We start from the raw sequence: 275,132 nt of genomic DNA, 5'->3' as shown, positions 1-275,132 counted from the left end.
TCCCACTCCAGAGGCTCAGTGAGGTAGGAGATGTTGCCCCAAGAGGCCTTTTCCCTGCAAGTGAGAAGCAGAGAAAATCTAGGGCCCAGACATGCTAATAAATAAGCCCCCCTCAAACCCAGGAGCCCATCTGGGAGAGAAAAGCTGCCCCATACAATTGCCGGGCATGAGCCTTCTCTCTCTGACAAGGGCTGCAGTGGGAGCACCCAGGGCACTTTTTCCGGAGGATCGGGGCCAGTCTAGACGCTCTTTTCCGGGTTTTTAAAGGCCGGAAAAAAGCGGCGGGCATTTTTATTTAAATTCCGCGGGGGATATTTAAATCCCCCGCGGATTTCCCTACGACGACTGCTGAAATTTACATGCCCCTTCCCGGAAAAGGGGCCAGTGTAGACGTAGCCCCAAGTTACAGACCATTTTAACATAGCTGAATCCCCATCTCTGCACTCAGAGGCTATGTCTACACTGCACCTCTTTTGCGGTAAAACATGTAAATGAAGCTAAGCGTGGAATATCACTGTGCTTAATTTGCATCATTAATTAGGCTTTGTTTTTGCATAAGAAGCTTTTGCACAAAAAGGAGCCATCTAACCGGCTCCTTTTTGCACAAAACCTCCTCTTGTGCAAGAGCCGTTCTTCCTGGAAAAAATGCTGGGGTAGCTCCTTAGTTTTCCTCAGCCAAGACCCCAAGTTGAGGGCCCTGCCCTGCCCCCCTCTGAGCAGCAGTCAGATACTAAACTCTTCAGGTCCAAGGAGAGTGCAGGGCTCAGCTTCCTGGGACACCTCTCCCCAAGTGGGGTAAGTCCCATTTAGCAATGAAATTTATGACCATCAGTCCATTTCATAAAGCATGGGCAGGGGTGCTCCATCCCAATGTCTATACTGAGACGATAGCCCTGGGGCCAGGCTACAGCTCGCCTAGCGTAGCTGTACCCTGCCTGCAGGGCTTGGGTTGGAAGATTAGAAACCTGCAGTCAAGGCCATTCTGGGGAGGGAGGCCCAGTGTCAGGGAATCCCCCATGTCCCACATCTTCCTCTGCTGTGCCCCCTCCCATTCCACTGCTGAGAGAGACTGACCATTGTCATCACTCAAACCACACACAGAGCTTGTGGCAAAAGCTAGAACACAGTTAAAATACAATGAAAATTCTGGCAAATGATCATTTGTGTTGTGCTGGCTGCACATCTAACTGGAGATCAAAGTGTGTGACCCAATGGCCTTTACTCAAAGAGAAAACCCACCATGCAGGGTGGGCTGTTAAACACCTTCATGTTCCTAGAGTGAAACATCAGGGACCCTTTTCAGGCTCGAAAGCAGAAAATAAATACATTTATCCCTTTTCTCCTGAAGTGACTAAACCTTCTTTACTGGTCGCCTCATTCCTTGGCTGCGTTCATTACAAAAGTTCTCTGTGTTATCTCACTAAAACAAAAACAGAAAAAAAACCAAGCTCCCATGAACAAACGATCTGGAGTAGCACAGCCTAGCCCAGCAGCAATTGCACCCAGAGATGGAACCAGGGCTGTGAGATAGGACTGGTCACACTGTATCCCAAATTCATTGGGATTTCCCTGCTCACGCTCAGGCCTGTGACACTTTCTCCTGCAGCCCTCAGGAGCCTGACTTAGGGCCACAGAAATCACACTGGGATCCCTGTGCACAGAGAGCCCAGGCCGCTGTGGGCAGTGACCCTTGGGGAGGTGCAGTGGTACAATGGGAGAAGATAAAACTCTCCATGGCAGGGACAGAGATTCCTGTGTCTAGGGTGGAGGGTGATGGGGGAAAGAGAGAATCCTCAGACTCACCCATCCCTCTCCAGTGGCAATGGAGGGAAAACATGTTTCGCTGTCCCACTGTTTGAGCATCTAGTGAGCTCTGGCCCATTAGATGGAAAATGGATGAACAATAAAGGCTTTTTAGTATGGCCAGGAGTCAGGTGAGTGTCTAGGAAGCAGCCAATCCAGCCCCACAGGGCACTCGGAGACGAGCAATCACTCTTTAATGAGGGGAGCAGGACACTCCAGCTGCTCAGGGGCAGGTTACACTAGGCCTGGAAATCTGGTGGAGGATTCCCAGGGACGCGCTGGCCAATTCCCACCAGATTTCCTGCCATGGAGAGACCCTATGAGGAAGAGGCTGCAGAAGCAGAGGTGGGGGTCTCTGGGCCTCCCACAAAAGGCCCTGTGGGAATCACCCCCTCTTTGGGGCTGTCAGACAGCACAGTAGTGTTTTCCGCAAAAAAGCCCCCATCGCAAAAATGACGATTGGGGCTTTTTTGCGGAAAAGCGCGTCTACATTGGCACGGACGCTTTTCCGGAAAAGCATCCTGCCAATATAGACGCCCTTTTTCCGAAAATACCTATAACGGAAAACTGTTCCATTTTAAGCATTTCCGGAAAATCATGCCAGTGTAGACGTAGCCTCAGTGTTTGGTGTCTCAGATTCCAGCATCCCTGTGGGACGTGAGGGGGGCTTAGCAATCTTTCTGCACGCACCCCTTCCAGGGAACAGGTCTAGGGCAGTGGAGGAGCCCTATGGAAGATGAGGGGTGGGGATGGGTGTCCAGAGGGAAAGTCGGGCATGGCCCAAGTGTTCTTCTCATAATGCCCATGGCAGGGGGATCCCACCTGGAACGAGAAGGGAGGGGGGGAAATTGAGGCAGGCACAGGGAGCATCTGGAGGAGTTTATGTCTCTTCTTCCCCTTGTGGCCGGGCTGCAGCCAACAATAGGGGTGATTGGGGGTCCCCCTCTGCCTGGGGTTTGCTCAGACCAGGCAGAGCCAGAGGGTCACTGACCAGTTGATGGCTGTGTGCTGCTGTCTCCTCCCCCTGGACCTGGCCAGCTGGGCTAAGTCTACATTGCGGAGTTACTTTGGGATATCCAAAGTATCCCGAAATAACTATTGTGTATGTGTAAAGCGGCCCATTATTTTGAAATAGATTTCAAAATAATGGGCGTGCTATTCTGGCAGCACTGTAACCCGCATTCCACCAGGGTTATGGGACATTTCAGACTAGCACTTTATTTCAAAATGATCTCAAAATAAGCTATGCAATTTGTGTAGTGCGAATTGCATAGCTTATTCTCAGGTAAGGGTGCACCTCTGGATTCCTGGGAGCCAAATGCCACTCATCTGTTTGTAGGAATTAGGCAGGGCACAAAGAGAATTTCCCTTGTGTTTGGAGTAGTCTCTGTGCCCAAGCTAAGATGCCACAGGATTTCTCTTTATTACTCATTGAAAAAAAATCCTGGGTTTTGGCAACACAGAAGAGTAGCATTGTCAGAAAGAAGAGCACCAGTGAAATGTATCATGTATGTAGCCTCTATACAAATCTATGACATTAACATGTACAAGTAGAAGTATAAACAAGTGAGTAGAAAACTCCACATTTATCTCTGCAATACATAAAATAATAGAGTAAAATGTGTCATTTAGTATTGGCGGGATGGGGAATTACTGACAGAAAGAAGGATTTAATACAGTTTCAATTACAAAAGGATTTTCCAGCGTATCTTGGTGTTTTCAGATTTACAAATCTGGCCCATAGTATTTGGGATCCAAGAACTACCCAGGTGGTAATTTGTGACAAAGCGCTAAAGCATTGGGTAGAGAAGAAAAATGCCCTATATACAGAGGGTTCCAGCCTGGGGAGAGACGGGGCAGGACTTGAACCCACCACAGCTGGCAAGGCCCCCCCCCCCCCCCCCCCCCCCATGGGAGGACAAAAAGAAGCTGAAGACGTTTTGACACCGGCCCAGGGAAGCTGTCAGCCTGGACATCGCAGGGGACTACAGAACAAAGCTCTGAAGCTGCAGCACAGACAGGCGGGGCTGGATGGGGGACACGGGCCCGCTGGAACCGCCGCTACAGAGTGTCTGGAATGATTCCTTGCGATTCAAATCACACACACCCCACCTGCCTGATTTTGCCCTTTGGCCCCGCCACTCACTGTGTGACAAACCCTCTGCCCATGAGGCCGGCTTGGCTCCTCCACAGACTCTTCCACCCCCCCCCCCCCCTCCGCCCAGAGATTTGCCCTGGGCCCTGAGCGGGCTGCGGGTGTGTGTGGGGGGGGGCAGGGGCTCGCAGGGGGCTGCTCTGGCCCCGCCCCATAGCAGCTGGCGCCGCCCCGCCCCCCCGCAGGCTGCTCGTTTTGTGACGTCCCACGGGGGTGGGGCCGGCGGAGACAGGCCCCTGGAAAAGCCTCATCCGGGCCTCGCCCCTGCTCTACCCTCATTAGTGATGTAACTTGCTCCGCCCCTTGCTCTCACGCGGGGACTGACGGAGGGATTCCCCTGGCCCGTCACGCCGAGAGTGCCGGGGCTGCCCCAGGGACTCTAAGGGCGCGGGGAGGAGGGGACCACAAACCAATCAGGGCGCCGGGGGCGGAGCAGGTTGGTTCCCTCGGAGCCCAGTGACGCGCCTGTGCGCTGCTGTGTGATGCCGTTGCAAAAAAAGCAAATATGATTCTAGGTTGTATCAACAGGTGTGTTGTAAGCAAAACTCGTGAAGTCATTCTGCCGCTCTACTCTGCACTAGTTAGGCCTCAGCTGGAGTACTGTGTCCAGTTCTGGGCGCCACATTTCAAGAAAGATGTGGAGAAATAGGAAAGGGTACAGAGAAGAGCGACAAGAATGATTAAAGGTTTAGAGAACATGACCTATGAAGCCAGGCTTCATGAACTGGGCTTGTTTAGTTTGGAAAAAAGAAGATTAAGGGGGGACATGATAGCGGTTTTCAAATATCTAAAAGGGTGTCACAAGGAGGAAGGAGAAAATTTGTTCCTCTTGGTTTCTGAGGACAGGACAAGGAGTAATGGGCTTAAAGTGCAGCAGGGGAGGTTTAGGTTGGACATTAGGAAAAAATTCCTAACTGTCAGGGTGGTCAAATATTGGAATAAATTGCCAAGGGAGGTGGTGGAATCTCCCTCTCTGGAGATATTTAAGAACAGGTTAGATAGACATCTGTCAGGGATGGTGTAGACGGAGCTTGGTCCTGCCTTGAGGGCGGGGGGCTGGACTCGATGACCTCTTGAGGTCCCTTCCAGTCCTATTATTCTATGATTCTATGCTCCCTGCCCGTCAGGTTCCGGCTGCGGACCGTGGCTGCCCGGGGCTCGCGCGCGGCTCCCACGGCGACGTCACCGGGTCCCGCCCCTGCGGCCGTTAGTCCGGCTGCGGGTGGGGGGGCGGGGCCCGGTACGCTACGGGGCCTTTCCTCCCTGAGCTCCCCCCCCCCCCTCTAGCTGCCGCCCAGCCCCGCGGCGCCATTGAGGGAGGTTTCGGGGGGGGGGGGGGATGCGAGCGCTGGGGCCAGGCCCCGCCCCCCCGGGAGCCACTGCCCTTGGTCTGACGTGGGGGGGCCAAAGCGGGGTCACAGCCCGTGTCAGATGGAGGCAGCGGGGGGAGGCACATCCCCTAGTCGGACAGACAAAGGCAAACTCGGGGGGGGGGGGTCGGATCAAAACTGAGTGAATCCCTGGGAAGTGCTGTCCCCCCCGCCTCTGACGTGGGCAGCAGGGAGCCCCGGGGGGCCCGCGTCACAATGGGGGGTGGAGCTAGAAGGTCCCGTGGCAGTTGGGGGAACAGCAGCAGAGAATTCCTGCTGGCTCCATGTGTCCTGCTGAAGAAGCCCCTAGAGGGGCAGGAGAAGCAGCACAGAGGCTTGCTGTGGGGTAAATGAAAGCAGAGGACGATGGCTCCTCTCAGGGGGTTGTTTGGGTTGGTCTTGTGACCCTGGTGGATGAATCTGGAGGGTTAATTGGAGTTTGTGTCAGTAGGTTTGGTTGGGCTCAGGCCCTTCCACTGGTCACCTCTTTGACCCAGACCTCTCTGAGCAGACCCTGAGCAGAGGGGGGATCCCTCACTCCCTGTTCTGACCCCTGTGCCAGTGGAGAATGGACCCAGCTTCATCAGGTGCTCCTGAGCTTCTAGTGAAGGGTAAAAGCCGGGATGGTCCCAGGAGTTTCCAGAAACATGGGCCAGACTTTTCAAAACCCTCCCTCCACCACGAGAGCCAGATTTTGTCCTTGCCTGGCAATGACAATGTTCCCCTTGAGCCCAGGGACAGGTCACAACCTCAGTTCCCTCCGCAGGGGGCACAAAGAATTTGAATCCCGCCCCCTCCTCAGCAGAACTGCAGCACCCCCTCTCTTGGAAAGTAAGTTGGTGGTGGTGGGCTGGGTGGGAGAGTGGGGGCCAGGCCCATGCGGCAGCTGCTCCTGGGGCTGGGGCTGAGTCTGTGGTGCATGGAAGCACCTTATTGTGCCTAACACACTTTCAAGTGATGGCTGGACGAGGGCTCTCGTCTGTGTGTGTTTTACTGGCTTGGTGGGTTTTTTTCCAAAGTACACGTTATCGGTTTGGTTTTGCTGCTTAACGTCATTGCTTATTATAGATCTTCTCACACAACCGTAGCCACTGGAGTGTTCTCGTGAGAGACGTGGGAGGAAAAGGGGCGGCCCACACCCAGGGCCCATTGACTGTGTATTCACCGTTCAGTCTGGGCTCAGTACGAGACGTGTTCGAGCCGAGGGGAGTAAAAACCCCTCGTGGACAGAGGACATGGCGCAGCTGATTCTCAGGCATCTAGGAACAGGCTGTTTTTCTAATTCGGCATTTTTCGACTGTGTTGAAACAAACAAAAAACAGGTTCCCTCCAGCTCTACTGCAAAGAGCATTCTGAAGAGGTGACCTCGGGCCCTGTAAATACTTTGCAAAACAAGCCAAGCTCCAGCAAGACGACCAGACTACACCAGGTAACCAGCACAGTGGGCCAGTCAGAATTTCCCTGCGGTGGAGTGTGGCCGTGCCCTGCTGCTACAGAAATCCAGTGGCGACGTGATTTGTTTTGTTTTGGAACATGCCACAATATAGGATCTCTAATAGCAGAATTCTTCAAAGAAATGAAAATGCCCATATTAAGGGAAATACCCAGATGGACTCAGGCAGACAGGCTGAAAGTCATTTTTCATATTCAATAGAATCAAATAACATTTATTCAAAAGTTATCTGTACAGAAGTAAGAAGTCTCATGTTTAAGTATGAATTTTCTTGGCACACGCCCAACAAGCGCACATGACCTCAGTATTAATGCACGAGATCAAACTCACTCTGCTCAGGGAGGGAAAATCTTAGGGGGACAGAGGATACAATTGTTGACGGCTGCCCCATGGTCACAGAGGAAGGCGACTTTGGCTCCTGTGGCTGGAGCTCTGCCTGCAGACCCCAGTGAGATCTCAGGACACAGACTGGTACAAATCGCTCCCTGCTGCTGCGCAGCTTCCAGCTTCCCCCATCCCCCAAACTCTGATTGGTTACTTCTGTGTCCTGCCACCCCCACCTCCGCCTGTCCCCAGCCCGGCTGTTAGTTCTACCCGTTCCCAGCCGCAGCCTCTTCCCATTTGCTCCTCCAACAGCACCAGGGGTTATTCCCCCTCCCATCCCTGGGGCTGCAAGGAGGGAGGGGGAGGAGCTTTCAGGCATCAGAGATGAGGGGCCAGGGGCTGGGCGAGGGGAGTCCTGTGAGGTCACAGAGACTGGGCTGTGTGAGGCCAGAGAGGCTGATTTCAGGGGCACAGGCTGAGCCGGGATCCTGGCCACACCCGGAGCCAGGGTCGGATTCTCTCCCCAGAGAGGGAGCCCAGCGGAAAAGTGAAGATCGGGGCCTCAGTTCTAGCATCGATAAATGTCACCTGCCCCCGGCCACAGTCCAGACAAACACGGATCCTGTGGGGTGGGCTCAGAGGCAGGAGGGTCACAGGGGAGGTGAGAGCCTGGAACTGATCCCACAATCTCTCCACAGCCCAGATCCCCCCCTCAGGGCTATGTCTGATCCCTCCCTTCCTGCTCACAGACTCTCTGGCCACCCCCACAGCCCAGTGTCGCCCATCCCCCATCTCCACCTCCCAGCAATGTCTCCCTGAGGTGAATCCCTCACGGCCCAGCACACAGGGCCAAGGGTCAAATCTCTCCGGGTTGTCAGGCAGTGGCTTCCGTGTTTGTTCCCATTTCACACATTTCCCATCCGCAGACAGACCGAGGTCGGGATTTGCCGTGTCTGGATCCAGAGTCACAGTCGCTGGGGAGAGAGAATCAGGGCGTGAGGGGCAGAGCTCAGCCCTGGGGGCAGCTGGGGCCATTTCTCACTCTCCCCAGCAGCCCTGTTGTGGCTGGGACAGGCCTGGGCACCAGGGAGCTGCCTCTGCCCTGGGCCCTGAGACTGAGCTGAGCTGTCACTGCAGCACCTGAGCTTGGGCAATGGGACCCGCTTCATCAGCTTCTCATTTGTGTGCAGAGGCTGCAGCCTCCTGCCCCCCAGCTCGGGCTGCTCCATCCCCAGGGCCAGGCCCAGAGCAGGAGGGTTTGGGAGAAGTGGGGGCAGAGGAGGCAGGTTCCAGCTTTAATCCCCAGAGGGAAACTCCCTCCCCTGCTGCAGCCTCCACCCCCCGCCCAGGGCACAGAGGGGAGGGGGCAGCGCGGGGGAAGAGCCGCCTCACCCCAGAGAGCAGGGCCTGGGCATTAGTCACCCCCAGGGCAGTGGAGGGTCCAGGGCTCCTCAGGGCAGCTGGGCTCAATGGGGGGAGCCCAGCTCTGGCTTCTGGCCTGGCCGGGGGCAGGGCTCTGGGGAAGGGGATCTGGGGTGGGGTCACTGGGAGGGGCCAGCACAGGGCAGAGGCTGGTGCCCAAGGAGGGGCTGCACTGATCAGCTGCCCCGACACAAAGCGCAGCCCCTGCCTGCAAAGCCCCCTGCCCGCAAACTGTGCCCTTAGTGAGAAGGGGGGGGGGGTCCGACCATCCCATTGCTTAAAGAAGCAGGACATGGCCCCTCGTCCTTCTGATCTAGTGCCCCTGAGGCTCCTCACCGCTCAGTGGGCAGGTTTGGGGCTCTGCCTGTCGTGGTCGCTGGGGGTTTGGTTGGTGACTTGAGCTACAAGCTCAGGAAAATATTTTCAGTCTCCATTTGAAACCTCACCCTGTCTGAAAGCTTCCAGGGACTTTCCTCCTGCTCCTTCCAGGACAGAGGGCAACGTGTCTGGTGGGGGAAGGGAGAAGACAGGTGAGATTTCAGGAGTCCATATTGCCCACAACATCCCCAATCCTAACACACAGACCTGGGTTTTCATTACAGCAGAGACACACTTGGGGCCATCTACACTGCAGAGAAGATCGAGGCTGCTGCTGTCGATCTCCCAGGGTTCGAATTAGCGGTCGAGTTAAAACAGCTAATCAAACAGAGGGACGTTTCTGTAGATGCTGGTAGACCTGCTTGCAGAAGGAGTAAGGGAAGGGGAGGGAGCGTGCTCTTCTCTCCACTGCCTGCAGTGTGGACAGCTCCAAAAGGACGTGGGGATGACAGTGGATGAGAAGCTGGATATGAGTCAACAGGGTGGCCTTGTAGCCAAGAAGAGAAATGGCTTATTAGGATGCATTAGGAGGAGCATTGCCAGCAGATCTAGAGATCTGATTATTCCCCTCTATTTGGCACTAGTGAGGCCACATCTGGAGTATTGTGTCCAGTTCTGGGGCCCCCACTAGAGAAAGGATGTGGATGCATTGGAGAGGTTCCAGCAGCGGGCAACCAGAATAATGAGGGGGTTGGAGCACTTGGCCTACGAGGAGAGGCTGACGGATTTGGGCTTATTCAGTCTGCTCACAATGGTGTCTTAACAGAATCCTTCAGCGTACTCTGAGGAGTGCGACAAGGGAGCCTGTTGTCACCTTTCCTGTTCTGGATCACAATGGACTGGATTATGAGCAGGGCAACAGATGGCCATCAGCAGGGCATTCAGTGGACACCTTTCATACATCTAGAGGACATTGATTTTGCTAATAATGTCGCCCTCCTTTCACACCAACATGAAAACATGGAGGAAAAGGTCGCAACACTAAACAAAACTGCCTTAATGATTGGACTGAGCATTAACAAGGGAAAGACCAAGACAATGAGGATGAACCAATCCAGCAACAACATCATCACACTGGGAGGGGATAACTTGGAAGATGTGGAACAGTTCACCTACTTGGGGAGTATTATGGGCAGAGATGGAGGCACAAACAAGGATATCATTGCTAGGATAAGGAAAACAGCAGCTGCATTTAAAACTCTTTGTCCCATAAGGAGCTCACAAATAATATCTGCGAAGACTAAACTGCAGGTCCTCAAAACAAATGTGAAGAGTGTGCTCTTGTATGGACGCGAGGCCGGGCGTACTAACAAGTCTTCAAATCACAAGCTACAGACATTCCTACACAGGTGCCTGAGGTACACCCTTTGCATCAAATGGCAAGACTTTGTCCCAAATGAGGAGCTCAGGAACAGAGCAGGACAAGAAACACTTGGGCTGTGTCCACACTGGCATGAATTTCCGGAAATGCTTAAAACAGAATAGTTTTCGTTATAAGTATTTCCGGAAAAAGAGCGTCTACATTGGCAGGCTGCTTTTCCGGAAAAGCCCTTTTTCTGGAACAGCATCTGTGGCCAATGTAGACGTGCTTTTCCGGAAAAGAGCCCCGATCGTCATTTTCGCGATCGGGGCTTTTTTCTGGAAAAGACTACTGGGCTGTCTACACTGGCCCTTTTCTGGAACAGTGTTCCGGAATGAGGACTTATGCCCGAGCAGGAGCAGCGTAGCTTTTCCGGAATAGCAGCTGATTTTGTACAGTAGAGCATTGTTGCTTTTCCGGAAGTTCAAGAGCCAGTGTAGACAGCTCACAGCTTATTCTGGAAAAGCGGCTGATTTTCCGGAATAAGTGGCCCAGGGTAGACACAGCCTTGACATTTAAATCAAGAGAAGAAAGTGGGGATGGGTAGGCCACACACTGGCTACGTCTACACTGGCCCCTTTTCCGGAAGGGGCATGTAAATTTCATGAGTCGTCGTAGGGAAATCCGCGGGGGATTTAAATATCCCCCGCGGCATTTAAATAAAAATGTCCGCCGCTTTTTTCCGGCTTTTAAAAAAGCCGGAAAAGAGCGTCTAGACTGGCCCCGATCCTCCGGAAAAAGCGCCCTTTTCCGGAGGCTCTTATTCCTACTTCAAAGGAATAAGAGCCTCCGGAAAAGGGCGCTTTTTCCGGAGGATCGGGGCCAGTCTAGACGCTCTTTTCCGGCTTTTTTAAAAGCCGGAAAAAAGCGGCGGACATTTTTATTTAAATGCCGCGGGGGATATTTAAACCCCCGCGGATTTCCCTACGACGACTCATGAAATTTACATGCCCCTTCCGGAAAAGGGGCCAGTGTAGACGTAGCCACTCAGTAAACCACCATCCAGCATAGCCCGTCAAACTCTCACATGGAACCCGCAAGGAAAATGCAAAAGAGAAGACCTCAGATAACATGGACAAGATCTACTGAGACTGAAGGATGACAACTGGGGTACTCCTGGAGTCACCTAGAAGTTTTGTCTCAAGACACAGTGAGGTGGAGACTTGTAGATGACCTATGCTCCACTTGGAGTACAAACGTTTAAAAAGAAGTAGTCTGCAGAAGAGAATAGTGAGGGGGAATTCGATAGCAGCCTTCAACTTCCTGAAGGGAAGATCCAAAGAGGTTGGAGAGAGGCTGTTCTCAGTAGTGACAGATGGCAGAACAAGGAGCAATGGTCTCAAGTTGTAGTGGGGGAGGTCTAGGATGGATATTAGGAAAAACTATTACCTTAGGAGGGAGGTAAAGCACTGGGATGGGTTCCCTAGGGAGATGGTGGAATCTCCATCCCTAGAGATTTTTAAGTCTTGGCTTGACACAACCCTGGCTAGGAAGATTTAACTGGGATTGGTCCTGCTTTTGGCAGGTAGCTGGACTCAATGATCTCCTGAGGTCACTTCCGGTCCTATGATTCTATGGTTCTAAAAGCTGAATTAAGTTACTTCGACTTCAGCTAGGCAATTAATGCAATTAAAAAGTCCTGAAGCCTCCTACTTTCTGTCTCACTCAGGCCTCTCCCAGCAAAAGAACCTATCTCTCTGCAGCTTCACAGCCAGCCCAGGGCAAGCTGTGAAGAGATTCGCTTTCTCCTCAACATCCCCTCCCCGACTGCAGACTCCACTGGGTTTGGCTCATTCACTTCCTGACATTTGTCACAGCCTAGGCCCAGATCCTGCCAAGACTTTGGCGTCAAAGTAACTTCACCCGCTTGGGTCCCTTTGACAGGAGTGGGAGGTTCGGAGTTTGCGAACTCCTGGCTCTACCTGTGAGCCGTGGGGTCTGTGTACTCAGCGTCTCTGCAGAGAGCAACACGGAGCTGGGTGCCTTTCTGTCTGTGTGTTGGCCATTTAGTGCACTGTCAGTGCAATTACAAAGTGGCTTTTGGGACAAATAAGGTTCAAATAAAGTGACGAGGAGTCCTGTGGCACCTTATAGACTAACTGAAGTGTAGGAGCATAAGCTTTCGTGGGCAAAGACCCACTTCGTCAGATGCATGTAGTGGAAATTTCCAGAGGCAGGAATAAATATGCAGGCCAGGATCAGGCTGGAGATGACGAGGTGGATCCAATCAAGGAGGATGAGGCCCACTTCTAGCAGCTGATCCGGAGGTGTGAATTCCAAGAGAGCAGAAGCTGCTTTTGTAGTTAGCAAGCCATTCACAGTCTTTGTTTAATCCAGAGTTGATTGTGTCAAACTTAAAGATGAACTGTAGCTCAGCAGTTTCTCTTTGAAGTCTGGTCCTGAAGTTTTTTTGCTGCAGGATGGCTACTTTTAGATCTGCAATTGTGTGTCCAGGAAGATTGAAGTGTTCCCCTACAGGTTTTTGTATGTTGCCATTCCTAATATCAGATTTGTGTCCATTGATTCTTTTACGTAGGGACTGTCCTGTTTGGCCGATGTATATAGCAGTGGGGCATTGTTGGCACATGATGGCATATATTACGTTGGTGGATGTGCAGGAGAATGTACCAGTGACAGTATGGCTGATCTGGTTCAAATAATCCACCTGAGTTTCTGGGACAGGAAGTGGGCACCATTCTGACCCCATAATTCAACAGAAACTTCATCAAATTAGGAACCAAATGACCATCAACGGTCTCTTTCTATGGCCTCAGATGCTTCGCTCACTCTCCCCTCCCCAATCCCTTCTAGGTACCTGTGAACTGCCTCAGAGTCTCTGACAGCGCAGTGGTTTTCTGGGAGAAACCCCTGACTTGTTCTTCCATTTCAGTGTCAGTCTGGAGCCTCCCAGTCTCCTCGTCCAGCTTCTCCAGCTGGGCCAGCAGGAGTCGCTCTTGTTCCTCCAGGAACTGCCGCAGCTGCTGAAACTCGGCCACAATCTTCTGCCTCTCGGCTTGAGTCTGTTTCTGTGTGAAAACAGGGAAAGGGCTGGTCAGGGACATGGATGGAGCCCGGGGCCCTTTCATGGGGAGCTGAGTGCGCAGCAGGGAGAACTTGGCAAACCCACAGATTTCTGACACTTGACTCCACTCTATGGGTACTAAGCTGAGGCTGCAGCAGGACACCTGTGAGGGTGGGGGCTGGAGGGGGCGGCACCTCCACGCAGAGTGATGTAGGTGGGGATGGTCTGACAGAGGCAGGGACAGGCCCACGGAGGCCGACCCATGCAGGTGGGGGAGGCCCGGCAGGCAGGCGTGGGCATGTCCTGTGCTCTGGGGATGGGTCTGTGACTCCCTTAATTAAGCAGGTTGATTTCTGTTCAGGGTGGCTGAGGTTTGCCCCAGCACTACCCTGCAGTGGGCAGGTACCCACTGCCCCAGTGCCTGGTGCAGCTCCTGGCAGCAGTGCATCCTGGGAGATTCCCACAGACTGCCTGGCACAGGTCAGAGTCGCACTGGGCAGCTCCAGCCTGGGGGTAGTTTTGCTCCAACCCAGTCTGATCCCAGTGGTGTCTGGCGTGGCCCTGCACTGCCTGGAGCCCTGCTGTGGGTGAACTCAAAGTTCTTGGGTCCCACACAGTGTTCAGCCCAGCGATCTCCTCTAGTGCCGGTCACAGCATCTGAGTTTAACCCCTCCTGGAGCAGCCCAGGAGTTCAGCATCCCAGTGGGAAACCACCTCTCTGCTGGGCATCTTTCTCACCTAACCAACGTGTTTCAGCCCTGGGATTGAGGTAGCAGCATGGCTTAGTGGTTAGGATCATGAACTGTGTCTGGAGAAACAAAGGCTCTAAACAGACCTCATCTGCTAACTGCCTAGCTGATTCACTGTCTCTTCTCTTTCCCCCCCTCCCCTTGTGCTTCAATTTCCTTCCCAACTTTTGTCTATCTAGAGTGTAAACTGCTGAGGGCAGGGATTGTCCCTGGTTGTGTTTTGTGCAGAGCCCGGATCTCACATGGCAACTGCGATGCAAATACAAGTAATAACATGAAATTCTAGTCATCAAACCTGTAACAACAACAGCAGCTTGTAACTCCCCTTTTCCTGTCTGAAGGCAGCACATTCCCAGAGGCCAGCCTGCTGCTGATCCATACCCCTCCCATGCGGTAATGGGCCCTCATTTCTCCCTGGGGGGGAGGGGTAGGTTCAGAAGGATTCCACTGAGCATCTCAGAGAAGTTTCTCACATCCAGTGTCTTTAAAGACTTGGAATTTGGCCTCTGTTGCCCCCTGGCCGGAGCATTTCTTTTGTCACAGCCTCTCCTGGGCCAGGCAGGCTTCAGCTGGCTGGTGAGTTGCACTGGGCCAGAGAACTGTCAGGGAAATTAGCCAGATGGGCAGCACCGTGTGTGCTTGGTGCACCCAGGACTCTCTGCAGACCACATAGATGGGGCTTGATCCTCCTGGCAGAACAGCTTCAGTGCTGCCTGGTGCTCCCTGCACACCCCGCTCCTGCCTGCTCCCTTCATTACCTGCAAACTGAGCTGTTTGACGAGTTCCACCACGTTCGCCAGCTGCCTGTTGGGCCTGAGGGGTCCCTGCTGCACAGGGGCCCTGCACTGCGGGCAGGTGACGGTTGAGCCGGGTCCCTCCTTGCACCAGCTGAGGCAGGCATGGCAGAAATTGTGCCCGCAGGCTGTGATCACCGGGTCCGTGAAATACTCCAGGCAGACAGGACAAGTCACTTCCATTGTGAGACTTTCCACTGTGCTTGCTGCGGCCATGGCTCCCTCTGGGCTGGGGAAGAGGATCAGTTTCAATTTCCTGAGCTCAGGCTCTACCTGCCTCCAGCAACAGCCGGCTGTTCCCCTCCCTGGAGCTGACTCAGGCTGTTTCCTGGAAGGGGAAGAGCCAGCAGGAGACATCCCAGCCCTGGAGGCTTCGGTGATCAATGTCCCACACTCTGGCTCTGGCACCTGCCCCTGGGCTGGTATGGAGGGTCCCTGGGGAATCACATGTTCCCCAGAATCCACCAGGCTGTGCTGCTCAGCTCCCAGAACTGTGCCTATAAGGAGTGAGAGTGAATCTTGTGCAGAATTCATTGTGTTTGATGTTGACAGATAAAGTAACAGTTGAGTATTTATATGGATCTAGTTGCAGTTTTCCCATGTTCAATTTTGACAGCAGTGGGAAATGCTAGGGGGAGGGGCAGGCAGTACTTGGCTCAGACAGTAACTATTCAGTGACAGACACTGAGATTCAAACAGGAAAAACTTTATTGTTAAACCGGAAATTGTTAATGTGACTCTCAAAACAGAGTAAGTCAAAGTCCTTCAAAAATAAGAAGTTTTCAAGCAGCCCGGCTCTTTCTGGGCCTGTGTGGAACTTTCAGTTACTATGAAGGGAAAGATTTTTCATCAGTTTGTGAGTGGACAGTGAAATCGAGGTTCGCTGGCATCTGCTCCCTCCAAGCCCAGTGACATTCAATTCTCAGGCCAAACACCTATTCCAGCTGGAATCCATGTTTCAGGGGCCCGATTCTGACGTGCGCTAAGGCTGCTCTGGCTCGTTCCAAAAGGAGCCTGTGTCAATAGCGCTGCCAAAATTCATGACTTTATGAGTCTCATGCGCACAGGAGCGGCCAGGCCGGGTCAGACAAAGGCCCCCCCAGCCCCGTGTCCTGTCTGCCCACAGTGGCCAATGTGGGTGCCCCACAGGGAATGAACAGAACAGGGATCCCCAGTGACCGGCCCCCTGCGGCCCGTTCCCAGCGTCCTGCAAACAGAGCCCAGGGGCACTTCAGAGCTGGGCTTTGCACTATATTGGGGTGTCTGTCAAAGCCCCGTGGGATGAAGTGGGAGGTTCGGAGGGGGGGCGGGCTTGCAAGGGGGCTGCGGGGGTCTCGCGGGGGAGCTGTGGGGGGGCTCGCAGGGGGATTGTCACGGTCGCGGGGGGGGGGGGGGAGTCGCAGGAGCTGCCTGCCAAGGGCGAGGACCCGGCCCCCCCCGCAGGTGACACGTTCCGGGGCCCGAGCCCGGCCGAGTCCGCGCGCTCCCGCCCCAGTGGCCCGAGAGGCGGGTCCGTGTCTCGGCCGGAGGGGGGAGGCGGCAGCAGGCGGGTCACTGGGCTCCGCGCTCTCATTGGTTCGTGGAGCCCCGGCCCCGCCCCCTTCCGAGTCCCTGCCCCGCCGAGTCTCTGGGCGGCCCCGTCACTCCCGGCCTGAGAGCTGGGCCAGGGGAATCCCCGTCACCCGGGCGGGGGAGCAAGGGGCGGGGCAATTACGTCACTGATGATGATGAGGCCACGGGGGTGGCGGGCAATTGTGCGTCACTGGGGCGTGACAACCCGGGGAACCCCTGTCAATCGGAGCGAGAGCAAGGGGCGGAGCAAACAACGTCACAGTGGGGGGGAGGGGTCCGTTGGGCTCCTGCTCTCATTGGTTCGTGGAGCCCCGGCCCCGCCCCCATCGTCTTTGGGGAGCCCCGTCGCTCCCGGCGTGACAGCGGGGCCAGAGGAATCCCCGTCACCCGGGCGGGAGCGCAAGGGGGGGAGCAGTTTACGTCACTGATGATGCGGCCACGGAGGCGTGACAGCCCGGGGAACCCTTGTCAATCGGAGCGAGAGCAAGGGGCGCAGCAACGTCACAGTGGGGGGCGGGGTCCGTCGGGCTCCCGCTGCGGCCAGTGGCTGCCACGCCGAGTGCTGGGGCGCCGGAGGGACAGGGGCTGCACTGCGGCGCTGGGGGCGTGGCCGGGCAGCTCGCGGGCTGAGCTAAACCCCGGGCGCTGGACTCTGAGCGGGGTCACTAGCCCGCTGCGCATGCGCGGTCTGACCGCGCCCGCCCCGTTCTACACCCCGCAGTCGGCAGTTTAGTGCGTCCCCGCCCGTCACTCCCCGCCCGCCCCGCGGCGGCCGCAGTAACGTCACGCGCCGCGCGCCCTGAGGTGGGGGCCGTTGCGAGGGGCCGTTGGCGCCGTTACTCGCTGCGGGGTTGGCCCAGCGCGGAGGGGGCGGCCCCGCGTGAGGGCGCTGGGGGGAGGAGGCGGCGTTAGGTATCGGGGCGCCCCCCCCCCCGCGGTCCCTCCGTCGGGCTTCCTGATTCTCCCGCCGGGCTCGGTGTCTGGGCGGGCCGGGGGCGCACAGAGGGGCTGTGGGGGGGGGGATATTAACAGGGGTGAGGAGGGGCCCTGCTCTGAGGGGCGCAGAGACGGGGGGGGGGGGTCTGGCTGGGGCAGGTGGCTGAGGGGCCCAGGGGAGGATCTGGCGGGGGCAGCGGTGAGTGAAGATTTGGGGGCTTTTTCGTTTTTTAATTTTGATTTTTTTTTTATTCTCAGTGCTGGTGCCCTCAGGCCCCTGGACCTGCCCGGCTATTGCTGAGCTCAGGGAAGTGACACGGCCTCTGCTCCCCAGCCCAGAGGCAGCCATGGCTGCAGAGGACCGTGTGCAAACTTTCCGGGAGGAAGCGCCGCGTCCCGTCTGCCTGGAGGATTTCACAGCCCCTGTCACTCTGGAGTGTGGGCACAATTCCTGCCAGGCCCCCCTCAGCCCTCAGGGCAGAGACACTGAGCAGCAGGGACCCCTCCGGCCCAACCGGCAGCTGGCAAACGTGGTGGAACTAGCCAAGCCGCTGAGTTTCCAGGCAGCACAGAGAGCAAGATGGGACGGGGTGTGTGGGGAGCACCAGGAGGCTCTGAAGCTGTTCTGTGAAGAGACTCAAACTCCCATCTGTGTGGTGTGTGACAGATCCCAGGCTCCCAGGGTGCTGCCCATAAAGGAAGCTGCCCAGGAGTACAAGGTACAGAGTGGCTGTCCAGTGCATTTTAATTATCAGTGCTAGTTACTGGTTAAATTCCCCACTGCCCCACCAGTGCCTGCTTCCCTCTGGTAGCTAATGTCAGTCTGCAGCTGCTGGGAGTTCCCATCAGCCAGCAGTCCTTGTGGCCACCCCAGGCAGACCTCGAGAGAGATCCCTGGCCCAGGAGAGCCCATTTCCACTATCAGCCCTACCTGTCAGCAGGTTAAAAAACTCCTGTCACTGATAAAATTGTAATCAGTAACATGATTAGTATTGTTAACCATTTTTTACCTCCCTAATCCCCACCTGCATCATTCTTTTTAAAGGTGCTACCACTGATCCTTCCCCCGCCCTCGCAGGTGTCGTGCTGCATCCGCAGTCTCCTTCTACGGACAAAACCATGTCCAGGGCTAAGTCCTTGGTGAACAGGGGCAGAACTCCACAAAACAGGGACTCTCTTAAAGGCAGACAGATGGGCTCCCAACATCTGATGGGGTTTGCTCTCATGCTTATATCTGTTTCTTCAGGAAAAATTGGAGGCCCATTTGAAGACTCTGAGGGAAGAGAGAGAGCAGGTGCTGGGAAGGAAAACAACAGCAGAAGGGAAATGCCAGGAGTATCTGGTAGGTGCCTGCGGCTATGGACCAGCAAGGACTGGTATTGGGAGGGCTGTGTTAGGACGCAGACTCCTGTGTGGCCTTGGTGAGGTTGGGCTTGTTTGTGTTTCTCCTGGATCGTGGATTGCAGGGTGAGATCCATGTGTAGAAAGGCCTTGAGCATCCATGTCAGTGCATGAGTCCAGGGCCAACTTATTCATTAGGCACAGTGCCTAGGGTCCACAATACTTTTAGGGGCCCACAAAAATGTTTTAATTTCTTTTAAAATCAGAAGAAAAAAATGAACTTTTAGGGTCGAAGAAAATGTTTTAATTTTTTCTCACATCAGAAAAAAAATGAAACTTTTAGGGCCCACGAAAATGTATTAAATTTTGCCTAAAAAAGAAAAAAAAAAAATGTTGAAGTAGTTAAAGTTATATCAAAAATAATTTTTAATATTGATATTATTATGGTGGGAGGGGCCCACGAAGGCATAAGTACCTTGTGTCCACGAAATTTTTAGGGCTCAGAAAAATGTTTATTAAAATACAAAAAAAATCACAGTATTTAAAAATTTAATTGTTTATATTATATTATTTATTGCAATAATTCAAATCGAAAGTTGGAGCTCAACTCAACAATCGGATATTACACCATAACGGAATTTCCATCAGTAATACACATTTGCATTTTTACCGAATACTTTCTTGCACATGTATACATATAATAATTTTATGGAACTACTTATCAATTCTGAACTAAGGTGAGTATATTTGAGATGTAACGGTTTTTTTCAAATGTTATAATTAAGCACCCAATATAAACACAATAAAATATACATGTGCACTTCATTCCATTCAAATTTATTCACACGTATTTAGTGAATAACAATCCCGTATTTGCAAAATTAATAAATTATATAAGGTAATCACTAACCTAAAGAGATGATAACTTACTGATGAAATTAATTATAATACATACCTTTTAAGTAAACAAAACGGAGAACGCTTTGATATATGCACTATTATTTTGTACTATAGTGAGAAGCTTAGTGACTGTAAATTGTATTGCCAATATGGCTTTGGCCATAGGCGCCAATTGAATGATGGCGGATAGGAGGCCAACTTTGCCTCAGCGCAGTCGAAGTATCTGATACTTCGACTGCGTTGGTATAAAGACGAATATAATCCAGGCTGGCTTAGATTCGTCTTTATACCAACGCAGTCGTAAAATATCATTTTTAATATATTTTTTTTTTATGGAAGAAAGGGCCCATGAAGGTAAAAGTGCCTAGGGCCCACGAAAGTCATAATGCGGCCCTGCATGAGTCCAGCCTTTGTGGCTTTCCCAGACATCCTCCCCAAAGGAGCTGAGTGTCCCCCTGAAGGGCTCTCTGCTCACTTCGTACATTAACATGTTTCCTTCTTTTTCCTCCCAGGGTATCTCTGTCAGGGTGGTGCTGAGTCCTGCCTCATGCTGCTCAGGGTCTGAATTTCCAGAGCCCATGAATAACAAAAGATGCTACGGTGGCGGCACATCGGGGTCCCCTGCCTCCTGCACCCCTGTAGTGGCACGAACAGACTCCACTAGCCAGTAGAATAGAGGGAGTTTATTGCTTCTCCAGGATACAGCACAGCACAGATGTAATCTGGTTTCAGGAACTGGGCTAGGAGGCCTCAGTGCCCCCCCTTGAGATAGGGGGTGACTGGGCCCTACAATCCCAGCCCCCTCCCTAGCTCCTTCTCCCCTGCTTCCTAGGCCGACACTAAAAAAAGTCCCTTCCAACCCTGCCCCCCAGGCAATGGCGGCATTCCACCTTCCTTTGTTTCTCTCCCTGGGAGGTAACTGGTCGAACAGGTTACCTCCCTGACCATCAGCTACTCTGCTGGGCCGTGGTACAGACAGTAACCAGTGGGGGTCACCCACAGCCCAAGCCCAGCAACCAGCAAGGTACCAACAGTACGTCATAGCTGCCCATGACAGACATGGGAAAATCCCTTTCAGGGGGACACAGGGGCCAAAGGAGATGCTGGGAGAGCCACCTCTGCCTACTAACCACAAAGTAGAGTCAAATGTCACACATTTTAGGGTTTTCCAAGAAATTCTCCCTGCTGCACACTCAGCTCTCCATGAAAGGGCCCTGGTCTCCTTTCATGCCCTTGACCAACCCTTTCCCTGTTTTCATACAGAAATGGTCCCAAGCTGAGAGGCAGATGATTGTGGCTGAGTTTCAGCAGCTGTGGCAGTTCCTGGAGGAACAAGAGCGACTCCTGCTGGCCCAGCTGGAGAAGCTGGATGAGGAGATTTGGAGGCTCCAGAATGACACTGTCAGGAAACTCTCTGCTCAGATTTCCCATCTCAGCGAGCGGATCAGTGAGCTGGAGGGGACATGTCAGAAGCCAGCAAATGAACTCCTGAAGGTGAGACTGCGGGAGAAACATCCCAGCTCCCCACACAGGGAAGGGAGGCTCCTGAATCACAAGTGCTGAGGTCCAGTTGTCAGATCTGGGTGTAACTCCATGTGCATTGCTGCCATGTGAGTAATTGCTGTGCTTTGTAAAGTTACAGGCACAGAGCTACTAGAGATTGTAAAGTCCCATTCGCTCAGGGGATCCATTTTCCTGGGGTCAGGGCAGGGCCTCTCTTCCCATGTTTGCAAAATCCCTTCCCTGATGTCCCCTGTGTGTGTCCAATGGGGCTGAGAGTCTTTTCTGTGTCTTTTTTTTCTAGGACATCAGAAGCACCCTGATTAGGTATGTGGCTCTCACTCCCCTCACGCTGCACAGCACAGGGAAAGAGCTTGGAGCTGATGTTAGCACCACATCTCCACAGGGCTCTACAGCCAGATGTTAGATACGAATATTTTTCATTTATTTAATTCTGCGGGTCTCACTCTCGCACAGCAGACTCTGGAATTCCCCATTCAGGGCACAGTCTGACCTCAAGTGTTTCCTGGAGCTGTTACCTCCCTGGGGATTGGCTACCTCAGAACTGTGGGGTGGAACATGGGCCTGTCAATGCTGGGCACTGGGCACAGTCAGCCCGGGGCAGCAAGGACCAAGAGTCCGTCCCACCTGAGGGCTGTTTGGGGACCTGTGTGGGAGGAGCTGGGGGAGGGTGGAGCTGGTGTCTTAGTCTAGTCCCTATTGGACAGATTCCTTCAGTCCTTCACCTGGGAACCTCTTGTGTTTCAGTGCCTGAAGGCCAAGGAGTGAGTTGGCCATGGAGACTCAATTCCCCTTTTGTCCTCCAGCCAGTCTCCTCAGGCCAGACATGAAGAACAGCAATGGGGCCTTTCAGGGGAAATTTGCATGGCCATGGACTGTGTTGTCCCTGCTCTCAGGCTGGGAAAATTGGAGGAATTCTAACTCCAGGCCTGTTAGAGCTGAGACTTACTAGCCAGAAGTTATCAGCAGTAAACAACATACAATCACATTGAATTGTTTCTGTCCAGGTGTGAGATGGGGCAATTCCAGCTGCCAGAGGAGATTTCCCCTGAACTGGAAGAACAAGTCAGCAGTTTTTCTCAGAAAATGATTGCTCTGTCAGAGACTCTGAGGGAGTTCAAAGGTACCTGGAAGGGATGGATGAGGGGAAAGTGGTTAAATTATCTGAGACCATTGAATCTGGCCTCTGAAGCCAATATTCCTCTGCCTCAATTCCCACATGGAGAATGACGGCCCCATCACTCTGCTGTCCTTAGAGACACTGATTGAACAGACCCAGCTACTTGGAGATAGAGCCAGGGGTTTGCAAACTCTGGACCTCCCATTCAGAGATCAAAATGGTTAAAGTTACTGTGTTGGCCACGTGTCCCACCACCATAGCTCCAGGTTACGACAAGAGGCAGTAATTGAATGAGAAACCAAGTGTGAGGGAGTGAGGAGGGAAAAGTAAATCTCACTTACAGCTTGTCTCTCCTGGGACAGGTTGCGGGGATGTTGGCTCCATTGCTGGGAGGTGCCCGAGTGAGAGAGGAAATGAAAGTTTTAGACTCTTTCATACTCCATTACTGAGTGTGTCTCTGTCTGGTCTCTGATACAATTGAAATGCAGAGTTCAGAGTGGGGACATTGTTATAAAGAGGAGTGCCTGGAGTCTCACCTCCCTTATCCCTTCCCCCACCAGAGACGCTGCCCTCTACACTGGAGAGAGCAAGAGGAAAATCCCTGGGAGCTTTCAGACAGGGTGAGTTTGCAGGTGGAGAGTCTTTAAATGATGAGAAAATTCCAGTGAAAACATCCTCATGGGATTGTCATTGAAGTTACCAACCAGACCCAGTGACCACGGTGCACACAGCCTTATTTCTCACGCACTGATCAGTGAGGAGACCTAGGGGCACTGCATGGGGACCTGTGAACACTTGGAGAAACACTGGTCTATGGGTTTGTGATGCTAAAGGGGTGAAGTTAAAGCGCACAGTGGACAACACCTTCAAGCTCAGATTTCACTGCTCAGTTTCAATATGGGGTTGGTTTCAAACAATAAATAGGCAGTGAGCTGCCTGGCTTCCACTATATCAGTTCGTTCAAGGGAAGAAACTTCTGGATCCCCAAAGGCTGTTATGTCTAGTGCAGGCCTGGGCGAAATACAGCCCATGGGTCGGATCCACCCCGCCAAGCCATCGGATCCAGCCCACAGATGCCACTCCCCATCTACAAGTCCCTCAGAAAGCAACTGTGAGCCTGGAGGGGAGGGGGGAAGGCTTCAGGTGCTGTTTCCACCCCCCAGGACAATCTCATTGGCCGGTTTCTGGCCAGAAACAAAGCACCGCGCTCCCTCCCCTCTGGGTCATAATTATTCACACATCCACATGGCCCTGCAGCCTGTGAGAGGGTCGGGCAGGCTCCCTGCCTTCCTGAGGTGCTTGGCCTCTGGCCAGGAGTCACTCAGATAAATCTCCTGTCCAGGACTTGCCTCTGCCACCCCAACCTCTCCCTTCCCCTCCTAATCTCTGCTCCCCACTCCTGCCCCACACTCACCATGCCCAAACTCTGTACTCCTCCTGCATCTATATATGCAAGAGCTCTCAGTGGTCAGAAACCCACAACCCCTTATTAGTCCACTCAGCCACTTACCTAAATTGAAGTTACTTTAAATATCTAATGAGTAGTTGGCGAATCCAGTGTCCTAGATCACAGCCTGCCTCCTTCACCCAAACTCCCTCCTAGACCCCCTCTATCTGTCCTGCATCCCAAACCCTTACCCCAAGCTTGCTTCCTTCTCCCAATGTCCATCCCAGACCCTGCATTAATGTCATGGAAGAGTGCAGCTCTCGGCCACATTCCATTTGGCCCCCCATCAAAATGTATTGCCCATGCCATTGACTGGATAAGGCTCAGTGAGAGCCAAATAAGTGAAAGCTGAAGCCAGACTATTTTAGGCTGGAGAAAAGGCAAAAACGTTCGACAGGGAAGAGGATTAGCTGCTGAACAAAGGAGCAAAAAGCTGGTGGATTCTCCATCTCCTGATGTCTTCAAATCACTGGGGGACTTTCTAGAAAGCACTGGCTATGTCTAGACTGGCATGATTTTCCGCAAATGCTTTTAACGGAAAAGTTTTTCATTAAAAGCATTTGCGGAAAAGAGCGTCTAGACCGGTACGGCCGCTTTTCCGCAAAAGCACTTTTGGCGGAAAAGCGTCCTTGCCAATCTAGACACGCTTTTGCGTAAAAAAGCCCCGATTGCCATTTTTGCGATCGGGGCTTTTTTGTGCAAAACAAATCTGAGCTGTCTACACTGGCCCTCTTGCGCAAAAGGACTTTTGCCTGAACGGGAGCAGCATAGTATTTCTACAAGAAGCATTGATTTCTTACATGAGATTGTCAGTGTTCTTGCGGAAATTCAAGCGGCCAGTGTAGACAGCTGGCAAGTTTTTCAGCAAAAGCAGCTTCTTTTGCGGAAAAACTTGCCAGTCTAGACACAGCTACTGTGGGGAAACAGAGCTTTGTGCCTGGGTAACTGGACTAAGTGCAATGGCTTGTGCCACTGAGGGGGTCAGACTGCATGACTGAGAATATCTTCTTTAATTTTAAGACCTCATCCTGCTAACACTCAGCACACATGTTTAATAATAAACATCTGAATGGTGGTGTTAATTTCACTGACTCTGTTGTGGAAAGAGTTTATAACGTCTTTCAGATGAGAGAGCAAAGTTTGTGCTGCAAATCAATGAATGAAGACTAAGGGTTTTAAATACAGCAGCCTACATTTAACCTACGTCCATGGTCAGGCAGATGAATATGTGGCTTATCAGAAACACTGGGTGCTGAGAACTAAATCCCATTGTTACAGACTCAGTAATGTTGTAACACAAGCCAGGTACAGGCAGTCCCTGGGTTACATGGATCTGACTTACATCGGATCCCTACTTACAAACGGGGTGAGGCAACCCCGCACCAGCTGCTTCCCCCAGCAGACCAGGGAGACGCGAAGCTAGCACCCCCTCCCCCAGCAGACCAGGGAGATGCAGAGCAGCTTTTCACAGCAGACACCTCAGCTTGAGAATAAAGGACTGAGGGAAGTGGGGTGTGGGAGAATAAAACTGAGCTCTGGATAAATGTTTGGCTAGAGTTTCCCCTACAATATGTACCAGTTCCAACTTACATACAAATTCAACTTAAGAACAAACCTACAGTCCCTATCTTGTACGTAACCCGGGGACTGCCTGTACAGACAGAAATGAATGTGTATTTGGGATCTAACTCCTGTGCGCTGTTTATGGAATATATAGACTAAAACTTTTGCCCACAATGGCAGAGTCTAGCGTGTGTGTCACCACGGACAGAGTCTGGGAAGAATGGGGGCTTGGAAAGGATTAAAGCCTCTTCTGAAATGTCTCCAATTCCTCTTCTCCCTCTGCCAGGCTGCAGAACACCCATGTCTGACTCCAGCTCAGCCCCTGGCCTGCAGAGCCAGGGAAAGGAAATGGCCATGGCGGAGCCTGTGAGCTTCGAGGAGGTGGCTGTGTATTTCTCTGAGGAGGAATGGGCTCTGCTGGACCTGGGCCAGAGAGCCCTCTACTGGGATGTGATGCAGGAAAATTATGAGGCTGTGAACTGGCTGAGTAAGGATTCCTGCCTCCTTGGGTAACAGCAGCTGTGTGGGCTCTGGAGCATCTGGGTTGGGTTTGGTTCAGGGTTATTCATTGCCTCTGCCCCCAATGTCAGGAGTATCTGCCATAATAATCCTGTCTCTTGTGTGAAAGACTGTCCCCTCCGTGCCCACTCCCAGGGAAAGCAGGTTCAGGGATGTAACAATGGTGTGGCTCTTCCCACACCTAAGGTCTCACTGCGCTTCTGCCCCCCATCTTGCCCATCTTGTGCCTTGACCAGAGGTGTGAATGGAAGGGCTCAGGCAGGAACAGCAGGTACTAGAGGTCTGGGTCTGGCTGCTGTTAGTGGCTGCAGGGTCCCCATGTGGCAGTGTGCTCAGCCACTGGAAGGAGGGTGTGGTTCCCAGAGTCCTTCCCTGCTTCTAGCTAATCTCTGTGACATGCTGTTCTTGCCAGTGGGAGGGGCTGGATACTGGGGCTGAGGGAGGGTGGATGAGGCAGTTCACGCTCTGTGAGTATTTTGTCCGAGGTAGCTCTGTAGTAGAGAAACGTGAGCAGAGCTCTCCTTGCATTTCAGGCACAGGCTGGGTTTCCTTTCAAAACTTCAGCTTCATTCTCTCTGGGGCTCACTTGCCTCTGTGTGCAGTAGAGATAAATCACGTCATCTGTGTTGTGTTTTTAGAGTGAAATATCTTTGGGTAGGGACTTTTTCTTCCTGTGTGAATGTCTGGCTTTATCTTCAGGAGACCTGTGTTCAGTTCTCTGCTCATCACAATCTTCCTGTGTGACCTTGATCAAGTCTCTTAGGGTACGTCTAGACTACCGCGTTTTGTCGACGGAAGTTTTGTCGACAGATACTGTCGACAAAACTTCCGTCGACAAAGAGCGTCCAGACACATGGAGTTCTGTCGACAAAGCAAGCCGCTTTGTCGACAGAACTCCGTAGTCTGGACGCAGTGTTACAGGCAATAACACCTTCTGTCGACAGAACTCTGTCGACAGAAGGTGTTTTGCCTCGTAAAATGAGGTATACCAGCGTCGACAAAACCGCGGAGTTCTGTCGACGTTATGTCGACAGAACTCGGCGGTAGTGTAGACGCTGGTATTGTTTTGTCGACAAAAGTCCACTTTTGTCGACAAAACTAGGTAGTCTAGACACACCCTTAGACTCTCTGTGTGGTCATTTCTCTCTTTACTAGCTTTTATAGTGTGTCCCTGTTTCTCAGGGCTGGGAAGGATACCTACACTAAAGAGGGGTGATGCTTAGCTCCATATGAGCACTGCGATAGCATAATGGGGTCCTGATTTACATCAGAGTTCCCAGGTGCTGCTGTGATTGATAATTTTGCTTCCCTCAGCAACTGCAGTGCCATTAGAATTGCTACTAGCGCCACAGAGCGTTGATATGGCTTATTCAGTGCGGCTCTTTCTGGAGCCTTGATGCCAGTGGCACTGGCAGAGCGTGCAGCACACCACAGGGTTGCCGCTAAGAAAGACCTAAGCTCCATTCGGAGGCTAAAGCACTCGGCCAGGTTTATTGTGAAAGGAGCAGGGTGCTAGTGTCCCAGCTCCTCAGGCACAGGTATAACGAGACTTGTCCCAACCCAATAATGGTACCAGCTCAGTTAGCAGCTAGAACACTGCCCCTCAGCCAGTATCAACATGCCCCTCCTGTGGCTTTGCCCCTCCTCTCACATTGACACAAACAAAATGCATGTTGCGTTCCATGTGTTGCTACCCCCTTTGGCCTTCTGCCTGTTTGTTTGAGAAAAACATCCATATCCATTATCCCCTCATCCTGTTCATGTGCACAAGGGTCAGTGAGCTATTTGTTAGGACTGTGTGTTTGCAGTTACTGCAGAGAGCGTTGAGTTGATTGCCCTCCTCCTGCTCAGGAATGTGATTTCTTGGTTAGTTGGTACCCAGTGCTCCACCATTCTGCCAAAACCTGGCTTGTTTTAGTTACAAAATAATGGACATAAACAAGATAATCATAGTCATCAGATCAGAATTTTTCCATTGACTCGGCACACAGCACACTTCGCACAAGGTTTCTTGCGATTGTGTAACTGTGGTAGCACAATGATCTCCATGGTCACATCACAGGTGGCTCTTCCAAACCCTAAATGCAGGTCCAAGAAGGGGTGGAGGCAAAGCTCAGGGGAAGGCGCTTACAAGGTGCAAATGTGGTAGATTCTGTGCCTCCCAAATCAAAGGCCAGGCTCTCTGGAAGAGGCAGACTGGGAAACCACACAAAGACTTCTGCTGACAAAGTAGAACCAAGGTTACAGACGAGGAGCTGAGTAACAGCCCCAAGCATCAGAGAAGCAGCACGACCCAGCTTCACCCTGGCTGGTCGCTGGAGAAGCCTAGTGCCAACCTGGGCAGCCGCGGGAATGGCAGCTGTTGTGGGCAGCTAGCAGGGCCCACCCAGACACAGGTAGTCGGGGTTAGGAGCATAGGCAGGGCCTGAAGCAGCCTGCCAAGGATTCACTTAGCTGCTTAGACAACTTCCTCTGCCTCCTTCTGGCCCAAGTAGAATATTTGAGCCAAAGAGCAGGGGGAGCCCAGCCCCCCAGCCAGGAGCTTTGTGGACAGAGCCTTGGGAAGCAAGACCTAGTCCTTCCTCTCCAAGTCCTAGTGACCTGGCTTGTGGCCACTACAGTCTGAGCCCTGTCTGGGGGCCTTGGTGTCAGACCTGCCAGCCCTCCCTAGAGCTCCCCTTCTGAGCAGTGTGTTCCTGTCCTGCCCAGAGATACTGGGGATGGGGGGGGTGGAATGGGCTTTGAGGGGGACTGAGTTGTACCCTAGAGAGTGCAGCAGAGTGCTCAGCTCCCCTGGGGAAAGAGCTGGGCCATTCTCAAGGTGTGGGGGGGTGCACCTTTACTGCAGGTGTGTGTGTCCTGGGCTCTTGTATCAGCCAGATCCCAGTCTCTGCAAGGTGGGGAAAGGAGCCTCTCTGGATGGGTGACTCCGATCCTGACTCTGGAAGCAGTAATGGCAGAGACCTTAATGAACAAGATTAGCACTTGATTAATTGCTCTCCAAACAGGATTTCCACTCTCTGAAGCTCATGTGATCTCCTGGGTGGAGCGAGAGGAGGAGTTGCAGGTCCCAGATCACCAGAGCTGTAAGGAAGGGGAGATCATCAGTGGCACCCACACAGGTGAGCAATCGGTTAAATTGCCTCAGAAACCAGCTTATAGCAGGTGTAACTTGTGTGTTTTCATGTAGTCTATCTCACTCTTCAGTCTGTCTTCAACTTGAGCCAGAGTGTGGTGGGTGGGGAGAGGCTGGGATCTCTCCTCTGTGGAAGAATTGTGAAGGGGGCTAAGCTCATGATAATTCAGTCATTATTTTAGCGTGTCCCCTTTTCCTTTCCTGTTTCAGAGTTTTCTTTCAGCTCATCATAGACAATAACTCCTGTCTGGATTATTTCTCTATCCCAACAGGTGATGGGATGCTGACTGAGAACCATGATCTTGTTCAGCAGGACGGATCGGAGCTAGTGTCTCCATGTGAGGTGTTACTGGGAAGACCTGAAGGGCATGTTTCCCACATACATGAGCAGGGAGAGACTTGCGAGAGTCAGCATAGCCCAGAAAGGCAGAGTGGAAACCATCCAGGAGAGGGACAGGGTAAATACAGTCACAGAAGCAGAGGGAAGAAAAGTAACATGGAAACTGTTCAACAGAAAATCCCCCATCAACAGTCACCCTGCATTTGTAGTGATTGTGAAACTCTTATTGAACATCAAAGAGCCCATATGAGAGAGAAGCCCTTGAAGTGCTCTCACTCTGGGAAAAGCCTCAGTCAGCACTCTCACTTTACAAACCATCAGAAAATACATACAAGAGAGACACCCCATAAATGTTCTGACCTTGGGAAAAGCTTCAGTAGAAGCGATCACCTTGTAAGACATAGGAGGACCCACACAGAAGACAAACCTTTCAATTGCTCTGACTGTGGAAAAAACTTTCTGAGCAGCTCACACCTTGTTACACATAGGAGAGTCCACACAGGAGAGAAATCATTCAGCTGCTCTGACTGCGGGAAAAGCTTCAATAAGAGGTCGCACCTTGTTACCCATAGGAGGACCCACACAGGAGAGAAACCTTTCCATTGCTCTGACTGCGAGAAAAGCTATAGTAGAAGTTCAAACCTTGTTATCCATAGGAGGACCCACACAGGGGAGAAACCTTTCAATTGCTCTGACTGTGGGAAAAGCTTCAGGAAGAACTCATACCTTGTTAGACATAGGAGAACCCACACAGGAGAGAAACCTTTCAATTGCTCTGACTGTGGGAAAAGCTTTATCGAGAGATCAGACCTTGTTAAACATAGGAGAACTCACACAGGAGAGAAACCTTTCAATTGCTTTGACTGCGGGAGACGCTTCAGTCAGAAGTCAGTGCTTGGTAGACATAGAAGAACCCACACAGGAGAGAAACCCTTTACCTGCTCTGACTGTGGGAAAAGCTTCAGTAGAAGCTCACACCTTGTTATACATAGGAGAACCCACACATGAGAGAGACCCTTCACCTGCTCTGACTGCAGGGAAAGCTTTAGTTGGTGCTCCTGCCCTACTAACCATCAGATAAAACATACAAGAGAGTCACCTCATAACAGCTCTGATTGCAGAAAAGGCTTCAAACACAGGTCAAACTTTAACATAAAAACAGCCATACTGGGTCAGACCAAAGGTCCACCTAGCCTAATATCCTTTTTTTCGACAGTGGCCAGTACCAGGTGCCCCAGAGGGGGTAGATCAAAGATCATAATGAGGGAATTTGTCTCCTGGCCTTTGACAAACAGAGGCCAGGGGCACCATTCCTTACCCCCTGCATTAGAGTAATTGGCTACTGCCAATGTGTATTGGCAAGATTTTGCGCAAATACTCTTTCACATGAGTTTTTGCGTTAGAGTATTTGAGCAAGAGAACGTCTACAGGGGCATGTGCATTTTCTGTAAAAGATGTGCCATTTTAGCCATGGGGCTTTCTTGCGCAAGAAATTCATGTTGCCTGTCCACACTGGCCTTTTGTGCAAGAAAAGTTTCGGAAAGCTGATTGGTGTGGAGATGCACGTTAATCGGAGGGAGACTTCTCTTAGAGGAGAATCCATTGATAGAGACTCTCTAAGTTGTTGTCAGAAAGAGAGGAGAGGGCAAATCATGGGCAAGAGTTGACAAATAACCGCATACACAGGAATCCAAAGCATCAGGGAAGGGCAAACAAATAAGCAGTGGTAAATTTTTAAAGTGCTTGTACACAAATGCTAGGAGTCTGACTAATTAGATGGGTGAACTAGAGTACCTCATATTAAAGGAGGAGATTGACATACTAGGCATCACTGAAACCTGGTGGAATGAGGAAAATCTGTGGGACACAATCATACCGGGCTATAAAATATGTAGAAAGGATAGAGCAGTCCAGGTGGGTGGCGGAGTGGCACTGTATGTGAAAGATAATGTAGAATCAAATGAAATAAAAATATTAAGTGAATCAACATGTTGAATAGTATCGCTATGGATAGTAATTCCATGCTCCAATAATAAGAAATTAGCAGTAGGGATATATTACCAACCAATTGACCAGGACAGCGATACTGACATTGAAATGCTGAGGGAGATTAGAGAGGCTACCAAAATAAATAACTCTATAAGGGTATGTCTACACTACAATGTTAGTTCGAACTAACGGACGTTAGTTCAAACTAACATTCATAGGCACTACACTAGCGCTCCGCTAGTTCGAATTTGAATAGAACTAGCGGAGCGCTTAGTTCGAACTAGGAAAACCTCATTTTACGAGGATTAAGCCTAGTTCGAACTTACTAGTTCGAATTAAGGGGTGTGTAGCCCCTTAATTCGAACTAGTGGGAGGCTAGCCCTCCCCAGCTTTCCCTTGTGGCCACTCTGGCCAACACCAGGGAAACTCATATGCCCCCCTCCCGGCCCCGGACCCCTTAAAGGGGCACGGGCTGGCTACAGTGCCCGTGCCAGGTGCAAGCCTGCCAGCACCCAGCCAGCAGACCCTGCACCTGGCACGGCACAGAGCCACCCACCCGATGTCCCCCAGCCCACCCCCTCTTCCCGGGACCAGGCTGGCGGCTCCCGGTAGCTTGCCTGGGACCGCAAGAGGCGGACACCTTCCTGGGCTAGTGCGGACATCGTGGAACTCGTCCACGATCTCCGCACTAGGCACAGGAAAGTGGCCGGCTAGGGCAGGAGAGCTGCCAGCCTGGCCACCCAGGAGCAGGTGTGCATGATAATCAAGGGGGTCCACTGAGACCCCCCGACCCTGAGCCCTGAGCTTACAATGGCTGTCCTGGGTCAGACCAAAGGTCCATCTAGCCCAGTAGCCTGTCTGCTGACAGTGGCCAACCCTAGGGACCCTGGAGGGGATGGACCGAAGACAGTGACCAAGCCATTTGTCTCGTGCCATCCCTCTCCAGTCTTCCACAAACTTTGGGCAGGGACACCACTCCTACCCCCTGGCTAAGACTAGTCCATGGACCCAACCTCCATGACTTGATCTCACTTTCCTTTAAACTCTGTTCTAGTTGTAGCCTTCACAGCCTCCTGCAGCATGGAGTTCCACAGGTTAACTATTTGCTTTGTGAAGAACAACTTTCTCTTACTACTTTGAAGCCTGCTACCCATTCCTTTCCTTTGGTGTCCTCTAGTCCTTCTTTATGGGAACTCATGAAGAACTTTTCTGAATGCACCCTCTCCACCCAACCCCTGCTTTTAGAGACTTCTATCCTGTCCCCGCTCCATCTCCTCTTTTCTAAGCTGAACTGTCCCAGTCTCTGTAGCCTTTCTTCATCTGGGACCTGTTCCCAACCCCTGATCATGTTAGTTGCCCTCCCCTCTCCCAGCCTTTCTCTTCCCCTCTCCCACCTCCTTTTCCCAGTCTCCCCCAGTTTTGTTCAATAAAGACAGATTCCATTTTTGAACACAATTGTCCTTTATTTTGTACAACAAGAAAAGGGGCTAGGGAAGGGTAAGTGGAAGGAGGTGAGGGAGGAAAGGGGCACGAGCCCCCGATGGGGAGGACTGGGCTGGCTCTGTGGGCTTCTGGGGGTGGAAGCTCTCCTGCAGCCCCCCAAGTGCCCCCTCTCCCTAGATGGCAGCCTGCGGCAAGTGCAGCCGGGCTGATGTCCGAGTGGTGTGATGTGCCCAGTGTGGGCACTCCGGGCACTCCAAGCCAGGACTGGTTTTCAAGCGGGGCACCCCTGAGAACTGTCCGTCCGGGGTGGGGGTCGGGACCCTTTAAGCACAGCCTCGGCTAGCCTGAGACAGCATCTCCACGCTCTAAGTCCTCCTCTGATGCCCTGCCGGCACTGCTTCCGGCCATCCTTAAGCCCTGTTCAGGGCCCACTCAATGTGGACTTGCTAGTTCGAATTAGCAAAACGCTAATTCGAACTAGTTTTTATTTCTAGACGCGTTAGTTCGAATTAGCTTAGTTCGAATTAACTAATTCAAACTAAGTTAGTTCGAACTAACTCTGTAGTGTAGACGTACCCTAATAATGGGAGATTTTAACTACCCCCATATTGATTGGATACATGTCACCTCAGGAAGAGAAGCAGAGAGAAAATTTCTCAATGGCTTAAATGACTGCTTCTTGGAGCAGCTGGTGCAGGAACCCACAAGGGGAGAGGCAATTCACAATTTAGTCCTGAGTGGTGTGCAGGATCAGGTCCAGGAAATAACCGTTACAGGACCGCTTGGGAATAGTGACCATAATATAATAACATTCAACATTCCTGTGGTGGGAAAAACACCTCAGCAGTCCAGCACCTGGGCATTTAATTTCAAAAAGGGGACTTACACAAAAATGAGGAGGTTAGTTAAACAGAAATTAAAAGGCACAGTGACTAGAGCCAAATCCCTGAAATCTGCATGGAAACTTTTTAAAGACACCATAATAGAGGCCCAACTTAAATGTATACCCCAAATTAAAAAACATAGCAAGAGACCTAAAACAGTGTCACCGTGGCTTAACCACCATGTAAAAGAAGCAGTGAGGGACAAAAAGGTATCTTTTCAGAAGTGGAAGTCCAATCCTAGAGAGATAAATAGAAAGGAACATAAACACTGTCAAATCAAGGGTAAAAATGTAATAAGAGAAGCAAAAAAAGATTTTGAGGAACAGCAGCTAGCCAAAAACTCAAAAAGAAATAAAATGTTTTTTAAGTACATTGGAAGCAGGAAGCCTGCTAAAAAACCTGTGGGTCCTCTAGATGATCGAGCTAAAAAAGGAGCAATCAAGGAAGATAAAGCCATTGCAGAGAAACTAAATGATTTCTTTGCTTCAGTCTTCACAGCTGAGGATGTTGGGGAGATTCCTGAATCTGCACCTTCCTTTGTGGGTGATGAATCAGAGGAACTGTCCCGGATTGAAGTGTCATTAGAGGAGGTTTTGGAACAAATAGAAAAATTTAATGTTAACAAATCTCCAGGACCGGATGGCATTCATCCAAGGGTTCTAAAAGAACTCAAATGGGAAATTGCCGAGCTATTATCTGTGGATTCTAACTTATCCTTTAAATTGGCTTCCGTACCTAATGACTGGAAGGTAGCCAATGTGACACCAATATTTTAAAAAGGCTCTAGAGGCGATCCTGGCAATTACAGACCAGTAAGTCTAACTTCAGTACCGGGCAAATTAGTCGAAACAATAGTGAAGAATAAAATTGTGAAGCACGTACAAGAACATAATTTGTTGGACAAAAGTCAACATGGTTTCTGTAAAGGGAAATCCTGTCTTACTAATCTATTAGAGTTCTTTGAAGGGGTTAACAAACATGCAGACAAGGGGGATCCAGTAGATATAGTATACTTGGATTTTCAGAAAGCCTTTGACAAGGTCCCTCATCAAAGGCTCTTGTGTAAATTATATAGCCATGGGATAAGAGGGAAGGTCCTTTCTTGGATTGAGAACTGGTTAAAAGACAAGAAACAAAGGGTAGGAATAAATGGTAAATTTTCAGATTGGAGAGGGGTAACTAGTGGTGTCCCCTAAGGGTCAGTCCTGGGACCAGTCCTTTTCAACTTATTCATAAATGATCTGGAGAAAGGGGTAAGCAGTGAGGTAGTAAAGTTTGGAGATGATACCAAACTGTTTAGGATAGTCAAGACAGAAGCAGACTGTGAGGGACTCCAAGAAGATCTCACCAAACTGAGTGATTGGGCAACAAAATGGCAAATGAAATTTAATGTGGATAAGTGTAAAGTAATGCACATCGGGAAAAATAACCACAACTATACATACAGTATGTTGGGGGCTAATTTGGCTACGACAAATCAGGAAAGAGATCTTGGAGTTATCATGGACAGTTCTCTGAAAACTTCCACGCAGTGTGCAGCAGCGGGCAAAAAGGCAAATAGGATGCTAGGAATTATTAGGAACGGGATAGAAAATAAGACCCAGAATATCTTACTGCCCCTGTATGAAACTATGGGCCGCCCACATCTTGAATACTGTGTACATATGTGGTCTCCTCACATCAAAAAAGACAATTTTGGCCTTGGAAAGGGTTCAGAAAAGGGCAACTAAAATGATTAGGGGTTTGGAATGGGTCCCATATGAGGAGAGGTTAAAGCGACTGGGACTTTTCAGTTTAGAAAAGAGGAGACTGAGGGGGGATATGATAGAGGTCTATAAAATCATGAGTGGTGTGGAGAGGGCGGATAAAGAAAAGTTATGTATTAGTCCCCTAAATAGAAGAACTAGAGGACACCAAATGAAATTAATGGGTAGCAGGTTTAAAACTAATAAAAGAAAGTTCTTCTTTACGCAGCGTGTAGTCAACCTGTGGAACTCCTTGCCAGAGGAGGCTGTGAAGGCTAGGACTATAATAGAGTTTAAAGAGAAGCTAGATAATTTCATGGAGGTTAGGTCCATAGAAGGTTATTAGCCAGGGGATAAAATGGTGTCCTTGGCCTCTGTTTGTCAGAGGCTGGGGAGAGATGGAAGGAGAAAAATCGCTAGATCATTGTCTTCTGTTCACCCTCTCTGGGGAACCTGGTGCTGGCCACTGTCGGTAGACAGGATACTGGGCTAGATGGACCTTTGGTCTGACCCAGTACGGCCATTCTTATGTAAATGGCAGGGGGCCAAGTGCAGACAATGAGGGAAAGGGAAAGAGACAACAGGGGTTTCTTGCTCAAGAAAGCCCTATGGCTAAAATGGCCATCAGAGCTTTCCTGCGCAGAACGTCCACACTGCCATGGGCGCTCTTACAGAAAAGCACTTCTCTTGTGCAACAGCACATGGCAGTGTGAACACATTGTTGTGCAAGACCTTTTGCATAAAACAGTCCTTGAGCAAGAAGTCTGCAGGGTAGATGTAGCCAGGGGGGCTGTGTCTACATTGGCACCCTTTTCTGGAAAAGGGATGCTAATGAGACAAGTCAGAATTGCAAATGCCGTGGGGGATTTAAATATCCCCCGCGGCATTTGAATGAACATGGATGCCACTATTTTCCAGCTCGGGGCTTTGCCAGAGAAAAGCGCCAGTCTAGATGGGATCTTTTGGAAAATAAAGCCTTTTGTGGAAGATCCCTTATTCCTCTTAAAATCAGGAATAAGGGATCTTCCGGAAAAGGCTTTATTTTCCGAAAGACCCCGTCTAGACTGGCGCTTTTCTCCGGCAAAGCCCCGAACCAGAAAAAAGCGGCAGCCATGTTCATGCAAATGCCGCGGGGGATACTTAAATCCCCCACAGCATTTGCAATTCCGAAGTGTCTCAGTAGCATCCCTTTTCTGGAAAAGGGTGCCAGTGTAGACACAGCCGGGGTGTTTGGGCTTTCTACCAGCCCTGAGCTTTGTACAGCAGCCCAGGGAACATTGTGAAAAGGCAAAACCTTCCTACCCTGGGTGTCCCTGGCCAGCCAGCGAGTGGCACAAAGGTTCCTTGAAGTGCTGACTTCAGGTGGTTTGAAAAAAACTCTTGCGGCTCAGATGAGGTGGCTGAGTGGTTAAGGAGATGGACTGCTAATCCATTGTCCTCTGCATGCATGGGTTCAAATCCCATTCTTATTGGGTGTTTGCAGCCCTCTCTCTTGCTTCTCCAGGAGTTCAGTGCCAGCCCCTCCTGTAACCCTGCCTGCCCCAGCCCTCTCTCACTGCAACCTGGGTAAAGGGGAAATCTCCATAGAGACACTCCTAGATGGGGCCCTCAATCCCTTCTGCCCTCCAGGGGAAACCTCACAAAGGAGATTCCAGGCAGCCAGGCCATGGGGGTCTCTGAGATGCCCCAGCCCTGCAGCCTGTCCCACCTGGCTGTTGCCATGGACCCTCTGTGAGGTCACTGCCTCCCAGCCAATGAGCTGAAATGCTGTAAAAGTTCCTTGTGATGTCACTGCTGCCTTGCAGGGCTCATGTCCTGCCTCTGGCCAGCCCCTTGGCTTGTGTGATCTGCTCCCTCTCTGCCCCCCTCACTCAGGGCTGGTTCTGGGGCTCAAGCAGGGAACATCAGAGGCTGCTTAGGGGGCCACATTGCTAGTCCAGGGGCCCTCCTGTGGGGCTGTGAGTGTTGCTGTCCCTGCTGTACAGACAGGGCCATAGAGCCTCAGGAGGCTGTAGCGGTGGGAGACACTTCCCTGGTTTCGAGAGGGAGATGGGATGTCAAGGCTCATGACTTGGAGCAGCTACAGATACTCAGGGAAAGCTGATTTTCAGAGGCATGTGATCAGCCCTTCCTGTGTATCTGGCTTCTTCAAAGGGGTTTAATCAGGAGCTAAAAGTTGAAGAAGGGACATTTAGATGGTTGAATTTCTTTCCCTGGTAGTGTTTTCTGTGTTCCCCAGTGGCCTAATGGACAAGGTGCTGACTTTCTAAGTCAGGGATTGTGGGTTCAAGTCCCATCTGGGGTGGTAGTTTGCTCTCACTGACAAAGAGTTTACTTTTCTCTGCTCTCCAGAGTAGTTGGCAAGGATGCTCCACAGTTGCTGTCTCCCTCTCTACACAAACTGTTCAGACACCTCACTAGCAAATGCTGGTGTAAGATGCAGATCTGGTTGCTAAAAGCCTGTGTATTCAAAGTCAGAATGAAGTGGCACATTTTGCCCTAGAATGCCCAGGAGTGACAGCCAGAGGGAGGTGGCTGTAGCAGAGCAGGGTCTGTCTGGAGACAAAGCGGAGCCTGAGGACGAGAAGGCCCATGAGAGGCAGAGACTCCAGAGCAGTGGGGGGCTAGTTATTTGATCTGGCAAAGTGACAGAAAATCCCCAGGCCCTGAGCATGGTGCGGGCGAGGCCCATGGGGCAGTTGCCTGATGGGGTTTGGGGGTAGAGAAGCTGTGAAGCTCTGTGAGTGGATAAGGTCCCTGGCTGTGCTGCACCACCTGCCGTGTGTGTGACTCAAACTGTCCCACGTCCCCTTTTGTGTGTCTGTTGCGCTTCCAGCTTCTTTCCTCAGGCACGTTCATCCGGCAAAGACCCCCCCCAGCGATCTTGTATCTTCCTTTGTGCAGCTCATCCGCAGACACAGCCAGGGCTGAAAGAAAATTGCTGTACTTTGGGAGTCAAAGGTGTTGTCTGGGGCCATGGACCAGCTTTACCAATCAGCCTGAGGAGGGTATCCTGGTTAACGCACTTACCTTGTAAACAGGAGATCCTGGGTTCAACTCCCAGTGGTGCCTTATTGCAGCCTTTGCTCACATTTTCCTATGTCCTTCTGGGACACAGAAGAGGCCTCCCCTGACCACCCATGGCACTGCTGGTTCAGGAAAAGGCTGATTGGGGAGGAGTATTGGGAAGAAGTAAACCACATGTGAGAAGCACCTGACGCCCTCACTGTCCATGGCTGCAGGAGCCGCAGAGGTTGCACCCTCAGGCTCTCTGAGCACGGACACCCCCAAAGAATGACAAGGGCGTGTGGTGCTGGCTCTCCTGTCCCAGCAATTGCAGTCAGAGCCCTGCCTTGCCAGTGCCAGTCACAGCAGCCTCTGCACCTGCTCCAGGCTTGTGGTTTCCTTCTTCCCAACACTCCTCCCCAATCAGCCTTTTCCTGAACCAGCAGTTCCATGGGTGGCCAGGGGAGGCCTCTTCTGTGTCCCAGAAGTTGCCAGGCTCTGACTCTTGCCCCGTTGGTGCTCCTGTCTAAATGCTCTTTTAAATGTGACTTCATGGTCCTGCTCAGGGTGTTTTTCTCCTCAGCAGCGCACAAGAAAGAAGCTGCTGCCAGTGGCCCTACAAGGCAAGACAAGCTTTGCCTGCCCCCTCAGCCTGACTCCCTACTTGGTCCCATTCTTGCCTCCCTTCCTGGGCTGACCCAGTGGCCGAAAGGGACTGTGGCTGCTGCTGACAGGGAATAAGCTGGGAGGCAAGGTGCTGGCAGCAAGAGATCCTGGCTTCCTCTTTGCCCTGGGTCTCAGTGCACCATGCCGGCCGCTAGCCACCTTCACCAAACCTCAAACCGGCTGGACGAGCCAACCCACATCTCAGTGAGTCGCTAGTGGCCCTGTCAGAGAAGAGCCCTTGGCAGCTGCAGAGACAGCACTTCAGCTGCTATAGGTGCCTTTCTGAAAGGGCCATTTGTGAGCTAAATTCCAGTTGCCTGGCTAGCTCAGTTGGTTATAGTGTGATGCTAATAACACCAAAGGCATGGGTTTGAGTCCCATGCTGCCAACAGAGGTGTTTGCTGTGGTGACTGTTGTGCTGCCTGTGATGGACAGGGGAAAGAGGCAGAAGGCTGAGGCTTTTCAGGGAACAGGCCAGGGAGCTGGTAAGAAGAAGCTCCAGTCTGCACAGACCCAGTGGCTAAAAGGCCCTTGGCTTGGCCTGCTTTCCCCCATAGCAGGCAAAACTCTTCTCTTCCCTCTATTGGGGGGCTATGCATGGGCCTGCTGGCTCAGCTATTTAGAGCTTCATGCTAATAATGCCCAGGTCATGGGTACAAGCCCCATGCAGACCCCACAACACCCAAATTAGTTTTATTTGAGCTGCTCCCCACGAAAAGCAGTGAGAGGGAGCCCTTGGCTGTGGGACCCACTTGTGCCTGTTGTTCAGGGTTAAATAAGTTCTCCCCCAGGAGGTCGCCTGTTCCCTTCCCACCTTGCATTGGTTGAGAATCAAATCAAGCAAGGAGCAGCAAACGTCAGGCACTGTCATTGTCTGGGCCACAGATACAGACCGTCTTGGAGCTGTGATCCCAGGAGGAGTCTCTGCAGGCCCTGCAGTCCATGCGGAGGAATGTGGACATTTATGGCCGAATGGCCAATGGTCTAGCAAAGAAAGGCCACCTCCCTCCTACCTCCACATCCTAGACCAAGTCAGAGCCAAGGTCAAGGAATCGCAGCAGGGGTATATGAGGGAAGCACCCATTACTGTGCATGCTCTCGGAGAGGATGAAAAGCGGTGAGAGGCAGCCGGCAGCTGCAGGACCCATTTGTGCCTGTTTTTTCAGGGTTCAAGTAAAAAGCTCAGCAACAAGCTTTGATGCTCCCTCTTTACATTGCATTGGTTGGGAATTGATCCCAGGACAACTGCTTGGAAGGCAGCTATGTTCACCACTATACCACCAATGCCTGCCCACAAAGCAGCTGGGAAAATTAGTGAGGGAAGCTCACATCTGCCATGAGGCTAGAGGGTGCCTGTGTGGTTTGGGTAAAGCATAATTTCTTGGCCATTAGGCACAGACCAGAAGTGGTGATGCTGGGGTAGTGGCTGCCCTGCACTCTCTGTGGTGTGAGGAGCTGGGCGGGAGAGGAGTCCCAGAGGTTGTTGGGTAGGAGAGTAGAGTTTATCGGCCTTCAGGCTAAGCTCTAGAGCAGCCAAGGGAGAGGTGGAGAAGTGACTTCTGGATACTCTGTGTGGCTTGGGGATGAGGACCAAGAGCCGTCCTTGTGTTATTGGCCGTAAAGTGTTGTTTCTGGGTCGTTTGCCTAAGATCAGGCACTTCTGCCTTCCGGAGAGCCATGTCACAGGCACAAGCCCCCAAAGACCCCTTCAGGGACACATCACAGGACCAAGCAAGGGGCAGCAAACGCCAGGCACTGTCAGTGTCTGGGCCAGAGATAAAGACCCTCTTGGAGCTGTGATCCGAGGGGGAGTCTCTGCAGTCCCTGCAGTCCAGGAGGAGGAATGTGGACATTTGTGAACATATGAACATAAGAATGGCCGTACTGGGTCAGACCAAAGGTCCATCTAGCCTAGTGGCCTGTCTGCCGACAGTGGCCAGTGCCAGGTGCCCCGGAGGGGGTGGACCGAAGACAACGATCAAGCAATTTGTCTCCTGCCATCCCTCTCCAGCTTCTGACAAACAGAGGCCAGGGACACCATTCCTACCCCCTGGCTAATAGCCTTTTATGGACCTAACTGCCATGAAATTATCTAACATATGGCCGAATGGCTGATGGCCTTGCAGAGAAAGGCCACCTCCCCCATCCTGCATCCTAGACCAAGTCAGACCCAAGGTCAAAGAATTGCGGGAGGGGTGTGTGAGGGCCCATGAGGGCAGGTCTCGCTCTGGGGAAGCACCGCAGGACTGTGCATACTGTGAGGAACTGGACTGAATCCCGGAGTTTGGGGAGCCCCTGTCTCCAGGGATAGTTGTGGAGTCTGGGATGGAGACACCTGGGCAGCAGCTGCAGCTTCAGGATGACAACGCTGATGACCTGCAGCTCCAGGGGATGCAGGAGGACTCCCAAACGTCTTCAGGCAGTGGGGAGGGAACATCAGGGGAGTGCTATGAGGTTGCAACACCCAGGACATGTCTACACTTGCAGTCTCCTTCAGGAGAAAAATGCAAATGGAGACATTTGAAATTGTAAATGAATTTGGGATTTAAATATCCCGTGAGTCATTTGCATAATCGTGTCCGGATGTTGTTTCAAAATACTTTATTTTGAAATAAAAAACACCGTTTAGATGCAGTTATTTTGGGAGAAAACCCTTCTTCCGAAATAACCCTTAAACACTCCCCTCTGGTCTGGACCTAACATCAGTGTCAGCATTTGCTAGTCGGGGCTCTGGACAGCACTTGCACAGAGGGAGATGGCAACTGCGGGATACCCTGGGCAACTGTCCCAATGTCTCACAGCAGAAAAGAAAACAAAAGAGGCCAGTGCAAACAGCCCCTGGCAGCCAGGGAGTCAGCACGTCGGTGGGTGGGGCAGGGAGCTGGGGGCAGAGCTGGGCTCTAACTCGCTCGGTGACCTTGCCCCATTCAGTGAACCTCTCCCTGGCTCCATGGCCCTGTCTGTACAGCAGGGACAGCAACACTCACAGGCCTATAGGAGGGGGCTGGTTTCATGCTTCACCCCACGGCCTAGCAATGAGCCCCCAACACTCCCTGTGCTCGGGGAGCCAAGTTTGCTGTGTGAATTCTATGGGGCAGGTGCCGTCAGGCCTGGGCACTGGGATTATTTAACAGTTTCCCTGGCCCTCTGACACTGCTAAGATTGCGGCTGAGTGGTTCAGGTTTTCGATTAGAAGCCAATAGACTAAGCAGGTCCACAAAATCCACTAGCTCTGCAGCCCCAGAAAAGTAAATGTGAACCACAGTCCTCCCTGTCCCTTCCCCTCACGCCATGGGGGCTGGAATGCCAGAGGCCTGAGGTGTCTTAGCTGGGGGGCCACATCTCAGAGGGCTGGGGGCCTTTGGAAGAGGTTTTTTGTTTCTCACTTTTGTCGTCCCCGATTTTTCTGTGGATCAGTGGCCCCCGACCCAGAAAAGGTTCCCCCCCCCTGCCATAAATAAAGCAGCATTGAAACCTTTTGTACTGGCTGCAATGTTTTCCATTATTTCAAAAGAAGTTTGATCAACTAACATGAGACAGTTCAAACGCTTAATCTGTTTATTTCAATGAAACTTTTCTCCCCAGCTGCAGCCCCAGCAAAATGGCTGGGGTGTGATTATGTCATTAGTGGCGAGTGTCCATTAGTAACCAAGAGTCCATGGAAAGGTTTGGGGAGGGCAGGGGCTCAGCAAAGGGGTGGGGTCTTGCGGAAGGGACGGGATAGATCCTAGGTTGCCCTGATATTTAAAAGGTGACCTTGGGGGCATGTGGCACCCTGAGCAGCCTCTGATGTTCCCTGTGTGAGCCCCAGAACCAGCCCTGAGTGAGGGGGGCAGGGAGAGCAGCTCACACATGCCAAGGGGCTGGCCAGGGGCAGGACGTGAGCCTGCAAAGCAGCAGTGACTTCACAAGGGCCTTGTGCAGCACCTCAGCTCATTGGCTGGGAGGCAGTGACCTCACAGAGGGGCCATGGCAACAGCCAGGTGGGACAGGCTGCAGGGCTGGGGCAGCTCAGAGACCCCCATGGCCTGGCTGCCTGGAATCTCCTTTGTGAGGTTTCCCCTTGAGGACAGAAGGGATTGAGGGTCCCATCTGGGAGTGTCTCTTTGGAGATTTCCCCTTTCCCCAGGCTGCAGTGGGAGGGGCTGGGGCAGGCAGGGGTACAGGAGGGGCTGGCACTGAACTCCTGGGAGAAGCAAGAGGGAGGGCTGCAAACATCTAATGATGATGGGATTCGAACCCATGCGTGCAGAGCACACTGGATTAGCAGTCCATCACCTTAACCACTCGGCCACCTCATCTAAGCAGTTAGGGTTTGTTTCAAATCACCTGAAGTCAGCTCTTCAGGGAACCTTTCTGCCACTTGCTGACTGGCCAAGGACACCCAGGGTGGGAAGGTTTTGGCTTTTCACAATGTTCCCTGGTTTGTTGTACAAAGCTCAGTGCTGGTAACAAACCCAAACACCCCCTGGCTACATCTACCCTGCAGACTTCTTGCTCAAGAACTGTTTTGTGCAAGAGTTCTTGTGCAAAAGGTCTTGCACAACAGTGTCTCTGCACTGCCATGTGTTGTTGCACAAGAGAAGTGCTTTTCTGCAAGAGCGCACATAGCAGTGTGGACGCTCTCCTGCGCAGGAAAGCTCTGACGGGCATTTTAGCTATCGGGCTTTCTTGAGCAAGAAACCCCTGTTGCCCATCCACGCTGCCTCCGTGTGGACGAGTTCTTGCACAAGAGGGCTTCTTCCTCACAGGGAGAGGAATAATTCTTGCGCAAGAAGCCCTGTTGTCTGATGCTGCACTATAAATTTACTTGCACAAGAACGTGCCTGCAGTGTAGACTCTCTGCAAGTTTTTACACAAGAGCAGTTGCTCTTACACAAAAAGCCGGCAGTGTAGACGTAGCCCTGCAGTGTAGACACAACCTGAGAGAGACAAGGAAAGGAAGTGGCCGGAGCCTCCCCCCAACAGGCTGGCCCTCAACAGGACGGGCACGTCTACACAGCACCCTCACCTCGAAGTGAGCTGTGCAATGTGAGCGGCTGCCCGGGACCCCAGGGGAAGGTCTGTGGGGAGTTTCCAAGGCAACAACAACTACAAAGTTTCATAATCTACACTCATGTGACTGTGATTTATTCCTCCACTAACAAGTGTCTCTGAAGGGATGAGAAATGCAGGGCCCAGGTGCAGGGAGCCGGGTCACATTCTCCTGCCTGAGTCTCAGTCCTGGCTGAAGCCTGGCTACAGAGAGAAGAGGCCAATGCAAACAGCCCCATGGCAGTGAGGGAGTCAGTACGTGGGTGGAGGGAGCAGGGAGCTGGGGGCAGAGTTCAGCTCTAACTCACTAGGGTTGTGTCCCATAGTTCAAAATAATCAATGCGCCTATTTTGAAATAGCTTATTTTGTAATTTGGGGCTGGCTACACAGCACTTACTTTGAAATAAATCGCTATTCCGAAACATCCCTCACTCCTCCTGCCATGCAGGGACGTCAGAATAGCGAGCCCGTTATGGTTTGAAACAAGGGGCTTGCTCTTAAGACGCGTCAGTGTGATATGAGCACCACGTCCTAAACCTCCGAGCTAGTCGGCCCACGGGTGTCAGTCTCGCAAGTGGCCCTTTCAGAACGGAGCCTCGGGCAGTGGCAGCGATGTTGTGGGCTCTGGAACAAGGTAGAGGAGGTAGCAAAAGCTTTTGTAGGCAGGGGAATTAGCTCAAGTGGTAGAGCGCTCACTTAGCGTGTGAGAGGCAGTGGGATCCATGCCCACATTCTCCAACTGTAGTTCAGTTCTTATCCCTTATTTTCACTGTCCAGGGCTCAGTGGCCCCCTCCCTCTTCCTATCTGCTCTCCCAAAAGAGACAGACCTGGCTCCCCTTTCTTTTCCCCCAGCAATTGCCGTGCTGCAAAGCAGAGAGTGGAGATAACAAACTCAGCAGTCCGTCAAGCTTTGTGGTACAATGGAAAGCATGCTGGGCATTTATGCTGCAGTGGCTAGTGTGAACCCAACTAGACAGTCAACGGTTGTGGGTTCAAATCCCACCAGTGTTACTTTAGCTGCTTTCTCATTTCCAGGCAATCCTCAATGCTGAAATTGGGGTGGGCTTCAGTCCAGGTAGTTCCCAGCAGACCCCAGTGAGGGTGGAGGGAAGGGCTGGTTCTTGGGTTGTTGGCTGAGGGTTGATCTGAAAGGCTGCAGGTACCATGTCCTGCCCAGGAAGGCAAGACTGGCCTTTCCACAGCGCCCCTCCCCCAGAGCCAAGGTTCCCTCTAAGCCAGGCCTGGGCAATACAGGCCAGCGGGCTGTATCTAGCCCATCAAGACACTCCCTGCTTGCCCCACCCCCGCAAGCTGCTGAGAACAGGGACTGCTGGGCAGTTAGTGTCCCTGTTCCCAGCACAAACCCATTGGCTGGTTTCTGGCCATATGAAGCGTCATCCCCCCTCCACTCAGGGTCTTATTCATCGACCCAGATGGCCCCTGCAGCTTGTGTGGGGACAAGGCAGACAGGCTGCCTGAGAAATGTGCTGGGCTGCTGGCCGGGAGTGAGCCAGGTAAGTCTCCCAGCCAGAGCCTGACTGACACCCCAGCCCCTCCCTTCCCTCAACCCCCGGGTACCGCACGTAAACCAAACCCTGTCCCCCCACCTGAACCCACACCCCTCCCAGATCCTGCACCCCAAGTCACAACCCAACACCCTGCATTCATTCCTGCACCCCAGTCCTCTGCCCCAGGCTCCTGTCTGCACCAACCTGCATCCCAGACCCCCACCTCCTACGATAATAGCATGGAAAAGTGCAGCAGCCCAGCCTCAAAGCTGCTTACTGGAGCTGCCCTGTCTTCTCCAGAGCCCTTAGGTTGGCACCGGGGAGGCCTGAGTCCAGGCAGTGTCCAGTGGAGCCCAGCAGAGGCAGAGGGAAGGGCTGGTACTTGGGGGTGGGGCCGGGGGCTGTTCTGAAAGGCTGCAGGCGCCGTTAGACCCTTTTGTCCTTCCCTGTCTCACCCCAGCGCTGAGCAACACTCAGTGTCGGTCTGAGCATCCGTCCTGCTCTGGGACGTGTCTCTGTGGCAGGAACCTGCCCAGGCAGCTCTCGCAGTGAGGCCCCTCCCTGGCAGCACCGAGCAGTGAGAGCTGAGTGAAGGGGGAGGCAGGACCAGGGGGAGAAGGCTCCATGACTGTGTCAGAGGGAGGCTCTGCCCTGGCCAGTGGGGAATCGTTGCCTCTCCGAGGGGCCCAGGCCTGGTGAGTCATTTCCCCAGGTTACTGAGTGGGGGCTGGAGCCAGTTCTGTGTTGTCTCCTTCAACAACCAAACTGAACCAATGGATCTTGTGCCGACCTGACACTGCGCTGGGCTAGTGCTGTGTGTGCCACAGAGCTTCCTGCAGGGCTGCCCACATGGGAGAGGGGAGGGGCAATTTGAGTCACCAGCTCTGTCCCTTCTGAAAATGGCAAGTGTTGTTTTACAGTGAGGGAGAGGTGGGAAGGAGCCTGAAGTAACCTCTTGGGTCTCAGCTGCTGTAACATGTGGTAATGAGGTGAGAAAAATGACAAGGCAGTGGCCATGTGAAATTTCAGCCTGGTTTCCTTGACTGGGAATCGAACCCAGATCACAGCAGTGAAAATGCTGTATTCTAACCACTAGACCATCAGGGACATCTGAAACACACTTTTTTGCTCACCTACACCAGCCTTTCGCAGGCCATTTTCTGTCCACTTCAGGATTGTGGGCCCATTCTCCTTTGCCCAGAGGGGACAAGAACAGCCAAACAGAACATCAAAGCAGCCAGACTGGGCCATGCCAGTTGTCCAACTAGCCCAGGATACTGTCTCAGGACAGCAGCCAATTTCATTGTCCCGAGGGAATCCTCAGGACAGACAGTTATTAAGTGATCCCTGCAGTCGCTCATTCCCAGCTACTGGAATACACCAGCTAGGGACACCTGCCCTGTCCATCCTGGTTAAATGCCATTGATTGACCTTTCCTGTATTATATTATCCAGTTCTGTTTTGGACCTTCTTGTAGATTTCACCTTCACAACATCCTCTGGCAAGGAGTTCCACTGGGTGCAAAAATGCTTCCTTTTGGTCTATTTTTAACTTGGTTACTGATCAGTTTCATTCTGTCAGCCTGGTTCTTGAGTAGGAGAAAAAATAATTTATTTGCTTTCTGCACCCCTGTCATCATCGCATAAACCTCTGTCCCATCGCCCCTTGCTTGTCCCTTTCCCAAGCTGAGAAGAAGTTCCATGAAGGCTGGTGTCCAGCAGCTCCCTGCCCCAGTGTGGCTGGCTTTTGGGGACAGCAAGTAGGAAATGGTGAGGAGCGGGAGGGGGCTACTGGAGCCACTTAGCCCCTGGCTGGCTCTGCCAGTAAAAAGGAAAACAGGGATTTCCCCCAACACTGGAGAATGTGGGTATCGATCCCACTACCTCTCACATGCAAAGCGAGCGCTCTACCACTTGAGCTAATTCCCCTGCTGTATGAAGTGTGGCCTCCTTGGAGGCTCTTCCCTTCTCCACAGGGACGTCTGCCTTCTAGGTCAGTTAGTCCTGGGAAATGGGAATTCTTCAAAAAGACCACAAGGGCAACACTAAGGAAGGAGACTCCCTGCACCAAAGCCATGGGGGGAGCTCTGAGATGGCCCCTGCCCTGCAGCCTGTCCCACCTGGCCACTGTCATGGACTCTCTGTGACGTCACCACCTCCCAAACTCCATTAGCCAATAAGATGCAGTGCTGCAAAAGCCCCTTGTGATGTCACTGACACAGGCAATCCTTAGGCTGACACTGGGGTGGGCTTGAGTCCAGACAGTTCCCAGCAGACCCCAGGGAGGGTGGAGGGAAGGGCTGGTCCTTGGGGTTGGGGTTGAGGGTTGTTCTGAAAGGCTGCAGGTGCCGTTAGACCCTTTTGTCCCTCCCTGTCTCCTACTAGTGCTGAGCAACACTCAGGCTGTGTCTACACTACACGGCTCTTCTGGAAAAAGCTATGCAAATTTCAAAACCCAGTTTCAGTTTGTGTAGCTTTTTCTTCTGCTTTTTTTTGGAAGAGGCTTTTCCGACATTTGGCAAGTCACACAAGGGAGGCATCAGGCAGAGCCAGCCCAATACACCAGCCTCCCAGGGCAGGGAAGGCCAAGCCAGAAGCCTCCAGCAGCTGCCTGGCCTGATTAATCTCCCCTTCCCAGACTGGCACCAAGAGGCATTCTCAGCTAACATCACCCCCCTCTGTCACATGGGAGTTGGGCTCATCCCAGGAACAGGCTGTTCTTATCTGGTCACCCAGGGGAGCAGCAGTAACAGAAGGCCGTGCATTTCTGCCTGGCTTTGAACCAGGAACCTTTTGCATGTTAGGCAAATGTGATAACCACTACACCACAGAAACACACTTTGGTGCTTGTGGAACGTGGATGACTGTTTTGTTACTAGCTTTTTCTAAAAGGGGACTGCACTTTGTGAACACTCCACCTCTTGTTCTCAGGGAAGCGACTAACCTGAGTTGTCAGCTCCTCATTTCCTCACCAGCCCCTTGAGATTTGTAGCTCAAAGCTGGAGCTGCTGTGGAAGGAGGTGAAGCTACAGAAGCTGACAGGGGACAATCAGCGGGCGGAGGGTTATTTTTTCTCCTTCCTGGGCTGATGTGGCTAGAACTGAGGAGAAGAAAATCCTCTTCCCTTCTCCTCAGAAGATGGAAATTGCAGTTGGTTCACTCTCTGGTTCTACTGAAGCTGGACCCCAGGACTAGACTTTTCTTTCTAAAACCCTGGTGAAAGCAGAGAGTGAATTGCTTGTAGACTGAGACTTAAAGAAAGTCATTGCCCAGCATAAGGCTTGAAGCCATGACTCTGAGATTAAGAGCCTTATGTTGTTCTGCTAACTGAGCTAGCCGGGCTGTAACAAGTATTTTTATACCCTATTACAGGGTAGCAGGAGCCAAGTGCTCTCAACTGCCTGACTTGGCTCTTGCCTCCAGTGGGGGATTCTGATCTTTGGGGAGGTTTGAGCTCAAATCCCCCTCCTGACACACCCACTTCTTTCCCCACAAGGAGCGGCCCCATTTCCATCTGTCCAGGGACAGGAGAAGGGGCCGGTTTCAGGATTTCTTGCGCAAGAACCTCCCCATGTAGACCTAGCCCTGCAGTCAGAGTTCGAAGGCTGTACCAAGTGGCCAGGAATGACATCCCTTGTTTCAGTATTTTTCTTCTATACAATTGTCAAGCTATATTTAGCTAAGCTGTTTGTGAATAACTGGCGGGTACCACAGTAGCCCACATCCGCACAAGCGCAAACGACCTCACTAGTGGTGCACATTATGAAACTCACTCCACCCATGGATGGAAAATCTCACAGGGAACACGGCCCCCCTGCCCATCTTCTTCCCTGCATTGGCAGCCACAGTCCCTTTCAGCCACTGGGACACCCCGGGAAGAGAGGCAGGAATGGGGCCAAGTGCAAGGCAGGCTGAGGGGGGCAGGCAAAGCTCATCTTGCCTTGCAGGTCCACTGGCAGCAGCATCTCTCTTGTATTCTGCTGAGAGAAAAATATGCCTGAGAGAAACATGGGCCTCAGAAAGCTTGCAGCAGTTGCCAAAGTAGCTCAGTTGGGAGAGCGTTAGACTGAAGATCTAAAGGTCCCTGGTTCAATCCCGGGCTTTGGCAGAAGCCTTAGTCAATACAGCTTAGTCTCTCTTGGCATCTCTCCATCTCTGGCAGGCCAGTATCTGCAGTCAGAGTTCAAAGGTTGTATCAAGAGGCCAGGAACGACATAATAAAGCTGATGATATTTCAGGGTTAGAAGTGGGAGAGGGGATTTCATGTCACCTCAGAGATTGTTGACACAGTAGAACAGGGCTCTTGGCTTCAGCTGCTCCCAGCCTTGTGTCTGTTTTTAATTCCATTTTAGTTTCATTCCCAGAAATGAACATTAACAGAGCCTGCCTCGGACTAAATCTGAGGCTTCCCCATACTGAGGACACACTATTTCTATTTTCTTAGACTGGAAGTTATTATGCTGATTTAAGCAATTTCAAAATAGTTTCCAAGTATACACATGCCCTTATAGTCCTGGTCTTCACAACATCCTCTGGCAAGGAGTTCCACAGGTTGACTGTGCGTTGTGTGAAGAAATACTTCCTTTTGTTTGTTTTCAACCTGCTAATATCATGGCGCATCCTGGCTGTGTCTACACTGGGCCACTTATTCCGGAAAATCAGCCGCTTTTCCGGAATAAGCTGTGAGCTGTCTACACTGGCCCTTGAATTTCCGGAAAAGCAACGACTCTCTACTGTACAAAATCAGCCGCTATTCCGGAAAAGCTACGCTGCTCCCGCTCGGGCATAAGTCCTGATTCCGGAACACTGTTCCGGAAAAGGGCCAGTGTAGACAGCACAGTAGTCTTTTCCGGAAAAAATCCCCGATCGCGAAAATGACGATCGGGGCTCTTTTCCGGAAAAGTGCATCTACATTGGCCACAGATGCTTTTCTGGAAAAAGGGCTTTTCCGGAAAAGCAGCCTGCCAATGCAGACGCTCTTTTTCCGGAAATACTTATAACGAAAACTATTCTGTTTTAAGCATTTCCAGAAATTCATGCCAGTGTAGACACAGCCCCTTAGTTCTTCTATTATGGGAACAAGAAAAATACCTTCGCTTATTTACAGTCTCAAAACAGCCATGATTTATAGACCTCTATTTTATTTCCACTCTGTCTCCATCTTTCTAAGATGAAAAGTCCCAATCTCTCTTCATGTGGCAGCTGATCCAAACCTTTCATCATTTTTGTTGTGCTTGTCTGAAGTTTCCAATGCCAAGCTATGAGATTTTTTTGGGGGGGGGGGGGGGGATAAGGCAACCACATTTCCAGTCAGTGCTCAAGTTGTGGGCACAGCACGGATTTACAGAGATGTAATATGATAGTCAATGACTTCTTGTCAAGGCCTTTAAAAATAATTTCTAACATCCCATTTGTGGCTCTACATGGAGTGGATGTTTTTAGAGAGCTCTCCCAGCTGTGACTTGTTGTAGGCAGATTTGTTTCCATTTTGTATGTGTGTTGCTAATTGTTTATACTAATTATACGGGTTAATTGCCAGACTCAGAGCTCACAGCAATTTTCCATGAAAAGGTGTTTTCCCCTCCCCATCATGGTGCTGGAAAAAGAGTTAGTAACAGAATAGCTAGCCAAGCTTAAGCACTTTCATGGCTTTCTGTGGTGTAGTGGGTATGATGTTTGCCTAACATGCAACAGGTCCTTGGTTCACAGCCAGGCAGAAACAGAGTGTCTGCTTCCATTGCAGCTCCTCTTGGTGACCAGGAAAGTGCAGCTCCTGCTGCCCAACCTGTGCCTGGGAGGCTAGGTATGGGGTCAGCTCTTCCTGCTGGCCCAAGGAGGAAGCAAGGCAGGAATGGAAGCCAAGCTGAGGGAGGCAGACCAGAAGCTCTGGGATTCAGTGGTTGAGGAGAGTCTCCCACTCCCCCCTGCTGCCCTTGGTTCTGCCAAATCCTGTGGGGAGGCAGAGTCCTGTGCCTGTCTCAGGGCATCCCAGGGATGCTCCTTGCTGCAAAGGAGAAAAAGGGGGCTCTGGGTGGAAAGAAAACAAAACAAGCACAGCTGGTCCCAGTGGCCATGAGCTGGTGCTCCAACTGAGGGAGTGATGATTGGTGTAGGTCCTATGGGGTAAGGAACAGCCCTTAGGCCTGGGGAGTCCTGCAAGCTGAGCTCAAATCTCATTGGGACCTGCCACTGTTTGGCTGCAGAACCCTTCCACTTCCACTGCTTTGTCTTCCTTCCCCTTAGGTTCATGAGACCGTTTCTTACCTCACGCTGGGTGTCTGCTGCTCAGTGGGTGGCTGGGATGTGCTGGGACCCTGGACTTGCAGGATGCTGAGGTTTCATGTTTCTTGCTGCTGCCCCTGATGCCCTCTTGTTTGGTCCCAGCAGGTGCCAGGCTCTGCCTCTTGCCCCCGTGGTGCTCAAGGGAATGCGCATCAGGCCAGGCTGACTGGCCAAGGAACAGCAGGAGCCCTGTCCCAGGAGGGGAAGGAGGGGCCAGCGTGTGTGAGGGCGTCACCCAGACAGGCAGCCCCAGGCTGGGAGGACAGAGCTGCCCCACATCTCTAGCGCTCCTGAGGCCCAGGGGGTCCCAGCACAGACACAAGAGCAGCAGCCTTGGCCAATGGCCCCAGGTTTGCAGGGACCGTCCCTGGCTCCCCACTCAGACTGGCCGGGGGGCACGTTGGTGCTAACAACATGCTCAAGTGGCGCCATGTTCCAGCCAGGCCGACAGGGAGCGTTTCTTGTGGTGCCACCTGATGCCCATGAATGTGGCCGTTGCACCCGCCCCCCTGCTTTTCCCCTGGCCCCCGTGGGGCTGACAGGAAAGAGACCCAGAGCCAGGCTAGATCCAGGGGAAAGCAGGAGGCAGAGAAACACCCAGGGCCCAGACGTGCTGTAAAATTAGCCCCCTTGTGCTCTGGGAGCCAGGTTTGCTGTGTCAATTCTGAGAGGCAGGTGAAGTCAGGCCTGGGCACTGGGCTTATTTACCAGTTTCCCTGGCCCTGGGGCACTACTGCACTTGTGGCTGTGATGGCCGAGTGGTTAAGGCGTTGGACTAGAAATCCAATAGGGTTTCCCTGCGCAGGTTCAAATCCTGCTCACAGCGAGGCCTGTGTTTTGGCCACACCCCTAACCTGGGCAACAAGCTGCACAACCCCTGAGCCACTTTCCCCATCCACAGTCCATCCCTTTCTGCGCCTTTCCGAGAGAGACACAGAGCATGGTGCCTCCTTATGGGTCCCTGAGCTCTATGGAAACTCTCAGCTCCTGCAGCCTCTGCCCCTTGCCCAGCACCCCATGGCTCAGCCCTACCCCTGGGGGCTGCCCTGCTCCAGTGTGTGATAGGAGTTGAGAGGATGGAGCGTCTGGGCCTGCCCCCAAAGGTCCATCTATTAAGGGCAGAAATGTTGGGGATATGATGTGGGTCACCCCTCCCCAGGCACACAGCCTCCCCCCCGCACCACTGTGTTGGGAGCAAAGGTCTAGTGAAGTATCGTGTGTGTGTGTGGGGGGGGGGGGGCGTGTCTTGTTCCTTACTCTTGCTCTGCCTCTGCCCCCAGGCCTTGGCCAAAGAATTAGTAACAGAATTATTGTCCAAGTTTATGTACAGAAAAAAAAAGCCGTTCAAGCATGTTTCTGTGGGGTAGTGGTTGTTGTGTTTAGTTAATATGCAGAAGGCCTCTGGTTCAAAGCCAGGCAGCTCCACTCTTATTGCAGCTTCCCTTAATGCCCAGCTAAGCTCCTGCTGCTTGGCCTGTGCTTGGGATAAGCCCAACTCCCAGGCTGAGTAGCCAAGGAACGGCAGGAGCCCTGTCCCAGGAGGGGAAGGAGGGGCCAGTGTGTGTGAGGACGTTGCCCAGACAGGCAGCCCCAGGCTGGGAGGACAGAGCTGCCCCACATCTCTAGCGCTCCTGAGGCCCAGAGGGTCCCAGCACAGACACAAGAGCAGCAGCCTTGGCCAATGGCCCCAGGTTTGCAGGGACCGTCCCTGGCTCCCCGCTCAGACTGGCCAGGGGGGCACGTTGGTGCCAACAAATTGCTCATGTGGCGCCATGTTCCAGCCAGGCCGACAGGGAGCGTTTCTTTTGGTGCCACCTGATGCCCACAAATGTGGCCCTTGTACCCACCCCCCTGCTTTTCCCCTGGCCCCCGTGGGGCTGGCAGGAAAGAGGCCCAGGGCCAGGCAGGAACCAGGGGAAAGCAGGAGGCAGGAAGAGCCTCAGACTGGAGCCCAGATCCCCTTTCCTCCTGTGGGCACCTTGAGCACGGGGGGGCTGGTGCTGACAGCTCCAAGGGAAGGCTCAGAAGCCACAGAGCAACCGAGGCAGGACAAGAGGGGGGCCGGCCAGGCCTACGTATGGATGCAGAGCCCTCTGGCTGCCAAACGCTGAGCGAAGGCCCCACCCACCAGATAGCGGGCGGCTGCTGACGCTCTGAGACCAGTGTGAGAAGGGGGCAGGAAAGCAGGGCCAGGCCCCCTCACTCCTGCTCCCACAGACCCAGCCTGCTGGGGGGAGGCTCTGGCCACCTTCTTCCCTCCCCTCTCTCTCAGCTCCCTTCTCCTGGGGGCTGAAAGGGACTTGGATCCCGGGCCCAGCCCCCTTCCTCAGGGGAGGAGAAGATGTCTGTGTCTTGCCCCCATTGTCACCCCTCCACTGATGACTCCAATTCTTGCTGCCTGCAGTGCCCAGGTGAGAGAGGGTCTCTGTCCTCCCACCCTGCTTGAGCTGGTTGCTGGGTTTCTCCTCCTGCTCAGCTGGCTGGCTCCAAGGAGCTCACACGAGACTAGTCAAATGTGCCCCCATCAGCACCTCACCCTGAGCCACAGCCCTTGTGCCAGCGCTGGGTGGGCATTAGCCAAGGAAGCAGCAACTCTCAGGAAGGGCTGGGAGGAACAGGGGCAAGTCACACAAACATGATTTGTCAGGCCCAGCTGTGGCCAAAAAGGGTGAAATGATCATTAAATAAAGGGGAACCTTAGAAAGGATTACCTATTAACACCTGGCAAAGGCTGGGATTGAACCAGGGACCTTCAGAGCTTCAGTTTAACACTCTCCCAAGTGAGCTACTTGAGCTGACACATTTGGCCTGTAATTCTCCTCAGAAGATGGAAATTGCAGTTGGTTCTCTCTCTGGTTCTACTAAAGCTGGACCCAGGGCTAGACTTTTTCTTTCTAAAACACTGGTGAAAACGGAAAGGCAATTGCTTGCAGGTTGAGAAAGTGAGTTAAAGAAGGGCATCACCCAGCATGGGGCTTGAACCCACAATCCTGAAATTAAGAGTCTCATGTGCTTCCAACTGAGCTAGCCAGGCTGTGTAGGAAAAGTTTCCTAATATCCCATCACAGCATAACAGGAGCCAAGTGTTCTCCACTGCCTGACTCAAGGCTCTTTCTTGCCCCTAATGTGGGGTTCTGGTCTGTGGAGAGGTTTGAACTCGAACCCCACTCCCGACACACCCACTTCTTTCCCCACAAGGAACGGCCCCATTTCCATCTCTCCAGGGACAGGAGAAGGGCTCTGGCCTGTTCTCTGCAAAATGCTCAGCCTGTTTCATTTTCTGCAGGAACGAGTGGGATCCATGCGCCCTGTTCCCCAGTGAGAGGTATGTGTCCTCTTCCCCCCTTTCCATAGACACAGCAGGCCAGGGGGCTATGAGCCTCCAGAGGCCCCTTCCTACTTGGCCTCCCACAAAGCTGGGGTGAAAAGCTGCTAGACCCCAGCCCTCCTGGGCCAAGCCATGGCAGAGGTAGCAGGATTCACTCCCATCTTCTGCTGCCTGCGCCCTGGTACTGAGGGGCCAGCCCCTTTCCTGCTGCCCCAACTCTTATTCCCACAATGCACTTTGTGCAGGGGCCATTGGTCTTTGTGCCAAGGTGCATGGCTGGGAGCCAGGACTCAGGACCCTTCCCCCAATCCTCCCTCTGACCCGCTCACACTGTCTGGCTGCCTCCAGCATGGGCTGAGCTCAGGGGTCAGGTGGGTGACCTGCCCTGCAGCTGTGATGGCAACAGGCCCTTCCCACCAGCCTCCTCCATCTGGAGATGGAGTTCCAGTGGCCTCAGACACCCAGCAAGAGGAACAAAGCTCTATTTACTGAACCTCAGGGCATGGAAGCTAAAGCACCTAAACCTTGTAACAAGCAGCTGAGCCCCAGCAGGTCCCACTGAGATTTGAACTCAGATTGCAGGATTCAGAGTCCTGAGTGCTCCCTCTTATACCATGGGACCAGTGGTGTGAAAGTGCACTGGGCACCTCTGACTCTCAGCTCTCTGGCTGGCCTCTGCTCTCCTGGCTCCCTCCAGCTGCTTCATCTCCCAGGACTCCCTGTAAGAAATGTGTCACTTTCACCCCTGGGAGCAGCTCAGCCATGCAAAGGGGCTGCCTGGGGCAGGACATTAGCCCTGGAGGGCATGGGTGGGTGTGGCAGTGACATCACAAGGGCCTTTTGAAGCCCCTCAGCTTATTGGCTAAAGGAGGTTGGGAGGTGATGACCTCACAGAGAGTCCATGACAGTGGCCAGGTGGGACAGGCTGCAGGGCAGGGGCCATCTCAGAGACCCCCCCCGCCCCCCATGGCTTTGCTACTGGGAGTCTCCTTGAGAGTTGCCCTTGAGGCCTTTTCAGAGCCTTTTCCTTTCCCACGACTAACTGACCTAGATGACAGACGTCCCTGTGGAGAAGGGAAGTGCCTCCAAGAAGGCCTCTGCAGACGCAGCAGGGGAATTAGCTCAAGTGGTAGAGCGCTTGCTTACCATGCAAGAGGCAGTGGGATCAATGCCCACATTCTCCAACTTCAGCTCAGCTCTTATCCCTTATTTTCACTGTCAGGGGCTCAGTGGCCCCCTCCCTCTTCCTACCTGCTCTCCCAAAAGAGACAGACCTGGATCCCCTTTCTTTGCCACCAGCAATTGCCGTGCTGCAAAGCAGAGAGTAGAGATATCAGGCTCTGTGGTGCAATGGAAAGCATGTTGGACTTTTAAGCTGCAACAAAATACAGGACTATGTAGCACTTTAAAGACTAACAAGATGGTTTATTAGATGATGAGCTTTCGTGGGCCAGACCCACTTCCTCAGATCAAATAGTGGAAGAAAATTGTCACAACCATATATAGCAAAGGATACACTTAAAAAAACCGAACACATATGAAAAGGACAAATCAAATTTCAGAACAGAACGGGGATGCGGGGGGAAGGTAAATGTCTGTGAGCTAATGATATTAGAGGTGATAATTGGGGAAGCTATCTTTGTAATGGGTAAGATAACTAGAGTCTTTGTTAGGACCCCGCCGTAAAGTGTCGAATTTTAGCATGAATAACAGTTCAGAGGATTCCCTTTCAAGTGCAGTTTTAAAAGGCTTTTGAAGCAGGAGGCAGGTAATTAAGTCATTGAGATAATGTCCTTTCTGAGTTAAAATGGCAAGAAACTGGTTTTTTTCTGTATTTTGTTTCAGCTACCCTAGACTAACATGGCTACTTTTCTATCACTATTTTAAGCTGCAGTGATTCATGTGAGCCCAGCTAGACATTCAACGTTTGTGGGTTCAAGTCCCACGAGTGTCACTTTAGCTGCTTTCTCATTTCCAGGGCACAGCTTTTACAGAACAGGCAATCCTTAGGGTGAAACTGGGGTGGGCCTGAGTCCAGACAGTTCCCAGCTGACCCCAGTGAGGATGGAGGGAAGGGCTGGTTCTTGTGGCTGGGGCTGGGAGTTGTTCTGAAAGGCTTCAGGTGACATTAGATCGTTTTATCCCTCCCTGTCTCCTACCAGTGCTGAGCAACACTCAGGCTTTGTCTGCCCTACACTGCTCTTCTGGGAAAAGCTACACAAACTTCAAAACCCAGTTTGTGCAGCTTTTTCTTCTGCTTTTTTTTTTTTTTTTTTTTTTGGAAGAGGCTTTTCCGACATTTGGCCTGTTACACTGGGCAAGTCACACAAGGGAGGCAGCAGGCAGAGCCAGCCCAATGCACCAGCCCCCCAGGGCGGGGAGGCCAAGGCACAAGCAGCTGCCTGGCCTAATTTATCTGGCTTCCCCAGGTTGGCACCCAGGGGCATTATCAGCTGACGTTACCCCCCCTCCGTCACATGAGCGCTGGGCTCATCAACAGGCTGGTCAGCAGCAGCTGCAGTTACCTGGGCACCACAATAAGAGAAGACCCTGTGTTTCTGCCTGGCTTTGAACCAGGAACTTTTTGCGTGTTAGGCAAACATGATAACCACTACACCACAGAAACACATTTCAAGGGATGGAACTTGGCTGACTGTTCTGTTTCTAGCTCTTTCTAACACCCTGCTCTGCAGGGGAGGGGGATGCTCCTTGTGAACACTCGGCCTCTTGTTCTCAGGGAAGTGCCTAATTTCCTCACCAGCCCCTTGAGATTTGTAGCTCAAAGCTGGAGCTGCTGTGGAAGGAGGTGAAGCTACAGAAGCTGACGGGGGACAATCAGTGGGCGGAGGGTTATTTTTTCTCCCCCCTGGGCTGATGTGGCTAGAACTGAGGAGAAGAAAATCCTCTTCCCTTCTCCTCAGAAGATGGAAATTGCAGTTGGTTCTCTCTTTGGTTCTACTAAAGCTGGACCCCAGAACTAGACTTTTTCTTTCTAAAACCCTGGTGAAAACTGAGAGCCAATTGCTCACAGGCTGAGAATGTGAGTTAAGGAAGGGCCCCGCCCAGCATGGGGCTTGAACCCATAACCCTGAGATTAAGAGTCTCATACTCTACCAACTGAGCTAGCTAGGCTGCCTGCAAAAAAGTTCCTAATATCCCATCTCAGTGTAACAGGAGCCAAGTGTTCTCCACTGCCTGTCTCAAGGCTCTTTCTTGCCCCTAATGTGGGGTTCTGCTCTGTGGAGAGGTTTGAACTCAAACCCCACTCCCAACACACCCACTTCTTTCCCCACAAGGAACGGCCCCATTTCCATCTCTCCAGGGACTGGTCCGTTCTCTGCAAAATGCTCAGCCTGTTTCATTTTCTGCAGGAACGAGTGGAATCCATGCGCCCTGTTCCCCAGTGAGAGGTATGTGTCCTCTTCCCCCCTTTCCACAGACACAGCAGGCCAGGGGGCTATGAGCCTCCAGAGGCCCCTTCCTACTTGGCCTCCCACAAAGCTGGGGTGAAAAGCTGCTAGACCCCAGCCCTCCTGGGCCAAGCCATGGCAGAGGTAGCAGGATTCACTCCCATCTTCTCCTGCCTGTGCCCTGGTATCCCCCAGGTGTCCATGTTGTTCACTTACCTGTGGGCTTTGGGCACCTGCCCCATCAAACCTAGTTTAAAGCCTCCTCACTAGGTTAGCCAGTCTGCACCCAAATACTCTTCCCTTCCTCCACAGGTGAACCCCACCCCTGCTGAGCAGCCCTTCCTGCAACAGCATCCCATAGGCAAGGAAGCCAAAGTCTCCTGCTCACTGAGCTGTAGCTTTCTGTGCCCAGGGGGCCAGACACCACCTGGACTCGATGGCTGGAAGGAAGTGGGGAATGGCTGCACTTTGGGAGTCAAAAGTGTTGCCTGGAAACATAAAGAGCCATTTTAAAGACACTTCAGAGGAGGGCACCATGGCTTAGATGGCTAAAGCACTTGCCTCATAAACAGGAGATCCTGGGTTCAAGTGCCAGTGGTGCCTTGTTGTAACCTTTGCTCACATTTACTTATGCCCTTCTGGGACACAGAAGAGGCCTCTCCTGGACACCCATGGAACTGCTGGTTCAGGAAAAGGCTGATTGGGGAGGGGTATTGGGAAGAAGGAAACCACAAGCCTGGAGCCCCTGCAGAGGCTGCTGGCACTGGCAAGGCAGGGCTCTGACTGCAATTGCTGGGACAAGAGAGCCAGCACCACACGCCCTTGTGATTCCCTCAGGGGGTCAGGTCAGGGCCTAGAGAGCCTGAGGGAGCAACCTCTGCAGCTCCTGCAGCCATAGAGAGTCATGGTATGTGGGCATCAGGTGCTTCTCACCTGTTGTTTCCTTCTTCCAAACACCCCTCCCCAATCAGCCTTTTCCTGAACCAGCAGTTCCATGGGTGGCCAGGGGAGGTCTCTTCTGTGTCCCAGAAGGGCATAAGTAAAAGTGAGTAAAGATTACAACAATGCACCACTGGGACTTGAACCCAAGATCCACTGTTTATAAGACAGGTGCTTCAGCCAGCTAAACCATGGTGCCCTCCATGACAAGGGTTTTGAAACTGTTCTACTTTATGGTGCCAGACACCCCCTTCCCATTCCAAAGTGCAGCCGTTCCCCATTCCCCTCCAGCTCTTACCATGACTCAAGGCCTGCGCAGCCCAAGACATTTGATCTAAAACAGAACTGGATCATTTAATGCAGGGAAGGTCAATCAATGGCATTTAACCAGGATGGACAGGGCAGGTGTCCCTAGCTGGTGTATTCTAGAAGCTGGGAATGGGCGACAGGAGGGGTCACTTAACAATTGTCTGTCCTGAGGATTCCCACTGGGCAATGAAATTGGCTGCTGTTGTGAGACAGGATCCTGGGCTAGTTTGGTAACTGGCATGGCCCAGTCTGGCTGTTCTGATGTTCTGTTTGGTTTCTGTTCTTGTCCCCTCTGGGCAATGGAGAATGGAGCCTCATCCTGAAGGGGACAGAAAGTGGCCTGTGAAAGGCTAGTGTAGTTAAGGAGAGGCCCATGTTCATGTGTCCCTGATGGTCTCGTGGTTAGCATTCTGCACTTTCACTGCTGAGGCCTGTATTCAATTCCCAGTCAGGGAAACCAGCCTCATCTGTACTCATGAAATCTGCCAAGTCTTTTCCATCACAGGGAGGGCCAGTGGGCTGAGGGAAGGGAGGGGCTGGGGTGCCAGAGGCAGGCTCTGGCTGGGAGACACTCCCAGCAGCCAAGCACATTTCTCAGGCAGCCCCTTCCCTGCGCAGGGGGCACAGGTCACACGCCTGGGTGAATAAGAGCTTGTGGGGACTGGCCAGGGCTTCAAGCAGGCGGCTCCCATTGGCCACAAACAAGCTTGGAGCAGGGACCAGGCCTGAAGCCTTTTCCTCTACAGCTGAGAGACACAAAGGGCCCAGCAGCCCCTTCTCTCAGCTGTGCGTGGGGGCAGGGCGAGCAGGGAATCTGCCTGAGGCTTCTTGCTGCCATGTTGGGTGGCTTCATGGGCTGGATCCAGCCCGCTGGCCTGTATTGCCCAGGCCTGGCTTAGAGGGAACCTTGGCTCTGGCTGTGGGGGAGGGGCACTGTGGAAAGGCCAGTCTGGCCTTCCTGGGCAGGGCATGACGACATGCGGCAAAACATCCTGGACAGAGAATTACAGGCCACACAGGACTTTTATCACAGCCAAAGTAGCTCAGTGGGGAGAGCGTTAGACTGAAGATCTAAAGGTCCCTGGTTCAATTCCAGGCTTTGGCATGCTCCAATAGGGGCTAATTACTTCAAGTTGATGTATTTGCTTAGAGCTGTTATCACAACCTGCACTGCAGGAGAAAAGGGGAGATGAGCTGCGTCCCTGGGCCCTCTGTCTGTATCCTGCCACAAGGCAGGTACAAGGGCTAAATTTGGGGGGAAATCAGGAGACACCACAAAAAACACTCCCTGTTGGAAGTGCTGGAACATGGCACCACATGCGCATGTTGCTAGCACCCATGTCTCCCCACCTCAGGACCACTAGAGATGTCCAGCAGCTCTGCCCTTGCACCCTGGGGCTGTCTGTCTGGGCCATGCACTCACACACACTGGCCCCTTCCTTTCTAGGGCAGGGCTCCTGTTGTTCCTTCCTTTACACAGACTGGGAGTTGGGCTTATCCCAGGCAGCAGGGGCTCTGTTTACCTGGGGAGCCACAAATAGGAGCAGAACCCCTGTTCCCACTTTCTGCTTGGCTTTGAACCAGGAGCCTTTTCCACATTAAGCAAACACGATAACCACCACCCCACAGAAACATGCTTGTCAGTTTTTTTCTGTACATAAACTTGGACAAATATTCTGTTACTAATTCTTTGCCCAAGGCAGAGCAAGAGCAGGGAACAAGACCCCCCCCCCCAATACTTCTCTAGACCCTTTGCTCCCAACACAGGGAAGGGGGGGGGCTGTGTGCCTCGGAAGGAGTGACCCACATCATATCCCCAACATTTCTGCCCTTCATGGATGGACCTTTGGGGGAGGCCCAGACGCTCCATCCTCTCACTCAACTCCTATGACACACTGGAGCAGAGCAGCGCCATGGGGTAGGGCTGAGCAAGGGGCAGAGGCTGCAGGAGCTGAGCGTTTCCCTAGAGCCCAGGGACCCATAACAAGGCATCATGCCCCGTGTCTCTCTTGGAAGGCGCAGAAAAGGATTGACTGGGGTTGGGGAGAGTGGCTTATGGGTTGTGCAGCTTTTTGCCCTGGTTAGGGCGTGGCCAAAACACAGGTCTCGCTGTGAGCAGGATTTGAACCTGCGCAGGGAAACCCTATTGGATTTCTAGTCCAACGCCTTAACCACTCAGCCATCACAGCTATGAAATCAGCAGTTTCCCAGGATCAGGGAAAGTGGTAAATAATCCCAGTGCCCAGGCCTGACCTCACCCGCCCCACAGAATTCACACAGCAAACCTGGCTCCAGAACAGGGCAAGCTTGGGGGCTCATTGCTGGGCCTTGGGGTGAAGCATTGAACCAGCCCCCTCCTGCGGGGCCTGTGAGTGTTGCTGTCCCTGCTGTACAGACAGGGCCATGGAGACAGGGAGAGGTTCACTGAATGGGCCAAGGTCACCCAGCTAGTTAGAGTCAAAATCTGCCCCCAGCTCTCTGCCCCACCCACCGACGTGCTGACTCCCTCGCTACCAGGGGCTGTTTGCATTGGCCTCTTTTGTTTTCTTTTCTGCTGTGAGACATTGGGACAGTTGGCCAGAGCGTCCCGCAGTTGCCATCTCCCTCTGTGCAGGTGCTGTCCAGAGCCCCGACTAGCAAACGCTGACACTGCTGTTAGATCCAGACCAGAGGGGAGTGTTTAAGGGTTATTTCAGAAGAAGGGTTTTCTCCCCAAATAACTGCATCTAAACGTTGTTTTTTATTTCATAATAAAGTATTTTGAAACAGCACCCGGACACGATTATGCAAATATAGCACAGGATATTTAAATCCCGGTTTCATTTACAATTTCGAATGTCTCCATTTGCATCCCTCTCCTGAAGGAGACTGCAAGTGTCGACATGTCCTGTGTGTTGCAACCTCCCAGCACTCACCTGAGGTTCCCTCCCCGCTGCCTGAAGATGTTTGGGAGTCCTCCTGCATCCCCTGGCGCTGCAGGACATCAGCGTTGTCATCCTGAAGCTGCAGCTGCTGCTGCCCAGGTGTCTCCATGCCAGACTCCACAACTCTCCCTGGAGACAGGGGCTCCCCACACCCCAGGAGTCGGTCCAGTTCCTCACAGTATGCACAGTGCTGTGGTGCTTCCCCAGAGCGGGACCTGCCCTCACGGGCCCTCACATACCCCTCCCGCTATTTGTTGACCTTGGGTCTGACTTGGTCTAGGATTTAGGAGGGGGGAGGTGGCCTTTCTCTACAAGGCCATCAGCCATTGGACCATATGTTAGATAATTTCATGGAGGTTAGGTCCATAAAAGCTATTAGCCAGGGGATAAAATGGTGTCCCTGGCCTCTGTTTGTCAGAGGCTGGAGACGGATGGCAGGAGACAAATTGCTTGATCATTGTATTTGGTCCACCCCCTCCGGGGCACCTGGTGCTGGCCATTGTCGGCAGACAGGACACTGGGCTAGATGGACATTTGGTCTGACCCAGTACGGCCGTTTTTATGTTTTTAAGTTCATAAATGTCTGCATTCCTCCCCCTGGACTGCCGGGCCTGCAGAGACTCCCCCTTGGATCACAGTTCCAAGAGGGTCTTTATCTCTGGCCCAGACACTGACAGTGCCTGGTGTTTGCTGCCCCCTGCTTGGTCCTGTGATGTGTCCCTGGAGGGGTCTCTGGGGGCTTGTGCCTGTGACATGGCTCTCCAAAAGGCAGAAGCGCTCGATCTTAGGCAAAGGACCCAGAAACAACACTTTACGGCAAAAAACACAAGGACGCTCTTGGTCCGCATCCTTGGGCCACAAAAAGTATCCAGAAGTCACTTCCCCACCTCTCCCTTGGCTGCTCTAGAGCTTAGCCCAAAGTCTGATAAACTCTACTCTCCCACCCAACAACCTCTGGGACTCCTCTCCTGCCCGGCTCCTCACACCACGGAGAGTGCAGGGCAGCCACTCCCCCAGCGTCACCACTTCTCGTCTTTGCCTAATAGCTAAGAAGTTCTGCTTTACCCAAACCACACAGACACCCTCTCGCCTCTGGCTAACCTCATGGCAGATGTAGGATTTCCTCACAAATTTTCCCAGAAACTTTGCAGGCAGGCATTGGTGGTATAGTGGTGAGCATAGCTGCCTTCCAAGCAGTTGACCTGGGTTCGATTCCCAGCCAATGCAATGTAAAGAGGGAGCATCAAAGCACCGTGCCGAGCTTTTATTTGAACCCTGAAAAAACAGGCACAAATGGGTTCTGCAGCTGCGGGCTGCCTCTCACCGCTCTTCATCCTCTCCGAGAGCATGCACAGTAATGCGGTTCCTCCCTCACATACCCCTGCCGCAATTCCTTGACCTTGGCTCTGACTTGGTAGGATGCGGGGGTAGGAGGGAGGTGGCCTTTCTTTGCTAGACCATTGGCCATTTGGCCAAAAATGTCGGCATTCCTCCGCATGGACTGCAGGGCCTGCAGAGACTCCTCCTGGGATCACAGCTCCAAGAGGGTCATTATCTGTGGCCCAGACTATGATGGTGCCTGGCGTTTGCTGCCCCTTGCTTGATTTGATTCCCAGCCAATGCAAGGTGGGAAGAGAACAGGCAGCCTCCTGGGGAAGAGCTTATTTAACCCTGAACAACAGGCACAAGTGGGTCCCACAGCCAAGGGCTCCCTCTCACGGCTTTTCGTGGGGAGCAGCTCAAACAAAACTAATTTGGCTGTTGTGGGGTCTGCATGGGGCTTGTACCCGTGACCTGGGCATTATTAGCATCAAGCTCTAAACAGCTGAGCCAGCAGGCCCACGAGTAGCCCCACAATAGAGGGAAGAGAAGAGTTTCCCTGCTATTGGGGGAAGCCAGCCAGGACAAGGCCCTTTTAGCCCCTGGGTCTGTGCAGGCTGGAGCCTCCTCTTACCAGTTTTCTGGCCTATTTCTAGAAAAGCTCACAGTCTTGTGCCTATTTCTCTTTCCCTGTCCATAGCAGGCAGCTGAAGGAGGGAGACAGGGGTAGAACAGTCACCACAGCAAACATATTTATGGCCAGCACAGGGCTTGAACCCGTGACCTTGGCATTACTAGCTTCATGCACTAACCAATTTTACTAGCCAGCCAACCCAAGCACAGTTCACAAATAGCCCTTTTAAAAAGGCGTGTCCGGCAGCTGAAGGGATGTCTCTGCAGCTGCCAATGGCTCTTCTCTGACAGGGCCACTAGTGACTCACTGTGACGTGGGCTGGCTAGTCCAGCTGGTTTGACATTTGGTCAAGGTGGCTGCTGGCTGGCATGGTGCACTGAGACCCAGGGCAAAGAGGCAGCTGGAATCTCTTGCTGCCAGCATCTTACCTCCCAGCTTCTTCCCTGTCAGCAGCAGCCACAGCCCCTTTCAGGCCCTGGGTCAGCCCAGCAGTTCCATGGGTGGCCAGGGGGGGCCTCTTCTGTGTCCCAGAAGGACCTGGGAAAATGTGAGCAAAGGAAGCAACAAGGCACCCCTGGGAGTTGAACCCAGGCTCTTCTGTTTAGAAGGAGCAAGCTAAGCCATGGTGCCCCCCTCAAGCTATTGGGTGAAATTGCTCTGTGGTCCCAGACAACACCTTTGACTCCCAAAGTGCAGCAATTTCCTTCCAGCCCTGGCTGTGTCTGTGGCTGAGCTGCACAAAGGAAGATACAAGATCCCTGCTGGGGTCTTTGCCGGATGAACATACCTGAGGAAAGAAGCTGGAAGCGCAACAGACACACAAAAGGGGACGTGGGACAGTTTGAGTCACACACACGGCAGGGGGCACAGCTCAGCCAGGGACCTTATCCACTCACAGAGCTTCACAGCTCCACGCTCCAAACCCCACCAGGCAAACTGCCCCATGGGCTTCACCCGCACCATGCTCAGGGCCTGGGGTTTTTCTGTCCTTTTACCAGACCAAATAACTAACCACCCCACTGCTCTGGAGTCTCTGCCTCTTATGGGCCTTCTCATCCTCAGGTCCACTTTGTCTCCAGACAGACCCTGCTCTGCCACAGGCTGTCACTCCTGGGCCTTCTAGAGCAAAATGTGCCTCTTCATTCTGACGTTGAATACCTGGGCTTTTAGCACTCAGATCTGCATCTTACACCAGCATTTGCTGGTGCAGGGTCTGAACAACTTCTGCAGAGAGGGAGAGAGCGAGCAACTGTGGAGCATCCATGTTAATTGTTTCAGAGACCAGAGAAATGTAAACTCTTTGCCAGTGAGAGAAACTGTCACCCCAGATGGAACTTGAACCCAAAACCCCTGGTAGGAGGCCAGTGCCTTGTCCATTAGGCCACTGGGGCACACAGAAAAGACTGTCAGGGAAAGAAATTCTCCCTTCTAAATCTCCTTTCTTCAACTTTTAGCTCCTGATTAAGCCCCTTTGAAGAAGCCAGATACACAGGAAGGGCTGATCACACCCCTCTGAAAATCAGCTTTCCATGGGTATCTGTAGCTGGCTCCGAGTCATGGGCCTTGACGTCTCGTCTCCCTCCCGAAACCAGGGAAGTGTCTCCCACGGCTACAGCCTCCTGAGGCTCTATGGCCCTGTCTGTACAGCAGGGACAGCAACACTCACAGCCCCACAGGAGGGCCCCTGGCCTAGCAATGTGGCCCCCTGAGCAGCCTCTGATGTTCCCTGCTTGAGCCCCAGAACCAGCCCTGAGTGACAGGGGCAGAGGGGGAGCAGCTCACACATGTGAAGGGGCTGGCCAGGGGCAGGACATGAGCCTGCAAGGCAGCAGTGACATCACAAGGAACTTTTACACCTCAGCTTATTGGCTGGGAGGCAGTGACCTCACAGAGCAACCTTAGCAACAGCCAGGCAGGACATGGGCAATTTCAGAGACCCCCATGGCCTGGCTGCCTGGAATCTCCTTTGTGAGGTTTCCACTTGAACTCTATGATTATTCTCTTCACTTTCCTATTGTTTGTCTGTGTGATCACTGTCTGGATTGTAGCTGTTTCTGTCGGCTGTATCATTAATTTTGCTGGGGGAAAATCAACAAAGGTGGTGGAGTGTGATTGGTTAGGTAAATCATAATAGTATGTTAGCTTTGGTTAGTAAAATCATATTAAAATAATTGGTTAAGTAGGACTCAATTTTCACTGTATAAACTGGGGTCCAAGGAGACCAGGGAGAAGAAGGAAAAGGGGAAACGAGAAGAGGAAGAAGGAGGGAAAGGAAGGAAGAAGACCAAGAAGGAGGAGGGAGACCTGGAAGCAGCACTCCCCTCTAAGCCAGCCTCAGACCAGAACAGCCAGGACTCCTCTGCATGACGGGTGAAATGGTTTGCTGAGTGAATTCTGTGGGTCAGGTGAAGTCAGGCCTGGGCACTGAGATTATTTATGAGTTTCCCTGGCATGCTGTTACTTAGAGCTGTGATGGCCGAGTGCTTGAGGCGTTGGCCTTATAAAATCCAATAGGGTTTCCCTGTGCAGGTTCAAATCCTGATCACAGCAAAGCCTGTGTTTTGGCCACATCCCTTCCTAGGGCAACATGGTACCCAGACCCTGAAAAGAACATGCCTGTCCCGCCATAAGGGACACCTGCAGAAGGCAACAGAGGCTACAAAAGCAGGAGAGAACATGGATTGCAGGGTCCTGCCTAACAATAGGAAAACCAGTCTGGCTTTCAGCAGAGCCACCTCCCCATGGACACAGCCAGGGGACCAAGCAGCTCCAGTGGCCCCTCCCTCTCCCCAAAAGCCGGCCCTGGTTGGGTAGAAAGATGCTGGGCCCAGCGGCCTCCCTTCACCTGGAAGAGGCAGAAGTGATGGAGACAGGCCCAGGGGTGTGTGGGCTGCAAAAGCCTCTTGTTCCCTTCTCAACTCGGAACAGTGCAAACTTTGGGGAGTGTAGCTCAGTGATAGACTACAAATTATATGAGCGTTACTTTGAATCCAACTGACCATTCAATGGAAAAATTTATCTCTCCAATTCCATTACATTCTAGGTTTCTATTTTTTTGGATATTAAATAAATGAATACGAACCCTTACTGCTGTCCTGTGCCAATGCCCATAAACCAGGCAAACCCGTCCCTCAGCTGGAGCCAGCTCAAACCCGCTGTGGGTCTGGTTTCTGTTTCCATCCATTCAACAAGGGTGTGATTTGGAAGCCCAATGGCAGGTCCCTGGTCTCCACGGGCTGTGCTGTGCAGAAGAACAAGAACCACACCCAGCTGGGGAGGAACGGCCTAGTGTGTATTGCAATTGGTGGAGGAGGTGCCCAAATCTACCGGAGATGGGCAGCAGCCTGTTACAAACACACACTAAACACCGTTATCAGACTGCCCATGCACATTCCTACCTTCCCTTGTGCACACAACATACATGGGGCTCTAATTACTGGCCACCTGCCTTTCACACAGATCATTGATCCTTGTGACTTTCAGGTACGTTCATACGGCAGCTGTTTAAACATAATGTGCTTCTATTGCATGATCAGCACCAGAATCTCTGGCTATGGCTACCCTACAAATTTTCTCAGCAAACAAGGTGCTAACGAGTGTCTCATTTGCATGAGTCATGATCTTATTTGCATATTTTCTGGCAAACTGATTTTGTGCTGGAGTTGCTGTGCAAAAACAAGCAGTGTGGAAGTTTTCCTTTTGTGCAAAACCCCCTTTTTCTGCAAGATCAGGATACCTCTTTTGGGGGGGCATAAGAATCTTGTGAAAAAAGGGGATTTTGTGCAAAAAAAATGTTCACACTGCTTGTTTTTGCACAACAATCCCATTGGCAGAAAATATGCAAATGAGATCATGACTTGTGCAATTGAGTCCGTCATTAACATATTTTTTTAAGGAGAAAGCTTCTAGTGTAGATGTAGCCTCTGTGAGTTACCAGCAGTGAGGCTGTTATTGTTGGCATCTAACTAATTGCACCATTAGGCCATGTCTTCACTCAGGTGGAGATCGCTGCTGCAATCCATCTTCCAGATCGCTGCTGCTAAGCCTCACTAAACCAAACCCCTAGGGCACCTCCTGCTCTTTGCTACTATCCTACTCCCACTGTGAGGGCACCACCAAGCTCAGCTGAAGGTAAAATCAACACCAGATACATATTGAAGAAAGGAAAGACCCATTAACCTGGCAACAAGGCACCACTGGGAGTTGAACCCAGGATCTCCTGCTTACGAGGCAGGCGCTTTAGCCAACTAAGCCATGGTGCCCTCCTTGAAAGCAGCCCTCAAACTGTTCTACTCTATGGTGCCAGACACCCCCTTCCCATTCCAAAGTGCAGCCGTTCCCCATTCCCCTCCAGCTCTTGCCATGACTCAAGGCCTGCGCAGCCCAAGACGTTTGATTGGCAGCTGGTGTCATGATTATGAGGGTTAGCCAGCAGCCTGGGGATTAAGGGGTTAACTACACCTAGTCAGGTGGAGTGACCAATAGGAATGTAGGTGGGACTTTCAAACTGGGACAAAGGAATTTGGGTTTTTTCCTTTCTCCCTTTTGTCTCTCTGGGAGTGGCCTCCTCAGCTACAGAGAGGGACAAGCATGTCTCTCTCTCTCCAAGACACCATTCTTCATTTTCTGTAAGTAGGGTAAAGTTTAGGTAGTTTCGTTAGGTTTTATTGTTTTAACGATTGGGTATGGGATCTGAGATCTGGCACTGCTTAAAAGATGTTTTGGCTTTTCTTTGTAACTAAGTTCTAGGCCCATGGAGTTTCTCCATGGGTATATTTTGTTACCTTCCCATCTAGTCATTATGTTTGCAACAGGAATATTGTTATAATAATAAAAGTTCTTCTTTTCATTTTATTAACCTGGCAGTGGTTAATTGTGTGCCTTGATTTTTATCTTAGGGGTGAGATATCCCAAATGATCTTCCCCCTGATTTCTTTATCGACATTTGGGTGGTGGCAGTGGAAGTTTTATTCCCAAGATCTAGGTTTTTAAGATCTTGGGGGAAGTTTTATACCAAAGCCTGGTAGATAAGGCTTTGGGGTACACTTGCTGGCCCCCACTTCTGCATTTATCATGCCAGAGTGGGGAAGGAGCCATGACAGCTGGTACCCAAAACCTTTTTGTCAATTGTAGCACCAGGCCCCAAAGGGACAGACCCAAGGCAGCCGCCTGGTCCTAAGGCCGGGCCTGCAACCAGGGGGAGGGAGAAGAATCTCTCCTTTCAGCTGGAGTTGAATCAGCAACCTAAGGACACTTGCCGAGCACCCGCTACAGGCCTCTGCTCTGCCAGCTGAGCTATGGAAGGTGCCTGGGGCAGGCTGTTTTGCCCAGGTGGCCCTTGGCCGAGTGCCAGGGCAAGAGCCCCCCGAAGGGGCCGGCCTCCCAGGGGAGGGGCAGGAGAACCCAGCAGCACAGGGGTGTCACAGGCGCTTCACCCGCAGAAGGACCCTTGAATGATCCAGGCAGAAACGCCGCGTCTCGCTCCCTGCAGCTCCCCTTGCTGCCCTGGCAGGCGCTGCCCCTTCTCCCACCGGCCTGGGCCTGGCCTCCCTCCCCTGCCCAGCACCAGAGAAAGCCCCTTGGCATGAGCCTGGCCAAGCCAGAGGCCTCAGGCCTGTCCCCTCTGAGGGGCTTGTGCCTCGGCCCCCTCTGCCCTTGGTGCCGGCTCTCCTGTGAGGGACGGACTGAGAGCAGGGCCCCACCGACACCCCCCCGTCCTGCCCCACTGGCCTGCGTGCAGCGCTGGCACGGGACAGGCAGGAACGGCAGCCGGAGAGAAAGCAGCTTGGACTGACGGGCGAGTCTCACTTGCTGAGCAGACTCCCAGGCCCTGGGCACTGGGGCCGGCCCCCCTGTGGGTCAGAGCCCCCTGGCCACAATGCTACTCCAGGGGGCCTGGTTCCAGGGCCACCTAACCCCAGGGCCTGGGAGGCTGGAGGCCTTTACCCTGGAGTCTCAGAGCTCCCCCAGTGTCGGCTGCCGCTGGCCTGAATGGTGCTGGATGCTCCTGCTCCCCTCCCAGCAGGCTGGCCCTGCGCAGGCTCTGTACTCGCTGGAGCCGCCTCCTGCCAGGTCCCCGGCCTGCTCCTGGCAAAGCCTCAGCCTGGCTCCTTTCCTGCCCTCTGCTTGCGGAGCCTTTGGGGGCCGGCTCCGAGCAGATCCCCGAGGCCCAGTATTGGGTGCAGCACTGCTGGGCCCCCGGATCCCGGGCTGCAGCCAGGAGGGGGAATCTCCTGCAGGGCCAGTGGGATGTAGAAAGCTGCTCCCTGGGAACCTTTCCCACGGCAGCGCCCCCTGCCTGGCCAGTCCCTGCCCGGCCCAGCCCCTGCCCCAGGGTGGGCAGCATTTGGGGGGGCAGGTAGGAAAGGCCCCCCTTCCCTTCCCAGAGAGCAGACCCCCAGAGCTGCAGTGGGAGGATCTGGCCCAGGGCTGCTCTCAGCAGAGGGGGCTGTGATCCCAGCCTGGGGCCAGGGAAGCTGCTACCAGCTCGTGCGGGGCGGGGGGAGCCATCCCAGAGAGGGTGGGGGCAGATAAGACGGGTGAAGGGGAACAGGAATGTGTGAGGTGGGGCAGGAAGGGGAGGCAGGAGGTGCTGAAGGGAGGTTGGGGGGATCATGCCAGACATGGGGTGGCTGGGAGTAGGGGTGCAATGGAGGGAAACTTGGGGGGGTCACAGGAAGGGAAAGGGGGCAGGGGAGGTTGGGAGAAGACTGGGGGAGCAAGAGCAGCCTGGCTGGGGGAGGGGGAGACACAGGGCAGGGCTTGTACAGAAGGAGACGGGGAAAGATACAACAGCAACTCCCCCACCCCCATGGGGCAGGAGGGGGAGGGCAGAGGTGACTGGTGGTGGCACTTGGGGGCACCAACTCCTCTGCCCCTGACAAAATTTCTAAAGTTTATAACCAGGGTGTCCCAAATGCCCCCTGCCTCTGTGGGTGCCTCTCCCTGCGCCCCTCCCTCTGCAGGCTCCAGTCCCCCGGGGGGAGGAGCTGCCCCCTCCAGCAGCCTGAGGGGAATTGCTTCTGTGAATTTTTTTAAGTGTAGATATCTGCAAACACTGATCGGTAGGGACTGGCAACAGTTTATTTCCATATTTGCAGATTTGTTATTTGCATAATGGATATGCAGATATGTAAATGTAATGTTACCGGTCTGGCAAAAGTTTGTGAATGGGTTTGGCCATCCATGGTATTAAAAAAAGGTTAGCAATCACTGGCCTGATCCATGGGGGCTGGCCAAATGCAAGGCAGGGAAAACACTAGGGCTCTGTCTACACTCACGGATGCTTGCATGATAAATATGCAAATGCGGCTACGCATGGAATATCGCTGCGCCTCATTTGCATACGTAATGAGCTGCAATTTTTGCAGAAGAGGCTCTTGTTCCAGAAGGAGCTGTCTACACTGCCCCTTCCTGCGCAAGAAAAACCCTCTTGTGCAATGCCGCTACGACAATTATTTTCAGGAAGAAAGACATTGCACAAGAGGGGTTTGCTTGCGCAAGAAGGGGCAGTGTAGATAGCTCCTTCTGGCACAAGAACCTCTTCTGCAAAAATGGCGGCTCATTAAGTATGTAAATGAGGCTCCATGATATTCCACACTTAGGCTCATTTGCATATTTCTCGTGCAAGAAGCTGGGAGTGTAGACATAGCCTAAGTGAAGGGGGGGGTATTTTCCCCACCAGGCCTTTGTCCCTCGGAATCCCTGGGGACGTTGGGTTTTCTCTTGTTTAGTTTCCCTTTTCCCTGCTTCCCTCCTCACTGTGGGGGAGGGGGCGGCTCTTTCACCCTTTCCGTGGGAAGCCCTGGCACAGAGATGGGAAGATGCTCTGAGAGTGAGTCCCTGGGCTATTTGGGGAGAGAACTTGCATGCATCTAGCCTTTCCCTTATCATGAGGATGGCTGAGTGGTTAAGGCGTTGGACTTAAGATCTAATAGATGTTTGTCTGTGTGGTTTCAAACCCCACTCCTGGTAGCTCCCTGTTTTGGACAGACATCCATCTGGATGGTGATTTGCCCTGCTATGAGGGCAGGGGACTGGACTTGATCTCTGAAGGTCCTTTTGGCTATGTCTGGCAGCATCTTGCCATGTGGGAGATGTGCTTTTGTGCAAGAGGATCCATGGCAGTGTGGATGCTCTCCTGTGCAAGAAAGCTCTGATGGCCATTTTAGCCATAGGGCAATAAACCCCTGTCCCGCAACCACACTGCCCTCTTGAGCAGGAGGACTTACACCTGTTAGAAAAGAGCGTAGCTCTTGCACGAGAAGCCCTCCTGCCCGTGTTGTTGCAGCAACTGCCAGTCTGCCCGCACCCAGGCCTGGCAGCCATGTCGTCTGGGGGCAAGAGCAGGGAGAACGGCGCCTTCCTAGCCCAGCCTCCTCCCCATCCCATCGCTGAGGGAACTTTCCCCCAATGCCAGCCCCATGCTCAAGGGCTTTTTAAAAGGGCCAGGCAAAAGTAGCTCCCCCCTTACTCCTACTGAGCCTCTGCCAGAGCTGCCCCTCCTCAGGCTCCACCTTGTCACCAGACAGACCCTGCTCTGCTCCAGCCCCCTCACCCTGTCTGAGTCATTCCTGGAGCTGGTGGGACTAGACAGCTGCTGTCCTATGGGATGTGGCACTTCTTGGGGAACCATCTCTCAGTTCCCATAGGGAAAAATCAAGCCAGGCTTCCCAATCAACCCTCAGAAGGTCACAGTTCTATACCCCAGGTGGAACTTGAACCCACAACCTGTGGCTCCAGAGGCCAGTGCCTTGTCCATTAGGCCACTGGGGCGAGACAAGAAACAAGGAGAAGGGACAGAAATTCTCTGTCCCAAAGGCACACCCCTCACATTGGCTGGGCAGACATGTCTGCAGCCCCTGGCAGGGAGGCAGCTGGGCAGGTAGGCATCAATCACATCAATAGTGTTGATTGTGCCAATGATTATTTTTGTGCCTGTGGAAGTTATTTCTCTCACACACACACATGCACTGTGTAGAGGCAACTAAAACTTTAATGCTGTTGATTATCTTCTATTGATGCTAAATCAATATGCAACTGATGACATATTAAAGGGACTTTTCTATGATTGACAGGTGTCTAAATCATGCAGATACTATACAAAATATAATCTATAATTAGATTATGTCCTATATACAGTGAAGTAATGTGGTCTGAAGAAAAAGAGCTGGATAAAGTTTTCTGGTGATATCCCTAAATTCATCTTCTGAATGTCATTAACTTGCAACTGCAGAATGAGCTTTAGAATCAAGGAGTAGGGATGGTGCATTCATTTTTTATCCTTTACAAATTACTACACTATGGCTACGTGTAGACCGGCATGCTTTTCCGGAAATGCTTTTAATGGAAAAGTTTTCCGTTAAAAGCATTTTCGGAACAGAGCATCTAGAGTGGCACGAACGCTTTTCCGCAAAAGCACTTTTGTGGAAAAGCTTCCGTGGTCAATCTAGACGCGCTTTTCCACAAAAAAGCCCCGATTGCCATTTTCGCGAGCGGGACTTTTTTGCGGAAAACAAATCTCAGCTGTCTACACTGGACCTTTTGCGCAAAAGGGACTTTTGCCCGAATGGGAACAGCATAGTATTTCCGCAAAAAGCACTGATTTCTTACAGTAGGAAGTCAGTGCTTTTGCGGAAATTCAAGTGGCCAGTGTAGACAGCTGGCAAGTTTTTCCGGAAAAGCGGCTGATTTTCCGGAAAAACTGGCCAGTCTAGACACAGCCTATGACTAGATTAGACTGGGAGAAAAGTGCAGGGGTTGGGATGAAGGGAACACTGCAGAAGTTAGGGGCACAATGCAGGGTTGGTGGCAAAGGGTGCACAGGATGGGGGTGCAGGAGATGGGGAGCTCATGGATGCAGGAACGGTAGAGCAAGGCTGGGTGGAAATGAGACTGCGTGCCAAGCTGGTACATTTTCAGGGTGCATGTGTGTAGGGTCACGCACCTTGCTAATTATCCTTTGGTTTAGTATATTTCTTCCATAATTTAAATTGCATGTGTGTGTGTGTAAAACTTTCGATAACTCTTGGGTGCCACGTAGGCACACATCTGAACAAGCGCACAGGATGTCACTCTTTGTGCACAAGAAAAAATTCACTCTGCTCATGGATGGAAAATCTTAGGACTACTGGTTGAAGGCTCTAGCTGGGGCTGTGATCTTAAAGATAGAGGGGACTGACATGTAGGCCACATCAAGGAGAAAAGACTCCCACGAGCTCTCACTGCCCCAGCACATGTGTTACTGTGAAGGGGGAGGAAGGAGACACACCTCTCCCTGCCATGGTAACTCTGGGCCTGGGGCCATGGGATAGCCAACTGTCCTCTGGCCACAGCAGAACTGGGCTGGGGTTGAGACCTGTGGGTAGAGGTCTCTCTCCCCACCAAAGCCCTATAAGCTCATATGGCATTTAATAAGCTGAAGCACAGCCACCTGGCCACATAGCTTACAGGGAACTCAGGTTCTAGGTTTCTTCCCACTGTAGATTCTCCAATGGATAACAAGAGTTGAGCTCTGACTGAAGCTTTCCCCACAGTCAGAGCAGCTGAATAGTTCTCTCTCATCTGTAGATTGTCTTATGTTTAACACACACGTGGACGAGGGGGATCCAGTAGATACAGTGTACTTAGATTTCCAAAAAAGCCTTTAGCAAAGTCCATCACAAAAGGCTCTTGTGTAAATTAAGTTATCATGGGATAACCAGGAAGATCCTTCCATGGATTGAGAAATGGTTAAAAGACAGGAAACAAAGGGTAGGAATAAACGGTAAATTTTCAGAATGGAGAGGTGTAACCAGTGGTGTTCCCCCAGAGTCAGTCCTAGGACCAATCCTATTCAACTTAATAAATGATTTAGAGAAAGGGGTGAGCAGTGAGATAGCCAAGTTTGCAGACGTTACTAAACTGTTCAAGATAGTCAAAACCAAAGCAGGCTATGAAGAACTTCAAAAAAAGATCTCACCAAACTGAGTGACTGGACAACAAAATGGCAAATGAAATTTAATGTGGATAAGTGTAAAATTATGCACATTGGAAAAAATAAACCTAAGTATACATACAATATGATGGGGGCTAATTTAGTTACAACTAATCAGGAAAGAGAACTTGGAGTTATCGTGGATAGTTCTCTGAAAATGTCCAGAGTGTGCAGTGGCAGTCAAAAAACCAAATAGGATGTTAGGAATTATTAAAAAGGGGACAGAAAATAAGATGAAGAATATCTTACTGCCCGTATATAAATCTACAGCACGCTCACATCCTGAATACTGTGTACAGATGTGGTCTCCTCACCTCAGAAAAGATATTTTGGCATTAAAATAGTTCAGAAAAGAGCAACTAAAATGATTAGGGGTTTGGAATGGGTCCCATATGAGGAGAGGCTAAAGAGACTGAGACTTTTCAGTTCAGAAAGAAGGGACTGAGGGGGATATGATAGAGGTATATAAAATCATGAGTGGTGGGGAGAGAGTGAATAAAGAAAAACTATGTACTTGTTCCCATAATATAAGAACTAGAGGACACCAAATGAAATTAATGGGTAGCAGGTTTAAAACTAATAATAGAAAGTTCTTCACACAGCACACAGTCAACTTGTGGTACTCCTTGCCAGAGAAGGCTGTGAGGGCTAGGACTGTAACAGGGGTTAAAAAAGAGCTACATAAAATCATGGAGATTAGGTCCATAAAAGGGTATTAGCGAGGGGGTAAGGAATGGTGCCCCTCGCCTCTGTTTGTCAAAGGCTGGAGAAGGATGGCAGGAGACAAATTGCTTGACCATCATCTTCGGTCCACTGCCTCTGGGGCACCTGGTACTAGCCACTGTTGCAAGAAAGGATACTACGCTAGATGGACCTTTGGTCTGACCCAGTATGGCCATTCTTATGTTAAAGTCTGACCTGTGTTTGAAGCCTTGTCTGCAATCAAAGCTGTTATGAGACGACTCTCTTGCATGTTTTATCTGATGGTTAGTAAGGCAGGAGCACCGACTATAGCTTTCCCTGCAGTCAGAGCAGGTAAAGGGTAGCTCTCACGTGTGGGTTCTCCTATGTCTAATAAGGTATGAACGTCTACTGAAGCATTTCCCACACTCAGAGCAATCGAACGGTTTGTCTCCTGTGTGGGTCCTCCGATGGGTAACAAGCACTGAACTTGTACTGAAACTTTTCTTGCAGTCAGAGCAATGGAAAGGTTTCTCTCCTGTGTGGGTTCTCCTATGGGTAACAAGGTATTCGCTTTTCCTGAAACTTTTCCCACAATCAGAGCAAGTGAAAGGTTTGTCTCCTGAGTGGGTCCTCCTATGGTTAACCAGGTGTGAATTCTGACGGAAGCATCTCCCGCAGTCGAAGCAATTGAAAGGTTTCTCTCCTGTGTGAGTTCTCCTATGGATAACAAGGACTGATCTCGCAATAAAGCTTTTCCCACAGTCAGAGCAATTGAAAGGTTTCTCTCCTGTGTGTCTCCTCCTATGTGTAACAAGGTTTGACCTCTTCTGGAAGCTTTTCCCACAGTCAGAGCAATTGAAAGGTTTCTCTCCTGTGTGAGTTCTCCTATGGATAACAAGGTCTGATCTCACAATAAAGCTTTTCCCACAGTCAGAGCAATTGAAAGGTTTCTCTCCTGTGTGTCTCCTCCTATGTGTAACAAGGTTTGACCTCTTCTGGAAGCTTTTCCCACAGTCAGAGCAATTGAAAGGTTTCTCTCCTGTGTGAGTTCTCCTATGGATAACAAGGTCTGATCTCGCAATAAAGCTTTTCCCACAGTCAGAGCAATTGAAAGGTTTCTCTCCTGTGTGTCTCCTCCTATGTGTAACAAGGTGATCGCTTCTACTGAAGCTTTTCCCACAGTCAGAACATTTATGGGGTGTCTCTCTTCTATGTAGTATTTGATGGTTCGTAAAGGGCAAGTGCTTACTGAAGCTTTTCCCAGAGTCGGAGCACTTGAAGGGCTTCTCTCCTGTGTGGGCTCTTTGATGTTCAATAGGAGTTTCACAGTCACTACAAGTGCAGGGTGACGGTCGATGGGGGATTTTCTGTTGAATGGTTTCTGTGTTTCTTTTCTCCCCTTGGCTCCTGTGACTGGATTTATCCTGTCCCCCTTCTGGATGATTTCCATGCTGCCTTTCTGGGCTATGCTGACTCTCACAAGTCTCTCCCTGCTCACGTATCTGGGAAACATGCCCTTCAGGTCTTTCCAGTAACATCCCACATGGAGACACTTGCTCCGATCCCTCCTGCTGCACAAGATCACAGTTCTCAGTCAGCATCCCATCACCTGTTGGGATAGAGAAATAATCCAGATGTCTATGATGAGCTGAAAGAAAACTCTAAAAGAGGAATAGAAAAGGGGACACACGCTCAAATAATGATTGAATTATCATGAGATGAGTTCACCCTCCTTCTTCACAACTCTTCCACAGAAGAGAAAACCCAGTCTTTCCTCATCCACCATGCTCTGGCTCAAGTTGAAGACAGGCTAAAGAATCAGACAGACTTCATGAAAACACACAACTAAGACCTGCTATAAGTTGGTTTCTGAGGCAATTTAACTGATTGCTCACCTGTGTGGATGCCACTGATGATCTCCCCTTCCTCACAGCTCTGGTGATCTGGGACCTGCAACTCCTCCTCTCGCTCCACCCAGGAGATCACATGAACTTCAGAGAGTGGAAATCCTGTTTGGAGAGTAATTAATCAAGTGCTGATCTTGTTCATTAAGGTCTCTGCCATTGCTGCTTCCAGAGTCAGGATCTGAGTCACCCATCCAGAGAGGCTCCTTTCCAAGAGCCCAGAACACACACACACCTGCAGTAAAGGCGCATCCCCTCCCCCCACCTTGAGAATGGCCCAGCTCTTTCCCCAGGGGAGCTGAGCACTCTGCTGCACTCTCTAGGGTACAATTCAGTCCCCCTCAAAGCCCATTCCATCCCCCTCATCCCCAGTATCTCAGGGCAGGACAGGGACACACTGCTCACAAGGGGAGCTCTAGGGAGGGCTGGCATGTCTGACACCAAGGCCCCCAGACAGGGCTCAGACTATAGCGGCCACATGCCAGGTCATTAGGACTTGGGAGAAGAAGGACTAGCTCTAGCTCCCCAAGGCTCTGTCCACAAAGCTCCTGGCTGGTGGGCTGGGCTCCCCCTGCTCTTTGGCTCAGATGTTCTACTTGGGCCAGAAAGAGGCAGAGGAAGTTGTCTGAGCAGCTAAGTGAATCCTTGGCAGGCTGCTTCAGGCCCTGCCTATGATCCTGACTACCTGTGTCTGGGTGGGCCTTGCTAGCTGCCTACAACAGTTGCCTTTCCCGCAGCTGCCCAGGGTGGCGCTGGGCTTCTCCAGCGACCAGCCAGGGTGGAGCTGGGCCGTGCTGCTTCTCTGATGCTTGTGGCTGTTACTCAGCTCCCCGTCTGTAGCCTCGGTTCTATTCTGCCAGCAGCAGTCTTTGTGTGGTTTCCCAGTCTGCCTCTTCTAGTGAGCCTGGCCTTTGATTTGGGGCCGCTCCAGGGAGGCACAGAATCTGCCACATTTGCACCTTGTGAGCGCCTTCCCCTCAGCTTTGCCTCCACCCCTTCTCGGACCTGCATTTAGTGTTCGGAAGAGCCACAATAGAGATCATTGTGCTACCACTGTCACACAATTGCAAGAAAGCTTGTGCGAAGTGTGCTGTGTGATGAGTCAATGGGAAAATTCTGATCTGATGACTAGGATTATCTTGTTTATCTCCATTATTTTGGAACTAAAACAAGCCAGGCTTTGGCAGAATGGTGGAGCACTGCTATCAACAAACCAAGAAATCACATTCCTGAGCAGGAGGAAGGCAATCAACACACCGCTCTCTGCAGGAACTGCAAACACACGGTCCTAACAGATAGCTCACTGACCCTTGTGCACAAGAGCGGGATGAGGGGATAATGGATATGCATGTTTTGTTCAAACAAACAGGCAGAAGGCCAAGTGGGGTAGCAACACATGGAACGCAACATGCATTTTATTTTGGTCAATATGAGAGGAGAAGCCACAGGAGGGGCATGTTGTTACTGGCTGAGGGGCAGTGTTCTAGCTGCTGACTGAGCTGGTACCATTATTGGGTAGGGACAAGTCTCACTATACTTGTGCCTGAGGTGCTGGGACACTAGCACCCTGCTCCTTTCACAATAAACCTGGCCGAGTGCCTTAGCCTCCGAATGGAGCCTGGGTCTTTCTTAGCGGCAACCCTGTGGTGCGCTGCATGGATAAGCTTAACGTTCTGCCAGTGCCGCTGGCATCAAGGTTCCAGAAGCCCTGAACAGCCATATCAACGCTCTGTGGTGCTAGTAGCAACTCCTATGGCACTGCAGTCACTGCAGGAAGCAAAATTATCAATCACAGCAGCACCTGGGAACTCTGGTTTAAATCAGGACCACACTGTGCTATTGCAGTGCTCCTATGGAGCTAAGCATCACCCCTCTTTAGTGTAAGTATCCTGCCCAGCCCTGAGAAACAGGGACACTCTATAAAAGCTAGTAAAGAGAGAGCTGACCGCACACAGAGAGTCTAAGGGACTTGATCAAGGTCACACAGGAGGACTTTGACAGGCAGAAAACTGAACACAGGTCTCCTGAGCATGAACCCAGACATTCACACAGGAAGAAAAAGTTCCTACCTGAAGATATAAAAATACAAGACAGGTGACATGATTTATCTCCGCTGCACAGAGAGACAAGTGAGCCCCAGAGAGAATGAAGTTGAACTTTTGAAAGGAGACCCAGCCTGTGCCTGAAATGCAAGGGGAGCTCTGCTCACGTTTCTCTACTACAGAGCTACCTCAGACAAAATACTCGCAGAGCGTGAACTGCCTCATCCACCCTCCCTCAGCGCCAGCATCCAGCCCCTCTCACTGACAAGTACCAGCATGTCACAGAGATTAGCTAGAGGCAGGGAAGGACTCTGGCAACCGCACTCTCCTTCCAGTGCCTGAGCACACTGCCACAAGGGGACCCTGCAGCCACTAACAGCAGACAGACCCAGACCCAGACCTCTGGTACCTGCTGTTCCTGCCTGAGCCCTTCCACTCACACCTCTGGTCAAAGCACAAGATGAGCAAGATGGGGGGGAAGTGGAATGAGACCTGAATCTGTTTTCCCTGGGAGGGAGCACGGAGGGGACAGTCTTTCACAGAAGAGCCAGGACTACTGGGGCAGATACTCCTGACATTGGAGGCAGAGGCAATGAATAACCCTGAACCAAACCCAACCCAGATGCTCCAGACCCCACCCAGCTGCTGTTACCCAAAAGGACAGGAATCCTCACTCAGCCAGTTCACAGCCTCATAATTCTCCTGCATCACATCCCTGTAGAGGGCTCTCTGGCCTGGGTCCAGCAGAGCCCATTCCTCCTCAGAGAAACACACAGCCACCTCCTCGAAGCTCACAGGTTCTGCCACGGCCATCTCCTGTCCCTGGCTCTGCAGGCCGGGGGCTGAGCTGGAGACAAACATGGGTGTTCTGCAGCCTGGCAGGGGGAGAAGAGGGAGACATTTCAGAAGGGGCTTTAATCCTTTCCACATCCCCATTCTGCCCAGACTAAATCCCATTGTTGCAGAGGCAGTAATGTTGTAACTCATGCCAGGTACAGACAGGTACGCCTGGTGACACACATGCTAGACTCCGCCATTGTGGGCAAAAGTTTTAGTCTAGATATGCCATAAACAGCACACAGGAGTTAGATCCCAAATACATATTTATTTCTGTCTCTACCTGGCGTGAGTTACAACATTACTGCCTCTGCAACAATGGGATTTAGTTCTCAGCACCCAGTGTTTCTTATAACAAGCCACATATTCATCTGCTTGAATATGGACATAGGCTAAATGTAGACTGTTGTATTTGAAACCCTTAGTCTTCATTCATGGATTTGCAGCACAAACTTTGCTCTCTCATCTGACAGAGACGTTATAAACACCTTCACTGACTCTGTGTTGTGGAAAGGAACACCACCATTCAGATGCTTATTATTAAACATGTGTGCTGAGTGTTTCCAGGGTGAGATCTTAAAATTCATGAATTAATGGGATCAGAAGATACCCTCAGTCATGCAGTCTGACCCCTTCAGTGGCACAAGCCATTACACGTAGTCCAGTTACCCAGGCATAAAGCTCTGTTTTCCCACGGTGTATTTTCTAGAAAGTCCCCCAGTGACTTGAAGACATCAAGAGATGGAGAATCCACCAGTTCTTTGTTCAGTTGTGGACAAATAAGGGACTGTGGGTTTCTGACCAGTGAGAGCTCTTGCATATATAGCTGCAGCAGGAGGACAGAGTTTGGGTATGCAGAGTGCGGGACAGGAGTGGGGAGCAGAGATTAGGAGGGGAAGGGAGAAGTTGGGGTGGCAGAGGCAAGCTCTGGACAGGAGACTTATGTGAGTGACTCCTGGCCAGAGGCCAAGCACCTCAGGAAGGCAGGGAGCCTGCCCAACCCTCTCACAGGCTGCAGGGCCATGAGGGTGTATGAATAATTATGACCCAGAGGGAAGGGGGCACGGTGCTTTGTTTCTCGCCAGAAACTGGCCAATGAGATTGTCCCGGGGGTGGAAGCAGTGCCTGAAGCCTTCCCCCCTCCCCTCCAGGCTCACAGTTGATTTCTGAGTGACTTGAGATGGGGAGTGGCATCTGTGGGCTGGATCCAATGGCTTGGTAGGGTGGATCCGACCCATGGGCTGTATTTTACCCAGGCCTGCACTAGACGTAACAGCCCTTGGGGATCCAGCAGTTTCTTGCCTTGAATGAACTGATATACAGGCAGTCCCCGGGTTACATGGATCCAACTTACATCGGATCCCTACTTACAAACGGGGTGAGGCAACCCCGCACTAGCTGCTTCCCCCAGTAGACCAGGGAGACAAGAAGCTAGCGCCCACCCCCCCCAGCGGACCAGGGAGATGCGGAGCGGCTTTTCTCAGCAGACACCTCAGCTTGAGAATAAAGGACTGAGGGAAGTGAGGTGTGGGAAAATAAAACTGAGCTCTGGAGAAATGTTTGGCTAGAGTTTCCCCTACAATATGTACCAGTTCCGACTTACATACAAATTCAACTTAAGAACAAACTTACAGTCCCTATCTTGTACGTAACCTGGGGACTGCCTGTAGTGGAAGCCAGTCAGCTCTCAGACTATTTATTGCTGGAAATCAACCCCATATTGAAACTGACTGAGCAGTGTAATCTGAGCTTAAAGGTGCTGTCCATTGTGGGCTTTAACTTCACCCATTTAGCATCATACCTCATAGATCACTGTTTCTCTAAGTGTCTGCAGGTCTCCATGCAGCGCCCCTGGGGCTGTGTGCACCATGGTCACTGGGTTTGGTTGATAACTTCAATGACAATCCCATGAAGATGTTTTCACTAGAATTTTCTCATCATTTAAAGAATTTCCACCTGCAAACTCACCTTGTCTGAAAGCTCCCAGGGACTTTCCTTTTGCTCTCTCCAGTGCAGAGGGCAGAGTGTCTGGTGGGGGAAGGGATAAGAGAGGTGAGATTCCAGGCTCTCCTATTTATAACAATGTACCCTCTCTGAACTCTGCATTTCAATTGTATCAGAGACCAGACAGACACACACTCAGGAATTGAGTATGAAAGAGTCTGAAACTTTCATTCTCTCTCTCACTCGGGCACCTCCCAGCAATGGAACCAACATCCCCGCAACCTGTCCCAGGAAAGAAGCTGTAAGTGAAATTTACTTTTCCCTCCTCACCCCCTCCCACTTGGTTTCTCATTCACTTACTGCCTCTTGTCATAACGTGGAGCTGTGGTGGCGGAACACGTGGCCATCACAGTAACTTTGGCCATTTTGATCTCTGAATGGGAGGTTCAGAGTTTGCAAACCCCTGGCTCTATCTGCAAGCAGTTGGGTCTGTTCGCTCAGTGTCTCTAAGGAGAGCAGTGTGATGGGGCCGTCATTCTCCATGTGGGAACTGAGGCAGGGGCAGGTTGGCTTCATAGGCCAGATTCAATGGTCTCAGATACTTGAGCCAGTTTCCCCTCTGCCATCCCTTCTAGGTACCTTTGAACTCCCTCAGAGTCTCCGACAGAGCAATCGTTTTCTGGGAGAAACCTCTGACTTGTTCTTCTAGTTCAAGAGAAATCTCTTCCGGCACCTGGAACTGCTCTGTCTCACACCTGGACAGAAACAATTCCATGTGATTGTATTTCATTTACTGCTGATAAGTTCTGGCTAGTGAGTCTCAGCTCTAACAGGCCTGGAGTCAGAATTCCTCCAATTTTCCCAGCAACACAGTCCATGGCCATGCAACCTTCCCCTAAAAGGTCCCATTGCTGTTCTTCACTTCTGTCCTGGGGAGCCTGGCTGGGGGACAAAAGGGGAATTGAGTCTTCATGACCAACTCACTCCTTGGCCTCTAGGCGTTGAGGGACAGGAGGTTCCCAGGTGAAAGGCTGAAGGAATCTGTCTAGTAGGGACTAGAGTGAGACACCAGCTCTTCCGTCCCCAGCTCCTTCCACACAGGTCTCCAAACAGCCCTCAGGTGGGACAGACTCTTGGTCCTTGCTGCCCTGGGCTGAATGTGCCCAGTGCACAGCAGTGACAGGCCCATGTTCCACCCCACAGTCCCCACGGAGGTGACAGCTCCAGGAAACACTTGAAGTCAGACTGTGCCCTGAATGGGGAATTCCAGAGTCTGCTGTGTGAGGGTGCGACCCGCAGAATTAAATGAGTCAGAGATATTCATCTCTAACATCTGCCTCTTAGCACCCTGTGGAGATGTGGTGCTAACATCAGCTCCAAGCTCTTTCCCTGAGCTGTGCAGCGTGAGGGGAGTGAGAGCCACGTACCTACTCAGGGTGCTCCTGACGTCCTAGAAAAAAGACAGAGAAAAGACTCTCAGCCCCATTGGACACACACAGGGGACCTCAGGGAAGGGATTTTGCAAACATGGGAAGAGAGTCCCTGCTCTGACCCCAGGAACATGGATCCCCTGAGCAAATGGGGCTTTACGATCTCTAGTAGCTCTGTGCCTGTAACTTTACAAAGCATGGCAGTTACTCACATGGCAGCAATGCACATGGAGTTACACCCAGATCTAATGGCTGGACCTCAGCACTTGTGATTCAGGAGCCTCCCTTCCCTGTATGGGGAGCTGGGACGTTTCTCCCTCAGTCTCACCTGCAGGAATTCACTCGCTGGCTTCTGACACTTCCCCTTGCTGAGATGGGAAATCTGGGCAGAGAGTTTCCCGACCGTGTCAGTCTGGAGCCTCTCAATCGCCTCGTCCAGCTTCTCTAGCTGGGCCAGCAGGAGTCGCTCTTGTTCCTCCAGGAACTGCCGCAGCTGCTGAAACTCGGCCACAATCATCTGCCTCTCGGCTTGGGTCCATTTCTGTATGGAAACTGGGAAAGGGTTGGTCAAGGGCATGAATGGAGCCCAGGGCCCTTTCAGGGAGAGCTGAGTGTGAAGCAGGGAGAATTTCTTGGAAAAGCCTAAAATGTGTCACATTTGACTGTACTTTGTGGTTAGTAGGCAGAGGTGGCTCTCCCAGCATCTCCTTTGGGCCCTGTGTCCCTCTGAAAGGGATGTTCCCATGTCTGTCATGGGCAGCATCTTTTGATATTCATGGGCTCTGGAAATTCAGACCCTGAGCAGCACGAGGCAAGACTCAGCAATAGCCTGACAGAGATACCCAGGAAGGAAAAAGGAGAAACATGTTAATACACCAAGTGAGCAGACAACCCTTTAGGGGGACACTCGGCTCCCTTGAGGAGGATTTCTGGGAAAGCTACAAAGGCTGGACATTAACTCATGTGCTGACATGGATGCTCAGGGCCTGTCTACACATGGATCTCACCCTGCAATCCACAATCCAGGAGAAACACAAACAAGCCCAATGTCACCAAGGCCACACGAGTCTGCCTCCTAACAGTCCTCCCACTGCCAGTCCCTGCTGTTTCAAACCACACGCACCTACCAGATACTCCTGGCGTGTCCCTTCTGCTGTTGTTTTCCTTCCTAGCACCTTTTCTCTCTCTTCCCTCAGAGTCTTCAAATGGGCCTCCAATTTTTCCTGAAGAAACAGAGATAAGCACAGGGGCAAACCCCATCAGATGTCGGGAGCCCATTTGTCTGCCTTTAAGAGAGTCCAAGTTTTGTGGAGCTCTGCCCCTCTTCAGCAGGGACTCTGCCCTGGACATGGTTGTGTCCATAGAAAAAGACACAAGAAGAGACTGAAGATGCAGCAGGACACCTACAAGGGTGGGGGAAGGATCAGTGGTGGCACCTTTATAAAGAATGAAGCAGGTGGGGATTAGGGAGGTAAAAATGCTTAACAATACTAATTATGTAACTGATCACAATTTTATCAGAGACAGGAGTTTTTTAACCTGCTGACAGGTAGGGCTGGTAGCGGAAATGGGCTCTCCTGGGCCAGGGATCTCTCGCGAGGTCTGCCGGGGGTGGCCACAAGGACAGCTGGCTGATGGGAACTCCCAGCAGCTGCAGACTGATGTTAGCTGCCAGAGGGAACCAGGCACTGCTGGGGCAGTGGGGAGTTTAACCAGTAACTGGCACCGATAAGCATTAGCTCTTCAGTTAACCAGTTTGAACTCTTGCTACAATCCAGTTGAATCCTAGTTGTGTCTGGCATGGACCTGCACTTCCTGAAGTCCTGCTATGGGTGGAGTGAAGGCGCTCGGGGCCCCGCACAGCATGCAGCCCAGCAACCTCATCTAGTGTCAGTGGCTGCATTGAAGTTTAACCCCTCACGGAGCACCTCAGAAGTTCAGTATCCCTATTAGAAACCTTCACTCCCTGCTGGACCTAGGGCTTTATCAAGGCATCTTTTCCTCCTAAAGGGCCACACTTCATCACTATTCAGTGATGCTGAGGGGCAGGGAGCAGTGTAGGTCTAACAGGGTACGGTGCTAAACTCTATCCCTGACATGCTTGGCGACTATGAGCGACTAGGTGCTGCCCCACCTTCCCTTCCCACAGTTTGTCTAAGTGGACTGTGACCTGCTCAGAGAAGGGATTTTCCCTTGCTGGATGTTCTGCAGGTCCCTGCTGCCATTGCGGATCTATAAGGCAAATGACAGATTGTTCTTCCAATCATTAAGAGCTTGTAACCTCCTCTTCTCCAATCCCAAGGCAGCTCACTGACAGAGTGGCTTGTACCTCCTGCGATCTAAACCTCTCCGAGGGTATGTCTACACTACAAATTTAATTTGAACTAACAGCTGTTAGTTCGAATTAACTTTCATAGGCACTAGACAGGCAAACCGCTAGTTCGAACTTAATTCGAACCAGCGGAGCGCTTAATTCGAACTAGGTAAACCTCATTCTACGAGGATTAACGCCTAGTTCGAATTAAGGGCTGTGTAGCCACTTAATTCTAACTAGTGGGAGGCTAGCCCTTCCCAGCTTGCCCTGGTGGCCACTCTGGGCACCACCAGGGAAACTCATCTGCCCCCCTCCCGGCCCTGGAGCCCTTAAAGGGGCACGGTCTGGCTACGGTGCCCATGCCAGGTGCAAGCCTCCCAGCACCCAGCCAGCAGACCCTGCACCTGGCATGTCATGAGCCAGTCACCCGCTGCCACCCAGCACTCCGCCTCTTCCCGGGACCAGGCTGGCGGCTCCCAGGAGTCTGCCCGGGGCTGCAAAAGGTGGGTGCCCGCCTGGTCTAGTGCGGAGATTGTGGACTTCATCCAGGTTTGGGGGGAGGAGTCCAACGTCCACGACCTCCACACTAGGCACAGGAAAGTGGCCATCTAGGGCAGGACAGCTGCCAGCCTGGCCACCTAGGAGCAGGTTTGCATGAAAATCAAGGTGGTCCAGTGAGACCCGACCCTGAGCTTAGAACATAAGAATGGCTGTACTGGGTCAGACCAAAGGTCCATCTAGCTCAGTACCCTGTCTGCCGACAGCGGCCAACACTAGGTACCCTGGAAGGGATGGACCCAAGACAATGACCAAGCCATTTGTCTCATGCCATCTCCAGCCTTCCACAAACAGAGGCCAGGGACACCATTTCTATCCCCTGGCTAATACCACTCCATGGACCTAATCTCCATGACTTTATCTAACTTCTCTTTAAACTCTGTTATAGTTCTAGCCTGCGGCAAGGAGTTCCACAGGTTGACTATTTGCTTTGTGAAGAAGAACTGTCTGTTATTAGTTTGAAGCCTGCTATCCATTCATTTCATTTGGTGTCCTCTAGGCCTTCTATTATGGGAACTAATGAAGAACTTTTCTTTATGCACCCTCTCCACACCACTCATGCTTTTATAGATCTCTATCATATCCCCCCTCAGTCTTCTCTTTTCTAAGCTGAAAAGTCCCAGTCTCTTTAGCCTCTCTTCATATGGGACCTGTTCCAAACCCCTGATCATTTTAGTTGCCCTTTTCTGAACCCTTTCCAAGGCCAAAATCTCTTTTCTGGGGTGAGGAGATCACATCTGTATTCCCCTCCTCGTTCCCCTGGCTTCCCCCTTCCAGCTCCCTCCTCCCCTCTCCCACCCTCTCTCTTCCCCTCTCCCACCTCCTTTTCCCAGTCTCCCCCAGTTTTGTTAAATAAAGAGAGTTTCTATTTTTGACCACACGTGTCCTTTATTTTGTACATCAGGAAGGGGGGCTAGGGACGGGTAAGTGGAAGGATGTGAGGGAGGAATGGAGTATGAGCCCCCGATGAGGAGGACTGGGGTGGCTCTGCGGGCTCCTCGGGATGGAAACTCTCCTGTAGCCCCCCGATTGACCCCCCCGGATGGCAGCCTGCGGCAAGTGCAGCCGGGCTGATGGCCGAGTGCTGTGATGTGCCGAGTGTGGGCACTCAGGGCACTCCAAGCCAGGACTGCATTGCTGTCCCTCATCGAGGTAGACAAGCAAGCGGGGAACCCTGAACTGTCTGTCTGGGGTGGGGTTCGGGTCCCTTGAAGCACAGCCCTCGGCTAGCCTGAGGAAGCAGCTCCATACTCTTAAGTCCTAACGTGATGCCCTGCCGGCACTGCTTCCGGCCAGCCTTAACTTTGGTTCAGGGTCCACTCAATGTGGACATACTAGTTTGAATTAGCAAAATGCTAATTCGAACTAGTTTTTAGATGCACTAGTTCAAATTAGCTTAGTTCAAATTAACTAATTCGAATTAAGTTAGTTCGAATTAGTGCTGTAGTGTAGACATACCCTGATTGTTAACACCGTCCCCTGTGCAAACACCCCCCCCTGTCACCAGTGAGGGCTGGGTTTCAGGATTCAGAGCCTCAGAGAAACATTTCCCACATCAGGTATCTTACGTAAGTTGCCACAAAGCCAGAACATTTACTTTTTACAGCATCTCTTGTAGGCTTTACAGAGCTGTGTCACAACTGTGCCTGGTAACTGTCAGTGAACTAACACTGTAATTAAAACACACTGGACAGTAACTCTGTACCTTGTAGTCCTGGGCAGCTTCCTGTAAGGGCACCACCATGTGAGCCTGGGATCTGTCACCCCCCACACAGATGGGAGTTTGATCCTCTTCACAGAACAGCTTCAGAGCCTCCTGGTGCTCCCCACACACCCCGTCCCATCTTGCTCTCTGTGCTGCCTGGAAACTCAGCGGCTTGGCTAGTTCCATCACGTTTGCCAGCTGCCGGTTGGGCCGGAGGGGTCCCTGCTGCTCAGTGTCTCTGCCCTGAGGGCTGAGGGGGGCCTGGCAGGAATTGTGCCCACACTCCAGAGTGACAGGGGCTGTGAAATCCTCCAGACAGACGGGACGCGGCGCTTCCTCCCGGACACTTTCCACGGGGCTCTCTGCAGCCATGGCTGCCTCTGGGCTGGGAAGCCACTTCCCTGAGCTCAGCAATGGGGGGGCAGGTCGGGGGGGGGGGGGTCTGAGGCACCAGCACTGAGGATACAAAAAAAATCAAAAATAAAAACCAAAAAAGTCCCCCAAAGCTTCGCTCACCCCCCCCCCCGGGCCCCTCAGCCCCCTACCCCAGCCAGACCCCCCCCCCGGTCTCTTTGCCCCTCCCCACCCTGTGTTTAAATCCCCCCCCCGCACACTCTGCAGCCCCCTCACAGCCCCGCCCCGCCCCCGCAAACACCCCGAGCCCGGCGGGAGCATCAGGAAGCCCGAGGTGGGGGGGGGGGAGCACGCGCGGAGCTGAGTGTTTGTGACGCGCCAATTCCCCGCCCTCCCCACTCTCGCCCGCAGTGAGTAACGGCGCCAACGGCCCCTCACAACGGCTCCCACCTCAGGGCGCGCGGCGCGTGACGCTGCTGCAGGCCGCTGCGAGGTGGGCGGGGCCTGAGCACAGTCGGGAACGCGCTGAAAACCCGGCCGCGGGGTTCGGAATGGGGCGGGCCCGGTCAGACCGCGCATGCGCAACGGGTCAGTGATTCCGATCAGAATCCAGCGCCCGGGCTTAGCTCAGACCGAGACATGCCTGGCCACGCCCCCAGGCCCCGGGCAGATGCTGCTTCCGCTGCTGGGAGCCGGGCCGGGGCGATGCGCTGCCCTTTCCCACGGGTCCGATCTCCCCCGAGTCCCATGCGCCCCCTCGCAGCCTGACACCCGGCAGCGCCCCCCTCCCCCGCCGCGGTGCAACCCCTGCCCCTCCCCCCGCCCCTCCCCTGTCTCTGCATCCCGGCGCCCTCAGCGCTCCCCGTGGCAGCCCCTGGCCGCAGCTGGTGCCCAGCGGACCCCGCCCCCCACTGTGACGTTGCTTGCTCCGCCCCTTGCTCTCGCTCCGATTGACAGGGGTTCCCCGGGCTGTCACGCCCCAGTGACGCACAATTGCCCGCCCCCGTGGCCGCATCATCAGTGACATGAATTGCCCCGCCCCTTGCTCTGACGGGGATTCCCCTGGCCCCTCTGTCCCGCCGGGAGTGACGGGGCTGCCCAGAGACTCGGCGGGGCAGGGACTCGGAAGGGGGCGGGGCCGGAGCTCCACCAACCAATGAGCGCGCGGAACCCAGTGACGCGCCTGCTGCCGCCTCCCCCCTCCGGCCGAGACACGGACCCGCCTCTCGGGCCAGGGGGCGGGAGCGCGCGGACTCGGCCGGGCTCGGGCCCAGAACGTGTCACCTGCGGGGGGGGGCGCCGGGTCCTCGCCCTGGGCAGGGAGCCCCTGCGGCCCCCCCCCGCGACCGTGACAATCCCCCTGCAACTCCCCTGCAAGCCCCTCACAGCCCTTCCTGCGAGCCCGCCCCACCCCCTCCAAATCTCCCAACTCATCCCACGGGGCTTTGGCAGACACCCCAATATCCTGCAAAGCGGCACTGAAGTGCCCCTGGGCTCTGTTTGCAGGACGCTGGGAACGGGCCGCAGGGGGCGGGTCACTGGGGATCCCTGTTCTGTTCCCGCCCCCTGGGGCACCCGCACTGGGCACTGGGCAGACAGGACACGGGGCTGGGGGGGCCTTTGTCTGACCCGGCCCGGCCGCTCCTGTGCGGGACCCGTAAAGTCATTAACATCGGCAGCGCCATGGACACTGAGGCTCCTTTAGAACGAGCCAAGCAGCCTGAGCGCACGTCAGGATCGGGCCCCGGAAACATGGATTCCAGCTGGGATAAGCGTTTGGCCTGAGAATTGGGTGTCACTGGGCTTGGAGGGAGCAGATGCCAGCGAACCTCGATTTCACTGTCCACTCACAAACCGAGGGGAAAATCTTTCCCTTCATAGTAACTGAAAGTTACACTCAGGCCCAGGAAGAGCCAGGCTGCTTGAGAATTTCTTATGCTTAAGGACTTTGACTTAGTCTGTTTTGAGAGTCACATTAACAATTTGTGGTTTAATAATAAAGATTTTCCTGTTTGAATCTCAGTGTCTGTCACTGAATAGCAACTGTCTGAGCCAAGTATTGCCTGCCCCTCCCCCTAGCATTTCCCACTGCTGTGAAAATTGAACATGGTAAAACTGCAACTGAAAGCATGTAACTAGATACACATAAATACTCAACTGTTACTTTATCTGTCAACATCACAAGTCAAACACAATGAATTCTTCACAAGCCTCATTCTCGCTGCTTACGCACACAGGTCTGGGAACTGATCAGCCCAGCATGGTGGATTCTGGGGTCCATGTGATGCCACAGGGCTCCTCCACACCAGCACAAGGGCGGGTGCCAGGGCCACAACCAGTGTGGGACGTTTCTCACCAAAGCCTCCAGGGCTGGGGTGTCGCCTGCTGGCTCTTCCCCTTCCAGGAAACAGCCTGAGTCAGCTCCAGGGAGGGGAACAGCCCATTGCTGCTGGAGGCAGGTAGAGCCTGTGCTCAGAAAATTGAAACTGATCCTGTTCCCCAGACCAGAAGGATCCCTAGCCACAGTGAGCCTGTACAAAGCCTGCAGAGGAAGCATCTTGTTCTGTCTGCCTGGAGGGTTTCACAGCCCCTGTCACTCTGGAGTGTGGGCACAATTTCTGCCAGGCCTGCATCAGCCAGTGCTGGGAGCAACCCGGCCCAGCCACCTCCTGCCTGCAGTGCAGGGATCCTGTGCAGCAGGGACCCCTCCAAGCAGTGAAGGAAGCAGGAGGGGACGGGCTGTGCGAGGAGCATCAGGAGGTGCTGAAACTGTTCTGTGAGGAGGATCAAGCCCCCATCTGCGTGATGTGTGACAGGTCCCAGATGCACTGCACGCACACGGCGCTGTCCATAGCGGAGGCTGCCCAGGAGTACAAGGTAGGGAGCTGCTGCCCTGTCTGCTGGGGAATTATTCTGGGTTTTAGTCACTGGCTAATTTCCCTGACTCTTCCCTTGCCCCGTGTGACTCAACAGCCAGCTAAAGCCTGCCTGGCCTGGGACAGGCTGTAACCAAAGAAATCAAATGGGAGGTGGACCCAATCAATGTCAGGCTGGCCTCTGGGAATGTGCTGCCTTCAGACTGGAGAAGGGGGGGTTACAAGTGGCTGGTGTTACAGATTTGATGACTAGAGATTGTTTTTATTACTTGTATTTGCATCACAGTCGCCCTCACAGACCCCATGTGAGATCCGGGCTTTATGCAAAACACAGCCAGGGACAGTCCATGCCCTGAGCAGTTTATAGTCTAGAGATAGACAAAAGGTGAAGAGGGGAACTGAGGCACAAAGCAGGGGAGTTAATCACCCAGTAGGTCAGTGGCTGAGCTCAGCACAGAATCCCAGTTTCTTCAGACGTAGTTCATGGTCCTAACCACTAGGCCATGCTGCCACCTCAACCACATCATGAAATGTGTCAGTTAGGTGGGAAAGGCACCTTGCTCGAGGCCCAGCAGGGACAGAAGGTTTCCCACTGGGATGCTGAACTCCTGGGCTGATCCATGAGGGGTTAAACTCAGATGCTGCGGCCAGCACTAGAGGAGGTTGCTGGACTGGATGTGGGACCCCGAGTGCCTTGAGTCCACCCACCATAGGGCTTCAGGCAGCGCAGGGTCTTGCCAGGCACCACTGGGATCAGACTGGGATGGAGCAAAACTACCCCCAGGCTGGAGCTGCCCGGTGCCGGTCTGACCTGTGCCAGTGGGTACCTGGGCACGGACCAGCCAGTGAGGCTCCCTTAGTCCCACCAGGCAGCCAGTGGGAATCTCCCAGAATGCACTGCTTCCGGGAGCTGTACTAGGGACTGGGGCAAACCCCAACCGTCCTGAACAGAAATCAGCCTGTTTAATTAGGGAGTCACTGACCCATCCCCAGAGCACAGGACATGCCCACGCCTGCCTGCTGGGCCCTCCCTCACCGCTTGGTCGGCCTCTGTGGGCCTGTCCCTGCCTCTGTCAGACCATCCCCACCTACGTCATTCTGCGTGGAGGTGCCGCCCCCTCCTGCTGCAGCCTCAGTCTCCTCCTGTCCCTTTCTCACCAGACAAAGCCACGGCCAGGGCTGAGTCCCCACCAGGCAGGGACAGAGCCCCACAGAACTGGGACTGTGCAGACAAATGGCCCCCCCAGGCCCTCAGACGGTGAGGAGGGGGAGAGACAAAGGGCAACTTCCCTGGGGTCTGCTGATTAAATCACTGCTGCAGTGCGCTGGGTGGCTGTGAGGGCTGCCGGAGGCGGGAGGGGGGTGGGGGGGGCAGGGAAGGGGACATGGTTCAGCGTGCTCCATGTGGTGCTGAGGGCTGACTGCCCCCATCCCTGCCCCTTCCGCCTGAGGCCCTTCCCCTCCAGGGAGGGTGGAGCCTCCCCCACTCCCTCCACTTTACCGAGCAGCAGCCCAGTGATGCTCTTGCTCCTCTGAGCCTCCCTGTAACGAATGGGCTTGCCCTGGTGCTTAGCCCAGCTCTGTCCTACCAGCGCAGTCCCCAGGCCTCAGGGCTGAGCTCCCAGCCCCTGTTTAAACCCTGGTGGCTCCTGGGATTGGCATTACTTAGGCTATGTCTGCACTGCAGGCTTCATGCGCAAGAAGATTTTTGCAGAAGAGATCTTCCGCAAAAACGTCTTGTGCAAGAACGCGTCCACCCTGCAAAAGCTCATCGGAAGAGCGATGCACTTTTGTGCAAGAGAGCATCCAGACTGCATGGACACTCTCTTGCAAGAAAGCTCTGATTGCTATTCACAGAATAGCCTGTGCTTTTTTCCAGTAGCACTTTTTGCACAAAAAACCCTGTTGCCCATCCACACACACCTTTTTGCACAAGAACTCTTGCACAAAAAGGAGTTATTCCTCATAGAAAGAGGAATACCTATGCCACAAAAAGCTCTCTGTTCTGCTGATCTGCTGCACATTTTCTTGCACAAAAATGCTCTTGATGTTAGGATGCTCTGTGCACTTTTGTAAAAACAGCAAATGCTGATCCGATAGCTAGTCGACTAGTTGATTTCCACCCCCCCATCAGACAGAGGCAGCAAAGGGCAGAAGAAGGGGTACTTGGAAGCGGCAGTGCCACACAGCTGAGCCTGGGATCAGCTGTGCAGCATTGCTGCTTTGAAACACCATGGCGGCGTTCAAAGGGGCAGCGCTGCACAGCTGATCCCAGCTTGGCATTTCAAAGGGGCAGCACTGCACAGCTGATCCCAGCTTGGCATTTCAAAGGGGCAGTGCTGCACAGCGGATCCCAGGCTCAGCTGTGTGGTGCTGTGTATGTGGAGCCTGGGGTCAGCTGAGGATTCCCAGCTGACCCCGGCTCCACATGACATTTCAAAGCGGCAACGCAGCATGGAGCCCAGGGTCAGCGGGGGACTCTGACTCCCACTGGGGATTCTTGTGCATTTCAAAGCTGGTACCCACACGCAGCCCGGAGTCAGCGGGACTTCCCGCTGGCTCTGGGCTGCACGCGGAATTCTGCATTCCTCCTTTGAAATGTACAAGGAGGAATAGGGAAGTGCATGTCGACTAGTTAATGGAAAGTCCATCGACTACTTGACTAGTCAATTAATCGCTAGTTAACATCCTTAGTTTTGCCATGATCTTGGGTAGCTGGATTAGATTCATATCTGGACAGGCCCTGAGCTTCCATGTCAGGGGATGAGTTCATATCCAGCCTTTGTGGCTTTCCCATAAATCCTCCTCCAGTTACCTGAATGTCCCGGGGAAGGGCTGTCTGCTGGGTCTGCTCATTTCCTGCTAATGGGTTTGCTTCTGTCCTCTCCCTGGGTATCTGTGTCAGTGCGGGGCCAAGCAGTGTTCCCAGTACACTGAGTGCTTGGGCGGCAGCTCAGGAGAGTTTCAGATGCTCCCCAGCTAATTGGCAGAATGTCAACAGCTAGGTGTTTCAGCTGGTGGTGCATATTTACACTTGCCTCAGCGCACATAGAAAAAATATTCCACACATTGATGAAGAAGTTTAAAGAGAATCTGGGTGTTGAGTCCTGCCCCCTACTGCTCTGGATGTGAATTCCCAGAGCCCATGGATAGCAGAAGATGCTGCCCATGACAGACATGGGGGTCTCCCTTTCAGAGGGACACAGGGGCCAAAGGGAAAACTGACCCACAGGGCAGAGTCAAATGTCAGAAATCTGAGGGTTTTCCAAGAAGTTCTCTTTGCTGCACACTCAGATCCCCATGAAAGGGCCCCGGGCTCCATCCATGCCCCTGACCAGCCCTTTCCCCATTTTCATACAGAAACAGACACAAGCCGAGAGGAAGAAGATTGTGGCCGAGTTTCAGCAGCTGCAGCAGTTCCTGGAGGAACAAGAGCGACTCCTGCTGGCCCAGCTGGAGCAGTTGGATGAGGAGATTGCGAGGCTCCAGACTGACACTGTCAGGAAACTCTCCGCACAGATTTCCCATCTCAGCGATCGGATCAGTGAGCTGGAGGGGACGTGTCAGAAGCCAGCGAGTGAATTCCTGCAGGTGAGACTGAGGGAGAAACGTCCCAGCTCCCCACACAGGGAAGGGAGGCTCCTGAATCACAAGCGCTGGGGTCCAGCCGTCAGATCTGGGTGTAACTCGGCGGGTGCATTGCTGCCATGTGAATGACTCTTGTGCTTTGCAGAGTCACAGGCACAGAGCTACTAGAGATGGCAAAGCCCCATTCGCTCAGGGGATCCATGTTCCTGGGGCCAGGGCAGGGCCTCTCTTCCCATGTTTGCAAAATCCCTTCCCTGAGTCCTGTGTGTGTCGATGGGGCTGAGATTCTTTTCTCTCTCCCCTCTAGGATGTGAGAAGCACCCTGAGCAGGTAGGTGTCTCTCACTCCCCTCACTGCCCAGCGCAGGGAAAGAGCTTGGAGCTGAAGTTAGCACCACATCTCCCCAGGGCCCTGCAGCCGGATGTGAGGGGAAGGTCACAGGCTGGGCACAAATCTCTGATCAGCGTCAGCCTGCGGCTCTCCCCTGGCCCAGCAGACTCTGGAATTCCCCATTCAGGGCACAGTCTGAGCTCAAGTGTTTCCTGGAGCTGTCACCTCCCTGGGGACTGGCTGCCTCAGGGCTCTGGGGTGGGACATGGGCCTGTCACTGCTGGGCACTGGGCACATTCAGCCCAGGGCAGCAGGGACCCAGAGTCTGTCCCACCCGAGGGCTGTTTGGAGACTTGTGGGAATGGGCTGGAGACGGGGGAGCTGGTGTCTCAGTCTAGTCCCTAGTGGGCAGATTCCTCCAGCCCTTCCCCTGGGAACCTCCTGCCCCTCAGCGCCTGGGGGCCAAGGGGTGAGTTGGCCGTGGAGACTCAGTTCCCCTTTTGTCCCCCAGCTGGTCTCCCCAGGCCAGAGCTGCAGACTGTTCATGGGACCTTTGAGGGGACGTTGCAGGGCCAAGGGCTGCGCTGTCCCTGCTCTCGGGCTGGGAGAACTGGAGGATTCGAACTCCAGGCCCAGCAGAACAGCCACTCACTGGCCAGAGCTGGAGAACTGAGTCACTCGGTGCAGTGTCACCATGTGACGTTGTCTCTCCCCAGGTGTGAGATGGGGCCGTTCCAGCTGCCAGAGGAGATTTCTCCTGAACTGGGCGAGCGAGTCAGGGGTTTCTCCCGGCAAACGACTGTGCTGTCGGAGACGCTGAGGGAGTTCACAGGTACTGAGAAGGGACGGGGAGGGGAGAGTAAGTGAAGTGTCTGAGGCCATGAAAAGAGACCGATGCTGGTCGTTTGGCTCCTAGTTAGATGAGGTTTCTGTTGAATAGTGAGGTGAGAATGGCGCCCGCTTGCCGTCCCACAAATGTTGGTTCTATTGTGGGGAGAGGCCTGAGTGAGAGGGGAAGTAGAAGGCGTCAAACATTTTTATATTAAATACTTGAGAGTACATCTACACTGTGGGACAAAGTCAAATTAAGCTACACAACTTCTGCTGTGTTCATTGCAGAGCTGCAGTTGAAGCAGCTTAACTTGGCTGTTGGCGCTGTCCACATAGCAGCAGAGGGAAGAGCGCTCTGCTGAACTTGACAGCTAATTCAAACCCTGGGAGATCGACAGCACCAGCTTCGATGTTCTCAGCAGTGTAGACGTACCCAAGTGTGTCTCTGCTCTCAAGAGCGGCTTGAGGCCGGCTGTGGCAGCTGACACCCCAGGCGGAAGGGAACTGAGAGATGGTTTTCCCAAGAAGTGCCACATCCCATAGGACAGCAGCTGTCTAGTCCCACCAGCTCCAGGAGTGACTCAGACAGAGGGAGGGGGCTGGAGCAGAGCAGGGTCTGTCTGGTGACAGGGCAGAGCCTGAGGAGGGGCAGCTCTGGCAGAGGCTCAGTAGGAGCAAGGGGGGAGCAAGAGGGGAGTGACTTTGGCCTGGACCTTTTACAAAGCCCTTGAGCATGAGGCTGGCATTGGGGGAAAGTTCCCTCAGCGATGGGATGGAGAGGAGGTTGGGCTAGAAAGGCGCCGTTCTCCCTGCTCTTGCCTCTAGATGACATGGCTGCCAGGCCTGGGCGTGGGCAGACTGGCAGTTGCTGCACCAACACAAGGGCAGGAGGCCCCACTGATGTGGAGGGAGGCAGCCCCACCAGCAGGCAAAAAGCTGAGCCAGCATATGGGGGGAGGTGTTGGACTGCTTTTCCCTGCTGACATGGAGCTGGGTTGTCAGGTGTCCGGTTTCGAACCAGACAGTCCAGCATTTGAGCTTTCTGTTTAGGAAACAAACTGAGAAAATAGAAATGACCGGTATTTTCTAAATAATAATAATAACAATAATGTCGATTGTGGTGTCATGTCAAGTGTTTCTGGTATTTTTGTAGAAACCATCTGGCAACCCTACACGGAGCCCAGGTGACAGGACACCTCCTAGTACTCACTGCTGCTAGCAACACCCTCACACCACTCCTCCGCCATGGGGCAGGCAGGAGGGGATTGTTCCCTCCAACTATAGAGGGAGGGACAAAGGCTGAGAAAGGCAAAGGGCCTTGTCTGACCTCACACAGCCAGTCTGGGGCAGTGCTGGGCACAGGACCCAGATGCTGAAACTCCCCCTCAGTCTGGAGTTTCACACCCTGACTGATCAGAATAACGTGACCTCCAGTGAGATACAGCCCCACAGCCCAGCCTAGGGATGGCTCAGCCAGTGGGTTAGAAGCACCAGGACACAGAGAGACTCAGGAGCTGCTCAGAGACAAGCACTGGCAAGAAACAGAACAATTCCCCCAGCAGATGAGAAGTTCTGGCTCATTTGCTGGGACTTAAGGAGAACAAGGAAGTCCTGAGTCTCCTCCCTGTGACTTCCTCCCAGCTCAGCCAATCAGAACTGGGACTAGAACTGGAAGGCTGTCTCCACACTGATGGGCTATGACTACACAGGCGGGTTATTGTGCAAGAAGGGCCGCAGAGCATCCACACTGCCCACTCGCTCTTGTGCAAGAAGTTTTACAGTAAAGCGTGGTAAGAAAGGGCTTCTTGCGCAAGAGCTACGCTCTTTTCTAACAGGTGTAAGTTCTCCTGCGCAAGAGGGCAGTGTGGATGCAGGACAAGGGTTTCTTGCCCTATAGCTAAAATGTCCATCGGAGCTTTCTTGCACAGGAGAGCATCCACACTGCCATGGATACTCTTCCACAAATGCACATCTCCCACAGGGCAAGATGCCGCCAAACATAGCCAAAAGGACCTTCAGAAATGAAGTCCAGTCCTCTGCCCTCATAGCAGGACAAATCACCATCCAGATGGATGTCTGTCCAAAACAGGAAGCTACCAGGAGTGGGGTTTGAACCCACACAGACAAACATCTATTGGAGTTTAAGTCCAATGCCTTAACCACTCGGCCATCCTGGTGACAGAGGAAAGGCTAGACGTGTGCAAGTTCACTCCCCAAATACCCCAGGGGCTCACTCTCAGAGCATCTTCCCGGCCCATCCCTGTGCCAGGACTTCCCACCGAAAGGGTGAGAGAGCCGCCCCCTCCCCCGCAGTGAGGAGGGAAGCAGGGAAAAGGGAAACCAAACAAGAGAAAACCCAACGTCCCCAGGGATTCCGAGGGACAAAGGCCTGGTGGGGAAAATACCCCCCCACACCTTCACCGGGCTATGTCTACACTCCCAGCTTCTTGCACAAGAAATATGCAAATGAGCCTAAGTTTAGAATATAATGGAGCCTCATTTGCATACCTAATGAGCTGCCATTTTTGTAGAAGCGGTTCTTGCACCAGAGAGAGCTGTCTACACTGCCCCTTCTTGTGCGAGAAATCCCCTCTTGTGCAATGTCACTATTCCTGAAAATAATCGTCGTAGCGGCATTGCACGAGAGGGTTTTTCTTGCGCAAGAATGGGCAGTGTAGACAGCTCCCTCTGGAGCAAGAGCCTCTTCTGCAAAAAAGATCGCTCATTAGGTATGCAAATGAGGCTCAGCGATATTCCATGCTTAGCCTCATTTGCATTTTTCTCACGCAAGAATCTGTGCGTGTAGACAGAGTCCTAGTGTTTTCCCTGCCTTGCATTTGGCCACCCCCATGGATCAGGCCAGTGATTGCTAACCTTTTTTTTATACCATGGACAGCCAAACCCATTCACAAACTTTTGCCAGACTGGTAACATTACATTTACATATCTGCATATCCATTATGCAAATAACAAATCTGCAAATATGGAAATAAACCGTTGCCAGTCCCTACAGATCAGTGTTTGCAGATATCTACACTTAAAAAAATTCACAGAAGAAATTCCCCTCAGGCTGCTGGAGGGGGCAGCTCCTCCCCCGGGGGGACTGGAGCCTGCAGAGGGAGGGGCGCAGGGAGAGGCACCCACAGAGGCAGGGGGCATTTGGGACACCCTGATTATAAACTTTAGAAATTCTGTTTGGGGCAAAGGAGTTGGTGCCCCCAAGTGCCACCACCAGGCACCTCTGCCCCCCCTCCTGCCCCATGGGGGTGGGGGAGCTGCCATTGTATCTCCCCCCTTCCTTCTGTACAAGCCCTGCCTTGTGTCTCCCCCTCCCCCAGCCAGGCTGCTCTTGCTCCCCCATTCTCCTCCCAACCTCCCCTGCCCCCTTTCCTTTCCTGTGACCCCCTCCCCCACGAGTTTCCCTCCATTGCACCCCTGCTCCCAGCCACCCCATGCCTGGCATGATCCCCCCAACCTCCCTTCAGCACCTCCTGCCTCCTCTTCCTGCCCCCTCCTCACACCTCCCTGTTCCCCTTCACCTCTCCTATCTGCCCCCACCCCTCTTGATCCCCCTCCCAACCCTCTCTGGGATGGCTCCCCCCACCCCGCACGAGCTGGTAACAGCTTCCCTGGCCCCAGGCTGGGATCAGCAGCCCTGGGCCAGATCCTCCCACTGCAGCCCTGGGGGGTCGGCTCTCTGGGAAGGTGAGGGGGCCTCTCCTACCTGCCTCCCCAAATGCTGCCTGTTACACCTTGGTTCGGTGATGTGATGGGAGCCTCAAGGGTTAAAGCCGACTACCCAGTGAAAACTACTGGATGATGGTGAAACAAATGATATTTATTAAGTGGTCAAAACCAGCAATTAACAAGTAGGTGTTTAAACTAGCAATTGCTCAGTACTTTTACTGCGTAGAAAAGCTTGGGCACAATTATACCCAACTGATTACAATTCTTTGATTACAATTCACTTATATCAAATCACTATCCCTAATTCGCCTAAGACAACGCAGCATACAAATAAAAAATACAAAAAAACAAAGCCAAAGTAATGATAATAAAAGAACCATCCAAAGCCAATCCCTCCAATGTCACTTTAGGACAGCTGGTGGAGTTAGTCATTGATTTTTTACTGTTACAAGTTGACAACTCAAAGGTTTTTCTTCTAACACTAATACCTGGGCTAAAGCTTAACCCTTTCACATAGCACAAAATCACACTATCTATACAATACAATTAATATGACTTACTTATACTTCACAGGATTATAGGATATAATTAATACAGCTTAACTATTAACTAAACCATCAATTAATAAATTTAAGCAATACTTACAAATCCAGAAACGATAACGACACAAAGACACACTAGAACTCGGAGCATGCTCAGGACTCGTGCACCCCTATATTTGATTCGAAGGGTGGAGAGGCAGCCTCAGGGTGATCAATCCTTTAGCCAGGCAAAAAAAAGACACGTGCCCTCAATACACGGAACCTCCGTCGAACAAAGGGATTGAGGGTCTTTTATACAAAACTTCGGTGTCTGTTGCCATGCTAGGGTCTGCATTTGGCAGGGCCTGATAGGCTAGTGATGAGGTAGTATGACAATACTGCCCTATAGAAATTTTCGTGATGTATGCGTGATCCCCTCGTGGACAGGACCAGATGGGGCATAGTTAGTGTTAGACAATTATGTTTTATTACCCTATGTTTACTTTTTCCCTTGCCCCTAAGACTGGTCAAGCTACGGTCAAATGAGGCTTATCTGTAAGCACTATCTAGTCATGCTCACCTCCCTATTTTTTGGCGCCTGTGAGTCCCAGAATGCCTATAAGATCAAATTCCATTCACAAAACTGCATTGTGCTGCCCATGGTCCTCTGAGTATCTGGGTTTTGTATGAGGGGCCTTGTGTGGCAGGATGGGCTATATGCGAAGGCCGTGGACAGAAAAAGCCTGCTTTACAACACTGCCCACCCTGGGGCGAGGGCTGGGCCGGGCAGGGGCTGTCCAGGCTGGGGGTGCTGCCGTGGGAAAGGTCCCCAGGGAGCAGCTTTCTACATCCCACCGGCCCTGCAAGAGATTCCCCCTCCTGGCTGCAGCCCGGGCCCGGGGGCCCAGCAGTGCTGCACCCAATGCTGGGCCTCAGGGGATCTGCTCGGAGCCGACCCCCAAAGGCCCCACGAGCAGGGGGCAGGAAAGGAGCCAGGTTGAGGCTTTGCAGGGAGCAGGCCGGGGACCTGGCAGGAGGAGGCTCCAGCGTGCACAGAGTCTGCGCAGGGCCAGCCTGCTGGGAGGGGAGCAGGAGCATCCAGCACCATTCAGGCCAGCGGCAGCCAACACTGGGGGAGCTCTGAGACTCCAGGGCAAAGGCCTCCAGCCCCCCAGCCCTGGGGTTAGGTGGCCCTGGAACAAGGCCCCCTGGAGTAGCATTGTGGCCAGGGGGCTCTGACCCACAGGGGGGCTGGCCCCAGAGCCCAGGGCCTGGGAGTCTGGTCAGCAAGTGAGACTCGCCCGTCAGTCCAAGCTGCTTTCTCCCCGGCTGCCGTTCCTGCCTGTCCCGTGCCAGCGCCACACGCAGGCCAGCGGGGCAGGACGGGGGGTTTTAGTGGGGCCCTGCTCTCAGTCCGTCCCTCACAGGCCCTGTGGGCTGCTCGAGGGCTGAGCCCGTCGCCCAGGCCTGGAGCGGGGATGGAACATGGGGCACGTTTCCCCCTGTGAGCGTGTGCGGGGGCAGGAGGGAGCCACACGGGCCCGGCTGAAGGTTTTGTGCTGGGGCTGGAGGCTTGAGCCCGAGCTGCTGGACTCAGCGGGACTTGCTCCTCTCCCCTCTCCTGCCTTGCTGCCTCCTTTGGCCGCAGCGCTCAGGGGCAGCCGCGAGAGCCGGCACCAAGGGCAGAGGAGGCCGAGGCACAAGCCCCTCAGAGGGGACAGGCCTGAGGCCTCTGGCTTGCCCAGGCTCACGCCAAGGGGCTTTCTGTGGTGCCGGGCGAGGGAGGGAGGCCAGGCCCAGGCCGGTGGGAGAAGGGGCAGTGCCTGCCAGGGCAGCAAGGGGAGCTGCAGGGAGCGAGACGCGGCGTTTCTGCCTGGATCACTCAAGGGTCCTTCTGCGGGTGAAGCGCCTGTGACACCCCTGTGCTGCCGGGTTCTCCTGTCCCTCCCCTGGGAGGCCGGCCCCTTCGGGGGGCTCTTGCCCTGGCACTCGGCCAAGGGCCACCTGGGCAAAGCAGCCTGCCCCAGGCACCTTCCATAGCTCAGCTGGCAGAGCAGAGGCCTGTAGCGGGTGCTCGGCAAGTGTCCTTAGGTGGCTGATTCAACTCCAGCTGAGAGGAGAGATTCTTCTCCCTCCCCCTGGCTGCAGGCCCGGCCTTAGGACCAGGTGGCTGCCTTGGGTCTGTCCCTTTGGGGCCTGGTGCTACAATTGACAAAAAGGTTTTGGGTTCCAGCTGCCAATCTAATGTCTTGGGCTGTGCAGACCTTGAGTGCAATGTTACAATTGCTTTCAAGGAGGGCACCATGGCTTAGTTGGCTAAAGCACCTGCCTAGTAAGCAGGGGATCCTGGGTTCAACTCCCAGTGGTGCCTTGTTGCCAGGTCAATGGGTCTTTTCTTCCCACCATTCTTCAACATGTATCTGGAGTTGGTTTTACCTTCAGTTGAGCTTGGTGGTGCCCTCACAGTGGGAGTAGGATAGTAGCAAAGAGCAGGAGGTGCCCTAGGGGTTTGATTTAGTGAGGCTTAGCTAGACTTGCTAAATCAAGCTCTGGAAGATGGATTGCAGCAGTGATCTCCACCTGAGTGAAGACATGTCCTAATGGTGCAATTAGTTAGATGCCGACAATAACGGCCCCACTGCTGGTAACTCACAGAGGCTACATCTACACTAAGGCTGTGTCTAGACTGCATCCCTTTTCCGTAAAAGGGATGCAAATTAGACACATCGCAATTGCTAATGATGTGGGGATTTAAATACCCCTTGCTTCATTTGCATAAAAATGGCTTCCGCTTTTTTCCAGCTTGGAGCTTTGCTGGATCTTTCAGAAAATAAAACCTTAAAATAAGGTTTAATTTTCTGAAAGATCCACGTCTAGACTGGTGCTTTTTTCCAGTAAAGCACCGAGCCTGCATGTTGCACAGCACTGGTAGGAGACATGGAGGGTCTATTGGCACCTGCAGCCTCTCAGAACAACCCCCAAGTACCAGCCCTTCCCTCCACCCTTACTGGGGTCTGCTGGGAATTGCCTGGATGCCAGCCCACCCCAGTGTCAGCCTAAGGACTGACTAGTCTGTAAAAGCTGCATCCTGGAAATGAGGAAGCAGCTAAAGTGACTCTGGTGGGACTTGAACCTACAACCTTTGAATGTCTAGATGGGTTCACATTAACCATTGCAGCTTAGAAGTCCAACATGTTTTCCATTGCACCACAGAGCCTGACGGACTGTTGGTATTGATATCTCCACTCTCTTCTTTGCAGCTTGGCAATTGCTGGGGGAAAAGGAAGAGGAGCCAGGTCTGTCTCTTTCGGGAGAGGAGGTAGGAAGAGGGAAGGGGGTCACTGAGCCCCCAGCAGTGAAAACTAGGAACCAGGACAAAGCTGCAGTTGGAGAACATGGGCATCAATCCCACTACTTTTTGCACACAAAGCAAGGTGTTTCCCATTTCAGTTAACTCCCTGCATATGAGCACCTCTCCTGCCCCACCCACCTGGTTCAAGACCCCACAAGGTCTCTGTAGCAGCCTGAGGCTCCTTTCTGAAAGGGCCACTTGTGGGACTGACACCCGTGGGCCGGCTAGCTCGGAGGTTTAGGGGACATGGTGCTCATATCACACTGACATGTTTTAAGAGCAAGCCCCTTGTTTCAAACGATAACGGGCTCGCTATTCCGACGCCCCTGCAAATCTCATGGCAGGAGGAGTGAGGGGCATTGCGGAATAGCGATTTATTTCAAACTAAGTGCTGTGTAGTCAGCACCGAATTACAAAATAAGCTATTTCAAAATTGACTCAAAAAAAGCTACACAATTGCATCGCTTATTCTGAGCTATGGGACACACCCCTAGTGATTTAGAGCCCAGCTCTGCCCCCAGATCCCTGCTCCACGCACCCACGTACTGACTCCCTCGCTGCCATGGAGCTGTTTGCATTGGCCTCTTCTCTCTGTTGCCAGGCTTCAGCCAGGACTGAGACTCAGGCAGGAGAATGTGACCCGGCTCCCTGCACCTGGGCCCTGCATTTCTCATCCCTTCAGAGACACTTGTTAGTGGAGGAATAAATCACAGTCACATGAGTGTAGATTATGAAATGTTGTTGTTGCCTTGGAAACTCCCCACAGACCTTCCCCTGGGGGTCCCGGGCAGCCCACTCACATTGCACAGCTCACTTTGAGGTGAGGGTGATGTGTAGACGCATCCATCCTGCACAGCTTACTTGGAGGTGAGGGTGATGTGTAGATGTGCCCACCCTGTTGAGGGCCAGCCTGCTGGGGAGAGGTTCTGGCCACTTCCTTTCCTTGTCTGTCTCAGACAGTGTCTACATTCCAGGGCTGTGTCTATACTGCCGGCTTTTTGTGCAAGAGCAGATGTTCTTGCAGAAAAACTTGCAGAGCGTCTACACTGCAGGCACGTTCTTGCACATTTAAATGTATAGTACAGCATCAGAAAACAGGGCTTCTTGCACAAGAGTTATTCCTCTCCCCATCAGGAATAAGCCCTCTTGCGCAAGAACTCATCCACAAGGAGGCAGTGTGGAGAGCCAACAGGGATTTCTTGCTCAAGAAAGCCCGATGGCTAAAATGCCCATCAGAGCTTTCCTGCGCAGGAGAACGTCCACACTGCCATGGACGCTCTTACAGAAAAGCACTTCTCTTGTGCAAAAGCACATGGGAGTGAGGACACACTGTTGTGCAAGACCTTTTGCACAAAACAGTTCTTGAGCAAGAAGTCTGCAGGGTAGATGTAGCCAGCCCCTCTCTCCAGGGAACTGCAGCCCCTCGACCCAGGCAGCTCCTCCCAGCATTCAGGAGGCACCAGGCCGAGAAGAAACCGTCTGACACGGTGCTGCCAGGCAGGGGCCTCACTGCTAGTTACTGTTCCTGTTCCAGGAGCAGAGCGAGTTTTACCCTGGGCACCGATATTGAGGGAGTGTGCCCCTGTTTGTGTGTGAGCCCCCATGGCACCCATTGGCGCCTGCTGGGGGGTGGAGGGTCCCCTGGTGCCATAGCTCCTCCTGGGGAGGGGTGGAGGGACCCCTGGTCCAGTATTTCCTGCTGTGGAGAAGTAGAGGTAGCCCCTTCCCTATAGCTCCTGCCAGGAGGGACCCTGACCCCTTATCTCCTGATGCGGTTTCAGTTTTTCCCTGGCGGATGCTCCAGACATGAGGGATGCCAGCGCACTGGCCCAGCCCGGGCCGGCAGTGATGGTTTTTACACATGCAGGGAAATTCCCCGGCTTCTCCCCCTCACAGAGCTGCTGCCTTTCCCTGAGGGAGATGAACTGCGGGTGCGGGACAGCTCCCTGCCAGCAGGGACAGCAGCCAAGGCACCAAATATCGCTGGGTCTGCAGCCAGGGTTGGGAACTGGGCAGGGAACAGGAGGCTTTTGTGTCACACACGTCTCAGGTAGGACGGACCCTCACTGAGCCCAGACTGTGACTGGTCCTAGCCAGGAATGTGTCTGGGGCTGGTTTGTGAAACTCTAAGGCCCTGTCTACACTGGGCGTAAGAGCGACGCTGCCGCGGTCGATGTTCCGGGCTCTAGGGAAGACCGGCTGATTGGGACTGAGCTGTGCAGAGTCTTGTAAAGGGAACCGCAACTTCTCTGCGTATTTGCCGAGTTTTATATGAGGGTTTAACAGAAGGGACGTTGTGAGCTCTGGAACAAGGTGGGTGGGGCAGGAAAACTGCACACAGGCAGGGGAATTAGCTCAAGTGGTAGAGCGCTCGCTTCGCATGCGAGAGGCAGTGGGATCGATACCCACATTCTCCAGTGATAGATGTTTGCTGCTTCCTCTTTTTTCACAGGCAGAGCCAGCCAGGGGCTAAGTGCTTTCAAGGGCTTCTTCCATAAGGCAATGGGCTGGTTTCTGCAGTGCAGGGGGTGTTCCATTTGCCTCACAGGGAGCAGTTCCCTGGCTAAAAGTCAGGCAGGCAAAGTCCAGCCTGTAACACCCATTGGAGGGGATTCACCTGCCTGGGGAGGGTGGGAACAGAACAGCACTTGGGAGCTTGGCTGCCAGCTGCTTAGCACATCTGGACACAGAAGAATCCCAAGACTTGGTTCTACCAGGCTCCAGTTTCCCCTCTTCTGTTTCTTTTCAGCTCCCTGCAAACTGCCTCCCAGCTGTGGGTGAGGCTGAGTGTGTGTGAAACCAGCTGCGCTTTGGATGATTTTGTTAATTGTTTAAAAAGCCTCAGGCACCTCTTCTGCCTGGGGAGGTGTCTGTAATAGATGCCTAGTGTGACATCACCCTGGGGTTTTAACCCTTTAACCTCACCCAGGGATTGACAACAAGTCTGTCTCCTGTGTCCATCTCCGCCTCCGGCCAAGTGTTCGCATGTTTCATATCTAAGGAAACTCCTCCTCCCCTTTTCCCTGCCTGCCTTTCCTGAGCAAGCTCTACCCTTCTGTGCCAAAATTCCAGTCGTGTATTATCCCACCAAGTCCCTGTGATACCAACTTGTTCCCGCCTATTACCCATCGTTCCTGTGTGTCTATACCAGCGTCTAAGACACAGATTAGATTTTTGCTTCCCAGTGGTCCCATTGTAGAGAAATCCTTGTGATATTATAGTTTGTATTAAGATCCTGTCCTTTTAGATCTATCTCTGTTAAGTGTTCTTATAGAATCCCTGTAACATTTCTCCTATAACTTTGTATTAAGATATATAGACCTTGTAAGAAAAAATGTCTTTTGATCTCTCCTCTTTCCTTGATTGCCCTGTTGAAATGAATGAGGCATGAATGGAGAATGAAAAGTGAGCACCTCCAGCAGCAGTTGCCAGGGTGGAGAAGGTCTGGGAGCCAGATCTAAGACAATACCTGCAAAGTGAGCTCATTAAAAAGACTGGACATACAGATGCCTTGGGAGTCAAGCAGCAAGTGCCTGCCCTTGGAAGAACTCTCTTTGAAGCAGCATTAAGAAAGGCGAGGTGATGACTAATTGGCTGCATGAGAGGGATAAATAGGAGGCATCTTGCAGTGGGACCCTGGATTTTTGTCTTGTCAAAATGGGAGCATGGATTAGGATCGGCAGAAGCCTGGCTGCACCCCTCCCCCATCTAACTCACCTGGACAATGTAGTTAGGAGGAGCAACTTTTGGTAACAACAAGATGGAGTGTGTTTGTGTGTGTATGAGAGTGATGTATCATATGCATATGATAAGTATTGACTATTCTATGTGTGATCAATAAATGTGGCGTGTTGCCTTATTCCTCTGAAAATGATCCCGAGTACTTCTTTTAAGTACAATGCCATGTCGCTCCTTTGTATCTGCGGTTACAGCCCCTGCTCTCTCTCCCAGGTGTCCATGTTGTTCACTTACCTGCGGGCTTTGGGCACCTGCCCCCATCAAACCTAATTTAAAGCCTCCTCACTAGGTTAGCCAGTCGGCATCCAAATACTCTTCCTTTCTTCGACAGGTGAACCCCAGCCCTGCTGAGCACCCCTCCCTGCAACAGTATCCCATGGGCAAGGAAGCCAAAGGCCCCTGCCCACTGAGCTGTAGCTTTCTGGGCCCAGGGGGCATGACACTGCCTGGGCTCGATGGCTGGAGGGAAGTGGAGAACGGCTGCACTTTGGGAGTCAAAAGTCAAAAGTGTTGCCTGGAAACATAAGGGGCATTTTAAAAAGCTGTTTGGAGGTGGGCACCATGGCTTAGCTGGCTAAAGCACCTGCCTCATAAACAGGAGATCCTGGGTTCAAGCCCCAGTGGTGCCTTGCTGTAACCTTGCTTGCATTTACTTATGCCCTTCAGGGACACAGAAGAGGCCTCCTCACTAGGTGCATCTAAATACGCTTCCCTTCCTCCACAGGTGAACCCCATCGCTGCTGAGGAGCCCTTCCTGCAACAGCATCCCATGGGCAAGGAAGCCAAAGCCCCCGGCCCACAGAGCTGTAGCTTTCTGAGCCCGGGGAGCCAGACACTGCCAGGGCTGGAGGGAAATGGGGAATGGCTGCACTTTGGGGCTACATCTACACTGGCATGAATTTCCGAAACTGCTTAAAACGGAATACTATTCCGTTTTCAGTTTTTCCGGAAAAGGAGCGTCTACATTGGCAGGCTGCTTTTCTGGAAAAGCCCCTTTTCTGGAAAAGCATCTGTGGCTAATGTAGACACGCTTTTCTGGAAAAGAGCCCCGATCGCCATTTTCGCGATCGGGGCTTTTTTCCGGAAAAGACTACTGGGCTGTCTACACTGGCCCTTTTCCGGAACAGTGTTCTGGAATAAGGACTTATGTCCGAGCGGGAGCAGAATAGTTTTTCCGGAATAGCGGCTGATTTTGTACAGTAGAGCATCGTTGCTTTTCCGGAAATTCAAGGGCCAGTGTAGACAGCTCGCAGCTTATTCCGGAAAAGCGACTGATTTTCCGGAATAAGTGGCCCAGTGTAGACACAGCCCCAGAGAGTCAAAGGTGTTGTCTGGGACCATAAAGTAGAAGAGTTTTAAAGCAATTTCATGGGTGGGCACAATGGCTTAGCCCAGCACATGGAAAGTTCCTGGTTCACAACCAGGCAGAAACACAGGGTCTTCTCCTCTTGCGGCTCCCCTTGGCGCCCACAAGGCAGTTTGGGCATGCCTACCTTTTGAGAGAGGGATGCAAATGAAGACATTCAAAATAGTAAATGAAGCTGGGATTTAAATATCCTGTGCTTCATTTGCATATTCGCGTTATGGCACTAGTTCAAAATAACAGTCACTGTTAAGGCGTGGTTATTTCAAGAGAAATAACTGATAAACCTCATTGTATTAATGATGCACTAGTGGCAGGCACCATGGCTTAGTTGGCTAAAGCACCTGCCTCATAAACAGGAGATCCTGGGTTCAAGTCCCAGTGGTGCCTTTCAGAGCCCTTACTCACATTTTTCTATGTGCTTCTGGGACACAGAAGAGGCCTCCCCAGGCCACCCATGAAACTGCTGGTTCAGGAAAAGGCTGACTGGGGAGGCACATTGGAAAGAAAGAAACCATAAGCCTGGAGCGGGTGCAGAGGTGCCTGTGACTGGCACTGGCGAGGCAGGGCTCTGACTACAATTGCTGAGACAAGAGAGCCAGCGCCACACACCCTTGTGATTCCCTGGGGTTGTCAGCACCTAGGGTTCAACCTCTACAGCTCCTGCAGCCATGGAGAGTGAAGATATGTGGGCATCAGGTGCGTCTCACTTGTGGTTTCCTTCTTCCCAACACTCCTCCCCAATCAGCCTTTTCCTGAACCAGCAGTTCCGTGGGTGGCCAGGGGAGGCCTCTTCTGTGTCCCAGAAGCACATAGGAAAATGTGAGCAAAGGTGTCCAAAAGGCACCACTAGGACTTGAACCCAGAATTTTCTGTTTATTAGACAGGTGCTTTAGCCAGCTAAGGCAGGATGCCCTGCTCAGGCAGTTTGGTGAAACTGTTTTACTCTATGGTCCCAGACAACACCTTTGCCTCCCAAAGTGCAGCCATTCCCCATTTCCCTCCCACCCTGGCGGTGTCTGGCTCCCTGGGCACAGAAAGCTACAGCTCAGTGGGCAGAGGCTCTAACATGCACATCTCCCCCAGCTGCTGGGGCTGTAGAGCTGCTCTTGAGATTTGGCACAGTTAGGGGGGAAAGAGAAGTGTCGCAAACATTGATCATCTGGCTTGTAAACCCCTGGCTCTCAGGGTTTGGGTTGGAGTCCCCAACTGGGGACCCGGCCTCCTTTGGTTTGATTTGGAGAGCGCAGAATTAGAAGAGAGAATTCCTTCCCCCACAGCAATCAGTTTGCCAAAGGGTTAGTAACAGACTATTTGCTCAAGTTGAAGTACTAGCAAGAAAAGCCTTTGTAGAGCAGTGGTTGTTGTGTTCATTTAATATGCAGCAAAGTGCTGGTTCAAAGCTCTCTAGGAAAAATAGGCTCTTCAGGTGTCTCTTCTGATGGGATAGGCATGTTCTACTCTGAGTCACAGGCCTCAATTCTTGAGTAGCTTGTTTCCCTGCTGAAGGTTGTGCAGAGTTGTCCTGGAAGCTCTGGCCCGAGGTGGTTTTGGATGCAAGTTCTTCTTCCCAGTTTTACTTTCCCTTTTCCTCCTCCTTCTACTTCTCTTTTCCCCTTTTCCTTCTTCCTGGTGCCACTGTAGACACAGCCTCAGGATCTCTGGGCGCTGACACTTCCAGGGAATCACAAGGGCATGTGGCAGCAGCCTCTGCACCTGCTCCAGGCTTGTGGTTTCCTTCTTCCCAACGCTCCTCCCCAATCAGCCTTTTCCTGAACCAGCAGTTCTATGGGTGGCCAGGGGAGGCCTCTTCTGTGTCCCAGAAGGGGATAGGAAAATGGGGAATGAAAGTTACAGCAAGACACCACTGGGACCAAAACACAGAATTTCTTGCTTATTAGACAGGTGTTTCAGCCAACTAAGCCACGGTGCCCTCCTCAACCAGGCTTGTAGAACAGTTCTACTCTATGATCCCACATAAGCCACAGCGCCCACCTCCAAAGCCTCTTTAAAACTGTTCTCATTTATGGCCCCAGACGACACCTTTGACTTTCAAAGAGTGACCAGTCCCCATTTCCCTCCAGCTTTCCCATTGTTGTGGTGTCTGGCTTCCTGGGCACAGAAAGCTACAGCTCAGAGGGCAGAAGCTCTAACACGCACATCTCCCCCAGCCGCTGGGACTGTGGAGTTGCCTTGAGGTTGGGCAGGGTTGAAGGAAAACAGAAGTGCAATAAACATTGCTTGTCTGGATTGTAAACCCCTTCGTCTCAGAGGTTGGATTGGAGTCCGCAGGTGGGGGGCCCAACCTTCTTCAATTTGCTCCCTTCCTGAGTGCACAGAATTAACAAGAGAGTATTTCTTAACCCCAGAGCAATCGGAGTTGGCCAAGGAGTTAGTAACAACATTTTTGTTAACATTTAAATACAGGTAAGGAAACCCTGAGGGGTGTTTCTGTGTGTTTCTAGATTAAGGTTCATTCAAGTGGTTTGTTTTTTTGTGGACCTTCCCCTACCGCACCCCTAGAGACTCTGGAACAAAGAAGACACGAGAAGAACCCGACTTTCTTCCCTTTACTGTGAAATGGATGGATCTACGTCAGTTTCACTCATGTGAAGTACCTGTGACAACCCCTGTGCTCCTCTGCCTCTCATCAGCAATGTCATCCACTTGGAGGGTGGGGGGGAGCATGTGCCCTGAGACTTGTAGAAAGGACAACCTGAACAAACCAGAGTTACTCAGGCACCCTTCGATAGCTCAGCTGGCAGAGTGGAGGACTGTAGAGTGTGTTTGGCAAGTGATCCTTAGGTCGCTGGTTCAACTCCTGCTCAAAGGAGTTGTCCTTTTCCCTCCAGCCTGTCCTTAGCAGAAAGCAACCAAAGTGGTTGCCTTGGGTCCATGTCTTCAGTTGACTTCAGCAATGCAATTGACAGAAAGATTGTGGGTACGAGCTGCCAATCACATTTCTTGGGCTGTGCAGGTTCTGTCCACACACAAAAGTTCTTTTGGAACAATGGCCGTTATTCCACAATAACAATGCAAGAGTCTACACAGCAATTCCGTTATTTTGAAATAATTCTGAAGTAACAGACGGCTTATTCCGACTTCTGCAAACCTCATTCCACAAAGAATAATACCTGTTCCAAATTAGCTATTTCAAAATAAGGCCTTTGTAGCTGCGCCACTGCTGCTAGTTTGAACTAGTCCCTCCCCAGGGCCAGTCTGAGTTATTTTTCCTGGTGCTCTAAATCGAGGTAGCTCATCTACACTGAGGAGGCTGCCTCGGTCTAGTCTGAGGTTTCCCTGCAGTATAGATGTGCTAGTTTGAAATAAGCTATTTTGGAATCTCTATTCAAGAACAGCTTATTCCAAACTAAATGTGCCGTGTAGTCGTAGCCAGAGGGATAAAGCAGCAGGAGGGAAGCCAGGAGTCCAGAGGCCACCCTGAGAGCTTAGTATCCCAGGTGCCCCATGCTCAGTCTACTCTATGGGTCCCATGGTATAAGAGGCAGCACCCATGACTTTGAATTCTGCAATCTGAGTTCAAATTTCAGTGGGTCCTGCTGGTGAGGGGCTTGTTGTTTTGAAGTTTTTCACACTGCACGGCTATGTCTATACTGCAGGCTTTTTGCACAAGAACCACTGTTCTCCTTCCTCTGCCGGAGAGGGGGCCAGCTCATTCCCATGAGCCCACATACAGATGGGACACGGTCAGGAGAGGTGACACAGCTGAATGGAAAAAGCAAGGAGAGAAAAGTATCAGTTACCAGCTGAGAACCTCAAACACAGAGCTGTGTGATGGTCCCATAGTGTAAGGGGAAGGGGTCAGGAGCTTGAATCCTACAAGCTGAGTTCAAATTTCAGTGGGACCTGCTGGGGAATTGTTGGTTTGTGTAAAACCTTGAATATTGATCTTCTTGCCCCTCTGGCTCAATTCCACTTTGTGCTTCTTCACTTTCTCAATGTAAGGACTTTGGAGCAAATGCTCAGACTTCTGCTCCAGTGGGGCAATGGGTCAGTGCACAGTATTTATAAAACAATGCATATAGGAGACATGTTGAGATTGTGAATTCAAACCTCACCTGGAGCAGTGGTTTTCAGTCCCTGCTGGGCTGCCTCTTTCCAATGAATGCTGTGGGAGCTGGAATTCCAGCTCAGAGGAGGCTGCCAGTCAAAATTCCCCCTTCACATATTATGGCCTCACAAGATTGAATGTTGGGTGGCCATGGAAGGTCCTTCTTGCTTCCAGGGTCTTGTTGCCGGTCTTCTTCCCCTACCCCCTACCCATCAGCAGCTTTCAGCCATTTGATCAGCTCAGGCAGGGAGGCAGGAAGTGGGGCAAAGTAGCCAGACAAGCTGAGAAAGGTGGGGCAATTCTGATCTCTGCATCTCCCCTGTGTGAGGGTTTGTCTACACGTCATTCCTCTTTCCAGAGAGCAATGCAAATTCAGGTCAGTGACACTGCAAATGAAGTGGAGATTTGCATAATCGTGTCTGGCTGCTATTTCAAAATATGCTATTTTTGAACTAACAGGCGCTATCTAGACACAGCTCTTTGGAAAGAAAACCCTTCTTTCAAAATCACCCTTATTCCTTATGAAATGAGGTTTAAGGGTTAGTTCTGACAAAGGGTTTTCTCCCGCAATAAGCGTATCTCAACAGCGTTTTGTATTTGAAATAGCACCAGTCTATGAATATGCAAATGAAGTGCAGGATATTTAATTCCCAGCTTCCTTTAGGGTGCCAAGGGGAGTCACAAGAAGAGAAGACCCTGTGTTTCTGCCTAGTTGCGAACCAGGAACTTTCCATGTGTTAGGATAAGCCATGGCGCCCAGGAAAACATGAGCAAAGGTTACAACAAGGCACCACTGGGATTTGTACCCCAGATTTCCTGTTTGAGGCAGCTGCTTTAGCCAGCTAAGCCATGGTGCCCCTTTTGGTTGCACCCCCAATATAGAGCTTTTCCAGGATAACTTTTGTATCTGGGAAAAACTCTGCCCCGTCCATGGAACAGGTCAACTTTTTGAGATCAGTTTCCAAAAAAGTGGGCGTGTTCTTTCGGAAGCCCTGTATTCCTCATTTTAGTAGGAATAAGGACTCTTCTGAAAGAGGAGGTTTTCCCCACATTTGGGGCCGTGTAGATGGGCCAAATGTCAGAAAAGCCTCTTCTGAAAAAAAAAGTGTCTCCAAAACTGTTCTAATTTATGGTCCCAGACAACACATTCGAATTCCAAAGTGCAGCCATTCCCCATTACCTTTGGAGGAGTCTCAAGGCCTGTGCAGCCCAATAAATGCAATTAGCAGCTCATACCCACAACCTTTTTGTCACTTGCAGTGCAGCCTAAGGGTCACTTACCAAGCACGCAGGACAGTCCACCACTCTACCAGCTGAGCTATCGAAGGGGGCCTGAGTCCTGCTGGTTTGTCCATGTTGGCCCATCTACAAGTGTCAGGGCCTGTGCTCCCCCAAGCGAGTGACATCACAGAAGAACCCAGGAGTACAGGGGAGCTTCCCATGCAGAAGGACCCCAGAGCTAGATCCATTCATGTCACAGCAAAAGAAAACTAGCTGGGTTCTTCTCATGGGTCTTTTTTTGTTTCACTGTCTCTAGGGGTGCAGAAGGGGCAGACCCAAAAGAACCAAACCGGTCGAGTGCATCTTGGTCCTGCCTCTCACTTGTGCTGTTCCCTCTCCCAGACTGTTCCTACGCCCAAGGCAATAGCTCCACACCCAATGGATGGGTGAGCAGAGGCCAGGGGGCAATAGGCAGAGTCTGGAAGCTGCTGGGACCGGACCTGAGGGCATCAGGGGAAGCAGCAAGAAACACAAACTCAGCCCCCTGCATCTCTAGCCAGGCTGGTGGGTTTCATGGCTCCAGCTCTTGTGAGCCAGCCAGATGAGAGGCCGAGCCCCAGTGGGCATTAGACACCCAGCAGAAGGCACAAAAATCTCTTCTCACCAGCCTGAGGACAAGAAATCTAAAGCAGGAGGGTTTTGCAACAACCAGCCCAGGAAAATCCCACTGACAGTTGAACTCAGGTTGCAAAGTTCAGAGCCCTGAGCACTGCCCCTTGCAGCATGGGACAAACAGCTGATGATTTTGGTGGGCACCTGGGGCTCTCAGCTCTCAGGCTGCCTCTGCTCTCCCGGCCCCTCCAGCTGCCCCATCCCAGCTGCTTGTTTATTATTTGTTTTTATTTAAGTACCAGCTCTAGTAGAAGCCGTGTGACACTCTCCCCTCCCCCATCACGGCATGGACAGGTCGCCGCCCCCAACCAGACTCTGGAATGGCCCCCTGCATTTCCCTGGCCCCATGGGGCTGGCAGGAAAGAGGCCCAGGGCCAGGCTAGAGCCAGGGGAAGCAGTAGGAAGAGAGATCCCCAATCTACACAGCTCCTTTTTGTGCAAAAGCCTCTTGTGCAAAAACGGACCCCAATTAATTATGCAAATGAGCATGGCAATATGCTAATCTGTGCTACATTTGCATGAGGTTTTGCGGAGGAGAGATGCAGTATGGAGATAGCCTAGGTGGTAGAGAGCCATGAAGTGACATAGACTCAGGAAAAATCCCTGGGCTGCAATTCTTAGTTACACAAAATAAGAATAATTCACCAGCTCAGACGTGATTTCTAAAACGCCAAACAAGGAAAATAATAAAACCTGATGGACTAGGGCAGTGATCCCCAATGCAGTGCCCACAGGCGCCATGGTGCCAGCTGGGCCATTTATTTGTGCCTGCAGAGCAATCTGGGCTGGCCCGGGGAATGCGGCAGGTGCCAGCCCCAGGAGCATGGGCGGCCCCTGCCCGGGGTCACAGCACATGCTGCTGCCGGCCCTGGCTCCGGGGTCGCGGCACAATCCGGTGCTGGCCCCGGGCGCGTGGCACATGCTTGGCCCCGCCCCCAGGCACGTGGCCCATGAGCGGCCCCGCCCTTGGAGGCGCGGTGCGTGAGCGGCCCTGCCCCCAGGCACCCAGCATCCCCAAAACGTTGGGGATCACTGGACTAGGGAGACTTTTCTCTACCTACACATTGCAGGAAATCCAATTGTCTGCAAGTCAAGACTGTGTGGCCTAATGGATAAGGCGTCTGACTTCGGATCAGAAGATTGAGGGTTCGAGTCCCTTCACAGTTGCATTTACCTTCCTTTGCCTGTGCTCATGGATCCTGATGTTGCTGCCCTGGGAAGGTCCCATGTGATAATGTTGTTTTTCTATAACCCCATTGGAAGGCCTGTAGCTGTTCAGTAGGTCTAAACTATGGGGGATATTGGGAGAGAAGGGGGGGTGGTGGTGCCAAGAGAGAAGTGGTGGCCTGTCCTGCTGGGAGGGAGAGCATCAGCCAGCAGGGAGGGGTACGCATAAGGATGTGCACAGATCCTGAATACAAATGTAAAAGCCTTTTAAATATCCCCACTGCTGCCAGTGCCAGTGAGGTTTAAGGCACTGCCATGTGTCGGAATGGAGAGAGCCTGGTGCATTCACCATCCGGAATGAGAATATGGATACAAAATTCCAAAGATGGTGTCGGCTTTCTGAAAATAAACGAGCCCCTTTTCAGTATATGATGTGGTGGTGCAGGGTTTATTGGATTACTCTGGTTCTGCTGGTGGAAGCAGGGCTGGCTGGGGGAAGGGGGGAGCAGTGGGGCTGGCCGGGAAAGATGGGGGGGAGAACTGATGGGAGGAAGCAGGGCTGGTGTGGGCAGCAGGGCTGGCGGGGGTAGATCAGGAGGAGAAGTGGGGGAGAACCGCCAGGCCGATAGAGGGTGGGGGTGAGCGGGGATGTCCAGGGGGGAAGCAGGGGGAAGAGAATCGGCCGGCGGGGTTTGGGACTGATCCGGGCGCATGCAGATCCTGGTGCGCTGCCCATCCCGTGCATGGTCCTGGTGAAGCACGAAGGAGTCTGGCCTCCTAGATTCCATTTTGCCATCCCCTCGAGTAGTGTTGTTTGTCTGTGTGATAGTCTGGCTTGGATCTGTTTCTGTCTGCTGGATAATTGATTTTGCTAGGTGTAAATCAGCTAAGGCGGTGGGGTCTGATTGGTTAGGTCATCCTGTTACAGTATGTTCTGATTGGTTAGTGAAATTATACTAAAATAATTGGTTAAGGAACAACTAAGCAGTATTGAGTTTCTCTATATAAACTGGGGTCCAAGAAGGAGACCAGCTAGAAGAAGGAAAAGGGGAGAAGAGAAGAGGAAAGACCTTGAAGCAGAACTCACCTCCAAGGCAGCCTAAGACCAGAACAGCCAGAACTCCTCTGCACTACAGTTTGCTGTGTGAATACTGTGGTAGGTGACATTGGGAAAGTGCCCTGAGTTACCCTCTTGGGTCACAGCTGCTGGAACAATGAGGTAAGATGAATGAATGGGGAGTTGTCATGGAAGCTGAGACTAGTTTCCCTGACTGGGAATCGAACCCAGCCCACAGCAGTGAAAGTGCTGAATCCTAACCACTAGACCATCAGGGACACATGAATAGCCATCTTTCCTTACCTACACTAGCCTTTCACAGGCCACTTTCTGTCCCCTTCAGGACATGGGTCCATTTTCCATTGCCCAGAGGGGACAAGAACAGAAACCAAACAGAACATCAGAACAGCCAGACGGGGCCATGCCAGTTGTCCAACTAGCCCAGGATCCTGTCTCACAACAGCAGCCAATTTCATTGCCCAGTGGGAATCCTCAGAACAGACAATTGTTAAGTGACCCCTCCTGTCGCCCATTCCCAGCTTCTAGAATACACCAGCTAGGGACACCTGCCCTGTCCATCCTGTTAAATGCCATTGATTGACCTTTCCTGCATTAAATTATCCAGTTCTGTTTTGGACCTTCTTGTAGATTTCACCTTCACAACATCCTCTGGCAAGGAGTTCCACTGGGCACAAAAATGCTCCCTTTTGATTCACTTTTAATTTGGTTACTTACCAGTTTCATTCTGTCACCCGGGATCTTCAGTAGGAGAAAAACATTCTTATTGCTTTCTGCCCCCTGTCATCATTACACAAACTCTGTCCCATCGCCCCTGAGTCGTCCCTTTCCCAAGCTGAGAAGAAGAAGTTCCATGAACTCCTGGGAGCTGCTTTCCAAAGAAGAGGCATTTCCCATGGAGAAGATGGCCAAGCCCAATCCCCTACACAGACCCAGAAAATACCAATGGACACTGGGCACTTGTAAAGCTCCCTCTCGGGCAGCACTACGGAATGGATCCGGCTGGCCATCGGGCTGACTAACCCATCAACAGACGAGTCCCAGTGAGACTTCTCAGCCCAAGTGCAGAGACTGTGCAGTCTCCCACTCCCAGCCCAGTGGCAGAGAGGCAGCGCCCTGAGGAGGTGGGTCCCGAGGCAGCGGAGACCTTTGAAGGGAACGGAGACGTAAGGTCAGAAGGAAGGAGAACAAGTCACCTCTTCCCAGGTGAGATGTGGTGGCAAACTACCAGATCCAGTGCAAGCCAAGCTCCAAGGGCTGGTTCCTGTCCTGGTGGCTCCTTGCAGGGCCTGGCTTGAGAAGCACCAAGGAACCGTGTGTGGCCAGGAGAGAAGGTGCAGAAGGAACGTGGATGCAGGAGCAGGGTGGGGTGTCTGGCCAGGATAGAGGGAGCAGGAACAAGGGAGGGTGTCAAAGCAAGTTGAGGGTACTGGGTGGGAAGAAAGTGAGGGGAATGGGGTGGCTGGGGTCTGGGCATGAGGCGGGATGTCATGTGCACATCTGCAGTAGTATCACTTACAGGGTGGGCCCTGGACTCAGTGGCTGCAACAACCTGGTCCCAAGTAAGGGTCTGCTGAGAAGTCTCAGCCCCAGCCCTGCCTCCTCCCATCTCAGCCTAATCTGTTTAGCTCTCCCACATGCTCCTCAAAGCCAGCACACAGGCCACCCATCCCTGCACCAGGGGACAGGCCCTGGCACTGCCTTGTGGGCACCAAGGGGAACTGCAATAAGAGAAGACGCACCATTTTTGCCTGGCTTTGAACCAGGGACCTTTTGCATCCTAGGCAAATGTGATAATCAGAGAAACACACTTCGTAGGGTCTTCTGAGTCTGTACTTAAACTTGGGCAAATATTCGGTTGCTAACCCTTTGGCCAACAGAGATTGCTGCAGGGCAAATGAATTCTCTGTTGTCAATTTTGTGCTCTCAGGAAGGGACCAAACTGAAGGAGGCCGGGCCCCCACCTGGGGACTCCAACCTAAAAACTGAGACCAAAGGGTTTACAAGCCAGATAATCAAAGTTTGCTCCTTTTCTCCCTCCCACAACCCTGCAGTCCCAACATAAGGTGAGGAGAGTGCCATGGCTTAGCTGGCTAAAGCCTCTGCCTAGTAAACAGGAGATCCTGGCTTCAACTTCCAGTGGTGCCTTGTTGCAGCCTTTGCTCATATTTTCCGAGGTCCTTCTGGGACACAGAAGAGGCCTCCCCTGGCCACCCATGGAGCTGCTGGTTCAGGAAAAGGCTGATTGGGGAAGAGCATTGGGAAGAAGGAAACCAGAAGCCTGGAGCGGGTGCAGAGGCTGCTGTGACTGGCAGTGGCAAGGCAGGGCTCTGACTGCAATTGCTGGGACCAGCTCCAGGATTGTGGTTTCCTTCTTTCCAATACCCCTCTCAAATCAGCCTTTTCCTGAACCAGCAGTTCCATGGGTGGCCTGGGGAGGCTTCTTCTGTGTCCCAGAAGGGCATAAGTAAATGTGAGCAAAGGTTACAACACGGCACCACTGGGAGTAGAACCCACAATCTCCTGTTTATGAACAAAGTGCTTTAGCCAACTTTAGCCCTCCTCCAATGTATCTTTAAAATGGCTCTTTATGTTTCCAGGCAACACTTTTGTCTCCCAAAGTGCAGCCGTTCCCCACTTCCCTCCAGCCATCGAGCCCAGGCGGTGTCTGGCCCCCTGGGCACAGAAAGCTACAGCTCAGTGGGCAGGGGACTTTGGCTTCCTTGCCCATGGGATGCTGTTGCAGGAAGGGCTGCTCAGCAGGGACGGGGTTCACCTGTGGAGGAAGGGAAGAGTATTTGGGTGCAGACTGGCTAACCTAGTGAGGAGGCTTTAAACTAGGTTTGATGGGGGCAGGTGCCCAAAGCCCACAGGTAAGTGAACAACATGGACACCTGGGGGATGGGTCAGAAATGGGAGAGAGCAGGGGCTGTAACTGCAGAGATAAAGGAGGGACAAGGGACCACTGGGAAGCAAAATCCAATCTGTGTCTTAGATGCTGGTACAGACACACAGGACTATGGGTAATAAGCAGGAAGAAGTTGGTATCACAGGGACGTGGTGGGATAATGCACTTTATTGGAGTATTGGCACAGAAGGGTAGAGCTTGCTCAGGAAGGATTGGCAGGAAAAAGGGAGGAGGAGTTTCCTTAGATATAAAACATGGACACAGGAGACTTGTCAGGAGTCTCTGGGTGAGGTTAAAGGGGTAAAACCCCAGGGTGATGTCACACTAGGCGTCTATTCCAGACACCTCCCCAGGCAGAAGAGGTGCCTGAGGCTTTTTAAACAATTAACAAAATCATCCAAAGTGCAGCTGGTTTCACTCACCCTCACCCACAGCTGGGAGGCAGTTTGCTGTGAGCTGAAAAGAAAGTGCCTGGTAGAACCAAGGCTCAGGATGCTTCCGTGTCCAGATGTGCAAACGGCTGGCAGCCAAGTGCTGGTGTGTTCCTGCCCTCCCCAGGCAAGTGAATCCCCTCCTCTGGGTGTTACAGGCTGGATTTTTCCTGTCTGGCTTTTTGCCAGGGACCTTTTCTATGCCCAGCAAACATGACACTCACTGCACTGCAGAAACCACCCCCTGCCTTTTGCGGAGAGGCCCCTAGAAGTGCTTAGCTCCCTTGTTGTCTCTGCCTGTAAAATAAAGGAACAAGCAAATCTCTACCAGTGGAGAACACGGGTATTGATCCCACTGCCTCTCGCATGCGAATCAAGTGCTCTACCACTTGAGCTAATTCCCCCACCTCTGAACAATTTTCCTCTTCACCTACCTTGTTCCAGAGCCCACGACGTCCCTTCTGATAAGCCCTCATATAAAACTCAGCAAATATCCAGAGAAGTTGTAGTTCCCTTTGCAAGACTCTGCACAGCTCAGTTCCAATCAGCCGGTCTTCCCTAGAGCCCAGAACATCGACCGCGGCAGCATCGCTCTTACGCCCAGTGTAGACACGGTCTTAGAGTGTCACAAACCAGCACCGGGCACATTCCTGGCTAGGACCAGTCACAGTCTGGGCTCAGTGAGGGTCCGTCCTACCTGAGACGTGTGTTCCCTGCCCAGTTCCCAACACTGGCTACAGACCCAGAGATATTTGGTGCCTTGGCTGCTGTCCCTGCTGGCAGGGAGCTGTCCCGCACCTGCAGTTCATCCACCTCCCGGAGAGGCGGCAGCTCTGTGAGGGGGAGAAGCCGGGGAATTTAGACCGTCACTGCCGGCCCGGGCTGGGCCAGTGCGCTGGCATCCCTCATGTCTGCAGCATCCATCAGGGTAAAACTGAAACCACATCAGGAGATAAGGGGTCAGGTCTCTCCTGGCAGAAGCTATAGGACTTGGGGTCCATTCACCCATCTCTAGAAGGAGCTATAGTATCAGGGGTCTCCCCCAGCAGGAGCCAATGGGTGCCATGGGGGCTCACACACACACAGGGGCACACGCCCTCAATATCGGTGCCCAGGGCAAAACTCTCTCGGCTCCTGGAACGGGAACAGTGACTAGCAGTGAGGCCCCTCCCTGGCAGCACTGTGTCAGACGGTTTCTTCTCGGCCTGGTGCCTCCTGAATGCTGGGAGCAGCTGCCTGGTCCGAGGGGCTGCAGTTCCCTGGAGAGAGGGGCTGGGGCTGGTGGCTGCAGGAAAACGTTTCTGCTGGGTGTGTGTGGGGGGGTCTTTGCCGGATGAACGTGCCTGAGGAAAGAAGCTGGAAGCGCAATAGATACATAAAAGGGGACGAGGGACAGTTTGAGTCACACACACGGCAGGTGGCGCAGCTCAGCCAGGGACCTTATCCACTCACAGAGCTTCACAGCTTCTCCACCCCTCAAAACCCCCCAAGCAAACTGCCCCATGGGCCTCGCCCGTGCCATGCTCAGGGCCTGGGGATTTTCTGTCAGTTTGCCAGAGCAAATAACTAGCCCCCCCTGATCTGGAGTCTCTGCCTCTCATGGGCCTTCTCATCCTCAGGCTCCGCTTTGTGTCCAGATAGACTCTGTTCAGTCACAGCCACCTCCCTCTGGCTGTCACTCCTGGGCCTTCTAGAGCACAACACACCCCTTCATTCTGACTTTGGATACCTGGGCTTTTAGCACTCAGATCTGCACCTAACACCAGCATTGGCAAGTGAGGGATCTGAACAGCTTCCTTAGAAAGGGAGACAGCCAGTGTGGCCAGTGTGGAGCAGCCTTGCCAACTCTGTCAAAGAGCAGAGAAAGGTAAGTTTTTTATGACTGAAAGGAAACAATCACCTCAGGGGGACCTTGAACCCACAATTCCTGGCTTAGAAGGGCAGTGCCTTCTCCATTAGGCCACTCCTCTCCCCCTGAACCAGACATTCACCCTTCTGAATGGCCCTTCTTCAACTTATAGCTCCTGATTAAGCCCCTGTGAAGAAGCCAGATACACAGGAAGGGCTGATCACACCCCTCTGAAATCAGCTTTCCATGGGTATCTGTAGCTGGCTCCGAGTCATGGGCCTTGACGTCTCATCTCCCTCCCGAAACCAGGGGAGTGTCTCCTCAGGGAGCTACACTGGTGCTCACACTGCTCTTAGGGGTCCCACAGTGGCTGGGTGGGGAATGTCCGGTTGTTACTGAAGGGGAAGGATAGAACACAGCTACATTGCCGAGAGTGCGGGAGGCCGGCCTGGTGACGCCATGGGACTGCCCTGGGGGAGCTCTGCAATGTGACCCAGGCTCCCAAGGCAGCAAGTGCAGAATCCCCTTCGATGAGCACAAGAGGTTCCAACCGGCCTGGTCTGAATCAGGCTGGACAGCCCCACTGTTGGAGTGTCAGAGCCAGACGCTAGAGTTACAGGCACGTCTCTTGTACCCAGAAAGGTCCTGTCACAAGCTCCCTGCCACTCCCATCATGCAACAGGGGCAGGTCCAGCCTCTTCTGTAAAAGCTGCTCTGGAAATCAGATAATAGTGACAGTGGTGGGATTTGAACCCAAAACCTTTGAATTACTGGGCTGGCTCATTCCGAGCACTACTGTTTAGATGGCTAACATGCTTACCGTTGTGCCACAGGGCCCCAAAGTAAAGATAGATCCTCATCTTCTCCCTCTGCTTTGCAGCAGGGCAATTCCCCGGGGTAGAAAAAAGGGAAAAGCTGAGCCAGAGGAACACATGCTCCCCCTCCCACACTCAGACCCCCCCATACCCAGCCCCCTGCCCAGAGTCTCAGCTGTGGTTTAAACCTGGTTCCAGAGAGAAGAGGCCAATTCAAACAGCCCCATGGCAGAGAGGGAGTCAGCACGTCGGTGGGTGGGGCAGGGAGCTGGGTGCAGAGCTGGGCTCTAACTCACTGAGTGCCCTTGGCCTGATAAGTGAATCTCTCCCTGACTCTATGGCCCTGTCTGTACAGCAGGGACAGCAACACTCACAGCCCCACAGGAGGGCCCCTGGCCTAGCAATGTGGCCCCCTGAGCAGCCTCTGATGTTCCCTGCTTGAGCCCCAGAACCAGCCCTGAGTGAGGGGGCAGGGAGAGCAGCTCACACATGCCAAGGGGCTGGCCAGGGGCAGGACATGAGCCTGCAAGGCAGCAGTGGGTGGGTGAAGCAGGGATCTGGGGGCAGAGCTGGGCTCTAACTCACTAGGGGTGTGTCCCATAGCTCAGAATAAGCAATGCAATTCAGTAGCTTATTTTGAGTCAGTTTTGAAATAGCTTATTTTGTAATTTGGCGCTGCCTACACAGCACTTAGTTCCAAATAAATCACAATTCCAAAACGCCCCTCACTCCTCGTGCCATGAGGTTTGCAGGGATGTCGGAATAGCGAGCCCGTTATGGTTTGAAACAAGGGGTTTGCTCTTAAGACGTGTCTGTGTGATATGAGCACCACGTTCTAAACCTCCGAGCTAGCCGGCCCACGGGTGTCAGTCTCACAAGTGGCCCTTTCAGAAAGGAGCCTTGGGCAGCCCCAGAGCTGTTGTGGGTTCTGGAACAAGGTGGGTGGGGCAGGAACAGCTTTTGCAGACAGGGGAATTAGCTCAAGTGGTAGAGCGCTTGCTTAGCATGCAAGAGGCAGTGGGATCGATGCCCACATTCTCCAACTGTGGCTCAGCTCTTATCCCTTATTTTCACTGTCAGGGGCTCAGTGGCCTCCTCCCTTTTCCTACCTGCTCTCCCAAAAGAGACAGACATGGCTCCCCTTTCTTTGCCACCAGCAATTGCCATGGTGCAAAGCAGAGTGTGGAAATATCAGGCTCTCTGGTGCAATGGAAAGCATGTTGGACTTTTAAGCTGCAACAAAATACAGGACTATGTAGCACTTTAAAGACTAACAAGATGGTTTATTAGATGATGAGCTTTCGTGGGCCAGACCCACTTCCTCAGATCAAATAGTGGAGGAAAATTGTCACAACCATATATATCAACGGATACAATTAAAAAAAATGAACACATATGAAAAGGACAAATCAAATTTCAGAACAGAACGGGGAGCTAATGATATTAGAGGTGATAATTGAGGAAGCTATGTTTGTAAAGGATAAGATAACTAGAGTCTTTGTTAGGACCCCGCCGTAAAGTGTCGAATTTTAGCATGAATAACATTTCAGAGGATTCCCTTTAAAGTGCAGTTTTAAAAGGCTTTTGAAGCAAGATGCAGGTAATTAAGTCATTGAGATAATGTCCTTTCTGGTTGAAATGGCAAGAAACTGGTATTTTTCTGTATTTTGTTTCAGCTACCCTAGACTAACATGGCTACTTTTCTATTACTATTTTAAGCTGCAGTGATTCATGTGAGCCCAGCTAGACATTCAAAGTTTGTGGGTTCAAGTCCCACGAGTGTCACTTTAGCTGCTTTCTCATTTCCAGGGCGCAGCTTTTACAGAACAGGCAATCCTTAGGGTGAAAATGGGGTGGGGTTGAGTTCAGACAGTTCCCAGCAGGCCCCAGTGAGGGTGGAGGGAAGGGCTGGTTCTTGCGTTTGGGGCTGGGAGTTGTTCTGAAATGCTTCAGGTGCCATTAGATCATTTTGTCCCTCCCTGTTTCCTACCAGTGCTGAGCAACGCTCAGGCTATGTCTGCCCTACACTGCTCTTCTGGGAATAGCTACGCAAATTTCAAAGCCCAATTTGTGCAGCTTTTTCTTCTGCTTATTTTTTTTAGAAGAGGCTTTTCCGACATTTGGCCTGTTACACTGGGCAAGTCACACAAGGGAGGCAGCAGGCAGAGCCAGCCCAAAGCACCAGCCTCCCAGGGCAGAGGAGGCCAGGGCACAAGCAGCTGCCTGGCCTAATTTATCTGGCTTCACCAGGTTGGCACCCAGGGGCATTATCAGCTGACGTTACCCCCCCCCCCCCTCTGTCACATGAGATTTGGGCTCATCAACAGGCTGGTCAGCAGCAGCTGCAGTTACCTGGGCACCGCAATAAGAGAAGACCCTGTGTTTCTGCCAGGCTTTGAACCAGGGACCATTTGTGTGTTAGGCAAACAGGATAAACACTACACCACAGAAACACACTTCAAGGGATGGTACTTGTCTGACTGTTCTGTTCCTGGCTCTTTCTAACACCCTGCTCTGCAGGGGAGGGGATGCACCTTGTGAACACTCCACCTCTTTTTCTCATGGAAGCGACTAACCCGAGCTGCCAGCTCCTCATTTCCTCACCAGCCCCTTGAGATTTGTAGCTCAAAGCTGGAGCTGCTGTGGAAGGAGGTGAAGCTACAGAAGCTGACAGGGGACAATCAGCGGGTGGAGGGTTACTTTTTCTCTCCTCTGGGCTGATGTGGCTAGAACTGAGGAGAAGAAAATCCTCTTCCCTTCTCCTCAGAAGATGGAAATTGCAGTTGGTTCTCTCTTTGGTTCTACTAAAGCTGGACCCCAGGACTAGACTTTTTCTTTCTAAAACCCTGGTGAAAACTGAGAGCCAATTGCTCACAGGCTGAGAATGTGAGTTAAGGAAGGGCACTGCCCAGAATGTGGCTTGAAACCATAACCCTGAGATTAAGCATTTCACACTCTTCCAACTGAGCTAGCCAGGCTGTGTGTGAAAAGTTTCCTACTATCCCATCACAACATAACAGGAGCCAAGTGTTCTCCACTGCCTGACTCAAGGCTCTTTCTTGCCCCTAATGTGGGGTTCTGGTCTGTGAAGAGGTTGGAACTGAAACCCCACTCCTGACACACCCACTTCTTTCCCCACAAGGAACGGCCCCATTTCCATCTCTCCAGGGACAGGAGAAGGGCTCTGGCCTGTTCTCTGCAAAATGCTCAGCCTGTTTCATTTTCTGCAGGAACGAGTGGGATCCATGCGCCCTGTTCCCCAGTGACAAGTGTGTGTCCTCTTCCCCCTTTACACAGACACAGCAGGCCAGGGGGCTATGAGCCTCCAGAGGCCCCTTCCTACTTGGCCTCCCACAAAGCTGGGGTGAAAAGCTTCTAGACCCCAGAGATAGCAGGATTCACTCCCATCTTCTCCTGCCCGTGCCCTGGTACTGAGGGGCCGGCTCCTTTCCTGCTGCCCCAACTCTTATTCCCACAATGCACTTTGTGCAGGGGCTCTTGGTCTTTCTGCCAAGGTGTGTGGCTGGGAGCCAGGACTCAGGTCCCTTCCCCCAATCTCCCCTCTGACCCGCTCACACTCTCTGGCTGCCTCCAGCACAGGCTGAGCTTACGGGTCAGTTGGGTGACCTGCCCTGCAGCTGTGATGGCATCAGGGCCTTCCCCCCGGCCTGCTCCATCTGGAGATGGAGCTCCAGTGGCCTCAGACACCCAGCAAGAGGAACAAAACTCTCTCCGTTGAACCTCAGGGCATGGAAACCAAAGCACCTGAACCTTGTAACAACCACGTGAGTCTCAGTAGGTCCCACTGAAATTTGCACGCACATTGCAGGATTCAGAGACCTGAGTGCTGCCCCTTACACCATGGGACCTGTGGTGTGAAAGTGGAGTGGGCACCTCTGACTCTCAGCTCTCAGGCTGGCCTCTGCTCTCCTGGCTTCTCTCCAGCTGCTTCATCTCCCAGGACTCCCTGTAAGAAATGTGTCACTTTCACCCCTGGGAGCAGCTCAGCCAGGCAAAGGGGCTGCCTGGGGCAGGACATTAGCCCTGGAGGGCAGGGGTGGGTGTGGCAGTGACATCACAAGGGCCTTTTGCAGCCCCTCAGCTTATTGGCTAAAGGTGGTTGGGAGGTGATGACCTAACAGAGAGTCCATGACAGTGGCCAGGTGAGACAGGCTGCAGGGCAGGGGCCATCTCAGAGCCCCCCCCATGGCTTTGCTGCAGGGAGTCTCCTTGAGAGTTGCCCTTGAGGCCTTTTCGGAGCCTTCTCCTTTCCCACAACTAACTGACCTAGATGACAGACGTCGCTGTGGAGAAGGGAAGAGCCTCCAAGAAGGCCTCTGTAAATGTACCAGGGGAATTAGCTCAAGTGGTAGAGCGCTTGCTTAGCATGCAAGAAATAGTGGGGTCGATGCCCATGTTCTCCACTCAGGAGGGCAGCTTCCAATTTTTCTTTTCACTAGCAGAGCCAGCCATGGGGCTAAGTGGCTCCCTAACTCGCCCCAGCCCCCACTTCCTACTTGCTGTCCCCAAAAGCCAGCCATGTTGGGGCAGAGAGCTGCTGGACACCAGCCCTCCTGGGCCAGACAGGAGCACTGGAGACAGGTTGCAGGTGGGGCAGAATTAGCTCCATTGGAAAAGTGCTGCCTTTGCGCATGAGAGGAAGCAGGATTCACTCCCATCTTCTCCCACCTACTCGCTGGTGCTGACGGGCCGGCCCCTTTCCTGCTGCCCCAACTCTTATTCCCACAATGCGCTTTGTGCAGGGGCCGTTGGTCTTTCTGCCAAGGTGCGTGGCTGGGAGCCAGGACTCAGGACCCTTCCTAAAATATACAAATCCCCTGCCCCCCTCAGGGGCCAGGTAGGTAACTTGCCTTGCATATGTGACAGCATCAGACCCCTCCCACCCGCCTGCTCAGTGCTGAGACGAAGCCCAAGGGTAGCACCTGGCTTGCGTGTTACACAAAAGCCTCTTGTTCCCTGCCCAGTTCCCAACATTGGCTGCTGCTATCAACTTTCATGGGGGTGTAGCTCAGTGGTAGAGTCTTTGACTGCAGATCAAGTGGTCCTTGGTTCAAATCCAAGTGCCCCCTTGGAAAAAATTCCTTCTAGTGTCAACATTTTCCTTTCCAGTTCCATCACACTCTGGCTTCACATTGCGTGAGGTTCTTGACATTAATAAGAATCCTTAATGCAGAGCTACTCAACTTTGGGAGCCCTGGCAGCCATAATCAATGGCATTTAACCAGGATGGACAGGGCAGGTGTCCCTAGCTGGTGAATTCCAGAAGCTGGGAATGGGTGACAGGAGGGATCACATAATAACCGTCTGCGTGAGGATTCCCTCGGGACAATGAGATTGGCTGCTGTTGTGAGACAGGATCCTGGCCTAGCTGAACAATTGGCATGGCCCAGTCTGGCTGCTTTGATGTTCTGTTTGGTTTCTGTTCTTGTCCCCTCTGGGGGACATCCTGTGAAAGGCTAGTGCAGGTGAGCAAAGAAGCATGTGTCCTGTGTCCCCGGTGGTCTAGTGGCTAGGATACAAAACTCTTGCTGGTCTGGTCTGATTCCCACTCAGGGAAACCAGCCTGATGTTTCCCATGGCCACTGTCTAGTCATTTTTCTCACCTCATTGTCACATGTTACAGCAGCTGTGACCCAAGAGCTTACTTCAGGCTCCTTCCCACCTCTCACTCGCTGCTAAGGCAACACTTGCCATTTTCACATGGGGCAGAGCTGGTGACTCAAACTGCCCCTTCTCTCTCCTGCATGGGCAGCGCTACAGGAAGAGGAAGAGGGGCTGACAGCTGACATGGTTCCCTTCTGCCATCTCTCAGGGCTTGTTTCTCCTTCCTTGTCCATAGCAGGCAGCTACACAAAAGCAAAACACCAAACCAGACAACCCTAGGGCAAGCACAGGGATTGAACCCACAGCCTTGGCATTATTAGCATCAAGCACTAAACACCTGAGCCAGCAGGCCCACAAGTGCTCCTTTTGGAAAAGACACCACAGGCAGCTGCAGGGACATCTCTGCTGCTGTCAATGGCTCTTCTCTGACAGGGCCACTAGTGACTCACTGTGACGTGGGCTGGCTAGTCCAGCTGGTCTGAGGCTTGGTCAAGCTCATCTTGCCCTACAGGGCCACTGGTAACAGCTGCTCTCTTGTGTGCTGCTGTGGGAAAAAACTTCCCTACCAGCGGCTGAACTAGCTTGGTGGGGAGAGCGTTAAACTGAAGATTTAAAGGTTCAATTCCAGGCTTAGGCAGAAACATTTGTCCCTGTGGCTGAACTGTCAGTTGGTCTTTCTGTGGAGAACCTGTCTGTTCCCCCTAGAAGGGCCTTGCCTGCTCTGCCTCAGCCAGGTGAGGGGGAAAGAACTCTCCTTAGAGGTGGAGTGAAAGCAGCCACTTAGGGGCAGCTGCTCCAGTTCTCTGCTCTATAAGCTGAGCTATGGAGGGGCCTTTTGGGGCTGCTTCTCTGTCCAGGTGTCTCTGTCCACAAGGGCAGGAACAGAATCCTGGAATCACCTTCTGCCCAGACTCACCCTCTTGGGAACAGCTGGTTGTAGAGGTGAGGACAGAGGGTCTGTGCCCATCTGACAGTAGCTCCTGGGGTGGGGGGCAGGGCTTTGTGTGTTGATATCACGTGACATCACGAAAGCCCTGATGCACATGGCTTGACACCCCTCCTGGAGCAGCAGCGGGCTGGGAGGGTGGCGCGCTGGGATGGAACAGGCTGTCAAGCCTCTTTGGCTCCTGCCATCTGCGGCTACATGGCACCAAATTTTGGAAAACCCTGTTCTCTGGACATGTCCCTTCTGCCTCGTAGAAAGAGCGTCCTCTTCAGTCTGGACGTGGCACTGAAAGGAGCAGAAGGAGATTGACAGTGGATGGGGAGAGTGTTTCAGGGGTTTGTTGCTTTCGTTAGAGGTGTGGCCAAAACACAGGCCTTGCTGTGAGCAGGATTTGAACCTGTGCAGGGAAACCCTATGGGGTTTCAAGTCCAATGCCTTAACCACTCGGCCATCACAGCTGTGAACTTAGCAGTGCTTGGACAACAGCAAACAAAAGATCTCAGGGGGGAGGGGGCCACATAGTCGCTCCCTTGGGGGGGGGGAGGGGCTGTTAGTCTGTAGCTGTGAAAGGTTAAAAATCAACAAATGGTCCTAGAATGAGAGAATCCTGCCTTGTGTCCGTGTTCGCTGTCCCAGAGAGCAGCCCCAGGGCTAAGCTGGCCCAGATACCTGCCAGGTCCGGGGGAGGTGAGGAAGGCAGCCCCCAGTGGTGCCTAGCCAATGTGTCTGCTCTTCCCACGATCCCTCCTTATGTAGCTGGAGTCGGCTTCCTGCAGTTGAGCTTGGCCATATCCCCACGGCAGGAAGCAAAAGGCAGCAAGAGCAGACTTCTATCCACTAGTCAGGTGCTCTCTGGTCTTAGTTGGACTCACTAAATTGAACACCAGAAGGTTGACGGCAGCCCGTCCTCCCCAACTGGGTGTGGTTCTTGTTCTTCTGCACAGCCCAGCCCATGGAGACCAAGGACATGCCAAGGGACATCTAGATCACACCCTTGTTGAATTGATGGAAACAGAAACCAGACACACAGCGGGTTTGAGCTGGTTTCAGCTGAGGGACAAGTTTGCCTGGTTTATGTGTATTGGTGCCAGAAAACATTAAGGGTTTGTATTCTTTTAAAGCAGGCACATACAACAGAAATCCAGGATGCAATAGAACTGGAGAAGTAAATGTTTCTATTGAAAGAAGATTTTCCAAGGGGGCACTTGGATTTAAAACAAGGACCACTTGATCTGCAGTCAAACACTCTACCACTGAGCTACACCCCCACACAAAACAGATACCTGCAGCCCATGTTGTGCACTGGGCAGGGAACAAGAGGCTTTTGTGTGACACACATCTCAGGTGGGATGGACCCTCACTGACCCCAGATTGTGATGGACCCTAACGAGGAATTTGTCCTGAATGCAGCAGAGCTGGGGCAGGACAGAGGTTCTGTCTACACAGAAAAGTTATTTTGGAATAATGGCCGTTTAGAATAACAATGCCAAAGTCTGTGCAGCAATTCCGTTAATGTGAAATAATCTGACGTAACAGACGGGTTATTCCAACTTCTGCAAACCTCACTCTACGAGGAATAACGCCTGTTCCCAATTAGCTATTTCAGAATAATGCGTGTGGAGATGCGCCACTTCTGCTACTTCAAAATGGCCCCTCCCTAGGCCCATTCTAAGTTATTTCTCCCAGGGCCCTAAATCAGTAGCTCGTCTGCATTAGGGGAGCCTGACTCGGACTGTTCCGAGGTTTCCCTGCAGTGTAGATGTGCTAGTTCAAAATAAGCTATTTTGGAATCACTATTCAAGAACAGCTTATTCCAAAATCAATGTGCCGTGTAGACGTAGCCAGAGAGTCCTGAGAGATGAAGCTGTTGGTGGGAAGCCAGGAGAGCAGAAGCCAGCCTGAGACCTGAGTGTCCCAGGTCCCCACCAGCACCTGTGTATATAGGTCCCATAGTATAAGGGGCAGCAGTCAGGATGCTAAATCCTGCAATGTGAGTTCAAGTCTCTGTGGGAACTGCTTGGTCTGGTTGCTGTGAGCTCTTCGTGCTCTGTGGGTTTTACATTCCTTGTGCTGAGGTTCCCCAGGGGCAGTTTTACTCCTGTGCTGGGTGTCTGAGGCCCAATGGAGCTTGGTCCTCAGACTGATCAGACTTGTGGTCAGGTGCCTGATGCTCTGCCAGCTGTAGGGCAGGTCACCTGCTCAGCCCATGCTGGAGGCACCTGGACAGTGTGAGCTGAACAGAGGGTTTGGGTGGGGAGGAGGGTTGAATATTTGGGGAACGGTCCCGAGTCCTGGCTCCCAGCCATGTGCCTTGGCACAAAGACCAATGGCCCTGGCACAAAGTGCATTGTGGGAATAAGAGTTGGGGCAGCAGGAAAGGGGCCGGCCCCTCAGTACCAGGGCACAGGCAGGAGAAGATGGGAGTGAATCCTGCTACCTCTGCCATGGCTTGACCCAGGAGGGCTGGGGTCTAGCAGCTTTTCACCCTAGATTTGTGGGAGGCCAAGTAGGAAGGAGACTCTGGAGGCTCATAGCCCCCTGGCCTGCTGTGTCCGTGGAAAGGGGAGAAGAGGACACATACCTCTCACTGGGGAACAGGGCGCATGGATCTGCAGAAAATGAAACAGGCTGAGCATTTTGCTGAGAACAGGCCAGAGCCCTTCTCCTGTCCCTGGAGAGATGGAAATGGGGCCGTTCCTTGTCGGGAAAGAAGTGGGTATGTCGGGAGTGGGGTTCGAGTTCAAACCTCTCCCCAGACCAGAACCCCACATTGGGGCAAGAAAGAGCCTTGAGTCAGGCAGTGGAGAACACTTGGCTCCTGTTCCCCTGAGATGGGATATTAGGAAACTTTTGCCACCCAGCCTGGCTAGCTCAGTTGGTAGAGCATGAGACTCTTCATCTCAGGGTCATGGGTTCAAGCCCCATGCTGGGCAGTGCCCTTCCTTAACTCTCGTTCTCAGCCTGTGAGCAATTGGGTCTCAGTTTTCACCAGGGTTTTAGAAAGAAAAAGTCTTGTCCTGGGGTCCAGCTTTAGTAGAACCAAAGAGAGAACCAACTGCAATTTCCATCTTCTGAGGAGAAGGGAAGAGGATTTTCTTCTCCTCAGTTCTAGCCACATCAGCCCAGGGGGGAGAAAAAATAAGCCTCTGCCTGCTGATTGTCCCCAGTCAGCTTCTGTAGCTTCACCTCCTTCCACAGCAGTTCCAGCTTTGAGCTACAAATCTCAAGGGGCTGGTGAGGAAATTAGGCGCTTCCCTGAGAACAAGAGGTGGAGTGTTCACAAGGAGCATCCCCCTCCCCTGTAGAGCAGAGTGTTAGAAAGAGCCAGGAACAGAACAGTCAGACAAGTTCCAGCTCTTGAAATGTGTTTCTGTGGTGTAGTGGTTATCATGTTTGCTTAACATGCAAAAGGTCCCTGGTTCAAAGCCAGGCAGAAACACAGGGTCTTCTCTTATTGCGGTGCCCAGGTAACTGCAGCTGCTGCTGACCAGCCTGTTGATGAGCCCAACGCTCATGTGACAGAGGGGGGGTAAGGTCAGCTGATAATGCCCCTGGGTGCCAACCTGGGGAAGCCAGATAAATTAGTCCTGGCAGCTGCTTGTGCCTTGGCCTCCCCTGCCCTGGGAGGCTGGTGCATTGGGCTGACTCTGCCTGCTGCCTCCCTTGTGTGACTTGTCCAGTGTAACAGGCCAAATGTCAGAAAAGCCTCTTCCCCTCCCCTCCCCCTCCAAAAAGCAGAAGAAAAAGCTGCACAAACTGGGTTTTGAAATTTGCGTAGCTTTTCCCAGAAGAGCAGTGTAGGGCAGACATAGCCTGAGTGTTGCTCAGCACTGGTAGGAGACAGGGAGGGATAAAATGATCTAATGGCACCTGAAGCCTTTCAGAACAACTCCCAGCCCCAACCGCAAGAACCAGCCCTTCCCTCCATCCTCAGTGGGGTCTGCTGGGAACTGTCTGGACTCAAGCCCACCCCAGTCTCACCCTAAGGATTGCCTGGTCTGTAAAAGCTGCACCCTGGAAATGAGAAAGCAGCTAAAGTAACACTCGTGGGACTTGAACCCACAAACTTTGAATGTCTAGCTGGGCTCACATGAATCACTGCAGCTTAAAATAGTGATAGAAAAGTAGCCATGTTAGTCTAGGGTAGCTGAAACAAAATACAGAAAAAAACCAGTTTCTTGCCATTTTAACTCAGAAAGGACATTATCTCAATGACTTAATTACCTGCATCCTGCTTCAAAAGCCTTTTAAAACTGCACTTTCAAGGGAATCCTCTGAACTGTTATTCATGCTAAAATTCGACACTTTACGGCGGGGTCCTAACATAGACTCTACTTATCTTACCCATTACAAAGATAGCTTCCCCAATTATCACCTCTAATATCATTAGCTCACAGACATTTACCTTCCCCCCCGCATCCCCATTCTGCTCTGAAATTTGATTTCTCCTTTTCATATGTGTTGGGTTTTTTTAATTGTATCCGTTGATATATATGGCTGTGACAATTTTCTTCCACTATTTGATCTGAGGAAGTGGGTCTGGCCCACGAAAGCTCATCATCTAATAAACCATCTTGTTAGTCTTTAAAGTGCTACATAGTCCTGTATTTTGTTGCAGCTTAAAAGTCCAACATGCTTTCCATTGCACCACAGAGCCTGATATCTACACTCTCTGCTTTGCAGCACGGCAATTGCTGGTGGCAAAGGAAGGGGAGCCAGGTTTGTCTCTCTTGGGAGAGCAGGTAGGAAGAGGGAGAGAGCCACTGAGCCCCTGACAGTGAAAATAAGAGCTGAGCCACAGTTGGAGAATGTGGGCATCGATCTCACTGCCTCTTGCATGCTAAGCAAGCACTCTACCACTTGAGCTAATTCCCCCACTGCATTTACAGTGGCCTTCTTGGAGGCTCTTCCCTTCTCCACAGCGATGTCTGTCATCTAGGTCAGTTAGTCGTGGGAAAGGAGAAGGCTCCGAAAAGGCCTCAAGGGCAACTCTCAAGGAGACTCCCTGCAGCAAAGCCATGGGGGGGCTCTGACATGGCCCCTGCCCTGCAGCCTGTCCCACCTGGCCATTGTCATGGACTCTCTGTGAGGTCACCACCTCCCAACCTCCTTTAGCCAATAAGCTGACACATTTCTTACAGGGAGTCCTGGGAGATGAAGCAGCTGGAGGGAGCCAGGAGAGCAGAGGCCAGCCTGAGAGCTGAGAGTCAGAGGTGCCCACTGCACTTTCACACCACAGGTCCTGTTACAGCCCCTGTTCTCTCCCATTTCTGCCCCATCTCCCAGGTGTCCATGTTGTTCACTTACCTGTGGGCTTTGGGCACCTACCCCCATCAAACCTAGTTTAAAGCCTCCTCACTAGGGTAGCCAGTCTGCACCCAAATACTCTTCCCTTCCTCGACAGGTGAACACCGTCCCTGCTGAGCAGCCCTTCCTGCAACAGCATCCCATGGGCAAGGGAGCCAAAGCCCCCTGCCCATGGAGCTTTCTGTGCCCAGGAAGCCAGACCCCGCCAGGGCTGGAAGGCGGGAGGGAAATGGGGAATGGCTGCACTTTGGGAGTCAAAGGTCTTGTCTGGGACCATAAAGTAGAAGAGTTTTGAAGCAATTTTGTGGGTGGGCACCGTGGCTTAACCTAATACATGGAAAGTGCCTGGTTCGCAAAAAGGCAGAAACACAGGGTCTTCTCTTATTGCGGCTCCCCTTGGCGCCCACAAGGCAGTTTGGGTATGTCTACCCTTGCACCCTCTTTTAAGAGAGGGATGCAAATGAAGACATTCAAAATAGTAAATGAAACTGGGATTTAAATATTCCGTGCTTCATTTGTACATTTGCATTATGGCGCTATTTCAAAATAACAGACACTGTTAAGGTGTGGTTAGTTCAAGAGAAATAACTGATAAACCTCATTGTATTAAAGGGGCCCTTGCGGCAGGCACTGTGGCTTAGCTGGCTAAAGCGCCTGCATCATAAACAGGAGAGCCTGGGTTAAAGTCCCAGTAGTGCCTTTCAGAGCCTTTGCTCACATTTTCCTATGTCCTTCTGGGACACATGGAACCCATGGAACTGCTGGTTCAGGAAAAGGCTGATTGGGGAGGAGTGTTGGGAAGAAGGAAACCACAAGCCTGGAGCAGGTGCAGAGGCTGCTGTGACTGGCACTGGCAAGGCAGGGCTCTGACTGCAATTGCTGGGACAGGAGAGCCAGCACTACACACTCATGGCTTCTTGCACAAGAAAATCAAAAAGTCTTGTGCAAGAAAATGTCCACACTGCCATGTGTGAGCTGTGTTTTTGCACAAGAGCACCCTAGGCAGTGTGGACGCTTTCTTGTGCAAGAAATCTCTGCTGAGCGTCCACACTGCCCTCTTGTCAAAAAAGAGCGTAGCTCTTGCACAAGGAGCCCTCTCTTACCACGCCATACTGTAAATTTATTTGTGCAAGAGCGGGCAGGCAGTGTAGACGTTCTGCAGATTCTTGCGCAAGAACGGCTGTACTGCCTACCTTTCCTGAACCAAGTGTAGACATAGCCCTAGAGAGCCTGAAGGTGAAACCTCTGCAGCCATGGAGAGTGAGGGTATGTGGGCATCAGGTGCTTCTCACTTGTGGTTTCCTTCTTCCCAACACTCCTCCCCAATCAGCCTTTTCCTGAACCAGCAGTTCCATGGGTGGCCAGGGGAGGACTCGTCTGTGTCCCAGAAGGACCTGGGAAAATGTGAGCAAAGGCTCTGAAATGCACCACTAGGACTTTAACCCAGGATCTCCTGTTTACGAGGCAGGTGCTTTAGCCAGCTAAGCCATGGTACCCCGCTCAAGCAGTTTAGTGAAACTGTTCTACTCTATGGTCCCAGACAACACCTTTGACTCCCAAAGTGCAGCCGTTCCCCATTTCCCTCCAGCCCTGGTGATGTCTGGCTCCCTGGGCACACAAAGCTACAGCTCAGTGGGCAGAGGCTCTGACATGCACATCTCCCCCAGCTGCTGGAACTGTGGATCTCACCTTGAGGTTGGGCACAGTTGGGGGGAGGGAGAAATGCAACAAACATTATCTGGCTTGTAAACTCCTGGCTCTCAGGGTTTGGGTTGGTGTCCCCAGGTGGGGACCTGGCCTCCTTTGGTTTGGTCTCTTCCTGAGAGCACAGAATTAATAAGAGAGAATTCCTTCCCTTCCAGCAATATGAGTTGGCCAAAGGGTTAGTAACAGACTATTTGCCCAAACTGAAGTATTGGTAAGAAAAGCCTTTTTGGAATAGTGGTTACTGGGTTTGTTTAACATGCAGCAGATTGTTGGTTCAAAACTCTCTAGAAACATAGGCTCTTCAGGTGTCCCTGCTGATGGGATAGGCATGTTCTACTCTGAGTCGCGGGTCTCAGTACTTGGGTAGCTTGTTTCCCTGCTGAAGGTTGTGCAGGGTTGTCCTGGAAGCTCTGGTCCTAGGTGGTTTCGGATGCAAGTTCTTCTTCCCAGTCTTACTTTCCCTTTTCCTCCTTCTTCTACTTCTCTTTTCCCCTTTTCCTTCTTCTTCCTGGTCTCCTTCTTGGATCCCACTTTAGATAGTGAAAATTGAGTCCTACTTAGCAATATCTTAACCAATTATTTTAATATAATTTTACTAACCAGTCATAAGATACTATTGTGATTTACCTAACCAATCATACTCCACCACCTTAGTTGATTGACATCTAGCAAAATTAATTATACAGCAGACAGAAACAGATCCAAACCAGACAGCGACCACCCAGACAAACAATAGGAAAGGGAGGACAATCATCATAGAATGCCAATTGCACAAACACAACTATTGGTAAGCGGTTTCTTGCCAGACAAAACGGCGTTTAAGTTTTCTCTACCCATCTTGAGATCTGTTTCTTATCTGGTAACAGTGGGTGCCACTAGGATAAGATCCCTTCTCACAGCTTAGGGTACGTCTAAACTACATGCCTCCGTCAACGGAGGCATGTAGATTAGACAGATCGGCAGAGGGAAATGAAGCCGCAATTTAAATAATCGTGGCTTCATTTAAATTTAAATGGCTGCCCCGCTCTGCCGATCAGCTGTTTGTCGGCAGAGCGGGTCAGTCTAGACATTCCCCGGTCGACAGAAAACCCTTTTGTCGACTGCCCCGTTATGCCTCGTGGGATGAGGTTTACCAGGGCGGTCGACAAAAGGGTTTTCTGTCGACAGGGGAACGTCTAGACTGACCCGCACTGCCGACAAACAGCTGATCGGCAGAGCGGGGCAGCCATTTAAATTTAAATGAAGCCGCGATTATTTAAATCGCGGCTTCATTTCCCTCTGCCGATCTGTCTAATCTACATGCCTCCGTTGACGGAGGCATGTAGTTTAGACGTACCCTCAGTGTGACACTATTTCAATGTCATTTATATGGAATGTGAGCATGTGATTCCGTGCTTTATAGCTAATTGCTACTGTGCTCCAGTCTGGCTGCAGAAGAAGGCTTCAGTTTAGACCTACTGAATAGCTACAGGCCTTCCAATCGGGCTACAGAAAAACCATATTGTTAGAGAAGACATTTCCAGGCCAAAGACAGCAGGACAGACAAAGCAAAGTAAACACAACTACAAAGCAACTCGAAACCTCAGTCTTCTGAACTGAATTCAGACACCTTATCCTTTAGGCCACACACTATTAGCTTTTTTAGCAATGGATTTCTTGAAATGTGTAAGCAAGGAAAAGTCTAGCTAGTCCATCAGGTTTTATTAGTTTCCTTGTTTGGGGGGTTAGAAATCATGTCTGAGCTGGTGAATTATTTTTATTTTGTGTAACTAAGGATTGCAGCCCAGGGATTTTTCCTGAGTCTATTTTACTTCGTGGCTATCTACCACCTAGGCTATCTCCATACTGCCATTGCCCATCCCAAGGGAGGTGGGGGAGAGTCATTCTCCATGGGTGCAGAGGTTGCACTCTCAGGCTATGACTACATTGGCGTGATCTTGCGCAAGCACTCTTTTGCGGGAGAGTTCTTGTGCAAAAACTCTTCCAGAAGAGAGCGTCTACACTGGCATGTGCTTTTGCGCAAGAGCATCCATGCCAGTGTAGACGCTCTCTTGCGCAAGAAAGCTCTGATGGCTATTTTAACAACAGGGCTTTCTTGCACAAGAAATTCATGTTGCCTGTCTACACTGGCCTCTTGCGCAAGAACAGTTGCGCAAAAGGGCTTATTCCTGAGCAGGAGCATCATAGTTCTTGCGCGAGAAGCCCTGATTTCATACATTAGAACGTCAGTTTACTTGCACAAGAACACGCCGCCCGAGTAGACAGGCAGCAAGTTTTTGTGCAAGAGCAGTTGCTTTTGCGCAAGATCACGCCAGTGTAGACAGCCTCAGGATCTCTGGGCACTGACACTTCCAGGGAATCACAAGGGCATGTGGCAGCAGCCTCTGCACTTGCTCCAGGCTTGTGGTTTCCTTCTTCCCAATGCTCCTCCCCAATCAGCCTTTTCCTGAACCAGCAGTTCTATGGGTGGCCAGGGGAGGCCTCTTCTGTGTCCCAGAAGGGGATAGGAAAATGGGAAATGAAAGCTACAGAAAGGCACCACTGGGACCAAAACACAGGATTGCTTGCTTAGTAGACAGGTGTTTCAGCCAACTAAGCCATGGTGCCATTCTCAGACAGGCTTGTAAAACAGTTCTACTCTATGATCCCACATAAGCCACAGCTCCCACCTCCAAAGCCTCTTTAAAACTGTTCTAATTTATGGCCCCAGACGACACCTTTGACTCCCAAAAAGCGACCAGTCCCCATTTCCATCCAGCTTTCCCACCCTGGCGGTGTCTGGCTCCCTGGGCACAGAAAGCTACAGCTCAGAGGGCAGAGGCTCTAACACGCACATCTCCCCCAGCCGCTGGGACTGTAGAGTTGCCTTGAGGTTGGGCAGGGTTGAAGGAAAACAGAAGTGCAATAAACATTGCTTGTCTGGATTGTAAACCCCTTTATCTCAGCGGTTGGATTGGAGTCCGCAGGTGGGGGGCCCAAACTTCTTCAATTTGCTCCCTTCCTGAGTGCACAGAATTAACAAGAGAGTATTTCTTAACCCCAGAGCAATCGGAGTTGGCCAAGGAGTTAGTAACAACATTTTTGTCAACATTTAAGTACAGTTAAGGAAACCCTTAGGGGTGTTTCTGTGAGGTTTTTAGACTAAGGTTCATTCAAGTGGTTTGTTTTTTTGTGGACCTTCCTCTACCACACCCCTAGAGACTCTGGAACAAAGAAGACATGAGAAGAACCCAACTTTCTTCCTTTTGCTGTGACATGGATGGATCTAGCTCAGGTTTCACTCATGTGAAGTACCTGTTACAACCCCAGTGCTCCTCTGCCCCTCATCAGCAATGTCATCCACTTGTGGGGGGAAGCATGTGCCCTGAGACTTGTAGAAAGGACAACCTGAACAAACCCAAGCTATGCAGGCACCCTTCGATAGCTCAGCTGGCAGAGTGGAGGACTGTAGTGTGTGTTTGGCAAGTGATCCTTAGGTCGCTGGTTCAACTCCTGCTCGAAGGAGCCATTGTTTTCCCTCCAGCCTGTCCTTAGAAGAAAGCAACCAAAGTGATTGCCTTGGGTCCATGTCTTCAGTTGACTTCAGCAATGCAATTGACAGAAAGATTGTGGGTAGGAGCTGACAATCACATTTCTTGGGCTGCGCAGGTTCTGTCCACACACAAAAGTTCTTTTGGAACAATGGCCATTATTCCACAACAACAATGCAAGAGTCTACACAGTAATTCCGTTATTTTGAAATAATTCTGAACTAACAGACGGCTTATTCTGACTTCTGCAAACCTCATTCTACGAAGAATAACATGTAATCCAAATTAGCTATTTCAAAATAAGGTCTGTGTAGATGCGCCACTGCTGCTAGTTTGAACTAGCCCCTGCACAGGGCCAGTCTGAGTTATTTTTCCTGGGGCTCTAAATCAAGGTAGCTCATCTACACTGGGGAGCCTGCTCGGACTATTCTGAGGTTTCCCTGCTGTGTAGACGTGCTAGTTCGAAATAAGCTATTTTGGAATCACTATTCAAGAACAGCTTATTCCAAACTAAATGAGCTGTGTAGTCGTATCCAGAGAGATGAAGCAGCAGGAGGGAAGTCAGGAGTCCAAAGGCCACCCTGAGAGCTGAGTATCCCAGGTGCCCCATGCACAGTCCACTCTATGGGTCCCATGGTGTAAGGGGCAGCACCCATGACTTTGAATTCTGCAATCTGAGTTCAAGTTTCAGTGGGTCCTGCTGGTGGGGGGCTTGTTATGAAGTTTTTCACACTGCACGGCTATGTCCATGCTGCAGGCTTTTTGCACAAGAACCACTGTTCTCCTTCCTCTGCCGGGGAGGGAGCCAGCTCATTCCCATGAGCCCACCTACAGATGAGGCAGGGTCTGGAGAGGTGACGCAGCTGAATGGAAAAAGCAAGGAGAGAAGAGTTTCCGCTACCAGCTGAGAACCTCAAGCACAGAGCTGTGTGATGGTCCCATAGGGGAAGGGGTCAGGAGCTTGAATCTTATAAGCTGAGTTCAAATCTCAGTGGGACCTGCTGGGGAATTGTTGGTTTGTGTAAATCCTTGAATATTGATCTTCTTGCCCCTCTGGCTCAATTCTACTTTGTGCTTCTTCACTTTCTCAATGTAAGGACTTTGGAGAAAGCTCTTGAACATCTGCTCCAGTGGCGCAATGGGTCAGTGGGCAGTATTTATAAAGCAGTGTGCATAGGAGACATGCTGAGGTTGTGAATTCAAACCTCACCTAGAGCAGTGGTTTTCAGTCCCTGCTGGGCTGCCCCTTTCCACTGAATGCTGGGGGAGCTGCAATTCCAGCTCAGAGGAGTCTGTCAGTCAAAATTCCCCCTTCACATATTATGGCCTCGTCAGACTGAATGTTGGGTGGCCAGAGAAGGTCCTTCTTGCTTCCAGGGTCTTGTTGCAGGTCTTCTCCCCCCCACTCCTTACCCATCAGCAGCTGCTGTCCCTTTCAGCCATTTGGTCAGCTTAGGCAGGGAGGCAGGAAATGGGGGAAAGGAGCCAGACAAGCTGAGGGAGGCGGGGAAATTCTGATCTCTGCATCTCCCCATGTGAGGGTTTGTCTACACGTCATTCCTCTTTCCAGAGAGAAATGCAAATTCAGCTGAGTGACATTGCAAATGAAGTGGAGATTTGCATAATCACATCTGGCCACTATTTTGAACTAACAGGCGCTGTCTAGACACAGTTCTTTGGAAAGAAAACCCTTCTTTCGAAATCCCCCTTATTCCTTATGAAATGAGGTTTAAGGGTTATTTCTGACGAAGGGTTTTCTCTCGCAATAAGCGTATCTCAACAGCGTTTTGTATTTCAAAATAAAGTATTTCAAAATAGCACTGGTCTGTGAATATACAAATGAAGTGCAGGATGTTTAAATCCCAGCTTCATTTACAATGTTGAGTGTCTACATTTACATCCCTCTCAGATTCTCTGGGCACTGACACTCCCAGGGAATCACAAGGGCATGTGGTGCTGGCTCTTCTGTCCCAGCAATTGCAGTCAGAGCCCTGCCTTGCCAGTGCCAGTCACAGCAGCCTCTACACCAGCTCCTGGTTTCCTTCTTTTCAACACTCCTCCCCAATCAGCCTTTTCCAGAACCAGCAGTTCCATGGGAGGCCTCTTCTGTGTCCCAGAAGGGGACAGGAACACTTGAGCAAAGACTGAAGCAAGGTACCACTGGGATTTGAACTAAGGATCTCTGATTTACAAGACAGGTGCTTTAGCTAACTAAGCCACAGCACCCTTCTTGGCTACACCTGCAATATGGAGCTTTTCCAAGATAACTTTTGTATCTGGGAAAAACTCTGCCCCATCCATCGAACAGGTCAACTTTTTGAGATCAGTTTCCAAAAAGTGGGCGTGTTCTTTCGGAAGCCCTGTATTCCTCATTTTATTAGGAATAAGGACTTTTCTGAAAGAGGAGGTTTTCCCCACATTCGGGCCCGTGTAGATGGGCCAAATGTCAGAAAAGACTCTTCTGAAAAAAGAAAAGTGTCTTAAAACTGTTCGAATTTATGGTCCCAGACAACACCTTTGAAGTCCAAAGTGCAGCCATTCCACATTTCCCTCCAGCCTTGGAGGGGTCTCAAGGCCTGTGCAGCCCAAGAAATGTGATTAGCAGCTCACACCCACAAACTTTTTGTCAATTGCAGTGCAGCCTAAGGGTCACTTACCAAGCACGCAGGACAGTCCACCACTCTACCAGCTGAGCTATGGAAGGGGGCCAGAGTGCTGCTGGTTTGTCCGTGTTGGCCCATCTACAAGTGTCAGGGCATGTGCTCTCCCAAGCGAGTGGCATCGCAGAAGAACCCAGGAGCACTTCCCATGCAGAAGGACCCCTGAGCTAGATCCATTCACGTCACAGCAAAAGAAAACTAGCTGGGTTCTTCTCATGGGTCTTTTTTTGTTTCAATGTCTCTAGGGGTGCAGAAAGGGCAGACCCAAAAGAACCAAACCGGTCGAGTGCATCTTGGTCCAGCCTCTCACTTGTGCTGCTCGCTCTCCCAGACTGTTCCTACGCCCAAGGCAATAGCTCCACACCCAATGGATGGGTGAGCAGAGGCCAGGGGGCAATAGGCAGAGCCTGGCAGCTGCTGGGACCGGACCTGAGGGCATCAGGGGAAGGAGCAAGAAACACAAACTCAGCCCCCTGCGTCTCTAGCCAGGCTGGTGGGTTTCATGGCTCCAGCTCATCTGAACCAGATGGATGAGAGGCCGAGCACCAGTGGGCATTAGACACCCAGAAGAAGGCACAAAAATCTCTTCTCACCAGCCTGAGAACAAGAAATCTAAACCAGGAGGGTTTTGCAACAACCAGCCTAGGAAAATCCCACTGACAGTTGAACTCAGGTTGCAAAGTTCAGAGCCCTGAGCACTGCCCCTTGCAGCATGGGACAAACAGCTGAAGTTTTGGGGGGGCACATGGGACTCTCAGCTCTCAGGCTGCCTCTGCTCTCCCGGCTCCCTCCAGCTGCCCCATCCCAGCTGCTTGTTTATTTTTGTTTTTATTTAAATACCAGCTCTAGTAGAAGCCGTGTGACACTCTCCCCTCCTCCATCACAGCATGGACAGGTCGCCGCCCCCAACCAGACTCTGGAATGGCCCCCTGCATTTCCCCTGGCCCCATGGGGCTGGCAGGAAAGAGGCCCAGGGCCAGGCTAGAGCCAGGGGAAGCAGAAGGCAGGAAGAGCCCCAGTCTACACAGCTCCTTTTTGTGCAAAAGCCTCTTGTGCAAAAACGGACCCCAATTAATTATGCAAATGAGCATGGCAATATGCTAATCTGTGCTACATTTGCATGAGGTTTTGCGGAGGAGAGATGCAGTATGGAGATAGCCTAGGTGGTAGATAGCCGTGAAGTGACATAGACTCAGGAAAAATCCCTGGGCTGCAATCCTTAGTTACACACAATAAGAATAATTCACCAGCTCAGACGTGATTTCTAAACCCCCAAACAAGGAAAATAATAAAACCTGATGGACTAGGGCAGTGGTCCCCAATGCGGTGCCCGCAGGCGCCATGGTGCCGGCTGGGCCATTTATGTGGCCTGCGGAGCAATCTGGGCTGGCCCGGGCATGCGGCAGGTGCCAGCCCCAGGAGCATGGGCGGCCCCTGCCCGGGGTCACAGCACATGCTGGTGCCGGCCCTGGCTCCGGGGTCGCGGCACAATCCGGTGCTGGCCCCAGGCGCGTGACGCATACTTGGCCCTGCCCCCAGGCACGTGGCCCATGAGCGGCCCCACCCTTGGAGGCGCAGTGCGTGAGCGGCCCTGCCCCCAGGCACCCAGCATCCCCAAAATGTTGGGGACCACTGGACTAGGGAGACTTTTTTCTACCCACACATTGCAGGAAATCCAATTGTCTGCAAGTCAAGACTGTGTGGCCTAATGGATAAGGTGTCTGACTTCGGATCAGAAGATTGAGGGTTCGAGTCCCTTCACAGTTGCATTTACCTTCCTTTGTCTGTGCTCATGGATCCTGATGTTGCTGCCCTGGAAAGGTCCTATGTGGCAATGTGGTTTTTCTATAACCCCATTAGAAGGCCTGTAGTTCTAAATTATGGGGGATATTGTGGAGTGTGGGGGTTACTGGCTTGTGAAAGCAGGATTGGTGGTGCCAGGAGAGAAGTGGCAGCCTGGCCCGGGGGGTGGAGCATCAGCCAGCAGGAAGGGGGTCTGATCAGGGCGCAGAGATCCTGAATAAACATTGAAAAGCCTTTTAAATATCCCTGCTGCTGCCAGTGCCAGTGAGGTTTAAGGCGCTGCCATGTGTCAGAATGCAGAGAGCACGAAGGAGTCTGACCTCCTAGATTCCATTTTGTCACCCCCTCGAGTAGTGTTGTTTGTCTGTGTGATAGTCTGGTTTGGATCTGTTCCTGTCTGCTAGATAATTGATTTTGCTGAGTGTAAATCAACTAAGGTGGTGGGGTTTGATTGGTTAGGTAATTCTGTTACAGTATGTTCTGATTGGTTAGTGAAATTATACTAAAATAATTGGTTAAGGAAGAACTAAGCAGTATTGAGTTTCTCTATATAAACTGGGGTCCAATAAGAGACCAGCAAGAAGGAAAAGGGGAGAAGAGAAGAGGAAAGACCTTGAAGCAGAACTCACCTCCAAGGCAGCCTAAGACCAGAACAGCCAGAACTCCTCTGCACTACAGTTTGCTGTGTGAATACTGTGGTAGGTGATATTGGGAAACAAACCCTGAGTGAACCTCTTGGGTCACAGCTGCTGGAACAATGAGGTAAGATGAATGAGTGGGGAGTTGTCATGTGAAAGTTAAGACTGGTTTCCCTGACTGGGAATTGAACCCAGCACACAGCAGTGAAAGTACTGAATCCTAACCACTAGACCATCAGGGACACATAAATAACCATCTTTCCTTACCTACCTTAGCCTTTCACATGCCACTTTCTGTCCACTTCAGGACATGGGTCCATTTTCCATTGCCCAGAGGGGACAAGAACAGAAACCAAACAGAACATCAGAACAGCCAGACGGGGCCATGCCAGTTGTCCAGCTAGCCCAGGATCCTGTATCACGACAGCAGCCAATTTCATAGCCCAGTGGGAATCCTCAGGACAGACAATAGTTCAGTGATCCCTCCTGTCGCCCATTCCTAGCTTCTAGAATACACCAGCTAGGGACACCTGCCCTGTCCATCCTGGTTAAATGCCATTGATTGACCTTTTCTGCATTAAATTATCCAGTTCTGATTTGGACCTTCTTGTAGATTTCACCTTCACAACATCCTCTGGCAAGGAGTTCCACTGGGCGAAAAATGCTTCCTTGTGGTTTATTTTTATTTTGGTTACTTACCATTTCATTCTCTCACCCAGGATCTTGAGTAGGAGAAAAAAAAATCTTATTTGCTTTCTGCACCCCGTCATCGTTACGTAAACCTCTGTCCCGTCGCCCCTTAGTCGTCCCTTTCCCAAGCTGAGAAGAAGAAGTTCCATGAACTCGTGTGAGCTGCTGTTCCAAAAAAGAGGCATTTCCCGTGGAAAAGATGGCCAAGCCCAATCTCCTACACCGAGCCCCAGAAAATACCAATGGATACTGGGCACTTGTAAAGCTCCCTCTCGGGCAATGCTACGGAATGGATCCGGCTGGCCATCGGGCTGACTAACCCATCAACAGACGAGTCCCAGTGAGACTTCTCAGCCCAAGTGCAGAGACTGTGGAGTCTCCCACTCCCAGCCCAGGGGCAGAGGGGCAGCGCCCTGAGGAGGCGGGTCTCGAGGCAGCGGAGACCTTTGAAGGGAACGGAGACGTAAGGTCAGAAGGAAGGAGAACAAGTCACCTCTTCCCAGGTGAGATGTGGTGGGAAACTACCAGATCGGGGGCAAGCCGAGCTCCAAGGGCTGGTTCCTGCCCTGGTGGCTCCTTGCAGGGCCTGGCTTGAGAAGCACCAAGGACCCGTGTGTGGCCAGGAGAAAGGGTGCAGAAGGAACGTGGATGAAGGAGCAGGGTGGGGGGAGCAGGAACAAGGGAGGGTGTCAAAGGAAGCTGGGTGGGAAATGGGGTGGCTGGGGTCTGGACATGAGGCAGGATGTTATGTGGCTTTGTGTCAGTAGTGGCACTTCCAGGGTGGGCCCCGGACTGAGTGGCTGCAATGACCTGGCCCCAGGTAAGTGACTGCTGAGACCTCTCAGCCCCAGCCCTGCCTCCTCCCATCTCAGCCTAACCTGTTTACCTCTCCCACATGCTCCTGAAAGCCAGCACACAGGCCACCCAGCCCTGCACCAGGAGGAAAGCCCTGAAACTGCCTTGTGGGCACCCAGAGGAACAGCAATAAGAGAAGACCCTGTGGTTCTGCCTGGCTTTGAACCAGGGACCTTTTGCATGTTAGGCAAATGTGATAACCACTACACCACAGAAACACAGTTAACAGGGATTTCTGCTGCCGCACTTAAACTTGAGCAAATATTCAGTTGCTAACCCTTTAACCAACAGAGATTGCTGCAGGGCAAAGGAATTCTCTGTTGTCAATTTTGTGCCCTCAGGAAGGGACCAAACTGAAAGACCACCTGGGGACTCCAACCTAAACCCTAGGACCAAGGGGTTTACAAGCCAGAGAATCAAAGTTTGCTGCATTTCTCCCTCCCACAACCCTGCAGAACTTCAAGGGCAACTGTACAGCCCCAGTGGCTGGGGGAGATAAGCATGTTACAGCCTCTGCCCACTGAGCTGTAGCCTTCTGTGCCCAGGGAGCCAGACACGGCCAGGGTGGGAAGGCAGGAGGGAAATGGGGAATGGCTGAACTTTGCAAGACAATGGTGTTGTCTGGGACCATAGAGTAGAACAGTTTAGAGGTGGGTCTGAGTAGGGCACAGTGGCTTAGTTCGCTAAAACACTTGCCTCATAAACAGGAGATCCTGGGTTCAAGTCCCAGTGGTGCCTTTCAGAGCCTTTGCTCACATTTACTCATGCTCTTCTGAGACCCAGAAAAGGTCTCTCCTGGCTGGCCACCCATGGAACTGCTGGCTCAGGAAAAGGCTGAGTGGGGAGGAGTGTTGGGAAGAAGGAAACAACAAGTGAGAAGCACCTGATGCCCACAGACCCTGACTCTCCATGGCTGCAGAGGCTGTGCTCTCTAGGTGCTGACACCCCCAGGGAATCACAAGGGTGTGTGGAGCTGGCTCTCCTGTCCCAGCAGTTGCAGTTAGAACCCTGCTTTGCCAGTGCCAGTGACCTCTGCACTGGCTCCAGGCTTTTAGTTTTCTTATCAGTAATCAGCCTCTCCCCTCAGCCTTTTCCTGAACCAGCAGTTCCATGGGTGGCCAGGGGAGGCCTCTTCTGTGTCTCAGAAGGGCATAAGTAAATGTTAGCAAAGGTTAGAACAAGGCACCACTGGGACTAGAACCCAGAATCTCTTGATTATGAGGCAAGGGCTTTAGCCAACTAAGCCATAGTGCCCTGTTCCAAAGTCTTTTTAAAATGGCTCCTTATGTTTCCAGACAACACTTTTTCCTCCCAAAGTGCAGCCATTCCCCACTTCCCTCCAGCCATCGAACCCAAGCGGTGTCTGGCTCCCTGGGCACAGAAAGCTACAGCTGTGTGGGCAAGGGGCTTTGGCTTCCTTGCCCATGGGATGCTGTTGCAGGAAGGGCTGTTCAGCAGGGACGGGGTTCATCTGTGGAGGAAGGGAAGAGTATTTGGGTGCAGACTGGCTAACCTAGTGAGGAGGCTTTAAACTAGGTTTGATGGGGGCTGGTGCCCAAAGCCCACAGGTAAGTGAACAACATAGACACCTGGGAGATGGGCCAGAAATGGGAGAGAGCAGGGGCTGTAACTGCAGAAATAAAGGAGGGACGCGGGACCACTAGGAAGCAAAATCTAATCTGTGCCTTAGATGCTGGTACAGACACACAGGATGATGTGTAATAAGCAGGAAGCAGTTGGTATCACAGGGACTTGGTGGGATAATACACTTTATTGGTATATTGGCACAGAAGGACACAGCTTGCTCAGGAAGGATTGGCAGGAAAAAGGGAGGAGGAGTTTCCTTAGATATGAAACATGCGAACACTTGGCCTGAGGCAGAGATGGACACAGGAGACTTGTCAGGAGTCTCTGGGTGAGGTTAAAGGGGTAAAACCCCAGGGTGATGTCACACTAGGTGTCCATTACAGACACCAACACAGGCAGAAGAGGTGCCTGAGGCTTTTTAAACAATTAACAAAATCATCCAAAGCACAGCTGGTTTCACACACACTCAGCCTCACCCACAGCTGGGAGGCAGTTTGCTGTGAGCTGAAAAGAAACTGGCTAGTAGAACCAAGGCTGAGGATGCTTCTGTGTCCAGATGTGCAAACAGCTGGCAGCCAAGTGCTGGTGTGTTCCTGCCCTCCCCAGGCAAGTGCATCCCCTCCTCTGGGTGTTACAGGCAAGACTTTGCCTGTCTGGCTTTTAGCGAGGAAACTTTTCTATGCCGGGCAAAAGTGACACCCCCTGCACTGCAGAAACCAGCCCACTGACTATTGCAAAGAGGCCCCTAGAAGCACTTAGCCGCCTTGTTGGCTGTGCCTGTAAAACAAAGGAAAAAGCAAATATCTATCACTGGAGAAAGTGGGCATCGATCCCACTGCCTTTCACATGCAAATCAAGCGCTCTACCACTTGAGCTAATTCCCCTGCCTGTGATTATGTTCACTGTCCCACCCACCTTGTCCCAGAGCCCACAACGTTCCTTCTGTTAAACCCTCATCTAAATCTTGACAAATACCCAGAGAAGTTGCAGTTCCCTTTACAAGACTCTGCACAGCTCAGTTCCAATCAGCCGGTCTTCCCTAGAGCCCAGAACATCGACTGCGGCAGCGTCGCTCTTACGCCCAGTGTAGACACGGCCTTAGAGCGACACAAACCAGCCCCAGACACATTCCTGGCTAGGACCAGTCACAGTGTCTGGGCTCCGTGAGGGTCCGTCCTACCTGAGACGTGTGTGACACAAAAGCCTCCTGTTCCCTGCCCAGTTCCCAACACTGGCTGCAGACCCAGCGATATTTGGTGCCTTGGCTGCTGTCCCTGCTGGCAGGGAGCTGTCCTGCACCTGCAGTTCATCCGCCTCCCGGAGAGGCGGCAGCTCTGTGAGGGGGAGAAGCCGGGGAATTTCCCTGCATGTGTAAAAACCATCACTGCCGGCCCGGGCTGGGCCAGTGCACTGGCATCCCTCATGTCTGGAACATCTGCCAGGGAAAAACTGAAACCGCATCAGGAGATAAGGGGTCAGGGTCCCTCCTGGCAGGAGCTATAGGGAATGGGCTACCTCTACTTCTCCCCAGCAGGAAATACTGGACCAGGGGTCCCTCCACCCCTTCCCAGGAGGAGCTATGGGGCCAGGGGACCCTCCCCCCCAGTAGGAGCCAATGTGGGCTCACACACACACAGGGGCACACGCCCTCAATAACGGTGCCCAGGGCAAAACTCGCTCTGCTCCTGGAACAGGAAAAGTGATTAGCAGTGAGGCCCTTCCCTGGCAGCACCGTGTCAGACGGTTTCTTCTCGGCCTGGTGCCTCCTGAATGCTGGGAGGAGCTGCCTGGGTCGAGGGGCTGCAGTTCCCTGGAGAGAGGGGCTGGCTACATCTACCCTGCAGACTTCTTGCTCAAGAACTGTTTTGTGCAAAAGGTCTTGCACAACAGTGTGTCCACACTCCCATGTGCTGTTGCACAAGAGAAGTGATTTTTGTAAGAGCGCCCATGGCAGTGTGGACGTTCTCCTGCGCAGGAAAGCTCTGATGGGCATTTTAGCCATCGGGCTTTCTTGAGCAAGAAACCCCTGTTGGCTCTCCACACTGCCTCCTTGTGGATGAGTTATTGCTCAAGAGAGTTTATTCCGCGTGGGGAGAGGAATAACTCTTGTGCAAGAAGCCCTGTTTTCTGATGCTGTACTATACATTTACATGTGCAAGAACGGGCCTGCAGTGTAGACGCTCTGCAAGTTTTTGGGCAAGAACATCTGCTCTTGCACAAAAAGCCTGCAGTGTAGACGTAGCCCTGGAATGTAGACACAGCCTGAGACAGACAAGGAAAGGAAGTGGCCAGAGCCTCCCCTCAGCAGGCTGGTCCTCAACAGGACGGGCACGTCTACACAGCACCCTCACCTCCATGTAAGCTGTTCAGTGTGAGCGGGCTGCCCAGGGCCCCAGGGGAAGGTCTGTGGGGAGTTTCCAAGGCAACAACAACTACAAAGTTTCATAATCTACACTCATGTGACTGTGATTTATTCCTCCACTAACAAGTGTCTCTGAAGGGATGAGAAATGCAGGGCCCAGGTGCAGGGAGCTGGGTCACATTCTCCTACCTGAGTCTCAGTCCTGGCTGAAGCCTGGCTACAGAGAGAAGAGGCCAATGTAAACAGCCCCATTGTGTCACGTTACTAGCTTTTGAGGGGAGCAGCAAGATCACTGATGCACCCATGGAGGGGGGTGCTGGCCACAAAAATGGGATAAAAAGCGGCATGTGGGGTGTTGAATAGGAGCTTACTGTCTGCCAATCCTGTGTACGCTATTTATGTGATGGTATAATATCTGTGTGTGTATAGGTAGGAATCTGTAATGTGTGTGGATACTGAATATTTCTCTGAATGTGGTTGAGCATTGGGCTGAGCCCAGCCTATGGACATGCTAATTGGTGAGGCCCTGTGGGACAATGGCACTCGATGGGCCAAGGACACACCTAAAGCATGAGGGCGGACACCTGAGAGCTGCCAGCAGGGATAGGCCGCTGGCCAGGTGACCTGCTGGAGCCAAGAAGAGGCCAAGAAGATAAATAGGCCATGTGGTGGCCTCCATCTTGGTCTTCAGCTCAGCACTTCATCCCAGAGGGAGCATTGCAGGGATCGAATAGCCGGAAAGACCTGTGCACCCATCCTGATCCTAGGATGTGCAACAAGGACTCTTAAGCCAGCAGCTGTAACATCTCTGCTAGAGCCTGCATCGAGAACTGGGAGATTTGATGCATGTAACGTACTATTCTTTAACAACCTTACTCTCATGCTTTTCTTTATTGTCATAATAAACCTTTAGTTGTTAGATGCTAAAGGACTGGCCCAGTATGATGTGTGGGTAAGGTCCAGAGGGTAAATTGACCAGGGATCTGTGGCTGGTTTCTTGGGACCAGACAGAACTTTTTCGGGGTAGATGGGATTGGGTGCTAGGACCCCCCACCGGTGTATGAGGCCCGGAGCCATCTGGGGCACGGATATTGCTGGGGTGTTGGAGGGGTTTTGCTCGTGAGGCTTCAGGCAGGCAGCTGAAGCGCTCTGTGGGACTGGTTTGTGGCCTGTTTGGAGAGGTCACCAGTCTGGGGGCTTTAAGGATCCCCGGATTTGAGCAATTCGCCCTGAGCAGATGCCCTCAGCTGTGCCCAGACACGGCCCGGTCTATCACACCCAGTAAGGGTGGAGGGAAGGGCTGGTACTTGGAGGTCAGGAAGGGGGTTGTTCTGAGAGGCTGCAGGTGCCGTTAGACCCTTTTGTCCCTCCATGTCTCCTACCAGTGCTGTGCAATAGGCAGGCTATGTCTACACTACACTGTTCTTCTGGAAAAAGCTATTCAAATTGTGAACCCCAATTTGCATAGCTTTTTCTGCTTTTTTTTAGGAAGAGGCTTTTCTGACATTTAGCCTGTGTACACTGGGCCAGATTTGGGGAAAAAATGTCTGTTTTGGAACATCCCTTTGTCTTCATAAAATGAAGTTCACAGAGATACGAAAAAAGCACGTCTGCTCTTCCGAAAAATTTTGTGGAAGAGCAGATGTGTTCTCTAGACTAAAGCAAGGTGCTGGCAACAAGAGATTCCAGCTGCCTCTTTTCCCTGGGTGTCAGTGCGCCGTGCCGGCCACCAGCCACCTTCACCAAACAAACCAGCTGGACGAGAAAGCCCATATCACAGTGAGTTACCAGTGGCCCTGTCAGAGAAGAGCCCTTGGCAGCTGCAGAGACGTCCCGTCAGCTGCTGGATGCGCCTTTCTGAAAGGGCCATTTGTGAGCTGTACTCTGGTTGGCTGGCTAGCTCAGTTGGTTCATGCATGGAGCTAATAATACCAAGGTCATGGATTCAAGCCTTGTGCTGGCCACAGATATGTTTGTTGTGGTGACTATTCTACCCCCCTTTAGCTGCCTACTATGGACAGGGAAGCAGAAACAGGCAAAAGACTGCAAGCTTTTCAGGAAACTGGTAGGAAGTGGCTCCAGCCTGCACAGACCCAGTGGCTAAAAGGGCTTTGTCCTGGCTGGCTTTTCCTGATAGCAGGGAAAACTCTTTTTTTAGTGTGGGGCTACTCATAGGCCTGCTGGCTCAGCTGTTTAGAGCTTGATGCTAATAATGCCCAGGTCACTGGTACAAGCCCCATGCAGACCCCACAACAGCCAAATTCGGTTTTTTTTGAGCTGCTCCCAATGAAAAGCGGTGAGAGGGAGCCCTTGGCTGTGGGACCCACTTGTGCCTGTTGTTCAGGGTTAAATAAGATCTCCCCCAGGAGGTTGCCTGTTCCCTTCCCACCTTGCATTGGCTGGGAATCAAATCAAGCAAGGGGCAGCAAACGCCAGGCACTGTCATTGTCTGGGACACAGATACAGACACTCTTGGAGCTGTGATCCCAGGAGGAGTCCCTGCAGTCCATGTGGAGGAATGTGGACACTTTTGGCCAAATGGCCAATGGTCTAGCAAAGAAAGGTCACCTCCCTCCTACCCCCACATCCTAGACCAAGTCAGAGCCAAGGTCAAGAAGTCACAGCAGAGGTATGTGTGGGAGGAACCGCATTACTGTGCATGCTCTTGGAGAGGATGAAGAGCTGTGAGAGGCAGCCCTCAGCTGCAGAACCCATTTGTGCCTGTTTTTCAGGGTTCAACTAAAACCTCAGTGAGGAGCTTTGAAGCTCCCTCTTTACATTGCATTGGCTGGGAATTGAACCCAGGTCAACTGCTTGGAAGGCAGCTATGCTCACCACTATACCACCAATGCCTGCCTGCAAAGTTGCTGGGAAAATTAGTGAGGGAATTCTACATCTGCCATGAGGCTAGCCAGAGGCGAGAGGGTGCCTGTGTGCTTTGGGGAAAGCAGAACTTCTTGGCTGTTAGGCAAAGACCAGAAGTGGTGACGCTGGGGTAGTGGCTGCCCTGCACTCTCCGTGGTGTGAGGAGCTGGGCAGGAGAGGAGTCCCAGAGGTTGTTGGGTGGGAGAGTAGAGTTTATCAGATTTTGGGCTAAGCTCTAGAGCAGCCAAGGGAGAGGTGGGGAAGTGACTTCTGGATACTCTGTGTGGCCCAGGGATGAGGACCAAGAGCCGTCCTTGTGCTTTTTGCCGTAAAGTGTTGTTTCTGTGTCCTTTGCCTAAGATCGAGCACTTCTGCCTTCCGGAGAGCCATGTCACAGGCACAAGCCCCCAGAGACCCCTCCAGGGACACATCACAGGACCAAGCACGGGGCAGAAACACTGGGCACTGTCAGTGTCTGGGCCAGAGATAAAGACCCTCTTGGAGCTGTGATCCGATGGGGACTCTCTGCAGGCCCGGCAGTCCAGGGGGAGGAATGCAACATTTATAAACATAAAAACATAAGAACGGCCGTACTGGGTCAGATCAAAGGTCCGTCTAGCCCAGTGTCCTGTCTGCCGACAGTGGCCAGCACCAGGTGCCCCAGAGGGGGTGGACTGAAGACAACGATCAAGCGATTTGTCTCCTGCCATCCTTGTCCAGCCTCTGACAAACAGAGGCCAGGGACACCATTTTATCCCCTGGCTAATAGCTTTTATGGACCTAACCTCCATGAAATTATCTAACATATGGCCCAATGGCTGATGGCCGTGCAGAGAAAGGCCACCTCTCCCCTCCTGCATCCTAGACCAAGTCAGACCCAAGGTCAACGAATTGCGGGAGGGGTGTGTGAGGGCCCGTGAGGACAGGTCCCGCTCTCGGGAAGCACCGCAGCACTGTGCATACTGTGAGGAACTGGACCGAATCCCGGGGTGTGGGGAGCCCCTGTCTCCAGGGATAGTTGTGGAGTCTGGGATGGAGACACCTGGGAAGCAGCGGCTGCAGCTTCAGGATGACAACGCTGATGTCCTGCAGCTCCAGGGGATGCAGGAGGACTCCCAAACGTCTTCAGGTAGCGGGGAGGGAACATCAGGTGAGTGCTGGGAGGTTGCAACACCCAGGACATGTCGACACTTGCAGTCTCCTTCAGGAGAGGGATGCAAATGGAGACATTCAAAATTGTAAATGAAACCGGGATTTAAATATCCCACGCTACATTTGCATAATCGTGTCCGGGCGCTGTTTCAAAATACTTTATTATGAAATAAAAAACACTGTTTAGATGCAGTTATTTGGGGAGAAAACCCTTCTTCCGAAATAACCCTTAAACACTCCCCTCTGGTCTGGAACTAACAGCAGTGTCAGCGTTTGCTAGTCGGGCTCTGGACAGCACCTGCGCAGAGGGAGATGGCAATTGCGGGACTCTCTGGCCAACTGTCCCAATGTCTCAAAGCAGAAAAGATAGCAAAAGAGGCCAATGCAAACAGCCCCTGGCAGCGAGGAAGTCAGCATGTCGGTGGGTGGGGCAGGGAGCTGGGGGCAGATTTTGACTCTAACTAGCTGGGTGACCTTGGCCCATTCAGTGAACCTCTCCCTGTCTCCATGGCCCTGTCTGTACAGCAGGGACAGCAACACTAACAGGCCCCGCAGGAGGGGGCTGGTTTAATGCTTCACCCCAAGGCCCAGCAATGAGCCCCCAAGCTTGCCCTGTGTGCTGGAAGCCAGGTTTGCTGTGTGAATTCTGTGGGGAGGGTGAGATCAGGCCTGAGCACTGGGATTATTTACCAGTTTCCCTTATCCTGGGACACTGCTGACTTCACAGCTGTGGTGGCTGAGTGGTTAAGGTGTTGGACTAGAAATCCAATAGGGTTTCCCTGCGCAGGTTCAAATCCTGCTCACAGCGAGGCCTGTGTTTTGGCCACGCCCTAACCAGGGCAACAAGCTGCACAACCCCTGAGCCACTCTCCCCAACCCCAGTCAATCCCTTTCTGTGCCTTCCGAGAGAGACACAGGGCATGGTGCCTCCTTGTGGGTCCCTGGGCTCTGGGGAAACTCTCAGCTCCTGCAGCCTCTGCCCTTTACCCATCACCCCATGGCTCAGCTCTACCCCTGGGCGCTGCCCTGCTCCAGTGTGTGATAGGAGTTGAGTGAGAGGATGGAGCGTCTGGGCCTGCCCCCAAAGGTCCATCCATGAAGGGCAGAAATGCTGGGGATATGATGTGGGTCACTCCTCCCGAGGTGCACACCCCCCCCCCCATGTTGGGAGCAAAGGGTCTAGAGAAGTATTGGAGCGGGGAGGTCTTGTTCCCTGCTCTTGCTCTGCCTTGGGCAAAGAATTAGTAACAGAATATTTGTCCAAGTTTATGTACAGAAAAAAACTGACAAGCATGTTTCTGTGGGGTAGTGGTTATCGTGTTTGCTTAATTTGCAAAAGCCTCCTGGTTCAAAGCCAAGCAAAAAGTGAGAACAGGGGGTTCTGCTCCTATTTGTGTCTCCCCAGGTAAACACAGCCCCTGCTGCTTGGGGATAAGCCCAACTCCCAGGTTGAGTAAAGCAAGGAACAGCAGGAGCCCTGTCCTAGAAAGGGAGGGGCCAGTGTGTGTGAGTGCATGGCCCAGACAGACAGCCCCAGGGTGCAAGGACATCTCTAGTGGCCCTGAGGGGGGGGAGACATGGGTGTTAACAACATGCTCATGTGGTGCCATGTTCCAGCACAGCCAACAGGGAGTGTTTTTTGTGGTGTCACCTGATTGCCCCCAACTGTAGCCCTTGTACCTGCCCTGTGGCAGGATAGAGACCCAGGGCCAAGAGAAAGCAGGAAGAGCCCCAGGATGCAGCTCATCTCCCCTTTTCTCCTGCAGCGCAGGTTGTGATAACAGCTCTAAGCAAAACCATCAACTTGAAGTAATTAGCCCCTATTGGAGCATGCCAAAGCCTGGGATTGAACCAGGGACCTTTAGATCTTCAGTCTAATGCTCTCCCCACTGAGCTACTTTGGCTGTGATAAGAGGCCTGCGTGGCCTGTAATTCTCTGTCCAGGATGTTTTGCCGCATGTCGTCATGCCCTGCCCAGGAAGGCCAGACTGGCCTTTCCACAGCGCCCCTCCCCCACAGCCCAGAGCCAAGGTTCCCTCTAAGCCAGGCCTGGGCAATACAGGCCAGCGGGCTGGATCCAGCCCATGAAGCCACCCAACATGGCAGCAAGAAGCCTCAGGCAGATTCCCTGCTCGCCCTGCCCCCACGCACAGCTGAGAGAAGGGGCTGCTGGGCCCTTTGTGTCTCTCAGCTGTAGAGGAAAAGGCTTCATGCCTGGTCCCTGCTCCAGGCTTGTTTGTGGCCAATGGGAGCTGCCTGCTTGAAGCCCTGGCCAGTCCCCACAAGCTCTTATTCACCCAGGCGTGTGACCTGTGCCCCCTGCGCAGGGAAGGGGCTGCCTGAGAAATGTGCTTGGCTGCTGGGAGTGTCTCCCAGTCAGAGCCTGCCTCTGGCACCCCAGCTTTGTGGGAGGCCAAGTAGGAAGGGGCCTCTGGAGGCTCATAGCCCCCTGGCCTGCTGTGTCTGTGGAAAGGGGGGAAGAGGACACATACCTCTCACTGGGGAACAGGGCGCATGGATCCCACTCGTTCCTGCAGAAAATGAAACAGGCTGAGCATTTTGCAGAGAACGGACCAGTCCCTAGAGAGATGGAAATGGGGCCGTTCCTTGTGGGGAAAGAAGTGGGTGTGTCGGGAGTGGGGTTCGAGTTCAAACCTCTCCACAGACCAGAACCCCACATTAGGGGCAAGAAAGAGCCTTGAGTCAGGCAGTGGAGAACACATGGCTCCTGTTACACTGAGATGGGATATTAGGAACTTTTTCTACAGGCAGCCTGGCTAGCTCAGTTGGTAGAGCATGAGACTCTTAATTTCAGGGTCATGGGTTCAAGCCCTATGCTGGGTGGTGCCCTTCCTTAACTCACATTCTCAGCCTGTGAGCAATTGGCTCTCAGTTTTCACCAGGGTTTTAGAAAGAAAAAGTCTAGTCCTGGGGTCCAGCTTTAGTAGAACCAAAGAGAGAACCAACTGCAATTTCCATCTTCTGAGGAGAAGGGAAGAGGATTTTCTTCTCCTCAGTTCTAGCCACATCAGCCCAGGGGGGAGAAAAAATAACCCTCTGCCCACTGATTGTCCCCGGTTAGCTTCTGTAGCTTCACCTCCTTCCACAGCAGCTCCAGCTTTGAGCTACAAATCTCAAGGTGCTTGTGAGGAAATTAGGTGCTTCCCTGAGAACAAGAGGTGGAGTGTTCACAAGGAGCATCCCCCTCCCCTGCAGAGCAGGGTGTTAGAAAGAGCTAGAAACAGAACAGTCAGACAAGTTCCATCCCTTGAAATGTGTTTCTGTGGTGTAGTGGTTATCATATTTGCCTAACACGCAAAAGGTCCCTGGTTCAAAACCAGGCAGAAACACAGGGTGTTCTCTTATTGCGGTGCCCAGGTAACTGCAGCTGCTGCTGACCAGCCTGTTGATGAGCCCAAAGCTCATGTGACAGAGGGGGGGTAACGTCAGCTGATAATGCCCCTGGGTGCCAACCTGGGGAAGCCAGATAAATTAGGCCAGGCAGCTGCTTGTGCCTTGGCCTCCCTGCCCTCGGAGGCTGGTGCATTGGGCTGGCTCTGCCTGCTGCCTCCCTTGTGTGACTTGCCCAGTGTAACAGGCCAAATGTCAGAAAAGCCTCTTCCAAAAAAAAAAAAAAAAAAAAAGCAGAAGAAAAAGCTGCACAAACTGGGTTTTGAAGTTTGCGTAGCTTTTCCCAGAAGAGCAGTGTAGGGCAGACATAGCCTGAGTGTTGCTCAGCACTGGTAGGAGACAGGGAGGGATAAAACGATCTAATGGCACCTGAAGCCTTTCAGAACAACGCCCAGCCCCAGCCACAAGAACCAGCCCTTCCCTCCATCCTCACTGGGGTCTGCTGGGAACTGTCTGGACTCAAGCTCACCCCAGTTTCACCCTAAGGATTGCCTGTTCTGTAAAAGCTGCGCCCTGGAAATGAGAAAGCAGCTAAAGTGAGACTCATGGGACTTGAACCCACAAACTTTGAATGTCTAGCTGGGCTCACATGAATCACTGCAGCTTAAAATAGTGCTAGAAAAGTAGCCATGTTAGTCTAGGGTAGCTGAAACAAAATACAGAAAAAAAACAGTTTCTTGCCATTTCAACCAGAAAGGACATTATCTCAATGACTTAATTACCTGCATCCTGCTTCAAAAGCCTTTTAAAACTGCACTTTCAAGGGAATCCTCTGAACTGTTATTCATGCTAAAATTCGACACTTTACGGCGGGGTCCTAACAAAGACTCTAGTTATCTTACCCATTAAAAAGATAGCTTCCCCAATTATCACCTCTAATATCATTAGCTCACAGACATTTACCTCCCCCCCCACATCCCCGTTTTGTTCTGAAATTTGATTTGTCCTTTTCATATGTGTTCGTTTTTTTTAATTGTATCCTTTGGTATATATGGTTGTGACAATTTTATTCCACTATTTGATCTGAGGAAGTGGGTCTGGCCCACGAAAGCTCATCATCTAATAAACCATCTTGTTTGTCTTTAAAGTGCTACATAGTCCTGTATTTTGTTGCAGCTTAAAAGTCCAACATGCTTTCCATTGCACCACAGAGCCTGATATCTCCACTCTCTGCTTTGCAGCATGGCAATTGCTGGTAGCAAAGAAAGGGCAGCCAGGTCTGTCTCTTTTGGGAGAGCAGGTAGGAAGAGGGAGGAAGCCACTGAGCCCCTGACAGTGAAAATAAGGGATAAAAGCTGAACTGTATTGGAGAATGTGGGCATCGATCCCACTGCCTTTTGCATGCTAAGCAAGTGCTCTACCACTTGAGCTAATTCCCCTGCTGCATTTACAGAGGCCTTCTTGGAGGCTCTTCCCTTCTCCACAGCGACGTCTGTCATCTAGGTCAGTTAGTCTTGGGAAAGGAGAAGGCTCCGAAAAGGCCTCAAGGGCAACTCTCAAGGAGACTCCCTGCAGCAAAGCCATGGGAAGGGGGGGGGGGGGGGGAGGGGCTCTGAGATGGCCCCTGCCCTGCAGCCTGTCCCACCTGGCCACTGTCATGGACTCTCTGTGAGGTCACCACCTCCCAACCTCCTTTAGCCAATAAGCTGAGGGGCTGCAAAAGGCCCTTGTGATGTCACTGCCACACCCACCCCTGCCCTCCAGGGCTAATGTCCTGCCCCAGGCAGCCCCTTTGCATGGCTGAGCTGCTCCCAGGGGTGAAAGTGACACATTTCTTACAGGGAGTCCTGGGAGATGAAGCAGCTGGAGGGAGCCAGGAGAGCAGAGGCCAGCCTGAGAGCTGAGAGTCAGAGGTGCCCACTGCATTTTCCCACCACCCATCCTATGGTGTAAGGGATAGCACGCAGGACTCTGAGTCCTGCAATCTGAGTTCAAATCTCAGTGGGACCTACTGAGACTTAGCTGGTTGTTACAAGGTTCAGGTGCTTTGACTTCCATGCCCTGAAGCTCAATAAGAGAGGTTTTGTTCCTCTTGCTGGGTGTCTGAGGCCACTGGAGCTCTATCTCCAGATGGAGCAGGCCAGCGGGAAGGGCCTGATGCCATCACAGCTGCAGGGCAGGTCACCCATCTGGCCCCTGAGCTCAGCCTGTGCTGGAGGCAGCCAGACAGTGTGAGCGGGTCAGAGCGGCGATTTGGGGAAGCGTCCTGAGTCCTGGCTCCCAGCCACGCACCTTTTTACAAAGACCAATGGCCCCTGCACAAAGTGCATTGTGGGAATAAGAGTTGGGGCAGCAGGAAAGGGGCCGGCACCTTAGCACCAGGGCATGGGCAGGAGAAGATGGGAGTGAATCCTGCTACCATGGCTTGGCCCAGAAGGGCTGGGATCTAGCAGCTTTTCACCCCAGCTTTGTGGGAGGCCAGATAGGAAGGGGCCTCATAGCCCCCTGGTCTGCTGTGTCTGTGGAAAGGGGGAAAGAGGACACACACCTCTCACTGGGGAACAGGGCGCATGGATCCCACTCGTTCCTGCAGAAAATGAAACAGGCTGAGCATTTTGCAGAGAACAGGCCAGAGCCCTTCTCCTGTCCCTGGAGAGATGGAAATGGGTCCATTCCTTGTGGGGAAAGAAGTGGGTGTGTCGGGAGGGGGGTTCGAGTTCAAACCTCTCCACAGACCAGAACCCCACATTAGGGGCAAGAAAGAGCCTTGAGTCAGGCAGTGGAGAACACTTGGCTCCTGTTACCCTGAGTTGGGCTATTAGGAAACTTTTCCCACCCAGCCTGGCTAGCTCAGTTGGTAGAGCAACTTAGGGTCATGGGTTCAAGCCTGATGCTGGGTGGTGCCCTTCCTTAACTCACGGACTCTGGTGCTGATGATGGAATAGAAGCACATTATGTTTAAACAGCTGCCATGTGAATGTACTTGAAAGTCACAAGCATCAGTGATCTGTGTGAAAGGCAAGTGGCCAGTAATTAGAGTCCCAGGTATGTTGTGTGCACAAAGGAAGGTAGGTATGTGCACTAGGTAGTGTGATAATGGGGTTTAGTGAAAAGTAATAGGTGTAATCGCATTGCACAGGAGGGTTTTTCTTGCGCAAGAAGGGGCAGTGTAGATGCTCTTTCTTGTGCAAGAGTCTCTTCTGAAAAAAGTGGTGGCTTATTAGCTATGCAAACGAGGCTCAGCAATATTCCACACAGCCTCATTTGCATATTACTCATGCAAGAAGCTACAAGTGTAGACATAGCCCAGGTGTCCCTTCTGATGAGTCAGGCACCTTCTCCTCAAGAGTCTCAGAGTTTGGGTACCATGTTGCCCTAGGAAGGGCTGTGACCAAAACACAGGCCTCACTGTGAGCAGGATTTGAACCTGCACAGGGAAACCCTATTAGATTTCAAGTCCAACACCTTAACCACTCAACCACTTGGCCATCACACCTCTGAGTTTTAGTAGCTCAGGGAAACTGGTAAATAATTCCAGTGCCCAGGCCTGACGTCACCTGACAGAATTCACACAGCAAACCATTTCAACAGTCATGCAGAGGGGTCCTGGCCGCTCTGGTCTGAGGCTGCCTTGGAGGTGAGTTCTGCTTCCAGGTCTCCCTCCTCCTCCTTGGTCTTCTTCCTTCCTTTCCCTTTCCCTTTCCCTCCTTCTTCCTCTTCTCTTCTCCCCTTTTCCTTCTTCTTCCTGGTCTCCTTCTCGTTTCCCTGTTTAGATAGTGATAATTTAGTCCTGCTTAACCAATTATTTTAGTATAATGTTACTAACCAAAGATAACATACTATTATGATTTACCTAACCAATCATACTGCACTGCCTTTGTTGATTTTCCCCCAGCAAAATTAATGATACAGCCGACAGAAACAGTTACAAACCAGACAGCGATCACACAGACAAACAATAGGAAAGCGAGGACAATAATCATAGAATGCCGATTGCACAAACACAACTATTGATAAGCAGGTTTTTTCCAGACAAATACTGTTAACTAAGTTCTCTCTACCCACCCTGAGATCTGTTTCTTACTTGGTGACAGTGGGGGTCAATAGGATCAGACCCCCTGGTCACAGCCTAGTGTGACCCTATTGAAATGCCATTTAGATGGAATGTGAGCCCAGGCTCTCCAGTTAATTGCTGCTGTTCTGCAGTCTGGCTGCAGAAGGCTTTAGTTTAGATCTGCTAAATAGATAGAGGCCTTCCCATGGACACATATTGTTACAGAACCTTTCCAAGCATATGGCTTCAGGACCCACAAGCACAGTCAACACAACTGCAAAAGGACTCAGACCCTCAGTCTTCTGATTCTAAGCCAGACGCCTTATCTTTTAGGCCACACAGTCCTGTTTAGGAATGGACATTTTGAAATGTGTAAGAAGGGAGCAGTCTAGCTAGCCCCGCCCCCCTGCTTGTTCTGCCAAAGCCAGTTGGGTGGGGTGGGGCTGCTTATGGGGAGGCAGAGCCCTGTGCCTGTCTCAGGGCATCCCAGGGAGGCTCCTTGCAGCCCAGGAGAAGGGGGCTCTGGGTGGAAGGAAACAAGCAAAGCTGGTCCGAGGGCCATAAGCCAGGACTACAGTTCAGCCTAATTGAATCACTACTGGCTCATGTAGGTCCCATGGGCTGTCTCTTGATGGGCCAGTTTTTCCGGAAAATCAGCTGCTTTTCCAGAAAAACTTGCCAGCTGTCTACACTGGCCGCTTGAATTTCTGCAAAAGCGCTGACTTCCTACTGTAAGAGATCAGTGCTTTTTGCGGAAATACTGTGCTGCTCCCGTTCGGGCAAAAGTCTTTTTCCAAAAGACTTTTGCACAAAAGGGCCAGTGTAGACAGCAGAGATTTCTTTTTTGCAAAAAAGCCCCGATCGAGAAACTGGTGTATCGGGGCTTTTTTGCGGAAAAGCGCATCTAGATTGGCCACGGACACTTTTCCACAAAAAGTGATTTTGCGGAAAAGTGTCCTGCCAATCTAGATACTCTTTTCTGAAAATGCTTTTAATGGAAAACTTTTCTGTTAAAAGCATTTCTGGAAAAACGTGCCAGTCTAGATGTAGCCATGGTGTAAGAGGCAGCGCTCAGAACTCTGAATCATGTGATCTGAGTTCAAATCTCTGTGGAACTTGCTGGGGTTGGGCTGGTTGCTGCAAAACCCTCCAACTTTATGAGCTTTGGGCTCCTTATCTGCAGGCTCCCCAGAGAGAGAGAGAGAGTTCTGTGCCTCCTGCTGGGTGTCTGATGCCCCCTGGAGCTCAGTCTGATGCTATGGTCTGCCTGGCTGAGATGGGCTGGGCCCTAAAACTTAACCTGCCTGGAGCTTGCTGCTTACCCTTGTGGTCTCTTTTGTGGTTCCCAGGAGCTGCCAGGCTCTGACTCTTGCCCCCCTGGCGCTAGCAGGTGCCCCCTCCCCCCAAACAATCTTTTAAATGGGTCTTTCTGGTCCCTCTCAGGGTGTTTTTCTCCTCGGCAGCAGCGCACAAGAGAGAAGCTGTTGCCAGTGGCCCTGCAATACAAGATGAGCTTTGCCTGCCCCCCTCAGCCTGACTCGTTACTTGGCCCCATTCCTGCCTCTCTTCCCAGTGGCTGAAAGGGGCTGCGGCTGCTGCCGACAGGGAAGAAGCTGGGAGGCGAGGTGCTGGCAGCAAGAGATTCCGGCTGGTTCTTTGCCCTGGGTCTCAGTGCGCCATGCCGGCCGCCAGCCACCTTGACCAAACCTCAAAGCATCTGGACTAGTGAGCCCACATCACAGTGAGTTGCTAGTGGCCCTGTTAGAGAAGAGGCGCCTTTCTGAAAGGGCCATTTGTGAGCTCAGTTTCAGAAGGCCGGCTAGCTCAGTTGGTTAGAGCGTGGTGCTAATAACACCAAGGTCATGGGTTCAAACCCCATGTTGGCCACATGGTTGTTCGCTGCAGTTACTACTCTTCATCTCTTTCTCTGCCCCCCCCCCAAGACACAGTCTTTAGCTGCCTGCTATGGACAGGGAAGCAGAAACAGGCAAAAGGCTGAGAGCTTTGCAGGCCTGAGGCCAGAGAACTGGTAGGAGGAGGATCCAGTCTGCACAGACCCAGTGGCTAAAAGGGTCTGGCCAGCTTTCCCCTAATGGCAGGGAAAACTCTTCTCTTCCCTCCATTGTCCCCAGTGGGTTGGCCTGATCCCAAATTCCTGCTGCTGCAGTGGCTGGCCCATGGCTCCTCCAGCCCAAGCCGCAGAGGGAGGCTCCATATGTCCAGGTGATGGGACCATGTGCCCAGCCCACAGAGCTGCTGCCAACCACCTGGTCACCTGCTTCAGTGGCCTCAGTGGCCCAGCAGCCCCTCCCCCAAACCTGCTCCTGCTCAAGGCCCCCCTGAACCCACCCAGGCTCCTGCTCCTCTGACTTCTGCACTAGCCAGCCCACATCTCAGTGAGTCGCCCGTGGCCCCATCAGAGACGAGCTCTGGGCAGCGGCAGAGACGTCCCTGCACTGCCTGTGGGGTCTTTCCCAAAGGGCCCCTCGTGGGCTGCTGGCTCAGCTGTTTAGAGCTTGATGCTGATAACGCCCAGGTCGTGGGTGCAAGCCCCATGCTGGCCACAGGGGGGTCTGGTTTGGTGACTTGCCTTTGTGTAGCTGCCTGCTATGGACAGGGAAGGAGAAAGAAGCCCTGGGAGGTGAAGCAGCGGGAGGGAAGCGAGGAGCAGAGTGTCAGCTGCCAGCCCAGAGTCACAGGTGCCCTCTGCCCCCTGGGACCGCCCCTCCCTGAGCCGCCAGCCCCCTGTCTCTCACCGTGCGCCCCTTGGGGAGTCCACTCGCTCTGGGCTCCGGGGGCCTCCCGCTCCCATAGGGAATGACACAGCCCTGTGCCCTCGCCCAGAGCCACTCCCAGCCCGTGTGAAACAGGAGGGTTCATTGAGCGTCTGACACAGCACAGGGACCCAGGCAGGCAGCAGGGGCTGCGGGTGAGGAGTGAGGGCACCAGAGGGGGCAGGGAAACAAGTAGCACCAAGACTCTTGCCACCAGGGTCTGGCCACCCGACTCCCTGCCCAGGCTGCTGGGCCCCCGACCACTTCAGCTGCCAGGTCAGCCCGGGAGCTAAGGCAGGAATGGGGGGAAGGAGCCAGTCAAACTGCAGGTGGCAGGAAACACCAGTCTCGCCTTCCTGGGCCGGGCACGACGGCATCATGTTTGTGACACGGCTGCCAGACATCCCGGACAGTTAATAACCAGCTAGAGGGGTTTATGGGTAGCTCAGTGTGGGGAGCCTAAGATGAAATATTTAAAGGTCCCTGGCTCAATCCCAGGCTTTGCCATGTCTCGGTGCAGCAGGGCCCTCTCTGGTCCCCTTGCTGTGCTAGTGCCCTGTGACATCCCCTCATCTATCTTAGCCACAGCCCAGCACTGGAAACTCCCGTCCATCTGATTAACCCCCTTCACTTCCTTGGCTCAAGTCCCCTCCCCCTGTGCATGTGGCTGGCAGGGGTTACTAGATGGATCCATTCACATGTAGCTTCACTGAAACCCCCCTTGTTGGCCTGCGCCCAGGTCAGTCCGTGTCACTGGCTCAGGGGTTTCTCTCCCCAGTGCACTGCAGAGAAAGCCCGTGTGAGTTAAAGGGCCACAGGGAGCTCAGAGCAGAGGGAGCTGAGATTCTAGTCTCACTGATCCCCTCAACACCCACACACAGTCCCAGCCCCAACCCTCCCCCATCCCTAATCCTGTGCCCTGACTTCTCCACCCTTCCATGTCCTGAGCTCCCCACCACTATCACACACTCCCCAAATCCCCACCTTGAGTTGGCCACATTTTAATTTCTTACAGGTACTGTCCTATCACAACCCCTCCCCCCACTTCCTGCCTTGAGCCTCCCCCTCCCTCCTGCCCAGCCCAAGGGGTGGTGCCCAATAGAACAGGCCCTGTAAGAAATGTGTCACTTTCACCCCTGGGAGCAGCTCAGCCAGGCAAAGGGGCTGCCTGGGGCAGGACATTAGCCCTGGAGGGCAGGGGTGGGTGTGGCAGTGACATCACAAGGGCCTTTTGCAGCCCCTCAGCTTATTGGCTAATGGAGGTTGGGAGGTGATGACCTCACAGAGAGTCCATGACAGTGGCCAGGTGGGACAGGCTGCAGGGCAGGGGCCATCTCAGAGCCCCTCCCCCCCCCCCCCCCCCCCCCCCCATGGCTTTGCTGCAGGGAGTCTCCTTGAGAGTTGCCCTTGTGGCCTTTTTGGAGCCTTCTCCTTTCCCAGGACTAACTGACCTAGAAGGCCGACGTCTCTGTGGAGAAGGGAAGAGCCTCCAAGAAGACCATTTTACATGAAGCAGGGTAATTAGCTCAAGTGGTAGAGCGCTTGCTTTGCATGTGAGAGGCAGTGGGGTCAATACCCTCGTTCTCCGATGGGGGGAACAATTTCCAATTTTTCGTTTACCAGCAGAGCCAGCCAGGGGGCTAAGTGGCTCCAGTAGCCCCCCTCCCTGCCCCCCGCCCCGGCCCCCACTTCCTACTTGCTCTCCCCAAAATCCAGCCACGTTGGGGCAGAGAGCTGCTGGACACCAGCCCTCCTGGGCCAGACAGTGGCAGGAGCACTGGAGGCAGGTTGCAGGTGGGGCAGAATTAGCTGCATTGGAAAAGTGCTGCCTTTGCGCATGAGAGGTAGCAGGATTCACTCCCATCTTCTCACACCGGCTCGCTGGTGCTGAGGGGCCGGCTCCTTTCCTGCCGCCCCAACTCTTATTCCCACAATGCGCTTTGTGCAGGGGCCGCTGGTCTTTCTGCCAAGGTGCGTGGCCGGGAGCCAGGACTCAGGACCCTTCCTAAAATATACAAATCCCCGCCCCCCACGACCGTCTGTTCCACTCACACTGTCTGGCTGCTGCCCACATGGAGCTCAGGGGCCAGGTGGGTGACTTGCCTTGCAGCTGTGACTGCATCAGACCCCTGCCACCTGCCTGCTCAGTGTGGAGACCAACCCCAAGGGTGGCACCTGGGATGTGAGTTACACAAAAGCCTCTTGTCTCTTGTTCCTTGTCCAGTTCCCAACACTGGCTGCAGATACCATTTTCTGTGGGGGTGTAGCTCAGTGGCAGAGTGTTTGACTGCAGATCAAGTGGTCCTTGGTTTAAATCCAAGTGCCCCCTTAGAAAATTTCCTTCTAGTGGAAATATTTTCCTTTCCAGTTCCATCACACTCTGGCTTTACATTGCTTGAGGTTCTTGACATTAATAAGATCCCTTAATGCAGAGCTACTCAACATTGGGATCCCTGGCAGCCATAATCAAAGACATTTCACCAGGATGGACAGGGCAGGTGTCCTGAGCTGGTGTATTCTAGAAGCTGAGAATGGGTGATGGGAGGGATCACTTAACAAATGTCTGTCCTGAGGATTCCCACCGGGCAATGAGATTGGCTGCTGTTGTGAGACAGGATCCTGGGCTAGTTGGGCAACTGGCATGGACCAGTCTGGCTGCTTTGATGTTCTGTTTGGTTTCTGTTCTTGTCCCCTCTGGGCAATGGAAAATGGACCCATGTCCTGAAGGGGACAGAAAGTGGCCTGTGAAAGGCTAGTGTAGGTAAGGAAAGAGTTTTGTTCATGTGTCCCTCATGGTCTAGTGGTTAGGATTCAGCCCTTTCAGTGCTGAGGCCTGGGTTCAATTCCCAGTCAGGGAAGCCAGCCTCAGTTTTCCACCTCTCCCTCACTGCCAAGACAGCACCTGCCATTTTCACAAGCCCTTCAGGAGGGGCAGAGCTGGGTGACTCAATCTGCCCCTCCCCTCTCCCATGTGGGCAGCCCTGCAGGAAGCTCCGTGGCACACACAGCACTAGCCCAGCGCAGTGTCAGGTCAGCACAAGATCCATTGGCTCAGTTTGGGTGTTGAAGGAGACAACCCAGAACTGGCTCTAGCCCCCACTCAGTAACCTGGGGAAATGACCCACCAGGCCTGGGCCCCTCGGAGAGGCAACGATTCCCCACTGGCCAGGGCAGAGCCTCCCTCTGACACAGTCATGGAGCCTTCTCCCCCTGGGCCTGCCTCCCCCTTCACTCAGCTCTCACTGCTCGGTGCTGCCAGGGAGGGGCCTCACTGCGAGAGCCGCCTGGGCAGGTTCCTGCCACAGAGACACGTCCCAGAGCAGGACGGATGCTCAGACCGACACTGAGTGTTGCTCAGCGCTGGGGTGAGACAGGGAAGGAAAAAAGGGTCTAACGGTGCCTGCAGCCTATCAGAACAGCCCCCGGCCCCACCCCAAGTACCAACCCTGCTCAGGATCCCCAAGGGCACTGACACAGACTCCCTGGCACAGGACAATCCCAGGCCTCGGTTCTGCCGGCCAGCGGTTTCCCCTCTTCTGTTTCCTGTCAGCTCCCTGTAAAACACCTCACAACGGTAGATGAGGGTGAGTGGGGATAAACCCAGCTGTGCTGTAGAGTGGCTGTTAGATGGGGAAAGAGAGGTGCTCCTGCCGCCTCCCCGAGCAACTCACACATGTAAGAAAACTTTGGTTGAACATCTTTGCACAGCTGTCAGGATGGCCGAGTGGTCTAAGGCGCCAGACTCAAGGTTCTGACTTTCCCTCAGTTGGGTGTTCTGGTCTCTGAATGGAGGCGTGGGTTCAAATCCCACTCCTGACATAGTTTCCTTTTTATATCTAGAGAAGTAACCTCATTTCAATGACTCCCCTGACATTGCAGGATCCCTTGCTCAGCATTTCTCTCAGTCTGCATCTACACAGCATCGTTCCTTGGGAATAACGGCCATTATACTGCAATAACAATGGGAGCGTCAACACAGCGATTCCATTATTCCGACTTCTGTAACGCTCCATCCAGACCAGTGGTCTGAGGAGCCAGGAGGTTTCCAGGCTGCAGACAGCCAAGCCTACAGGCAAAGACAAAGTGGAGTCGTTGGGACTTCAGCCCAGCAGGGTCTCTGTGTGGCTCCCAGACCTTTTGTTTCCCGTTTCCAGGGGCAAACATTCAGCAACACTCACAGGCCCCACAGCAGGGGCCTGGTTTGATGCTTCACCCCACGGCCCAGCAACGAGCCCCCAAACTTCCCCTGTTCCAAGAGCTCAGTTTGCTGTGTGAATTTTGTGTGGCTGGTGATATCACGCCTGGGCATTGGGATTATCTGCCAGTTCCCCTGGCCCTGGGGCTTTGCTGTCTTCACATCTGTGATGGCCGAGTGGTCAAGGTGTTGGACTAGAAATCCAATATGGCTTCCCTGAAAAAGTTCTAAGCCTGCTCATAGCGAGGCCTGTGCTTTGGTCACTCCCCCTGCTAGTGTAACTCTTCTGCCAGGTAGTGCTGGCAGCAGCCAGGCCTGGGTTCGATGTCTAGGGGTTTTTCTTCATTCATCTCACACAAAACTGGCTTGAGCCCCCACTCAGCAGCCTGGGAAATCCACCTCCCCCCCCCCCGAGTACCTCGGGGAGGCGATGTTTCCCCATTCACCAGCACAGAGTCTGAATGTAGAAAAGAAAATTTAATGAAAGAGGGTGAGAAGTAACGTGGCATTCGCCTGGGAAAATACCACAAGCAGGGTTCAGAACCAACCCACAAATAAGTCTCGGCTCAAGTGGCTTGAGCAGTGTCCTTTGCCAGCAATGTAAGTCCAGCAATGTACGTGTCCCACTCACATGCCCAAACTTTCTCTGTACCCCACTCATAGTTGCTGCCCTTGCTCAGGGCAGATAAGAGCTCAGGCGTGATTTTCAGAGTTCACCTCCCACTCTTGGAGGGAGTGGGCATAGGAGGCATCTCACCCACTCCGTTGGCCACCCGCCACTGCTCCTACTGGCTTGCTGCCAGCTACTCCCACCAGCTACCCTGCTGGCCACCTGCCACTGTTCCTACTGGCCACCCACCAACTACCTGCTCTTGCCCCTATCGTTCACCCTGCTGGCTGATTGCTCCTGCCAGCTGCTGCTTCTACGATCGGGATCGGTCTGGCTCTGGGCTAAACCCAGTGATTTCTGCTCTTTGTCAGTTTCCTTGGTGATTTCAGCTCTTGGCCCCCCGCCTAGGCTAGACAAAAGATTCCAGCCCCCACTGGAATAATATTTCAAAATAACAAAGAGATTCCTTAAGGAGTCTGTTTTAGGTCTATCCTTAGAATGGGTAGTGGGGGAGGGAGAGACAGAATGAACCCGTCTCATAGCTCATGGCTGGGGGACATGTGGCCTGCTGGTTCACGCTCCTTCCCCTCACACCCAGAGTCCACTCCACTTGAGTCTGGAAGGGGAAGGCTCGTCCATCCCAGATTTTTTTCAGTGACAGTGTCTCTCCTGCAAGCACTGGTGTCATATTTTACAATTCCTACAGTTAGAGATAAAATGGTTTGTGACCCCACAACAGCCAAATTAGTTACAATACTCCACATTCCATTCTCACAACTGATCCTCCATCAGACCCATAGCACTGGCTGAACTGGATTTACATAGCCACAGCCCGGATTCCTTTCCCAGCCCAGCATGAGCTGTATTTCCATATCAACAGTTGAGTATCTCACGGGGCTACACAACTGAAGGAGTGTCCCCACACCTAGGTTTCTCTCCCATTTCAGCTGGCTGTATTGGAAGCAGTGGTTGAGACCCTGTTTACTTCTATAGTGTAGACATACCCTGAGTGAGTGGGGGTGATACAGGGGGAGCAGCTCAAACAGGCCAAAGGGTTGGCCAGGAGCAGGACATGAGCCCTGCAAGGCAGCAGTGACATCATAAGCGCCTTGTGCAGCACCTCAGCTCATTGGTTAGGAGGCAGTGACCTCACAGAGGGTCCATGACAACAGCCAAGTGGGACAGGGGCAATCTGAGAATACACACTACAGGGTGTTTGAGCTGATCCCCATGAAAATCTGTGAGGGAGCCCTTGGCTGTGGGACCCACTTGTGCCTGTTGTTCAGGGTTAAATAAGATCTCCCCCAGGAGGTTGCCTGTTCCCTTCCTACCTTGCATTGGCTGGGAATCAAATCAAGCCAGGGGCAGCAAACGCCAGGAACCGTCATGATCTGGGCCACAGATAAAGACCCTCTTGGAGCTGTGGTCCAAGGAGAAGTCTCTGCAGGCCCTGCAGTCCATGCGGAGGAATGTGGACATTTATGGCCGAATGGACAATGGTCTAGCAAAGAAAGGCCACCTCCCTCCTACCCCCGCATCCTAGACCAAGTCAGAGCCAAGGTCAAGGAATTGCGGCGGGGGATGTGAGGGAAGCTCACTGTGAAATCAGACCAGAGACAGACACTGTCAGTAAACACTCATATTGGAAACACTCCTGTGGATGCTGGGCCCACCAGAGCCATGTGCCGCTGCCATCTGCCTGCTCCGTGGACATCTTCCCATTGCAGAGCGCGCGCCGAGCCAGACTGTGACTAGACAGCCCCTCTCTGGGCATCCAGGGGCTATGTCGACACTGCAGGCTTCTTGCTCAAGAATGGCCGTTCTTGCGCAAAAACTTGAGGAGCATCTACACTGCACGCGCGTTCTTGAGCAACTAAATTTACAGCAAAACGTAGGAAAAGAGGGCTTCTTGGGCAAGAGTTATTCCTCTCCCCATGAGGAATAAACCCTCTTGTGCAAGAGCTCTTGCACAAGAAGGTAGTATGAATGGGCAACAGGGTTTATTTGTGCAAGAAATCCCTATGGCTAAAATGGCCATCAGAGCTTTCTTGCACAAGAGAGTGTGCACACTGCCACGGACATTCTTGCGCAAAAGCACATGGCACTGTGGACGTGCTCTTGCACAAGACATTTTGCGCAAGAACTCTTGCACAAAACAGTTCTTCTGTAAGAAGCCTGAGGGGTAGATGTAGCCAAGGGGTGTTTGGGTTTGTTAAGAGCACTGAGCTTTTTACAACAGCCCAGGGAACATTGTGAAAAGCCAAAACCTTCCAGCCCTGGGTGTTCCTAACCAGCCAGCAAGTGCTACAAAGGTTTCTGGTAGTGCTGGCTTTGGGTAGGTTGAAGCAAGTTCCTGCAACTCAGATGAGGTGGCTGAGTGGTTAAGGCAATGGACTGCTAATCCATTGTGCTCTGCACGCATGGGTTCGAATCCCATCCTCATTGGGATCCTGTAACCCTCCCTCTTGCTTCTCCCAGATCTCTCTTCAGTTCAGTGCCAGCCCCTCCCACTGAAGCCTGGGGAAAGGAGATTCCAGGCAGCCAGGCCATGGGGGTCTCTGAGATACCCCAGCCCTGCAGCCTGTCCCACCTGGCTGTTGCCATGGCCCCTCTGTGAGGTCACTGCCTCCCAACCAATGAGCTGAGGTGCTGCACAAGGTGCTTGTGATGTCACTGCTGCCTGGCAGGCTCATGTCCTGCCCCTGGTCAGCCCCTTGGCCTGTGTGAGCTGCTCCCCTTCCCCCTGTCACTCAGGGCTGGTTCTGCGACTCACACAGGAAACATCAGAGGCTGCTCAGGGAGCCACATTGCTAGGCCAGGGACCCTCCTGTGGGGCTGTGAGTGTTGCTGTCCCTGCTGTACAGACACAGCCATAGAGTCTCAGGAGGCTGCAGCAGTGGGAGACACTTCCCTGGTTTCAAGAGGGAGAGGAGAGGTCAAGACCCATGACTCGGAGCCAGCTACTGATACCCATGGAAAGCTGATTTTCAGAGGGGTGTGATCAGCCCTTCCTGTGTATCGGCTTCTTCAAAGGGGCTTAATCAGGAGCTAAAAGCTGAAGAAGGGACATTTAGAAGGGTGAATTTCTGTCTCTGGGAGTCTTTTTTGTGTACCCCAGTGGCCTAATAGACAAGGCACTGGCCTCCTAAGCCAGGGATTGTGGGTTCAAGTCCCACTTGGGGTGACAGTTTGTTCTCAGTGACAAAGAATTTACTTTCCTCTACTCTGTGAGACAATTGGCAAGGATTCTCTACAGAAACTGACAAGCCAATGCTGGTGTTAGGTGCAGATCTGAGTGCTAAAAGCCCACACATCAGAATGAAACAGCAAATTTGGCCCTAGAAGGCCCAGGAGTGACAGACAGCAGGAGGTGGCTGTAGCAGAGCAGGGTCTGTCTGGAGACAAAGGGGAGCCTAAGGATGAGAAGGCCCATGAGAGCCAGAGACTCTAGAGCAGTGGGGGGTTAGTTACTTGGTTTACCTGGTGGGGTTTGGGGGGTGGAGAAGCTGGGAAGCTCTGTGAGTGGATAAGGTCCCTGGCTGAGCTGTGCCCCCTGCCGTGTGTGTGTGTGTGTGTGTGACTCAAACTGCCCCTTTTGTGTGTCTGTTGCGCTTCCAGCGTCTTTCCTCAGGCACGTTCATCCTGCAAAGACCCCACCAGGGATCTTGTATCTTCCTTTGTGCCACTCAGCCGCAGACACAGCAGAAGGGTTTTCCTGCAGCCACCGGCCCCAGCCCCTCTCTCCAGGGAACTGCAGCCCCTCGGACCAGGCAGCTGCTCCCAGTATTCAGGAGGCAGCAGGCTGAGAAGAAACCGTCTGACACAGTGCTGCCAGGGAGGGGCCTCACTGCTAGTCGCTGAAGCAAAATGCAGGACTATGTAGCACTTTAAAGACTAACAAGATGGTTTATTAGGTGATAAGCTTTCGTGGGCTAGACCCACTTCCTCAGATCAAATAGGGGAAGAAAATAGTCACAACCATATATACCAAAGGATACAATTTAAAAAAATGAACACATATGAAAAGGGCAAATCACATTTCAGAACAGAAGGGGGATTCGGGGGGGGGGGAGGAGGAAGGAAGGTAAGTGTCTGTGAATTAATGATATTAGAGGTGGGGAAAGTTAGATGTCTGTGAGCTAATGATATTAGAGGTGATAATTGGGGAAGCTATCTTGGTAATGGGTAAGATAGTTTGGGTCTTTGTTCATTCCCTCCCGGAGAGTGTCGAATTTTAACATGAATGACAGTTCAGAGGATTCCCTTTCAAGTGCAGATGTAAAAGGTCTTTGTAGCAGAATGCAGGTGGTTAAGTCATTGAGAGAGTGTCCTTTCTGGTTGAAATAGCAAGAAACTGTTTTTTCTTTGTGATCTTGTCTGATATCTGTTTTGTGGGCATTAATCCTTTGGCGAAGTGTCTGAGACGTCTGTCCAATGTACATAGCAGACGGACACTTTCGGCACATGATAGCATAAATTATATTTCTGGATGCGCAGGAATATGTGTTCTTGATCTTATAACTCACTTGGTTAGGTCCAATAATGGTATCAGCAGAATGAATATGTGGACAAAGCTGGCAACGGGGTTTGTTGCAGGGGAAGGTACCAGGGTTGGTATTAGTGTGGTATGTCCTGTGGTTGTTGGTAAGAATCATCTTGAGGTTAGGTGGTTGTCTATAGGAGACTATAGGTCTGTCTCCCAGAGCCTCTTGGAGTATTCCTGTTCCAGTATAGGCTGTAGTTTATTGATAATGTGTTGGACAGGTTTAAGTTGGGGGTTGTAGGTGATGACAAGTGGTGTTCTATTGTTGGTTTTCTTGGGTCTGTCTTGAAGTAGATGGTTTCTAGGTATTCGTCTGGCTCTTTCAATTTGCTTTTTTATTTCTCCGGGTGGGTAGTTGAGGTTTATAAATGCTTGGTAGAGATCCTGAAGCTTCTGGTCTCTAATCTCACTTACAGAGCACTGTGGCTTAGCTGGCTAAAGCACCTGCCTCATAAACAGGAGTTCCTGGGTTCAAGTCCCAGTGGTGCCTTGCTGTAACCTTTGCTCACATTTACTTATGCCCTTCTGGGACACAGAAGAGGCCTCCCCTGGCCACCCATGGAACTGCTGGTTCAGGAAAAGGCTGACTGGGGAGGAGCATTGGGAAGAAGGAAACCACAAGCCTGGAGCAGGTACAGAGGCTGCTGTGTCTGGCACTGGCAAGGCAGGGCTCTTGCTGCAATTTCTGGGACAGGAGAGCAAACACCACACTCCCTTGAGGGGGTCAGGGCCTAGAGAGCCTGAGAGTTGGGCAGAAGGAAGCCGCAAGCCCCGCAGGTGAGAAGCGCAGTAGAACAGTTTAGAGGTGGGTCTGAGTAGGGCACCGTGGCTTAGCTGGTTAAAGCACTTGCCTAATAAAAGGCAGCTCCTGGGTTCAGTAACTGCTGGTGCCTTGTTGCAGCTTTTGCTCCCATTTACTTATGCCCCTTCTGGGACACAGAAGAGGCCTGTCCTGACCACCAATGGCACCTGCTCCAGGCTTGTGGTTTCCTCTTTCCCAAGGCCCCTCCCCAATCAGCCTTTTCCTGAACCAGCAGTTCCATGGGTGGCCAGAGGAGCCCTCTTCTGTGTCCCAGAAGGACCTGGGAAAATGTGAGCAAAGGCAGCAACAAGGCACCGCTGGGAGTTGAAGCCAGGATCTCCTGTTTACTAAGCAGGGGCTTTAGCCAGCTAAGCCATGGCACTCTCCTCACCTCATGCTGGGACTGTGGAGTTGCCTTTAAGGTTCTGCAGGGTTGTGGGAGAGAAAAATGGAGCAAACTTTGATTATCTGGTTTGTAAACCCCTGGGTCTCAGGGTTTAGGTTGGAGTCTCCCGCTCCCAGGAAGTGGCTGGGACTTTGCTTTGTCTTTGCCTGTGGGCTTGTCTGTCTGCAGCCTGGAAACCTCCTGGCTCCTCAGACAATGGGTCTGGATGGAGCGTTACAGACGTCGGAATAATGGAATTGCTGTGTAGACGCTCCCATTGTTATTGCAGTGTAATGGCCGTTATGCCCAAATAACACTGCTGTGTAGATGCAGCCTAAGAGAAATGCTGAGGAAGGGCTCCTACAACGTCAGGGGAGATGGGGAAATGAGGTCACCTCTCTAAATATAAAACAGAGGATGTGCCAGGAGTGGGATTGGAACCCACGCTGCCATTTGGAGACCAGAACACCCAACAAACAGAAAGACAGGTCCTTGAGTCTGGCACCTTAGACCACTCCGCAATCCTGACACCCATACAAACACGTCAAATGCAGTATTCTTACATGTGTGAGTTGCTCAGGGAGGCGGCAGGAGCACCTCTCTTTCCCCACCGAACAGCCGCTCTACAGCCCAGCTGGGTTTATCCACAGTCGCCCTTGTGAGGTGTTTTGCAGGGAGCTGACAAGAAGCGGAAGAGGGGAAACCGCTGGGTGGCAGAACTGAGGCCTGGGATTCTCCTGTGCCAGGGAGTCTGTGTCACTGCCCTTAAGGATCCTGAGTTGTGCGGCTCCTGCGCTTGTTGGCTCCAGACCAGGGGTGTCTCCTCTGCAGGGCGATGCTTGTTCCCGGGGCTAACGCTTATCCCTGGGACACACTTTGTGCAGGGACCATTGGTCTTTGTGCCACCGTACGTGTCTGGGACGTGGGAGTGAGGAACCTGCCTCAAATAGACACGTATCCGCCCCCCGCAGTGCTCCGCTTGAGACCCTGGAACCCTGGCTTTGACTGGTGCCTGGCACGTGGGGAATTAGATCTAGGGGGAGATTTCTAGAGCCCCACAACAGCTGCTGCTCACATGCAGATGTGCACATCTGTCTGGTGTTACTGGGCACCTGGCCTGCCTTCTGTCCCTGCCTACCTGGGCAAAGCGGCATCACTGGCTCAGGGGTTCCACTCCTCAGTGCGCTGCAGAGAAAGCCCTTGTGTGTTAAAGGGCCTCAGGGAACCCAGAGCAGAGGGAGCTGGGAATCTAGTCCCATTGATCCCCTCAACACACATACACAATCCCAGCCCCAAACCCCCCACATCCCTAATCCTGTGCCCTGACTTCTCTACCCTTCCACATCCTCATCCCTGTCCTGAGCCCCACCCCCAACACACAATCCCCAAATCCCTGCCTTGAGCCTCGCACACTCCACTCCACACTTTAATTTCTGACAGGTACTATCCTATCACAACCCCTCCTCAGACTTCCTGCCTTAACCCTCACCCCTGCCCAAGGGGTGGTGCCCAATAGAACAGTCCCTGTAAGAAATGTGTCACTTTCACCCCTGGGAGCAGCTCAGCCAGGCAAAGGGGCTGCCTGGGGCAGGACATTAGCCCTGGAGGGCAGGGGTGGGTGTGGCAGTGACATCACAAGGGCCTTTTGCAGCCCCTCAGCTTATTGGCTAAAGGAGGTTGGGAGGTGATGACCTCACAGAGAGTCCATGACAGTGGCCAGGTGGGACAGGCTGCAGGGCAGGGGCCATCTCAGAGCCCCGCATGGCTTTGCTGCAGGGAGTCTCCTTCTGGAGATCTGCCCTTGAGGCCAGAGAGAGAATGAGGGTCACAAGCACAAGTGTGAGGAGGAGCCTCCTTGGAGCCTTCTCCTTTCCCACGACTAACTGACCTAGAAGAGAGACGTTCCTGTGGAGAAGGGAAGAGCCTCCAAGAGGGGCTTTGTTACTACAGTAGGAGAATTAGCTCAAGTGGTAGAGCACTTGCTTAGCATGTGAGAGGCAGTGGGATTGTTACCCACATTCTCCACTGATGGGAAAAATCCCCCTTACAAGGAACTTTTGCAGCACCTCAGCTCATTGTGGGTGGGCAGGAAGCTGGGGGCAGAGCTGGGCTCTAACTCACTAGGGTGCATCCCATAGCTCAGAATAAGCGATGCAATTGGGTAGCTTATTTCAAGTCAATTTTGAAATAGCTTATTTTGTATTTTGGCACTGGCTACACAGCACTTGTTTCCAAGTAAATCACAGTTCTGATCCCTCACTCCTCGCGCCATGAGGTTTGCAGGGACGTCGGAATAGTGAGCCCGTTATGGTTTGAAATAAGGGGCTTGCTCTTAAGATGTGTCTGTGTGATATGAGCATCACGTCCTAAACCTCCGACCTTGCCGGCCCACAGGTATCAGTTTCACAAGTGGCCCTTTCAGAAAGAAGCCTTAGGCAGCCGCAGGGACGTTATAGCCATGGCAGAGGTAGCAGGATTCACTCCCATCTTCTCCTGCCCGTGCCCTGGTACTGAGGGGCTGGCCCCTTTCCTGCTGCCCCAACTCTTATTCCCACAATGCACTTTGTGCAGGGGCCATTGGTCTTTGTGCCAAGGTGCGTGGCTGGCAGCCAGGACTCAGGACCCTTCCCCCAATTCCCCCTCTGAGCACGGGCTGAGCTCAGGAGTCAGGTGGGTGACCTGCCCTGCAGCTGTGATGGCATCAGGCCCTTCCCGCCGGCCTGCTCCGTCTGGAGATGGAGCTCCAGTGGCCTCAGACACCCAGCAAGAGGAACAAAATTTTCTCCAGTGAACCTCAGGGTATAGAAGCCAAAGCACCTGAACCTTGTAACAACCAGCTCAGTCTTAGTAGGTCCCACTGAGATTTGAACTCAGATTGCGAAGCAGACAGGGGACTGCAGACAGGGGAGTTGAAGAGGGAGTTGAGCACAGGGAGTGACTGATGGTGATGAAGACCCGAAGCGCTTGTGCCAGTACTTCTCCTGTCTCCTCCACCTGTGCCTGTATCCAGACAGAGAACCTGAGCATGGATGCCTCTACCCAGGTCCTGGTGTGGTCTTGCTGTATTTGTGGCTTGCAATTCCCACTGAGTGATCTCCAGGCTGGGGGAGACAACCGTTGTGAAAGGTGCCTGCTGATGGAATCTCTCAGGCAGCAGGTGGGAGAGCTACAGGAGGAGGTGGCCAGGCTGAGGAGCATTCGAAGCCATGAGGAATTCCTGGACAGTATTCCTGTGGAGTCCACGGAGGTCACTGTCCTAGGATGTGGGACTGTTGACCAGCCACTTATGGAGGAGGCAGTGGTGCAGGGTGAGAACTGGCAGCTGGTTACTTCCGGCAGCAGGCAGTGTTCCACCCCTGCTCCTAACCCTCCCACTGTGTTGTTACATAACCGTTACACTTTACTTTCAGCAGGAGACAAGGAGTCACCCCCCACAGTGGAGGAGACCAGGCCTTGCACCACCAAGGTTGAGCAGTCTCCTGCCACCACTGCGAGGAGGAAACGTAGGGTAGTGGTGGTTGGAGACTCTCTTCTGAGGGGAACGGAGGCACCCATCTGTCGCCCTGACAGCTCATCTCGAGAGGTATGCTGTCTGCCAGGGGCCCGTATCCGAGATGTTACGGAGGCATTGTCGAGGATTATCCGGCCCTCTGACTACTACCCCATGCTACTCATCCACGTGGGCACAAATGATACTGCCAGGTGTGACACTGAGCGGATCAAGTGTGACTACAGGGCTTTGGGAGTACGGGTGAAGGAGTTTGGAGCGCAGGTGGTATTTTCTTCTATCCTTCCTGTCAAAGGTAGGGGCCCGGGCAGAGAGAGGTGCATCCTAGAGGTGAATGCCTGACTGCGACGATGGTGTCGCCAAGAGGGATTCGGCTTCCTTGATCACGGGGTGCTCTTCCAGGAAGGACTGCTTGGTGGAGATGGAGTTCACCTTTCCAGGAGAGGGAAGGCCTTGTTTGGACACAGACTGGCTAACCTTGTGAGGAGGGCTTTAAACTAGGTTTGTTGGGGGCAGGTGAGCAAAGCCCACAGGTAAGTGCTGCATGTGCGGGACTGGGAGATGGGTTGGAAATGGGGGGGACTACGGCCTATAATGGCAAGGAGAAAGGAGGGTCAGGGAACAACAGGGAGGCAAGATCAAATCAGTATCTTAGATGCCTATATACAAATGCAAGAAGTATGGGTAATAAGCAGGAAGAACTGGAATTGCTAACCAATAAATACAACTATGATATCATTGGTATTACAGAAACCTGGTGGGATGGGACGCATGATTGGAATGTTGGTATGGAAGGGTACGGCTTGCTCAGGAAGGACAGACAGGGAAAAAAGGGAGGAGGGGTTGCCTTGTACATTAAAAATGTACACACTTGGACTGAAGTGGAGATGAACGTAGGAGATAGCTGTGTAGAGAGTCTCTGGGTTAAGCTAAAAGGGGTAAAAAACGAGGGTGATATCATGCTAGGAGTCTACTACAGGCCACCTAGCCAGGTGGAAGAGGTGGATGAGGCCTTTTTTAAACAATTAACAAAACTATCCAAAGCCCAAGATTTGGTGGTGATGGGGGACTTTAACTATCCAGACATATGTTGGGAAACTAACACAGCGAGGCACAGGCTATCCAATAAGTTTCTGGACTGCATTGGAGACAACTTTCTGTTTCAGAAGGTTGAAAAAGCTACCAGAGGAGAAGCTGTTCTGGATTTGGTTTTAACAAATAGGGAGGAACTAGTTGAGAACTTGAAAGTGGAAGACAGTATAGGGGACAGTGATCACGAAATAATAGAGTTCATGATCTTAAGGAAAGGTAGAAGGGAGACCAGCACAACTGAGGTAATGGATTTCAGGAAGGCAGATTTTGATAAGCTCAGAGAACTTGTAGGTAAGGTCCCATGGGAAGCAAGACTGAAGGGAAAAACAACTGAGGAGAGTTGGAAGTATTTCAAAGGGACGTTGTTAAGGGCCCAAAAGCAAACAATTCCGCTGTGTAGGAAAGATAGAAAATATGGCAAAAGACCAGCTTGGCTTAACAAGGAGATCTTGCACGATCTCAAAATAAAAAAGGAGTCATATAAAAAATGGAAACTAGGACAACTAACAAAGGATGAATATAAGCAAGCAACACGGGAATGCAGGGGCAAGATTAGAAAGGCAAAGGCACAACATGAGATCAAACTAGCTACAGGCATAAAGGGAAACAAGAAGACCTTTTATAAATACATTAAAAGCAAGAGGAAGACCAAGGACAGGGTAGGCCCACTGCTTAGTGAGGAGGGAGAAGCAGTAACAGGGAACTTGGAAATGGCGGAGATGCTCAATGACTTCTTTGTTTTGGTCTTCACGGAGAAGTCTGGAGGTGTGCCTAACGTAGTGAATACAAGCAGAGAGAGGGTAAGTTTAGAAGATAGGATACACAAAGAACAAGTTAAAAATCACTTAGGAAAGTTAGATGTCAGCAAGTCACCAGGTCCTGATGAAATGCATCCCAGGATACTCAAGGAGCTGATAGAGGAGGTATCTGAGCCTTTAGCTATGATCTTTGAAAAATCATGGCAGACAGGGGAGATTCCAGAAGACTGGAAAAGGGCAAATATTGTGCCCATCTATAAAAAGGGGAATAAGAACAACCCAGGAAATTATAGACCGGTCAGTTTAACGTCTGTCCCAGGGAAGATAATGGAGCAGGTAATTAAGGAAATCATATGCAAACACTTGGAAAGTAATAAAGTGATAGGGAATAGCCAGCATGGGTTTGTGAAGAACAAGTCATGCCAAACTAATCTGATAGCTTTCTTTGATAAGATAACGAGCCTTGTGGATAAGGGAGAAGCGGTGGATGTCATATACCTAGACTTTAGTAAGGCATTTGATACGGTCTCGCATGATATTCTTATTGATAAACTAGGCAAATATAACTTAGATAGGGCCACGATAAGGTGGGTGCATAATTGGCTGGATAACGGTAGTCAGAGAGTTGTTGTTAACGGTTCTAAATCCTGCTGGAAAGGGATAACAAGTGGAGTTCCTCAAGGGTCTGTTTTGGGACCCGTACTATTCAATATCTTCATCAATGATGTAGATATTGGGATAGAGAGTGCGCTTATTAAGTTTGCAGATGATACCAAACTGGGTGGGGTTGCGACTTCTTTGGAGGATAGGGACATAATTCAAAATGACCTTAGCAAGTTAGAGAAATGGTCAGAGGTAAACAGGATGAGGTTTAATAAAGAGAAATGCAAAGTGCTCCACTTAGGAAGGAACAATCAGTTCCATACATACAAGATGGGAAGCGACTGTCTAGGAAGGAGCATGGCGGAAAGGGATCTAGGGGTCATAATGGACCACAAGTTGAATATGAGTCAACAGTGTGATGCTGTTGCAAAAAAAGCAAATATGATTCTAGGTTGTATCAACAGGTGTGTTGTAAGCAAAACTCGTGAAGTCATTCTGCCGCTCTACTCTGCACTAGTTAGGCCTCAGCTGGAGTACTGTGTCCAGTTCTGGGCGCCACAATTCAAGAAAGATGTGGAGAAATTGGAAAGGGTCCAGAGAAGAGCGACAAGAATGATTAAAGGTTTAGAGAACATGACCTATGAAGCCAGGCTTCATGAACTGGGCTTGTTTAGTTTGGAAAAAAGAAGATTAAGGGGGGACATGATAGCGGTTTTCAAATATCTAAAAGGATGTCTCAAGGAGGAAGGAGAAAATTTGTTCCTCTTGGTTTCTGAGGACAGGACAAGGAGTAATGGGCTTAAAGTGCAGCAGGGGAGGTTTAGATTGGACATTAGGAAAAAATTCCTAACTGTCAGGGTGGTCAAATATTGGAATAAATTGCCAAGGGAGGTGGTGGAATCTCCCTCTCTGGAGATATTTAAGAACAGGTTAGATAGACATCTGTCAGGGATGGTGTAGGTGGAGCTTGGTCCTGCCTTGAGGGCGGGGGGCTGGACTCGATGACCTCTCGAGGTCCCTTCCAGTCCTATGATTCTATGATTCTATATCAGTGGAGGTCAGCATCAAAGGAATTTCTCCTTCATTGTCCGAGTACAGGCTATTGGTGATCTATGATTCTATGATTCACCCCTGGGAGCAGCTCAGCCATGCAAAGGGGCTGCCTGGGGCAGGACATTAGCCCTGGAGGGCAGGGGTGGGTGTGGCAGTGACATCACAAGGGCCTTTTGCAGCCCCTCAGCTTATTGGCTAATGGAGGTTGGGTGGCAATGACCTCACAGAGAGTCCATGACAATGGCCAGGTGGGACAGGCTGCAGGGCAGGGGCCATCTCAGAGCCCCCCCATGGCTTTGCTGCAGGGAGTCTCCTTGAGAGTTGCCCTTGAGGCCTTTTCGGAGCCTTCTCCTTTCCCACGACTAACTGACCTAGATGACAGACGTCCCTGTGGAGAAGGGAAGAGCCTCCAAGAAGGCCTCTGTAAATGCAGCAGGGGAATTAGCTCAAGTGGTAGAGCGCTTGCTTAGTGTGCAAGAGGCAGTGGGATCGATGCCCACATTCTCCAACTGCGGCTCAGTTCTTATCCCTTATTTTCACTGTCAGGGGCTCAGTGGCCCCCTCCCTCTTCCTACCTGCTCTCCCAAAAGAGACAGACCTGGCTCCCCTTTCCTTGCCACCAGCAATTGCGGTGCTGCAAAGCAGAGAGTGGAGATAGCAGGCTCTGTGGTGCAATGGAAAGCATGTTGGACTTTTAAGCTGCAACAAAATACAGGTCTGTGTAGCACTTTAAAGACTAACAAGTTGGTTTATTAGATGATGAGCTTTCGTGGGCCAGACCCACTTCCTCAGATCAAATAGTGGAAGAAAATTGTCACAACCATATGTAGCAAAGGATACAATTAAAAAAACCGAACACATATGAAAAGGACAAATCAAATTTCAGAACAGAACGGGGATGCGGGGGGGAAGGTAAATGTCTGTGAGCTAATGATATTAGAGGTGATAATTGGGGAAGCTATCTTTGTAATGGGTAAGATAACTAGAGTCTTTGTTAGGACCCCGCTGTAAAGTGTCGAATTTTAGCATGAATAACAGTTCAGAGGATTCCCTTTAAAGTACAGTTTTAAAAGGCTTTTGAAGCAGGAGGCAGGTAATTAAGTCATTGAGATAATGTCCTTTCTGGTTGAAATGGCAAGAAACTGGTTTTTTTCTGTATTTTGTTTCAGCTACTCTAGACTAACATGGCTTCTTTTCTATCACTCTTTTAAGCTGCAGTGATTCATGTGAGCCCAGCTAGACGTTCAAAGTTTGTGGGTTCAAGTCCCATGAGTCTCACTTTAGCTGCTTTCTCATTTCCAGGGCGCAACTTTTACAGAACAGGCAATCCTTAGGGTGAAACTGGGGTGGGCTTGAGTCCAGACAGTTCCCAGCAGACCCCAGTGAGGATGGAGGGAAGGGCTGGTTCTTGTGGCTGGGGCTGGGCGTTGTTCTGAAAGGCTTCAGGTGCCATTAGAACGTTTTATCCCTCCCTGTCTCCTACCAGTGCTGAGCAACACTCAGGCTGTGTCTGCCCTACACTGCTCTTCTGGGAAAAGCTACACAAACTTCAAACCCCAGTTTGTGCAGCTTTTTCTTCTGCTTTTTTTTTTTTTTTTTGGAAGAGGCTTTTCCGACATTTGGCCTGTTACACTGGGCAAGTCACACAAGGGAGGCAGCAGGCAGAGCCAGCCCAATGAACCAGCCTCCCAGGGCAGGGGAGGCCAAGGCACAAGCAGCTGCCTGCCCTAATTTATCTGGCTTCCCCAGGTTGGCACCCAGGGGCATTATCAGCTGACGTTACCCCCCGTCACATGAGCGTTGGGCTTATCAACAGGCTAGTCAGCAGCAGCTGCAGTTACTTGGGCACCGCAGTAAGAGAAGACCCTGTGTTTCTGCCTGGCTTTGAACCAGGGACCTTTTGCATGTTAGGCAAACATGATAACCACTACACCACAGAAACACATTTCAAGGGATGGAACTTGGCTGACTGTTCTGTTCCTGGCTCTTTCTAACACCCTGCTCTGCAGGGGAGGGGGATGCTCCTTGTGAACACTCCACCTCTTGTTCTCAGGGAAGCACCAAATTTCCTCACCAGCCCCTTGAGATCTGTAGCTCAAAGCTGGAGCTGCTGTGGAAGGAGGTGAAGCTACAGAAGCTAACGGGGGACAATCAGCGGGCGGAGGGTTATTTTTTCTCCCCCTTGGGCTGATGTGGCTAGAACTGAGGAGAAGAAAATCCTCTTCCCTTCTCCTCAGAAGATGGAAATTGCAGTTGGTTCTCTCTTTAGTTCTACTAAAGCTGGACCCCAGGACTAGACTTTTTCTTTCTAAAACCCTGGTGAAAACTGAGAGCCAATTGCTCACAGGCTGAGAATGTAAGTTAAGGAAGAGCACCACCCAGCATGGGGCTTGAACCCATGACCCTGAGATTAAGAGTCTCATGCTCTACCAACTGAGCTAGCCAGGCTGTGTGGGAAAAGTTTCCTAATATCCCATCTCAGTGTAACAGGAGCCAAGTGTTCTCCACTGCCTGACTCGAGGATCTTACTTGCCCCTAATGTGGGGTTCTGGTCTGTGGAGAGGTTTGAACTCGAACCCCACTCCCGACACACCCACTTCTTTCCCCACAAGGAATGGCCCCATTTCCATCTCTCCAGGGACTGGTCCGTTCTCTGCAAAATGCTCAACCTGTTTCATTTTCTGCAGGAACAAGTGGGATCCATGCGCCCTTTTCCCCAGTGAGAGGTACGTGTCCTGTTCCCCCCTTTCCACAGACACAGCAGGCCAGGGGGCTATGAGCCTCCAGAGGCCCCTTCCTACTTGGCCTCCCACAAAGCTGGGGTGAAAAGCTGCTAGACCCCAGCCATCCTGGCCCAAGCCATGGCAGAGGTAGCAGGATTCACTCCCATCTTCTCCTGCCTGTGTCCTGGTATCCCCCAGGTGTCTATGTTGTTCACTTACCTCTGGGCTTTGGGCACCTGCCCCCATCAAACCTAGTTTAAAGCCTCCTCACTAGGTTAGCCAGTCTGCACCCAAATACTCTTCCCTTCCTCGACAGGTGAATCCCAGCGCTGCTGAGCAGCCCTTCCTGCAACAGCATCCAATGGGCAAGGAAGCCAAAGCCCCCTGCCCATGGAGCTGTAGCTCTCTGTGCCCAGGGGGCCAGACACCGCCTGGGCTCGATGGCTGGAGGGAAGTGGGGAATGGCTGCACTTTGGGAATCAAAAGTGTTGCCTGGAAACATAAAGAGCTTAGTTGGCTAAAGCACCTGCTTCATAAACAGATGGAGCTGTAGCATTCTGTGCCCAGGGGGCCAGACCCCACCAGGGCTGGAAGGCAGGAGGGAAGAGGACACCCTCACTGGGGTCTGCTGGGAACTGTCTGGACTCAAGCCCACCCCAGTGTCAGCTTAAGGATTGCCTGCTCTGTAAAAGGTGCCCTGGAAATGAGAAAGTAGCTAAAGTGACACTTGAACCCACAACCTTTGAATGTCTAGCTGGGCTCACATTAACCAGTGGAGCTTAAAAGTCCAACATGATTTCCATTGCACCACAGAAACCAATGGACTGCTGAGCTTCATATCTCCACTCTCTGCTTTGCAGCATGGCAATTGCTGGGAGAAAAGAAAGGGGAGCCAGGTCTGTCTCTTTTGGGAAAGCAGGTAGGAAGAGGGAGGGGCCACTGAGCTGAGTCAAAATAGGGGATGAAAACTGAGCTGTAGTTGGAGAATGTGGGTATCAATCCTCCCACTGCCTCTCATATGCTAAGTGAGCGCTCTACCACTTGAGCTAATTCTTCTGAATATGAAAGTCTCTACTGCCCCACCCACCTTGTTCCAGAGCCCACAACATCCATGCGGCTGCCCAAGGCTCCGTTCTGAAAGGGCCACTTGCTCAAGAAATGGCTAAAATGGCCATCAGAGCTTTCTTGGAAGGAGAGCGTCCACACTGCCATGTGCACTCTTGCAGAAAAGCACTTCTCTTGTGCAACAGCACATGGCAGTGCGGAGACACTGTTGCGCAAGACCTTTTGCACAAGAATTCTTGCAAAACAGTTCTTGAGCAAGAAGTCTGCAGGGTAGATGTAGCCAGGGGGTGTCTGGGTTTGTTACGAGCACTGAGCTTTGTACAACAGCCCAGGGAACATTGTGAAAAGGCAAAACCTTCCAGCCCTGGGTGTCCCTGGCCAGCCAGCGAGTGGCACAAAGGTTCCCTGAAGTGCTGACTTCAGGTGGCTTGAAATAAATTTTTATCATTCAGTTGAGGTGGCCAAGTGGTTAAGGGGCTGAACTGCTAATGTGTTGTGCTCTGCACGCATGGGTTTGAATCCCATTGTTGTTGGGTGTTAATGACCCTCTCTGTTGCTTCTCCCAGAAGTTCAGTGCCAGCCCCTCCTGTACCCCTGCCTGCCCCAGCCCCTCCCACTGCAGCCTGGGGAAAGGGGAAATCTCCACAGAGACACTCCCAGCTGGGACCCTCAATTCCTTCTGCCCTCAAGGGGAAACCTCACAAAGGAGATTCCAGGCAGCCAGGCCATGGGGGTCTCTGAGATGCCCCAGCCCTGCAGCCTGTCCCACCTGGCTGTTGTCATGGCCCCTCTGTGAGGTCACTGCCTCCCAACCAATGAGCTGAGGTGCTGCAAAAGTTCCTTGTGATGTCACTGGTGCCTTGCAGGCTCATGTCCTGCCCCTGGCCAGCCCCTTGGCATGTGTGAGCTGCTCTCCCTGCCCCCCTCACTCAGGGCTGGTTCTGGGGCTCACACAGGGAACATCAGAGGCTGCTCAGGGGGGCCACATTGCTAGGCCAGGGGCCCTCCTGTGGGGCTGTGAGTGTTGCTGTCCCTGCTGTACAGACAGGGTCATAGAGCCTCAGGAGGCTGCAGCGGTGGGAAACACTTCCCTGATTTCAGGAGGGAGGTGAGACGTCACGGCCAATGACTGGGAGCCAGCTACAGATACCCATGGAAAGCTGATTTTCAGAGAGGCTTAATCAGGAGCTAAAAGTTGAAGAAGGGACATTTAGTTGAAGAAGGGACATTTAGAAGGGTGAATTTCTGTCTCTGGGAGTGTTTTCTGTGTTCTCCTTTGCCCTAATGGACAAGGCAGAGGCGTCCTCAGTCAGGGGTTATGTGTTTAAGTCCCACTTGGGGTGATAGTTTCCTCTTACTGACAAAAAACTTATCTTTCTTTGCTCTCTGAGACAGTTGGCAAGGATGCTCCTTACTCGGTCTGTCTCTCTACAGAAGTTGTTCAGACCCTTCAATAGCAAATGCTGGTGTTAGGTGCACGTCTGAGTTCTAAAAGCCCAGGGCTGCATCTAGACTGGCACGATTTTCCACAAATGCTTTTATGGAAAAGTGTCCATGCCAATCTAGACGTGGTTTTGTGCAAGAAAGCCCCGATCGCCATTTTCACCATCGCGACTTTTTGTGCAAAACAGTTTTTAGCTGTCTACACTGGCCCTCTTGCGGAAAAACATTTCTGGAAAAGGGCTTTTGCCCTAACGGGAATGTCAAAGCCGCTTGTCATATGGGCTCTGGAACAAGGTGGGTGGGGCAGGGCATTTGCTCCCACGCACGGGAATTAGCTCAAGTGGTAGAGCGCTTGCTTTGCATGTGAGAGGCAGTGGGATCAATACCCACATTCTCCAGTGAGAGATGGCTGCTTTTTCCTTTGCTTTACAGGCAGAGACAACAAGGGGACCTAAGTGCTTCTAGGGGCCTCTTTGCAATAGGCAGTGGACTGGTTTCTGCAGTGCAGGGGGTGTCACGTTTGCCGGGCATAGAAAAGTTCCCTGGCTAAAATCCAGACAGGCAAAGTCCTGCCTGTAACACCCAGCGGGGGGATTCGCCTGCCTGGGGAGGGCAGGAACAGACCAGCACTTGGCTGCCAGCTGTTTGCACATCTGGACACAGAAGCATCCTGAGCCTTGGTTTTACCAGCCAGTTTCTTTTCAGCTCCCTGCAAACTGCCTCCCAGCTGTGGGTGAGGCTGAGTGTGAGTGAAACCAGCTTCACATTGGATGATTCTGTTAATTGTTTAAGAAGCCTCATGCACCTCTTCTGCCTGGGGAGGTGACTGTAATAGATGCCTAGTGTGACAACACCCTGGGGTTTTACCCCTTTAACCTCACCCAGAGACTCCCGACAAGTCCACTCCTGTGTCCATCTCCGCCTCAGGCCAAGTGTTCGCATGTTTCATATCTAAGGAAACTCCTCCTCCCTTTTTCCTGCAAATCCAGAGCAAGCTGTATCCTTCTGTGCCAATATTCCAATAAAGTGCATTATCCCACCAAGTCCCTGTGATACCAACTTCTTCCTGCTTATTACCCAAAGTCCTGTGTGTCTGTACCAGCATCTAAGACGCAGATTAGATTTTGCTTCCCAGTGGTCCCGCGTCCCTCCTTTATCTCTGCTGTTACAGCCCCTGCTCCCTCCCATTTCTGCCCCATCTCCCAGGTGTCCATGTTGTTCACTCACCTCTGGGCTTTGGGCACCTGCCCCCATCAAACCTAGTTTAAAGCCTCCTCACTAGGTTAGCCAGTCTGCACCCAAATACTCTTCCCTTCCTTGACAGGTGAACCCCAGCGCTGCTGAGCAGCCCTTCCTGCAACAGCATCCCATGGGCAAGGAAGCCAAAGACCCCTGCCCACGGAGCTGTAGCTTTCTGTGCCCAGGGAGCCAGACACCACCTGGGCTCGATGGCTGGAGGGAAGTGGGGAACGGCTGCACTTTGGGAGTCAAAAGTGTTGTCTGGAAACATAAAGAGTCATTTCAGAAGAGGGCACCATGGCTTAGGTGGCTAAAGCACCTGCTTTATTAACAAAAAATCCTGGGTTCAACTCCCAGTGGTGCCTTGTTGTAACCTTTGCTCACATTTTCCTATGTCATTCTTCCCCACACACCTCTCCACTCAGCCTTTTCCTGAACCAGCAGTTCCATGGGTGGCCAGGGGAGGCCTCTTCTGTGTCCCAGAAGGGGCATAAGTAAATGTGAGCAAAAGCTGCAACAAGGCACCAATGGTAACTGAACCCAGGTGCTGTTGTTTATTTGGCAAGTGCTTTAGCCAGCTAAGCCACGGTGCCCTACTCAGACCCACCTCTAAACTGTTCTATGTACGGTCCCAGACAACACCATTGTCTCGCAAAGTTCGTCCATTCCCCATTTCCCTCCTGCCTTCCCACCCTGGTGGTGTCTGGCTCCCTGGGCACAAAAAGCTACAGCTCAGTGGGCAGAGGCTGTAACGTGCACATCTCCCCCAGCCACTGGGGCTGTAGAGTTGCCTTTGAGGTTCTCCAGGGTTGGGGGAGGGCAAAATTGAGCAAACTTTTGATTCTCTGGCTTGTAAACCCCTTGGTCTCAGGGGTTTAGGTTGGAGTCCCCAGGTGGGGGCCCGGCCTCCTTCAGTTTGGTCCCTTCCTGAGGGCACAAAATAGACAACAGAGAATTCCTTTGCCCCGCAGCAATCTCTGTTGGCCAAAGGGTTAGCAACCGAATATTTGCCCAAGTTTAAGTGCAGTAGCAGAAAACATTTTTGAGTGTGTTTCTGTGGTGTAGTGGTTATCACATTTGCCTAACACGCAAAAGGTCCCTGGTTCAAAGCCAGGCAGAAACAGAGGGTCTTCTCTTATTGCTGTTCCTCTGGGTGCCCACAAGGCAGTTCCAGGGCCTGCCCTCTGGTGCAGGGTTTGGCAGCATGTGCGCTGGCTTTCAGGAGCTTGTGGGAGACAGCTCAGCAGGTTAGGCTGAGAAAGGAGAACGGGGGGGGGCTGAGACTTCTCAGTGGTGCCTTGCCTGACACCAGGTCATTGCGGCCACTCAGTCCAGGGCCTACCCTGGAAGTGCCACTACCGTGGCTGTGCACCTTCGGGGCAGTGTGGCTGTCACCTTTGGTGCAAGTGGACACAAAGCCACATAATGTCCCGCCTCATGCCCAGACCCCAGCCACCCCATTCCCCTGGCTTTCTTCTCACCCAGCACCCCCAGCTTGCTTTGCCACCCTCCCTTGTTCCTGCTCCCCCACCCTGCTCCTTTATCCACGTTCCTTATGCTCCCTTTCTCCTGGCCACACACGGCTCCTTGGCGCTTCTCAAGCCAGGCCCTGCAAGGAGCCACCAGGGCAGGAACCAGCCCTTGGAGCTCGGCTTGCACCGGATCTGGGAGTTTTCCCACCACATCTCACCTGGGAAGAGGTGACTTGTTCTCCTTCCTTCTGACCTTACGTCTCCGTTCCCTTCAAAGGTCTCTGCTGCCTCGGGACCCACATCTTCAAGAGCTCTACCATTTGAGCTAATTCCCCTGCCTCTGCACTTTTCCTTCCAGAGCCCACAATGTCCCTGCAGCTGCCCAAGGCTCCTTTCTGAAAGGGCCACTTGTGAGACTGACACCTGTGGGCCGGCTAGCTCGGAGGTTTAGGACGTGGTGCTCATATCACAATGATGCGTCTTAAGAGCAAGCCCCTTGTTTCAAACCATAACGGGTTCGCTAAGCCATGGTCCCCTCCTCACCAGTGGCCTGTAAAACTCTATGGTCCCAGACAGCACCTTTGACTCCCGACCATTCCCCATTTCCCTCCAGCTTTCCCACCTTGGCAGTGTCTGGCTCCCTGGGCACAGAAGGCTACAGCCCCATGGGCAGAGGCTCTGACATGCACATCTCCCCCAGCCGCTGGGACTGTGGAGCTGGTCCCTTCCTGGGGGCACAGAATTAAGGAGTGAGAATTCCTTTGCCCTGCAGCAATCTGAGCTGGCCAAGGAGTTAGTAACAGAATTTTTCTCCACATTTATGTAGAGGAGAAGACTTTTGCAGAGTTGTGATGGCCGAGTGGTTAAGGTGTTGGACTAGAAATCCACTAGGGTTTCCCCGTGCACGTTCAAATCCTGCTCACAACGAGGCCTGTGTTTTGGCCACACCCCTAACCAGGACAACAAGCTACCCAAGTCCTGAGACACCCTCCCCTTCTGCTCCTGTCAGAGAGAGGCCTGGGATGGTGCCTTGTGCTGGGTTCCTGAGGTCTCAGGTAAACTCTCAGCTCCTGCCCCTCGCCTTGCCACCACTGCATGGCTCAGCCCTACTCCTGGGGGCTGCTCTGCTCTGGAGTGTGACAGTAGCTGGGAGAGAGGTCGGGGAGTCTGGGCCTGTCCCCAAAGGTCCATCCCTGCAGGGGGGCAATGCAGGGGATGTGACGTGGGTCTCCCCTCCTGAGTCACCAAGCCACTGCCACCTTCCCAGTGTTGGGAGCAAAGGTCTAGAGAAGTAGCGGGATGGAGGGCGGGTGTCTTATTCCCTGCTCTTGCTCGGCCTTTTCCCCAAAGCATTGGCCAAGAGTTAGTAGCAGAATATTTGTCCAAGTTTAAGTCCAGCAGAATTTAAGTTCTTTGCAGGTGTTTCTGTGGTGTCGTGGTTATCACATTTGTCTAACACACAAAATGTCCCTGGTTCAAAGCCAGGTAGAAACAGTAGATATTGCACCTCCCCTTGGTGCCCAGGTAAGCGCAGCTCCTTCTGCCAGACCTGTGCCTGGGATGAGCCCAACTCCCACCTGACAGAGGGGGTGACATCAGCTGAGAATGCCCCTTGGTGCCAGCCTGGGGAAGTCGGATGAGTCAGGCCAGGCACCTGTTGGAGGCTTTGTAGGAAGCAGGCCCAGAGATCTGGTAGGAGGAGGCTCCAGCCTGCACAGAGCCAGTGGCTAAAAGGGTCTTGTCCTGGCCTTCCTCCCCTGGCCTGTTGGCAGCAGCTTAGTGGCAAGCATCTTAGATTAAACAGCTGAAAATCCCTGATTCTATCCAGACTGTGGCATGTCTGGAAGTGCAGCAGGGGCCTCTCTCTACCTCTTGATGTGCTAGTGTCTGTGACGTCCCCTCATCCATTTCTGTGTGGCCTTGGACACTCATGTTCATCTGATTAGCCCCCAGCCCTTCCTCAGAGTCACTGCTGCCTTGGCTAAAGGCCCATGTGGCTGCTAGATGGAGCTAGTCACATGTAGATTTACTGAACACACACACAGGGTTGGTTGCTTGGAACCAGATCAGTCCAAAAATAGCGGTGTTTGAAATAAGCGTGCTTTGCAGATGTACCCAGAGGCTATGTCTGGACTGCAGGCTTCATTCGGCTTCATTCGGAAGAAGCTTTTTTCGGAAGGGATCTTCAAAAAAAAACTTCTAGAAGAGAGCGTCCACACTGCAAAAGTGCATTAAAAAAGTGATCTGCTTTTCCGAAAGAGAGAGTCCAGACTGAATGGAAGCTCTCTTGCATGTAAGCTGGGATTGCTATGGACGGAATGGCCACCAGGGCACCTGGGCTTTTCCCCCTTTCCTCTTCTTCCAGAAGAACTTTCTTCTCCAACCTCACATGCGTTTTTCCAAAAGAGCTCTTCTGCAAAAAGGCTTCTTCCTTGTAGAATGAGGATCACCAGTGCCAGAGAAACCCTCTGTTCTTTCGATTTTCTTGCAGAAGAAGGGAAAACTCTGTAATGTCGACATATCCTGAGAGCTTAGAGAAGGGGAGGGAGGCAGGAGCAGGGGGAGAAGGCTCCATGACTGTGTGAGAGGGAGACTCTGCCATGGCCAGTGGGGAATCGTTGCCTCTGTCAGGGACTCTAGCCCAGATGGCTCAGTTTGTTGACTGACCGCAAAGAGACAGGCAACACCAGCAAAGTCCAGTCACAAGCTCTTTACTGAAGAGTGCGCACAACAATAGAGAGCGGCCCATCTCCAAAGAGTTGGGGGGGCCGAGGCTGGGCGTGAGAGGGTTGTGGTAAAACAGCATCTGTAAGAAAGCTACGTGTGGGGGTGCAGGCTGGGAGGCTCAGGGCAGCGTGTGGGGATGACGGAGGAGGGCCGGATGCCGGGGACGCAGAACCGGGGGGTGCTGTGTGGATACTTGTCTGTTTTGGGCAGGTTCCTCACTCCCACGTCCCAGACACATAATGTGGCACAAAGACCAGCAATGGTCCCTGCACAAAGTGTGTCCCAGGGATAAGCTTTAGCCCCAGGAACAAGCACAGCCCTGCAGAGGAGACACCCCTGGTATGGAGCCAACAAACCCAGGAGCCACCCAGCTCAGGATCCCCAGGCACTGACACAGACTCCCTGGCACAGGAGAATCCCAAGCCTCAGTTCTGCCAGCCAGCGGTTTCCCCTCTTCCGCTTCTTGTCAGCTCCCTGCAAAACACCTCACAAGGGTAAGTGAGGGTGAGTGGAGATAAACCCAGCTGTGCTGTAGAGCATCTGTTAGGTGGGGAAAGAGAGGTGCCCCCTCCACCTCCCCGAGCAACTCAAACATGTACGAAAACTGCACTTGAAAATATTAACACAAGTGTCAAGATGGCCAAGTGGTCTAAGATGCCAGACTCAAGGTCCTGCTTTTCCCTCAGTTGGGTGTTCTGGTGTCTGAATGGAGATGTGGGTTCAAATCCCACTCCTGACACATCCACCATTTTGTATCTAGAGAAGTGACCACATTTCAATGACTCCCCTGACATTGTAGGAGCCCTTGCTCAGCATTTCTCTGAGGCTGCATCTACACAGCAGCGTTCCTTGGGCATAACGGCCATTATACTGCAATAACAATGGGAGCGTCAACACAGCGATTCCATTATTCCGACGTCTGTAACGCACCATCTAGACCAGTGGTCTGAGGAGCCAGGAGGTTTCCAGGCTGCAAACAGACAAGCCCACAGGCACAAACAAAGCGAAGTCCCGGCCACTTCCTGCTCAGCCCAGCGGGGTCTCTGTGTGGCCCCCAGACCTTTTGTTTGCCTTTGCCCAGGTGCAGAGGCCCAGATTCAGCAACACTCACAGGCCCCACAGGAGGGGGCTGGTTTGATGCTTCACCCCATGGCCCAGCAACGGGCCCCAAACTCCCCCTGTGCTCTGAGAGCCCGCTTTGCTGTGTGAATTCTGTGGGGCAGGTTATGTCAGGCCTGGGCACAAGCAGGGTTCAGAACCAACCCACAAGTAAGTCCCCGCTCAAGAGATTGAGCAGTGTCCTTTGCCAGCAATGCAAGTCCAGCCATGTAAGTGTCCCATTCACATGCCCAAACTTTCTCCATACCCCACTCACAGTGGCTGCCCTTGCTCAGGGCAGATAAGAGCTCACAGGTGGTTTTCAGAGCTCACCTCCCACTCTTGGGAGGGTGGGGATAGGAGGCATCTCACCCACTCTGTTGGCTACTTGCTACTGCTCCTACCAGCCGCCCGCCAGCCACTCCCTCCAGCCACTCCGTCCATGCTGCTGCGGGTTCCAGTGTCTCACAACATGGTAAAATCAAATCAGAGGCAGACACTGTCAGTAAAAGCTTCTCTTGGAAACGCTCCTCTGGATGCTGGGCCTCCCTCCCCAGCCCACCAGAGCCGTGTGCCACTGTCATACGCCTGCTCCATGGACATCTTCCCACTGCAGAGAGCGCTCCGAGCCAGACTGTGACTAGCCAGCCCCTCTCTGGGCACCCAGGGGCTACATCTACACTGCAGGCTTCTTACACAAAACTTGAGGAGCATCTATAATGCACGCGCATTCTTGCACAAGTAAATTTATGGCAAAATGTAGGAAAGGAGGGCTTCTTGCGCAAGTTATTCCTCTCCCCAGGAGGAATAAGCTCTTTTGTGCAAGAGCTCTTGCACAAGAAGGCAGTATGGATGGGCAACAGGGGTTTCTTGCACAAGAGAGCGTTCACACTGCCATGGACGTTCTTGTGCAAAAGCACATGGCAGTGTGGATGCGCTGTTGCACCTAGCAGTTCTTGCGCAAGAAGCCTGCAGGGCAGATGTAGCCAGGGAGTGTTTGGGTTTGTTACCAGCACTGAGCTTTCTACAACAGCCCAGGGAACATTGTGAAAAGCCAAAACTTTTCCGCCCTGGGTATCCCTGGCCAGCCAGAAAGAAAGGGAATTTCGGTTTCTGTATCATCACTCATGTGCCCCAGTGGCCTAATGGACAAGGCATTGGCTTCCGAAGCCAGGGATTGTGGGTTCAAGTCCCATCTGGGGTGACACTGGTGATGTTTCCTAGTGGAGTCTCTTTGTCTTCCTCTTTACCATGTTAGCTGTGAGGGTCCCCTGGAATTGCCATTTTCCCCCAGACAGAACCCCTCCGGAGCAGACGGTGACACTGGTGTTAGGTGCAGACAGGAGGAGAGTGTTTGTTAAAAGCTGAGGTGTGCACAGTGAAGTCAGATGCAGGCGCTGGCTTCTCTGTATGCACCTTGGCACCTGTTACCCATCAGTACCTGCCACCTCTCACTCCCCTGCCAGCACCCAGACAGAAGGCCAGTGCACATGGAGCCAGCGACCGTAGCGAGGGAGGCGGCTGCAGCACAATTCCAGGCTTGGGGCACATTGAACAACTTTTTGAAATATTTTTAAAACAAAAAATATGAAAAACTTTAGGCTCCATCTACACTGCAGGCTTCTTGCCCAAGAACTGTTTTGTGCAAGAGTTCTTGTGCAAGAGCACATCCACACGGCCATGTGTTTTGGCACAACAGGGAGGGAGAGCTGAGTGGTTTGAGTATTAACTTGCTAAACCCAGGATTCTGAATTCAATCCTTGAGGGGGCCATTTAGAGATCTGGGGCAAATCTGTCAGGGAGGGTTCTTGTGCTTGCTATGAGGGCAGGAGACTGGACTATCTGACCTCTCAAAGTCCCTTCCAGCTCTATGAGGTGGTTTATCTCCTCCTAAGGAGCATCTACAGCAGCATAGATGCTCTCTTGTGCAAGAAAGGTCTAATGGCTATTTTAGCCTTAGGGGTTTCTGGTGCAAGAAATCCCTCTTGCCTGTGCACACTGCCTTCTTGTGCAAGAGGGCTTATTCGTTATGGGGAGAGGACTAACTCTTGCACAAGAAGCCCTCTTTTCCAATGGTTTACTGTTTTTCTTGCACATGAATGCACATGCAGGGTAGACACTGTGCTAGTTTTTGCACAAGAACTGCCATTCTTGTGCAAGAAGCCTGCAGCATAGCCAGGCAGTGTGAAAAACCTCACAACAATAAGCCCCAACCCAGGAGGTCCTACTAAGATTTGAACTCAGATTGCAAGATTCAAAGTCCTGCCCCTTACACCATGGGACCAAGACAGGTGACTGTGTGTAGCCATATGGAATACTGAGCTTTCAGACTGGCCTCTGGACTCTGGGCTTTCCTCCTGCTGCTTCATCCCTCTGGCTACGACTACATGGCACATTTATTTTGGAATAAGCTGGTCTGGAATAGTGATTCCAATATAGCTTATTTCGAACTAGCACGTCTACACTGCAGGGAAACCTCAGAATAGTCTGAAGCAGGCTCCCCAGTGTAGATGAGCTATCTCAATTTAGAGCCCCAGGAAGAATAACTTAGAATGGCCCTGGGGAGGGGCTAGTTCAAATTAGCAGCAGTGGTGCAGCTACAGACACCTTATTTTGAAATAGCTAATTTGGATTACATGTTATTCTTCGTAGAATGAGGTTTGCAGAAGTCGGAATAAACCGTCTGTTACTTCAGAATTATTTCAAAATAACGGAATTGCTGTGTAGACTCTTGCATTGTTATTGTGGAATAACGGCCATTGTTCCGAAAGAACTTTTGTGTTTGTGGATATAACCTGCGCAGCCCAAGAAATGTGATTGGCAGCTCCTTCCCACAATCTTTCTGTCAATTGCAGCGGAGGGCTCTGAAGACACGGACCCAAGGCAACCACCTTGGTTACCTTCTGCTAAGGCCAGGCCGGAGGGAAAACAATCACTCCTTCGAGCAGGAGTTGAACCAGCGACCTAAGGATCACTTGTCAAACACAAACTACAGTCCTCTGCTCTGCCAGCTGAGCTATCGAAGGGTGCCTGATTGATGCTGGCTTGTCTAGGTTGTCATTTCTACAAGTCTCGGGGCACGTGCTCCCCCAAGTAGGTGGCATTGCTGATGGGGGGGCAGAGAAGCACAGGGGCTGTCACAGGTACTTCACATGCAGACGGACCCCTTGAATGAAACCTGAGCTAGATCCATCCATGTCACAGGAAAAGGAAGAAAGTTGGGTTCTTCTCATGTGTCTTCTTTGTTCCAGAGTCTCTAGGGCTGCGGTCGGGGCAGGTCCACAAAAAAAAAACCACTTCTCACGTGTCTCCTCACGTGTCTTCAGCAGGGGAGGCGGGAGCAGAAAGTGGGAAGGGCGGGCAGGGGAAGGGTGTGTGCGGTGGTGGTGGGGGAGGCACAGAGGGGAAATACAGAAGGCCCTTGTGGGGGCACCCAGGGGAGAGTCTCACAGGTGTCCTTGTCTGGAACTCTCCCTCAGGGCCTCTCAGATGCACAAGCCCCCGGAAGGGCCTGCTGGATGGCAGCCGTGTGCTGCTGCTGAAGGGCCTTTTGCGGAAAAGGGATGCAGATTAGACACAGCGCAATTGCAAATGAAGCGGGGATTTAAATCTCCCCCGCTTCCTTTGCATGAACATGGCTGCTGCTTTTTTTCTGGCTCGGGGCTTTGCCAGGAAAAAGCACCAGTCTAGACGGGATCTTTTGGAAAATAAAACCTTGTCCAAAAGATCCCTTATTCCTAGCAATGTGGCCCTCTGAGCAGCCTCTGATGTTCCCTGCTTGAGCCCCAGAACCAGCCCTGAGTGAGTGGGGCAGAGGGGGAACAGCTCACACATGCCAAGGGGCTGGCCAGGGGCAGGACATGAGCCTGCAAGGCAGCAGTGACATCACAAGGAACTTTTACAGCACCTCAGCTCATTGGCTGGGAGGCAGTGACCTCACAGAGGGACCATGGCAACAGCCAGGTGGGACAGGCTGCAGGGCTGGGGCATCTCAGAGACGCCCATGGCCTGGCTGCCTGGAATCTCCTTTGTGAGGTTTCCCCCTGAGGAGATTTCCCCTGGCTGTAGTGGGAGGGGGGTGGGGCAGGCAGGGCTGCCACTGAACCTCTGGGAGAGGCAAGAGAGAAGTCTACTAACACCCGATGAGGATGGGATTTGAACCCATGCATGCAGAGCACAATGGATTAGCAGTCCATCGCCTTAACCACTCGGCCACCTCATCTGAGCTGTTACAATTTGCTTCAAATCACCTGAAGTCAGCACTTCAGGGAACCTTTCTGCCACTTGCTGACTGGCCAGGGACACCCAGGGTGGGAAGGTTTTGGCTTTTCACAATGTTCCCTGGGTTGTTGTACAAAGCTCAGTGCTGGTAACAAACCCAAACACCCCCTGGCTACATCTACCCTGCAGACTTCTTGCGCAAAATCTGTTTTGTGCAAAAGGTCTTGCCCAACAGTGTGTCCACACTGCCATGTGCTGTTGCACAAGAGAAGTGCTTTTCTGCAAGCGCGCCTATGGCAGTGTGGACGCTCTCCTGCTCAGGAAAGCTCTGATGGGCATTTTAGATACATGGCTTTCTTGAGCAAGAAACCGCTGTTGCCCATCCACACTGCCACCTTGTTGACGAGTTCTTGCACAAGAGGGCTTATTCCTTGTGGGGAGAGCAATAACTTCTGTGCCAGAAGCCCTGTTGTCTGATTCTGCACCATAAATTTACTTACACAAGAACGTGCCTGCAGTGTAGACGCTCTACAAGTTTTTACACAAGAGCAGTTGCTCTAGCACAAAAAGCCTGCAGTGTAGACGTAGCCCTGCAGTGTAGACACAGCCTGAGAGAGACAAGGAAAGGAAGTGGCCAGAGCCTCCCCCCAGCAGGCTGGCCCTCAACAGGACAGGCACGTCTACACAGCACCCTCACCTCCAAGTGAGCTGTGCAATGTGAGCGGCTGCCAGGGACTCCAGGGGAAGGTCTGTGGGGAGTTTCCAAGGCAACAACAACTACAAAGTTTCATAATCTACACTCATGTGACTGTGATTTATTCCTCCACTAACAAGTGTCTCTGAAGAGATGAGAAATGCAGGGCTCAGGTGCAGGGAGCCGGGTCACATTCTCCTGCCTGATTCTCAGTCCTGGTTGCAGCCTGGCGACAGAGAGAAGAGGCCAATGCAAACAGCCCCATGGCAGCGCGGGAGTCAGTACATGGGTGGGTGAAGCAGGGAGCTGGGGGCAGAGTTCAGCTCTAACTCACTAGGGTTGCGTCCCATAGTTCAAAATAATCAATGTGCCTATTTTGAAATAGCTTATTTTTTAATTTGGGGCTGTCTACACAGCACTTATTCCAAACAAATCGCTATTGCGAAACATCCCTCCCTCCTCCTGCCATGCAGGGACATCAGAATAGCGAGCCTGTTATAGCTTGAAATAAGGGGCTTGCTCTTAAAACGCGTCTGTGTGATATGAGCACCACGTCCTAAACCTCCGAGCTAGCCGGCACACGGGTGTCAGTCTCACAAGTGGCCCTTTCAGAAAGGAGCTTTGGGCAGCCGCAGGGATGTTGTGGGCTCTGGAACAAGGTGGGTGAGGCAGCAGCTCTTTTCACAGGCAGGGGAATTAGCTCAAGTGGTAGAGTGCTTGCTTAGCATGCTAGAGGCAGTGGGATCAATATCTCCACCTGCAGCTCAGCTCTTATCCTTTAATTTCAGTGGCTGCCTCCCTCTTCCTACCTCCTCTCCCAAAAGCGACAGACCCCCAGCAATTGCCATGCTGCAAAGCAGAGAGTGGAGATATCAAAGTCAGTAGTCGATCAGGCTCTGTCATGCAATGGAAAGCACGTTGGACTTCTAAGCTGTAATGGTTAATGTGAGCCCAGCTATACATTCAAAGGCTGTGGGTTCAAGTCCCACCAGAGTCACTTCAGCTGCTTCCTCATTTCCAGGATGTGGCTTTTACAGACCAGTCAATCTTTAGGCTGACACTGGGGTAGGCTGGCATCCAGGCAATTCCCAGCAGACCCCAGTAAGGATGTAGGGAAGGGCTGGTCCTTGGGGTTGGGGCTGGCAGTTGTTCTGAAAGGCTGCAGGTGCTTTTAGACTGTTTTGTCCCTCCCTGTCTCCTACGAGTGCTGAGCAACACTCAGGCTATGTCTACACTGCACTGTCCTTCTGGAAAAACCTACGCAAATTTCGAAACCCAATGGCTGTGTCTACATTGGCACTCTTTTCCGGAAAAGGGATGCTAATGAGACAGTTCGGAATTGCAAATACCATGGGGATTTAAATTTTCCCCGCGGCATTTGCATGAATATGGCTGCCGCTTTTTTCCAGCTTGGGGCTTTGCCCGAAAAAAGCACCAGTGTAGACAGGGATCTTTCAAAAAATAAACCTTTTCTGGAAGATCCCTTATTCCTCTTAACATCAGGACCTTATTGCTGCTCCCCTGGGTGCCCAGGTATGTGCAGGTGCTGCTGACCAGCCTGTACCTAGGATGAGCCCAACTCCCATGTGACAAAGGGAGTGTGACATCAGCTGATAATGCCCCTAGGTGCCAGCCTGGGGAAGCCATGACTTGGAGCCAGCTACAGATACCCATGGAAAGCTGATTTTCAGAGGGGTATGATCAGCCCTTCCTGTGTATCTGGCTTCTTCAAAGGGGCTTCATTAGGAGCTAAAAGCCAAGGAAGGGACATTTAGAAGGGTGAATCCCTGGCCCTATTTTCTGTGTTCCCCACTGGCCTAATGGACAAGGTATTGGCCTTCTAAGCCAGGGATTGTGGGTTCAAGTCCCACCTGGGGTAACAGTTTCCTCTCACTAACAAATTATTTGCCTTCCTTGGCTCTCTGAGACAGTTCGCAAGGATGATCCATGGTGGCTGTCTCTCTCTCTATAAAAACTGTTCAGACCCCTCCCTAGCAAATACAGGTGTATTTCCTAAAAGCCCATGTATTCACAGGCAGAACAAAGGGGCATTTTTTGCACTTGAAGGCCCATGAGTGACAGCGAGAGAGAGGTGCCTGTAGCAGAGCAGGGTCTGTCTGGAGACAAAGCGGTGCCTGAGGATGAGAAGGCCAATGAGAGGCAGAGACTCCAGAGCAGTGGGGGTGGCTAGTGATCTGGTCTGGCAAAGTGACAGAAAATCCCGAGGCCCTGAGCATGGTGCGGGCGAGGCCCATGGGGCAGTTTGCCTGGTGGAGTGTGGGGGGGGAGGAGAAGTTGTGAAGCTCTGTGAGTGGATAAAGTCCCTGACTGAGCTGCGCCACCTGCCGTGTGTGCGACTCAAACTGTCTTAAGTCCCCTTTTGTGTGTCTGTTGCGCTTCCAGCTTCTTTCCTCAGGCACGTTCATCCGGCAAAGACCCCCCCAGGGATCTTGTATCTTCCTTTGTGCAGCTCAGCCACAGACACAGCAGAAGGGTTTTCCTGCAGCCACCGGCCCCAGCCCCTCTCTCCAGAGAACTGCAGCCCCTCGGGCCAGGCAGCTGCTCCCAGCATTCAGGAGGCGCCAGGCCAAGAAGAAACCGTCTGACATGGTGCTGCCAGGGAGGGGCCTCACTGCTAGTCACTGTTCCTGTTCCAGGAGCGGAACGAGTTTTTCCCTGGGCACCAATATTGAGGGCATGTGCACCTGTTTGTGTGTGAGCCCCCATGGCACCCATTGGCTCTTTCTGGGGGGTGGAGGGTCCCCTGGCTCCATAGCTCCTCCTGGAGAGTGGTGGAGGGACCCCGTCCAGTATTTCCTGCTGTGGAGAAGTAGAGGTAGCCCATTCCCTATAGCTCCTGCTGGGGGGGACCTTGGCCCCTTATCTCCTGATACGGTTTCAGTTTTTCCCTGGCGGATGCTCCAGACATGAGGGATGCCAGCGCACTGCCCCAGCCCGGGCCTGCAGTGATGGTTTTTACACATGCAGGGAAATTCCCCGGCTTCTCCCCCTCACAGAGCTACCTCCTCTCTGGGAGGCAGATGAACTGCAGGTGCGGGACAGCTACCTGCCAGCAGGGACAGCAGCCAAGGCACCAAATATCGCTGGGTCTGCAGCCAGTGTTGGGAACTGGGCAGGGAACAGGAGACTTTTGTGTGTCACACATCTCAGGTAGGATGGACCCTCACTGAGCCCAGATTGTGACTGGTCCTAACATGGAGTTTGTCCAGAAAGCATCAGAACTGGGGCAGGACAGAGGTTCTGTCCACACAGAAAAGTTATTTTGAAACAATGGCCGTTATTCCAAAATAACAAGGCAAGAGTCTAGACAGCAATTCCGTTATTTTGAAGTAACTCTGAAATAACGGACGGCTGATTCCAACTTCTGTAGACCTCACTGTACGCAGAAAAATGCCTATTCTGAAATAGCTATTTCAAAATGAGGCGCGTGTACATGCTCCACTTCTGCTATTTCAAAATATCCCCTCCCCAGGGCCATTCTAAGTTATTCCCCCTGGGGCTCTAAATCAAGGTAGCACGTCTACATTAGGGAAGCCTCCTCAGACTCATTTTGAGGTTTCCCTGCAGTGTAGACGTGCTATTTTGAAATAACTGTTCCAGAAGAGCTTATTCCAAAATAAACGTGCCGTGTAGATGTAGCCAGAGAGTCCTGAGAGAAGAAGGAGCCGGAGGGAAGCCAGGAGAGCAGAGGCCAGACTGAGAACTGTGTGTCCCAGGTGTCTACCCCAGGCCTTCTGTCTAGGTCCCAGGTGTAAGGGGCAGCACTAATGACTCTGAATCCTCCAATCTGAGTTTAAATCTCAGTGGGACGGGCTGGGGTGGTCGCTGGGAGGTCCTTGTGCTCCAGGCTTTTCGGCTTCCTTGCCCTGAGGTTCACTAAGGGGGGTTTTGCTTGTCTGAGGCCCATTAGAGCTTCGTGAGCAGACTTGTGGTCAGGTGCCTGAGGCCATCACAGCTGCAGGGCAGGTCGCCCATCTCACCCCCGAGCTCAGCCCATGCTGGAGGCAGCCAGAGAGTGTGAGCAGAACGGAGGCGGGGGAGTTGTATACTTTGAGAAGGGTCCTGGCTCCCAGCCACACACCTTGGAACAAAGACCAATGGCCCCTGCACAAAGTGCATTGTGGGAATAAGAGTTGGGGCAGCAGGAAAGGGGCCAACCCCTGAGCACCAGCGAGCAGGTGGGAGAAGATGGGAGTGAATCCTCCTACCTCTCACGTGCAAAGGGAGCACTAACCCACGTGCAACTCATCTCTAGTGCTCTGGCCTCCAGCAGCTTTGTGCCCCTCTAGGGTGGGTTATTTCAGAGACCACAGAGGAAGAGGGAGGGGTCTCTGGATGTGCGGAGCCCCCGGCTCTGCCTGTGAAAAGAAAGAACAAGGGCACAGGCAGAAACTTCAATTCCACTTTGTGCGTCTTGACTTTTTCAATCTAAGGACTTTGAAGAAAGACTTCAAATGTCTGCTCCAGTGGCGCAATGGGTTAGCGCACAGTACTTATAAGGCAGTACTTGTAGGAGACATGCTGAGGTTGTGAGTTCAAACCTCACCTGGAGCACTCCTTTTGAGACCCTGCTGGGTCATCCCCTTGCGGTGGTTCCAAAACTTTTCAGCATCACGCCCCCCCTTTTTGATTTTTGAAAACCCTCACGCTCCCCCCCAAAAAATAGAAGCAAAACTTGTTTTAGCAAAAAAGAAAAAAAATTGATGGGGGGAGGGCTGGGTCACCTCTTCCCCCTCCCCTGGAATTTCTTCACACCTCCTCCCCCTCCTGCCCCGGGCTGGCCCCAGAGCTCAGGCCCTGGGAGTCTGATCAGCAAGTGAGACTCGCCCGTCAGTCCAAGCTGCTTTCTTCCCGGCAACGTAGGAAGGGGCCACTGCAGGTGTACAACTCCCTGGCCTGCTGTGTCTGTGGAAAGGGGGAAGAGGACACACACTTGTCACTGGGGAACAGGGCGCATGGATCCCACTCGTTCCTGCAGAAAATGAAACAGGCTGAGCATTTTGCAGAGAACAGGCCAGAGCCCTTCTGCTGTCCCTGGAGAGATGGAAATGGGGCCGTTCCTTGTGGGGAAAGAAGTGGGTGTGTTGGGAGTGGGGTTTGAGCTCAAACCTCCCCACAGAGCAGAACCCCACATTAGGGGCAAGAAAGAGCCTTGAGTCAGGCAGTGGAGAACACCTGGCTCCTGTTATGCTGTGATGGGATATTAGGAAACTTTTTGCCCACAGCCTGGCTAGCTCAGTTGGTAGAGTGTGAGACTCTTAATTTCAGGGTCATGGGTTCAAGCCCCATGCTGGGTGGTGCCCTTCTTTAACTCACATTCTCAGCCTGTGAGCAATTGGCTCAGTTTTCATTAGGGCTTTAGAAAGAAAAAGTCTAGTCCTGGGGTCCAGCTTTAGTAGAACCAGAGAGAGAACCAACTGCAAATTCCATCTTCTGAGGAGAATGGAAGAGGATTTTCTTCTCCTCAGTTCTAGCCACATCAGCCCAGGGAGGAGAAAAAATAACCCTCCGCCCGCTGATTGTCCCGTCAGCTTCTGTAGCTTCACCTCCTGCCACAGCAGCTCCAGCTTTGAGCTACAAATCTCAAGGGGCTGGTGAGGAAATGAGGAGCTGGCAGCTCGGGTGAGTCGCTCCCATGAGAACAAGAGGTGGAGTGTTCACAAGGTGCATTCCCCTCCCCTGCAGAGCAGGGTGTTGGAAAGAGCCAGGAACAGAACAGTCAGACAAGTGCCATTCTCTGAAGAACAGTTGTGTGTTTTGTGTTTTTGTGTAGTGCTTATCACATTTGCCTGACATGCAAAAGGTTCCTGGTTCAAAACCAGGCACAAACACAGGGTCTTCTCTTATTGTTGCTCCCCTGGGTGCCCGGGTAAGTGCAGCTCCTCCTGCCTGGGATAAGCCCAACTCACATGCGACGGGGGGGTGACATCAGCTGAGAATGCCAGATGGGTCAGGCCAGGCACCGGATGGACACTTCTGTCTCAGCCTCCCCTGCCCTCGGAAGCAGGTGTATGGGGCCAGCTCCTCCTGCTGCTTCCCTTGTGTGACTTGTCCAAGGAGGAAGTGAGGCAGGAATGGGGCAGAGGAGGGAGGCCAAGCTGAGGGGGGCAGGACAAAAGCTCAACATCTCAGTGGGACTCAGTAGGGTGAGCAGAGCCCCCCCCCTTGTTCTGCCAAAGCCTGTGGGGTGGGGCTGGCTGTGGGGAGGCAGAGTCCTGTGCCTGTCTCAGGGCATCCCCCAGGAGCCTCCTTGCAGCCCAGGAGAAGAAGGGGGCTCTGGGTGGAAGGAAAACAAGCAAAGCTGGTCCCAGTGGGCCTAGGCCAGGGCTCCAGTTTGGCCCAGCTGAGTCACAGGTGTCTTGTGTAGGTCCCATGGTCTAAGAGGCAGCACTAAGGACTCTGAGTCAACCCTCTATCTACACTGCACCTAAACTTGAAATAAGATGTTACATCAGGGCTCTGTCTACACTACACAGACAACGCTTTAGTAAAGAGAACACAGCTGCCAAATTGTTTTCGGAAGAGCAGACATGCGTTTTTGGTGCCTCTGTGAACCTTGTTTTGTGAAGAAGAAGGGAATGTTACAAAAAAAGGTTTTTTTCCCACATTTGGCCCAGTGTAAACAGGCCAAATGTTGGAAAAGCTTCTTCCAGAAAAAGCTATGCAAACTAGGGGTCACAATTTACCTAGCTTTTTCAGAACAGTGTGTGTAGACATAGCTTGAGCGAGGCACAGCACTGGTAGGAGACATGGAGGGACAAAAGGGTCTATGGGTACCTGCAGCCTTTCAGAGGAGCCCTTGTCTCCACTCTTGCTGGGGTCTCCTGGGAACTGTCTGGACTAAAGCCCATCCTACTGTCAGGCTAAGGATTTCCTGGTCTGTAAAAGCAGCTCTGGAAATGAGAAAGCAGCTGAAGTGACTCTGATGGAATTTGAACCCACAACCTTTGAATGACCAACCTAGGTCACAGTGAGCACCAAATCTTAGAAGTCCAACACGCTTTCCATTGCGCCACAGAGCCCTGTGGATTGTGGGTTTTGCTGTCTCTAATATCTGCTTTGCAGCATGGCAATTGCTGGGGGAAAAGAAAGGGGAGCCAGGTCTGTCTCTTTTGGGAGAGCAAGTAGGAAGAGGGAGGGGCCACTGAGCCCCCTGACAGTGAAAACAATTGGGCTATGTCTACGCTGGCAGGTTCTTGCGCCAGAAATATGCAAATGAGGCTAAGCGTAGCGGCATTGCACAAGAGGGTTTTTCTTGCACAAGAGGGGGCTGTGTAGATGCTCCTTCTGGCACAAGAGCCTCTTCCACAACAATGGTGGCTAATTAGATATGCAAATGAGGCTCACCCACTCCCTTGGCCACTTGCCACTGCTCCTACCGGCCGCCCGCCAGCCACTCCCTCCAGTCACCCCATCCATGCTGCTGTAGGTGCCAGTGTCTCACCACACTGTGAAATCAGACCAGAGACGGACACTGTCAGTAAACACTCATATCGGAAACGCTCCTCTGGATGCTGGGCCCACCAGAGCCGTGTGCCGCTGCCATCTGCCTGCTCCATGGACATCTTCCCATTGCAGAGCGCTCCGAGCCAGACTGTGACTAGACAGCCCGTCTCTGGGCATCCAGGGGCTACGTTGACACTGCAGGCTTCTTGCTCAAGAATGGCCGTTCTTGCGCAAAATCTTGAGGAGCATCTACACTGCACACGCGTTCTTGAGCAACTAAATTTACAGCAAAACGTAGGAAAAGAGGGCTTCTTGGGCAAGAGTTATTCCTCTCCCCATGAGGAATAAACCCTCTTGTGCAAGAGCTCTTGCACAAGAAGGTAGTATGAATGGGCAACAGGGTTTTTTTGTGCAAGAAATCCCTATGGCTAAAATGGCCATCAGAGCTTTCTTGCACAAGAGAGCGTGCACACTGCCACGGACATTCTTGTGCAAAAACACGTGGCAGTGTCGATGTGCTCTTGCACAAGACATTTTGCACAAGAACTCTTGCACAAAACAGTTCTTGTGTAAGAAGCCTGCAGGGTAGATGTAGCCAGGGGGTGTTTGGGTTTGCTACCAGCATTAAGCTTTGTACAACAGCCCAGGGAACATTGTGAAAAGGCAAAACCTTCCAGACCTGGGTGTCCCTGGCCAGCCAGCAAGTGGCACAAAGGTTCCTGGCAGTGCTGGCTTTGGGTAATTGGTAACCAATTCTAGCACTTCTGATGAGGTGGCCGAGTGGTTAAGGCGATGGACTGCTAATCTATTGAGCTTTGCATGCATGGGTTCAAATCCCATCCTCATCATGTGTTTGCAGCCCTTCCTCTTGCTTCTCCCAGATCTCTCTTCAGTTCAATGCCAGCCCCTCCTGTAACCCTGCCTGCCCCAGCCCCTCCCACTGCAGCCTGGGGAAAGGGGAAATCTCCACAGAGACACTCCCAGATGGGACCCTCAATCCCTTCTGCCCTCAAGGGGAAACCTCACAAAGGAGATTCCAGGCAGCCAGGCCATGGGGGTCTCTGAGATGCCCCAGCCCTGCAGCCTGTCCCACCTGGCTGTTGCCATGGTCCCTCTGTGAGGTCACTGCCTCCCAGCCAATGAGCTGAGGTGCTGCAAAAGTTCCTTGTGATGTCACTGCTGCCTTGCAGGCTCATGTCCTGCCCCTGGCCAGCCCCTTGGCATGTGTGAGCTGCTCCCCCTCTGCCCCTGTCACTCAGGGCTGGTTCTGGGGCTCACACAGGGAACATCAGAGGCTGCTCAGGGGGCCACATGCCCCCAAGGTCACCTTTTAAATGTCAGGGCAAGCCAGGATCTATCCCGTCCCTTTCCCAACACCCCACCCCTTTGCTGAGCCCCTGCCCTCCCTAAACCTTTCCATGGACTCTTGGTTACTAATGGACACTCACCACTAATGACATAATCACACCCCAGCCATTTTGCTAGGGCTGCAGCTTTCTTACACAAGAGAGTGTCCACAATTCTCTTTATAAGGAGATACACCATCTCATAGAGCTGGAAGGAGCCTTGAGAGGTCAGGTAGTTCTGTCCTTGCGCTTATGGAAGCTCCAAGAACCATCCTTGACAGATATGCCCCAGATACTTAAATGGTTATCTCAAGGATTAAACTCATAACCCTGGTCTTAGCAAAGTCACATTCAAACAACTGAGCTATCCTGCCTTGCTTTTAGGGCTAAAGCACACGGCCGTGTGGATGGGCTCTTGCACAAGAATTCTTGCCCAAAACCGTTCTTGGGCAAGAAGCCTGCAGTGTCGATGGAGCCTAAAGTTTCAAAATAGTTCAAACAATTGTTCAATGGGCCCCAGGCCTGGAATTGTGCTGCAGCTGCCTCCCTTGCTACGGTCGCTGGCTCCATGTGCACTGGCCTTCTGTCTGGGTGCTGGCAGGGGGGTGAGAGGTGGTGGGTACTGATGGGTGACAGGTGCCAAGGCGCATACAGAGACGCCAGCGTCTGCATCTCTGCAAGTGACCTCACTGTGCACAGCTCAGCTTTTAGCAAACACTCTCCTCCTGTCTGCGCCTAACACCAGTGTCACTGTCTGCTCCTGAGGGGTCCTGTCTGGGGGGAAATGGCAGTTCCAGGGGACACTTGCCCAGTGTTGAAACATCTCACAGATAACATGGCAAAGAGGAACCCAAAGAGACTCTACACCTACCAGGAAACATCACAACTGTCAATCCAGGTGGGACTTGAATCCACAATCCCTGGTTTAAGAAACCATTGCTTTGTCCATTAAGCTGCTGGGGCACACTAAAGATAACAGAGACAGAAATTCCCTCTTCCAAATGCACATTCCTCAACTTTTAGATGACAGATTCAAGCCGTTGGAAGGAGCCAGAAACACAGGGGGGGCTGATCACACCCCTCTGAAAAACAGCTCTCAGGAGGCACCTCCAGCTGCCCCCAAAGTGTGGGTCACCCCACACTAGCCATGGGTGAAACTCAACACCTTGACATCTCATCTCCCTCACAAAGCCAGGGGCTTGTTCCCACAGCCGCAGCCTCAGCAGGGAGCCGTGCTGGCACTCACTGCTCGTGGGGAAGGGAGCGGGTCCCACAGGTCTGGGGCTGGTGGGAAATGGGCAGTTGTCACTGAAGGGGAAGGATAAAACGCATCCACGTTGCCGAGGGCAGGGAGAGCGGCTGGGGCTGGGCTGGTGGTGCCGTGGGACGTCCCTGGGGGAGCTCTGCAATGTGACCCTAGCTCCCAAGGCAGCAAGTACAGAATCCCCCTTGGCGAGCGCAGGAGGCTCCGACCGGCCTGGTTTAAATCCGTCTGACGGGCTGGACGACCCCGATGCTGGAGTGTCAGAGCCCCTGTCAACCAGCCTGTGTTTGTCCCCTCCCACACCAGGCAGGGCAGGGCCCACGCTCCCAGCAGGGAGTTACAGGCACGTCTCTCCCACCCAGAGCACTGGGACGACCATGGAGCAGGACTCACTGGCCAGTGTGTGGTACCCAGGGACTTACAGTGGGAGTCAGAGCCCTGCCTGGCCAGTGCTAGTCATCTCTGCACCCGCTCCAGGTTTCTGGTTTCCTTCTCCCTAACGAACCTCCCCAATCAGCCTTTTCCTGAACCAGCAGTTCCATGGGTGGCCAGGGGAGGCCTCTTCTGTGTCCCAGAAGGACATAAGAAAAGGTGAACAAAGGCCACAGCAAGGGACCCCTGGGAGTTGAACCCAGGATCGCCTGTTTACGAGACAGGTGCTTTAGCCAGCTAAGCCATGGTGCCCTCTTGAGGCCACTTACTAAAACTGATCTATTCTATGGTCCCAGACAACACCTTTGCCTCCCAAAGTGCAGCCATTCCCCATTTCCCTCCAGCCCTGGTGATGTCTGGCTCCCTGGGCACAGAAGGCTACAGCTCAGTGGGCAGAGGCTCTAACATGCACATCTCCCCCAGCCGCTGGGACTGTGGAGTTGGCCTTGAGATTTAGTGTTGCTGGGGGAAGGGGTAAGTGCAGCAAACACTGATCATCTGGATTGTAAGCTCTTGGGTCTCACAGTTTGGGTTGGAGACCCCAGGTGGGGGCCCGGCCTCCTTGGGTCTGTCCCTTCCTGAGGGCACAGAATTAAGAGAGAATTCCTTTGTCCTATAGCAATCTGAATTGGCCAACGAGCAAGTCACAAATTTTTTGTTCACATATAAGTACAGGAGAATGGTCTCTTACAGTAATGATGGCCAAGTGGTTAAGTAGTTGGCTTAAAAATCCAAAAGTTTTTCCCTGTGCAGGGTTGAATCTTGCTCACACTGAGGCCTGTGTTTTGGTCATACCCCTAACAAGGGCAACAAGCTTGACTGCCAGGTGTTTGCACATCTGGACCCAGAAATATCCTGAGCCTTGGTTCTGTGGGCCAGTTTCTTTTCAGCTCACTGCAAACTGCCTCCCAGCTGTAGGTGAGGCTGAGTGTGCATGAAACCAGCGGTGCCTGACGCCTGACCAATGTGTCTGCTTTTCCTACCATCCCTCCATCTGTACCTAGAGTCGGCTTCCTTCAGTTGAACTTTGCCTTGTCCCCACAGCAGGAAGCCAAAGGGAGCAAAGAGCAGAAGTGCAGGATGCTGGTGGGGTGCCCTCTGGGTTTGATTTAGTGAGTCTTAGTTTGACTGGCTGAATCAAGTTCCAGAAGATTGATCACGGCAATTCCTCTCCAGCTGGATGTGGTTCTTGTTCTTCTGTACAGAACAGCCAATGGGCGTTCAGATCTCAGATCTCAGCCTTGCTCAGTTGATGGGAATAGAAACCAGACACCTAGCAGGTTTGAACTGGTTTCAGTTGAGGGACCCGTCTGCCTGGTTTACATGCATTGGCACAAGAACACACGAGGGGTTTGCTGACATTTTAAGAATCCCTGTACAATAGAAATCCATGACTGACACACCTGGAGGTGCAAATGTTTCACTTAGGATAATCAACTTTTTAAGGGGGCACTTGACATTGGACCAAGGACCTCTACAATCGGCACTCACACACTACCACTGAGTTACACCCGACAGTGGTTGTATGTTTCAGCCCAGTGTTGGGAACTTAGCACCTGGCAGCACTGCCTGCAGGAGCAGATTGTCATCCTGAAGTGGGAAGACCAGCAACTGGCTCCAAGGCAGGGTTAGGACACAGCTAGAATCCTCCTCCTCGTCCTGGAGCTACAGGTCATCAGCGTTGTCATCCTGAAGCTGCAGCTGCTGCTGCCCAGGTGTCTCCCTCACAAACTCCACAACCATCCTTGGACAAAGCCCTGGTCCCACTGCCTCATGTCAGGGGCCTCAGCAGCGCTGGGGGTTGGCTCCAGGGGGAGAAGCTGGTTCAGGGGAACTTGAGCTGTTGGGCCACTGACGCAGGCCACCAGCAGCAGCCTCTGTGCAGGACACACACGCTCCAGGCCTCCCAGTCATATTGAGTCTCCCCGTGTGGCTTGGCTTGGGCTCCAGAGCCTGCCCCCCAGCTGGTGCCTTGAGGTAGCCACTGCAGCAGCAGGATTTGGGGCATTAGTTGCCCTGCTTTTGGGGACAGGAAGCCAGGCCAAGGCCCTTTTAGCCACTGGGGCTGTGCAGGCTGAGCCTTCCCCTACCACATCTCTGCCCTGCTTCCTGCAAACCAGCTCAGACATGATTTCTAAACTGCCAAACAAGGAAAATAATAAAACCTGATGAACTAGGGAGACTTTTACCTACCTACGCATTTCAGGAAGTCCAGCTCCATGTAAGGCAAGACTGTGTGGCCTAATGGATAAGGCGTCTGACTTCGGATCAGAAGATTGAGGGTTCAAGTCCCTTCACAGTTGCATTTACCTTCCTTTGTCTGTGCTTGTGGATCCTGTTGTCTTTGGCCTGGAAAGGTCCTATGTAACAATGTGGTTTTTCTATAACCCTATGGAAAGGCCTGTAGCTATTCAGTAGGTCTAAACTAAAGCCTTCTTCTGCAGCCAGACTGAAGAGCAGCAGCAATTAGCTGTAAAGCCTGGAGTCACATGCTCACGTTCCAGCTAAATGACATTGAAATAGTGTCACACTAGGCTGAGAAAGGATTGTATCCTAGTGCCACCCACTGTCACCAGGCAAGAAGCACATCTCACGGTGGGTAGAGAAAACTTAATCACCAGCATTTTGTCTGGCATAAGACTGCTTACCAATAGTTGTGGTTGTGCAATTGGCATTCTATGATTCTTGTCCTCACTTTCCTATTGTTTGTCTGTGTGATAGTCTGGTTTGGATCTGTTTCTGTCTGCTGTATAATTGATTTTGCTAGGTGTAAATCAACTAAGGGGGTGGGGTTTGATTGGTTAGGTAATTCTGTTACAGAATGTTATGATGGGTGAGTGAAATTATACTAAAATAATTGGTTAAGGAAGAACTAAGCAGTATTGAGTTTCTCTATATAAACTGGGGTCCAAGAAGGAGACCAGCAAGAAGAAGGAAAAGGGGAGAAGAGAAGAGGAAGGAAAAAGGAAAGGAAGACCAAGAAGGAGGAGAGAAGACCTTAAAGCCGAACTCACCTCAAAGGCAGCCTAAGACCAGAACGGCCAGGACTCCTCTGCACAGCTGTTGCAATGGTTTGCTGTGTGAATTCTATGGCAGGTGACGTTAGGCCTGCGCACTGGGATTATTTACCAGTTTCCCTGACCTCATAGCAGCCACAGCTGTGATGGCCGAGTGGTTAAGGCGTTGGACTCGAAATCCAATAGGGTTTCCCTGCGCAGGTTCAAATCCTGCTCACAGCGAGGCCTGTGTTGGCCACAGCCCTATCTAGGGCAACAAGGGCCTCTCTGAGTTACCAGCAGTGGGGCTGTTAGTGTCAGCATCTAACTAATTGCAATAGTAAGCCCTGTCTTCACTCAGGTGGAGATTTCTGCTGCAGTCCATCTTGGGAGCATTACGCTGCAGGCTTTTTGCATAAAAACTTGCAGAGCATCTACACTGCACGCATGTTCTTGCGCAAGTAAATTTACAGTACAGCATCGGAAAACTGGGTTTCTTTTGGAAGAGTTATTCCTCTCCCCACAAGGAATAAGCCCTCTTGTGCAAGAGCTCTCCCACAAGAGGGCAGTGTAGACAGGCAACATGAATTTCTTGCACAAGAAGCCCCTATGGTTAAAATGGCCATCAGGGTTTTCTTGCAGAAGAGAGAGTCCACACTGCCATGGATGTTCTTGAGCAAAAGCACATCTCTTGTGGAAAAGCAAATGGCAGTGTGGATGTGCTTTTGTGCAAGACCTTTTGCACAAGAACTCTTCTGCAAAAGAGTTGTGGCACAAGAAACCACCAGTGGACACTCTACCTTGACTTAGGGCCCCAGGAGGCACTGGGGAGTAATTACTTTGTATGGCCCTGGGCAGGAGCTATTTTGAAATAGCAGCAGTGGAGCGTCCACACTACCACTATTTCAAAATAGCTCTTTTGGAAAAAGCATTATCCCTCATGCAATGAGGTTTACAGATTTGGAACTAAGCCGTGGTGGCTTTTGGGGTGAGTGAGTAGGAAGAGGGAGGGGCCACTGAAGGCACTTAACCCTCTGGCTGGCTCTGCTTGCAAAAAAGACCAGGGACCACACATCACTGAAGAATGTGGGTATCGATCCCACTACCTCTTGCATGCTAAGCAAGCACTCTACCACTTGAGCTAATTCCCCTGCTGTGCTGTGAACCCCCCTTTTGGTGACTCTTACCTTTTCCACAGGGACGTCTGTCTTCTAGGTCAATGGTAAAGGAGAAGGCTCCAACAAGGCTCCTCTTCACACTCGTGCTTGGGACCCTCATTCTCTCTCTGGCCTCAAGGGCAGATCTCAAGGAGACGACTCCCTTCAGCAAAGCCATGGGGGGCTCTGAGACTCCCTTCAGCAAAGCCATGGGGGGTCTCTGAGATGGCCCCTGCCCTGCAGCCTGTCCCACCTGGCCACTGTCATAGACTCTCTGTGAGGTCATCACCTCCCAACCTCCTTTAGCCAATAAGATGAAATGCTGCAAAACGCCCTTGTGATGTCACTGCCACACCCACCCCTGCCCTCCAGGGCTAATGTCCTGCCCCAGGCAGCCCCTTTGCATGGCTGAGCTGCTCCCAGAGGTTTAAATAACACATTTGTACAGGGACTGTTCTATTGGGCACCACCCTCTGGGCGTAGAAAGGCTCAAGGCAGGAAGTTGAAGGTGGGGGAGGTTGTGATAGGACTATCAGAAATTAAAATGTGGGAGGCTCAGAGCAGGGATTTAGGGATTGTGTGGTTGGGGAGGGAGCTCAGGGCTGGGGTGAGGATGTGGGAGGGTACAGAAGTCAGGGCACAGGATTAGGGATGTGACAAGGCTTGGGCTGTGTGAGTGTTGAGGGGGATCAATGGGACACATGACCATGATGTGGGACCTTCTTGGAACCCTTCTCCCCCATGCCCCGAGCAAGCCGCTCAGAGATGTCCCCATTTCTACGGCTGGATTGGAGCAGCACCTGCGCCACCCCTCTCCCTGCACACTCAGGAGAGCCAAAACCTCCTGTGCAGTTGCAGCAGGAGCATATTTGGAGCATGTAGCCAGCATGCTTGGCTGGGCCATTGCTCCGTGAGCTCTCCACGTGGGGCAAGCAGGCAATGAAAATTCAGAACTTCCCGGGTTCTTTAATGGGGAAGGGCTTGTCCCTTTGCATCCTCCTACCGGACAGCAGAGTTGAAAAGGGGGACCGGAGTGGTTGCAAAATGGGGAATCATGGGACACCTCCTGGAGGCCACTTCAGCAATATATCAGCTACACCAGGGGTGGATAATAATTGTTGCAAGGGTACATGAATTTTGGTACTTGGCCATGGGCTAGCTGTGGGCCCCCAGGAAGGGCAGGGTGTGGGGTGGAAAGGGCCAGCCTCCTCCCAGCATTGCCTGGCTGGGATGCTTTGAATTAAAACAGCAGCAAAGGTCTCCTGGCCTCACTGATACCATGTGGCCCGGTCACTGACCATGGTGTCTATGGCTACTATAAAGGCTCATGGTTCTGGCCTTGCCAGGATCATGCTGTGACTGGGAACCACGAGCCCTTTAAGGAGGGTCCTGCTGCCTCAGCCACCTCCTGGAAATTCTGTGGCACTGGCAGCAGAATATCAATAGACGACAGCCAGACGCAGTCCAGGGGCTGGACCAAAGTGTTAGGTGGGCCCAACCCAGGCCCCAGGCTGCATTTTGCCCCGTCCTGATCTACATTGTCCCTGCCTCAATCTGCGTCGACTGACGTGCTGCACCTCTGGCGGGGGTGGTGTTATTCAGTCAGCAGAAAAGGCGAGCTGCGCCAGGGGATAGAATCCCAGACTCATCGAACACTGGAACTGGAAGGGACCATGAGAGTCATCGAGTCCAGTCCCCTGCCCTCACGGCAGGACCAAGCACCATCTAGACCATCCCTGACAGGTGTCTGTCCAACCTGCTCTTCAATATCTCCAGGGATGGAGATTCCACAACCTCCCTGGGCAATTTATTCCAGTGTTTCACCACCCTGACAGGAAGTTTTTCCTCATGTCCAACCTCAACCTCCCTGGCTGCAGTTTAAGCCCCTTGCTTCTTGTCCTATGGGAGGGACATTGTACTATAGATACTGACATTATTAGGTCAATCACTCCCAGAGCCAGTATCCTGAACCTCCCCCCCACACCTCAACTCCCTGCCCCAGGCTCAGCTCAGAGCCCCTTTCACCAAGTCCCTTAGCCCAAGACCAGTCTGCACCCCAACCCTCTGCCTCAGTTAGATGAAAGTGAGTGAGGACTGGGGAGGGAGCCTGGAGTGAGCAGGGGCAGGGCCTTGAAGAAGGGGCAGGAAGGAGGCAGGGCCAGGCTGTTTGGGTTTGAGGTAGAGCCTGGATTGCAGTTAAAGTAGAAAAGTGATCTTGTGCTTAGAAAGGTAGGAGTGCCCTGGCTTAGCATTACCTAGATGCTTTTCTTCAAGCCCCCCCTTACGGCATTTGCTCGTGGGGTCTGTCCAGCATTTCATGGCAGAGCTGTACAGATCTAATATCCTCACAATAAGATGGAAGACCAGAAGCTAGAAATAAACTTTATTCTGTGAATTTTGTCACCTGCCTCTACCACATCCAAATAACTAAGCAGCAAAAGAGGAGCCTTGAGCTGGGTGGGAGGAGGGGGGAAGGGAGGAAGAAAACATTTCTGTTTTTTACATTCATGGGTAAAGTGCAGAGGGCTTTGACAGATGAGCCCAGGTGAGTGAGAATTTAGGCCAGATTGACACTACACACTTCCATTGGTATAACTACATCCCCTCCCCCACGCCAAATGGGGTAGTGACACCAACTGACCAGGTGTAGACAGCATTCCGCTGCTCCGCTTGAGAGTGCCTGCCTCTCGCAGAGCACTGTCTACACCCGGTCAGTTGGTATCACTACACCACACGGTTAACTACCCTGAGGGGAGACGCTTCCCTGTGGGGTAGCACAGCCTTACTGGAGCGTGACAGCAGAGCAACACCCCCCATGCTTTTGTGCCGCTGCAGCTTCTGAGGTATAGACCTGCCCTAAGACAGGCAGGCTCATCTAGGACCCTGGAATGGCTCTGGGTTGGCCGGTTTGTGTGTGTGGAGGGTCACAGAGTGAGACACAGGTAGGTAGAAAGAGTGAGAAACTCTGTTCACTAAGACACTGCGGGGCCATTCACTCTTGTCCTCTCATCATTTTATTGGGAATCTTGTGGCACTTTTTTGTTCTTTACAGTCCCAGCTGCTGGAGGAGACAGATGGCAGGGGAAGCTCAGATTATATTACAGGTACGTTTCTGGCCTTGGCCTTTGGGTTGAAAAGCTGAAGATCCAAAACAGAAGAAACTAACCCTACAGTGAAAGCTTTGTTATCCAGCAATCATGGAGAGCAGAGGTTGCCGGTTATTCAAACGTGCTGGATACTAAAGCTTATTGCCTTGTCCCTGCCCAGAGAAAACCATGGCCCTTGAGAATGACAGCAGCTGGAGGCATCAAGCCAGCTGTCTGGACAGAAGGGAGACAGGCCCACCCACATACCTGAGGATGAGGGGTACAGTGGCTAGGGGCAATGCCAGTTAGCCAAGCTTTCCGGATATTCAAGTGCTGAATAACAAAGCTTTTGCTGTATTAGAAAAGATCTTTAAGCCAATCTCATACATTTGGAAGGCCTGACATTGTTTTCATATGCCTGGGGCTGGCTATGTGTGATAGCAGTAAAGAGGGTCTCTTAGCCACACATCTTTGCTTTACTTTAGATATCTCATATTGGAAGTGATATCATAGAGAATGTCTGTCTACAGCAGGGATGGGTAGAAGAGCCTCTGCAGGCCACATCTGGCCCATCAAGCAGGTTGATCTGGCCTGTGGAGGCCCTGCCACTCCCCCGCCCCCAAGCCAATTAGAGTTTGGGGATGGGGGGGGGGGGGGGGAGTGCACAAAGTTTCCTTCACCCTGCAAGGAGCACACGGCCCTTTTAAGCACCATGTACTCCCAGCAGGGCTGATGGAAACTTCACGTGTCCCCCTGCCCACAAGCCTTGATTGGCCTGGGGGCAGAGGTGACACAAGGCCACTTCAAAAATTTCTCAAGTGGCTCCCAGTAAAAAAATTACCTGCTATAGACAGGGTGGTGGGTACAGGCTCTTCTAGAGGACGGCTCCCAAAGAAGGGAACAATCTTCCCAGAGAAAGAGGATGTGAAAGTAAAGATTGGCTTTCTGCCAGAGGATGTGACATCATAAAACGTGACTGTCTCCCCTTCATAATCCAGATAAACCCCAATGTTACTGGGGATACAAAGTGGGATCAGAGCAGTCTTAGGGGAGGTGAGGGCCCAGAACAGAAACCCTGCACGCTGCAAAGCCCAGATCCCTGCCTCTGGGTTTAGGTTTGTCGCTCCCTCTTGTATCACAGACTCCTTGGCGATGCCCAAAACCCACGTGTCTTTGTGGTCCACCTTCACTTCCCAGTAACATCTCCCTGAGGTGAAGCCCTTATAGCCCAGCACACAGGCCGAGGGGTGAAACGTATTCTTGGCCCGTGCCATCTCATCTCTAGATATCACACTCTCATCCCTGGACAGGAGGCTACAGGGGTTTGGCAGGTCTGGATCCAAAGTGACCTGCACTGGAAGGAGAGAAAGAGAAAGAGTTAAGCCCTGTCCACACTGGAAAATTCATCTGGACACAGACTCGGCTGGTGAACAGTGTTCCCTTTGACATTTTCCATCCATATGTGAAAAATTTTGGTATCCTCACATGGCTCAGTGTGCATGTGCACCACCAGTAGAAACACACACACGGGCAGCTGTGGGCTCTGCTAGTCAGCTGGGTGGCATTTGAATCTCTCGCAGGTTGCTGCGCAAGCGCTCAGCTCACAGGGAGCACTGCTGCTCACCCTAATGTCCTTCCTGTCCAGACACAGGAACCTCTCACCTCAGTCGAGTGGTGCTTTTCACCCAGGCCAGCTAGGTCACAGCCTAACTTCCATTTTCTCTTGGGCTAATGCCCTACCCACTTGGCAGCGAAGACGCAGGCTAAACCACACCAGCATAAAGCCGTTAGAAGCTTTTTCTAAACATTGAGGCTGAGATTTTAATGAACAATTGTTGTAGGAAAATATCTGCAGGAGAACTTACCTCCCTTCTCGGCCTTTGATAGCAGAAGGCCCAGTTGATAGGGCAGTGCCTCTGAAAAAAGAAAAGAGCAGAAGAGAGGTGATTTCCCACTTTCTTGTAGGAAAACAGCTTCACGAAAATATAGGGCTCGGTGGATTCACCCAGAAGCACAGGCAAGGTGGTGATTTGCAGCACAGCGCCCAATGTTTAGGCATCTGTGATCCACAAAGCCTGAGTCAGGCTTGTAGGCTCCTTATGCCACAAATGGGAAGAGAGCAACAGCCTGGGGTTTCCCTAGTAATTGAAATTAGGCAGGGGACATGGCGTGGGACGGCGTGAGGACCAATGAGGGGTATACGGTTAGGACAAAGTGGGCTGTATGGCACCACACCAGGTTCAATTAATCTGAACTTTAGTCCCCGTGTATTTTCTATATTTTCCAATACTTTGGAAGGAAAAAAAGAGCAAAATGAAGACAATTAAACATGTGGCTGTTTAAGTGTCTTTTGAAGGTTCTGTAGCTTGTAATAGTGCTTGATGGAGTAAATGGCATCCGGCGCATTTACAGGAGAGTTTAGAGTTATACTTTTCTCTGAGCTGGTACTTCATTATGCCCAAGTCAACACTGGCCAGTTACTCTGCAGTGAATCAGCTCCCAATGCTGTAACTCCTAAAGTGTCCATACTGGCAAGCACTGAGTGCTCACTAACTCTGCAGTTGCTGCGCTCGAGGTAAACCACCTCTATGAGACGCGTAGAGCTTGCTGCGCTTTGGATACAGGGCTAGAGGACCAGCGTGTATACTTGAATCGTAACTGGCCTCCAGAAATGGCCCATAATCCCTCAAATCCTCTCTGTGCTTTGTTTTGAATTAGTCTACTTGCCCTGTATGTATGTGCATATCCCCTTTCAGAGCTCGAAGTCAGACAACTTGATTGCTGGTCTCATTTGCTCTGGGACCCAGAACAAACCAGTTAGACAGATTGCTCATGCTTTTGAGCACAGAATCAAGGAGTGTGTGTGTGGGGGGAAGGGAAGAGGCTGGGAGGGATGTTTCCTGCTGCTGTCTGAACTTACACACACTGTTGTTCCTCCCCCACCCCACAGACACTCCCTCCTTCCCCCAATGTCTATAGAAGAGTAGGCATCACTGGAGGAGACCCAGGGAGCTTCAGGGCAGGCATGCAGGGGTGGTGGGCAAGGCTGGGGGTGAAGCCAGGGTCCAAACACTGCAAGAGCTGGAGCCCCATGCTCTGAATATTGGTGGAGCCTGGACATCAGAGATCCATGTAACTTGCATATTGTGTACATTTTGGCCCTGACCCAGTAATGTCCTCAGAGCATGTGGATCAGATTTGGGCCTATTAGGTGAGTTAGCAGGAGGATCACCTCTGTTTTCCCAGTATATCTCTGGGACTTAGGTGTCCGGACGACAGGTGTCATGCACAGAAGGAGAAACAGACACCTAGGCTACGTCTAGACTGGCATGATTTTCCGCAAAGGCTTTTAACAGAAAAGTTTTTCCGTTAAAAGCATTTGTGGAAAAGAGTATCTAGATTGGCACGGACGCTTTTCTGCAAAAGCACTTTTTGTGGAAAAGCGTCTGTGCCAATCTAGACGCGCTTTTGTGCAAGAAAGCCCCGATTGCCATTTTCGCCACTGGGGCTTTTTTGCGCAAAACAGTTTTTAGCTGTCTACTCTGGCCCTCTTGCTCAAAAGCATTTCCAGAAAAGGGCTTTTGCCTGAGGGGGAGCAGCATAGTATTTGCGCAAGAACACTGACAATCTTACATGAGATCGTCAGTGTTCTTGCGCAAATTCAAGCGGCCAGTGTAAACAGCTGGCAAGTTTTTCCGCAAAAGCATGTGCTTTTGCGGAAAAACTTGCCAATCTAGATGAAGCCCTAGGGAACATCTGCAGAGACAGAGATGTAGAGCACTTTTTGGCACCTATGCGGTTTGGTTAGAGCTGAGTGGGACCTTTGTCAACCCGTGTGATCTGATTTAGATGAACTGCGTCTGGCCCCCAGGCCACTTACTGACCACCTCGGATCTAGATAGTGCCTGGTCCTGCCATGGGGTCTGGACTTGATGACCTCTCAAGGTCTCCTCCAGTTCCATGATCCCGTACTCTCTCAAAGCACTACAGGAGGGGGAGTCACTAATGAGCACAAGAAGATAGGTTGGCCATTATTTCCTCCTTTATAAATATGCAGGCATTTTAGGTGACGACTCTGGGCTTTTCAAAAGGGGGGAGGCCATGTGATGGCCAACTCCCATTGACAGTCAGCGAGTAATGGATGCTTCATTCCAGCCAGAGGTTCAAGTCCATTTTCTAAAACATCTGGTGATTCTGTGTCTGATATACTGATTCTAGAGTTGGATTTGAGACTCGGGGAACACGTGAGCCTCATCTCTCCCTTTCAGGAGACTAGCTACGTGGCCCTGACCCTTCCACTCAAGACCCCATCACTACCTCTCCTCCAGCACATCCGACCCATGGGCCCACCCCATCCCTGCTGCCAAAAGAGCCCTGGCTGAATTGACCTGGGCTGTCACTGGGCCCCTAGCCCAAGCCACCAGCTAGAGCTGAATTCCCTCCAATTTAGGGGAGTGCGTAGGGCCTGGACTTGATCTGGGTGAGGCTTAGTCTCTCCTGGCCTATTATACCCAGAAGCCACGGAGATAATCCAGGTGGTGGCCTGGAGAAGTGGCATCAACTCTGAGGGTCCCCCCACCTCTCCCTCAATGACGTCTAGCTGTGCAGGGTTGTGAATTCATCTCCTCCCTCCACCAGAGGCGAATCTTCCCCTACCAGCCCCGCAGCATGAGCCCCAACGCTCTTCCATTACCTTTGAATTTCATCACAGCCTCCTGCAGGCAAACATTTCGTTGGGAAGACACACCAAGTTGCTCTCTTAGGTCTTGTGGCACGGCCACCGGTTTCTGGCATTTTTCCTTCTCACACCTTGAGAGGGGGGAAAAATCCTCAAATTCTGGTCTTTTTTGTGAGAATGAACAGTCTGAGGCTGCTCTCTGGTAATTCCCACTGGCTAGTCCACAGCCACCTCACTCAAGTGTTTAAATGCCGAGAGTCTCAAGTGGGAGTTAAAGAGGATAAGGGGCTCACAAGCTGCTCCCTTAAGGAGTTGCTGCAGGACTCTGGAAACCTTTGGCCCATTCCCTGCTCTGCCACAGCCTCCATGTATGACCTTGGGCTAGTCACATAAGACAATTGTTAAAGGTGCCTTCCTGGGATTTTCCAAAGGACATAACCAAGCCAGGCTCCCAACTGCCACCAAGCAACCAATCGCTCACCAGCACTGTGATGTGTTGGGAGGGAGGGGGAAGGAGCCACATACCTGCTCCAGGTGCTTTTGATGTCCTAGGAGAGAGAAGAGAGAACTCAGTGCCACGTGCCACAAGTTGGGGATCCCTGCCACTCTGGAGAGGACTTGCTTTGCTGAGGCCAGCCCACTCTCTATGCAAAATAAGCAGCCATGTGGGGCACCACAAAACTTGGGGCACCAAATTGCCCCCAATGTTGTGGTGCTGTGCACAGCTACATGTTGCATGTGCAGTGCTGCTCTCTCCAGGGGCCAGCCAGTCTCCATTTTCGAGTGGGACCTCTCTGCCATCTGTCACGTTACCGGAGTTTAAGGGAAGCAGCCAAGCACTGCTGCGCCCATGAGGGGTGTTTGCCCCAAAAATTGATACAAAGGGGGCCACGTAAGGTGTCAAACGAATGCCTATTGTCCACGAGTTCTGTAAATGCTCTTCATATACCTGTATAACGTCTGTGTGTGGAGTTATAAATACGAACTCTGTGTTGATGGTGAAAGATTCTCTGTCCCAGGCAGAGCAATGGGCCGGGAATGTTTGCCCATGGACATGCTAATGAGCAAAGCTCCAGGGAACAATAGACCTCTGGAGGCCAAAGACACACCTGGCCACTGGCCAAGTGACTCTCTCCAGCTTGGAGGAAGCCAGGAGGGGATATAAATATGCTATGTGCCGACTCCATCTTGGTCTTCAGATCTGCATCTGCCCCAGATGGGGCCTCGTAGGGAATCACGAGCCGGGAAGAACTGTGGACCCATCCTGACATAGGATGTACACCAAGGACTTTTAAGCCATCAGCTATAACATCTCTGCTGTGAGCCTGCATCGAGAACTGGGAGATTTGATGCATGTAATGTATGATACTTTAACAACCTTACTCTCATGCTTTTCTTTCTTTTAGTAATAAACCTTTGGATTTTAGATTCTAAAGGATTGGCTCAGCATGATTTGTGGGTAAGATCCAGAGGGTAAATTGACCTGGGATCTGTGGCTGGTTTCTTGGAACCGGACAGAACTTGTTCGGGGAAGGGGAGATTGAGCCCTGAAAACCCTCACTTGTGTATGAGGCCCAGGGCCATCTGGGGCATGGATATTGCTGGGGTGTCGGAGGGGTTTTGGTCCGTGAGGCTTCTGGCTGGCCAGGCAGGCAATTTAAGCGCTCTGTGGGACTGGTTTGTGGCCTATTTGGGAAGGTCTCCAGTCTGGGGGCTATAAGGAGCCCTGAATTTGAGCAATTCACCCTGAGCAGATGCCCTCAGCTGTGCCCAGACCTAGCCTGATGCGGTCCACCATCTGAATCAACTCTACAGTTAATCAGAATCTCACCCTTCCCTGCACAGGAACCTGGGCATCTTTAACTGTCTCACCTGCAGGAATTCGCTCATTGGCTGCTGACACTTCTCTCCCATCTCCTCAATCAAGTCACCGAGACGGGAAATCTCCTCAGACAGTTTGGTGACATTTTCCTTCTGTAGCTTCACAATCTCCTCATCCAGCTTCTCCAGCGGGGCCAGCAGGAGTCGCTCTTGCTCCTCCTGGAACTGACGCAGCTGCTGAAACTCGGCCACAATCTTCTGCCTCTCGGCTTCTATCGTGCCCTGTGATGAAGGGACATGAACAGGGAAAGGACCGGTCAGGGACTAGGGTTGCCAGATGTCCAGTTTTCATCCAGAACGTCCAGTCAAAAGAGAGAATGTGACTCTGTCCAGTCAGCACTGCTGACCAGACACTAGCGTCTGGTTAGCCCCAGTCGTGGGTGGCAGGTGAAGGACCAACTGGGGAAGGCAGCCAAAGCCCCGCCCCTTCCATCCAATTCCACACCCCTTCAACAACCTGCGCCCCAACAAGCAAAGCCCAACCCCAGGTGAGGACTGGGGCTGCCACATGGCCTCAGTTTCCCCTGGATGCTCAGGAGCCAGATTGCCACATGGTTATGATCCCAGCCCCTCCTGGGCAGCCAGGCAGTGTAAGCAGTTTTGGGAAGGTAACCCCTTCCCTTGCCTACATTACCCGCCACCCACAGGCAGGTCTACAAGAGGCAAAGTGCTCTAGGTTGCCCGGAGGTTATCGAATACATTATCGCTAGCCCTGCACTAAACTTGGGGGTTAGCACATTTTATCTCTGTTTAACTAGGCAAGTCACGTTAAGTGCAAACATTTTAAACCACACTGTTTTGTGCTGGTCTAAGGACATTACATTAAAACGTGATTTAAGGCACAACTACACTACACAGATGTTAGGGCCCTGGGGAAAAGCCCTGGTAGCTCTCCTGCCTCCCTCGGTGGAGCCTTTCATCCACCCTTGTAGCTGCACCCTGCAGCATGGACACAGGCTGCTGTTTTGCTAGGCTGTATTGCCACACATGCCCCACAGGCCACCTGAGGTGGTGCAGACAGAGCCCAGCTCACCCAGATCGGTCTGTGTATTGCCAAGGGCTGACACGCTCCCCACAGAGAGAAACACCCGCCCGGAGCAAGGTCACTGCTGGATTGTCACCGGGGGCACCTACCAGATAGTCCTGGCTCTGCTTCTGCCCATCCTGTTTCCACTCCAGAAGCTCCTTCCGCTCGGTCTCCAGGGCATCCAGGCAGGTTTGAATTTGTTCCTGAGGTGAGGAAAACAACAGCTGGGAGGGAGGCCCAGGAGTCTCCTCATTCCTATGGTGCTGATTTTGCTCCCCAAGGCTGGGATTTCCTACGCAGCCTCAGGGCCTTGAATTCTCAGGCTACCAGTGACTTTCCCTCTCCCACTGCCTGAAGATGGTGCTTATGGCAACGTCATAATTACCTCTTGATAGGACGGAGAGTCCTGTTCAAATCCCTTTTCTCTTCACTAAAGAGAGGGAGCTCGAACCGGGGGGAGGGGGTTGTCTACCACATTTGAGATGACGACGACTCTCCCTCCTGGCTAACACTTAGGCAGCCCTCCCCCCCAGCCACTGCATGTGGAGCGATGCAGGGTCAGACACAACTTTGGTGCCTCTGACTCCAACACAGTCAAAGCAGCCTCCACTGGCCGGACACTGGCCAAAGGTGGCAGCACTTGCACCAGCGTGGCATGGGGAGATCCCCTTTTCCCCTTCCCCCTCTAGGGCTGCTCCCAAAGGGGACGTCTACACTGCAGAGAAGACTGAAGCTGCCGTTGTCGATCTTCTAGGGTTCGAATCAGCGGGTCTAGTGAAGACAGCTAACCAAACTGAGAAAGGTGCTCCGGTCAATGCGACACGGCCTGTTTACACAAGGAGTAAGGGAGTCAAAATGACAGCAGGCTCCCTTCGACTTCCTGCAGCATGAACAAGGCTAAAAGCCGAGTTTCACTTCAGCAACACCATTAACACAGCTGAGGCTGCATCTTCATTCACCTTATCCTGTGGTGTAGACATAGAGGATGCCAGAACTCGGCCAGCCAGTTTCCAGGAGCCACGTGGAAACCAGAGGCCCCTGTGCCAGCCCCCAGATACTCTCTGAGCCCACAGTCCTCACCAAGTCCTGCACTAAGGACTCTGCTCCAGCCTGGAGCCCCCTCCTGCACTCAAACTCCCTCCCAAAGCATTGGGGTGCAAGAGGGGGTGAGGGGCATGGGTCTGGGAGTGAGTTTAGGTGCAAGAGGGGGCTTTGGTCTGACCAAGTCTGGCCGTTTCTATGTCCTTAGAGATTTTCTAGGTGCCTAAAAGACAGGCATTGCCATGCTGAGCACCACAGTACCCAAGTCCCTTTGGGCATACCAGCCTTAATCTCCTTTGAAAATAGGAGTTGGACTCTAAAGCCAGTTGGTGCTTTTGAAAATGTGCCTCTAGTGTCTTCTGTAATTCCCCAGGGGTGAGGTGTTGTAAAGCCACACAGAGGATTTAAAAGCACAACTTCTGTTCATTCCAATGGCAGCCGAGCACCTCTGTCCCCAATCTTAGCCCTGCGTCCCTCTGCCGTGTGCGTCAGGCTGCCAGGGAACAGCGGGGCCCTGGGGGCACCAGACCTCGTACAGAGGAGCAGGGACACTAAATCCTCCAAGTTCTGCAAGCCAGAGGGTTGAAGTCGTATCCATTTTGCAGCAGTGTGGGTTAGGGAATCCTGCTCTCACACAATGACTGGGAAAACTATATGAAGAAGTCTGGGCTTCAAAGAGTTAAAGCTGAGCAGCTTAAAGGAAGAGAGTTGTGGTAAAAACATTTAACACACTTTTTTAAAAGTGCATATTACGCTTCAGCGCCTAACGAACACTTGGGAGAAAGAGACTCCTGGTTAAAAATTCAACACATTCAAATGACTCAAATGTTGAGCTTGATTGTTTGGCAGGGGGGAAAGGGCTTATTCTCACTTTGGAGGTGCTCCAACATGGAGACACAACATTGTATGAGGAAATCAGCCTCTCCTTTAATTATATTGGTCCATTAATATAGTCCACTTTGTCTTTAAAATCATAAGCTGGAAAAGTGAGTTTTGCCCACCAAAGCTCACGATGTTTAGTCTCACAGGACTACTTGTTTTTAAAGTTACAGACTAACATCTGAGGAAGTGGGTCTGGCCCATGAAGTGGGGTGCGGGCTACCTATTATCAGAGGGGTAGCCATGATAGTCTGGAGCTGCAAAAGCAACAAGGAGTCCTGTGGCACCTTATAGACTAACAGATGTATCAGAGCATAAGCTTTCGTGGACAAAGACCCGCTTCGTCAGATGCATGGGTGGGTCTTTGCCCACGAAAGCTTATGCTCCGATGCACCTGTTAGTCTATAAGGTGCCTGTATAGGCAAAAAGTGAAACCGCTCCGTTTTTGTGACGGTTACAGTTTCTGTCAAACAAACATGACATTCGTTATAACTGCTCAGGAATTGCTACCCTTGCTGGATGGTTGCAAATTCAGAGGAACTGTGTTTTTTGGTAGAAAAATCTCTCAATTTGCTACCTCCTGTCTAAGGGACTCAGGGGAGGCGGGTGTTTTGCCTTGGGCGGGGGCCTTTTGCTCCTGGTCCATGGGTCACAAATTCAGAGGAAGTGTGTTTTTTGGTAGAAAAATCTCTCAATTTGCTACCTCCTTGCTAACGGACTCAGGGGATGCTGGTGTTTTGCCTTGGCCGGGGGCCTTTTGCTCCTGGTCCATGGGTCACAAATTCAGAGGGAGTGTGTTTTTGGGTTGAAAAATCTCTTAATTTGCTACCTCCTGTCTAAGGGACTCAGGGGAGGCGGGTGTTTTGCCTTGAGCGGGGGCCTTTTGCTCCTGGTCCATGGGTCACAAATTCAGAGGAAGTGTGTTTTTGGGTTGAAAAGTCTCTCAATTTGCTACCTCCTGTCTAAGGGACTCAGGGGAGGCGGGTGTTTTGCCTTGGCCGGGGGCCTTTTGCTCCTGGTCCATGTATCACAAATTCAGAGGAAGTGTGTTTTTTGGTAGAAAAATCTCTCAATTTGCTACCTCATTGCTAACGGACTCAGGGGATGCTGGTGTTTTGCCTTGGGCGGGGGCCTTTTGCTCCTGGCCCATGGGTCACAAATTCAGAGGAACTGTGTTTTTTGGTAGAAAAATCTCTCAATTTGCTACCTCCTTGCTAACGGACTCAGGGGATGCTGGTGTTTTGCCTTGGGCGGGGGCCTTTTGCTCCTGGTCCATGGGTCACAAATTCAGAGGAACTGTGTTTTTTGGTAGAAAAATCTCTCAATTTGCTACCTCCTTGCTAACGGACTCAGGGGATGCTGGTGTTTTGCCTTGGCCGGGGGCCTTTTGCTCCTGGTCCATGGGTCACAAATTCAGAGGAACTGTGTTTTTGGGTAGAAAAATCTCTCAATTTGCTACCTCCTTGCTAACGGACTCAGGGGATGCTGGTGTTTTGCCTTGGCCGGGGGCCTTTTGCTCCTGGTCCATGGGTCACAAATTCAGAGGAAGTGTGTTTTTGGGTTGAAAAGTCTCTCAATTTGCTACCTCCTGTCTAAGGGACTCAGGGGAGGCGGGTGTTTTGCCTTGGCCGGGGGCCTTTTGCTCCTGGTCCATGTATCACAAATTCAGAGGAAGTGTGTTTTTGGGTTGAAAAATCTCTCAATTTGCTACCTACTGTCTAAGGGACTCAGGGGAGGCGGGTGTTTTGCCTTGGCCGGGGGCCTTTTGCTCCTGGTCCATGGGTCACAAATTCAGAGGAAGTGTGTTTTTGGGTTGAAAAATCTCTCAATTTGCTACCTCCTTGCTAACGGACTCAGGGGATGCTGGTGTTTTGCCTTGAGCGGGGGCCTTTTGCTCCTGGTCCATGGGTCACAAATTCAGAGGAAGTGTTTTTTTGGGTTGAAAAATCTCTCAATTTGCTACCTCCTGTCTAAGGGACTCAGGGGAGGCGGGAGTTTTGCCTTGGGCGGGGGCCTTTTGCTCCTGGTCCATGGGTCACAAATTCAGAGGAACTGTGTTTTTTGGTAGAAAAATCTCTCAATTTGCTACCTCCTTGCTAACGGACTCAGGGGATGCTGGTGTTTTGCCTTGGCCGGGGGCCTTTTGCTCCTGGTCCATGGGTCACAAATTCAGAGGAAGTGTGTTTTTGGGTTGAAAAATCTCTCAATTTGCTACCTCCTGTCTAAGGGACTCAGGGGAGGCGGGTGTTTTGCCTTGGCCGGGGGCCTTTTGCTCCTGGTCCATGGGTCACAAATTCAGAGGAACTGTGTTTTTGCGTTGAAAAATCTCTCAGTTTGTTACCTCCTGTCTAAGGGACTCAGGGGAGGCGGGTGTTTTGCCTTGGCCGGGGGCCTTTTGCTCCTGGTCCATGGGTCACAAATTCAGAGGAAGTGTGTTTTTGGGTTGAAAAATCTCTCAATTTGCTACCTCCTTGCTAAGGGACTCAGGGGATGCTGGTGTTTTGCCTTGGGCGGGGGCCTTTTGCTCCTGGTCCATGGGTCACAAATTCAGAGGAAGTGTTTTTTTGGGTTGAAAAATCTCTCAATTTGCTACCTCCTGTCTAAGGGTCTCAGGGGAGGCGGGTGTTTTGCCTTGGGCGGGGGCCTTTTGCTCCTGGTCCATGGGTCACAAATTCAGAGGAAGTGTGTTTTTGCGTTGAAAAATCTCTCAATTTGCTACCTCCTGTCTAAGGGACTCAGGGGAGGCGGGTGTTTTGCCTTGGGCGGGGGCCTTTTGCTCCTGGTCCATGGGTCACAAATTCAGAGGAAGTGTGTTTTTGGGTTGAAAAATCTCTCAATTTGCTACCTCCTTGCTAACGGACTCAGGGGATGCTGGTGTTTTGCCTTGGGTGGGGGCCTTTTGCTCCTGGTCCATGGGTCACAAATTCAGAGGAACTGTGTTTTTGGGTTGAAAAATCTCTCAATTTGCTACCTCTTTGCTAACGGACTCAGGGGATGCTTCCGTATTTCGTGTTAGTTTACATTATACATACACAAAAACGCAAATTCTGATTAATATAATTCATAGTTTAAAAATTTATTATTTCATAGTATCATACTATATTTACATATTTTCTCGTGTTTATTAAGTAGAACTGCACTATGAACATTTTTGGCACTTGTACTCTGTCTTCTCATCATGTAGCATTTCTGCATTGATTCCTTCTGTAATGCATGGAATATGTGCCCACCTCTTCCAGGAATCACACTGGAGCTTTGGTAAGTGACAGACAAGAAAAATAACTCACACAACTTATAATGTAACACATACTTTCTACGCAATCATGGCATTCCTTCCTCATGTAATCTTTTCCTAAGATGTTGCTATCAGTGCTGTTAGCTAACAATTTTTTTGAGTCACATTATGGTTTCACATTTTATTCATTGATATGTCGGGAAATCTTTGACTCCTTATAAAATATGTTCCCCACCTCAATTCAGCCCACTCTGAAATCATACGCCGTGACTACAAAACTCAGAACTCCCTCCCATCCAACCACCTCTGGTCTGCTTCCCGTCTGTCTAGTGTTACCTCCAAACCTTGTAAAACCATCCTGCTCTCTGTCCTCTGAGCCGCAGGACTGGCAGCAGTGCTTCGTGGCTGTAACAAGCCATTACGCTGTGCAATGCAGTCCCTACGCCTAGAACGCTTTTGGCAAGGTGAGCAGATGAGGCAGGGGAGGGTGTTCAGAGTTCCAGACTATTACATGACCATCATCTCTAGGTCAAGGCAGAATGTTTACGCATTCCATATGTGTCCTATGCACCGCAGTTTGTTCACCTCTGTACTACGACCATGATGGAAACGTGTAGTGTTCTCGGGTTTGTATCAAATTCGATAATATTAAAAAGATTATGGCATGTGATATATACACATCCGTATTATCTTACCATAGTGCATTCCTCACTTTTCTTTTCACAGTTTATCCTATTGCAATATATGCAGAATTCTTCTATGCTTTCTGCAAAATAAATACATAGCAATTACATGCAAAACATATAATGAACAGCACTCTACATGCTACTACAGCATTATTGGTTACTGTTTTAATCTTAAAGAAGTCATGTGTTTTTATTTACTTAAATTTTTTTTTTATATTCTGTTTATAAACTGTAACTACACTACATCTGGATAAAAAGTAAACCAGCTTATGTCTTACACTTTTATAACAATAGTAACAATTTGCAAAATATAAGGTGTTTGGTATTTACTGATATTATTGTTGCATGGTCAGCATTACATACCTAAACCTGTGCTCTCAATAACTTTAGGGGTATTAGGTTGACTGTGTTTTACACCACCTATTTAAACACTTCCTATTGCCTTGTCATGTGCTTAATGAGTCCATTGAGCATGTGATTAAATAATTACCTGACTCCTTCATTAGAAGAATTGCTATGTCTCTTCTATACTCATTATTTGCCTCCTCTGATATGTCCACCGAACTGATGTTTTTCAGCTTCAAATACGTTTCTGCAAACTAACAAGACTTCTGTTTAGAAAACATGTCATAAGTAACATCGATTAGAGTATGCTGTGATGGAAACAGCAATTATGAAGTCCCAGAGCACAGCCCACACACTTTGGCAAGGATGCCTTTGCAGTTCAACCAGTATTCTTGTTCATTTACTACCACCTCTGCTAATGACACAAAAATAGGAAACAATACAGACAATGTTTTGTTACTAACCTTCATGATGAGTGGTCCGCAGTTGTGCCCATCAATTTGTCTCTTATGATTTATAATTTGACTCTTCCATTTTGATAATGATATTCTATCTTCTACTTTGATGAAGTTTCTGAAATATTATTTGAAGCAATGATGTCACTCCTTATAACATATATTGTATCTTCAGTATTTTTCTTTTATTTTATGTACATTGAGTAAATTCTTTTTAAGCTATCTCTATTTAATGATATATATGACGTATTTCGCATTTTCTACGAACATACTTCCATACACATACATAATCACTTTTGATAGATATCTATGTCACTACTACAGAATGTATCACATGCTTTGCTGTGCCCCATATGGATAACACCTACTGATCTATGCATCATTCAAATGCCTCGTGTAAAAATGATATGAATTATTACTCTAGATTCAAATAACATAAGTTCACTGCTATGACATGAGTAAGCACATTCAGTACGAGAACATGGTCTTTACGAGATTCTTTGCTGCAAACAGGAATATCTTACTCTCACTATTGATACATAACTCTAAACTATTTAAACACCAACAGTGTTTTATCACTGTGAAAACATAAGTCTTAGCATTCACCTTCAGTTTCTAAGAAATTTTCTTTCATAGCTCAGCTCTTCACCCAATGGATCGATTATTAACAGTTCTTGTGTACCCATCAGTGCTATCTGTAAGTGTAGACAACATGTACAAGTTAGGTTGATAATGTGATCATTCTTGAGGTTTATTACTGACTTACACAAAACTAAATATTCACATTTTATCCTTTGGAATGACTAACACAAAGTCAAATATCATATTCTGAAATCAGTGCTCTCTCGCTTAGTAATAAAATTTTATCACGTCTGTTGACATTTTCATCCCATTTCACATTATCTTGTTTTCATTAAGAAACGGTGCTCTCAGAATAGCAACACTCTCATTCCACTTTCATTTCCATAAATCAACTTACATAACAACCATAGCTGAGGACATAAGACCACTGCCACCCAGCTGTGTTATCACCCAATACCACTTTCATTCCACATACTACAGAAGTAAAGTAGAAATCAGCTTACTGCCAGAACCCAGTGATTTGGTGCGTTGTAAGGAAGTAACAGTATCTCATGAAGAAGAAAACTGCTCTGTAATTAAATTTTAAAAATTAGGTTCAAAATAAAAGTTGAAAGATAAGCCAACAATGACACAAGTATTATAGTGATAGAAATGTAGCCGTGTTAGTGTGGTGTAGCTGAAACAAAATACAGGACTATGTAGCAATTTAAAGACTAACAAGATGGTTTATTAGATGATGAGCTTTCGTGGGCCAGACCCACTTCCTCAGATCAAATAGTGAAAGACAATAGTCACAACCATATATACCAAAGGATACAATTTAAAAAATGAACACATATGAAAAGGACAAATCACATTTAAGAACAGAAGGCAGATGCAGGGGGGTGGGGGGACGGAAGGTGAATGCTTCGAGTATTATACTATCTTAATTTAGTATTCTGATTTACATAAATTTATGCACTAGCCATCAAAATTAGCATTGACATTTAACATTTAGGTTAGTGTCATCATTACGAATGTGCTCTGTTCATGCGATGTAAGAAATATTGTAAATCTTTACCTTCGATTTCATGTCTCGTTGTCTGCCTAACAGAATCTGTGTGGCAACAACTGCAGAGAAGGCTTCTACCGGTTGACAGACAACCAAGATCTTAATGCATTATTCACTCATTTATGCATATAAAGAACCTAAGATTACTTATCAGATTATTTCTGTGATCGATAATTAGTATTACTTAGGGATCCTTAGACACCAAGTAAATGTGGTGTCTAGCTTCTCTTGAGTTTTTTCTTGACTATCCTGTTTTGAAGGGAAAACATAAAATAGTTAATGAGTGTAATATACACATCCATACAAGGGATCCGTACTGTTCTCAAAAAGTTTATATACGACATTCATGTGGAAAAAAAGGAACAGTAAAACACTTATATTGTCATACATAATATAAGACATTATTCATTAGGGCAAAGATTATTATGTAAATAATGTACAACATGATAATTATAGACTAACAACTTTAAATATCAACAGATCAAGTATTGCATGGCGTAATTTTTTATCAAAATGCATTTCAGTACCTCTTATTTTGCATTTACATCATTTGAAGTTTTGCAATGGCATCTGTAGATTGTTATTTCAAAACTATTGTGAAAGCCATAGTATGTCTTACATTCCCGTTGTTGTTAAGGAAGTGATACAATTCAGACAGTTATGCAGTATCACATTACGTGGCCTACCTTTCCCCCCGATTTCTCGACTAGACAGCTGAAATACGCATCAATAACCTAAAACACATGATGACAGAAAGGGAACATTGTAAATAATATTACATTACACATTTATCTTTCCATACACTTCTAGTGTTAATTAAGATTACCTCATCACATATCCAGCTTCTTGGTTTCAGGCAATGAAAAGAAGAGCCATACAATTTGAATTTTCCAACTTTGGCCTCCAGTCTCTTTCTGTTTTCCATTCATGGCAAATTTTACTGGAAAGAAAAAAATAACCCATTACAGGCAGTCCCCGGGTTACGTACAAGATAAGGACTGTAGGTTTGTTCTTAAGGTGAATTTGTATGTAAGTCAGAACTGGTACATATTGTAGGGGAAACTCTAGCCAAACATTTCGCCAGAGCTCAGTTTTATTCTCCCACACCTCACTTTCCTCAGTCCTTTATTCTCAAGCAGAGGTGTCTGCTGAGAAAAGCCGCTCCGCGTCTCCCTGGTCTCCTGGGGGGGGGGGAGGGGGGGAGCTCTAGCTTCTCGTCTCCCTGGTCTGCTGTGGGGAAGCAGCTAGTGCGGGGTTGCCTCACCCTGTTTGTAAGTAGGGATCCGATTTAAGTCGGATCTATGTAACCCGGGGACTGCCTATACTTGCAGCAAATTTCAGTACCCTTTTTCTCTGATTTTATTTATTTATTTTTGTTTTTGTTGTGAAAGACTTTCTTTGTTTATTTTTTTTAAACAAACTTGATACATGCAATTGTGTTTAAAAACTGTTTTGAAAATGTGATTTAGTTGAAAAAGTACCTTTCTGAAACCATTCTTTGTCTTCCACATCCTCCATCATCATGTCACAGAAATCATATTCCTCCTGCATTTTATCATTTGCGATAAGCTCCTCCACTATCTCCTCTTCTTCTGTTGATGTCTTTATTATAAAGTTCAATGGTTGAACCTGAGAATTCTGTGATTCAGGCCCATCCAATGTTTGAATTTTTTCACTGGGATTTGTGGTGCCATTGTTACCCACAGTCATTTCATTTACTATTCTTTCCTCTGTTGTAATATTGGGAGGAAATTGTAGTGGCTCTTTAAACGGTTTTAAATGTGCAATGCTGTACTTTGTCGCTAACATTTTTCCTGAAACGGTTTCTAATTTTACTGTCTTACCCTCAATACTAGTAATTTTGTATGGTCCACGATATGTCTGTTCTAGTACTCCGCCTTTTCTTGTTCTCTTCCTAGCATTCAGTAATAGCACTGAGTTCCCAACATCAAATTTTATGTCACCGTATTTTGACCTGTTCCTTTTTGAATACTGTCTCTGTTGCCTTTCTTGGGCTTCTGTGATGTTCCTTAATGCCATTTCAATGTCTGCCTCATGTCGCAATGTCTTTTCTATGTCATACTTCTGGAGGAATTCTTCAGTGATTGTATTTAAATCTGGGACCTTAGAAAAAGAATAGAGAAGGAGTTATCTTTGTTCCCTGTATTAATACTGAAATAAATATGTACTTGTAAGCTGCAGGTGATAACAGACACTTACTATGTAATTTTCTGCGACTTTTTCTAGATGTCTGGGGTCTTCTGCAAACATTAGTCGAAATGGGGTAAGTTTTGTGCTTGAGTGTTGTTTTGTTCGCATTGCAAACAAAAGTGGATGAATTATTTCATCCCAATTGGTACCGTTTTCATCCACCGTCTTCTGTAATGCTCTGTAAGAAATGATCATAGAGATTTTATGTGTGTTTTTGAAAGCACACGTTTATTGTAGACTGAAACTAATAATAACTAGCATATTCGGACACAGCAGATTACACTTGCCATTATTGCTGTGATACTGTCACCCATTCACTTACGTTTTTATTTTTTTATTAGCATTTTCAACCAAGCCATTGGTTTGTGGATGGTACGGGGTGGAGAAGCTACGTTCTATGTTGAATTTTTTGCATAGAAACATATTAAACTGTAAGAAAAGAAAATAGATCATGAACTTACATATAGCATTGTCCTAGAGGACTGTCACTAGGGCCTATTTCCCCTAAGTGTTATGTATAATGTTTAATGTTAATATTCGTTCTTTTAATACTAGTATTGGAAACATCATAATTTTTTTCTATTGTCCGATCGGAAGACAACATTGAAAAGTTTTAGACCACCTGTCTCAGTGACTAAGTTAAGATTATTTAAAAAAGTATGTAGATTGTTCTGGATCAGTGGTCGAGAACACTGTGCCTTTCTTTGGACAAAAATCGGAAGTGCCCAGAAAACAATGTTCACTGACAGGTGGAAGATACCTATTCTCTAGGTTGAATACATTTTAAAAATTATTTGTCAATAACTTATTAAATTATTAGTGTGAGAATTTAAAAAAAGTCTTACCTTATTACAGAATTCGGGACCACGATCCGTCAGTATGCGCTGTGGGAATCCACGCATACAGATCATGATGTACATTTTCTCAGCCACCTCAAGTGCTGACTTATTTTTAAGTAGAAACGCCAACACAAATTTTGAAACATAATCTATGACCGTCATTATATACCGGTTGCCATTCTTTGTTTCGGGTAATGGTCCCATTAAATCCATTCCCAATAATTCCCAGACACGAAGAGCCTATAAATCAGGATTAAAAATAAGAGTATGAATTCACAGTGTTAGCACACAATGGTATCAATTATAGATAAATTTTTTTTGAAAAATACAGAACGTACTGTGGTTTCAACATAACAGGAATGAGGACAGCTATTTTTAAAAGGTATTACTAAGTAAGGAAGGAAATATAGCAACCATAGCTACTAGTATTACTGTGTATTGAATGGATCTCGGAATGTAGGGATTACCCGGCCTCATGCCTACCCTTCAGTATTATTTACTGACACTGGGAAACAACACACACTGTGCAATGGAGGGTTGCCTCTCCTCATCTCAAATGATGGCTAATGATGTCACTGGCACAGGAGGCTGTGATCCTTTTCTCAATGAACTTTATGGCAACATGGCTTAAATGTGGGACACAGTGAATTACTGACCTAGCTTTGTCACAATTGATAAATACTGTGTGTGATTACAAAAAACGAACCGTTATGCTTCTCATGGTGTTATCCACATGTAATTTCTTTCCATATTTCTGGCAACTTGGACATCGTGCAACCTAGTTTGGATTGAAAAACAAGATCACATTACTTTCTCCTTAGATCATTAGTACTTCAAGGGAACAGAGTTCACCTTTCCATGGCAAATATATATTTTCTTAATTTAATAAATTATGAAATAGTATTTCAAAAGTCAATGTCTTTCTTCCTTAATTACTGTAATTTCTTTACCTACCCAATCGACAATGTCTCTCGTCATCCCTGGCCAATAGTATTTTGAAGTAATTAAATTCCGAGTTTTGAATATTCCTTCATGTCCACCCATTAAACTCTCATGATAATTTTCAAAAAGTGTCCGTGCTTCTGTCATGGTATGCACAACTTTAACCTTTCTTCCTTTGGCTGAATGGTACAACGTCCCATCTGTTGAATATAGAACATGGAGCACAGAGGATCAGTACGGTGATTGCCTGCTGCAACAAACAGTGTTACATCTCTTCTAAGCATCTTCCCCTGTATCCCATTTCCTGTTTGCTCCTTGGCATTATGCATGACACACAGCTTCTGTACTCAATGAGCAGATAGTGACTGTTGCTGTTGCTTTTCATACCAAAGGATAATATTCATAAGACATGAAGAACAGTGATGACTTCAATTTTCTAAAAATAATAATTATAACTACTTTATAAGGTAACTGACCATTATTTTCCTGGTATGCATAGATAGCAATCTAATTTTTAAATGAACTGTGAGTGAAGGTAATTCTGAAAAAGGATTCCTTGCCTTCCATTGAGAATCTACTACCAAATCTTCGAAGGTTAAATCATCCAGCCTTATTCATTCCTTCCGGATATGTGTTACTTGTTATGTATGCCACAACATTTTTTATTTTCTCCTCAAAACATTTACCTGAGAATAGTTGAAAACAGGAAATAGTTAGTGAATTGAAAATGTGAAAATCAATCCATATAACAGTCAGTTTAATTAGAAAATATGAGATTAATATTGCATACATCTATGCAAGGTCAAACAATATTAACATGGCCTGATTGTCAAGCCAGTGACAACACAGACATAAATTAAGTTAAGGACCATGCATAATTCTCAACAATTACTGTGTAATCAAAAAATGATGTATTAAATCAATGATAATATAATGTTTTTTGAGAGTGATATTACCTAGAACCTTGGTTATAGTCATTGCTTGACAAATAATAGAAAACATGACTTGACAGACAGAAAAGGGACCGGCCACCACAAGAAAAAAAAAATGTACTTAAAGCTAATAAATTCTGAGTAATAATAAGAACAGTATTTGCAAATACGTTAGGAATACAATATGCTCCCTGTTATCAATGCATGCATTATAATCTTCAGCTTTCTGCCCTGTTTTTCCATGTCTCCTCCCATTGCTCCAGAAGCTACCCCAAAAAAAGGGTTTCATCCTACCCCTTAAAACCCATGGCTCATAAAGCAGATGAATCAACAATAAAACAGTTTTGTTTGAATATTGGACAAGTAAACATACCTTCCATAATGATGTGTGTAGTAAAGGAAAGTTTTTGTGTGTTGAAAATATATGTTGAACAGATACTGTAGAAAAAGTATTATGGAAGTGAATTAAAAAAAATTAGTAGAACATATAAATATGAGTATGACTTGATACTCAGTACTGCATTTAAAGAATCAGTTAACTAAAATGTTAATTATAAAAAATACTATATTGTAATTAGATTATGGAGAAAAATTTATATCACTGTAATGGATGTGAGGTTCTGCACAAAATTGGTCCCTGTTACAGATATAGTACTGGGGTGAGCTTAGCAATTCTATCATTGTCCTGCTTGTAGTTACTTATGGACTCATAGGGAGCATTTTTTTCAATGTAGAAAATGCAACACCACACTGTAATTCACCACTGCAGGAACTAAGTTACTCAGGGTTGTTATATTCCAAACTTGGAAACACACACAGACACTGCAACACAGTAACACACAACAGCTCAGAGTATTGGGCACTCATCACTCTCAGTGTGACACATCATGTCTGCATGCACTCTGCATTCTGTGTGTAACATCAATGCCACACGGCACTCACTAAGCTTATAGAGGTAGCTGAAGCAAAATGCAGGACAATGTAGCACTTTAAAAACTAACAAGATGGTTTCTTAGATGATGAGCTTTCGTGGGCCAGACCCACTTCCTCAGATCAAATAGTGGAAGAAAGTAGTCACAACCATATATACCAAAGGATACAATTAAAAAAAATGAACAAATATGAAAAGGACAAATCACATTGCAGAACATCCCACTCTCCCTACCTCTACTATCATCAATTCACAGACACTTACCTTCCTTCCTTCCCCCCCTCCTAATTTTGCTAATTAGAACTAGCAAGTCCACAAAAAGTACTTCTCCACAAATCAAATAGCCCCCTGCATTCCCCTCCTGTTCTGCAATGTGATTTGTCCTTTTCATATTTGTTTATTTTTTTTAATTGTATCCTTTGGTATATATGGTTGTGACTATTTTCTTCCACTATTTGATCTGAGGAACTGGGTCTGGACCACGAAAGCTCATCATCTAATAATCCATCTTGTTAGTCTTTAAAGTGCTACATTGTCCTGCATGTTGCTTCAGCTACCCCAGACTAACACGGCTACATTTCTATGCTTATAGAGGTAGTTTGAGGTGGGGGAATGAGAAAGAGAGAGAGAGAGAGAGAGGGAGGGAACTCACCACTCCTTGGAACTGGACAGTGATCAGGGTTCACAGATGGTGAAGGTTTCTCTGTGTCCAGATGGTTGAAGAAAAGCACAGCAGAAGCCACAAAACGGTCAGAAAAGAGATTGTGTTGCTCTCTCAATGTAGCTTGTCCAGTATAAAACCCACAATGAAGAAAAGTTTCACCAAGGCTTAGAAAGACTGGTGATTTGAAAATACTTGTAACATAAACAGAGGTGTGACCAAAGGGAGTGATCACCCATGAATGTGTATGTTTTCCCTTGAGGGAGGTCACAAAGCAGGTAGGCACCTTCATTGTTTTGAATGTGAATAGGATCATTACTATCATTGGTAAGATAATGAAGACTGAGGATGTTCTCAGGACTGGCTTCGTAATATGATTGATCAGAAATTCAACAGTAGAAATGGCTTGTCTGGTTTCTGTTGACCATTTGGAAAAGCTGGTATACATTGGGTATGCTAATGAGATTTGCCTCTGTCACCCTCCAGGCTGGGTTGATATAGTATTATTATCAACATTGTCTGAGGCATTGTAGGTGTGTCTTCACAGCCTTTTTTCTGTTTTTTTGTTTCAATGTAGCTGTAGCCTGAGAATGGTGTCTGAATATAAATGAGGCTGTCTCCATGGCTGGAAAAAAATATATTATTATTAAAAAAAGATTAATATTATTTTTATTAATATTATTATTATTCCAAAAGAATCACGGAGGTGATGTGTAACACCCATTGGAGCCTGTGTTTGAAACCCTTTGCATTGTCAAAGACCATTAGCGGTGAGCCCTCTCCTCTGCATATGGAGTGAAATGGCACTTTCTCAGGGAGTCCAGTGAAGTGCAGTGAACATCTCTTGCGCTGCCCATTCTGACCAGTGGTGTCTGCATATCCTACTCGCTGATGGTGACTCTCAGGGAATTCCGCTTTCCTGACTCTGCTGTCAGCACATTTGGTGGGCTACATTATCTCTGTTGAAAGGCCTTGTGAATCAGGCTTGTAATGTACTTGATCTTAATGTTCTCATGTACAGTCAACAGTGGGGAAACTTCCTTGATTATGAACTACACAGGAGAAGTGGGTTAGTGAAAGTATCAGAGGTTACATCTACACTAAAGAGGTAATTCGAACTAACTTAGTTCAAATTAGTTAATTCTAAGTAAGCTAATTAGAACTAGCACATTTAGACTTAAAAACTAGTTCTAAGTAGCGTTTTGCTAATTCGAACTAGCAAGTCCACAAAAAGTACTTCTCCACAAATCAAATAGTCAACCTGTGGAACTCATTGCTGCTGGAGACTGTGAAGGCTAGAACTATAACAGAGTTTAAAGAGAAGGTAGATCAATTCATGGAGGTTGGGTACATGGAGTGGTATTAGTCAGGGGGTAGGAGCGGTGTCCCTGCCCTAAATTTGTGGAAGGCTGGAGATGGATGGCACGAGACAAATGGCTTGGTCATTGTCTTCGGTCCATCCCCTCCAGGGTAGCTACTGTTGGCCGCTGTCGGCAGACAGGCTACTGGACTAGATGGACCTTTGGTCTGTCCCAGTACGGCCATTCTAAGCTCAGGGATGAGGGTCTGGGGTCTCAGTGGACCACACAGATTTTCATGCAAACCATCTCCTGGGTGGCCAGGCTGGCAGCTATCCTGCCCTAGACGGCCACTTTCCTGTGCCTAGTGTTGAGGTCGTGGATGAGGTACACGATGTCTGCAATAGACCAAGCAGGTACCCGCCTCTTGCGGACCTGGGCAGGCTCACGGGAGCTACCAGCCTGATCACAGGAAGAGGCGAAGGGCTGGGTGGCAGCGGGTGGCTGGCTTGAGCCGTGCCAGGTGAAGGGTCTGCTGGCTGGGTGCTGGCAGGCTTGCACCTTGCAAGGGCACCGTAGACAGCCCATGCACCTGTAAGGGATCCGTGGCCGGGAGGGGGGCAGAATAGTTTCCCTGGTGGTGCACATAATGGCCAACAGGGCAAGCTGTGGAGGGTTAGCCTCCCACTAGTTACAATTAACTGGCTACACAGCCATTAATTCAAACTAGTTAATTCAAACTAGGCATTAGTCCTTGTAGAATGAGGTTTACCTAGTTCGAATTAAGCGCTAAGCTAGTTGGAATTAAGTTTGAACTAGATAATCACGTGTGTAGCGCCTCTCAGAGTTCATTCGAATTAACGTTTCTTAGTTAGGGTACGTCTACACTACAAAGTTATTTCTAAGTACTTCTTCACACTTAATTTTCCCAGAGACAAGGTCAGTGTTCTTGTGCAAATACTCAGGGCCAGATAAGAAAAGGGTCAAGATTTTCTGAAAGAGGGATGATTTGGAGCAAAATATTGCCAATCTAGACACTGCTAAATTTTTTAATTTTTCTTAAAACTGTGAAAAGCTAAAAGGAAAATAAATGCACTAGAAGGCACACGGTGGGATATCACAGTGTATGAGGAATGCAAGGGAAGTTATTTCTGTTCATCACAAGTCACAGGCCCCATCTCAGGAACTGGCTGTAGTGTGGACATGATGTGGCTCTGACATGTGCTCTAGCGCTGGAAAAATCCTCTCATGATGCAGCTGGACTCTTGCCTGGGGGAATCTCAATACACTAGGACCACTGCCCAGTGTCCCCCTGAATGAAACTGGCTCCAGACGGTTCAAGCTCCACCCCTATGACTCATCTCCAGTTTCACTGTTCCTTAGAAATGATTCTAATCTGCGTCTAGTTCCCAGGGATGACTCATCCCTGGGATGATGGGTCTGGACCCTCGCCTGTTATCAAGGCTTGGTATTGTGGACAGTGGACTGGTGAGGTGGTGGGAGGTGAAGGGGGGATGTGCAGTGGGGGAGATAGATCTATGGGTGTCAGTGCACTGTGAAGCGTGGGGGGTCTGAGGAGCACTGCAGTTGTGTTGGTGGGAATATGGGGGGAACTGAACAGTTAATGAATATTGGCGGGGGATTATGGGGGGGCACAGGGCATAGCGGTCTGTGGGAGGGCAATAGGCATAGTAATTTGTGGGGGTCTCTGGGTGCTGTGGCATTGGGTCTAGGGAGTTAGAGGGGTGCTAGGCAGGGTAGCACAGTGCGGCATGGGCCTGCCCACAATAAGAAGCAGCATGATGGCATCAGCTCAGTGTCATGACACATTGACCCTGGACAGACAGTCGCTATGAGGCAGTGGTCACCAACCAGTAGATAGGGATATACTGGTAGATCTTGTATCCTCTGTCAGGTGATCCTGACTGGTGTGGGCAAGAGGATATCAAGTGCCAGCACTTACATGCCCCTCCCCCCACTGCTGTGGATGTCCTGCACTTTGCCTTGCAGCTGATACCACGCCTGGGAGTCTGCTGCTTTGTGTGCACGGCAGGGGAGGAAAAAGATGGGTGCTGATGTCAGGGTTCAACATATACCATTCTGTATCCTTTCAACACAGGACCAGGGATGGAGTTTTCTTGCAGCTATAGGTAGTGTTACAGGGCAAGGGTATGGGTGAGCCTGCCTTAGGCACACTCCACCATCATCTAGGAGTCACCAGCAGTGACAAAATGGAGCATACATCACTAACTCCTACCCCTGGCATGAACCCAGTCCTGTATCCAAGCCCTTATCATTGCTCTGAGCACCCATGCATCCAAATACCCTGCCAAAGCCTGCACCTAGAACACCACAGTAAATGCATGCCCCAAGAGCTGCTCAGAGCCCTTCTCACACTCCAGATCCCTTAAGCAAAGACCAGAGCATGCGCAACCAACCGTCTGTCCCAGGCTGATGAAAGAGACTGAGGATGGGCAAGAGAGGGAGGATAGAGGGTGTAGGATCTGGGACTTGGAGAAGGGGTAGGAAGGAAGCGGGGAAAGGGTATTTATATATAAGGTACATATTGGATTGCACTTTGAAAACGTTGGAGCCCCCTCCTCTGAGCTCTCTGACCCATGTCCCCATTGACTACGGGAGGAATCACTAAAATTTCACTTGGCCATGTTGGCGAGGAGTCCTGTGGCACCTTATAGACGAACTGAAGATAGTGCCACAGGATTCCTCAACGATTCTTCATATTCAGACTAACGCGGCTACCGCTCCGATACTTGCCCATGTTTGGTGATCAGGATCTGGGACGGAGTTTGGGTGCATAAGGGGTGCTTGCTAGGGGGAGTTTGGGGGACAGGTGCGGGCTCTGCCATGGGTCAGGGGATTGCAGTACAGGAGAGGGTATGGATGGGAGGGACTTTAGCACATCAGCATAGTACACAAGAGAAAGGAGATGCAGTGACTTCTGATAGACAGAGAATCGAAGAGAAAACTATTAAATACTAAAAAAGTGAGAGGCAGAGTTTGAGACAGGAACTGTCTGTAGAATATTTCACACTTGTACACATACAGAGGAACGGTGGTGTCTAAGCATTGACCATCTAGGAATTGGGAGGCCTGTCCCTTTAAGAACTCAAGCCGAGGAGCCCGCGCCCTGCTCGGGGGCTGACAGGCAGCGTCCAGGTAAAATAAAGAAAAAAAGACTTTGCACCCATGGAAAACCAATTTTTACAAGGACATCAGGTGGCTTGTCCTGCTGGGTGACTGTTCCCACCTCTCCCCCTCCGTAAACGGGGGTTTTGTCCATGCACAGATTCTGGCAGTGTCCCCCCGCCCGGGGTTAACCAAGGCTACCACCCCCCACCCCCCGATTTTTTAAATTTTGCACATCTTATGCAGCTAAAGAAAGAAGATTGATGCCTCCAGCCAGTAAATTTCTGCCCCATGATCAGAACCTGACACCCCCCCCCTGCAATTTGCCACCCTTCATCATTTTAAACACCTCCGAAGAGGAGGAAGCAAATCTGAGGAGGCAGTGAGGGCAGAGAGAGGGCAGCGGCTACAACGAGGCATACTGAGTTTGCTCAGTTCGGGTGCGCATGCTCAGTGCACCCAAAGTAGCAAATTCTGAGAAGTTAGTGTTTTGCTCCCTACATGCCACAGGACTCCTTGTCACATCGCCTATTAAACCATCTTGTTAGTCTTTAAAGTGCTACATGGTCTTTCCTTTTGTTATGGCTACCCCTCTGAAACTCTGGCCTTAGAGTGGCAGATAGCTAGGGTTGCCAGATAGTTTAACAATAAATGCTGAATAACCCCACCCCCTCCTCCAAAAAAGGGGGGAATTCTGTTGGGAAAAAAAGCTGCAGCTCCACCCATAATCCACACAGCTCCACTTCCAGCGCTGGCTTCACTGGTTTAGAAGCTCAGCTCTTTGGAGCAGGGATTGTCTCTGAGTTTGCACAGCACCTAGCACGGGCGGGGCGGCGGGGGGGGGGGGGGAGGGTTGGGGCGGCGGGGGGGGGGGGGTTGATGTTGATGCCTTTAGGAGCTCTGGTCAGAAACGCAGCACACACACCCAAAGGGAAAGAGTCGCTCTGCCCTGCAAATTCCTACCTTGTAGGCCTGGGCAGCCTCCTCTATGGGCACCGCGGTGTGGGACCGATGAGCCTGGGCCTCCCTGCAGATCACGCAGATGAGCTCTCGGTCCTGGTTACAGAAGAGTTTGAAAGCCTCCCGGTGCGCCGGGCACAGCCCCGCTCCGGCCGCCTGGTCGCTCAGCTGCTGGGCGATCCCCGCAATGTTCCCCAGCTGCCTGTTAGCCCACACGGCTGGGGGAAGGTCTCCCTGCACTGGGGGCAGGACAGATCTGGGTCAGGGCCAGCCCAGCACTGGCCGATGCAGGCGCGGCAGAAGTTGTGCCCGCACCCCAAGGACACGGGATCCTTAAAGAAGCGCAGGCAGACGGGGCAAGTCACCTCCTCCCGCAGGCTGCTCAGCGGGCTCGCAGCCGCCATGAGTCCCTGCGGGGAGGGGGGGGCGGTCCCGTGTCTGAGCTCAGGCTCCGAGCCGCTCGCTCGCTCCTCGGGGGTCCCGCTGGGCTTTCCCTCCCCGGAGCGACTCGCCCCTTTGTGTCCTGAGCTGGAGCGGGGAGGAAATGGGACCTGGCGGCCGCTTCTCCCGCGCTGGCGTCGGACTCCCGTTTGCAAGCCGGGTCCCTTCGCTACCTGCCCCGCCCGCGGTGCTGCGCTCGGGACTCAAGGGGGCAGCGGCCGTGGCCCCGCCCCCTTTCCCGGGCAGAGGGAGGCGGCGAGCGGAGGGGCGGGGTCTCCTGGCAGGGGAAAGGAGCATCAGCTGAGCCATTGTGACGCGGTAAGGGGGCGGGGCTATGCACAGGTGGGTCTCTGGGGCGCCCGGCAGGTCCAGCAGCAGGTGAGCGGCCCCCCCCCCGCCCTTTGCACGGAGCCACGCGGGCCCTTAGATCTCCAGGGCAGCGCCCCGCGGCACCAGCTGGGCTGGGAATCAGCTGATCCCGGTGCCGGGGGCTCGGCCTGTTACACGGGGCCGGAGCCACGTGGGCCGCAGCGCTCTGCGCGGGAACCCGGAGTAAGGGGGCAGAAGAACATGGGGGGGGGATTTCCAAGAGCCGGTCGCGCGGGGGCGGGATCTGCGCTGAGCCCGGCGGGAGATTGGCAGGGGCGAGAGTTTGATGCAGCGTCACAAACACCAGACACCCCCCCCCCCCATGTCCGCTGGGTCCTTTGGTTTCTTCCGCGCCCCCCTCCCGCCCTCTCCTCGGCTCCTCCGCGCCCCTCCCCGCGGCGAGTAGCCAAGTAGCCAGGGCTCCGTCAGAACTCGCGCCTCAGAGCGTGCGGCGCATGCGCAGGGTCAGACGCTCCGGCGTTCGCAGAGGGGTGGGCGGGGCCTGATCAGGGACGGGGGACTGATGGGGGGGAGGTCGAGCTGAAAAACCGGCCAGGAAGACACGGAATGGAGGGAGGAGTCAGACCGCGCGTGCGCAGCGCGTCAGTGACTCCGGTCCAAGACACGCGCCAGGGTTTAGCTCAGACCGGGAGCTGCCTGGCCACGGCCCCGCCCAGCGGGGTTGGACTACCCGGGCCGGGCTCAGCTGTAACCGCCTGGCCGGGGGCGGGGCGCGGGGCAGGTTTGATCTGCAGCCCCTGTGAACCCGCCGCGGCCCGGCCTGGCTCTAGGGCCGGAGAATCCCAGGGACCCAGCCACCCGGGGCGGGGCCTGACCGGGCATCTCCGGGTTTGAACTAAGCCCTGGCGGTGGATCGGAACCGGAGTGACTAACCTACTGCGCACGCGCGCTCTAACCCCGCACCCCTCCCATCCGCAGCGCCCCGGCCGGGTTTTCAGCGCGTCCCGCCTTTGTCAGTCTCTCCCTGCCCCTGCTCAGGCCCCGCCCGCCCCGCTGCGATTGGCTCCTGGGCGGAGCCCGCGCGCGAACAGAAGGCGGCAGCGGCTTTCCCGCTGTCACCGCGCATGCGCCGCGCGCAGAAAGGCGCGAATTCTGAGGGAGCTGTTAGTGCCGTTACTCGCTGCTTCGGGAAGCGCTTGATGGGGACCTGAGGGGAGGCGCGAGGTGACGGGGGGCAGTGTGGGCGGAGCTAGTGACGTGTGGGGAGGGGGGGGCTGATAAATCGCTTGTGGGCAGTGGGGGAGGTTTTTCTCTGGGACCCAAACCAGGGGCTGCGTGTGGGGGTGGGGAAATCATGTGACACCGACACCCAAGATAAAACTAAGGGGGGGTATTTGCAGTGTGTGTAACAAAGCAGGTGGGGGGGAAGGAGCCAGTGACTTGTTCCCTCTGCTGCCCCATCTGACATTTCCCTCCCCCTCCTTGCTGCCCCCTCCCTTCCCTCTTCTCCTGCGGGTGGTCTGGCTCCTGCGCTTCCTGAAGGAACAGAAGTTTGATGCTGTGTGGATGCCAGCAGGAGGGTTTGTTATGCCCAGTGCTGGGCGTGGGGGGGTCACTTGGCATTTCAGGCTCAGTGAGATGCTGCCCAGCCATGGATTCCAATAGATTACAGAGGGTGCCAATGAGCGGAGAGAAGCGATGGGGCGGGAGATCCCAAGCACCTGGATCGGTCCCAACGGCATGAAACCGATTATCTGAAAGGTTAGATGAGTGTTCCGCTCTGCTCTGGGTTACATGTTGCTATTACACAGGTCTTAGCCCTCAAAATCCTCCTCTTGCAATGTATAAGTTAAGTCCAGATTTCAGGTCCGTGGGAATGACGGGTGGCACTTTGCGGACATGTTTGCCTGCAGGTACGTTCCTAGATGGTCTTAAAGTACAGAGAACAGTAAACAACACCGCAATGACAACTGTGTGTGTAGTTTATCAACGTGTCCCCTTGAGCTCGGCTTGGCATCTGTGAGGGACGGATGACATAACTCATGTTGACTTGTTAGCCTTCTCCCTGAACCCTGGTTGGCGTTTGGGGAGGATGTACTGTTATCTTTTCCTCTACCAGGGAGCAGACTTTGAGACTCCTCTCTGTGAGTTATGTGCCAAAACTCGTGATGAGTCCTGAATTACTGCTCTCCTCCTGGGATTGTACAGTCTTGGCTTGTTTATGCCTGGTAAGGAAGAATCAACCTTGTTTGTTTACCTCAACTTTTCTTTAGCCATGTGTTGTCCATTGTTTGGCCCCTCCAGTTTGGTCATATGTGAAAGATTCTTAACAGACAGTGTGGTCAAGATTTTACATATATATTATTGGGATTTTGGCTCTTCACTGCCCCAGGGAGATGTGACGCTGGGTGCCAGGAGAAGGGAGTGTCCTCAGGCCAGTCAGAGAGGGGCAGGTCGATCTGGCACCTCACCTGTGTAGAAGGGGTGTGTGTGTGTGTGTGTCTGGGGGTGTTCACCACTGACTGCATGATCTATGTGCATGGAGCTGGTCACGGTACCATTGTGCAAAAAGTCAGGGGTCCCAGAGGGTATTCTGTGCTTGCAGTTTCTGCATCCCTTGGTCCATGTCCCATCGTAGTATTTCCTATCTGTACTGCAGTGTTTCATGCTACACTTTTGTACTTGCATTTCCTGCGGAATTTTATTCTTTTGGATCTTCTGGTATCAAGATGATAGATTTCCTGAGTTGGCATCAGAACTCTTGTACCTAAACCCATATTCAGGCAAGTGAATCTGCAGCTTTTAAAAAAAAAAAAAAAAAAAAAAAAAAAAAAAAAAAAAAAAAATCAGAAACACTGGGCACTGAGAACTGAATTCCATTGTTGCAGATGCAGTAAAGTTGAAACTCAAACCAGGTGTTGAGAGTAATGAATATGGATTTGGGGGTCTCACTTGTTGTCATGTTACTGGATTTTAAGGAGATCAGACAGACCACTTTGAAAAGGTACTAATGGGGGCAGAATTCCCACCCTACAGTCTGTACAAAGGGGCCATGTGAGATGTCAAATGAAAACTTATTTTCTACTCTGTGTTGATGCTGGAAGATTCTGAGACAGAATTGTAGAACCATAGAGCTGGAAGAGACTTAGAACATAGGTTCCCAAACTGGGGTATGTGCCCCCATGTGGGGGCGTGAAGAAATTCCAGGAGGGGCACGAGATGACCCAGTTCCTCTCCCCCTCCCCCCCCAAGAAAGAGCCTGGCTGGTGTTACCTCACCCAAATTTTATCTTTTACTTGGTGACTTCCTGAGGTCTGTGTCCCTCTCTCCTCCTGGGGCTATAGATGCTTCAGAGAGCCACTTAGAAAAGGTGCAAATTTGGAGCTGACTTTGAAAAGGTGCTAATTTCCCCCGGACAATTGGGGCTGCGGGGGAGCTCTGCTCCTTGAATATTCATTGAATAAAGGCTGGAATGGGGGCAGAATTTCAAACAGCTGCTAGCTCAAAGTCAGGAAGCAGCACAGGGAATAAGTGGCACACTTGCTCTCTGAGACCCTGGACTTGGTTACCGGACCCCCAGGTACCAGCTTAGCTGTCTTTTTCCCCATCCAGACCCCCACGAGTACCCTGCCCCCTTGCCAAGAACCCCACAAGTACCCTGCCCCTCGTCCAGAACCCAAACCACCATGAGTACCCTGCCCTCCCTACCCAAACCCCCATGAGTACCCTGTCCCTGCCCAAACCTCCACAAGTACCCTACCCCCCCATCCAGACCCCAAATCCCCATGAATACCATGTCCCCCTGCTCAAACTTTGACGAGTACATTGCCCAGGGCCCCACGAGGACCCTCCTCCTGTCCGGACACCTACCCCCAGCATGCTCCTGTAGCCTATTTTCCACCCCGATTGTGTACCCCATCTCTATCTCACTGACTGGCAGCCCTGTCTCGCACACTGGATCCCTCATTTTTGGCCCCACCTCGGAGTGTAGAGGGGCCCACAAATTCCACTAACCCTGGAACGCCAGAAAAATTATTCTGGCCTGAGCCCTTGAACCTCAGTCCTACCTACCCTCCCCGCATGGGGCTGGAGTGCCAGGAGAGGAAGGTGTCTCAGTTGTGGCCACAGCAGTGGGATTTGGGGGGGCTAGGAGGCTTTGGGGGTTTTTTGCATCTCACTTGTGTGGTCCCCGATTGATTTTTCTGGGGTTCAGTGACCCCTGACCCAAAACAGTTTCCCTGCTCTTCCCATAAATAAAGACAATTCTGAAACATTTGTGTTTGAAATATATTATCTAAAAATGAAGTCTGGCCCCACTGTGCAATGGACCAAAGCCCCTTGGGAAACTTCCCCAATCATAGTTATGCAATATTAGAACTGAAAAGGACCCCAAGATATCCTCAAGTCCAGTCCGCTGCCCTCACAAGACAAACACTTTGCCTAATGGTGCTAAGTCTGAGAGGAGGCCTCCTGTTGCCGCCCCCAGCCTGAGGCAACCAGGGCTTCTTCCTCCCCTCTGAGAAGGGAGCAACAGAGGCCGGGCTAAAGGTTTTGTGCTGGGGCTGGAGGCTTAAGCCTGAGCTGTCGGCCTCAGTGGGCCTTGCTTCTTCGCCCCACTCCTGCCTTGCTGCCTCCTTTGGCCAGCAGCGCACAGGGGGCAGCTAGGAGAACCGGCCGCCGTGGGCAGAGGAGGCCAAGGCACAAGCCTCTCGGGGGCAACAGGCCTGGGGAACTCTAGCTTTTCCAGGCTCACTCCAAGGGGCTTTCTGTGGTGCTGGGAGGGGAGGGATGCCAGGCCCAGGCCAGTGCGAGAAGGGGCAGTGCCTGCCAGAGCAGAAAGGGTTGCTGCAGAATGTGAGACATGACGTTTCTGCCTGGTTTCACTCAGAGGACCTTCCCTTGCTTCTACGGCCTCTTCTCCTGTTACCTGAGAGACTGAAATGGGGCCATTCTTGTGGTAAAAGTGTGCGTAGGCCTCTCCACACAGACCAGAGCACCCCATTGGGGACAGGACAGAGCCTTGAATCAAGCATTTGAGAACACGCTGATCCTCTATCCTGTGACAGGGTATTGTGGGAGGGACACTGTACACAGAGTGGCTAGCTCAGTTGGTAGAGTATGTGACTCTTAATTTCAAAGTCATAGGTTCAAGCCCCATGCTAGACAATGCCCTCCCTTCAGTTACATTCTCTGTATATAAGGCAATTCAGTTTTAGCTTTCTCCAGCTCTCAGGTAGGAAAAGTCTCTGATTTCTCTAGTAGAACCCAGGAGGGAGGACACTAACTGACATTTCCAGCCTCATAGGAGAGCAGAATCAAATTCCCCAAAGAAAGAAGGGGGGGGGGGGAGGCCCTCCTCAGTATCTGATTGTCTCCCTTCAGCATTCTGAAACTTCCTGTACTTTGGCATCAGCTCTGTGATGGGACAATAAGAGCATGTCTACATTGGAGTGTTGTTTGGAAATAAAGTGCCTGTCTACACAGCAAGCTGTTATTTCAAATTAAGTACAAGTTGGCAGACTTCCTACTCTGACTCCAGTAACCCCCATTTCATGAAGAGTAAGGGAAGTCAAAGGGATAGTTCTCTTCCTTCCACTACCTGCTATCCATAGCACCAAAAGACAAATTAAGCTATTTCAACTTCAGCTACACAAATAAGTAGCTGAAGTTGTGTATTTTAGTTTGACTTTTGCCCTGCTGTGTAAACATGCCCTAAATGAGCTACTAGTTAAGAAGCTGGCAAAGGATCACTTCCCATGGTATTATAGTGCCAGGGAAGGGTACACACCGGGGCAGAAGGCAAAACATCTGGGGGTGTGAGAGACAGGAGTGGGCCTGAGGGAGCAGAGAAAGAATTGAATGGAGAAAGGGGGGGGGGGGCTCTTGCCACCTGGGTTTGACACAGACCTTTTGCATGGCAGACAAAAGGGATAACACCACAGCGCAGAAGCAACAGGACAGAGGAAATTTTTAAATGAAAGCTTCAAACCCCCCACTTGCAGAGAACTGAACACAGATCTCCGGAGCCCTTAAAGGGGCACGGGCTGGCTACAGTGCCCGTGCCAGATGCAAGCCTGCCAGCATCCAGCCAGCAGACACTGCACCTGGCATGGCTCGAGCCAGCCACCCGCTGCCACCCAGCCCTCCGCCTCTTCCCGGGACCAGGCTGGCAGCTCCCAGGAGCCTGCCCAGGTCTGCAAGAGACGGGCACCCGCCTGGTCTAGTGCGGACATCGTGGACCTCATCCACGACCTCCGCACTAGACACAGGAAAGTGGCCGTCTAGGGCAGGATAGCTGCCAGCCTGGCCACCCAGGAGCAGGCTGGCATGAAAATCAAGGTAGTCCACTGAGGCCCCCGACCCTGAGCCCTGAGCTTAGAAGGGCCATACTGTGTCAGACCAAAGGTCCATCTAGCCCAGTAGCCTGTCTGTCAACAGCAGCCAACACTAGGTACCTTGGAGGGGATGGACCGAAAACAATGACCAAGCCATTTGTCTTGTCCCATCCATCTCCAGCCTTCCACAAACAGAGGCCAGGGACACCATTCCTACCCCCTGGCTAATAGCACTCCATGGACCCAACCTCCATGACTTTATCTCACTTCTCTTTAAACTCTGTTCTAGTTCTAGCCTTCACAGCCTCCTGCAGCAAGGAGTTCCACAGGTTGACTATTTGCTTTGTGAAGAACTTTCTGTTGTTAGTTTGAAGCCTGCTACCCATTCATTTCATTTGGTGTCCTCTAGTCCTTCTATTATGGGAACTAATGAAGAACTTTTCTTTATGCACCCTCTCCACACCACTCATGCTTTTATAGACCTCTATCATATCCCCCCTCAGTCTCCTCTTTTCTAAGCTGAGAAGTCCCAGTCTCTTTAGCCTCTCTTTATATGGGACCTGTTCCAAACCCCTGATATTGTAGTTGCCCTCCCCACTCCCACCCTCTCTCTTCCCCTCTCCCACCTCCTTTTCCCAGTCTCCCCGAGTTTTGTTCAATAAAGAGTTTCTATTTCTGAACACACGTGTCCTTTATTTTGTACATCAGGAAGGGGGGCTAGGGAGGGGTAAGTGGAAGGAGGTGAGGGAGGAATGGGGTACGAGCCCCCGATGGGGAGGACTCGGCTGGCTCTGCGGGCTCCTCGGGGTGGAAGCTCTCCTGAAGCCCCTCGATTGACCCCCTTTCCGGATGGCAGCCTGCAGCAAGTGCAGCCGGTCTGATGGCCGAGTGCTGTGATGTGCCGAGTGTGGGCACTCAGGGCACTCCAAGCCAGGACTGCTTTGCAAGCGGGGAGCCCCTGAGAACTATCTGTCCGGGGTGGGGGTCTGGTCCCTTTAAGCACAGCCCTCGGCTAGCCTGAGACAGCAGCTCCATACTCTAAGTCCTAATCTGATGCCTAGCGGCACTGTTTCTGGCCCTCCTTAACCTCAGTTCAGGGTCCACTCAGTGTGGATATGCTAATTTGAATTCGCAAAACACTAATTCGAACTAGTTTTTAAGTCTAGATGCGCTAATTCGAATTAGCTTAGTTCGAATTAGTGCTGTAGTGTAGACATACCTAAAGGGATGTTCCCATGTCTGTCATGGGCAGCATCTTTTGTTATTCATGGGCTCTGGGAATTCATATCCAGAGCACCAGGAGGCAGGAATCAGCACCAGACCGACACAGATACCCACGGAGGAAGAAGCAGCAAACAGATAAATGCACCAAGTGAGCAGACAGTCCTGCAGGGGCACATTCAGCTCACTTGGGGAAGATGTCTGGGAAAGCCACAAAGGATAGATATTAACTCATGCACAGACACGGATGCTCAAGGCCTTTCTACACATGGATCTCAGCCAGCAATTCATGATCCAGGAGAAACACAAACAAGCCCAACCTCAACAAGGCCACACAGGAGTCTGCCTCCTAACACAGCCCTCCCACTGCCAGTCCCTGCTGATCCATAGCCACAAGCTCTTACCAGATGCTCCTGGCTTTTCCCTTCTGCTGTTTTCCTTCTCAGCAGCTTTTCTCTCTCCTCCCTCAGAGTCTTCAAATGAGTCTCCAATTTTTCCTGAAGAAACAGAAATAAGCACGAGGGCAAACCACATTAGATTGGGAGCCTATTTGTCTGCCTTTAAGAGAGTCCCAGTTTTGTGGAGCTCTGCCCCTGTTCAGCAAGGAGTCAGCCCTGGACATGGCTTTGTCCATAGAAAAATACACAGGAGGAGATTGCGGATGCAGTAGGACACCTACGAGCATGGGGGACAGATCGGTGGTGGCACCTTCATAAAGAATGATGCAGGTGGTTAACAATACTAATCATGTAACCGATTACAATTTTACCAGTGACAGTATTTTTTAATCTGCTGACAGGCAAGGTTGGTAGTGGAAATGGGCTCTCCTGGGGCCAGGGATTTCTTGCGAGGTCTGCCGGGGTGGCCACAAGAACTGCTGGCCAATGGGAACTCCCAGCAGCTGCAGACTGACGTTAGCTGCCAGAGGCAAGTGGGCACTTCAGGGGCAGTGGGGAGTTTAACCAGTAATTGGCACCGATAAACATTAGCTCATCAGTTAACCAGTTTGAACTCTTGCTACAATCCAGTTGAATCCCAGTTCTTCCTGGCATAGACCTGTGCTTCCTGAAACCCTGCTATGGGTGGAGTGAAGGCGCTCAGGGCCCCACACAGCATCCAGTCCAGCAACCTCATCTAGTGCCAGTTGCTGCATCAGAGTTTAACCCCTCAGGGTATGTCTACACTACCCCCCTAGTTCGAACTAGGGGGGTAATGTATGCATACCGAACTTGATAATGAAGCCCGGGATTTGAATTTCCCAGGCTTCATTAGCATAAAGCCGGCTCCGCCATTTTTAAAAGCCGGCTTGTTCGAACCCCGTGCCGCGCGGCTACACGTGGCACGGGCTAGATAGTTCGAACTACGTAATTATTCCGAACTATCTGTACGCCCCGGCCAGAGGCTACTTCCGCTTCTCGGAGCCCGGGCCGGCTCGCAGGTGGGGTGGGGGGAGGCTGCGGCGGGTGCGTGCATGGGGTGCTGGGACTGGCCCTTTGTTGCGGGGGCAGGGCCAAGGGATGCCCACGTGGGCCAGTCCCAGCTTCTGCCCAGCGCATCTGGTTGGTCCCGGGGTGGTGCGCGGAAGGGGGTGGGGAATGCTCACCTGAGAGGTGGTGCCACTGTGGGCTCCTGCCCAGGCACTGAACATGTGCAGTGGTTCTGGCGCAGCCCTTGCCCGTCTCTCTGCCCGCGCGCTGTGAGTGCCCCGAGGGGGACGTGGCTCCGCAGCAGAGGTGGCTTCACATGGACTTGGCGGGGGTGGGGTAGATGCAGGGGGCAGGGCTAGGGTGGGGTCTGGGCAGACTCAGGTCTGGTGGGAGGTGGGGCACCAGGTAAACTCTGCAACACCGAGAGCAAAGCCCCAGCGTGGGGGGCAGGGGGATTAACAGCGGCTGCTGGAGGAGGAAAGGGAAGTTCCCTTTTGAAAGGGGAGGATTGTGGCCGCAGCCCCGCACTTCTGAAATTCCCCGGTGCCGGCCAGTGCAGGCCACGTAGGGCCGAAGGTGCGTGTGATGCCACAGCCCAGGACTTTAAAACCGCGCGGCCCAGCGTTTCACTGCTTGGTTTGGCACGTGGCCTGGAGCCTGGGCCGGGCCGCCCTGCACACTGGAAGGGAGAAGGTGGATGGCAGAGGAAGGGGCTCGAGCTGAGGGGAGGAGGGGCAGGTCAGGAGGAGAAAGAGGAGGTGAGACAAATGCCAGGGGGCTAAGTGAAGACACTGAGGAAAAGGGCAGGAGGGAGGTGTCAGTGGGAGGGAGACAGGGTGATGCTAGGAGAGGAGAGGGTAAGGGCATTGGTGGCTAAAGGGGGAGGGGGAGGTGCTGGGAGAAAGCTCGAAAGGAGGGGTGGGCGTGAGGAAGGCAGGGATGGAGGAAGGCATGTGTGAGGGAACAGGGGCATGAGGGGAATGTGGGGGCAGAGGATGGTGAGGGGGTGGGCATCAGGGAAAGAGAGTGCAGGGCAGGGGGCTTAAAGCAGCTTCCCCAGGGGGATGAGGCACGAGTCAGAGAGTGGCACTGGCAAGGGGCCTTTTTTATTTGCTTCAACATTTATTTTAATCCCTTATTCACCTGGGAGGCGCAGAGCAGGCTCAGGAGGCGGCAGACCCCCCTGCACTTCGCCCGGCCCACTCGAGTTGTATGTTTGTGCTCCCTGCATTTTAAAGGTGTTTAAAGGTAAAGTTAATGTCATGGCAACGTCTTCCCCCAGCGCAGCTCTAGGTTATGACAAGAGGTGGTTAGTGACTGAGAGAAACCAGGTGGGAGGGGATGAGGAGGGAAAAGTAAATCTCACTTTCAGTTTGTGTCTCCTGGGGCGGGGATGAGGCTGCAGAGATGTTGGCTCCATTGCTGGGAGGTGCCCAAGCTAGAGAGGACATGGAAAGTTTCAGACCTTTTCATACTAAACACTTGAGTGTGTCTCTGTCTGGTCTCTGATACAAGTGAAATGCAGAGTTCAGCGTGGGGACATTGTTATAAAGAGGAGAGCCTGGAATCTCACCTCTCTTATCCCTTCCCCACCAGACACTCTGCCCTCTGCGTTGGAGAAAGCAAGAGGAAAATCCCTGGGAGCTTTCAGACAGGGTGAGTTTGCTGGTGGAAATTCTTTAAATGATGAGAAAATTCCTGTGAACACATCTTCATGGGATTGTCATTGAAGTTACCAACCAGATCCAGCGACCACGGTGCACACAGCCCTAAATCTCACCCACTGATCAGTGAGGAGACCCAGGGGCGCTGCACGGGGACCTGCAGACACTTTGCGGAACACTGATCTATGAGGTGTGATGCTAAAGGGGTGAAGCTAAAGCACACAACGGACAGCACCTTCAGGCTCAGATTTCACTGCTCAGTAAGTTTCAAACAATATATAGGCTGAAAAGCTGGGAGCTGTCTGGCTTCCAAGGTATCAGTTTGTTCATGGTGAGAAATTGCTGGATCCCCAAGGGCTCTTTGGTCTAGTGCAGGCCTGGGCAAAATACAGCCCATGGGCCGGATCTAGCTAGCCAGGCCATCGGATCTGGCTCACTGATGCTTGTTGAGAAATGGGCTAGTTCCGTGCTTGCCACTTCCCACCTGCAAGCCACTAAAAGCAAAGGTGAAACAGGAAGGCTACAGGCACTGCTTCCACCCCCAGGAAAATCTCATTGGCTGGTCTCTGGCCAGAAAGGAAGCACTGTGCCTCTCCCATCTGGCTCATAGTTATTCACACACCCACATGGCCCCGCAGTCTGTGCGAGGATTGGACAGGCTCCCTGCCTGCCTCAGAGAGGTGCTTGGCTGCTGGTCGGGAGTCACTCAGGTAAGTCTCCTGGCCAAAGCTTGCCTCTGGCACCCCTACCTCTGCCTTTCCCTCCTAATTCTCGGCCCCTCCCACTTCACATATCCAAACTCTTAGTTCTCTTCCTGTATTCAAGTATGCAAGAAGCTATTCATGGTCAGAAACCCTCACCCCCTTATTTGCCCACTCAGCCACTCTCTAAATTAACTTTTCTTTAAATATCTCATGAGTAGTTGGCTAATACAGTGTCCCAGATCACACCTGCCTCCTTCACCCAAAGTCCTTCCCAGACTCTTCTTTCCCTCCTGCATCCCAAACCCTCACCCAAAACTCCCTTCTTCTTCCAGTGTCCATCCTATACCCTGTATCTCTTGCTTAATGTCTTGGAAGAGTGCAGCCCTCCACCACTTTCCAAAATCTTGGAGTTCCCTCCTCCGCTCCCCCACCATCAAAATGAATTGCCCACCCCTGGTCTAGTGGATATAGTTCAGTGAGAGTCAATAACTGAAAGCTGCAGCTGGAGAATTTCAGGCTAGAGAGGAGGCACAAATATTTGATGGGTAAGAGGATTAGCTGCTGAAACAAATGAGCAAAGAACTGGTGGGTTTTCCATCTCTTGATGTCTTCAAATCAACACTGGGCGACTTTCTAGAAAACATGCTGTGGGGGAACAAACTTTGAGCCTGGGTAGCTGGGCTAAGTGTAATCGCTTGTGCAGCAGAGGGGACAGACTGCATGGCTAAGGATAGTTTCTGTTGCCATGAATCTGAATTTTAAGGTTTTATCCTGCAAACGCTCAGCACACGTGTTTAATAATATGTATCTGAATACTCATATTAACTTCACTTCCTGTCTGTTGTGGAGAGAGTTTATAAAGTCTGTCAGATGAGAGAACCAAAGTTTGGGCTGCAAATCAATGCATGAAGACTAAGGATTATAAATACTACAGCCCAAATTAAATTTAACCTATGTCCATGTTCAGGCAGATGAATATGTGGCTTGTTAGCAGAAACACTGGGTGCTGAGAACTGAATCCCATTGTTGCAGGCAAGGTAATGTAACTGAAGCCAGGTATTGAGAGAAATCAATATAGCTTTTGGATCTAACTTGTGTGTGGTGTTTATGGAATATCTAGACTCAGCGTAGAGTCCAGCATGTTTTACATCGGGGACAGAGTCTGGACAGAATTGGGGTGTGGAAAGGATTAAAACCCTTTTTGAAATGTCTCCAATTCCCCTTCTCCCCCTGCCAGGCTGCAGAACACCCATGTCTGACTCCAGCTCAGCCCCTGGCCTGCAGAGCCAGGGACAGGAAATGGCCGTGGTGGAGCCAGTGAACTTTGAGGAGGTGGCTGTGTATTTTTCTGAGGAGGAATGGGCTCTGCTGGACCCGGGCCAGAGAGCCCTCTACAGGGATGTGATGCAGGAGAATTACGAAGCTGTGAGCTGGCTGGGTGAGGATTCCTGTCCCCTTGTGTAACAAAAGCTGGGTGTGCTCTGGAGCAGCTGGGTTGTGTTTGGTTCAGGGTCCTTTATTGCCCAAACCCCCAATATCAGCAATATCTGCCCCAGTAATCCTGGGTCCTGTGTGAGAGGAGGTTCAGTGACATAATAGTGGTGCTGCTCTTCCCACAGCCAAGGTCTCATTGTGGTTCCCACCATCTTGCCCATTTTGTGCATTGGCCAGCGGTGTCAGTGGAAGGGCCCAGGCAGGTACCAGAGTTGTGGGACTGGGTGCAGCTGCTCTTAGTGTCTGCAGGGTCCCCTTGTGCTATTGTGCTGAGCCCCTGGAAGGAAGGTGCCAACTCAGAGTCCTTCCCTGCCTCTGGTAGATTCTGTGTAAGCCAGAGGGGCACCAAATGGCAGGCTCGACTGGCCACAAGAGGAGGGCTGCTGCTGCTGGCAGAGTCGAACCAAGGCTGCAGAAGGGGAGCTGAGCTGCAGGAGCATCTATGAGCAGCAGAGAAGCAGCCCAGCCTGTCTCCACTTTGGCTGGCCACAGAAACAGGCCAGCACTGCCCTGGCTGTCTGCAGGACTGACAGCTGTTGTGGACAGCTAACAGGGCCTACCCAGGCACAGTCAGTCAGTATCAGGAGTGTGGAGCATAGGCAGGGCCTGAAGTGGCCAGCCAAGGATTCATTTTCCTGATCAGACAATTCCCCTGCCTCCTTCTGGCTCAAGTAGAGCATCTGAGCCCAAGAGCAGGGCAATTCCATCCCCCAGTCAAGAGCTTTGTGGGCAGAGCCCATAGGGCTCTAGAGCTGTGCTGGATCCTTTCCCTCCCAGCCCTAGAGACCTGACATGTCAGCTCAAATATGAGTCCTGGCTAGGGGCATCTGTCAGTCCTGGAAGTCCTAGAGCTCTCTCCTTATGATCAGTGTGTTCCTGTCCTGCCCAAGTATGGAACAGGCCCTAAAGGAGACTGAGTTGTATCCTGTAAGAGTGCAGCAGAGCGCTCAGTTCCCCATGGGAGTCTTCTGGGCTATTCCCAACATGGTAGTGGTACAGGGGCAGGATGGAATTAGTGTGTCCTGGGATCTTGTACCAGCCAGAGACCAGTCTCTGGAAGGTTGGGAAGGAGCCTCTCTGGGTAGGAGACTCAGATCCTGGCTTTAGAAGCAGGAATGGGACAGACCTTAATGAACAAGATTAGCACTTGGTTAATTGCTCTCGAAATAGGATTTCAAGTCTCCAAAGCTCATGTGCTCTCCTGGGTGGAGCGAAGGGAAGAGCTGCAGATCCCGGATCTCCAAGGCTGTGAGGAAGGGGAGATCATCAGTGACACCCACACAGGTGAGATATCAGCTAATCTGACTCAAACCAATTTCTGTGTTTGCATAGCAGATGTTGCTTCTGTGTTTTCATCAAGTCTGACTGGCCCTTCAGCCTGTCTCAACTCCAGTCTGAGAGTGCCGGATGGGGAAAGAGTGATTGGGGAGCAGGGTGAACTCAGCTCATGATTATTGAATATTTCCAGCTGTTCTTTGGGTTTGTCCCCCATTTTCTGTTCACCATTCAGAATTTTTCTTTCAGCTCAGTTCAGGGAATTACTCCTGTGTGGTTTCTCTCTTCATCCCAGCAGGTGATGGGATGCTCAATGAGAACAGTGAGAGGAGTCTTCAGGAGGAAGGACCTGAGCAAATGGCTCCATTTGGGCTATTAGTGGAAAGATGTGAAGGGCATGTTTCTCAGAGTCCTGAGCAAGGAGAGACTTGTGAGAGTCAGCGTAGTCTACAATGGCAGCAGGGAAACCGTCCAGGAGCAGGACAGGATAAATCCAGTCAGAGGATCAGAAGGTTGAAAACAAACACAGAAACTGTTCAAAAGAAAATCCCCCATCAACATTCACCTTGTGCTTGCAGTGACAGTACAACTCCTGTTAAACATGAAAGAGCCCAAACAGGAGAGAAACCCTTCAGCTGCTCTGACTGTGGAAAAAACTTCAGAAAGAACTCAAACCTTGTTATCCATAAGAGAGCCTGCACAGGGGAGAAACCCTTCAGCTGCTCTGACTGTGGGAAAAGCTTCAGTCACAGGTCAGGCCTTGTTAGACATAGGAGAGACCACACAGGAGAGAAACACTTCAGCTGCTCTGACTGTGGGAAAAGATTCAATGACCTGTCACAGCTTGTTATCCATAGGAGAGTTCACACGGGAGAGAAACCCTTCAGCTGCTCTGACTGTGGCAAAAGCTTCAGTCAGACCTCAACCCTTGTTAGACATAGGAGAGTCCACACAGGAGAGAAACCCTTCAGCTGCTCTGACTGTGGGAAAAGCTTCAGTCAGACCTCAACCCTTGTTAGCCATAGGAGAGTTCACACGGGAGAGAAACCCTTCAGCTGCTCTGACTGTGGGAAAAGCTTCAGTCACAGGTCAGGCCTTGTTAGACATAGGAGAGTCCACACAGGAGAGAAACACTTCAGCTGCTCTGACTGTGGGAAAAGCCTTAGTCGGCGGTCACACCTCGTTACGCATAGGAGAACCCACACACAAGAGAAACCTTTCAGCTCCTGTGACTGTGGGAAAAGGTTCAGTGACAGGTCACAGCTTGTTATCCATAGGAGAGCCCACACAGGAGAGAAACCCTTCAGCTGCTCTGACTGTGAGAAAAGCTTCAGTCAGACCTCAACCCTTGTTATCCATAGGAGAGCTCATACAGGGGAGAAACCTTTCAGCTGCTCTGAGTGTGGGAAAAGCTTCAGTCGGAGGTCACAGCTTGTTATCCATAGGAGAGTTCACACGGGAGAGAAACCCTTCAGCTGCTTTGACTGTGGGAAAAGATTCAATAACCGGTCACAGCTTATTATCCATAGGAGAGTTCACACGGGAGAGAAACCCATCAGCTGCTTTGACTGTGGGAAAAGCTTCAGTTACAGGTCATACCTTGTTATCCATAGGAGAGCCCACACAGGAGAGAAACCCTTCAGCTGCTTTGACTGTGGGAAAAGCTTCAGTCGGAGGTCACACCTTGTTAATCATATTAGAGTCCACACAGGAGAGAAACCCTTCAGCTGCTCTGACTGTGGGAAAAGATTCAATAACCGGTCACAGCTTGTTATCCATAGGAGAGTTCACACGGGAGAGAAACCCTTCAGCTGCTTTGACTGTGGGAAAAGCTTCAGTCGGCGGTCATACCTTGTTATCCATAGGAGAGCCCACACAGGAGAGAAACCCTTCAGTTGCTCTGACTGTGGGAAAAGATTCAGTGACTGGTCACAGCTTGTTATCCATAAGAGAGTTCACACGGGAGAGAAACCCTTCAGCTGCTCTGACTGTGGGAAAAACTTCAGTCAGTCCTCAACCCTTGTTATCCATAGGAGAGCCCACACAGGGGAGAAACCCTTCAGCTGCTCTGATTGTGGGAAAAACTTCAGTCAGACCTCAACCCTTGTTAGCCATAGGAGAGTTCACACGGGAGAGAAACCCTTCAGCTGCTCTGACTGTGGGAAAAGCTTCAGTCGGCGGTCATACCTTGTTATCCATAGCAGAGCCCACACAGGAGAGAAACCCTTCAGATGCTCTGACTGTGGGAAAAGCTTCAGTCAGAGGTCATACCTTGTTATCCATAAGAGAACCCACACAGGGGAGAAACCCTTCAGCTGCTCTGACTGTGGGAAATGCTTCAGTGACAGGTCATACTTTGTTAGACATAGGAGAGCTCACACAGGAGAGAAACCATTCAGCTGCTCTGATTGTGGGAAATGCTTCAGTCAGAGGTCACACCTTGTTAGTCATAGGAGAGCTCACACAGGAGAGAAACCCTTCAGCTGCTCTGACTGTGGGAAATGCTTCAGTCAGAGGTTGCAACTGGTTAGACATAGGAAAACCCACATGCAAGAAACCATTCAGCTGTTCTGACTGTAGGAAATGCTGCAGTCAGAGGTCACAGTTTGTTGTCCATAAGAGAACTCTCACAAGAGTGAAATCCTTCAAGTGCTCTGACTTTGGGAAATGTTATTGCGAGATTTCAAGCCTTGTTGCATGTCATTGAAGCCACACATTTGAGAAACCCTATAGTGGTGGTGAGCAAAATTTTCTCTGATGGCACAATCTAGCCTGCCTAAGGCTTTGATCCTGTCCACAAGGTAATGCCAGGCCCCACCTCCAAATGAGCATGTGCTGAGGGGGAAGGAGCTTAGCCCCACCCCTTCGTTGTGTTGTGTAACTTCTAGAGAGGAGGCAGCGCTAGGCTGAGTCCTTGCCACACAACCTGAGGCTGGCATTAGAGGCACTGCTGCCACTGCACTGCTGGCCTCCAGGGCTACATGGCCATGTCAGGGGTGCCTCTGCATGGCTGCAGCAGTAGCATCTCTGGCCCTGGATTGAATGGCTATGTCTACACTGGCATGATTTTCCGAAAATGCTTTTAATGGAATTTTTTCCATTAAAAGCATTTTCGGAAAATTGTGTCTAGATTGGCAATCTAGACGCGCATTTCTGCAAAAAAAGCCCCGATCACCATTTTCGCGATAGGGGCTTTTTTGCAGAAAACAGTACTGTGTTGTTTACACTGGCCCTCTTGCGCAAATCATTTTCACAAGAGTGCTTTTGCCCGAATGGGAGCAGAACAGTATTTCCGCAAGAACACTGATGATCTTACATGAGATTGTCAGTGTTCTTGCGGAAATTCAAATGGCCAGTGTAGACAAGTGGCAAGTTTTTCCACAAAATCAACTTGCCAGTCTATGCACAGCCATTGGTTGCAGCAGTTGTGCCTCTGGTGTCCGGGGCTGGTCCTGGTCTTTGTGGCTGCTGCTGCAACAGCAGAGCCTCCCTCCGGGGTGACCAGGACAGTGTGGCTGCAGATGTTGCTGCATGGGGGCCCAAATCCAGGTAATATTTGCTTTCCTCCCCAGATACTCCCTCCCAATCTCCTCAATTCCCTTTCCCCTGGCAGCCAGCACCCCCAACTTGCTCTGGCACCCTCCTTTTTTCTTGTACCCTCCCCCTGGCCAGATAGCTGCCTGCTTCTGCATCCCAGATCCTTCCTCAAGACTCCAACCCTTTCTTCAGCCCCCTGTTACATTATTGGATTTTAAGGTGAGCATACAGATCACTTTCTGTGATCATGGGGAATTGTTTGCTTCAAATTTGGTACAAAGTGGGCCATGTGAGATATCAAATGAAAGCTGATATTGTGTTGATTCTATGTATGGTATTCATGTACTTGTTTGGAGTTTGTATGGGGAGTTATGACTATGGGCTCTGTTGATGCTGTGTATGGACTGCCTGTCATGGGCAAAGAATGTCCAATGAGTGACTATGCTAATCAGTATGGATCCAAGGACAGTGGCTCTCCGGGTGGCCAATACACAGCTGAGGAATGCATGTGGTAAGCTGCAAAGCAGCCAGGTTACAGTGGCTGCTGGCATATGAAACAGGTCACTTGACCATGTGACTAGGTCCAGCTTGGAAGACACCAGGAATGAATATCAAACATCATGAGGGCGGCTCCATCTTGTCTTCAGTCTTGCTACTTATCCCAGATGAAGCCTTGCTAAGGACAGAGACAAGGGGAATGAGTGCTGACCCATCCTGATATACTATGTATGCCAAAGACTTTTATGCTAGCAGTTTTTAACATCTCTGCTAAGATCCTGCATCAAGAATTTGCTGATTGATGTATATAATGTATTAACAACCTTACTCTCAACCTTTTTTTTCTTTTATTAATAAACCTTTAGATTCTAAAGGATTGGTCCCCTATGATCTTGTGGGTAAGATCTAAAGTATAAATTGACCAGAGATTCATCACTGGTTCTTTGGAACCGGGTGAATCTGTTCTGGGTTGGAGAGATTGGGCTCTATAACCTCTCACCTGTGTGTAAGACCAGGGCTGATTGTGGCACAGGAAGAGCTGGGGTATCTGAGAGGTTTTACTTATGTGGCTTCCTATAGGTGGACTGGCAGATAAAGTGCTCTGTATAACTGGTTTGTGGCCTATTTCGGAAAGGTCTCCAGTCAAGGGCTGTAAGCAGTCCTGGTTTTGAGCAATTTGACCTGAGTGGATTCCCTCATCAGTGCCCAGACCCAGCCCTGCCCTCTCCAAACCTGTAGACTACTGTTGCTAATGGAAACTCACTGTTAATTACGTAATTAGTCAAGCCATTTTGCTAGGGCTGCATCTGGGGAGTTACATTTAAATTACTGAAGAGATTAAACCTTTTAACTTTCTCATGTTAGTTGATCAAACTTTATTGTATATTATGTAAAATATTTATGTTGAATACATACAAAAAAAACAATGTTTTTACTTATTGTAAGGGTGGAGAACCTTTTTTGTATTGGGAGCCACTCATCCACAGAAAAATCAGTTGGAGAACACTCGAAGATGTGGCCCCTGACTGAGACACCTCAGTCTTTTGGCATTCACAGGGTGAGGGGAAGAGACAGGGAGCACTGAAGTTCAGGGCTTCTCATAGGCTTCTCATAGGCCAGATTTACTTTTCTGGGGTTCCAGAGTTAGAGGATTTTTTGGATCTCCTTAGGCTCTAGGGTGGAAACAAAAGTTTGCTGACCTGACTCTGCACTGAGCTAGTGCTATGTGCCATGTAGCTTCCTGCAGAGCTGCGGACAACATTTAAGTCCTGTAGTCACTCTCTGACATACCTGAAGAAGGTCTCCAAGAAGCCCTGAGGGTTGGATTGCTGCTGACCTTGGAAGGCAGCCTGAAGAAAGTGCTGTATCAGTAGTAAATGCCTTGATAGGTTTCCTCACCGTATTGTTTTGACAGATGCCCCACCCCTCCCTTAGGCCTTGCTCCCAACCCCACCCGCTTCCACCACCAGGCTACGTCTATACTGGCATGATTTTCCAGAAATGCTTAAAATGGAACAGTTTTCTGTTATAAGTATTTCTGGAAAAAGCGCATCTACATTGGCAGGATGCTTTTCTGGAAAAGCACTTTTCCCAGAAAAGCGTCCATGCCAATGTAGACGCGCTTTTCCGCAAAAAAGCCCCGATCATCATTTTCGCGATCAGGGCTTTTTTGCGGAAAACACTACTGTGCTGTCTACACTGGCCCTTTTCCGGAAAAAGGACTTTTGCCCGAACAGGAGCAGCATAGTATTTCTGGAAAAGCGGCTGATTTCTTACAGTAGATCATCAGTGCTTTTCTGGAAATTCAAGGGGCCAGTATAGACAGCTGGCAAGTTATTCCGGAAAAACGGCTGCTTTTCCGGAATAAGTGGCTAGTGTAGACACAGCCCCAGTGTTACCAAAAGACAGACAACGTAGAGGATCATGAGTCTTACATGTGTAACATCTTGTCTCCAGAGTAGGGGGAGGTCTATGCATTTTATGCGAGAAGGAAAACAAACCCCCTTTTCCTGGTCTTTGGTCTGTTCTAGTCTTCCTGGCATGGGAGTGGGAGCCTGGGCCTGCCCACTCCACTGGACTCCTCCCAGGGACCCTACAGGAAGAGCAGCTGGCAGGGCTTCTAATACCACTACCTCTCCATGGGCCACTTCACCCACCACTTCCTTTTATTAGCCTCTGCCTTTTATCTTGGGGTTCAGCTTGGCTGTGCTCTGCACCTCTCAGAACTCTACCCCCTGCTGCCTGGGAGGAAACATTCTATAGGGACCGGGAGGCCTTAAGTAGCAACAGGTGCTTAATTAATACCTGTTGCAGGCTGATTCCTAATTAGGCCTTCATTATCTGCCCTGATTACTGGGCTGTATTCAGGTGAGGCTAATTGGGAAACAAGAGGGTATTAACCCCTCCTCCCAATATGGCTGCTTTCTATAGGATTTTGTAGACTCTGTGAGGCCTTGGTAGTTCCCTGCTCTAGGTGTGCTGCACATTCTTCTACTCCCCTTCTCTCTCCTTTTTTGGGTGAGGGGTGCCTGTGGAGTGGGTTGCCTTTTTGTGTCTAGCAGGCCCTGGCTACCATTACATTATAGGCCAGGCCCCCTTTTCCACCTGCTTTTCTAGCTATTGAGGGTGTGTGGGGTCTTTCCTGCCCTGCTTCTGGGTGGGGGGAGCTCTCTCCTATCTCTTTCAGGGACTATTGTCCCCCCCTTTCTCCACTTCAGTAGGCCTGACCTCCACCATTCCTGCTGTTGCTGCTTTCTCTGAGGCAGAGGAGGTAAGGGGGCTGCTTTAGGGCAGCCTCTGGAGTTCTCTCTTCTCCCACAGCTTGTCCTGTGTTGGGGATGTAGGGAATAATTCCGGACACCCTGGCTGTGTCTACTTGATAAAGTATACTTGGTTGCTAGGTGTTTTAATGCAACTGAGAAAAGAACAAATTAATAGTAAAGAGAAATTCATCTCTGGGTTTCATCTTAAGGTTACAGTGTAGAGGGAAGGGCAACCATTGACTTAGTACAGAGAAGTTTAACTAAACAACAAAACAAAGAAAATTACCTGATTACTTCTAAAGAGATATTTCCGGTCTACCCATACTCGTGCTTCAAGGTCCAGTCTATTTCCATGCCCTGTATTCTTTGTAGGTAAGGTAATTCTGCCTAGTTCAATTAATCTTTTTTTCTCCAGCTCCTGACTTAAAACTCACACGAAGAAACATAGCAGGCAGGTATCTCTTCTAATTCAAATGTCAATACTATCTTATTGGTTCTTCTGGCTTCCTGCCCACACTTTCTAGCTACCTTGGTTGAACCTTTTAGTTACTGAATATGGAGATGTTTAGAAAAGGCCAGCACTCCTCCTGTCCGTCACACACCTCTCAAATCACAGACTGGGCCAGACGGGTGGTCCACACTGGCTGTGATTTTTTTTCTGGCAGTTTAGACAAAAACATAATATACCTGCTCACACTAAATTCACTGCTGAATACACAAAGAACTAAACAAGCTCCCCTGTGTGCATGGAACACAATGATTTAGATATAGGGAGAGTTTTAACTGGCTTAGTCCAGAAAACTTTCACGGGAGAGTGCATTAGCCATTTTGTTAGAAGCTCCTGAGATGTGTGGTATGTCAAAGACAAGGTCTTGGGGAGCCAAACTCCACCAAAGGAGTTTCTTGTTAGTCTCTTTGACTGTGTGAAACCACTTCAGAGCAGAATGGTCAGTCTGCAGATGGAAGTGCTGTCTGCAAATACACGGTCATAGCTTCTCTAGAGCGTATATGATGGCATAGCATTCCTTCTCGGAGACAGACCAGTGGCTTTCCTGCTCTGAGAGTTTTTTACTGAAGAACAGAATAGGGTGGAAATGTTGATCTGGCCAGTATGAAACCCTCTCTCAGTTCTTACCCCAGACATTTGTGTTTCTTTTTCCAATTTATCTTTGCCTAGGACTGTGGTTTTACTGTGCAGAGGTCTTCCCAAGGGCACATCTGCTTCTCCACAGTCCATGGCTGCCCAGCAGCTTTTGTAACCCTGAGCAAGCACCTTACCAAACTGTCTTTCTTTAGAGACTGGGCCAGCCAGACTCTGCTCTCAGATTTGGAGGGTAACCAAGAAGAAATAAATTGCTTAATGCAAATAAATGCAAGATTTATTAGATATTACAGGTGATATAAAAAGAAAAGGCAAGAGAAGGCTTATAACATCTCTTTGGATTGCTGGTGACTCCTGACTCCCAGAGCTCGGGGAGAGTGTGAGGGTCTCATAGTTGAGCCATGGGGTTCAGAATCAAACCAGCCCCTATGTGTGGGATGTGCAGTTGTGCTGGAATCTGGTTACTCATGTCCATGGACAATAGGAAACAAACAGTCTGGTGGGCCACACAGAGAATCTTTTTGGAATGATGTACAGGTGACTGAGGCCCCTGTCTTACTGCCTACAGCAAATCCTCCAGGTACTGCACAGTACTGGGTGGACATAGTGTCACTTGTGCAGCAGCAGGCCACAGAATCTCACCCACCCTTTCCTAGAATAATCCTCTCACCTATATCTCAGATATTGAAGCCTTCATATAGTTTGAAGACCCCAAGATACAGAGAATCCTCCAGCTGTGATCTGTACCCCATGCTACAGAGAAAAGTGAAAAAACCTTTGGGTTTTGAACAGACACTTGAAGGTACAGGAGGCCTGGGCCCCTGCAGCTTCCTGCCTTGCCAGGTCTGACATTTTGAGAAGTCCAGTAGGAAGAGAGAAGGGCCACTGGAGGGGCTTAGCCCCTGGCTGGCTCTACCTGTGAACAGCAGGAAGGAGACACCCCTGCCCCTGGGGAATGTGGTGCTGGGTGTGAGTCCCAATGCTCCCTGTGCAAAGAGAAAATGAAGGGGAGGGGCTCCTATGCTCTACCCTTGCAGAATCACCCACCTGAGGCTACGTCTACACTGGCCCCTTTTCCGGAAGGGGCATGTAAATTTCACTAGTCGTCGTAGGGAAATCCGCGGGGGATTTAAATATCCCCCGCGGCATTTAAATAAAAATGTCCGCCGCTTTTTTCCGGCTTTTAAAAAAGCCGGAAAAGAGCGTCTAGACTGACCCCGATCCTCCGGAAAAAGTGCCCTTTTCCGGAGGCTCTTATTCTTACTTCTTACTTTGAAGTAAGAATAAGAGCCTCCGGAAAAGGGCACTTTTTCCGGAGGATCGGGGCCAGTCTAGACGCTCTTTTCCGGCTTTTTTAAAAGCCGGAAAAAAGCGGCGGACATTTTTATTTAAATGCCGCGGGGGATATTTAAATCCCCCGCGGATTTCCCTACGACGACTAGTGAAATTTACATGCCCCTTCCGGAAAAGGGGCCAGTGTAGACGTAGCCTGAGAGAACAAAATCAGTTTGTGGCCTATTGTGCACAATGGGGAATACAAATGTGACGGGAGAGGCTGTGGACGGCAGAGACCCAGCATGTCCCCTGTCTTGTCACTAGAAACACCCTGCTGTGCTGAGGGTAATGGGGCTATTCCCAGGCAGGTATCATCTGTGCACTGTAGGCTCCAGCTGTTCAGTGATGCCGCCTCAGCTTCACCAGGGTCCTTTAGCTCTTCAGCCTAACGCTCTCCCCAATGAGCTATTTTGGCAGATGCACCCTCAGCTCTGAGGCTGCTACTTCTCTCTCAGGGCGTTTTTCTCCTCAGCAGTGCACAAGAGAGAAGCTGTTGCCGCTGGCCCTGCAAGGCAAGATGAGCTTTGCCTGCTCCCCTCAGCCTGACTCGCTACTTGGTCCCATTTCCGCTTCCCTTCCCAGTCTGACCCAGTTGCCAAAAGGGGCTGCAGCTGCTGCTGACAGGGAAGATGCTGGGAGGCAAGATGCTGGCAACAAGAGATTCCAGATGCTTCTTTGCTCTGGTTCTCAATGTGCCATGCCAGCTGCCAGCCACCTTGACCAAACCTCAGACCAGCTGGACTAGCAGCCCACATCACAGCGAGTCACTAGTGGCCCAATCAGACAAGAATGTTTGGCAGCTACAGAAGTGCCTTTGTGAAAAGGCCACTTGTGAGTAGGGTTCCTATAGGCTGACTAGCACAGTTGATTAGAGCATGGTGCTACTAATGCTCAAGGTATGGGTTCAAGCCCCATGTTGGCCACAAGGCTGCTTAGATATCTGCTATGGACAAGGGAGCAGAAAACAAGCAAAAGGCTTTGCAGGAAGCAGGCCAAAGAGCTGGTATGGAGAGGTTCCTGTACTTACTGCATGGCTAAAAGGGCCTTAGCCTGGCATGCTTTCCCCACTAGCAGATAAAACTCTTCTCTTCCCTCCATTCTCCCCAACGGGGTGAACGGGGTGACCTGATGCCTAAATTGCTGCTGTAGTAGCTATCCCAAAGCTCCCCAGCCCAAACCACAGCGAGGCCTCAATATGTTCAGGCCTGCAGCATGTGCCCAGCACACAGAGCTGCTGCCAACTGCCTGGCCACCTGCTTCAGTGGCCAAACAGCTGCCCCCTGAACCCACTCCTGCTCAAGTCTCCCCTGCCCCTGATCCTCTGGCTTCTCCCCATAGCTGCGGATGTCCCTGCACATGTGGCAGTGGGACCACCTGAGGCAGGTGCCAGTCCCATCCCTGAGCCCCCTTCTTCCCCTTTCCACCAGCCTCTCCCCAGTTCTACATTCTACATTCCCCACATAAAAAACACAAATTTTGTTCTTTCAATGGAAAAGTCCTGTTTGTTTTACCAGCAGGCAAAGGGGGAGAGGAAAGTGGGAAGGGCAGGCAGTGGAAGGTGCGTGTGGGGGAAGGCACAGAGGGGCAATGCAAAGTGCACTTGTGGGGATGCCCAGGGGAGAGTCCCCTCCTCCCCTCAGCTGTGTGCAGCAAGAGCCCCTGCCTCTCAAAGGTGAGCAACCTGCTCTCCACTACCCCCAGGCCCATGGGTCTGAGAGGAGTTTCTCTGGTTGCTTGGAGAAGGCCCCATCTTGGCAAAGGGATGAGGAGGCCCAGACCTGTCCCTGTGGGCACCTCCCCACCTGTGTAAATCTTGCTCTTAGTGACCCAGCCCCCTGATGGGAGCCATGGCCTTGCTGGGGCCTGGAGTCAATGTGTAAGTGAGACAGTCTGGTACAGAGAGAACAGATGAAGAAATTGCAGCTTGTGGGGCTCTATGGTATAATGGAAAAAGTTTTGGGTATCTAAGCTGTGGTGCTCAGTGTGAATCAGACTAATCATGCAAAGATTTTTTTAAGTTCAAATCCCACCAGAGTCACTTTACCTTCATGAGCAGTTTTTACTAAACAGGCAACCTCTTCAAAGGGGCCCAAGAGAAGGGAAGAAAACTGGCTGCCCCCGGGGCTATACGTTTCCTCACCACAGGGAGGCTTGTTTGCATCCAGCACACACAAGGAAGTGATGGAGGGGAGGAGAAAGAGTACGTCCAGCTGCCTTTTGGGGGCTGAGTTCTGCTCAATGTTTCCTGAGGCTGCCCCTTTCCAGAAGTGCTAGGGAGGAAAATGCTGCTGCCATGTTGCCACCTCTGCCTCTCCCTGACATTCATGGATGTTCTTTTCTGGTGCTCTGTGTCTGTTCTCTGCTTCACCCCTTTCCCCTCCCATGATCCTGCCTGGCTCTGTCTCCCTCCCAGCCATCTGGTTGCCTCCAGGCACTTCCCCAAGTTAACAACTCAGCTATCTCCATGGCTTTGCTTCTGCCAGGCAAAGGGAGGCTGTCAGGTCCCAGTATCTTTCTGCCCAACCAGGGCTGGCTTTTGGGAGACCAAGTAGGGAGAGAGAGGGGCCACTGGAGGCTCTTAGCAAGGAAAACCCTCTTGTGCAATGCCGTTATTCCTGAAAATAATTGGCGTAATGGCATTGCGCAAGAGGTTTTTTCTTGTGCAAGAAGGGGCAGTGTAGACAGCTCCTTCTGGCGCATGAGCCTCTTCTGCAAAAATGGTTAATTAGGTATGCAAATGAGGTTCAGTGATATTCCACGCTTAGCGTCATTAGCATACTTCTGACGTAAGAAGCCGTGAGTACAGACATAGCCAGACTGATCTGGGTGCAGATAAATGAGAGATGTTTCAGCTACATGTGAATGGATCCATCTAGCAACCACTGCCAGCCACACATAATGGGGGAAAGGGGACTTCAGCCAAGGAAGGAGTGACCCTTATGCTGTACTCAGATGCTCAATAAACCCTCCTGTGTCACACTGGCTGGGAGTGGCTCTGGGCTAGACAACAGGGCTGTGTCATTCCTTATGGCAGCGGGAGACCCTTGGAGCCCAGAGCGAGTGGACTCCCCAAAAGGGGCACAGAGTGAGAGACAGGCAGTTGGAGGCTCAGAGAGAGGTGGTCCCAGGAGACAGAGGGACACCAGTGACTGTCAGCTGGCACTTAGCTCCTTGCTTCTCTTCCCCTGCTTCACCTATCAGGGTGTCTCCGCCTGCCCCATGCTGAGAGCCAGGCCCAAGCAGCAAAGAGGCGGCTAGATCCACTTGCCGCCAGGGTCTCACCACCCATCTTCTTCCCTGCCATGGGCAGCCGCAGCCGCAGCCGCAGCCCCTTTTGGCCACTGGGTCAGTTCCAGAAGGGAGGCAGGAATGAGGCCAAGTAGTGAGTCAGGCTGAGGGGAGCAGGTAAAGCTCATCTTGCCTTGCAGAACCACTGGCAACGGCTTCGCTGTTGTGCGCTGTTGTGGGAGTCTAGAAATCTTCCCCTAGATTTAATTCCCCTCCCACAATTTCCCATTTGGAGGGCACCAGTCAAGCAAAGGGAGGGCTCTGGGGTCTCAAGCAGAACAGAGTGTTGAGGGGGGGTGCATGTCTATTTGGGGTAGGTTCCTCACTCCTGCATGCCAGGCACACTTATTCCTGCGACGCACAACAGCTGCGTCTAGACTGATTTTCCGCAAATGCTTTTAATGGAAAAGATTTTCAGTTAAAAGCATTTGCGGAAAAGAGCGTCTAGATTGGCACGGATACTTTTCTGCAAAAGCACTTTTTGCGGAAAAGCATCCGTGCCAATCTAGATGTGGTTTTGTGCAAGAAAGCCCTGATCGCCATTTTCGCGATCGGAGCTTTTTTGCGCAAAACAATACCGCACATTTGCACAAGAGGGCTTTTGCCCGAACGGGAGCAGCATACCATTTCCGCAAGAACACTGACAATTTTACATGAGCTCGTCAGTGTTCTTGCGGAAATTCAAGTGGCCAGTGTAGACAGCTAGCAAGTTTTTCCGCAAAAGCAGCTGTTTTTGTGGAAAAACTTGCCAGTCTAGACGCAGCTGACATGTGTCGCAGGGATAAGCGTTAGCCCCAGGAACAAGCACCGTCCTGCAGAAGAGGCACCCCTGCTATGGAGCCAACAAACCCAGGCACCACCCAGCTTAGGTTCCCCAAGGGCACTGACACAGACTCCTGGCACAGAAGAATTCCAAGTCTTGGTTCTGACAGCCAGTGGTTTCCCTTCTTCTGCTTGTTGTCAGCTCACTGCAAAACACCTTGCAACTGTAGGTGAGGCTGAGTGTGTATAAATCCAGCTGTGCTGTTGAACGGCTGTTAGGTAGGGAAAGAGAGGTGCCCTCTTGGCCTACTGGAGCAACACACACATGTCTACGTCTACATTGGCATGATTTTAAATACTTTTAACGCAAGAGTTTTTGCGTTACAGCATTTGCACAAGAGAGCGTCTACACTGGCACGTGCTTTTGCGCTAGAGATGTGCTTTTGCGCAAAAGCATCCGTGCCAGTGTAGACGCTCTCTTGGGTAAGAAAGTGTTTAGCTTTCTTGCACAAGAAATTCATGTTGCCTGTCTACTCTGCCCTCTTGCACAAGAAAGCTTATTCCTCATTGGGAGAGGAATAACTCTTCCGGAAGAAGCCCTGTTGTTCAATGCTATACTGTAAATTTACTTCTGGAAGAATGCTCGTGCAGTGTAGACAGCTGGCAAATTTTTGCAGAAGAATGTCTGATCTTCCGCAAGAAGCTGCTAGTGTAGACGTAGCCCCAGTGTCCTGTCTGCCCACAGTGGCCAATGCAGGTGCCCCTGAAGGAATGAACAAAACAGGGATCCCCAAGTGATCCACCCCCGGTCACCCATTCCCAGCTTCTGGCAAACAGAGGTTCAGGACACCCTCCCTGCCCATCCTGGCTAGTAGCCATTGATGGACCAATGAAGACTCTGGTCAGTTTTCCCTGCCCTGTCCATGCGGTGCTTCCTCTTTTAGAAATGGGAGAACGTTCACTCCCCACCCAATGGGCCTGTTCAGACCATCAGGCCCTAGGCTGTGCAAGTCACAGTAGGTTTATCCCACCCTGCCCCCTCCCTGTGTATATCCTGCCCCTCGCCAACTGCAATAACCCACCTGTAGCTCCCCACACAATCCCCTACCTGAGCTGGCTCCACCACAGCCATTTCCCTGCGCTGCCTCCTGGAAATTGGGACGATCCCGAGCAAAATGGGGACATGAGTCTTCAGCCTGTCAGGGTAAGAGGGGTGTTTGGGGAGTTTTCCAAAGGGCGTTGGGTCCATTTCACACCCCACTTCCCACAGGCTCCCTCCCTGAAGACAGACACTCTAGGCTGCGCCATGCTGGGAAACCCTCAATCGTGCTGCAGCAATACAGGCCTGACACCTCCCCCCAGGCTCTTTTACACCCTCCCAGGGACAGAGTCTCTGAGACAA

At 51.5% G+C, this 275,132-nt stretch overlaps 4 protein-coding genes, 52 non-coding genes and 1 pseudogene across 62 annotated transcripts; 32 read left to right on the top strand and 25 right to left on the bottom strand.

Moving 5' to 3' along the window:
* Nucleotides 1-7,404: 7,404 nt before the first annotated feature.
* On the bottom strand, nt 7,405-9,140 carry LOC102460736 (butyrophilin subfamily 1 member A1-like). The gene is made up of 2 exons (XM_089771188.1): nt 8,974-9,140; nt 7,405-8,079 (listed from the first exon to the last, which is right to left on the bottom strand). Exons 1-2 carry the CDS (start codon nt 9,122-9,124, stop codon nt 7,568-7,570), a joined length of 663 nt encoding a protein of 220 aa, XP_089627314.1. The 5' UTR covers nt 9,125-9,140; the 3' UTR covers nt 7,405-7,567.
* Nucleotides 9,141-17,229: 8,089 nt separating this feature from the next.
* LOC106731977 (uncharacterized) lies at nt 17,230-31,208 on the top strand. Its single transcript, XM_075913036.2, has 10 exons — nt 17,230-17,252; nt 17,597-18,057; nt 18,585-18,680; nt 20,843-21,073; nt 21,384-21,406; nt 22,108-22,223; nt 22,781-22,840; nt 25,517-25,717; nt 28,758-28,871; nt 29,158-31,208. The coding sequence occupies exons 2-10, from the start codon at nt 17,686-17,688 to the stop codon at nt 30,231-30,233; spliced, it is 2,289 nt and encodes a 762-aa protein (XP_075769151.2). The 5' UTR covers nt 17,230-17,252; nt 17,597-17,685; the 3' UTR covers nt 30,234-31,208.
* An 8,965-nt stretch (nt 31,209-40,173) lies between these two features.
* Nucleotides 40,174-40,245, bottom strand: TRNAG-UCC (transfer RNA glycine (anticodon UCC)). Its single transcript has one exon. It is a non-coding gene; the product is annotated as a tRNA-Gly (tRNA).
* Nucleotides 40,246-46,536: 6,291 nt separating this feature from the next.
* On the bottom strand, nt 46,537-46,608 carry TRNAE-UUC (transfer RNA glutamic acid (anticodon UUC)). Its single transcript has one exon. It is a non-coding gene; the product is annotated as a tRNA-Glu (tRNA).
* Nucleotides 46,609-47,356: 748 nt separating this feature from the next.
* Nucleotides 47,357-47,429, bottom strand: TRNAA-UGC (transfer RNA alanine (anticodon UGC)). The gene has a single exon. It is a non-coding gene; the product is annotated as a tRNA-Ala (tRNA).
* An 833-nt stretch (nt 47,430-48,262) lies between these two features.
* Nucleotides 48,263-48,335, bottom strand: TRNAV-AAC (transfer RNA valine (anticodon AAC)). Its single transcript has one exon. It is a non-coding gene; the product is annotated as a tRNA-Val (tRNA).
* A 1,200-nt stretch (nt 48,336-49,535) lies between these two features.
* On the top strand, nt 49,536-49,608 carry TRNAF-GAA (transfer RNA phenylalanine (anticodon GAA)). The gene has a single exon. It is a non-coding gene; the product is annotated as a tRNA-Phe (tRNA).
* Nucleotides 49,609-52,526: 2,918 nt separating this feature from the next.
* On the top strand, nt 52,527-52,608 carry TRNAS-AGA (transfer RNA serine (anticodon AGA)). The gene has a single exon. It is a non-coding gene; the product is annotated as a tRNA-Ser (tRNA).
* A 3,613-nt stretch (nt 52,609-56,221) lies between these two features.
* On the top strand, nt 56,222-56,294 carry TRNAG-ACC (transfer RNA glycine (anticodon ACC)). Its single transcript has one exon. It is a non-coding gene; the product is annotated as a tRNA-Gly (tRNA).
* A 1,875-nt stretch (nt 56,295-58,169) lies between these two features.
* TRNAK-CUU (transfer RNA lysine (anticodon CUU)) lies at nt 58,170-58,242 on the bottom strand. The gene has a single exon. It is a non-coding gene; the product is annotated as a tRNA-Lys (tRNA).
* Nucleotides 58,243-60,800: 2,558 nt separating this feature from the next.
* TRNAF-GAA (transfer RNA phenylalanine (anticodon GAA)) lies at nt 60,801-60,873 on the top strand. Its single transcript has one exon. It is a non-coding gene; the product is annotated as a tRNA-Phe (tRNA).
* A 1,002-nt stretch (nt 60,874-61,875) lies between these two features.
* TRNAS-AGA (transfer RNA serine (anticodon AGA)) lies at nt 61,876-61,957 on the bottom strand. Its single transcript has one exon. It is a non-coding gene; the product is annotated as a tRNA-Ser (tRNA).
* Nucleotides 61,958-63,847: 1,890 nt separating this feature from the next.
* Nucleotides 63,848-63,919, top strand: TRNAG-UCC (transfer RNA glycine (anticodon UCC)). Its single transcript has one exon. It is a non-coding gene; the product is annotated as a tRNA-Gly (tRNA).
* Nucleotides 63,920-68,834: 4,915 nt separating this feature from the next.
* TRNAT-CGU (transfer RNA threonine (anticodon CGU)) lies at nt 68,835-68,908 on the bottom strand. The gene has a single exon. It is a non-coding gene; the product is annotated as a tRNA-Thr (tRNA).
* Nucleotides 68,909-73,348: 4,440 nt separating this feature from the next.
* Nucleotides 73,349-73,421, bottom strand: TRNAQ-CUG (transfer RNA glutamine (anticodon CUG)). Its single transcript has one exon. It is a non-coding gene; the product is annotated as a tRNA-Gln (tRNA).
* Nucleotides 73,422-75,619: 2,198 nt separating this feature from the next.
* LOC149522605 (uncharacterized) lies at nt 75,620-90,226 on the bottom strand. The gene is made up of 10 exons (XM_089770910.1): nt 89,844-90,226; nt 89,040-89,495; nt 85,590-85,685; nt 84,791-85,003; nt 84,460-84,482; nt 83,672-83,787; nt 83,057-83,116; nt 80,926-81,126; nt 78,201-78,314; nt 75,620-77,914 (listed from the first exon to the last, which is right to left on the bottom strand). Exons 1-10 carry the CDS (start codon nt 89,970-89,972, stop codon nt 76,671-76,673), a joined length of 2,652 nt encoding a protein of 883 aa, XP_089627036.1. The 5' UTR covers nt 89,973-90,226; the 3' UTR covers nt 75,620-76,670.
* An 8,886-nt stretch (nt 90,227-99,112) lies between these two features.
* On the bottom strand, nt 99,113-99,195 carry TRNAL-UAA (transfer RNA leucine (anticodon UAA)). Its single transcript has one exon. It is a non-coding gene; the product is annotated as a tRNA-Leu (tRNA).
* A 4,328-nt stretch (nt 99,196-103,523) lies between these two features.
* Nucleotides 103,524-103,597, top strand: TRNAT-CGU (transfer RNA threonine (anticodon CGU)). Its single transcript has one exon. It is a non-coding gene; the product is annotated as a tRNA-Thr (tRNA).
* Nucleotides 103,598-106,922: 3,325 nt separating this feature from the next.
* Nucleotides 106,923-106,995, top strand: TRNAA-CGC (transfer RNA alanine (anticodon CGC)). The gene has a single exon. It is a non-coding gene; the product is annotated as a tRNA-Ala (tRNA).
* Nucleotides 106,996-108,871: 1,876 nt separating this feature from the next.
* Nucleotides 108,872-108,945, top strand: TRNAM-CAU (transfer RNA methionine (anticodon CAU)). The gene has a single exon. It is a non-coding gene; the product is annotated as a tRNA-Met (tRNA).
* Nucleotides 108,946-109,995: 1,050 nt separating this feature from the next.
* Nucleotides 109,996-110,069, top strand: TRNAM-CAU (transfer RNA methionine (anticodon CAU)). The gene has a single exon. It is a non-coding gene; the product is annotated as a tRNA-Met (tRNA).
* Nucleotides 110,070-116,738: 6,669 nt separating this feature from the next.
* Nucleotides 116,739-116,811, top strand: TRNAR-UCG (transfer RNA arginine (anticodon UCG)). Its single transcript has one exon. It is a non-coding gene; the product is annotated as a tRNA-Arg (tRNA).
* A 1,263-nt stretch (nt 116,812-118,074) lies between these two features.
* TRNAE-UUC (transfer RNA glutamic acid (anticodon UUC)) lies at nt 118,075-118,146 on the bottom strand. The gene has a single exon. It is a non-coding gene; the product is annotated as a tRNA-Glu (tRNA).
* A 6,712-nt stretch (nt 118,147-124,858) lies between these two features.
* TRNAA-AGC (transfer RNA alanine (anticodon AGC)) lies at nt 124,859-124,931 on the top strand. The gene has a single exon. It is a non-coding gene; the product is annotated as a tRNA-Ala (tRNA).
* Nucleotides 124,932-128,907: 3,976 nt separating this feature from the next.
* On the top strand, nt 128,908-128,979 carry TRNAC-GCA (transfer RNA cysteine (anticodon GCA)). Its single transcript has one exon. It is a non-coding gene; the product is annotated as a tRNA-Cys (tRNA).
* Nucleotides 128,980-130,836: 1,857 nt separating this feature from the next.
* Nucleotides 130,837-130,918, bottom strand: TRNAS-UGA (transfer RNA serine (anticodon UGA)). Its single transcript has one exon. It is a non-coding gene; the product is annotated as a tRNA-Ser (tRNA).
* Nucleotides 130,919-131,656: 738 nt separating this feature from the next.
* TRNAC-GCA (transfer RNA cysteine (anticodon GCA)) lies at nt 131,657-131,728 on the bottom strand. Its single transcript has one exon. It is a non-coding gene; the product is annotated as a tRNA-Cys (tRNA).
* A 1,592-nt stretch (nt 131,729-133,320) lies between these two features.
* TRNAK-CUU (transfer RNA lysine (anticodon CUU)) lies at nt 133,321-133,393 on the top strand. Its single transcript has one exon. It is a non-coding gene; the product is annotated as a tRNA-Lys (tRNA).
* Nucleotides 133,394-133,826: 433 nt separating this feature from the next.
* On the top strand, nt 133,827-133,899 carry TRNAV-AAC (transfer RNA valine (anticodon AAC)). Its single transcript has one exon. It is a non-coding gene; the product is annotated as a tRNA-Val (tRNA).
* An 11,459-nt stretch (nt 133,900-145,358) lies between these two features.
* Nucleotides 145,359-145,431, top strand: TRNAR-UCG (transfer RNA arginine (anticodon UCG)). Its single transcript has one exon. It is a non-coding gene; the product is annotated as a tRNA-Arg (tRNA).
* Nucleotides 145,432-146,275: 844 nt separating this feature from the next.
* Nucleotides 146,276-146,347, bottom strand: TRNAE-UUC (transfer RNA glutamic acid (anticodon UUC)). Its single transcript has one exon. It is a non-coding gene; the product is annotated as a tRNA-Glu (tRNA).
* A 1,448-nt stretch (nt 146,348-147,795) lies between these two features.
* Nucleotides 147,796-147,868, bottom strand: TRNAV-AAC (transfer RNA valine (anticodon AAC)). The gene has a single exon. It is a non-coding gene; the product is annotated as a tRNA-Val (tRNA).
* Nucleotides 147,869-154,379: 6,511 nt separating this feature from the next.
* On the bottom strand, nt 154,380-154,451 carry TRNAG-UCC (transfer RNA glycine (anticodon UCC)). The gene has a single exon. It is a non-coding gene; the product is annotated as a tRNA-Gly (tRNA).
* A 1,891-nt stretch (nt 154,452-156,342) lies between these two features.
* TRNAS-AGA (transfer RNA serine (anticodon AGA)) lies at nt 156,343-156,424 on the top strand. The gene has a single exon. It is a non-coding gene; the product is annotated as a tRNA-Ser (tRNA).
* A 1,023-nt stretch (nt 156,425-157,447) lies between these two features.
* On the bottom strand, nt 157,448-157,520 carry TRNAF-GAA (transfer RNA phenylalanine (anticodon GAA)). Its single transcript has one exon. It is a non-coding gene; the product is annotated as a tRNA-Phe (tRNA).
* Nucleotides 157,521-158,893: 1,373 nt separating this feature from the next.
* On the top strand, nt 158,894-158,966 carry TRNAV-AAC (transfer RNA valine (anticodon AAC)). Its single transcript has one exon. It is a non-coding gene; the product is annotated as a tRNA-Val (tRNA).
* A 5,868-nt stretch (nt 158,967-164,834) lies between these two features.
* On the top strand, nt 164,835-164,908 carry TRNAI-AAU (transfer RNA isoleucine (anticodon AAU)). Its single transcript has one exon. It is a non-coding gene; the product is annotated as a tRNA-Ile (tRNA).
* Nucleotides 164,909-168,052: 3,144 nt separating this feature from the next.
* TRNAC-GCA (transfer RNA cysteine (anticodon GCA)) lies at nt 168,053-168,124 on the top strand. The gene has a single exon. It is a non-coding gene; the product is annotated as a tRNA-Cys (tRNA).
* A 1,381-nt stretch (nt 168,125-169,505) lies between these two features.
* On the top strand, nt 169,506-169,614 carry TRNAL-CAA (transfer RNA leucine (anticodon CAA)). Its single transcript has 2 exons — nt 169,506-169,543; nt 169,569-169,614. It is a non-coding gene; the product is annotated as a tRNA-Leu (tRNA).
* A 3,349-nt stretch (nt 169,615-172,963) lies between these two features.
* On the top strand, nt 172,964-173,045 carry TRNAS-GCU (transfer RNA serine (anticodon GCU)). The gene has a single exon. It is a non-coding gene; the product is annotated as a tRNA-Ser (tRNA).
* Nucleotides 173,046-173,711: 666 nt separating this feature from the next.
* Nucleotides 173,712-173,784, top strand: TRNAR-CCU (transfer RNA arginine (anticodon CCU)). Its single transcript has one exon. It is a non-coding gene; the product is annotated as a tRNA-Arg (tRNA).
* Nucleotides 173,785-183,779: 9,995 nt separating this feature from the next.
* Nucleotides 183,780-183,852, top strand: TRNAT-AGU (transfer RNA threonine (anticodon AGU)). The gene has a single exon. It is a non-coding gene; the product is annotated as a tRNA-Thr (tRNA).
* Nucleotides 183,853-185,213: 1,361 nt separating this feature from the next.
* TRNAV-AAC (transfer RNA valine (anticodon AAC)) lies at nt 185,214-185,286 on the bottom strand. The gene has a single exon. It is a non-coding gene; the product is annotated as a tRNA-Val (tRNA).
* A 433-nt stretch (nt 185,287-185,719) lies between these two features.
* On the bottom strand, nt 185,720-185,792 carry TRNAK-CUU (transfer RNA lysine (anticodon CUU)). Its single transcript has one exon. It is a non-coding gene; the product is annotated as a tRNA-Lys (tRNA).
* Nucleotides 185,793-190,864: 5,072 nt separating this feature from the next.
* On the top strand, nt 190,865-190,937 carry TRNAV-AAC (transfer RNA valine (anticodon AAC)). Its single transcript has one exon. It is a non-coding gene; the product is annotated as a tRNA-Val (tRNA).
* A 5,305-nt stretch (nt 190,938-196,242) lies between these two features.
* On the top strand, nt 196,243-196,315 carry TRNAR-CCG (transfer RNA arginine (anticodon CCG)). Its single transcript has one exon. It is a non-coding gene; the product is annotated as a tRNA-Arg (tRNA).
* Nucleotides 196,316-198,047: 1,732 nt separating this feature from the next.
* On the bottom strand, nt 198,048-198,137 carry TRNAY-GUA (transfer RNA tyrosine (anticodon GUA)). Its single transcript is given in 2 exon segments — nt 198,048-198,083; nt 198,101-198,137. It is a non-coding gene; the product is annotated as a tRNA-Tyr (tRNA).
* A 1,114-nt stretch (nt 198,138-199,251) lies between these two features.
* On the bottom strand, nt 199,252-199,333 carry TRNAS-GCU (transfer RNA serine (anticodon GCU)). The gene has a single exon. It is a non-coding gene; the product is annotated as a tRNA-Ser (tRNA).
* A 5,174-nt stretch (nt 199,334-204,507) lies between these two features.
* TRNAI-UAU (transfer RNA isoleucine (anticodon UAU)) lies at nt 204,508-204,601 on the top strand. The gene is made up of 2 exons: nt 204,508-204,545; nt 204,566-204,601. It is a non-coding gene; the product is annotated as a tRNA-Ile (tRNA).
* Nucleotides 204,602-205,271: 670 nt separating this feature from the next.
* Nucleotides 205,272-205,344, top strand: TRNAK-CUU (transfer RNA lysine (anticodon CUU)). The gene has a single exon. It is a non-coding gene; the product is annotated as a tRNA-Lys (tRNA).
* Nucleotides 205,345-206,964: 1,620 nt separating this feature from the next.
* TRNAR-UCU (transfer RNA arginine (anticodon UCU)) lies at nt 206,965-207,069 on the bottom strand. Its single transcript has 2 exons — nt 207,033-207,069; nt 206,965-207,000 (listed from the first exon to the last, which is right to left on the bottom strand). It is a non-coding gene; the product is annotated as a tRNA-Arg (tRNA).
* Nucleotides 207,070-208,259: 1,190 nt separating this feature from the next.
* Nucleotides 208,260-208,341, top strand: TRNAS-GCU (transfer RNA serine (anticodon GCU)). Its single transcript has one exon. It is a non-coding gene; the product is annotated as a tRNA-Ser (tRNA).
* Nucleotides 208,342-212,765: 4,424 nt separating this feature from the next.
* On the top strand, nt 212,766-212,838 carry TRNAR-UCG (transfer RNA arginine (anticodon UCG)). The gene has a single exon. It is a non-coding gene; the product is annotated as a tRNA-Arg (tRNA).
* An 854-nt stretch (nt 212,839-213,692) lies between these two features.
* TRNAS-CGA (transfer RNA serine (anticodon CGA)) lies at nt 213,693-213,774 on the top strand. Its single transcript has one exon. It is a non-coding gene; the product is annotated as a tRNA-Ser (tRNA).
* An 835-nt stretch (nt 213,775-214,609) lies between these two features.
* TRNAA-AGC (transfer RNA alanine (anticodon AGC)) lies at nt 214,610-214,682 on the bottom strand. The gene has a single exon. It is a non-coding gene; the product is annotated as a tRNA-Ala (tRNA).
* A 2,659-nt stretch (nt 214,683-217,341) lies between these two features.
* LOC142821652 (zinc finger protein RFP-like) lies at nt 217,342-246,765 on the bottom strand (annotated as a pseudogene). Its single transcript, XR_016347335.1, has 7 exons — nt 245,559-246,765; nt 225,468-225,563; nt 224,325-224,555; nt 222,978-223,000; nt 222,468-222,583; nt 219,640-219,690; nt 217,342-219,128 (listed from the first exon to the last, which is right to left on the bottom strand). The product of XR_016347335.1 is annotated as a zinc finger protein RFP-like (transcript).
* Nucleotides 246,334-265,446, top strand: LOC142821520 (uncharacterized). 6 transcript variants are annotated; one of them, XM_089770921.1, is made up of 5 exons: nt 246,357-246,374; nt 256,906-256,965; nt 258,915-259,115; nt 260,342-260,455; nt 260,742-265,444. In XM_089770921.1, the coding sequence occupies exons 3-5, from the start codon at nt 258,929-258,931 to the stop codon at nt 263,018-263,020; spliced, it is 2,580 nt and encodes an 859-aa protein (XP_089627047.1). In that variant the 5' UTR covers nt 246,357-246,374; nt 256,906-256,965; nt 258,915-258,928; the 3' UTR covers nt 263,021-265,444. The 6 variants fall into 6 exon arrangements, with proteins under 6 accessions (XP_089627044.1, XP_089627047.1, XP_075768799.2 ...); XM_075912684.2 differs by lacking the exon at nt 246,357-246,374 and adding an exon at nt 250,467-254,610; XM_089770918.1 differs by having other exon boundaries at nt 246,334-246,374; nt 256,906-259,115; nt 260,742-265,445.
* The last annotated feature ends 9,686 nt before the right edge of the window (nt 265,447-275,132 follow it).

The sequence above is a fragment of the Pelodiscus sinensis genome, chromosome 19, assembly GCF_052426305.1.
Source record: "Pelodiscus sinensis isolate ZL-2025 chromosome 19, ASM5242630v1, whole genome shotgun sequence".
Lineage (NCBI taxonomy): Eukaryota > Metazoa > Chordata > Testudines > Trionychidae > Pelodiscus > Pelodiscus sinensis.
The sequence above is the reverse complement of the archived record's forward strand: the minus strand, read 5'-3'. Positions and strand labels throughout refer to the sequence as shown.

Coding starts and splice junctions, on each gene's coding strand:
- LOC106731977 (XM_075913036.2), top strand. CDS start 17,686: ATGGCTGCAGAGGACCGTGTGCAAACTTTCCGGGAGGAAGCGCCGCGT. Junction 22,841..25,516: donor CCTGGGAGCTTTCAGACAGG/GTGAGTTTGCAG, acceptor TCCCTCTGCCAG/GCTGCAGAACACCCATGTCT. Junction 25,718..28,757: donor TGAGGCTGTGAACTGGCTGA/GTAAGGATTCCT, acceptor CTCTCCAAACAG/GATTTCCACTCTCTGAAGCT.
- LOC102460736 (XM_089771188.1), bottom strand. CDS start 9,124: ATGAAAACCCAGGTCTGTGTGTTAGGATTGGGGATGTTGTGGGCAATA. Junction 8,080..8,973: donor CCTGGAAGCTTTCAGACAGG/GTGAGGTTTCAA, acceptor CTCTCTCCCCAG/CGACTGTGACTCTGGATCCA.
- LOC149522605 (XM_089770910.1), bottom strand. CDS start 89,972: ATGCGCGGTCTGACCGGGCCCGCCCCATTCCGAACCCCGCGGCCGGGT. Junction 83,117..83,671: donor GACTCTGAGGGAGTTCAAAG/GTACCTAGAAGG, acceptor TTCCCCCACCAG/ACACTCTGCCCTCTGCACTG. Junction 81,127..83,056: donor CCTGGGAGCTTTCAGACAAG/GTGAGTTTGCAG, acceptor TCCCCCTGCCAG/GCTGCAGAACACCCATGTTT.
- LOC142821520 (XM_089770918.1), top strand. CDS start 258,884: ATGTCTCCAATTCCCCTTCTCCCCCTGCCAGGCTGCAGAACACCCATG. Junction 259,116..260,341: donor CGAAGCTGTGAGCTGGCTGG/GTGAGGATTCCT, acceptor CTCTCGAAATAG/GATTTCAAGTCTCCAAAGCT. Junction 260,456..260,741: donor CATCAGTGACACCCACACAG/GTGAGATATCAG, acceptor TCTTCATCCCAG/CAGGTGATGGGATGCTCAAT.